Consider the following 248,134-nt stretch of genomic DNA (forward strand, 5'->3'; position numbering starts at 1 on the left):
GCATATGCAGCACTTCATTAAGCTAATTCTCCCCCACGGCAACTTCGAAGTGGTAAACTTTGAAGTGCTGGCTCATGTGTAGCCGTGGCTAACCCACCAGTACTTTGAAGTGCCTGGGCAACTTCAAAGTCCCTTTACTCCTCAAAATTTTCCAAACATCAAGGCTACATCTACACTAGCCAAAAACTTCAAAATTGCCATGCAAATAGCCATTTTGAAGTTTACTAATAAAGCGCTGAAATACATATTCAGCGCCTCATTAGCACGCGGGCTGCTGCGGCACTTCAAAATTGACGCATCTCGCTGCCACATGTCTTGTCCAGACGGGGCTTCTTTTTGAAAGGACCCCGGCTACTTCGAAGTCCCCTTATTCCCATCTGCTCATAGGAAAAAGGGGACTTTGAAGTAGCCGGGGTCCTTTCGAAAAGGAGCCCCGTCTGGACGAGCCATGTGGCGGCGAGCTGCATCAATTTCGAAGTGCCGCGTCCGCTCGCATGCTAATGAGGCACTGAATATGTATTTCAGCGCTTCATTAGTAAACTTCAAAATGGCATTTGCATGGCCACTTCGAAGTTTTTAGCTCGTACAGACACGGCCCAAATGTTTCCACACATCAGTGTTTCCACACATCAAATTTACACTGCTCTAACAGAACACAATGTCGCCCTAAATGTCAAATTTGATCCTCAGGTACGTAGGTCAGATCTCATTGATTTTTACTGGGATTTACACCTTTATTTTATATACTGATGAACTTTACATACCTCACTTAATGAGCTACCCAAAGATGTGCACACACTGAAGTGGTGAAAGCAGTATGAGAACCTTTGTAGAACAGAACAGGTACCGTAATTGTACCAGTACTAGTATTTCATTCCTTGCAAAATGACAACACACTGGGCTTGTCTACACTAGTTCCCTACCTCAAAGGGAGCATGGTAAGTAAGGTGTCAGGAGATTATTAATGAAGTGCTGCTCTGCATATGCAGTACTTCATTAAGCTAATTCTCCCCCGCGGCAACTTCAAAGTGTTAAACTTTTAAGTGCCGGATCACATGTAGCTGTGGCTAACCTGCCAGTACTTCGAAGTGCCTGGGCAACTTCAAAGTCTCTTTTACTACTCAAAGGAGTACAGGGACTTTGAAGTTGCCCAGGCACTTCGAAATACCGGCAGGTTAGCCATGGGTACCCATGAGCTGGCATTTCGCAGTTTAACACTTTGAAGTTGCCGCAGGGGAGAATTAGCTTAATGAAGTGCTGCATATGCAGCGCAGCATTTCATTAATAATCTCCTGACACCTTAGTTACCGTGCTCCCTTTGAAGTAGGGAGCTAGTGTAGAGAAGCCCAATGTGTTGGTATATTGCAAGGAATGAAATAATACTAGTACTGGTACAGTTATGGTACCTTCTCTGTTCTACAAATGTTCTCATATTGCTTTCACCCCGTCAGTGTGTGCATACCTTTTGGTAGCTTATTAAGTGACATAAGTAAAATTCATTCTCTCTCTTTTCTGAAGGGAGAAAACTGAATCTGCAGAGTTTTGCTTTGGGAGGCATTGTTTGGGTTTGTGGTTTTACTTTTTAAAAGTGCATGTTGACATGAGCATATACCAGTGAAGACAGGACAAAGAAGTGCATTATGCTCTTGGAGTGGAAGAGGTTTGTCATGGTCTTGAGTCCCTGTGAGAGTTCATTCCACAATCTGGGACCAAATCCTGAGAAATCACTACCTCCCATATAAATGAGCCTTAGCCTTACAGTAGAAAGTTCCATTGTGCCTGAGGAGTAGAGCTGTTGCCCACATCCTGGAGTTTTAGGAAATCTTATAGACAGCCTTGTACAAAGCCACTGAAAATGTTGCAGATAAGGACCAAGGCCTTCCAAGTGACTCATTAATCTGTGGGAAGCTAATTTAAGGTGCAGAAGACAAGTCTGATGTCTTTACAGTAGTCGATGTGGCTGAGGGTTTGTACTACATCATTCCGTACTGGTTGGATTGTTCAAAGAATCAATTCTTTCATGCCCTGGCATACTGTAGTATAGACAGTGACAGGTTAGCCACTGGACCAATGGGGCCTGCACTGGCCTGTTAGAGGGCTCCTAGAAAAAAGAGCACCACTTAGCCCCAGTTCACTCATCTGGCCTGCCCAAATCTCCAGCCCTGCTCCCTGGCAGAAGCGCTGAGCAGAGCAGGGCAAGCCCCCATATTCTGACCCCATTTCCCAGGCAGTAGTGTGGAGGAGAGGTGAATACAGGTGGATGATGTGGGAGGGGCCCTGACATGTTCTTGGCCAGGGCCCCACAACCCCCTAATCAACCTCTGAGTCTAGCCAGAAGGCGATAAGAGCATGTATAACTGAGGCCAGGTCATTATCTGTACAAATGAGACAGTGTCAACTAGACATAAGTTGCCAGTACTAGATGAGGACCTCGCATCAGCAAAGAATCTGGGATATGCTAAATATGGTAACACTAATTACACCAGAGTGATACCAGATACACATTGTAGCCTGAACTACTGGAAACTGGGACATCTGTGCAGGGAAATGTGAAGTTAGAATTTCTGTTCTAGTGAGTGTCCAAATAGATCCTGTTACCATTAATAGGCAAAAGGAAACTCTACATTCATATTAAGAGGCATTTTCTAGTTAGTCCTATTTAGGGCAGATGGCAATATATTTACATAATGCAGAATATTCACAGAATACATGCTACAGTTGTATTGCTGTCGCTTTCTGGTATGTACAGAAACCACTAAATAGTAATACCATAGTATTAGTCATGAATATTTATTGCCATTCTTAAGCATTTGCTAAAGTTTTGCACTACCTTGTCATTGCCATGCTTTGTCTACCCTTCTGTCGTTCAATCACATTTTTCCTAGTATATGATGTTTTCTGGGCTAGCCATTTCTGAGGTTGCTCATTTTCTTACTGCTCTTCCACTCAGGTGAATCAATAGGCCATTTTTGTCTGTTTATTTGTTGTTTGTTTTTTGCATTTCTATTTGTCTTTCTTGCTTACTGTATATGCTCAGTTCTTACATATGTATAACTGGTTAATATGTGTTAATCTTCACGTCACATCAAGTAACTGCTTTTTCAGATATTATGTTTTTTTATTTTGACCAACTTTCTTAAAGCTGACTACCAACAAGATTAAATAATTCCTGATTATTCTCTTCTAACAAAGATTTCTTTTTTCATGCTGGTGGTTCACTTTGATATTATTTTCATTCTTTGTTTTCAAAATTTGATTTAGACTTGTTTATATGAGCCATAGGTCAAGCATATTTAGATGCGTAAAAAGTAAAGTAAATGGACAGCCAAAAGTTATAACTGTTGCTATAATATTTATATACTACCCACAGAAATAGAGGTGTTTAACATAAAAGTTTATCACACATATGCCACCTTCTTAGTTTTACAGTATGTTGTTATTTCACTCTGATACTATTTCATTATGGCTGCATTACAGTAACTCATTATTTATAGAAAAATTTAGAATTGTGGGAAATCTGGTGCTATATCCAATAACTTGCAGCAATTAAGATCTCTGAGCATGTTATTCTTTTGAGGGTAAACTTCACTTCGTCTTATTTATTAATATCCACATCCATCAAGAAGGCAAAGAGCTCCACAGTGTAAGATGTTAGATAGACAATCAGGGAAAGGGAAATTCTTCCCCAAAGAGTTTACAGTTGAAGGCACCGTATCCAATGTAGCTGCCTGGAATTTATAAGGTTACAGTTACATTGATTGCTGTTAATTGATTATTGGATCTGAGTGAACTACCTCTGTAGTCAAAGCCTGTAAAGATGAACAACACAACTAGTGGAGGAAAGTAAACATAATAACTAGTAGAGGAGACTAAGACAAATATATTCAACATACTTTTTTTTTTTCAGGGAGATTTCTTCAGGTGAAAACAGAGCTGTGGAAGAAGGCACAGATATTTGTGACAGGTTCAGACAAGTGAATGTCCAATCTCTGATGGGGTGGAAGAGCTGTGGCTTGCTAGCATCAGATTTTCAGACCCAATCACACAATCTTTACACAAGCAAATCTCTCCACTAAGCCAGCAAATTCTAAAATACCTTTTGAGTTCACAGTTCTGCAATCACACTTTTCCTTTTGTCTCTGAGGGCTTGTTGTTTGCTTTTTTAAGTCAAATTGTTATTTGGATCTGCTGAATCCATTCTCAACTTCTCTACCATCATTTTATGAAAAAGAAGATTGTATTCTAAGAGTCATAAAAAGATTCATATATTGGAGAAAACCAGGTAAATACATTCCAGATCCAATTCCAACTTGCCCCCACCCTCTCCCAAATTATTTGTGTTTAGTAATAGTCTGCTGGGCTAGTGCCTAAAGCGGTTCCATTTGTCGATACGGATACAGATACGCCCCCTCTTCTCCTTTTTTGAAAGGTCAAATATGGTAACTCTAGATAAGTACACTCAACTCTAAACATACAACTAGTCTCACTGATTTAAATAGGTATAGTTGTGGAGTAAGATATCACACAATTTGAGGAGACTGGTGAAATTCAATGACAAATATAAAAAATGAAATTTTATTTGGTTTAAAACAAAAAAGTTTTCAAGTCTCAATATTTATAAATGAGAATTTCAGACAAGTTGAAAATAATCTTTAAATAGAGATCTTTCAGTAGCAGAAAAATATATTGTTGCTGATATGAACATAAACAGAGCATTATCTCATTATAAGCTTTGCACAGTTGTGATACAAAAGAATAATTGTCTTTCATGAAGAAAGGAGAAAGTGGTGATTCAGAAAGAAAAACACATGCAATAAAGCAATGGAGACAGATATGGACACTGGGTTTCTCATCTAAATTGTGTTCTGTCACAAAGGCTATGTCTACACTAGAGAGTTTTGTTAGCCCAGCAGTCATATCACTTAACCTAGGCATGTTTGGATGTACCTGGGTTCACTTCTCCCCTCTGCCATTGAAGAGCAGGAATTGGAATTTGCAGCCTCCTGTGTGGTAGGCAATGGTCTTCACTACTGCACTATGTTGGTACAGAGTTCTCATGAAGCTGTTGTACGGGAGGAGTTTTCTTCTCTTGTGTCATTTTGTGACTGGCTCTTGGGGAGAAGCACTGAGATCAAAACTATTTGGTGAACATCTGTCAAGTGAGGGCTTGCACTGACAACATCAAGAGCCCATGGTGCAGGTGCACCAGCGTTTTATTAAGAGCTGTGGCCATATGCCCACTTAAGGTAAGTTAGTGTAACCCACACACATGTGCGTGGTTCACTGTCCCATGTAGTGACACCTAGACCACTTCATTGTGAAAAAATGTGTCCTCCACATAGGGTGACTATATCTCTCTGTCCCAAATATGGAACAGGGACATATGGGCAGAGGGGACAGCTCCTCCAGGCTCCACCAAGGCCCACAGAGCCAGGAAGGAGGTGGCAGCTACAAGCACTACCCTGCCCTCAAGCTCAGGGGAAGGGCACAGACATGGCAGTCAAGTGCTCTTTGGCCAGCATCTGCTGGTGGAAATGCTCAGTGGGTGAGGGGGGCCCAAATATGGGCCAATGGGCCCTTTTGAAAGTAAGTAGGGATGCCTTAGTAGCAGTCCAATTCGAGGCTGAGCAGTCACCCTGACTCTACAACGTGAGTTTAGAAGGCTCACGCTTTTAGCTCAAACTATAGGGGAGCCTGCATTAAGCTCTCAAGGCCCCAGGTGTTCGAGTCTGCCTGTGGCCAGTCACATCGGTGTAATTCCGTAGTGTACAGGTGGCTTCGGAGATGTTGGGCAGAAATAAAGGAGACCAGTTTCCCAGCACTTGGTGCCTGCATCCTTTGCTGGGTGTGGATGGTTGAAGTAGGAGCAGGGATGCAGGATTTACAAAGAAGGCATTTTTTCTGGCCCAGGCGGGATGCCGGAGCGAGCCAGGGCTGCTCCTAAGCGGTGCTGCCGCATCTCTGCCTGGCGCGGTCTGAGCAGAGAAGCCCACTTCCCAGCCCGGCTAGGGCGCGCGCCCCCCAGCTACCAGCACCCAGGGCACGCGCCGCGCCCAAGCCCACCAGACGGCCCCCAGCCCCGCCCGCTCCCTGGCGTGTGGGAGGGGGGGGCTGGCTGGAGCAAAGCATTGCGGGGGATGTAGTCCCCCGCGGCTCCCGGACCTACGGCGCTGGAGCCGAGCAGCCTACACTTCCCAGGGCTCCCCCTTCCTGCTGCGCGCTGGCAGCCCCGCTCCCTCAGCGCCAGAGCGCCACGGCTGGTGGTCACCTGTCCAGAGCCGCACGGTGGCGCTGCCCTGCAGGACGGCGGGCGAGAGGCAGGCTGCCACCCGGGGAGCGTGGACGGAGGCTGCGCTGGCGGGGCGGGGGGAGCAGGTGGGGGCACTTTGAGCGTGGGCGGCGGCGGCGGCGGCAGCGGCAGGTGGCTCGGCCCGCCCCTGGCGCTCCGCTGCGCACCAGCCGCCCGGGCTGGAGGGGGCATCTGCGCCAGTGCCTGCGGCTGAGAGCAGCGCACACCGCCGGACCATGAGCACCAGCACAGGTAAGGGGGCGCCGCGAGCGGGCGGCTGCTGCCAGGGCTGGCCCGTTTTATGCGGGCCGGCGCTGGCTCGGGCATCCTGCGGCGCAGTGCCTCGCGCCCCGGCGGGAGGGTTTCATGCCGGGAGGCTGGGTGGGGCCGCGGGGTGCAGGGAATCGCTGCGCTCGCCTCCCATCGGCTCATGAAGCCGCGAAGAAAAGGAGCCCGGCTTATTTCCCAGCGGCTCTCTCCCTCCCTTGGGGCAGGTTCCCCATGCGGCTCGGTCACGTTACAATGCAGCTCTTCCTCGGCGGGGTGTGTGTGCCCGCGCGTACGCGGGGGGCCTGGTGCCATAAAATACCTCTCCAAAAAGGAGGGGGCATCATCCCCTTGCGAGCAGCCGGGTGAGGCTGGGAGGCTCTGCCGGCTCAAGCCCTGGGTGCCAGGGCTGCAGAGTCCAGCTGGCGCTGCGCTTCCTGCCTTGCTAGGGGTGTTGGTTGGCGTTCAGCCTCCCGGGGGCTGGCTAGTGAGGACGGCTTGATTCTTTGGGCTCCCGGGGCGGATGCAACTTTTGCTGGCGTGTGGGCTAGTTCACGGTTAAAGGAAGAGTGCGGAAACTTTGGGTCAGCAGATACCGCAGCGTTGCAGGGAGAGGGGAGCCGCCCAGGCTTCGGGACAGGTGGGCGCTGCGCTGATGGTTCGCGCGCACCCCTTGTCACGGGCTAGTAAGCAGAAGGAGACGGGCAGCGATACGTGTGTAAAGCCTGTTTGTGAAGAAGAAATCATAATCCCTAGCAAAAGCGCGGTGCCGCGCCTCCTACACGCAGCTGCTTTCTGCAGCAGAAATGTGGGTCAGATCTGTGGCTGCAAACTAGCTGCCCGCTACCCCACCCTTCAAGTTGCTACTGGAAAGTACACCTACGGTACTGTGTTTGCAAAGAGAGATGTGGGGGTTTATATTCTCAGCCGTTGCAGATTGCTCCTGGCCATGTGGCAGTGCAGGAGAGGAAAACTGGAATGTCTTCTTGAGATATACAAAACCAGAGAAGCGTGGGTAGCATCCTTGTCATCTGTGCAATGAAGAAGTAAATTGCAACACATGATATCCTGACATGATACTTATCGTATACTTATGTAACTGTGTGGAAGAATTTAATTTGGGAGTCCACTTGAAATTTATTTTTCAAAGATTAAGCATTCATCTGTTCAGCATAGCACTGCAGCATTAGTTAGTTTGAAGCAGAGTTGACTGCAAAATGTGACACAGCTTTACCAGAAAATGTAGGTTTGCAGTGGGAAAAAGACTTTTAAATGGGCTGAGGATAACAATGACTGCTCACAATAGGTCTTTCCTCCAAAAGTAACTGTGTGTTGAATAGTTACAATTAGATAGTGACACTGTATGCCAGCAGCTGTCCAAAGAAAGCTGGCGTGGTGGCTGGAGAAAAAACTAGTTGTTGGGTAACTTGAATTCAAGTACCTATAGGCAAGTCACTTAACTCCATACCTTGTATGTAAATTGGAGATGGTGCTGTCCACTGGTGTACTGTTAAAAGTAAATACGTTAAAGATTGTGAGGCACTATAAGAATGGGGTCAGGTAGATATCTAAGATTCATAGAAAATACCACTGAATTCAGGGGTTGTCTTTTCAGTTATATTTGTTGGTTTTGGATTAAGTGCACAACTTCATCTTTATAATTTTAAATGTAAATTGAATATGATGATAAACTTAAGTGTGTGTATATAGATATACACAGACATCTATATATGTATGGTTATATATACCTTACAGAAATGTCAGCGGACAGCAGCCTAGTGCAGATGCAATCTCAAAAATTTGTTTCCCAATCATTGTATCAAAGATGTTGAAAACAGTAGAGAGCACATTGCTGGAATAAAAATAGTATATATTGAAACAAACAAATTTCCCTAGTTGTATTTAAAAAAAACAAACCCCAAACGAAATTAACCTTCCCAAAACTCAGAACTCTAAAGCACAGTTACCTCTACATTTCTGTGAGCAGATATAAAAATAAACAAGCTAATATTCAGTTTTTACTAATAATTGCATTTCAAGCCCAAACTTAGACTCACTGAAGTCAATAAGAGTTTTCCATTGAGTTCAGTGGGACAAGGATTGTGCAGAGTATTCTCATGCATTACTGTCTATTAGGAAGATACTCCTGAAATATGATCGCTTCTAAAAGATTTTCACTAGAAGAACTGGAAGAAAAAGGAAATATGTCCGTTGTGATCAGTACATAACCTCATGGCAGTGCTGATAGTATGGATAGACTAATGCAGGGGCTTTCAAACTCCATTGCATTGCAGCCCCCTCACAACAACAAGAATTACTTCATGAACTCAGAAGGTGAAACTGAAACCTGAGTCCTCCCAAACCCCATTGCTATGCATGGGGCCAGGGCCAAAGCCCAAGCCTCACTGCTCTGGGTGAAGGGAGGGGACAAAGCTGAAGCCCAAAGGAATTAACCCCTGGGCCAGGTGCCTGCAACCTGAGTCCTGCTAGCCAAGGCTGAAGCCCTCAGGCCCCAGCAAATCTAAGCAATCTCGTCCTCATTCAAAGGGGGTCCCAATGCACAGTTTGAGAACCAGTGGACTAACTACTACATTTTCACAGTCCTTTCCACCGACTGTGAGGGGCAGCAATTGCTATAGTGGCCCTAGAGCAGCTCAGGAGGGAGATCACAATCTATTTACTTGTCTTCCTGTTACTCTGGGGTGGAAATAAACTGCACTGGATCTGTATGGGTGGAAAGGGGTATTTTGTATTCCTGCACCACTATTTTATCCAGGCTAAGTTTGGACTCATTTTTAATTATAACATCCGAAAACGTTAATGTAGTTTCTTTAGAGATAGTTGTTCTGTGCTTATAAAGAAATTGACAGAAGGGTTGAGCAGTCAAGAGTACAGCCTGGAAAAAGTACAGTCAGGTCACACAACTTATCACCAAGGTATGGTATTTTTATATTCTTGTCACAGTTTGTTTTTTTGCACACACACCTTCCCCTGGTTGAAATGGAGTTCTGTGCCCAGATCAATGGCAGGAGGTGACCCTGAAAACTCTGCAAACGATGGATAATGTTCACAAAAAAAACATTATGAAGTCTTCTGTTTTTCAGAAAGGTCTCGTTCCGTTTGGAGACAGACCTGCATTGGATCTGTGGGTGTATCTGCTGAACCATCATCATGTGTTTGGAAATGTAGCATTTCAACTATACTTTTTTTGTAAGAAATTTAATTTTTTTTAGGAATTTTTGATATGGTTGTTAATACAAATCTCAGTCTTAAAAACTCTTTCTTGGTTCTAATATTGACGTTCTTGTCCTTTTGGAGTTCTAGCTTCTTCCAAATTCACCTGCATAAGGAATCATAATGTGTTAATTTTAGTGAAGTGCAAAAAATGAATCACCAAGCTGGTTAGCTAGTGTTTAACAGTGTTTAAATTATGTGGTATTTCACAAATCTACCTAGATATCTAGGGTGAGAACTCTACACTGAACAGGGAAATCAAACGTGTTTGATTGCACAGAGCAGAAAGCAACTAAGCTATCTAATATCACGGAGATCATGTGCTTTGGTATAGGTTATGTGGAAGAAAATGGGACCTAATTGATTTAATAGGAGTTAGAGAATAGTTACATGGTTGGCAGTGCAGAGCCTGAAACCTGCAAGGTGTTGAGTGCTTTCTCTACAATGCTGCCCTGTTGTCAGATGGTGCTGAAATTTGAGGAAGGTTAAGATTTTATTACAGGATTTTTCCATCAAAGTCATGGACAGTTAAAAAAAAAAAAAAATTGTGGACATCTGTGACCTGCCCATTTGTGGGGGAGATTGACAGTTCAAGTCCTGCTTCTGGTGACCTGGATGACTGCTGCTCCTACCCTGCCACTCTGGCTTCAGGGGGCTGAGAGACCTGGGGCTGACCCAAATATGGATAGGGTTGCCAACCCCCCGGGATTGGCCTGGAGTCTCCTGGAAACAGCATCAATCCCTCGGGGACAGTTGAGCTCAATCATGGAGGTTTTAATAAGCTATTTTAAGAAGATGACATGTCATGTTGTGGGGAAAAATCTCCTGGAATAGCTTCAGTTAGAGTTGGCAACACTAGCTGCAGAGAGTAGGGTGGGGCATTGAGAGCCAAGCCAGACCTGCTGTTGCAATGGGGCTGAAGCCAGAGGGCAAGGAGCTCTGTTAAAATCATGGAAGCCATGACATCTGTGGCAGTATCATAACTTTAAAAATGAAATATTTGATCACACTTCTACCAGAGGTGTGGTATAGGGCCTAAATGAATAGAATGTCAATGGGAAATCTCTTTGAAAACAGGGTAGACTGTTAGAATTTCAGTACAAAAGCATAGTTTTACTTATCAGTGTTGCTATATCAATTTATTTTTTCCAGTTTCCCTCATTTTTCATCCCTGTAAAATAGAACATTAAATTGTTTGGTAGAGCTGGAAAGAGGTCATGTAGGCTTGGAAGTCTTACTGGACTAATTAAATATAAATGACCATGAAGATTATTTCAACAAGTTTTGTAATTAAACAGAAATTTAAAATCATTTATTTTGGCTCTATGTATAAGCATGTTAGCACTTCCCTGAGTAATGAAGCTGTAACATATTTTGCATGATGGTAATTATTTCTTTGAAGTTAAATAAGATTACATTTATTTTCTTTTGGTGTTGCTGTTCAAAGTAGTGAGCCACATTCTGTATTCTTTAAGTTTTTTACATTAGGAATGTTTTCTTACCAAGTCATTAGAACAGGAATTTTTTGTAGGACAGTGGAGTGGCAGCGAGGTCTGTTGCAGAGGTCTACAACCAAAACACCAAGATGAGCCATTTTTTCAAAATCAGTTATAAGATCAATACCTCAAGAGCCACAATGGATGTGAATTTGAGACAGTCCTTAATAAATAAAGTCAAACCAGACTTTTTGTAACCGCTGTTTTAAGAACAGCACACACACAAGGATTTGTATCAGTGAGAAAGTTTGAGTTACTTTCATCCCTGGATTGGAGAGCAAAATGAGGACAAGGAAAATGCTGCACCTGGGGACAGACTCTTCAGCAAAAAAGGAGCAATGTTGATATCCACTGTCCATGCTCTCCGCACCCCCCCACCATTCCCAGGCTCTACCCTGCTTTGGCTTCCATCTTGAGGTTTTACCTGCCTCATCTCTGAGCCCCTGAATCCCTCCCCATCCCATCCCCAGGCTTAACCCCTCTCAGTCCCAAACCTGTCCCCCACATCCCCAGGATTAATCAGCCTCAGCCCTAACCTGGCCCCTGAGAGTAACCCATCCATGTGCTCCTGAGGAGCCTACGTTGGGCAGCCACATGCACCCAGCAGAAGGAAAGCTGGCAAGGAGGTGTTCTGCTGGTGGGGGTGAGCCAAGCTATGCCCACCGGAGGGGCATGGCCACTTGTGTAGCAGAGTAAGTGAGGGTTTCTCTGCAGTTCCCTGCCCTGCCGCTGCTGAAGTAGATTCCATTGGTTTAATGGCTGGATCCCTCCCACTGCCCTGCCAGCCATTAAACCTGTTAAATTTAGTTCTACTGTTTCAGCGGTGGCAGGGCAGGGACCCACAGACGAGTCATTGGGGCAGTGTCCAGAGCTGCAAATGACTCCTTAAAGAGCTGCAGTTTGCTGACTCCTGGTCTATGGTATATCTACATTGCCGTTGGGAACCAGCTGACCTATTCAAACAAGGTTTAATCTAGCTCCTCTTGGTCCTGCATGGGTGGCTCATGCTACTATGGCTTCACTACTGTTCTTACTCAAGTTAGACCTGGTATGTTTATGTACACTGACAATCACATCACCTGACTGAAAAGTAGATATGGTCATAGGGCTTCCCTACACTGGAGTAGACATACATGCAGTAGCAAGGGGCAACAGCACAGCTAGCTATTCTCTGAGTATGCTCCTCAGGCTGTCTGACCAGGGATGGCTAGCCTATTCCATTGCTCACCATTGCCTATGCTGCTGCAGCTACACTACTATTTTTAGCACGCTAGCTCTCTTTGGATATGTCTTCTCCAGCTGGGAATCACAATTCCAGCCCCAGCTGCGAGAATAGTCCTAGATTTTAATGCCAGAGGGGCTGTTATGATGTCCAATCTCCTGCATATCATAGTCAATGGAACCTCATAGAGTAATCTCTGTGTCAAGTCCATAACTAGCTCGATAAATATTTGGAGGTTAGGTCCATAGATGGTTGTTAGCAAGGGGTAAGGTATGGCAACTAGCCTTTTGTCGAAGGCGGGAGATGGATGGCAGGAGACAAATCACTTGATCATTGTCTTCGGTTCACCTCCTCTGGGGCACCTGGCATTGGCTACTGTTGGTAGACAGGATACTGGGCTAGATGAACCTTTGGTCTGACCCAGTATGGCAGTTCTTATGTTCTTAACTTCTGTTTTGAGGGATTCATAAGTCACAGTTACACTACAGCACTCTGTGGACAGAAGTCACTGTTGGAAGACCTATCCCAACAAAACTGCTGTTGACAGACGGCAGCCACAGACAAAAGCGAACTGGAAGAATGATCTGCTCTGTCGACAGAGCGCTGAACTGTCCAGAGGCTCCCTTGACAAAACAGGCACCCACAAGCACAGCAGTCAGGGCTGCCCATTGTTCTGGGTGTCCTGTCTGTCAAGAGAAACGCCGCCACCCCCAGAGCATCCACGCAGCTTTTTTGTTGACAGAATCTTTTGACAGCATTATGCCTCATGGCTGAGAGCAGAACACTGCCAGCAAAAGTGTTGTTTTGTCAACAAACTGTCGACAAAACGCATTTTGTGTGTGGCCATTCCACAAAACTGGGGTTTTGTTGGCAAAACTCGCTAGTGTAACCATAGCCATAGAGTTTAAGATCAACAAGGCCATTAGATAATGTAGTCTGACCTTCTATATATCAGAGGCCCTAAATGTCAGCAAACTACCCCTCTGAGTCCAGTAACTATAGAATATCTTAATATATCTGCCCCCTCACCTCTACTTTGCTCCACAGAGTACAATGATGAGAGTGGAAGCAACTTCCTTTACTTGGTTTGTTTCCCTAGCTCATTTCTACAGAATAATTATGCTCAGAAAAGGAGCCTTTATATTGTCAGACAATTTGTTTGCTCACTGTATGTATTCCTAAACACTTCTTTTTTGGTGGATATGTACTGAATTTTGATTGTTCACTTTGTCAAAACATATTAGCATTGTGTCAAGACATTTAACTATTTTTCTTTGAAATGCTGGAATAGTTTTGTCACAATCTATCAATTGATGTTTGTGTGCTGAAATTTAGACAGAATGTTTTGCATAAAGCACATTTATTTCTTGTTTTTAGAAAAGGGCATGAGATGAAAACTTCTGTTGAACAAACAAAGGTATTTCTCAGCAATTATTAGACTCCTTTCCTTTGCTGGGAAGCAAATATTTCTTTCATTGGTATCCAAAACCACATAGGAACCTTCCTTTGTTTCCATGGTTCATATGTGGATTTTATGAGCATAATCATGGCCTCAGCTTGTAGAGAAGGGGCAGAGTTGGTTAGTCACAAAACTGTTTCACAGTGGCCTTTATAACAAGTACCCTTCTCCACTTGGGATACAGGATAAGTCTGTATAGCCACTGAGTCCACTCATAAGGTGTGACTCCCTTTCTCTCTACATGTAGGGTGAGATGAAGATAGCCTAAGCTCAGGATGGTTATGTCTGCATTAGGCTAAGAAAGTTGACTGCAGATATGCAGTTCTAGCTACAGCAGTTGCGTAGTGAAAATCAACATAACGGCTAACTGGGTTGTTTATAGTGAGGGGTCTTATGAGTGTGTCTTGTGAGGGGTACAGGGGTCGACTGCAACCCCTTAGAGATTGATTTCATGTGTCTCTACTGGATGCATAAAAATCAACCCTAGGAGATAGAATCTGAATGGGTCGATCTTCCGGGGTAGTGTGGACCTGCCCTTAGGCATTACTCTCTTGGAGGCTTCCAACTTTGCTGTATCTGTGAATATTTTCTGAATGGGAGATTCACATGTTCCTAGGCCAAGATGGTCAAAAAGTGGTGTCACCACCTCCCACTTAAGTGACTGGAAGCTACTGATTCTGCAGGATCATTGAAAATCTGGCTCATTGTTTAGGGGCCTGTAACGACTTGGCCTGCGGCAGCACCCCTGTCTGGGTAGCACAGGCCAACACAGCTTGCCCCTCTGGGTCTGGCTGGCCTGGGGCTTTGTCCCCTTTAAGGGCCAGCTGGTGGCAGGCGAGCAGCTGGGGAGCCCAGCCCTCAGTTCAGGGTGGGACAGCAGTCAAACAGCGGCTTGGAGGCCCAGGCTTCAGTTTGGAGTGGGGCAGCAGTTCCACAAACAGTTTCGGAAGCTCGGCCCTTGGTTCAGGGCAGAGCTACAGGTAAATGAACAGTTTGGGGAGCCCAGTCCTCAGTTTAGGGTGGGGCAGCAGTCAAACAGCGGCTTTGAGAGGCAAGGGGTGACCCCGCCGGGGAAGAGGGGAGGGGGTCGCAGGCCCTCCCCCTCCCCTGTGACCCAGCCCGGGGCCCCACTGATCACTCACACCTGAGTTTGGTGGCAGGGATCCAGACCAGAACACACGGCCATTGGCTCAGGGGGAGCGTTCCCCGGGCCACTTCCTACCTCTGCCTCCATCGGTGTGGGTTCCCAGTTGGCCTGGTCTGCCGGTCCCGGCTGATACGTCTCGTCCGGGTAGTCTGCCCTCGGTGGCTCTGGCCAGTCAGACATCTCGATGTCGTTGGGATAGTCCACTGGTGGCAGGACTGTGGGCTCCAGACGGTTGGAGGCTTCTGTGCTGCGGGCATCCAGCAGAACTCCGGGGCCTTGTTCTTCTGGGGCCCCTGGGTAACTAGCCCTGTGCAGTCTCTCTGGTTCTAGCAGGGCCTCGAGGGAGAGGCCCTCCACCGGTGCAAGGACTGTGGTAGATCCAAGAAGTCAGGGTAGTAGCCCAATGGCAGCCTTATCTGCGGCTGCCCAGGCTGGTCTGGGCAGCTGGGGGGCAACTCTTGATGGTGGGCTGGCTGGTGGCGGGTCCCCCGGCCCTGGCACCCAGGAGCCTGGTCAGGGCTCCTTCTCCTGCTTGGAGGCCCGGCCTTTAATGGGCCTTAAGCCCCGCCCCTGGTCCTCCAGCTCTAGGCACTGCTCTCTGCGGGGCAGGGGCCCAGATGTTCTGGCTCTGGACCTGCCCACTAGGGTCTCTGAGCAGCCTCCTCCACCTCTGAGACCCGGGGAGGCCACAGCATCTTGCTACAGGGCCTTTATGGATTTGGGTGCCTAACTTTATGCACCTGCTTCCTTATAATCTTGTTCCTAATATCTATTTTTTTGTGGTATAATAAAACAGTAAAATTAATCTCCAAGACCACTGGGATATTTTTAAATGCATCACAAATCTATAATGACCAGCGCCTCTCTTCCAAGTCCTGGTGTTGGGTTTTTGTTGGTAGATGGCATTCAAAATATGCCATGCAATCTTTCCTAAGGTGTGTTGCAGAGGAAAAAAAGTATTATGACTAGTGGCTCTTATTGAAATCAATATGTCTGTGAGAGAAACTTTCAGTATCTTGGAGCCCAGTCCTTGTTTTGAAACCAGTCAAAGTTTGCCATTGACTTCAACAAGAGCAGAATTGGGCCCTTGTTCTCTTGGCAGAAGTTGTGGGTTAAACAGTTTTACTTAAGACAGCTGGTGATTCCTTTTGAAGTAGAATGATTTCCATGTGAGGTTTCCTTCATAAATTAGATTATAATCGACATTCCATACCAAATGTGAGATATTTAGTACAGTCATTATCATTTTAGTTGCAGTTTGTCATGCTTGCTTTCACTCTCCACTACATAATTTTCCTTCTGTTTTATGAGCCAGGTTTCCATGCATAGTCCTGGGGAAATACGCGGGTGAAATGCCATGCATTATACCTGCTAGTATAACTCAGTATGGTATGTTGTGCTTCCCATTAAAAACATACCTACAAAACTATTCTGAAAAGCACCTATTTTGCTATTCATTGCTGCATTTTATTTTCTTACTGATGGTCTTCAGGTTCAGTGACCTGATACATGACACTGAGAAGTCCAGGGCTTTTTCACACCCATGGACTTCAAAGGCAGTAGAATCAGACCATGAATCCTTTTTCTAATGAAATAAGTGTTTATTTCTATGGTTCATGAAGGGGGAAGACAGTAAAAGTGATTTGTTTCAATTTCATATTCATTACCTGAGTGGGAGCAGGCACAAGATCTCAAGTTCATACTGCTAATCCAAAAGTATTTTAGATTACGCAAACTTTTTGCTTGAATATTTTCTTGATCTCAGATTTAACCGACCTCTTTTAAAGTGAAAAATAAATTTTGCCAAGTCTATAAATACATGTGTCACCTACTGGTGAGTGTTACAGTCCCTGTCTGCCAGCCCTCAGAAGACATGGCACAGTCATAGATCTAGGTAGGCATCCTTCAGTCTACGTACACTATGGATCGTGCCCTTCGTAGTTCCATTTGGAATCATCATGTGCAGCATCAACTGTGACTGTGAAGGCCCACACAAGAGTGACAGTCCTTGCTGCATCTGTTGCATGTGTATTGGGTGTCTGGCAGGTCCTTACTGTGCTTTCTGTGGGCTCACTTCTCCTCTGCTAGATGTCTGATCCTCATCTCACCCTTCTGAAGGCCCTTGTGTAGTCCCTGCCTCCATCTGCTGTGATCGTCTGCCAGCTCCTCCCAGATGTCCAGCTTGATGTCTACGTTCCTGAGGTCCCTCTAGCAAACATCTTTGTAGTGCAACTGGGGGCATCCGGGAGGTCTTTTGCCCGAGGCTAGCTCACCATACAGGATGTCTTTTGGGATCCTTCCATCATTCATCCTGTGGATGTGGCCAAACCAGCGGAGCCGCCGCTGCCTGAGGAGGGTGTGCATGGTTGGGATTCCAGCTTGCTCAAGGACGGAGGTGTTGGACACTCTGTCCTTCCACGATATTCCAAGGATGTGCCTGAGGCAGCGCAAGTGGAAGACGTTCAGCCTCTTTTCCTAGCAGGCGTACAGGGTCCAAGACTCACTGCTGTAAAAGAGGGTGCTGAGGATGCAGGCTCTGTAGACTTGCATTTTGGTGTGGGTGTACAACTTGATGTTGTTCCACACTCTCTCGCTGAGTCTGGACAGAGTTGTGGCTGCTTTTCCGATCTTCCTATTTAGCTCAGTCTCCAATGACAGGGTGTCAGTGATGGTGGACCCGAGGTAAACGAACTCGTGGATGACCTCTAACATATAGTTATCAATGCTGATTGATGGAGGTTCATCAACGTCCTGACCAAGCATGTTTGTCGTCTTTAGGCTGATGGAAAGCCCAAAGTCCTTACATGCTTTGGAGAACTGATCCAGCAGTTTCTGAAGCTGGTCTTCTGTGTGTGACACTACAGCAGCATCATCTGCAAACAGCGTATCTCTGATGAGGACTTCCTGCACCTTAGATTTAGCTTTCAGCCTTGCAAGATTAAACAGTTTCCCATCAGACCTTGTATGCAAAAAATGCCCTCTGTTGAAGATCCAAAGGCGTGCTTCAGGAGGAGTGTGAAAAAAGATCCCGAACAATGTCATAGATCTAGATAGAGAACATACCCGTCTCTTATGTGGACAGTCAGGGATATATACCTCTTTCCAATTCCCTAAGAGGCATGCCTAGCAGGCGCTGTAGTAGATCAATGTCTGCTGTGGTTTAGACACCGATAAAGCCTGAACACAAGTGTTAATTTTGAAAACCTAGTGTTGGAATGTTAGACTGCCTCAGGGCCAGTAGTTTTGGCTGATTATATAAAGGCTTTAGTACGTATTGAAGCAAAACATCATAGCACCAAATGTTAAGCACTTTAGACGCTCAGAGTTAATAATACCTTCAGCATTGGAGGTTGTTCATAACTCTGAAATGTTTGTAATGCTGAACCTAAAAAAATGGTTATTCTTTGAAAGTTTAAGCTGAACATTGACAGTATAGCTTTGCAACTTTATTATGTAGAAGGAAAATACAGCTTGTTTCTCGTCTGGTTTCATTTCAATGGGTCACAATTTCCTTACCTTGTCAATTTTTTTAACTTTCCCTTTTATTTTTAATAATCTGTTTCACCCAGTGCTTTATTGTTTATGCTTGTCTCTGCTGCTGCCTGATTGCATACTTCCTGTTGCAAATGAACGGGGAAGCTGACTGTTCAGTTCATAACTATGAATTTCTAACTCAGAAGTTCTCTTGTAAACCACAGAACTGAAGGGTTTCTTTCTTCCGATTCTGTGTTTACAGACAATTTTTGGATGTGTACAGAATACCTGTCACAAATTTCATTTCTAAGACTCAGCCCCACCTTTGTTGTGGAAAACCATTTCCAGTCACTTGGTTAAATAATGTTCCACCACCATCCCCCTTTGCCCTGAGGAATTGGCCAAAGTTGTGGATTGTGCATTGTTGTAGGAGGAGAAATTGATGGTGGCATTAGGCAACTTTGATGCAGCCTTGCTTGTTTACAAAGTCCAGTTTCCCAGTACACAGGAACGATCCAGCAGAAGCAGCTCAGAGCTCCAAGCCTCTTTTAGCCAGCACTTAGCTCAACAGCTCCTTCTCTAAGGATTTATCATCTTGTTTGTTAAGCCTGCATTTGGTTTTCTGTCCTGTCTCTGTCTCTGTACATTTATCTTGCTTCTTTCACTCTTACACAAGTGTAATGTGTGCTAAGAGCAATACCCAGCTAAGTCTCTCTCCCTTGTCATTCAGAGGCGGGGGGGGGGCGGGCTTTTACTGTTACATAAACCACAAGGGGTACTTCTTGATGGTGTTGCAGGTGCTGGTGGATCACAAGGGCCATTTCACCAACATTAGAGTGGGATGTTTGGGAAAGGTGGATGTTTCTTGCACATCTTTGGGAACTCTTTTCTCTGGAGAAAGCTGCAAGATAGGACTTTCTTCCCAGACTAGAAGATTACCATTGAGGATGTGCAGATGTCAGTAGTTATCCTGGGAGACCCAGTCTACTCCTTGTTCTCATAGTTCATGAAGCTGTACAAAGCCGCCTGGACAGCAGTAAGGAGCAGTTCAACTACAGGCTGAATAGGTGCAAAATGGTGACAGAAAGTGCCTTTGGACATTTAAAGGTACTGTTCCGAGTTTGACTAAGTTAGACCTCAGCAAAAGCAAAATTCCTAATGCTTGTTCTGTACTACATAATATCTGTGAAAGTAAGGGCGTTTATCATGGGGTGTGGTGAGAGAGGGTCGAACTTTATTTTTTTCACCTGCTGATTTGCGATAGCTCAAGTGCTGGTGGAACATGGAGAGTGGAGAAAAGATTCACTGTTGTGTATGCTGTAAAGAAAAACAAATATGAAGAACAGACTTTTAGAGAAGATATATTGTAGAATGCAGAAAGTAATCTTTTGCCATGAAAGACTGTCCGTGCTACACAATAGACATGTATTATATACAAAGCCAAAGCTATGATTTTAAGCGCATACTAAGTAGATACAAGACAGATTGACACGGATAGCTGAACTCTGCTGCCAGGCACGGTAAGCAACAGGTGGGGGCTCTCATTCTCATGTACAAGAGTGCTTTCAAAGTGCATCCCTCATGCCTGTCTAGGCTTCTTCATTTGCAAAGGAGGACTGCGGTTGCGAGGGGCTCTGGAAGATGGGATGTGAGAATTGCATGGGCTTGCATGGGTTCACCTGCTCAGCAAACCTGGGATCATGCCTTCCTGGGGATGCGCAAACAATTACAGAGCTTCCCCTGCTTCATCCAGGTTGCCACTCGCAATAGCCATCTTCTCTGAATCACAGAAAATGATAGGGAATAGATGCTGACTGAATGTGGCCAGAAATCGGCACCTTATGCTGCACTGCTTTGTGCTGCGATGATGCCAGATCACTTATTACTGGCTTGGCACGGAAAGGTGTCCTACTGTGGAGGACGGAATAAGGCATGTCTCCCCAAAAACCTTCTGAGAAGGGTGAAAAAAATACCTCCGTGAGAGCTTTGTGGAGATGTGCAGGGAAGATTCCTGCTCCGTCTCCAGCCACGTTAACAAACTGTTCTGGCAAGCCCTTTCTGTATAGGCAGAGTGGCCACTACAGATAAAACCCAATTCACAGAATCGACATGCAGCATGCTTATGTGACCTCACCAGAAGAGCCCTCCCCACTGTCAGGGTCTGGCAGCAACATGTCCTGGGAGGAGAGGATTGTCTCCAAAGTTCTGGTACCCCTCCCTGAGCTCCAAAATCACAAAGGGGATTGGTGGAAGAGAGGATTCACTAGGGATACACAACAGTGCCATGTAAAAATAAAGGAGCTCAGAAAGAGGTACTAGAAGACAGGAAATAAACCATCAGGTTAGGTCAGAACCACAAACATGACATGGGCAGGTGTGCCTGACCAGTGCCCCCAAAAGTATCTGTGGATACCTCCCAAGCAACTCGTCAGGCAGCTTTGAGCAACAATGAGGAGGACATTATTTATGAGGAAAAGATGCTCTGTAAAAATACTGCAAAGGTCTTTAAAACCTAATTATGTCCTCAAGGAACGATCAACAAAATACCTAATAAATGTAAACAACACCCATGCAAATAATAATTGTGCTGTCAATAAGATGACTGATAATATCACCTGTTTGTGGTCCATTTAGCATAAGTTTTAGGGACATTGTCTTTATCTTTGTCTGAGAATCTGGTGCCCTGTAAACAACAATAGAGTTATATTTATGCCCCCAGAACAAACCAACAAAACCCCCTGACTATAAAACTTCCTTCTACTGTATTTTGCAGAAGCCCTCTGCTTTTGTGGCAGCATGCATCCATCTTGTGTAAGCACTTGCTTTCTTATGAAGGAGTTTCTTGCTCATCATCTTCATACATTTAACATTTCTAAGTTATTGAGATGCTGTTGTTTGCAGAGGTAAGCAGGGAAGATGGACTTAAGTATTAATTTGCTACTCTTCTTATATTAAAACTCTAGAAAGTAAAGTCTGCCCATAATGTGACCAAAAAAATAACTGTGCACACAACACAGTTTAAGTAGATGAAAAAAAAAGGTACTGCTGTAAAATCAATGGTGGAATCCTGGCAATCTAGATAGCTTACCGTAGGACTTTAAGGTTTTTTTAATTCTATTTGTGATTTATCACATATAGTAATTTTTTATCCTATCTTTTATGTATATGTTGTTCCAAATAGAGGTCATGATTGTATGTGTTAACAATTAGATAAGAGGGTTACAAATGTAAAATATCAACAGAAGCAGCAGGAAAATTCTTTTATTTTATATGGTATAAAAAGTCACATGTATGCATGCGCTAACTGCAACAATGCAGCCCCACCAAGGAATCTCTGTTCACAAGCTCTCCCCATCAGACCTCAGCCAGCAGCTGTTACTGTCACTTAGGGAGCTGTTTAAAGTGGTGTGTAATGCAATCATCCAAAAAGAGGAGGGACTCTGTCAGCCTAGAAGCATGAATTGGGACATGTTCTCCTAAATCCAAAAAAGCAATATTTACAATATGTAAATAAGAATTTTAGTACTGTATGGAGGTGTCATTAACTCACTTCCTGAGCATCCACCCCCATTCACAACTATTCAGGAAAGTCTGGATCCAGGCCAAGAAGCTGGTTGTGTAGCATTCCTAATTCCCAATATCATAGTAACTAAGGATGAGCAGTGAAAGAAAGGGAAAGTCAGGGATCTGCTGAATGGTGCTGCAAACCTTCAGGAATTTCTTGAGCCAACTGAAATCAATGGCCAGATAACGTGCCGGTTGCTGTGTCTTTTACAACTCTGCTGTCCGTAATATCTAACATGGAAAATATTTATCATAAATTCCAGGCCTGGCTACATACTGCTTCCAATTCTGCAGCCTTCAGTGGGTATCTACACTGTGAAAGCTTGCCAGTACTTTATTGGTGCGAAAATAATCCCAAGCCACAGAGCCTGTGTACAGGTTCCATATGCATAGTCTTTAATTAGTTTTGACTTGTGACACTGTGCCCATTCCAGTGTTCAAGGCACACTGGTCGTCTTTGTTACAAACACATAGAAACAAATTTAATCTCTAAAAGATAAAACTCTTTGGGTGCGTCTACACTAGCCAGCTACTTCGAAGTAGCCAGCACAACGTTGAAATAGCACGCGTCGTGTCTACATGTGCCATGTGCTATTTTGATGTTGAAATCGACTTTAGGTGTTGAGATGTTGAAATCGCTATTCCCATCCGAAGATGGGAATAGCGCCCTACTTCGACGTTCAACGTCGAAGTAGGGCACGTGTAGGTGATCCGCGTCCCGCTACGTTGAAATAGCGGGGTCCTCCATGGCAGCCATCAGCTGAGGGGTTGAGAGATGCTCTGTCCAGCCCCTGTGGGGCTCTATGGTCACCGTATGCAGCAGCGCTTAGCCCAGGGTTTCTGGTGGTGGCTGCTGCTGCTGCAGCTCGGGTCCATGCTGCGTGTACAGGGTCTGCAACTGGTTATCGGCTCTGTGGATCTCGTGCTGTGCAGGGGAGGTGTGTCTGGGTGGGGGCCTGTACGGAAGCGGCTTGGGGCTTTGCTGGCCACTTATTTTGACGGGGAGTGCTTGTGTGTGTGGGTGCTCCACATTTCCTTCCGGGGTGCTCCTTTCGATGTTCCCTGTTGCTACTTCGACATGGACCGTCGACAGCACCAGCCCTGGAGGACGTGTAGACGGTACACGTCGAAGTAGCCTATTTCGATGTCCTTACTTCGAAATAGGCTACTTCGACGTAGTGTGCTAGTGTAGACATAGCCTTTATGTTTTGTCCTTTGCTGCTGTTTCCTTCTTGAGTAACTTGGGGGTGCACAGGTGAGCTTTACAGCTTGATATGAGGGCCACTCCTGATTCACCAATGGAGGATGTTAATATCATGCTCAAGAGCCCCATAGCGTCAGAATAAAATGTGGAGGTAGGCAGAGTACTCCCTAAGTTTTATTGCTGCAGTTTCTCTCACACTAGCTACGTCTACACGTGAATGCTACATCGAAATAGCTTATTTCAATGTAGCGACATCGAAATAAGCTATTTTGAAGAATAACATCTACACGTCCTCCAGGGCTGGTGCCGTCGACGTTCAACGTCGACGTTGGGCAGTACTACATCGAAGTAGGCGCTGCAGGGGAGCGTCTACACACCAAAGCGGCCCACATCGAAATAAGGGTGCCAGGAACAGCTGCAGACAGGGTCACAGGGCGGACTCAACAGCAAGCTGCTCCCTTAAAGGGTCCCTCCCAGACACACTTGCACTAAACAGCACAAGATCCACAGAGCCAACAACTGATTGCAGACCCTGTGCCTGCAGCATGGATCCCCAGCTGCAGCAGCAGCAGCCGCCAGAAGCCCTGGGCTAAGGGCTGCTGCACACGGTGACCATAGAACCCCACAGGGGCTGGAGAGAGCATCTCTCAACCCCTCAGCTGATGGCTGCCATGGTGGACCCTGCTATTTCGATATTGCAAGACGCGGATCGTCTACACGTGCCCTACTTCGACGTTCAACGTCGAAGTAGGGCGCTATTCCCATCTCCTCATGAGGATAGCGACTTCGACGTCTCACCGCCTTATGTCGATTTCAACTTCAAAATAGCGCTCGCCACGTGTAGCCGTGACGGGCGCTATTTCGAAGTTGGCGCGGCTACTTCGAAGTAGCCGGCACGTGTAGACGCGGCTACTGTTGCTCAATCTCAGTTGAAAGCTCCTGTAAAGTTCTAGCTTATGAGCCTCTCCTAATGGCTGACCATTTCATGATTCCAGAGGAGCATAGCTGTGGATAGAGGTTGTGGTTGTGGAGGGAGACCCAGTGAAGAGCATGAAATTTCAGATTTGTACCAGGCTCTGTAGCTATGGGGGAACCAATGCACAAAGCAGAGTACTTAGGGTATTGTTTGTTGAGCAGAGATTCTTCTGTAGTGTGTATCAGTCGGAGATTTTCTGATTATTAGATGATACTCCCTAGTAAGAGTTGTAACAATGGAATGTGGAGGTTACAGGTGTGTGGACTTCCATCCTTGATACAAATAGGGCGCAGTCATTTGCTGGGCCTTTGTAAATGAAGGGGGTGTGTTTTTTTATAATTGGGATGCCAGTGCCTGGAAGAATCCAGGAGTCCTTTTCCCTCTCATTCATTTCTCCCGCTCCCATATTTATTTTTTCAGTCATGGGGGTTCTCAAGCATTTCGTAGTGTGGTATCTCCACCTATTTGCCTTAATTCATATCATTTCCCCTTCCTAGGGTGATGAAACAGCTTTCCACTGCCAAAAATATCAGTTGCTTGCACAGAAATGTCACATTGACAAAGTATTGTATGTACATATAGTTTCTTTTAATTGCAGCTGAAAACAGGGAGGAGCCAGCAGTATAAGAGCAGCCAGATTCTGGACAGTCTGTAATTTGGGAGCTATTATGTAGTGTGTCCATTCTTAGTCCACTTTCTCCCACTCAGTGTCCTTTAGTTTCCTTTCAGCCCCCGTACAGGTGCAGGTGAGCAGAAACAAGGACATCAGCTTCTGATCTGGACCAGGATCCAATTGTGTGCAGCTCCAGCTGAGTTGGCTTTGGTTCTGTGGATTGGGTTGAGGCGAGAGTTCACAGGGACACTTCATGGGAGGAGGGGAAGAGGAGCAACCATATTATATGGCAGGCCTGGGAGCTGTACATGAGCTGATTCAGGCTGCTGTCAATTTCATCAGCTCTGTTCCTTAACAGCACCTTAAAATGTCAGTCTACTGCAGCATGCAAAACCCAGGCAAAACACTGTTTTCTGCTTTCTTTTTTTAAAAGAGGCAGTCCCTGAAAATCGCTTTCAGGGAAACACGGTGACTCTGTTAATTTATTATCATGAAATGTTTGTGTTTGGTCACATTGATTCAGGGTGTATGTGTGCAAGTTGATTAATTTTTTTGTGGGAACAGGCAGTGGAATAGGATAAAAACATTTGTGGCAAAATATTTTACTGACTTGGCAAAAATGCTGTAAGGACGTATTTATAGTTATTTAGGCACTTGATTTATTTCCATCTGTGTTGGTAGCATGATTAGCTGAAGATAGAAGCTCGATCCCAGTCTCTTTTTACATGGGTTAAAATAACTCAGGAATAATTCAGCTGAATTCTTAAATTAGACAGGTACAAAATTACTGTGGTGGACAACGGAATCTCCCAACAGTGAAAGTCAGGGCCATTGTTCCTGTTTTAATGAAGTCCACCTATTTATAATCTTAATTCGGGACTTACTACCCGTCATATGAAATGACAGTGGAATTTCAGTGAGAATATTTGTCATTTTTAACATAGATGTCTTGTAACATTTCTTGTCTCAAAACCAGTTTAAACTCAGTTAATTTTAAGAAAATCTTGAATGTTGTATTTTGAATTGGGGTAGTGAACTGACCCGATGAAGCATTTAGTAGTTTTCAATCTTATGATCCCCATAGGGTATGTCTCTCCTTTGGCGGAGCTTCAGAATTAAGCTTTGACAAGGTAAGTTTATGTTGGACAAGGTCGGAGACCCTTAGGGAAACTCTAGTGTGAATGGTTTGGAGGCAGAATTATCAGAGAAATTCAGCTACATGCAAGAAGATTAATTTGAATAATACATGCTTATAGTCCTTCAACCTAATGGAGCCCCTCAAAAATTGATGCGGAGTGACAGTTGATTTTGCTTTGTTATAATGATATATGTTGGGAAATAAACAGGTCCTACTGAATCACATTGAAGCTATCCATGTTTGCCACTGGGCCTGCCTTGTTCAAATAGGCCCTAAGCATGAAGTAGAGCAACAAGTTCTATGTGGGCAGAGCTCCATAAAAGTCAGTGGGCTCACTATGGGGCCAAAGGACCACCCATACTCAGTGGACTGAAGAACTGAAGCCTAAAGTGATGGAAACTGTTTGCTGGATGAGACCCCCCTCCAACCTCCCCAAACAATTTTATCCCAAAAAAGGAATGAGATTTCAAGCAGCTATTGAATTGTGGATGATTATTTAAAATATAGAGATCTCTTAACTAATTTTTGGCTGATACTATACATAAACAGATAGGGCTTAGTGTAAATCAGTTAGTCAATGCAGATAGACAAATAATGAACAATTTTTGGCAATTTCATTCCACATCATTTTGCCTTCAACACATTTCATATTTTTTCTGTAAACTTTTCACAAAATGATAATTACCAAAAATTATTTTTGTAGTGAAGCATGCCGATATGAAGACATTTCAATGCAAACATTTAGCTGTAGCTAAAATTTCAAAAAGTCATATTTTTTTTTTTTTAAATTGAAAATCAGTGTTTCCAAAAATGAAACAACCCCGCTATCACAGAGAGGTCATGTTGTCAATTTTATAAAATGGATTTTCAAATGTTTTCCACAAACTATGACTAGTTTGGCTAAGCTAAACAGGAATATCTCAACTTCAAACTTCATTGTACTTGCAGTGTTACTCACAAACTTATTTCAGCTATTACTTTGGATGCATTCAGTTGCAGAGGTAGGCAAGTATGACACTATTTTTCCTGTAAATATCACTGACAATAATTCATTATTCCAAGCAGCAAATTATTAAATAGACTTTATTCTGAATATTTGCTGCTCTTTGTGTCATTTAATGTAAACCAAGGTAAACATGCTGGAAAATTAAATATTTTAAGTATTCATTTCAGACAGTGGTTGTGATTACTCAGGATATTGAAGATAAGGATGCGGTATTTAAAATGAATGATATAGGTGAAAAACAGGGAAGCAGAAGGCTACAACTCTCATCTAGAGCAAATTCTGTAAGCTAAATTGGAGCAGGATACAGTAAATCCTTTCCTATCCTGGTAAGTTTTAGTTATGTTTTCCATAAGCACAGTATAATGAAAGTAAATACAAATAAATACATTATAAGTTTACAGTGTACAATACTATTGTTGGTAAATGAAGTACTCTGCATGCATTTTTGTTTATTTCTTAACATCTAATCTTGGTTTGTTTGTTTTGTTTGTTTTTTTTTAGTGTTATGCATTGCTAGGTATACCTCTCTGTTATCGAAAATACACTTGTCCCTTGCTGTATGAACACAATTGGTTCTCAACTTTCTGCTCGTAGGCAAAAGCTCATAAGGGGGACACTAAATTGCCGTTAATATACACATAAAAGTCTCTGATTTGTTGCAAGTGCCCATTTTTCGGCAAAGGAGTGACAGCATGTGGCCAGCTCTTGAAGGGAAAGTGAACTTTGGATTGTGGGGGTTTGGAGAGCGTTAAAGGCTGTGGGCAGTTTGGGGCCATGAGCAGGAGGGAGGGTTAAAACCTGGATGCTGGTTGGGTCCTTGGGGTGGGCGGGGGGTGGGGTTAAGGCTGCGGTGGGTTGGGATTGGGGAGGGTGGGGTGTTAAGGCTGCGGTGGGTTGGGTACACAGGGAGGGCGGGGGGGTTCAGGCTGCTGCAGGTTGGGTCTGTGAGGCCAGCAGGGTTTCAAGCTGCAGTGGATTGGGGCTGTGGGGCAGGCGGGGGCTTCAGGCTGCTGTGGGTTGAGTCTGCAGGGTTAGCAGGGTTTCAGGCTGCGGTGGGTTGGGCCAGCAGGGGGTTCAGGCTGTGGCTGGTTGGGTCTGCGGGGCCAGCGGGGGGTTCAGGCTGCAGTGTGTTGGGTCTGCGGGGCCAGCGGAGGGTTCAGGCTGCAGTGTGTTGGGTCTGCGGGGCCAGCGGGGGTTCAGGCTGCAGTGTGTTGGGTCTGCGGGGCCAGCGGGGGGTTCAGGCTGCAGTGTGTTGGGTCTGTGGGGCTGGCGGGGGGTTCAGGTTGCAGCAGGTGGGGTCTGCGGGGCTGGCGGGGGGTTCAGGCTGCAGCAGGTGGGGTCTGCGGGGCCGGCGGGGGAGGTCAAGCTGTGGCAGGTTGTGTCTGCGTGGCCGGTGGGGGTTTCAGGCTGTGGTTGATTGGGTCTGCGGGGCCGGCGGGGTTTCAGACTGCTATGGGTTGGGTCTGTGGGGTGGGGGGTAAGGCTCCTATTGATGGGGGGAGGAGTTCACTCATCTAGTGAACAAAGGTAGTTATATGTGTCCCTCGTTTTAGCGAATACTCGTAAGTAAAGTACTTGTTTAACGAGGGATGAGTATATTTGAATATCTGGCAACGTCCCAGTCCCAGGGCTATTCGACAAGAAAGAGTTTACGGTATAATTAGTGTTTAGTGTTCTGAAGTAATAAAGTAACATATTAACTATTTTGAACATACCACATTTTCCAGATCAGATTAAAACTGTTTAATGCACTGTTTCAGTAACTAAGTACTGTGACAGTACATTTTATCACTGGGGCAGAGAGATAGCCCTGTTAGTCTGTATTCTATCAAAGCAAAACAGCAGTCATGTAGCAGTTTAAAGACTAACAAAATAATTTATTAGGTGATGAACTTTCGAAGTGGGTCTGTCCCACGAAAGCTTATCACCTAATAAATTATTTTGTTAGTCTTCAAAGTGCTACATGACTGCTTTTTTGTTTTGATTCTATCACTAGGTGAGAGATCCTGTGGCTTAATAATTATTAAATATCCCAGGTTATGGGTCATTAGAGGCTAGATGCATGGAACAGATGACCTAATGTGTAAAGTTTACTCTTCATGTCTTTTTATTTTTTCTGTGTCTAGGTTACCATAGTGACTGGCGCGATAGAAATACCTTAGTTAGATATTGCAGCTTCTCTTTCAGATGTTTCTAAATGGCCATTGTTGTTTGTCATTGATTGTCATTCTCAGCATGGGCACAAGATGCTTGATTAGTATCTATATAGAATTGATAGGAATGTTTAAAATACCTTTGATTTCATTTATTTAGACAGTATAATTTATGTACTAGTTCTACGAACAGGTATGAATGCATGCACCCTGCCCCAGAGAACGGGACAAACAATGTGAAATTGAAGAAGGGGAATGGGAAGCAGTACCAGTGAGTGAGCAAAAAAATAACACAGGTCTTGGTAGTTGCACAGGTATGACTGCGGAAGAACCTCCTGAGAAGCAACAGTTTCAGGTTGTCTAGTATGTTTTATTTATTTTATTTGTAAATTTATTTTGATTTTTTTAATTCCCTCCCACCTATCGAATGTTTTGGGCAAAAGTACAATACACTAAAGATGTTTTTCTAACTTTTACTAAATTATGAGTTCCTTTGTGCATAATCATACTGCTTAACTTCCTGCATGTCTCAGCCACCATTTCATCAAAAGTCTGGGAGAACAGCAGGGCCTTTCCATGTGTCCTGGTCCAGAAGCTTGGAATTGGTCTGACCAAGGGCATGAAAGATTGTTTTAGAGATGAAGGCCCCTGACCGTCCAGCCCACTTAAACATGTTGAAGTGCCTCAACTGAGCTTAGCTGTAAGGAGACTTTCTCAAGACTCAGATCATTTTGTGCCAGTAATGTTGTGGGAGAAGAGGAGAATGACCCCTTCAGTGGCAGTGAGAAAAAGGGGTGAGTATTAAGTCTCCACAGTCAGGGAAGGGCCCGGAAAGGCATCTATATATATGGGAGACATATGGCAAATGACCTGGTGCAAAAAAGACCCTGAGGCTCAGGAGGAACCTTGGAGCAACATGAGCATCTGAGAATCAACATGGGCAGTTGAGAGAGAGAGAGAGCACAAGAAATTACAGGGGGGAATGTTGGAGATGGGTTGAATAAGATCTTGACCAGTTGTAGTTGTCAGCATCTTTATTCCCTTTTATTTAGAGCAGACAATACCGTGGAAATTAGCAGAACTAATTCCAGGACACAGCTCCCCATGATAAATAACCACTTAAAAGTCTGTAAGGTAATCAGTGGGATGTTAGTTAAGCACTGCTTCTGCACTCTAAATACAATAAACATAATAAGCGATCTGAGCTGGACAAAGCCAAAACTATGGGTGCCAGGGGTAAAATCACACCCCTTTTAAAGTCAATGGGAATTTTACCATTTATTTCAAAAGTGCCAGGATCTCACCACCCCAGTTTTTTAGGGTATTGAGAATATGAACATCTGATAAATGTTCCCATTTAACATTAGATACTGGTTATATTGCCCACGACATCATCTTTCCAGCAGTGTGTCACACAGAACATAGTAGGATGATATGATTTATTTAGTAGCTGTAGGAAGACATCAAAACAGTTTACAACAAGAGCTGAAGTACTGTAAAAGCTATACATGACAGACTGTTCTAGCTCAGTGAACTGCAAACAATGTTCTGCACATCATTTGCTCATGATGAGAAGAAACTGAATGTTTTTATCAATATTTGTTACATGTCAAAACCAAGAAATATTCCAAACTAGAAGATTTATCCAGCATTGCTTGGCTCATTGAGGGCAGAGAGCTGGGGGCATAGAGGCTACGTCTACACGTGCACGCTACATCGAAATAGCTTATTTTGATGTAGTGACATAACGTCTACACGTCCTTCAGGGCTGGCAATGTCGACGTTCAGCTTCGAAGTAGGGTGCTATTCCCATCCCCTCGGCTGCGTCTACACGTGCACACTACTTCGAAGTAGCGGTGCCAACTTCGAAATAGCGCCTGTCACAGCTACACATGTTGGGCACTATTTCGAAGTTGAAATCGATGTTAGGCAGTGAGACGTCGAAGTCGCTAACCCCATGAGGGGATGGGAATAGCGCCCTACTTCGAAGTTGAACGTCGAAGTAGGGCATGTGTAGACGATCTGCGTCCCACAACATCGAAATAGTGGGGTCCACTATGGCCATCAGCTGGTCCACTCAGCCATCAGCTGAGGGGTTGAGAGACGCTCTCTCTCCAGCCCCTGCGGGGCTCTATGGTCACCGTGTGCAGCAGCCCTTAGCCCAGGGCTTCTGGCTGCTGCTGCTGCAGCTGGGGATCCATGCTGCATGCACAGGGTCTGCAACCAGTTGTTGGCTCTGTGGATCTTGTGTTGTTTAGTGCAAGTGTGTCTGGGAGGGGCCCTTTAAGGGAGCGGCTTGCTGTTGAGTCCGCCCTGTGACCCTGTCTGCAGCTGTTCCTGGCACCCTTATTTCGATGTGTGCTACTTTGGCATGTAGATGTTCCCTCGCAGCGCCTATTTGCCCAATGTCAAGTTGAATGTCGACGTTGCCATCCCTGGAGGACGTGTAGATGTTATTCATCGAAATAGACTTTCGATGTAGCCTGCACGTGTAGACGTAGCCCTCATGGGGTTAGCAACTTCGACGTCTTGCCGCCTAACGTCGATTTCAACTTCAAAATAGCACCCAATACGTGTAGCCATGACGGGCGCTATTTTGAAGGTGGCGCCGCTACTTTGAAGTAGCGTGCACGTGTAGACGTGGCCAGAGGGTGCAGGAATCCCAATGTGAACACAATTTGTTAACAATGGGGGAAGTGTGAAGATGCATTGACGACTTTGCCATTCTTGATCTATGTATCAATGCATCAGCACTACAGGTTGAATCTCTTTAATCAGGACCTCTTTCATCCAGCAACATCTGTGGTCCAGCATGATTTTAATTAGCCATGAAGTTTATTTACAGCCACCAGGCCTGGATCTCAGTGTTCAGTGCTATTTAGCTGTAATTTACCCCTAAATGTCTTGTAAGAATCCAGTAAGCAGTGGAAGCATTGGTAATGCTACTAGACAATTTTGACCTCCCTTATTTCGGCAAAGTCTATCTTTTGGCACTGGTCCAGTCCTGAGGGTGCTGGACTAGAGAAGTTCAACCAGTAGTTTCCTTGACAAAATTTGGGAGTACAGAGATTCCTCTTAATCTTCTGAGGGTAGTCCTGTTGGTTTTCTACTAAAATAATTAAAATTCAGTCCTTCCTTCATCCATGAAATTGGCTCTGGTTTTTAGTCTGAAGGGTTCACATTGGGATCTCTCCCACTGACAATGGGAGTAATGCACTTTGGGTTTGTTTCCCACAGATCCTGGAGACGCCATCTGCTGCTAGATGTTCTGAGACTATAGAACAGAGCACAGGGCATTTTGAGGCTGCGCAAAATGTCTCATTTGGCACTGTTTTGTTCTGGGGCTTGGGGCATTCTTTTGTGCCTTTTTTCCAGCTGCATTCTTTGCTCTGCGCTCCAGCAGCTGCAGCGAGGAAAAATGGACGGTGCTCCTCTTTTGCATGCTATAACTGTCATAGCAGTAGAGGTTGTCCTGAAATTACTGACAGAGAAAGAAGACTCAGAGGCCCCTGACAGTGTGCATCATGTGGAAAGTGGCAACCTGTCGTTATATTTGGAAGTCACAGAGTAGCAATAGTAGGGTACAGAGATGCTTTTGGGCTAGGGAAACCAGCACTGGGTGGTGGGTTCCCATCGTTATGCAGGTGTGGGATGAAGATTAGTAGTTATAGAACTTTAGGGTGTGTAAAGCAACCTTCTTGGAGCTGAATGTTAAGATGACCTCTGGCCTGTGATGCAAGAACACCAGAATGAGAGCTGCCCTCTCAGTTGAGGAGTGTGTGGCATTTACTGTGTGGAAACCGGTCAGTTGCAAATCGGTTTGGAATGGGGAAGTCTACCAATGGGGCTGTTTTGCTGCAAGGGTGTAGAGGAACAAATAACTTTCTGCTATGGCTGTCCCTGACTGAGAAAGATGCATGATGGCCTGTCAGTAGATAACACACACATTCTGACTTTAGCATCAACCCACCTTGCCACTGAGTATATCAGTGGGAAGAGGTACTTCTCAGTGGTGATGTAGAGGCTTATGGATCACTGAGGGCACTGTACAGACAGTGTGGGATAGTCTGGGAAGGTGCATGATACACACATCTTCGAGAAAACTGGTCTGTACAGAAAGCTGCAGCCAGGGACTTTTTTCCAGACCATAAAATTATAGTGGTGGATGTAGAAATGCCCATTGTGATCCTGGGAAAGTAATCTTATCCCTTGCAACCTTGGCTCATTGAACAGTACATGGGGGAACCTGGACAACAGTAAGAAGTGTTTTACCAATAGGCTTAGCAGGTGCTTGGGTGTCTGTGGAAGGCTAGACCTCACTGAGGACAGTATTCCCATGGTTATTATGCATGCTGCATTTTGCATAATTTGTGTGAATTTAGGAGGGAATTTAAGGGGGAATTACTGGAGTGATCACTCAGACATAGCCCTTGGCTGCAGGGTTTGAGCAGCCAGATATTACAGCTGTCAGAGGACCTCAGAGAGCTTATGTTAACATCCAGGAGGCCTTTGAAAATGAGGGACACTGAAACAAACCCACGTTAGTGTTGCTACCATGCTACACCCTACTCCTTCTCATCCAATGCAATACATAACCAGGAACTTGTCTTTAAAGCCTGTACCTGTGACTGCAGTGATTAGTCTCTGAGGCTGTTGGAACAGTAAAGAGAAGTGTGGTAACATTATGGAAGTGTGCCTGTATTAAACAAAAACAGTGCACTGAAATGTAATAAAGCACTCCAGAGAGTGTTAAGGGAGGTGCTGGCAAAGGGTTACACCTCACAAATGTGCGTAGGCCCAGGAATCATAATCAAAGCTAATGGAGGGAGTGGAAAGCCTGGGACAAGGAGGGCTCCTTGTCCATGTCTGTGCTGGCTCCCCCCTTTAGAAAGGGGCTTATTAATGAGGGAGTTCAGAAGATGCTAATGAAGCACTGCAGTACCTAACTAGCATAATGGCATCCATGCGTGATTCAAAAGTGCTGCTTTTGGAACGCGTGCCACCCATGTAGATGGGGTCCTTTTGGTTTTCAGAAAAAGGAGCTTTTGAAGTCCAGGGGGTTCTTTCAGAAGGCCCCTGTCTACATGGGGAGCATGTGTTCCAAAAGCGGCACTTTCGAATTGCGCGTGGCTGCCATTATGGTAATGAGGCACTGCTTATTCATGGTAGCACCTCATTAGCATCTTCTGAACTCCCTCATTAACATGTCCCTTTTGAAAGGGAGGGGCAGTGGAGATGCGGCCCGGGGGGCGGGGGGGAGAGAGAGAGAGAGAGAGACAGTGAGTGTGTGTGTGGGGGGCGGGGAGAGAGGTTACTGGCCACAGAATTTTAACTGTGTCCTACATTGTGATATTTCACTTACAACCTGCTTTCCAACATTTCTGCTCATTTTCCTGCTGGACCTTGCAAGGAATACATCTTGCCAAACATCAGAATCCTGGTGAGTAAGGGACTGGGGGTTGCTGGCACAGAAGCGTAGAATTCTAGGGCTGAAAGGAACCTCAGGAGGTCATCTAGTCCAGCCCCCTGCCTAAAGCAGGATCAACCACAACTAAATCATCCCAGCCTGGACTATGTCAAGCTGGGACTTAAAACCTCTAGGGACGGAGATTCCACCACCTCTCTCAGTAACGCGTTCCAGTGCTTCACTACTCTCCTGGTGAAAGAGTGTTTCCTAATATCCAGCCTACTCCTCTCCCTCTGTCTAGCAGCTGTGCATACAGACAATAGAAATTACAGCTTGGGCTAGACAATTCCCTTTTCAGGAACAAAGTTCTAATTATGCCATACGTCTCCACAGGCGGGTATCACCATGGCTGACATATCCCTGTTCAGAGTGAGCAAGAAAACCAAGGCACAACTTTTCCACACATTTGGCTTTTACCCTTCTCCATACACAGCCCCACCTATATTCTGCTTTGGTTCCTGCACAAGTGATTGCTGAATGGTATGGGATAGTGTCCCACAATGGGTGAAGGGACAAAGCAGTGCTGCCATGGAACCTGCAGCAGAAAATTCTGTGACCTGTGTCTGCAGAGTTCCATTGAGATTGTGAAAAGCAGCAACATCCTCCTTGGCCGCATCAGCTGCACAGGGCTACATGCAGCTCACAGTAACACAGCTGGCCTCCCACTTTTCCATTCCCTCAGCCCTGCACTCCACAAGCCACAGCCACTTACACTGCATCTCATCCCCTGATTCCTGGTCTCCAGAAAGCAATTGCTCCAACTGGCTATATCTGTTTCTTCCCCACATACCTGAAACAGATCTAACAGCTTTGTGGCAGTCCAAATGGAGGAGGCGTGTTTGGTGCAATGGCCAGGCATGGGCACTTGGCAAGATGCCATGAGACTGCAGCATGCTGAGCCAGCCCGTGGGCCATTGGGCCAGATCCAGGTGCTCAGGCAGCAGAAACAGCAATTTAAATTTTGCATGGCTTGCAAGGGGATGTGGTGGGTAGCTGACCACCTCGCTGTAGGGCAGTGGAGTTCGAACTGCTCACCAGAGTGGCTGACTGGGAATTGTGGGCCACTTACTGGAGGCCAGAATCAGCAACAAAACACCTTGAGATGTCTGCAGTGCTTGTTTGTCAACAGTGAAGGGAGAGGGAAGAAAAAAGATCTTTGTGGCACTGGAAGTTTTTTGTCGATGAAAATGGTAATTTTTTTCTGACAAATGTCACATTGCAGTGTGAATGCTCACATAGTTATGTCACAAAAAGGCACTTCCTTCATAAACCTTCCAGTGTAGACAGATCATATTTGTTGAAGGAGCAAAAAGAGAATAGAAAGCAAATGTAAAAACCATAAGAAAGTCAGGAGAAAAATCAGAACCAGTGGTTGAAAGCCTCATTTTGTGAGAGTGCTAGCTGGAAACAGGCTTGGATTTCTGAATAAGAAAAAGTCTTTTGGTTTCTTCCTATAGTGTTAAAGGAAACAGGACTTTAGGAGGTGTGTTTATTAATCACAGTTAACTTACATGATTAAATGAAAATTTTAACTATGATTTAAACAATCACAATGACAGTTTTAGTAGCACAGTTAATAGAATACAAGTTGCAATTTATTAACATTTTCGTTATTTTTCTACATTTTCAAATATGTTGATTTCAATTACAAGACAATACAAGTGTACAGTGCTCACTTTATATTTTTATTACACATATTTGCATAGTAAAAAGATAAACAAAAACAGTATTATTCAGTTCATTTCAAACAAATACTGTATAAGCAATCTCTTATTCATGAAAGTGCAACTTGAAAATGTAGTATTTTTTTTGTTACATAACTGCAGTAAAAACAAAACAATATAATGCCTACAACACCACTCAGTCCTACCTCTTGGTCAGCCAATCACTAGAAGAAATACATTTATTTATATTTACAGGAGTTAATGCTGCTCACTTCTTAATTACAGAGTCACTTGAGAGTGAGACCAGGCATTTACACGGCACTTTCGTTACTGGCACTGCAACGAATTTACATTCCAGATCTGCTAAACATTCATATGCCTCTTCATGCTTCGGCCACCATTTCAAAAGACCTGCTTTGATTCTTGATAAAAGAATAAAGCATTAATTAAATTTATGACCAAACTTCTTGGGGGGGAGTGGGAGAATTCTATGTTTGTTTTATCCAAATTCTGCCATGCCATGTATTTCATGTTATCAGTCTCGTATGATGATCCAGTACATGTTGTTCCTTTTAAGAACGCTTTCACTGAAGATATGACAAAATGCGAAGAAGGTACCAATGTGAAATTACTAAAGATAGCTACAGCATGCAACCCAAGATTTGAAAATTTGAACTGCCTTCCAAAATCTGAGAGGAACCAAGTGTGCCACATTGTAGCCAGTTTGGGCTCCCAGAAGAGCTCCTCTCCTTCTGGGCCACTGGGCGGCCATCCCACCCCACTGCCACGAGTACCCAACAACCCCCAAGTCAGTCATTTGCGGGTGGGTGAGAGTTAACAGTTCAAAGTCCCCTGCCTTACTCCTGGCAGGTGCTGGGGAAAATTAGCTCTCATCAGGGCCTAGCTGGAGGCCCAGGCAACAGTTGGCCCACAATCTTAGAAAGCCCCAGCCCTAGCTCAAGGCAAGGTAACAAATCCACAGTCAAAGGAGCCCAGGCCCTAATTCAGGGCAGGCCAGCAAACAGCGCAAAAAGGAGCCTAGGCCCTGGTGCAGGGCGGGGCAACAAAACCATAGTCTTATAAGAGAGCGCAGGCCCTAACTGAGGGTGGGGTGGCAAACATCCAAGAGAGCCCAAACCCTGGAGCAAGGCAGGGCAGGCCCTGGTGCAGGGCAGTGCAACAAAAAGGAGTTTTGGAGGCCCAGGCACTAGCTAAAGGTGGGGCAGCACACAACAGACACTCTGTCCATGCTGGCAGAGAGGCGGGAGCCTGCCACCTGGCAAGTGTGTGGTGGGAGGGATGTGGGTCCATCCACTCCACTGCGTACTGGTCCAGGGGCCCTGGTTGCACCAGCAGGCCTGCTGTACGGGTTAGCAAGGAATCCAGACTGCAACACGCCAACCTGAGTTCCTTTAATGGTCTTCTCTGCCCCATGGGCCACTGCCAGTCTCTCTCCCCGGCACATACCCTGTGTCTGGCTGACATCTCAGGCTCACAGGGTTCCAGGTCCAGCTGGGGTCTGGGTGGCCTAGGGGTTCCACGGCCTCTGGCTGGCTTGGGATGCAGGCTGAGGGGGGTACTCATGTCGGTCCTCAGAGTCTGGCTGGTCGTCTCTGTTGGGCAGGTTCTGCTGGGATCTGTAGGGTGTCAGGACCAGCAGAGGCCCAGACGGCCCTATCCAGGCCTTGGCCTTGCTGAGCCAGTCCGCAGCCACCCAGGCAGGGAGACCAGCCTTCCAGGCAGGTAGCCCGGAGCCACCCTCTGGAGGCTCAGCCCAGACTGAGTCGTCAGGCTGGGCTTTTGTAGGCCTAGCCCCACCTCCTGACTTCTGGTGAGGTGACTTGGAGGGGCCAGGCTCCAAACAGAATGGCCGCTGGAAGGGCTCCTCCCCTTCCTGATAGTGGGGTTACCACTCTGCCCCACTACACGCATGTTTTCAAAAGTCTTAAAAGCGCAGTGTTCTAATGTGGGAACTAGAACTCATACTGCCAAAAAGCAAAATAAACTGTTTGCTGATGGCTTCGGACGAAGGTGATAAAAATGAACATGCCTCAGTGCGCACCGCTTTGTATCGTTATCTAGCAGAACCCCTCATCAGCATGGACGCTTCTCCTCTAAAATAGTGTTGAAGCATGAAGGTACAGATAAATGTTTAGCATGCATGTCACGTAAATATCTTGCAATGCTGGCTGCAACAGTACCGGGCAAACACCTGTTCTCACTTTCAAAGGACATTGTAAACAAAAAGCAGACAGGATTATCTCCTGTAGATGAAAACAAATATGCTTGTCTGAGTGATTGCAGTACGTACAAGAAGCAGAACTGAGTGAATATTTTATGTTTTAAAGTATTGTATTGTTTTATTTTGAGTGCAGTTATTGTTAATATAATTCTTCATTTGTAAATGCATCTTTCATGATAGAAATGGCACTAGTGTCCTTGTATGTGGTGTATTTAAAATACTGTTTCTTTTGTTTTTTAAAATGCAAAATTTGTAAATAAAAATAGAGAGCACTGTACGCTTGATATTCTGTGTATTACAATTGAAACAAAAATATTGAAAATATCTAAAATATTTAAATGGTTTTCTATTTTAACAATGTAAATAATCACAATTAATTGTTTTAATCACTTTACACCCCTATTTTTTATAAACTTTTTTTTGTAAATAAACAGGTTGCACCAAAGAAATTTCTTCTTCTGTTATCAATTTCTTCGCCTAATGAGAACAACTCACAAGTCTCTAAATATTGGCTAATCACGTGTGACAAAGGAGGATACAGTATATACTGTTTTGTTGTCAGCCATGTTCTCCTAGGAACATATGTGGTAGTAATACTTATGGCAAAATATCCACTGCAGGGTCTATAAATAAGAGTTAGCTCCTTTCTCACAAGCAGTTCCTTTCCTATAGGTCGTATTAAAGAGGTTTTGCCTGAAGTGTTATATGCATGTTATATATCTATTAGGTCATTAAATGTTATCCCCAAGTCATAAGAATTTCACATTTAAACTTTAAATAAAATAACTACATTAAAAGTGGCTTAGTTGTAATTATGACTTTTTAAACAAAAAACCGTGCAGCTGTGTACTCTGGTTGGCAAGTATTTAAAAGAATCCCTGAAATACACTGGCCTTATTTTCTGCCCAGCTGTACAAGAGATGAGTTTTTTTTTAATTATTTGTTATAAAAAGGCAAGTAAATGTCTTGAATCAATTTGAGTTTTTGACATATGGATTTAAGTTCCTCCATGGTCAAAGTGCACATCTGCTCCTCACATCCAGCAATCTAGCTACGATTTTAAAAGCCATCATGTGGCTCCTTGTCTACACTTGGCACTTGAGGATGTGATCCCAGCTTGACGGGGACATTCCTGTGTTAGGTTTGATCAAGCTAGTGCACTAAAAATATAGTGTGGCCTCAGAAGGATGGGTGGTAGTACATGCCTGGGGTGATGGTACTGACATGATTGAAATTGTGGAAGAGCTATGCTGAAGAGATGGATTCTGCATTTGTCAAGCGTGACCATCCTTTCAGTTGCTGGATAGTTACCATTTCTGAAGAGAGGGACTCTTGTTTTAGACTCCAAGATTCCTCATGTAAGCACCTAATTTGAGTAATACATGTTTGAAAATGTTGACCTGAGTAGATAAAATTAAGTTTTTATTTCTTTGCTGTCTATATCATCAGGAATCAAGAGCTATTTTGTGCCCTTGCTGTGCTGCCAATCATGACAAAATGCCAAATGTGCCTATTTCTGTTTTTCCCTTGAATTTTCAATCTTTTTGTTGCAAGGAGAGTCTCAGGAGCTGAGAATCACAGTTCAGAAATCCTACTTTTGGCTGATTTTACTGTAATTCCGCAAAAATACCAGGAGTAAACGGCAGAAGCATTATATTCTATAACAATTCACAGAAAGAAGGGCTCCTATGTAAATATACATACATATCCTGCATGTACAACATTCAGAGCCTAATCTTAGAAAAGTCGCATGCTGACACTCTGTCATGAGTAAATGCCAATCCGAATCAACCACATGTCTTATGAGTCAGATTCTCAGTTATGTACGTTACTGTCTTGGTATCCAATTTCCAGTCTTGACAGACTGTGTAGATGCCTTATAGTTTTAAACAAAAAATCTCACTAGCACTGTTGGCCTGGGTGAATTCTGAAACTTGTCTGACTATTCCACAAACAGGCGTTTGGGGCTCTTTGACTAAAATACAATAGTGTTATCAGATCTCACAATTATGTGGCAAATCTTGGAATATGTGGTGTTTTATTTAATTTCCACTTGTCTCTCATTAGCTGAATTACAGGAGACGCTTCTTTAAATGCTATGTATGTAGCTCATGATTGCATGGAAAAGCCTGAAAATGTGACCCAACTGCATCTTAGAAGCACAAAAACCAGAGGGTAAATAAAAACACCCAAACCTATTATATCTTTTAAAATCTCATGATTTTTCATGATTTTGGGTAGAGTCTGATATGATTTTTAGACATTTGAACCTGGCAATTTTGACACAGCTCTTATTTCTGTGGCACCATAGCGTCTTTCTTAAGCTGCCCAGTGTGCTGTGCTGCGTTGCCTGTTTCTGTCCCGCACACCCAGACAGTTTTCCTTTCACCATAGGTACTGGTATTCTTCAGGTACATGGACTTCTACCAGCTGAGGATCGAGCTCTTTATTTTTTGACTGCAGTCTCTGTTTATTTTTTCATTCTCTGTTGTTGAGCCACTGTGCATTTCCATAGGTTTACCTCCTCACACAATATATGAGAGTGACACTGCAAATCTGTAAAAGTATGGGTACCAACAATAAGATTATTGGAATATTTTAACTTTTCTGGGCTACGTCTACACTTAGTAAAAACTTTGAAATGGCCATGAGAGTGCCAGGCCTGCCAATAGGATGGAGGGGGAAGGAGGGAGGAGCAACTGCCCTGAGGCCTAGCAATCCAAAAGAGCCCAGAGCTCCCAGCTGCTGTCATCACTACTGCAATAACAGCAGCGACTGGAGTCCTGTACCGTTTAAATCACTGCTGGAGCGCTATGTGGTGTGCTCTGGGCAGCAGTAGGCCTGCCAATGGAAGGCACACCACTCTCTGGGTGGTTCTGAGGGCTACCTAGCCCAAGCCCACCCCTTCCATCTGAGACCTTATCACTTCCAGGGACATGGAACAGGCCTCCCGCCCCCGCTGCCTTGCTTAGGGCCCAGCGGAGCTGTCGGCCTCACATTAGGTAGCCCGTAGACCAAGACATGCCTGCAGCATAGCCGCAGAAAATCTGTGCTGTAACAAATTGGTCCTTTTTTTTAAGTCTGTTTAGATGCTTTGGAGTTTGTTTAATATGACTTTTATAAAGTAATCGGCTGCACCTTGCACCGACTATCGCTAAACAAAGGGGTAGCTTTCCATTTGTTCAGATCAAACACATTCTGCTCTGCTTGACTGTTTATTTTAATAACTAAAGAAGGGTTTGAAATGTAAATGATCTCAAGCTTTCATAAGTGTGTTCTGTAATCTTATTCTCCTCATAAAAAATAAACCTTTTGGCTTCCTAAAAGATTAATGATTTTCTATTCAAATTGCAGGGCTGTCATGGGGTGCAGCTTCTCTGCTGCTTTCATCCCAGCACGGACACCATTGGTTATGCCTTCACCAAACCCTTTTATTGTAAATTCCCTGCAACTTTTCCACAACAGTTCCTTTGTAACAGTATATTTACTGTACCACCATGCTTTTTGGGCTTCTCCCCAGACCTGAGGGGAACCGAGGTCTCCTTCCCCTGAGGTCTCCTTGAAACTAGCTTTGGCTGGCCCTGGTGTCCCCTCTTGGTACTACTTTCCTGCCTCTTTATCAGCCTTGGGCAGATGAGGTAACTGGTTCCTTATTTCACCCAGCCAACTGGCCAGCCTAATTATCTAATTATCCCATCAGCTTACTATCTGAGATATCACAATGCAGGCTCACTGTTCACCCCCTGTGCTGTCACAAGGCCCTAAATGTTATGTGAAATAAATATTGAATACTGTCATGTCCATCTTTTGTAGGTAGTTTCCTGGTCCCCATCGCCATAGTATCTGAGCATTCCACTGTCTTTTAGCATGTTTACTGTATAAGGGGGGGGGGGGCAGTGCTACTGTTTGAGTAGGTAGTATTCACAAGGGGGACATAGGTGCTGCAATCCTGTATTTTTGGACCTTTTGCCACCTTCTGGCATTCACAAGTCTGAGTTAGGGGCCTGGTGTCCCTATATAAGGTATGGGGACAGTTAGCTGCCAGAGAATGGAATTAACAACAGTCATCACACCACGCAGTGAGTTGTCTCTGCTAGCCAGTAAGCAAAGCCTTGGGCAGGAGCGTGCCTAGGCCCCAACCTTCAGTGAGACATAATAACCTAACTCCACACTGAGGCAATACCTACACTACAGATTTATGTCAGCATGTGGTTGCTATGGTTATTACATCATCCTGGGAGAAAGCTTCATTTAGGCGAAGGGATGGCTGGAAAACAGGCTTGGATTTCTGAACAAGGAAACTCCCTCTTGTTTATTCCTACTGTGTTAAAGGAAAAAGGAATTTGTATACATTTTTGTCAATAAACACCTTTGGTTCCTTGTCAGGCCATGTGCCTTCTCACCCCTAGTGCTTGTCCTGATGCAGAGTGTAGTGCACCATAGGTAGCTATCCCACTTTGCAACTTTTCGCTTTCCACAGGAGGGCCTTTTGGAAAGTTTTTGTAATGCTTGATGGGGCTGAAATGAGTTGCACTTCAAGTTGCGTTGTTCTCCATGTCATTGTATTGGTATCCCATAATTTTCACACCTTCTTCTCAAAATTCCACACATTTTTGTGTTCCTCCTTGCTGTTTGCCATCACTGACATAAGCAAGGGGCTTACCCATCTCTGAACTATTGTCATGTGCATTTCAAACACAGAGCTCATGATCCTACAGTATTTGCAGATCAACAAGAAGAGCTGCAGGAAACATGATGATTCTTTGGAGGCTAGATTGCTTTGAGACATGGAAAGAAATAATTCAAGGTTGTTGGCGTTCACAGAGCAGCTGGAGATGGTGGAATGTTAGCTCTGAGTCCAAGAAACTAGCGCTGACCAGTGGGATCACATTCTCATGCAAGTTCTGGATGATGAGCAGAAACTGCAGAACTTTCAGATGAGCAGTGCCACAGTGCTGAATCTGAGGGCTGAACTTGCCCCAGCCATTCAGCAGAGGGACACCAAAATGAGAGTTGCACTGACAGCAAAGCAGCAAGTAGAAACTGCTGTGCGGAAACTGGAAACACTAGCTTGCTACCGGTCTGTTGGGAATCAATTTGGAATCAGGAAGTCCATCACAGGGGTCATTAATCATGTTCTACACAGGAATGTGACTATCATCACTATCAAGAACACAGAGGATGGTTTTGCACCATTGAGTTACTGAGCTGCGGTGGGACACATGTATTTTGGATACATCAGTAGAAAAGGTCACTTTTTGATGGTGGTGCAAGTGCTGAGCGATCACTGGATACTCTTTACTGAAATCGCTATAGGCTGGTCAAGGAAGGTGCATGATGTGTGCATCTTTAAGAATATAGGACTGTCCAGAAAGCTGTAAGTGGGGACTTTCCTGACCTGTAAATTACCATTTGTAATGTTGAAATGCCAATAGGAATCTTAAGCGACCCTGCCTACTCCCTATTCCCAAGGGTCATGAAGTTCTATGTTAGCCAGCTCAACAGCGCCAAGTAGTGCTTCAGCTCCAGATTCAAGAGGTGCAGAATGACAGCTGAATGTGTTGGTGGTTATTTAAAGGGTCACTAGCATTGTTAACTTCCAAGATCGGAACTCTGTGAGAAAAATATATCAAAGTGGTTACAGCTGTCTGCTGTATCCTGCGTAATACTTGTGATTCAAAGGGCAAAAAGCTTCCACTGGGATGGAGGGTGGAGATGGACCAACTTTTTGATTAATTTGAATAGCCTGACATACAGGCTCAAAAGAGCTCAATGTGGCATTATATGGCTGAGGAAGGCCTTGAAAGACCATATTAATAGTGAGCCAGAATAGTGTGTTTGCTGTGGCATGCTCTACCTGTTTTGCTCTTTTGCAGTCCAGGGTGAATCTTGTAGTGGTTGCTGTGTATGTTGGAATATAACATTGTCAATGCACCTATTAATACTGTCTTTTATTGCTTGTGTGACAGAGTGCAGTAACAGGTAATTGATCTTTAAGAGGCCTGCTCATCACCAGGCAAAATACTCTGTGAATTAATAAAGATGAATTTTTGTTCCAAAAATAAAATTTTACTCTATAACATGAAACAATTAAAACATAATATAATATATATGGAGATACATATCTCATAGAACTGGAAGGGACTGTGGAACATCATTGAGTCCAGTCCTCTTGGCAGGGGCCAAGCACCATCCTTTTTTTTTTTTTTTTTTTTTTTTTTTTAAATTATCCTATTTGCTCCAGGTCCCTAAATGGCCCCCTCAGAGACTGAGCTCACAACACTGGGTTTAGCAGGCCAGTGCTCAAACCACTGAGCTATCCCAGGATTATGAGCTCAACCTTTGAGGGGGCCATTTAAGGATCTGGGGCTAATAGATTTAAAAACATGAAAAATGTAATTTATAAAGGGACTAGAATTTATGAAAGTGAAAGAATGGGCATTTCTATTTAAAACATACCTATAACAACTGGAGCTTTTACAGGTCATTGTGTGTGAAGCTGTGATTTTCTTTGGTATCTGCCCAGGGTGGAGTGGTTGAAGTAGCGCAGTGACCTCTGATGCCATATGGAGTGTTGACAGGCTACAGTGAAGTCCCAATATTGAGTTCTTTATGGGCTGTAGAAGGAGGCAAGCACGATTGTTGAACCTGAAGGTCCACCAGTGTTTTCAGAATCCCTCTTGTCTGAGAAGTGCACGCTTGTTCTGCTGCAAGTCCTCTTCCTGTATTTTGATCTTCTCCTCTCTATCTGAAAGTGTGATCCTCCGGGCCCTGTGCTTGTTCTCTGATGCAGCACTGGACTGCATAATTTCCTGGAACATGCCATCCAAAGTTGTCCTCCTTCTCTGGCTCAGGCATTTCTTGGGCATAAAGGATGAGCCCCTGAAGACCACAATAGCAGCAGCTGCAGGTGCAATACACAGCAGTCCCAATGTCAGTGTATTTGTGACTAAAATACAAACATAAGATGCTGAATTCACTCCCTGCCCTCCCCAAAAGTTGTAAGTGCTACATTCACCCTTCTGGATGGAATCAATTGAGAATGTGCCAGTCATGGTGAGTATGGTCCTCCCAAGGATGAAGAAATGACAAGGGAATGGAGGATTCCATAATTCTAGTTTTTGTTTTGTTTTGTAAAGATACAGACTAACACGACTACCTCTCTGTGACTGTACTGTACTTTGAACTGTACTTTGAAACTGTAAAAAACTGTAACAGTGTTAAGAATTATCACCAAGTGAACTCAGGCCTCAGGTGCACAAAGTCAAAACTTACCTGCTTCCAATCAACAGCATGTTTTTTTCACCCTGATGTAATTGTGACAAGATACATTTTACAAAGCCAGCTGCCTTGAGGTATTGCTTACTGTATTCAACTTTGAAACCTGAATTAGTGCCTACCTGCCTATATAAGCCAGTGGAAGCAGACCCATAGTTTCTAGGATCGGCAGTGAAAGAGGTGTTAAAAGTGATGGAATTCATTGGAGCCAGTGACCCACAAAAGGGGTATTGTTCGTTTTCTCTTTCACAAGGAACAGTTTTCTTATAATTGTGGCTGATCAGTCACTTACATGCCACCTTCTTCCACACCCTCAAAGGAAGTTATGTTTTGAATAGGAAATTGAATATTCTCTTCGTACGGTAAGTTAGAGCTGTTGACTAAATGTAGACAATGTGCTTTTCTTAAAGAGCTTTTTCACGATTAGGTCTTTGTCCTTGTTTTAAAAAAGCAAAATGATCTCTTCGAGGTTCAGATCTCCTCCTACAATGAGACTAATGAAGAAAAATCAGGATAGAAGCATTAGGATAGTGCTTATCTTTGCAGAAAAATTCCCTATTCTGGAGTGATTGTTGATTTCATTCATTGCAAAGCAGAACCATTTCAACACTTCTCAATCTGTGAAGGTAACAGTTTCAGTCTAAATAACAGAGAGAAACAGGAAGCCAGAGCATAGAATTTAGCATCTGAGTCATCATGAATTTTGGGATGTGGAGAAGAATTGTCTTTGATTACTTTCTATTTTAGAAATAAATACTGGAACTATGCTGCTGCAGTGTAGATTACTATGCTTTTAGTTTATTGTCTCTCTCAAAAATTATGGCTAATTCTTATTAAAAACAATACCTTTCTGAGGTGTGTTATGGGCAAGACACCTTAGAAATATCTAAAGGCCAGATGCATCTAAAGCATCTGATGAAGTGAGTCTGTGCTCACGAAAGCTCATGCTCAAAATGTTTCTGTTAGTCATAAGGTGCCACAGGGCCCTTCATTGCTGTTAAAGGCCAGATTGTGTCCTTCTGCTCCATGGGTACATAGTCTGCATGGTATCAGGAGTTCCCCTCATTCACTCCTGCAAAGCATTTGGGCACAGTCACATGCCAAACTGGGCAGGAAGGAAGCAGAGCTATGGCTGCTCAGAAGGAGGAGCTCCATCCCTGGAGAGGATTATAGCGCTGATGAATTACCTTTGGAGTCATGTGGGTTCACTCATCTTCAAATGTGGGTATGTTCCTAAAAATCAGATTGAACTACAAAACAGCAAGAAGCATTTTGCCGTATTTTAATTTTGAATTTTATAAGGTGTATATTGTAAGATTGGATTCTTGTGCAGAAGACTGTTAACTCTTGACTGTTCTTAGAATCTTAGGTGGAGAACAAGAACAGTGTGAGTGACTCTAGCAATCTTTATAGGACATAAATCAAGAAATAGTCATGCCAAGCCATAAAGTTATTATGAGCTTAATACACTGTTACCAGAATATTGAATCGGGTCTGTAGGCTTATTGGCAACCAGCACAGATTGAACTTCCCTGCCCTTTGCACAAAAGAGTGCCAGACCTGCATCTGTCTCTATGGTCTATGTATTTCAGACGATCAAAACTCATACAGAAGATAAGAACAATCTACAGTATAAGAAACTCTGACTAGCTGAAACACGTGAGTGCTATTGTAATAAATAAAAAGAAAATCGTCTGTGGTGTTTGAGGAAAAAAACCATTGTTCTCAAAGACAAAGACAAAGCTGTGAAATGGCTGGCATTTAGGTTTGATTACATGTTAGGTTCACCATATTTTCTGTATAGGATGATAGTGCTAAATAGATTCAATCTCAGTGAAAGTAAGTGCCATTTAGATTTTTAAGCAGACTCTTTAAAATAGGATACCATTCCTTGTGTTCCGCCTTTATTTTATGTTAATACTTATTTGGTCATATAAAACTGTCTCAAATACCAGCTCCTCTCTCTACCAACCATATGCTGCAGTGTTTCCTCTGGGTGAACAAAATGCAAAATATATTCTTGCTCAACAGCATTTATCCTCTTCCTGAAATATATATGCACATAAACATTTTTCAGTGAATCACATAAAGAAGATAAAATAATAATTTATTTCTCTTGTAATTGCACTGAAATAAGTAGTTGTGTAATTTCATCTAGGATTTATGTGCATATTGTTTAGAAATCATCCAAATTATTATTAGGCTAAATCTGCTTATTTCTGTTTTTCTCTCCTAACAGTTTATATGAGGTTTCTTTCTTTCTGGAGTTATTCTGGTCTGGCTTGAAATTGATTTAGCTTTGGAAGACGATGTCATCTTGCAAAGGGAACAGAGCAAAATTCTTTCCCATCTGTTTAAAGAATTTGTTGTCTGGGCAGTTTAAAAATTTGTCTTCTGTAGATAAATGGAGATTTTGGTTACAAAGATCTGCAGAAAGAAGCACAGGAATTCCACGTTCAAGACTGATGCTTATGTGAATATTGCACCTTTCTCTGATGAATTACTTTTGAAAGACAGTTGATTACTGAGTATAGTCGGTATGTGAAAACAAGAACTGTGTGCTGATGTGTTCTACAGCGATAAACAAGACCTTTACTTGTACATATATCATAAAAATATGAGTGTATTGCTCACTGGTATATACAGCCACAATTTGATTGAAATCAAGTAATTTGTACTCACTTATAAAAGACCTTAGTTTAGCTCTGACATGGTTGCAAATCTAAGAGAAACAAGCAATTGAAATGAGGTGATTGCAACAAAACGAGGGTTAATCCCTGCATGTAAATCAGAAGTAAACACAGAAATGAAACCCGGGGAAAGATCAGAGCCACATTCTTGATTCTTACCCAGACTTTTTCGCTGCAAACTGTGAAAAAAGGCAAGGGAGTTTGGAAGACAAAATTAATGCTTTTAGTGCCTTCTGGTGCAGAGTAGAAAGATCTGATGTTTTATATTGGTTCAGTGGAAGATTAGAAAATATTTACATAGTGACTGGGGCAGTTCATCATGACTTAGCTAGCAGTATAAAATAACTACTGGTATTGTCTCCTCAATTTTATTTGTCTTTTGGCTTTGGAGTTACTTTAACACGTGGGTATTATTATTGTTTTGTTTCCATCTGGGACAGAATGAATAGGTTAGCCATGGAAATTCTCTCTAAACTGTTTTTATCTCTGGCTCTGTTTGTTCAGTTCCAAGCCAGAGAATGTGTTTTTCCCCCTCTGTTGTTTGATCTCCATTCAGCAACACAGAGGGGAGCAAATATATGTGATTAATATGAAAACAGGACCAGGATGGAACCTCAGAAGAAAGAAGACTGGAATCAGTCCACCCCATGAGCAAAGGGCATTTTCAGGGAGAGGCTGAGGTGAGGTGCAGGCCATCCAGTCACCACATTCCCAACACAATGTAAGGCAGCATTGATTTCTGCTCCATGGCACCTCTTGCTATCTTTGTAAGTACAGTAGAATTCCTTTAATTCGGCCTCTGATGGTCTGGCATCTGGCAAAAATAGTCCCATTTAAAGAGATAATCTGGCAAAATTTGGTGATCTGGCATACATTAATCCCTCGCTTTACGTGGCTTCATGTTGTGCCAAACTCACTTTAATGCAAGTTTCACACAATGTGAGGCTGCTAGGCTCTCAGCCTGCCTGGTTTCCTGCACTGCTCTGGGAAGGTAAGGGGAAGGCTTTTAGCTCGCCTTGCTGCCTGCCCCTGCAGGCCCCCTACCCCTTTTTTCCAGAGTGCTGCCACTTGACAGGCATGCCTGTTCACCCTTGCTAAACCCCCTGCCTGCTCAGCGCCCCCAACTCTCCCACCTCTGTGGCCCTAGCTCACCCCTTTGCATGCCCCGGCTCATCTCCCCCAGTGGGGTCTCCAGACGTATCCTGGGGCTCCCCTCCAAGCCCCACGGACCCAACTCCAACCTCCCCATGCCCCAACCCCCACTGCAAGCCCGGTCCCCAAACCCCATGCGGCCCCAGCTCACACAACCCTGCACAGCTGGCTCAGTGCACGTGAGGCTCCAACCCCCCAGCTCAAGCACCCTGCCCTGGTGCACCCCCGTTCAACCCATCCCCCACTCGGCTCAACCCCCCCATGTATGGGGCTCCAGCTCTCAGCCCCGGTGCACTGCATGGCGCTCCAAATCCGAGTAAGTCGGGGGGAGGGGGGGCTCGGGTGGTGGGTTGGGGCCTTGGTAGGGGGTAAGCCTAGGGTAGCGTAGGTTAGGGCTGCAGAGGGGCTAGGGGTGGTGGACGTAGGCTGTCTGAGTCCTGGGGTAGTGGCAGGTGTGGGTGCTCTGGACCCCAGGGAAGAAGCAGCCGTAGGTGCTCCCACCCCCAGGCCCAGCCCCCCAGGGCCTAAATATGGGACAGTTCATCCCTTTTGAAAAAATAAGTAGAGATGCCCTTTTGGCATCCCAAATACAGGACCGTCTCACCCAATATGGGATAGTTGGTCACCCTCTGAAGCGGGAGGAGCACGGAGGTGAAGAAGCTAGGGACCTGTGGGTTGTGAATCTGCAGGAGTGCGGAGTGGTGACATCCAGTAGTCCGGAAAATTTGGTAATCCAGCATCTGTCTGGTCTCAGATGTGCTGGATTAAAGGAATTTTACTGCACCTCAGTATACTCACTGTAGCGTGCAGCTAAAGAACAGAGAACCAGCAAGAGTGGGATCACCCAGTCAGCTGTGCTGCTAGGGGCTACAGATCCTAGGAGAGAGATGCAGATGACCAGTGAGCTACAAAGTTGTGTCACAGTTCCCAAGTCACTCAAACTTTGCGCAGTTCCATGCCAGGAATAAAATTTGTGTGCACTGAGGCAGATGGGCACCACCAATAGACAGACTTGCTGCCAGCTGTGGGCACTCTGCTAATCCACTAGGTGGCACTTGAATATTTCCCAGATGGCCATCCAAGTGCTCAGCCTATCAGAAACACTGAGTATGACCCGTCTTCATCCATAAGACTGCTAAACTCTTCACTGAGTGGAGAGTGAGTCAGTGCTTCCACACCTTTAGCCCGGCAGCCAGTCTTCCCTCTAACGTTTTCCATCCTTGGGCAGGTTGAATTTTCTTTTGGGCAGGTGAAATTTCTTATGTGGAACATCAGTGCTGAGGTTGTGTGAAAGTGGACTACCAGTACCAAAAAAAAAATCTAGCTATAAATATATATTTTAAACAGTTCACAGGTATGGAAGAATCAAAATGAAATCAGATGGGAGAATCAAAGAATTAAAACAAGGGATTCTTAATGGGGAGCAATGCTTAAGATGTTTATTTAATGTAAAATCAAATAAAACGAAAATTAACACTCCCCTTGGAGCATGTGTAATATCATCCCTTCTCACAACTCAAGCTAGTAAATACACCAAAATGGGGCATAGTGAGAACAGCTATGTAAATAACTCAGACATGGCCATTAAGTAAAAGCATAAAAAAATATGCACCAGAGCCCCAATTTAACAGTCTACTCCCATAGACAGCTAAGGCATCAGAATCTTCACCACTAAAGCTATGTCTACACTACAGCATATAGTCGATTTTAAGGCACTTAGCTTGATCTCACAATGTGACTGTCTTCACTGCAAATACCATTAGGTCAAATTGAATGAGCACTGAGGTCGACATTCTTGCACCAATCATCTGATTCGGTGTAATGCCAAGTTCAAATTTAAAAGGTCAGATTAATGCCAGTGTGGAAACAGTGTTACTTTTAATTCAATTTTATTGGCTTCCAGAGTTGTCCCGCTGGTATCCCACAATGTCCCATAGGTGCACGTTCTGTCTGCTTTCATCTCCCCTGCTCTCTGGGTGTGCAGGAGGTAGGAAACAGGAAGCCCAGCATTTTAAATTCATTTCTGTATGATCAGCATGGCAATTGCATCTACCTGTGAAAGAGAGCCCCGGCATGGATCCGACAGGAGAGCCAGAGTCTCAGTTCGGTTGGTGGGCTAGCCCCCTGCCCCACCACACCATATAGCGGCTTGGCTATTGGGAGCATTAGACAGCAGGGCAATATGTTCAGCCCTGAGTGGGGTGCAGGCTTCTTCCCTGCACAGGATGTAGTAGGAAAGGCCATGAAGCTTCTTTTCTGTGCTTCCAAGGTGCCATGTGGCTGGCAGGTTAGGCCCCATTCCAGCACTCCACGTGGTGTCTGAGCTGTGGGGTTGTGCTTTAGGAGAGGCTGAGAAACTTCTTTCTGTGCTCCCCATTTGTATGGGGCAACACCCCTCCCCCACAGGTGCCATGTAGCTAGCAGGCTAGCCCCTACCCCACCACACCACGTGCCAGTGGTGCAGTGCAGACTATGCTTCCAGACTGCTTCCTGGACTATGTGGGGTGAAGGCTTCTGCGCTTCACATTTTCTGGGGGCTCACCAAACTCTGTGGGGCTGGTTTCCCCATGGCAAAGATTTTCATCCACATCTATTTTCATCCACATCTATTTTCTGGGTTGGCCCCCTCACCTAGTAAGAACCCAGTTGATTGTAGAATCTCAATAGGAGCCTCAGCCAGCCCCTGAGCTCTGTTGAGGGGGTCTAGTCCCAGCTGCAACTATTTTCTGCGCTGGCCCCCTGCCTAGTTTGGCACACCACTATTGTACTCTCCCTTCCCAAAGCGTGTGGCTCACAGGAACCACAGTCTCAGCAGTGGCCTGTTTGCTACAGTTTTAGTAGTGGGGAAAACTGAGGTACCTGTTCACATAGCACAGTCCTCTGGAGCACATGTGCCCTAGTATGTGGGATTGACAGCCTCCTGACGTGCTGCCCTATGAAAGGTGTTCTTTCACCAGGGGGAAAATGTAGTACCTGTTGACATGGCACAGTCATCTGGAGACCTGGTGCCCTTCCCAAATTGTGTGGCTTGGGGAAGGATTTCCTATGATAGAGTGGAGCTTGTGGGCTTGCGCTCTCTCTCTCTCCCTTCCCTCTCTCATGCAGGCAGTTGCTGATAGTAGGGCTTCTTTACTAGAAGATGTAGGGGAGTCCCTTACTTCTTTCTTCAACTTTTCTATCTTCTATTGCTGCTTTAACTTTTCTTTCTATTTAGTCTTGGGCATTCATAATGAATCTGGAGTTAATAGGATCTCTTCTCCTCATGTTGGTGGCATCGGTGCAACGGACTCCCTAAAGCATTTGTCACTTACAGATTTCTTTCTCTCTCTCTCCTTCAAACCTAGCTTCAGACCTCTTTCAGCCAGGTACACGATAACTGTTTCATTGTTTCATGTCTTTCCCTAGTATCATGGATCCTGTCTGGTGTATTTTCACAAGGGGAAGAGACACTAACCACTAGAAACCAATGTACTCCATCTTTCCATCTCTTCTTCTGAGTAATGCTACCCACTAGACACCAATGCCCTCTGAGTTTCTCTACTTTTCCTTCTTTCTTTCTGAAAAATGGCTATTTGTTTTGAAAGGGAGGGGAATGAGGGCAATGCAGTGTGAATAGATGGCATCACACACCCAGAACCACTTGCAAGACACTTTTTTACCATAGAACCCCAGCAAAAAATCCCAGAATACTACAGGGTTGAGAGAACTCTGGGATAGGTTCCCACAATGCACTACTGCCACAGTCTAACTTTGGCGATTTATTGTGGAGGCGATAAGTCAACTTTATGGAGAGGTGCAGGCACTCAACTTTGACTTTCTAAAACCCAGTGTTAAAAAGGATATGTCTGTATTTACAGGGGTGGGGAGTCTGCATGCCACAATAGATCTTCTGGGGATCAATTTTGCTGCATGTGTGAAGAGGCAGCAAAATCGATCTCTCTGTCTCAGTTGTCAACCCTGAAGCATAGTGTAAGGGACAGCAGCACAAGCCCAAAGATCTCTGGTCCATACCAGGGAATAAAGTCAATCGCGATACATCTGTTCTAGCTACACAAATGGAATGGGTGGAATTGCATATCTGGGATCGACTTTGATCCCTGGTGCAGGCCAGGCCAAAGTCAACTTTGATCATTCAACTTTATTTTGACTTTATTTCATAGTGCAGATGTAGCCTAAAGCTGCTCTCAGAAAAATGAAGCATCTGCCAAAACACTAGCATGCCACATGCAATTCACAAAACAATCCCTCTAGGATGCATATTATCTGTGTGATATCTGAAATGAGAACAAAACAGATTAATGCTGCTTTTCCATCTGAGTTCTTACCTTCGTTCGATATGCATTAGAATGTCACCACCCAATTGCCTGAATAGCTTCCACTACCATACCTAGTTCTGCTGCTGCCGCCATTGCCACCCCCTTTATGGGATAAGCAGGAACAACATTCATGGGCTGTCAGCCCTAGCCTCATCAGCACGGAAACAACTGGATGTGCTGTGAGGAGACTCCCTTCCCCGTGTACAAAAAGGGGTGCCCTCCCCCTTCCATTGTATTGCCATTTAAGCATTCAAAGCATAAACAGTGTATATCCTGGGCTCACCACCCTCTCATAGGGTAAGCAATTTACCCTGGCTGATTTGCTCAGTCTTCGATCATCAGAAGAATAACATCAATGCATGCTCATGCCAACATATATCAAGAACTTCCAAGGCCTTCTCATGGAATTTCTGACAGACCCTTGGACTAGCTCACTGATTCTGAAAGCACCTCTTTGAATCAGAAAGGAGGGCCCTGAAACAGGCTGACCCCTTAAAACCCCTCCTGCCTGAGTGATTAGTCATCCACCATGTTAGACTCTTCTCCAGCAGGTTTACATCTTCCCTCCTCCCCTCACAGCATCAAGAAGTACTCTCTTCTTCTTACCAGCCTGAAAAACAGACTCACAGCTTAAGATTCAGGATAGTAACTTTCTGTAGCTTTAATGTTTTCATTATCTCTAGTGCGCCTTGACCTCTGGGGAGACATTTACAGAAATCATACTATTTTGCCTCCATTTCTAATTTGTTTATAAGAAGGGAGGTCAAATGATTCAACAAACTAGTTTGCCTGGAATTCATGATTATGCATCTGGGATATGGTCTTATTTAAAACAAATATTTTAAATATATTTGTATATATATACAATATATGTATTGTGTGTGTGTGTGTGTGTGTATATATACACACACACACACAAATACGTATTTGTTTTAAATAAAACAAAGGACAAATACTTATAGGTTTTCATTCTTGGTACTAACGTGTGCCCATAGGCATTATTTCACTTCAAATGGAGATAAGGGGAAATAGCAGCCTCAGCAAAATCGGGAGCTGTTTAAACTTTGTAGAAAACTAGTAAGAAAATACGATTGAGATAAAAAAATGGGTTACATTTTAAACATTAGGAAGTGGAGTTGCTCCCATTGGATCAATAAGAGTTTTGCTGCCCATTTCAATTGGAACACATTTGAATCTGCTCAGTTATACAAGCCTGGCCATTTCCTCAGCTAGTGTAAATCAGTTTTGATCCAATAATGCAAACTGAGGTTATGGCCTGCTGATTTTCAGCTGTATCCCTTAATGGAGAAGTTTTGCAAAATAAGCAATGTGAGGTATCCTGACTTTGCATTTGTCACCACATCTCTTAATCCTGAATTTTCCTGGTTTATTTGTCATTTGTGTGGTCTCTGACATTAGTTTCAAGAGGAAAAAGGGGCAGACAATGCAATTACATGCTTTTTGTCTGTGTAGAATCTGATACTTACTAGCTTCTGATATTTTTATGGGGACACGAATATCTGAAAATAGCAGAATTACAAGAATGTCTGTGTAACATTCTAGGCAAGAAAAGGGCTGTGAAGCTTAAGTCCATCTGTTTAGCTAGCTAGTACCTTGATTTTTAGTTTCTATTTAAGGCTCATAACCTGCCATTGACTGTTTTTCATAGTCAAAACTTGACTCTGTGTGTGTGTGTGTGTGTGTGTGTGTGTGTGTAAGTTAGCATCTAATTCTTTATATATAATCACATTTGCCTCTTAAACTGTACCTTTTAACAATCTGTTCCTCACATTAATTTCCCTCCAGGTGAAGAAATTTCTCAAAAATGGCCTTACTGTTGTCACAGAGCCTGCCACCCTTGATGATCATAGACATACCAAAACCACATTGGTTTTTTAATGGCTGCTTACATGTTGGTTCCTGTGTAGAACTCAGAACACCTTGGCTGTTTGCTCATAGTTCACTGTAGCTTTTCACTATCCCTCCTATAAGATTGCACCTAAGGCTGTGCTCAGATCTCTAGATGATACTGTACCAGTTCTTTGGACAGTGCCATTACAATCACTTCTGGAATACTCTTCATTGAAACATTCCTTCCCTTTAGCATGTTGGCTTTGCCAATGTACTGTCAGATATTCAGCAGATGGATTTAATTTCTCTCCCAATATTGCTGTCAGATCCCTTCCCTGATTAGAGTCTTGTAGACTCTTGCTTGACCTATTAGGAAATAATCTCTTTTGTTAATTGTTTCTCTTATTCTTATTATTTGGCAGTTTTTCTGCACTAAATCGAGCTTGGCAGCCATAACTCCATTTGACCAGGTCTCCTTTGATCCAGTCTCTTTCCTATTTTGTATTGACTAGCCTTCTTGGTTTCGTGACTTCAGCAAATTTCTCCTTGCAACACATGCATTTATGAGGGTTGTCGATATGCTGTATGTAGCATAATAAGCAAATCCTTTCTAAAGCAGGCCATAATTTCATCCTAACATTTCTTCCTCCAAATCACTGTCCTATTCAGCCTCTCAGTGGAGTAAAGGAGCTTAAGACTCCTCTCCTTCACTTAGCCAAGTGAGTTCACCTTTGATCAACTGGGGAGAACTGCCCATTCTCTGCTTGCTTCTCTCTGCAAGCGTGTGGAAGGGATTTGGGAGTTTGCATAGGCTTGGCTCCATCCACCATTCTTGTCAATAGAGCAGAGCCTATGTGATGAGCAAGGTAAGCTGCAGTAGATTCCTTTTTCCTTGCTGTATATAAGGATCTGGGAAAAAATTGTGACCTGCTGAGTCACAGTTACTTCTGGGGTCCACACAGCCGCTTACTCAGGGCATAGGGTACATGCTCAAGCTAGTCCCAGATTTTAAGCTCTTCTGTTTCATAAAATCATGATGCAAACTGTAGTTCATAGTCTTGTACGTTGGGCCTGCCTATTGCACAAGTCACAGGTGATGTCAGTTTTCTGTAGATGTCTCTGGAATTTAAGTTGTAATTAACACTATTCCCATGTACATTTCATAGGCTACGTCTACACGAGCCCCAAACTTCGAAATGGCCACGCAAATGGCCATTTCTGAGTTTACTAATGAAGCGCTGAAATGCATATTCAGCGCTTCATTAGCATGCGGGCGGCCGCGGCACTTTGAAATTGACGCGGCTCGCTACTGCGCGTCTCGTCCCAACGGGGCTCCTTTTCGAAAGGACCCACCTACTTCGAAGTCCCCTTATTCCCATGAGCTGATGGGAATAAGGGGACTTCGAAGTAGGCAGGGTCCTTTCGAAAAGGAGCCACGTCGGGACGAGCCGCATGGCGGCGAGGCGCGTCAATTTCGAAGTGCCGCGGCCGCCCGCATGCTAATGAAGCGCTGAATATGCATTTCAGCGCTTCATTAGTAAACTCGGAAATGGCCATTTGCGTGGCCATTTCGAAGTTTGGGGCACGTGTAGACACGGCCATAGTAATGTACAAGAACATTTCTTTGAGGAATGTTTCTCTGTAAATCTGTTTTCAGAGCTCATCTGTGTGTATGGTAGCAATCATAGATGGAATAAACTGCAGGAACTCAATCTGTTTAGTTTAACAAAGACCAGGATAAAGGGTGGCTTGATCACAATCCGTAAGTTCCTACGCAGGGAACACCACTTTGATAATACAGGGTGAGTCATTTCAGTAGACAAAGGTGATAAAGATCCAATGACTATTGAAGCTACCCAAATTCAGATTAATGGAGGTAATTCCATCATTGGCAAGTCTTAAATGAAGATTGTTATCAATGATAGGGCATGTTCACATGGGCATTTACAGAGAGAGAGGGCCTATGACACTTTAATTAAGTATCAGACTATCTTTAATTTAAGAGAAGAACAAGGCAGATAAAACTCTAATGATAGTGAATTTGAATCAGTGCAGTGAATGTGAAGGAGAATGACTTAAAGAACATAGTATAGATTGAACCTCTAGTCTGGCACCCTGGGGACCCCACCGGTGCCAAACAAGGGGATTTGCCAAACCACAGGAAGTCAGTATTGTTTAGCAGCATTACCAACACTTCCACTGCTTATTAGGCTTTCAGAAGACATTTAGGGGTAAATTAGAGCTAAATAACAGCTCAGAACATGGTAAGTCTGCACAGCAGCCTTTTTTTAAATGAGATATTTTGGAAGAGCCATTCCAAAATAGCTTGTTTTGAAATTACACAGCTACAGACAAAAATGCATTTCAAAATAGCATTTTGAAGGTTCAAAATACAGCATCTACACACACAGGCTGTGTCTACACTTGCATTCATTCCTTTTTCGAAAAAGGAATGCAAATGAAGGAAATTGAAAATACAAATGAGGCACTGATTTACATATCTCATGCTTCATTTGCATAATCTTTTTTGGATCAGATTCTTTCAAAAGAATAAAAGCAGAGTAAACCCTTCTTCCCATTTTGTTTCAGGAAGAAGTGTTCTTTCAAAGATGGGGTTTATTTTGGAAAGAGCCCAGTCTACACTGCTTTTTTCTTTCAAAAGAATCTCTTTCAAAAAAAGATTATGCAAATGAAGCACAAGATCAGTGCCTCGTTTGTACTTCCAACTTCTCTCATTTGTATTCCTCTTTTGAAAGAGAAATGCAAGTGTAGACAGAGCCATAGAGCCTAATTCGAAATAAAGCCATTGGACTCACAATGGTTTATTTCTAAATGGGCTGTATTTCCTGTCTCGATGGCATGTATTTTGAAATAGGTACTATTTCTCACAGAATGAGGTTTACCAATTTCAAAATAAGACAACCGCTATTTTAAAATTATTCCAAAATAGTGGTTACGTTGTGTAGCTACTGTGATATTTCAAAATAACTAACTTTGCTGCGTAGACCTATCCTGAGAGCCAGGATTGGTGGCTGTAAACAAACTGTATGGGACCATGGTAAAGTTGGCTACGTCCATGGTAAGTGGTCATCCAGCTAACTAAAATTATGCCAGATTACAAATGTTGCTGGATGAGAGAGTTCCAGATTACAGATTTTCAATGTTTAAATGGTAATACCTAATAAATACATCTTAAGTGTGTTCTCCAGCAGATTCAAGGTGAAATTCAGCCCCTTGCTCAGCTCTGTGAAAGGCACCATCAAGATCTGTGGTAGGGCTATGGGAGAAGTAGCTGCATCTGGCAGGAGAGACTGCAACACATGCTGTGAAAGGAGTATACACACCCATTCCGGTAGGCTGGAGATTTAAGGAAGATCATGAAATCCACAGCTACATGGACTCAGCTGATTAAAAACAACCCATAGGCTGTGTATTGCAGAGATACTATTATTTAGCTCTGTTTAAAAAGTCTCCATATATGTTTTTTTCCTTTTACATTGTGGGAAATGAGATGACATGTTTCACTTTCCCCCAGTTTAAGTATTGAAGGAATTTTGCATTAGTTAAAAATTTACTAAACAGGAAAACTTCAATTTGCAAATGGCTATTGCAGAAATCTCTTCAGCATGTGAAAATCAGGTTACATGGTATTTTGAAACCTTGCTTATTACCCATTTTTGTTGAGATGTGGATGTGTGAGTGGTGGGGAAGCTGCTTGTGTAATTTACGTCACTACAGCCTTAAAAGTGTTAAAGGTGTAATTTATGTCACTACAGCCTTAAAAGTCAACACCATCATTTAAAAAGCATGGGAACAGCCTGGGTCAGACCAAAGGTCCACCTAGCTCCCACTATCCTGTCTTTCAACAGTGGCCAATGCCAGATGCCCCAGAGGGAATGAACAGAACCAGTAATCATCAGTTGAATAGAACAGGTAATCTTCATTTAAAACCATTGCTGCCATGGTAAGGAATTCCCATAATTTCAGTGCTCTGTATTAATTGCTAAGCTGTCTACAAATGGCTTTGCAAAATAAGAAAAGAGAACTGAGAAGAGCAACTTGCTTAAGTGAACCCTGCAAGAAAGATGGGTAAGGGATAACCTGAGGCCATTACTGCTGTGCCCATGACTAGACTGCAAATTGGATACTGAACTGAGTTGATCATCCTTTTCTGTAGTGTTGATTATATGGGAGGTGTTTACTAGACCTGTAAATTGCTCTCATTTTTTAATATCAGGATATTTAAAGTATCTGGTTTGGTTAGTTTGAAAGAGTCTTTTTGATGAGTGAAATCAGTCTAAGTCCATAATCCTGCCTGCTTGCTTATATGGTTCATCAACTGCCAGAATGTTGGCACTGTGTTGTTGGCACTGTTCTTTCCTATCATGCTTATTTGAGCCAGTGGGGCACCCTCCACATCTGTGCTCATGAAAAATAATAACTTCTCTGGTGCTGCTTTGCCGAAAAAATAAAGCTTATGAGGTGTGATTTGCCTTTGCAGTAGCCATGTGGTGGGACTGAGGTTCCAAGATTATGTACATTAAATGCTGTTGTAAATAGTTTTGTAAATACAAATTAGCTCATTATAGACTGCACCATAAATGGGTTTTGATGTCTAAATATGGTTATTATTTACAGTTCGGATGGTTGATAGAGAATGACTCTGGCAGCAGAAGGAAGGGCTGTGATTTTTTTTGTTTTTTGTATTTTGTTTTTTTTTAAAGCTTATGCACATTTTCTGCCTATTAATTTCTGGTCCTTATGTTTAATGTTTACATACAGCTTTGTATTATTTACATAGGTCTTTATTGACTGATTTTACAATTATTCTAAAATTGGATCCATGTGGTAAGACATTAACACCTATGCTAAGTCCTCTTTAAGTCAGTAGAGTGGGAGGGGAGGGGGAGAACTAAGTGGCCCATCCATCCACATCTTATTGAAGATTCAGACTGTTAGAAATAAAAAGCGTCAGAGACCTCAAGTCAAGTTTTGAAGAGGCTTTGGCCTAGCTGGACTGGAGTAGCTCCCCATCCACAGACACTCTGCCCAAGGCGCTACCATGGAGGGGCTCCAGCCCAGCCCAGCCCAGCCCAGCCCCTGTCCAAGGCAGGGCTGGAGTGGCCTCCCTAGCTCTTTCTCGCCTCCAGCTGCCCTTCCTCTCATCACAAGCTGCCACAAACCAAGGTTGCTCCAGTGCAGCCAGAGCGTGCCCTGTCTGTGGTGGCCCTGTGGGACTGGAGCAAACCCTTTCCATGGCAGTCAGGAGGCTGATCCACCCCTACCAGTTAACTGTAACTGGTAAGCTTCATCCATTGAGGGTGAGGCTTACTGGTTAAACAGTTAAACCTTAACATCCCTTGGTTGAAGGCTGAAAAATAGGTTTTTGGGTGCTGTGAGGAAGAGAAGTTGCTTCCTGCTCTTTGATTCCTTCTTGTTTTCTAAGACATGAGACTTTGTACGTACTTTGTAAATGAACAAAACTGCATCAGAGAAGTAGACGACTGTCACCAGTTTCTCCACTTAACTGGAACAACCTATTAAATCCTGAATTTTTGTCTCGCTGCTTGGGTCAAAAAAGGGTAACAGCACTAAGGACAATGTATATTTGAGGCTCTGTGAGGTGATGGATGTCCTGTCAATGTGAGAATTTTGAGACCTCTGAAGAGTTCTATTTTTACTAAGCAGTAAGGTCTTGGCTCTAGTCCTGTTTATGTGTGGAAACTGCAGGAGTCATATGACCCTTGCAACATTTCTATCAGGAAGGATAGCCTCGGGCAGAGTGCTGCTGCGGTTTCACTCTTCTGTTGAAGTCCTTTTTAAATTCACTGGTTCAGCAAGGGCTTTACTTAGGTTCCTTGCAAACTGTACTGTGATGTCTGGCAGTGTTTCTTGTATCACTGACTGAATTCATGCTGGGATGCCAGAGAATACAGGTACAGTATGACAATGCCACATTTGGGGGATTTAGACAAGAAATGACTTGCCACACATTTGGAATTTTCTGTGATTCAATTGTTGATAAGTGTATTATCATCGTAATGTATTTTTTGCATGTAAGTGTTGCAGAGCGCAGAAGGACAATTAAATGAGAACTGCTTTATTTTAAGTTGTGCTAAATATTGTTGCTAATTGAAAAAAATACTGAGTTACAAATTAGCCTGACTGCTACTCTATTAACTGCATTTCACGCTGGTAGCTGAATGAGTAATATGCCTTTATTTTACATATTAATTTTCTATAAACTTCATATTAAATCCTGTTGACAAAAAGCACTGTGCTTTATACATCTATATTAGGAGTGCTATTCCGTATCTTTATGCAATACAAACTCTTTAAATATACACATATTCACAATTTATGTGGAAAGCTAACAGAGGGTCATATTAACTAAATTGTTTGTTAAATGCATTTATCTAATCATAAATGTAACAGGGTTGCTTGCACTAGCCCAGTGTTTCTCAACCGGGTACATTTAACCTTGGGTGTACACCGAGGTCTTCCAGGGGGTTCATCAACTCATCTAGATATCTGCATGGTTTTACAACAGGCTAAGTAAAAGCTTCTAATAAAGTCAGTACAGTCTAAAAGTTCATTCAGACAATGACTTGTTTCTACTGCTTCATAGGCCTGAGGTTGAAATACAAATAAATTTCTATTCCAATTAATTTATTTGATAAGAAGATGGTTGAAAGTCAGTAAATTTTCAGTAGTAGTCTTCTGTGATATTTTTGCATATTTTTGATAAGTAAGTAGTTTTTTAAGTGAGATGTCACTTGGTGATATGCAAAACAAATCTGACTCCCAAAAAGAGTACGGTAATCTGGAAAGGTTGAATGACACTTGCTTCAAAACCTCAGATTGCTTTGGGACTATGTTACTCAACCAGTAGTATGTGCACCCGTAAGGGTATGCAAGAGAAGTCTGTGGGTTCTTACAATTTTTTTTTTAAAAAATGCGGTACTTTATTTTAAAAAAAGGTTGAGAAACACTGCACTAGCCTCCTTGTAGTGTATTGTTTATTTTGCATGTAAACATATGGGCATACTTGAAACTGTTTTGTTCTGAGCACTTCATATTGTTCTCTGTATCTTACTGTGTGTTTGCACTAGTCTATACTGCACTGTGCAAGGTAACCTCTCTCCCTTTTTCCCATCATCTGCTGGGCAAGGTACTCGGGAATCAGCAGTAGTGTCGCGTTGTGTTTCAGTCTTACAGTTTTAAGAACCTGTATCAGAGGGGTAACTGTGCTAGTCTGTATTTGCAAAAACAACAAGAAGTCCTGTGGCACCTTATAGATTAACATTTATTGGAGCATAAGGTTTTGTGGGCAAAGACCTACTTCGTCAGATGCATGCACTGTGTTAAGAACCTGGTCTCCTATGTCAGACAACATTGTAAATCTATGACTTGATTTTGGTCCTTAGGCAGTACTGAATGAGACTTCAGAGTCTTTTGATTGTGCCTTGGGAAGAGATACTATAACAATTATTAATAATGAATATTTAAATTTTATAGTGCAAAGATGAAAGGTTGCGGATCTGGATACTTTTGGACTGATACATTCAATTACTAAGATGGCAGAATGTCTCCAAGATTTGGGAACCCATGCATACGTCATCTACAACAGGGGTGCGCAGAGTGGGTAGGGGGGTACCCTTGGGAAGGCATGAAATTTCGTAAGGGGGGTGCACCATGATTATGTGTGTGTATCACTTTTTAAATGACTAATAAAGTTTTTGTATTGTACATACTTTTTTCATACACATGACAAAATATATTTTTTCATATGAATATAAACAAAATTTCTATCGGTTTGGGTTACATTAAACAGTTTTGATGGGGGGGAGTCCTGCTAATTGCAGGGATGAAAAGTGGGGCCTGACAGAAGAAGTTTGATTACCCTGATTTACAACACAAGGAGGACTCCCTCTATACTTCCATGCAGCAGGGGTTATTTTAATTGTAGAGTAAATAAAGGTATTTTTGAAATTTCATTAAATGCAGCAATTTAGGAAAAGCATGTGATCATTCAAACTTTAATATGAATTTTAATCAGAAGGATGCTATACCAAATGTCCTGTTGTACTGTATAATCATTAGACTCCACGTGTGATGACAGACTATTGTTTCCAAAATATGTTGATGTAGCATCCTCATCCACTTTGAAGCTAAACTTTGATACACAAAGCCAAAAGTAAAATTATAATAATTACTATATACAGAGACAGGGTTCAAAACTTTATTGAAATGCATGTAAGTTAAGCATTTATTAGCACTTGAATGAAAGAAGAGTTCCCCAGTCTGAAGGAGTTATTTCTCCTATTCTATCATTATCTTATTCCAGATGGAAGAGACAGTATTTAAACTATATGAAGAAACAGTTTTATAATGACCCTACAGAAGTTATATTTCTACTCTGATCCATAGGAAATGTGTGAGAAGCGTTGATCAGTTTTATTGTATTAAATTAATTCTTTTAAATTGAGAAGAAGATAAAAACACTGTTAGGTATTAGATGTTTTTGTTTTGATTTTGTTTTTCCGTTAACTTATGCTTACTTAAGATGGTTATTTTAAAATGTCAGCTGTATCCTTGTAAGATTTAAAACATGGAATGCTAGCAAAAAAAAGTTACAGTTGTTTCAGAGGTTATTGCTGTAGGCTGCTTTATATAAGCTAAATATAATTCTTCTTTACTTTTTTATTGCCACTCCTGGCTTGGAAACAATTGTTAAACATAGAATGCTAAAGCATCAAAAGAATGACAAGAATATTCCAGAGAGTCACTTTTTTTGTGTGTGCCGCTGTGGCAGAAAAGTCACTGTATTGAATCCCAGACAGTGCAGATTAGGTACAGTAGGGTTTCAACATTTGCAAACTTAGGGTTTGTGAATTTAATTATTCGCGAGTGGCTGCTTCCCCGGGGCTCCGGTGCACAGAGCGCCAGCAGCTTCTGCTTCCCCCAGGGCTCTGGACAGGCGCGCCAGCAGCTGCTGCTTCCCCTGGACCCCAGGCAGGAACCCTGGCAGCTGGGCTCCAGGCGGAGGGGTTGCCATGTTCACAAAATTCACCGTTTGTGAGGGTTCTCAACACTGAACCCTCGCAAATGTTGAGACGCTACTGTATTACAGAGAGCTGTGCAGAGCACTGTGCCCTAATGTACATTTCTGAATCAATGTGAGCTTTCAAGGGAAACAATCTGCAGTAAGTCTTGCTGTGCAAAGGAGGTGGGACTGTAAGTATGGGTGCAGTTGACAACAACCGTTAAAAACAAACACTACACATGAAATTATGGTGTAAGTTTGCAGAGTTCACGCAGCACTTACAGACTATGCCAAATGAGCAGACACTCTAATAAATACCTGTACTTATTTACTAGGAAAGATGTTCATAATTTTCAAGCAAAGGAAACATCTGCATGTTTGACACATTAATGTCTTTCCGCTCTAAAAAACTGCTAAGTACAAAGCTACATGCACAAGTATTTGGAGGGTAATTGATAGCAACATTCACTTTGATTAAATCCTTTAAATGGAAACACACCAAATTCCCTTTCACAGGTAATGTATTGATCAATATGGGTATGTGTACACAGCAGCCTTATTCTGAAATACAGTAAGGTCTCAGAGTGTTCAAACCCGGAGTATGGGACCCTGTTCTTATGCAGCTGACCCCAGTTCCGATAGTAAATCCTGGAAATGCGCAATTTCCAGTTGTGCTTAACTCAGCCCCACCCCCCAGCTCTGCTCATCTCCCGTGCATAGCTCCTGCTGACCCTCCACCCCCACTTATGGCTCTAGCTCACCACTCCTCAGGCTCGACTCTGGCTTAACCTCCCCAGCTCCAGCTCAACCTTTCTGCTGGTTCACCACCTTCATGAAGCTCTGCCTCACACCCCACCCCCACCCCAGGCTCTGGCTCACCGCTCCTCATGCGCGGTGCCAGCTCAACATGCCCCCCCACCCATGCTCCAGTTCAAACCCCTGGCACGTGGTCCCAGTTCAAACCCCACGCAGTGTGGCTCACCACCCCCATGCACAGCTCTGGCTCAACTCCATTCCTCAACCTCGGCAGTCCCAACCCACCCCAGGCTTAGCCCCACCCCCGCCTGCCTCCCAGCACCCCAACCTACCGCCAAGCTTAATCCTCCCAAATTACCGCCCCCTGCCAGGATGTACCTTTCTGCTGCTTCCCTGGCTGCAGAATGTGTGTTCCACCGGGGAAAAAGCCAGAGCCCCACTTATGCGAAATTCTGGTTACGTGAGGGTGCACAGAACGGAATCCTCGCATACTCTGAGACCTTGTTGTAAGCTATTCCAGAAGAGATCTTACCTGAGTGCTGTTTTGAAATAGTGTCTATACCCATGAGAGCCTTTTTTGAAATAGTCATTGGATGCACTATTGCTTATTTCGGAATAGGCTCTATTGCCTGTCTACACAGCCCCTATTTTGAAATATTTTCTTTAAAATTGGTGTTATTCCTTGTGGAATGAGGTTTACCTATTTCAAAATAAACCAACCACTGTTTTGAAACTATTCCAAAATCACAGTTGCGTTGTATATATGCTAGCAAAGTTATTTCCAAAAAACATTTGTTATTTCCAAATAACTTTGCTATGTAGACATACCTTATGCCAGCTTATAACACCAATGATAGGTTTATTTTTAAGTTTCATTTGTTCTTGTGAAGCTATATGAAAACCTTTACAGCTGATCTGGGAATACTGTGGAAAAAACAACTTCAGAATGTTATGCTGGATCCCCCAAGTAAGAAGAGGGACATGTAGTATGTAATTTACTCTCCTTTGTCTCTATGAGCTCTCTGTACCAATCTATTGCCAGGTGGAAAAACTGTTAGTGTGATGAGTCACTTAATTTAGTCCATAGACTGTTACTTAACATACTGAAATTTAAAAATAATATGTGTACTATAGCAAAATATCAAGAGTTAGCACGTGGTCAACATTTTTATGATGATTTGGAATACCAACTTGCATAAACAACCAAAGACCTGAAGTTTCAATTTTAAATCACAAGATGGCAGCAAATTGTAATTAATTCTGTATTTTGCTAGCTTAAATAGACTTGGTTATGCAGTCTTCATATATTCGCATCTTTGTTGAAATCATTGTGCATTTGCTTGCAGGACTGCATGTGGTGCTATGAAACAGGATAAAGAGTCTAAGTTGTAATATAAGTAACAAGGTCAACAAGTATGCACCATAACAGAACACTGTAATAATGTCATAACAATGTCATAGTGGTTAACATTCTTTAAAGTTCCTAAAACTTTCTGGCTACAGCTACACTAGCGCACTATGTCAAAGTAGCCTATTTCGAAGTAAGGACATCGAAATAGGCTACTTCGACGCGTATCATCTACACGTCCTCCAGGGCTGGTGCCATTGACGTTCAACATTGAAGTAGCAACAGGGAACATAGAAAGGAGCTGCCCCGGAAGGGAATGTGGAGCATCCACACACACAAGCACTCCCCGTCGAAATAAGGGGCCAGCAAAGACCCAAGCTGCTTCCTTAAAGGGCCTCTCCCAGACACACTTGCCCTGCACAGCACAAGATCCACAGAGCCGACAACCGGTTGCAGACCCTGTGCATGCAGCATGGACCCCCAGCTGCAACAGCAGCAGCAAGAAGCCCTGGGCTAGGGGCTGCTGCACACGGTGACTATAGAGCCCCACAGGGGCTGGACAGAGTGTCTCTCAACCCCTCTGCTGATGGCTGCCATGGAGGACCCCCCTATTTCGAAGTAGCAGGACACGGATCGTCTACACGTGCCCTACTTCAACGTTGAACGTCGAAGTAGAGTGCTATTCCCATCTTCGGGTGGGAATAGTTATTTCGACATCTCACCGCCTAACGTCGATTTCAATGTCGAAATAGCACACGGCGCGTGTAGATGCGATGCGTGCTATTTCGACATTGTGCCAGCTATTTTGAAGTAGCTGGCTAGTGTAGACACAACCTCTGTGTCTTCTGGCTGGAAGTTTGCTATATATACTACATCAGTGTTTTCTAAGATGGGGGATAACATGGGCAAAGGACTAGCTGGGAGTGCAGACTCCTTAGTGGGTCTTCAGATTCTCAGCCTTAGTTTGAAAAAAAAAAAAAAAAAGGTCTGTCATAGTTACAAAGAAACCTTCAAACATAAAGCAAGTGCAACTGATGTAGACATCTGTCTGAGTTTGCAGAAGGCATGAAAAATAGCCTCTGAGTCTCTTGGTACCAATGGCAGTGGGTGCTAATGTTGATGCTAATGGTGGTGCTTTACATGTGAACATTTTAAGTTATTTCAGTTCTCATCAAAGCATACAACAAAGGGGAGGCAGGATCATCTGCAGATCTGTGCCAGCCATTTCCAAAGAAATGTGATTAGGGAGAAGTGGAAGAAGACAACAAAAAGATTAGCCAAGAGACAGAACTTGTGGCGGATGTACACTTAATATCTGTAGAATTTTAAGTATGCATGGTGAGACTACAGGAGGTTGGTTTTTTTTTGCTGAGCAGAAGCTCAGCATTCAAAAATTAGGGAAACTTTACAGTATCTTTGTAGTGTCTTTCGTTGCATAACAATATTGTAACAAATACGTGAGCGCATAGTAGTCCGTGGTTATGTTTACTGTTGAGCCTGGGTATCTGGAATGTCATGTAATGTGGAAACAACATAGTCGGTGGTTCCTAACGTGGGGTCCGTGGATCCCTGGGAGTGTGTGTGTCTATTTCTGGGGTCTGTGGAAAAAAGGTAAAACAAAAATGATCATAGAAAATAAAAGCTTTAAATAAATTGCAAGGTTACAATCAATTATCTTTAAATTAAATATCTTCCGATAATGTTATTAATTGCTGTCCAAAAATCTATGTTGTTGTTTTCTTTTTCATTTAATGAAGTGTACATAAGGGTTGGAATTGGCTTTAGTGGGGGTCCACAAAGAGTGGAATTGGCTTTAGTGGGGGTCCACAAACAGTTTGAGGTTGTGGGTCTACGCTAGTGAAAAGGTTGGGAACCACTAATTTAGAGCCTCTGGTTTTTAAAGCCTAAGCACTTATCAGTGGAGCTAAAGGAAAGCCTTTAGTAATTACTAAAAGTCTGGGGTAGAATCAGATGCTTGAGATCCCTGTGAGACAATAATTTCAGCAAATAATTTGTAATTAGAGCTGCTTGGTTTGATTTTTTGTTTTTGTTTTTTCAAATTAACAAAATATTTAATTTAAAATTGTAATTAAACTATGTTGTGCAGACCAGAAAAAGGTAGATAAATCTTCCAAAAAATACCATTTTTGTACAATGTTCTTTATATGGCCTTTGATCCAAAAGACTTTCATTTAAGTTGGTTGTGAAAATCATAAGCCATGTAAAATTATTTTGCAGTGTTGCAGTGGTAACCTTTACAGAAGTGAAAATCAGTTGTGATGCTTTACGGAAATGAAAATCAGTTGTGATGCTAAATTTCTGAGCAGACTGTTTACATTGACATATGACTCTAAAGGGAATTCAGTTAAAATTAAATTGAAAAAGACCACATCAGGAGAGCTTGCCAGCCCCAGAAAGTGAGACCATTTGGGCTCATGGCATGTTTTGACTGAAATGTCACTTTGCATTATTTGTTGCTTTAATAAGACTATCATACTGTTGAAAAACTTACGGTGGACAAATTAATCTACTGTATGTTCTCATACAATGTCTTCTTTACAGTGTCTCAACCACAGGCTGTCCATAGCCACCTGGAGAAGCCATCAGGCACAGCAATTCTTTGCAATAATTGTGGAAACCCATGCAAAGGGGAAGTTTTGAGAGTGCAGAACAAATATTTTCATATTAAGTGCTTTGTTTGTAAAGGTAAGTGTTTATTATTTACTACTACTGCTATTGATTATATCTATGTTACAGTAACTTCTTGGAGTCTGTAGCCATTGTTCCATTCCATTGTTTTGGAAATGGCACAGATATATAGTACAAGACAGTCCCTAGATCAGAGAGTTCATGGTCCTAAGACCCTGCCCCTTCAGAGTTCCAAGTGCAAGGATTCAAGCTTTTTGCAAGATTGTGGCTAAAAGAGGGACAAGATGGGAGAGAAACATAGCGTGGGAGAAGGAAGTCAGGGGTAACAACAAGGAGACACAAGAGTCCAAAGATTAGTTCTGTCTAATTTGCAGGATAACTTTGGAGGCTTTAAAGGTCTTTTTGTTTTAAGTACATAAGTGAACAAATTGATAATTAATCTTTAATGGGTTATTTGCCTACCTATTGCCATTCAGCCATTTAATGCAACTGTACTTTCAAATGCCACGTATAAGACAGATGTTCTATTCTGTAAATTATACATGCCCCAACTGAAATCAGAGACCCACTCTACCAGGCAATGTACAAACTCAGTAAAAGACCATGCCCCTGAAGAGCTGAGAAATTTAGGATCAAAGAGGCTGATTAAAGGCAGAACTCAGGTCTGTGAGCTCAGAGACCAATTCTTAAGTCCCGAGGTCATGTTTATAGTTTGATTAATTTTTTTAGTTTGCTCAAAATATAGATGGTTACTTTGAGGATTTTGTAGTGTAGGCAGGAGCCCTTCTGACAATCGGTGAATTTAATCCTAGGTGATTAATCTTATTGCTAGAATATCATGAAATCGGAAGAAAACACATTTTGGTATTTTATGACTGGAGATATTGAGATGTCATGTACAATTCAGAAGATTCTTCTCAATTAACAGACTTTGCTGCTGAATTCTAACTCAGTAAAAGTTGAAATAAACATATTAGAGAACAGAAAGCAAAATTCAAGAATTTTTCTGCAGACAACTTTTAAAATGTAGATTAATACAATGTTAAGCTTGCTAAAGGGGCTGTCTTCCCCAGTCATGGGCCCACCCATGCAGTAAGCAGGAGTGATGCCATTGTTTTCAGTGGCAGTGGTATCAGTCCCATGAGCTCTGCTTTTATCACTTTCAGACTGATTTATAATTGTATGTCTTATCAGGAGTCTTCAATTATGTCTTTATACTTCTTTATCACAAACCTCTATTTTATGGAGTGGATTTTAAATTCATATACACAAGAATCTAAATGATAAAATCATCACGTCAACTCCATAGCATCGTGCAGAAATAACCCTTGTGCTTTGAGGGATGAAATTGATATTTTCTCTTTAGGGTTCTACAAAAGTGTAGGGATGACACAGGGGATACCTGCAAAATTCTAATCAGTAGAAGAAGTTCTGTATTTTGGCTAGATCAGGATTTTTTCCTATTTTGTTTTGTTTTTCCTATTTTAAATGATCCATTAAGTTTTGTTCATTAATAGTAATAAGCCATAGAACATTCTATTGGAAAATGGATAGTTTTGTTCACCTGTGAAATTTTATAAACTAAAATCTCAGGAAGAGAGGAGGTAATGTCTCACATGGGGCAAGATGAAACACCCTTTCTCCATGTTTGATACCACAAGGCAGGGAAAAAAGAAAGTCTGAAAAAGAACATTTTAATATATTATCTCTAATGACCTGGAAAAAAACAAAAAGAGAGAGAGAGAGAGCGAGAGAGAGAGACCCAGGCCTGTACATCATCTGTTCCCTCTACAGAACTTGTCATGAATCCCCTGATTGCTAGCAACTGGGCTAGACCCAAAATGAATAATTGCCAAAACTACCTTGAACTGGTAGTCCACCTTATAGGCAGAAGTTCAGCTGGTTTAAATTATGATAGCACCTGTGAAGTCAGTAAAGCTATGCAAGATGATAATCACTGCACTGGTGTTTAGACCCTTCTAATACATGTAGACACTAATCTCATTCTGCCTTTGTCAGTATTTGATCTTTTAATTTTTGTTCATAAATAAAAGCCAATGATTATTTTGTTGCTTTTTGTGAACTCTTTCCAATTCATTGACATCTTTCTGATGTCTAGTTTGTCAGAACTGTAGGGAGTATTCTAGGACAAACTTACCCCTTCAGTATGGCATAGAAGGTAAGGGAGCCGTTGGCTGTAGATGGCACAGTCTAAGTAAATAAATAAAATGTACACAAGTTGTTATGTAACTTGGATATTCCGTTTTATTCTGATATATCCGGTGCATGAAGTGAACACAATAGATGTGTTAGAATTTATTTAAGCATCTGATAACTTTACTCATACCTGAAAAGCTCATTTACATGGCTTTGGACAGAAACACTGTCAGAAAAACTTCAAACTAGCTAAAAGCCCACAAACAGAGGATATCTGTGCTGAGTTTAGGGGAGATGTGCAATGAGATGTTGCATGGTCTTATCCAGCCACTTTTTTAATGACAGATGATATTACATTGGGAGAAGTCACAATTCCCTGTGAGGACATGAGTGGTATATGGAACCAATTTATTTGACAGGGCATTAGGTATGTGCAGGGGAGAGTATGAGGCTGGAATGGAATGGGGTATATTCTATATTCTGCTGCCTGACATTACCTGTCAGCTTAATTCAATGTGTTATCATATTGCTTTACATCGTTATCCCTAGGTAAACTGCATTTCATGAATTGTCTGGCTACCAACAACTTGCTTATAGACATATTTTGTTTGAAATGACTTATCTAAATAATAAAACTAGCACCGTTCTGTCTCTGTCAAGTTTCCCAGATAGAGCTTCACCATGTCCCAAAGCAGAGATAAATGTCAAAAAGAGAGGGTTGAAAAGCTAATACACAAGTTAATGATTGCTCTGACTTACATGTGTAAAGAAACTGATCCAAGTTAAAGATATTATAATAATAATGCTATGAATGCCAGGAACTTTCAATAAAATCAGTGAGGTCAATAATATGTTCCAGACAGATGTACTAAAGATGCAGATACAAAACTTTGATATAGTAAAAATATGTAATTTCTTCAACTCAGCCTATTAGTCTGCAACTACAGCACATCTTTCTCAGTGTACCTTGCATTGGGCTCAGTTCCTAAATCTTTAGTTTTTCTTTACTCAGAAAGAGCTCCCATTCAAGTCAGTTTTAATAAAAATGTAATCATAAACTTTATGCCATTCAAATACAAGGCAATGCTCTTTTCCTTAGGCTGTAAATCCTTTGGTTGACAGGTATGGGAATGGTAGTTTTTTTTTTTATTAAAGCAGTAGAATAATAGGAAAGAGGAAGACAAAACATGATAAAATATTGAGTATTAAGGCTATAAAATTGAAACTAAATGTGTTCCTGGTTCCCTTCAAGGGCATCTGTCACAAAAACTTTTCATATGGTACGTGATATTAGAGAAAATTTGGTGCTACAGGCCGACTGCAGGACAGACTGTTAAAAATCAAGGCACAAACACCAAATTTGTTGTGAGTTCGAACACTTAGGCTATGTCTAGGATGCAGACTTTTGCTGGGAGCTCAGAGGTCTCCTGACAGAAGTCTGAAACCTCATATGCTGGACTCCCTCAGCTGGTGGTTGCAGGAATGAGTCTTGTGAATTGAGGTGATGTTTACTAAGCCACCGCCCTCCTTGCTGTTGGTCACAGGTGACTCAGCCCTGGGTTAGGATGTCTACCTGGGTCACATCAGGACACAAGCTATGTGATCCCAAGCAGAACTACCACAGCATATCAAGGCCTAGGGATTCAGGGTGGTTCATTTGGTGTGCCCAACATTCCAGGCCGCATGCACAACAAGTATGTCCAGTCCTCACAGAGAACACTACAGCGAGTTTTTTTTTTTTACATATATAAAGAGAAACGGGGGTGCTCGCTCCTCTCCTCTGCGCCAGGAGGTCCTGCTGCTGCAGGACATCGGTGTGACTCATTCTATATACCTGAAGGTCTCTTAGGTCCCAGGAGCCCAGAACAAGTGGGCAGATTGCCTCAGCGGCTCATTCAATGGGCACAAATGGTGCCTCAGAGCAGATGCCAACTTGGATATTGTGTGCAAGTGGGGATTTCCCCACCTGTTCATAATGTGGGGCAATAGGATGTGTCAGCAGTTCTTCTTCCTGAATCACAGCCTGGGCTCCCTAAGGTATGCGTTCCAGGTGTCATGGGAATCCCACCTGCTCTACGCATTCCCACATTTCCCTCTGATATACAAGGTCTTCCTCAAGGTGCACCAGGACAAGGCATCACTAATCCTTATAGCACACGTGTGCCCCTGCCAGCAATGGTTGACTACTTTTCTGGTCCTCTCGATGGACAGGCCCATAGCCGTCTCCCAGTTCCCAGACTTCATCACTCAGGACCATGGTCAGCTACCTCACCCAACCTGGAGTCCCACTCCTCATGGCATGGAAGGCATTTGACTTGTTGTACCCTCAAGTGAGCCAACCCTGGGCCTTCTGGGAGCTCAGCTTGGTTCCACATTTGAAACTTTGGTGATGTTTCTTACTCCACCACTTGTCAAAGGTGACATTTTTAGTGGCTATTGCCTCAACCAGAAGAGTATCAGAATGTAGAGTGCTAACTTCAGAGCTGTCTTACACTGTCTTTTTCAAATACAAGGTTGCAACTATGCCCGTATCCTGTGTTTCTCCCTAAGGTAATGTCCTAGTTTCATATAAAACAGGACATTACATCATAAAGAATACCATAGCATTCTATTTTGAACACACAGTGCCATTTCATACAACCGCACAGCTTTTTGTCTCGATAGCAGAAAAAATAAAGGAGTTTCTGGCCTCATCCAAGCACATCTTGGCATTAGTTGTGTCTTGCATTAGGGCATGCTCTGGCATCACAAATGTTCCATTCGCAGTGTTGATGGCTCATTCCCGTGAGCCTGTGTCATCAGTGCCATTCCTGGTGCAAATGCTCATCTAGGACATGTATAGGGCAGCCACTTGGTCCTTCATTCATACTTTCACCTCTCATTACGTAATCTCCCCTAGACTAGGGATGATACAGCCTTCTGTAGGTCAGTGTTGCATTCCATAACCACATAACGTCTGACTCTCTTCTGGTGACTCAGCTTGGTAACTGCCTACATGGAACAGACATGAGCAATCACTCGAAGAAGAAAAATGGTTACCCACCTCTCATAACTGGTGTTCTTCATGATGTTTTGCTCATGTCCATTCCAAATCCTGCCTGCGCCTCCTTTTCAGAGCATTCCAGCAAGAGTGAACTGAGTGAACAGCAGATCAGCAGGGATCCATATATACTGCCATATAGGTGCCACTCCAGGAGGCTACACAGTTGGCCTGATGGGTATCATTAGGGGGAAAACCTTCCAACAATATCCTTGAAGCCTATGTGCATCTAAATGGAATGGACATGAGCAACACATATCGAAGCACAACAGTTATGAGAGGCAGGTAGCCATTTTATCGTGCTGCATCTCTCAAATAGTCAACAGAATCTAAACTCTAAACTCTTTCGTAGAATTCTGATACCTCTTTTTATCAGTATTAACCTACAAGTGAGCCAGGCAGATTATGGCTATGTGTCCGATAGCGTCCAGTTGAGATAACAGGGACCTTGGCATGAGCTGGCACTTGGCCTGTCAGTGTCATTGTGCTACTCTGGACAAGTAAAATTTGGTCTCATGTAGATAATTAAGATCCTGCTTATTTTGGCCCAAATTATACTTGAGGCTCTCGGTATTTATGGTATGAAGTCTTCCTAATAATTGCAGCCTCACATTGAATTTCATCAAGAATTACTGTTCAAGACATTGCTTGGGAGCGTACGAAAGCCCAGTGTATATGAGTTGAACAGATATTTGTTGGAGACTGACATAAACTTGACTATGAATTAAAAAAACAAAATAAACAGAGTGCATAACTCTTCACACATTAACTAGTTATCTGTAGCATGCTGTGGAAAGAACCAATACACGTAACTTTCACAGACACTGCTCTGCAAACTTACAGTGGTCTTGTGTAAAGTCCTGCAGTTTCCCCAATAAATAGGGTCCAACAAAACCCTACTATAATGTTACACAAATATAAGGGGAATGAACTGTGCATGGTTTCTCTGTCATTAGCCACGTTACAGTCAAACACAGGGTAGTGAGCTTGCAATGTGAACCTCATGTGAAAAACAAGGCCTACTATACAGGATCAGCTTTACCATATCTCCATTTATCTTTTCTTTACATCTTGCAAGTCAATCTTTAATCAAACCCATTGGACCCTGGGCTTGTCTACACTACCACCTTCCTTTGAAGGAAGGATGAGGAGTAAAGGGACTTCAAAGTTGCCCCGGCACTACAAAGTACCAGCGGGTGAGCCACGGTTAGACGCGTGCCAGTACTTCGAAGTTGCTGTGGGGGGAAATTTACTTAATGAAGTGCTGCGTATGCACTGTAGCACTTCATTAGTAAACTCCCAACACCCTAATTACCATCCTTCCTTCAAAGGAAGGTGGTAATGTAGACAAGCAATGTGATGGAGTTGGGGATACCTGTGCGTATCTGAGTGGCTCACAGAGGGTGTGGGTCTCCTGCTGAGGGTAACCTTGACAACCAGGTGACACATTTGTACTGGAGACAAAGGAGGAGGTGGAGCCTGAGGGGTTTGAATTGGAACTGGGAGTTGGAAACAGTTAGTCTTGGCTGAGAGAGAGTGAGGCCAAGGAGGGGGCAAGGCCCCAGCTCTGGGGGCCCCTCGGGGCCTCCTCTCCCCAACATGGATTGGACTGGCTGTCTCTGCCTGCTGTACTGACTCCTCTGTACAATACTGTGTCCTGCCGGCTAATAAACCTGCTGTTCTCCTGCTGAGTGAGAGTCACTCCTGCCTGCAAATGGGGTGCAGAGCTTGGGGGACCCCGAACCCCATCACACAAGCCCCCTGTGTTGTTACAGCTCTGTCTGCCCCTTGGAAACAGTAGCTCTGTTCCTCTGTGGAGAAATAGTCAGTTTTTAATCTATGCATCCTCGTGGGTATTTAACCATGCATGTTGGGTTTAACTGATCCTGGTGGAGTCAGATCTTCAACTTCTGTAATTTGGTGTTGCTCCATGAGCTAAAATGCCTGTTTAACATTTGCATCAATGCCTCCTTTATATGGCTGTGGCCACTAAAAGGGGGTCTTGAATGGTTCTCCCTTTCATTTTGTCCATCCGTGGGCAGAAAAATTTTGCTGTGTGCTTCAAAGCATGTGCAGCTGTGCACCACGAATAGAAACACATGCTAACTACTGTGCGTGGCTGGGGGTGACCAGCAAATCAGCTGGGGCAAAACCTGAATCTCTCCTGGGTGGCTGCCCGAGTGCTCAGCTTGTAGGGAACACTGGTCCTGGGATGGGTGTTCATATTAGCTCCATCTATGTTAAGGCCCCTTGGCTGTGACTGGAGTGGTGGAAAGTGCCCTTAGTTTATATGAACATTGGCATCAATAACTGTAACCACGTTGGATACAGAGGAGACGATAAGCAGAGCTAAGTCAGAGTATTCACTATAGAAGGAAAGAATTAGAAGATATCTGTAGCTTGGTAACAGGGACTGGTTTGTTTATGAGATCAAATGCATCTGCTGGGCTATAAATAAGTATGTTGAAAGCTCCCATGTGCAATCTGAGGGACTTGCATTTGAACGTAGTGTAAAACCAAAGAGTCTCAGGTTTCAGGAGAGGAACCCAAAACAAAGTTAACGCAACAGGTGTGGCTCCTTACTGTGCATTCTCAGTGATTGCCACAGGGGATCTGTAACTGCTGTCCAACAGACAACAGGACTGTGTGCAGAAATTTCAGGGGTGTGTGCGCTTTTTTATAAATATTGGCCATCCTCCTTCACACACAGCAGGTCCTGCCATTTGCCCGCCCCCCTGCCCCACCCTCAGTTCTACAACCGGTTCCGCTTCCTGCCCTCCCTCCAGCCAACCCCCGGTTTGGTCCCCCCACCATCTGAATGGTCCCTCCACCCCACTAGGTCTGAAGAGCCCCTTCTCACTCAGCCCAAATACCCCACCCTCCATGTGGTTCAAGGACTCCCCCCACGTCACCTCTCTCAGACTGCAGTCTTCCAAGGCCCCAGTATCCCCCCCACAGACTGTACACAGCCCTTTCCACCCCAGACATTCCACCCTACCCCTGCTTAGCCTGAACTCCCTCCACCACAAGGTCCCAGTGTCCCCTATGCCCAAACACAGGGGTCCTCAGCCCAAACTCTCCCCCACTCAGCCTGAGCACCTCCCTCAGTGGCCTCCCTTGCCTCTCCCTCCCCAGACCTCACCATGCGGATCTCTACTTTAGCCTCCTGGGTGGCTGAGAGGCCTCTGTCCACCTAGCAGGGAAGAGCGGGCTCGGAGGCAATGGTGGAGCACTTAATGTTGAGTGTGGGTTGGGGGAGTGAGGGAGGCTGCGGGGAGGTGATCTCCTGCAGCTACCACCACTTGTCCACCTCTGCTCCAGTAATCCCCAGCCAGGCTGATTGGGGCAGGGGCAAGGTGGGGATAGAGCAGGAAAAGGGTGGGGTGCCCCATTGTGGGGGGTGCATTCATTCCCCCCCTGCCTGGCATGTATGGGACTGGACAATATCATCAATGGTTCATCACTATCCTCAGTCCTGCAGACCCTAGAGGCTCCCAAACATATAAAAGAAATATATCAGGGAAAAGTGAGCAGTGAGCATAGCACTAACACACTCTGTCTTGAAGAGTGTAGGGTCATTGGGCCTGATTTACCACTCTTGCACCAGATTTACAGGGGTGCAACTGTTAATTGATTTGATTGGCATCTTGCCAGTGCAAAACTGATGTAATGCAGCAGTCATTCAGATCATTTTAGACAATAGCTTTTTTTTTTTTAATTTTGTGATGTGTATCAGGCTGTTTATTCAGCTTGTTTAGTCCTCTGATTTGTCTTGTTTCCTTTCCAGCTCCACTTTCTCTGTCATAGGTTTTCTTTAGTAGTGCACAGACAACTGTTGATGATGACTAGGTACACCAAATTCTAGTTATTACTCAAATAATATCATAAAACTTCTGATCTACAAAGCACTTGAGCATTTGATTAACTTTTAGCCCATAAATTTTCTATTTCAAATCCAATAGAAAGTTAAACCTATGCTTCAGTGGTTTGCTGGATTGGGACAATGGATTATGTGTATAATTTTCATAAGTAAATACGTAAAAATAGCCATACTAGGTCACCAGTGATCCATCAAATCCTATATTTTGTCTTTGGAAACTGAGCAATGCCAGATCTTTGAAGGAAGTAAATAAAACAGCAATTTTTCAAGGAATCTCTTCCCTGTCATCTAGACAACCTTCCAGCAGTCAAATGTTTAGGAATATCCAGAGCAAGGGGTTGTGCCCATGATCATCTTGGCTCATAGTCATTCATAGATCCATCCTCCATGAGTTATTTAATCTTCTTTTGGCCAGTCTTTTTAGTCTGTCCCCCTACAGAAGCTCTTCTATAACACTAATCACTTTGGTGCCCTTCTCTGTACCTTTTCCAGTTCTGATATATCTTTTTGAGATGGGGCGACCAAAATTGCATTGAGAATTCAAGGTGAGAACATACTGTGGAGTTACATACTGGGATTATGATATTTTCTGTCTTATTGTTTACTCTTTAACTAATGCTTCGTAAATAGTCTCCGAGGGGTAGCCATGTTAGTCTGTTGTTTCTGTCTCTCTCTCTCTCTCTCTCTCACACACACACACACACACACACACACACACACACACACACACACACACACACACACCAAAAAACAAGCAGTCCTGTGGCACACTGAAGACTAGCAATTTTATTTATAAGCTTTTTTGGGTAAAACTATCTCAAGTAACTTTAGTAACAAAGAGTAAGCAGTGCTAGTCTATACACAATCAAAACAAAAAGCAGTCAAGTAGCGCTTTAAAGACTAGGAAAATAGTTTATTAGGTGAGCTTTCATGGGACAGACCCACGAAAGAAGTCTGAAGAAGTGGGTCTGTCCCACGAAAGCTCACCTAGTAAACTATTTTGCTAGTCTTTAAAGTGCTACTTGACTGCTTCAAGTAACTATGTATCTAATGCACATTTTGCAACCATGCTGTTTTCTTCTTTTCCCAGATCATTTATGAATTTGTAGAACAGCTCTGATCCCAGTACAGATCCTAGGGGATCTTTCTCCACTTGTGAAAACTGATTGTTTGTTCCTAGCCTTTGTTTTCTGTCTTTTAACAATGTTACTGATCCATAAGACCCTTCCCTCTTATCCGAGGATTCCTTACTTTGCCTAAGAACCTTTCAAGAGGGACCTTGTAAAAAAGCATTCTGAAAATCCAAGCCCTCTATATCCACTGAATGATGTTTGTCCATACGTGTGTTGATCCCCTCAATATTAATAAATTGAAACAAAAAAGCAGCAAAGTAGCACTTTAAATACTAACAAAGTAATTATTTTGTTTGTCTTTAAAGTGCTACTTTACTGCTTTTTTGTTTTGATGGTATGTAGACTAGCACGACTTTCTCTCTGTTATTAATAAATTGGTGAGGCATGAACTCTCTTTTAAAAAAAAAAAAAAAAAAGTTGTGATCACTCTTTCCCAACATACTATGTTCATCCATGTGTCTGATCGTTCTATTCCTTACTATACTTTGAAACAATTTGTTTTATACTAAACTTAGGTTTACCAGCCTGTAATTGCCAGGATCATGTCAGTAGCCTTTTTAGATAATCAGTGTCAGACAAAAAAGTTCCTAACTGTCAGGGTGATCAAACACTTGAACGAATTGCCGAGAGAGGTGGTAGAATCTCCATCACTGGAGCTATTTAAGAAGAGGTTAGATAGATGGCTTTCAGGTATGGTCTAGAAAATGCTTGGTCCTGCTATGAGGGTAGGGGGCTGGACTCGATGGCCTCTCGAGGTCCCTTCTAGTCCTACTCTTCTATGATTCTATGATCTGGAAAAAGGCTGATTTAATGGGTAAATTGCATCCTGCAGTTCTTCAATTTCATATCTGAATGTCTTGAGAACTCTTTGATGAATACAGTCAGGTCCTGTTGGCATATCATTGTTTATTTTATAAGTAAATAGATGAAAAATATTGCTGTGTTTTGATCAGTGTTCCCAATGGTTAACTTCTTAAAAAAATGCATTAAGATTTTGACCAGGTTTCCTTTTTGAGGCATTTTATCTGAACTTAAAACATCCTGAGGTAGTATGGAAGTGTTACTAGATTTGGTGCTAAAGTACTGTGTGTAAGTAGCTCACAAATGACAAAAGACCAGAATTAATGTTTCCATTCATTAGGCAGTAAAGAATCTGCATGTGGCGGATAATATATTCATTAGAGAATCCTCTAGTCATGAAATCATTTTAAATTGTTTTGCTAAGTTTATCATGTTCTCTGATCAATCTCTGCCATTGTTTGGGGCAATAAATACATTCTGAAACTTCTCAGATATCTTGCTCAAATAGCAGTGCTCAAATATCACTTGTTCCAATATCACCATTCTAACTGGTACTTTGTTAAATGGCATACACTTCACCTAGATTCTTCTGGATTGAATTTTAAGAACAATCATGAATTTGTGAGATTAAGAAAATGCAGTGAGGAGGATGTGGCATGCATTATAATTACAGGTGAGAAAAGAATATCTGACTGAAAGCGGAATCCAAGCATTTTGTTCTTTTAAAATCCCAAGTGGATTGGTTTCATCTTAATGGCTAAGGTTACACTAGTGAATTTTGTAGACAAAACTGGGGTTTTGTAGACCAAACTCGTGGACCATGTGCACACAAAATGCATTTTGTCAACAGAAACTGTCGAAAAAAATGGGTAGAGGCTCCGGGGGCCCTTTTGTCAACAGTGTGGGTCAAAAGATCAATCCACTTTTATGTGTAGACATGATCTGTCAAAAAAAAGTTTTGTTGGAACATCTCTTTTGACAGTAACTTCTGTAGACAGATTGCTGTAATGTAACTGTAGCCAAAAGGTAAAGTGCCTTGGTTTGGTAGGGCTTTTTTAATTTATTTATTTATTTTTTAATTTCCTTCATTTTATTGTTTGATGGGCATCAACAAGTGTGTAGTCAAATTACATGTACTTAATGTAATAGTCTAAACTTCTTTCTAAACATTTCATAAAATGAGAAGCGTACACATACAATAATATGACTAAGAGGACCATGAGAGGTTATCAAGTCCAGCCATCTGCATTTATGGCAGGACAAAACCATCTAGATCATCCGTGACAGATGTTTATCTAAACCTGCTCTTAAATATCTCCCAATGATGGAGATTCCATAACCTTTCTAGGCAATTTTATTGCAATGCTTAACCACCCTGAGAGGAAGATTTTCCTAGTGTCCAACCTAAACTTCCCATGCTGCAATTTAAGCCCATTGTTTCTTGTCCTATCCTCAGAAATTTAAGGTCAATATTTTTTCTCCCTCTTCCTTGTACATGATTTTAGGTTCTTGATAGCTGTTATCATTTCCTTCTGTCTTCTCTTTTCCAAATTAAACAGATCCAGTGGCCTTGTGTCACTGGAGTTTTTTTCAGTCTTCCCTCACAGGTCGTGTTTTCTAGACCTTTCATCATTGTGTTGCTCTTCTCAGTTTCTCCACATCTTTCCAGAAATTTGGTGCTCTGAGATTCAGGCCCTCATTTTGGCGCCCCTGTACACAGTGTTCCATAAGGATAAGGTCCAACTCTGCCCTCACCCAGCTTTCTTCATACTGGCCAGGATATTTTACTTCCTATTTTCTATCCTAAACCTCACAGCTCCTTGCGGAGCAGCCAACTGCACTGTTTCAGTGTGAGGTGGGTGCTTGCCTTCTGTATTCAACAGACCAAGTCTTTCTTCAAGACCTTGCAGTTCTTTGTGGCTGTTGCTGATTATATGAAGGGGCTTCCAGTTTTGTCACAGTGCAACTGTTCCTGGACCACATCCTATATATGAATGTTCTGTGACTTTGCCAAGGTTACCCCACCACCTGATAATGGAGCACTCCATGTGAGCTCAAGCCTCTTCAACTGCCTTCCTGGCTCGTGCCTCTCCAGGAAATCTGTCGAGCTGGATATGGACCTCTGTACATACTTCTACATCACACTACATTATTGTGCAGCAGTTTAGATGAGATGCAGCCTTTAGGGCCACTGTCCTTGAGTCAGCCATGCTTTGACTCTAACCCATCTTCCTGCGTTTGACTTGTGAATCACCTAACTAGAATAGAGGAGCAAGTATTCCAAGAAGAAAAATGGTTACTCACCATTGTAACTGCTGGTCTTTGAGGTGTGTTTATCATATCTATTAAAACCCACCCTCATTCCCCACTGTTGGAGAAGCCAGCAAGGAAGAACTGAGGAGCAGTTGCGTTAGCAGGACTATAGATAAATTTAGATAAATGATCTTGTGGACTTTAGTCTAGTCACATAGTGGTAAAGTTAAGTGACCATGGAATAAAGGAATTTTCTACAAGGATGATGAAAAACCTAATTACATGCTTCACCTTCCTTCCACACATGGCTATACTGCCAGTTTAGACACTACTTGATACCTTCAGACAATTTTAAAATGTCCAGAACAGCATTTCCTAATCTCGCCTGTAAATCTGTATTTGATTCATGCTAATATATATGTGCTAACATATTTTTGAACAATAGCTCATTGGTAACTAGTTTTCCTCTTTTTCTCATATATATATGTATGTATGAGAAAAAGAGGAAATCTAGTTACCAGTGAGCTATTACTCAAAAAATATGTTCAGAAGGCATATATAGTTCTGTATAATAAGAAGTTAGAATGAGGTTTTATTCTTAACCTTAAATGAGATAACATGCTTAATGTACACAATCAATATACTGTAAATAATTGACTTAAAAATTAAGTTGCTCTGGATAGCTATCCTGTTTAATATTACATGCACACAACACAGTGAACTTTAAGAGCATCAACACCTATACTTTCGTTCTGTGGGCTGTGGATGACTGGTACATTGCCTGACACATTTACTCTTCCATCCCTGTTATATCTTGAATTTCAGTCTAGTTTGGTCCTGAATGCTGTTTACTATGCACTGCAGGGACTGCTCCCAAATCAGTTCTTCCAGAAGTAGCATCAGAGTACTTGACAACAAAGATCCTGCCATGACTTGGGATAAGTGACTCCATGGCTGTGTCTACACGTGCACGCTACTTCGAAGTAGCGGCACTAACTTCGAAATAGCACCCGTCGCGGCTACACGCGTCGGGCACTATTTCGAAGTTAACTTCGACGTTAGGCAGCGAGACGTCGAAGTCGCTAACCTCATGAGGGGATCGGAATAGCGCCCTACTTCGACGTTCAACGTCGAAGTAGGGACCGTGTAGACGATCCGCGTCCCGCAACGTCGAAATTGTGGGGTCCTCCATGGCAGCCATCAGCTGGGGGGTTGAGAGACGCTGTCTCTCCAGCCCGTGCGGGGCTCTATGGTCACCGTGGGCAGCAGCCTTTAACCCAGGGCTTCTGGCTGCTGCTGCTGCAGTGGGGGATTCATGCTGCATGCACAGGGTCTGCAACTCGTTGTCGGCTCTGTGGATCTTGTGCTGTTTAGTGCAACTGTGTCTGGGAGGGGCCCTTTAAGGGAGTGGCTGGCTGTTGAGTCCGCCCTGTGATCCTGTCTGCAGCTGTGCCTGGCACCCTTATTTCGATGTGTGCTACTGTGGCGTGTAGACGTTCCCTCGCAGCGCCTATTTCGATGTGGTGCTGCGCAACGTCGATGTTGAACATCGACGTTGCCAGCTCTGGAGGACGTGTAGACGTTATTCATCGAAATAGCCTATTTCGATGTCGCCACATCGAAATAGGCTACTTCGATGTAGGCTTCACGTGTAGACGTAGCCCATAGGTGCTAGAACTAGAATAGGAGGAGACTGGCAGCACCCCTCTCTTAAAGTGGTTTCCATTATATACAGGGATTCCATTTTGATTCAACAGCTCTCAGTGCCCCATGGTGACTCCTAGCATAAGCACAAGTTTGAACAGTTACCCTGTCTCTCAGCCAAAGCCACACTCTTTTTAAGGTTCAGAGTAGTTTGGAGGAGAAACCTGTCTCCCTATAATTAGAAATAGAGAGCTCTTGATCTCTCCTTCCTGTCCTCCCTTGTAGTTTAAGAACATAAGAATGGCCATACTGGGTCAGACCAAAGGTCCATCAAGCCCAGCATCCCATCTGCCGACGGTGGCCAATGCCAGGTGCCCCAGAGAAGGAGAACAGAAGACAATGATCAAGTGATTTATCTCCTGCCATCCATCTCCTGCCCTTGTTATGAAGGCTAGGGCACCATACTTTATCCCTGGCTAATAGCCATTTATGGACCTGACCTGCAAAAATTTATCAAGCTCTTTTTTAAACCCTAATAGAGTCCTGGCCTTCACAGCCTCCTCCGGCAAGGAGTTCCACAGGTTGACCGTGCGCTGTGTGAAGAAAAATTTCCTTTTATTAGTTTTGAACCTACTACCCATCAATTTCATTTGGTGTCCCCTAGTTCTTGTATTATGGGAAAAGGTAAATAATTTTTCTATACTCACTTTCTCCACACCATTCATGATTTTATATACCTCTATCATATCGCCCCTCAATCGCCTTTTTTCCAAACTGAAAAGTCCCAGTCTCTCTAGCCTCTCCCCATATGGGACCCTTTCCAAGCCCCTAATCATCTTAGTCGCCCTTTTCTGAACCTTTTCTAATGCCAATATATCTTTTTTGAGGTGAGGAGACCACATCTGCACGCAGTACTCGAGATGTGGGCGTACCATAGTTTTATATAGGGGAAGTATGATATCTTTTGTCTTATTATCGATCCCTTTTTTAATAATTCCTAACATCCTGTTTGCCTTACTAACTGCCGCTGCACACTGCGTGGATGTCTTCAGAGAACTATCCACTATAACTCCAAGATCCCTTTCCTGATCTGTCGTAGCTAAATTTGACCCCATCATGTAGTACGTGTAATTTGGGTTATTTTTTCCAACATGCATTACCTTACACTTACCCACATTAAATTTCATTTGCCATTTTGCTGCCCAATCACTCAGTTTGCTGAGATCTTTTTGTAGTTCTTCACAATCCCTTTTGCTTTTGACTGTCCTGAACAACTTGGTGTCATCTGCAAACTTTGCCACCTCACTGCTTACCTCATTTTCTAGATCATTGATGAACAAGTTGAACAGGATCGGTCCCAGGACTGAGCCCTGGGGAACACCACTAGTTACCCCCCTCCATTGTGAAAATTTACCATTTATTCCAACCCTTTGTTTTCTGTCTTTTAACCAATTCCCGATCCATGAAAGGACCTTTCCTCCTATCCCATGACCACCTAATTTACATAAAAGCCTTTGGTGTGGGACCGTGTCAAAGGCTTTCTGGAAATCCAGGTATATTATGTCCACTGGGTGCCCCTTGTCCGCATGTTTATTAACCCCTTCAAAGAATTCTAATAGATTAGACAGACACGACTTCCCTCTGCAGAAACCATGCTGACTTTTGCCCAACAATTCGTGCTCTTCTATGTGCCTTGCAATTTTACTCTTTACTAGTGTTTCTACTAATTTGCCTGGTACTGATGTTAAACTTATCGGTCTATAATTGCCAGGATCTCCTCTAGAGCCTTTTTTAAATATTGGTGTTATATTGGCCGTCTTCCAGTCATTTGGTACCAAAGTGGATTTAAAGGATAGGTTACAAACCACTGTTAATAACTCCGCAATTTCACATTTGAGTTCTTTCAGAACCCTTGGGTGAATGCCGTCTGGTCCTGGAGACTTGTTACTATTCAGCTTATCAATTAATTCCAAAACCTCCTCTAATGTCACTTCAATCTGAGTGAGTTCCTCAGATTTGTTGCCTAAAAAGGCTGGCTCAGATTTAGGAACCTCTGTAACATCTTCAGCCGTGAAGACTGAAGCAAAGAAATCATTTAATCGCTCCGCAATGGCACTGTCTTCCTTGATCGCTCCTTTTATATCTTTATCATCCAAGGGCCCCACTGCTTTTTTAGCAGGCTTCCTGCTTCTAATGTATTTAAAAAATATTTTACTATTGTTTTTTGAATTTTTGGCTAGCTGTTCCTCAAACTCTTTTTTGGCTTTTCTTACTACATTATGACAGTTAATTTGGGAGTGTTTATGTTCCTTTCTATTTTCCTCACTAGGATTTGACTTCCACTTTTTAAAAGCTGCCCTTTTCTCTCTCACTGCCTTTTTAACATGGCTGTTTAGCCATGGTGGTTCTTTGTTAGGTCTCTTACTGTGTTTTTTTATTTGGGGTATACATTTAAGTTGGGCCTCTAGTATGGTGTCTTTAAACAGTTTCCATGCAGCTTCCAGGGATTTTAGTTTAATTACTCTACCTTTTAGTTTCTGTTTAACTAGCTTCCTCATTTTAGTGTAATTCCCCTTTTTGAAATTAAATGCCAGAGTGTTTGACCGCTGCGGTGTTCTTCCCAACACAGGAATATTAAAAGTTATTATATTGTGGTCACTATTTCCAAGCGGTCCAGTAACAGTTACCTCTTGGACCAGATCCTGCGTTCCAGTCAAGACTAGATCGAGAATCAACTCTCCCCTTGTGGGTTCCTGTACTAGCTGCTCCAAGAAGCAGTCATTTAAGGCATCAAGAAATTTAATCTCTGAATCCCGTCCTGAGGTGACATGCACCCAATCAATATGGGGATAATTGAAATCTCCTCCTATTATTACTGTGTTTTTTATTTTGATAGCCTCTCTAATCTCCCTCATCATTTCAGCATCACTATCACTGTCCTGGTTAGGTGGTCGGTAATATATTCCTAATGCCATATTCATATTAGAGGAATGAATTGTTATCCATAATGATTCTATGGAACATTTTGAGTCCTTTAGGATTTTTACTTCATTTGATTCTATATTATCCTTCACATATAGTACCACTCCGCCACCCGCACGACCTGTTCTGTCTTTCCGATATAATTTATATCCCGGTATGATAGTGTCCCACTGATTTTCCTCATTCCACCATGTTTCTGAGATGCCTATTATGTCCTATTATGTTTCAAAACATAATTCCAGATTCAACATGTTTTATACGAACTGGAGGGAGATCCTGAGGTTTGTATGCTCCCTTTGTTAGCAAGGTCATTCTTTGGGCCTTGCTATGGAGAATCTCAGTTTATTGTGCTTTTCAAATGTCCTCCTTGGCTCCTTTTCCCATGTAGTCAAATCCTAGGAAGTCTAAACTGATTGCTAGAGTTGTAAAGAACCAGTGGTTGAGCTCTGCTTCTGCTGCAGGCAGCTTGGGGAGGGTTGGCCTAAAGATCCGTCCGCCCACATTTTGTGTGGTACACGTGCACATTTTGTATGTCATGTGTCTAGGTTACCTTGAGAATGTTGTCCCAAAAAATCATCTTGCTCACTCTCCACAATGTCTTTACTTCATTCCTGAGCACTGGAACATAGGAATTGCTGTACTACAGCAGGCTGATAACCTGTCAAGGTTGCCCTTCTGTCTCAGTCATTTGCCTCACAGAAGCCCTGTGAATGGGCAGTTATGGAATAAATTTCTGATCCCTGAAAATTACTGACTGGTTTTCATTTTGAAGAATGAGGGTTAAAAATAAACCCCTCTTTTTTTAAAACCTTTTTGAATGTAATGGCAGATGTTGCCTAATGGTGGTTTGGGTGTACCTCCTGCTAACATCCCAAGGTAGCTCCTTGTCTGGGAGTTCGTCTCTCTCTGCACTCAGGCCATGTCTGCACTACGAAATTATATTGACCTAATTTACATCAGCATTCAGCCACTGCAGTCATTAAAGTGTGTGTGCACACTTGTGCTGGAGGTGGGTATGCTCACCAGGAGCACTTAGATCAGGTGTCAGTGGGGGGCACTGAGGGATGCCTCATGAAAGCAACATAAACCACACAGTGATTCAGCGCCGCTTGGGGAGGTGTAGAGGGATGCTTATGTCATCAGGAGTGAAATTTCAGCAAAGATACTTCCACAGATAGATTGACACAAGGCCGTTTATGTTGTTCTAATCCTGCGTTGTAGACCAGACTTCAGGCTCTTTACTGTGATGTTTATTTTTCTGTTTGGAATAAAACAACCTTATTATGTGTATTACAGATGAAGACCATAGGGGTAGCAATCTTCTGACTCATGACTTGTGCAGTGGAGCATCAAATGAATGAATCTTTGTCATTCCCCTAAATCTTTGTCATTTCTCTCTATCTAGCTTGTGGATGTGACCTGGCTCAAGGAGGATTTTTTGTGAGACAGGGAGAGTACATCTGTACTTTGGACTATCAAAGACTCTACGGCACACGGTGCATCAGCTGTGATGAATTCATTGAGGGGGAAGTGGTTTCAGCACTGGGGAAGACCTACCATCCGGCCTGCTTTGTGTGTGCTATTTGCAGGTATGTTTTTCAAATATTTTTTGTCACTTAATATATATTTTAAAAGAAACAAAAGGTAGGAAACCACAGGGAGGCTTAAAAGCAAAGCATCTTTCATAGGCTGTGAAATGCATTTTGTTTCAGTATTCTGCCATCATTTGCATTTATGGGGGTTGAGACTGAACTAGGTCAGCCTTTCAATGCAATCCACTAGTGCTACTTAATAATTACTTAATTCATTATGCCAGCCAAACTTTCAGAAGTGTTCACTAATTTCATGGGCCATAAATGGTGTGTCCAACCCTGGGGTGTGTTATTCCCAGTTTGCTGCGGTGCTGAGGATCTGCAGGTGCTGTGGTAATTGCAGTCAGATCTATTTTCCCCCATATTCCTCTAAGTTAAAAAAGGAAATTAAATATACATAGTGAAGTCCTGATCCTGCACACATTTACACATGTGAGGGACTTTAAAAATGTGGGGTGACATTTACTGGTGCACAGAGGTCTAGCACAGGTCTGTGTACTACTGTAGTCTCCAAAGCAGATGTTCAGCTGAACTGAAGTCCTGAAAGGCCTGGTGCTGACCCTCTTCGCAGGAGTGAGTTTCAGCTGTGAGTTCAATGGGGCTATTCACATGCATGTATTTGCAGGATTGGGACCTAACGCTGCAACTGAAGTTGTTCAGGACTCTGTCTGTGTGCGCGCACTAGAGAAAACTGATACTGAACTATAGCTTGATTCTCTTTTATGCACATAACTAGATGCCTGTGCAGGTTGCACCTCTGAAAACTGGCACTCACTGGTTTGGCAGCATCCAGGGCTCCTGGGCCAGGAGCCTAAGGACAGGAGGGGCAGCAGCGTTGGCTGACCAGCTGGGACAAGACTCCCTTGGCAGCAGGTTGAGGCCAGAGTCCCCTGCCTGCTCTGTGGCAGCATGAGCTGCGGCCACACCAGGGTTCCTGGCTGCCCTGCTGCAAAATGGGGCTGGGGCCAGGATTCCCCAGGGCCGTGGCTGGGGATTTCATGGCTGCCTTGCAGTGATGTGGTGTTGGGGCTCCCTGGCTGCCCCACAGTGGCACAGGGCTGTGGCTGCGATTCCTCGGCAGAACTGGGCTGGGTCAGGTCAGACTGAGTCCAGGATTTTCCAGCTGCCCTGCAGCTGCATGGGGTTGGGCCTGAGCCAGACTAAGCTTGGGATTTCCTAGCTACCCCATGGCTGCAATGGGCAGTGGCCAAGATTCCCCATTGGGGTGGGGCTGGACCTGGACCCTGATTCCCTGGCTGCACCCCCAGCAGTGCGGGGCCTGGGGCCAGAGTCCTGCGACAGCCCCAGAGAGCATGGGGCTACCTAGGTGGCAGAAGCCATTGTCCAGCTGCACCACACAACAGCTGGGCAAGCAGCCTAGCAGGTGGGTCGGGGGTAGAACTAGGCACAATGCCTGCCTATATAGCAGGCAGCAAATTTGGGGGCTTGTGGCTGTGGACCTCCCATGGCCAGGCAAATCCTCTTGTTTGGGACCCTTTAAGTCCCAACTATGCTGAACCAGGAAAGTGCAACCCATATATCAATGGTTTAAGGCCTTAGTGGGAAGTACAATTCAGAGTAAATGGAAATGCAGTATTACTCTTTATGATGAATTACGAATAATTTAAAAACAGACACAGCCTTATATTGAAACCAGAACAAAAACAATCATATAAATCCAGATATAGCTGGAAGGACCAATTATGAGGAAGTCACTTTTAAAACCCTCATTCCCATTCAATCTTATCCGTTATATCTTTTCTTTTTTATCTCTAAGCATGTTCTCTTAGAAGGAAACAATTAGTAAGAACATAAAAATGGCCATACTAGGTCAGACTGAAGGTCCGTGTAACTCAGCATCCCAACTTCCAATAGTGGCCATTGTGAGGTGCCCCAGAGGTTATGAATAGAACAGGAAGTCATCAAATAATCCATTTCCTGTCACTCCTTCACAGCTTCTGGCAAACAGAGGCTATGGACACTATGCATGCACATCCTGGCTAATAGCCATGATGGAGGCATCCTACATGAATTTATTTATTTATTTATTTTTAACCCTGTTATAGTCTTGTCCTTCATAGCATCCTCTGGCAAAGAGTTGCATGGGTTGATTGTATGTTGTGTGTGGAAAAAAATACTTCCCTTTGTTTCTTTTATACCTGCTGCCTGTTAATTTCATTTAGGCTACGTCTACACGTGCAGCCAACATCGAAATAGTCTATTTCGATGAATAACGTCTACACGTCCTCCAGGGCCGGCAACGTCGATGTTCAACTTCGACGTTGCTCAGCCCAACATCGAAATAGGCGCAGCGAGGGAACGTCTACACGTCAAAGTAGCACACATCGAAATAGGGATGCCAGGCACAGCTGCAGACAGGGTCACAGGGTGGACTCAACAGCCAGCCGCTCCCTTAAAGGGCCCCTCCCAGACACAGTTGCACTAAACAACACAAGATACACAGAGCTGACAACTGGTTGCAGACCCTGTGCCTGCAGCATAGATCCCCAGCTGCCGCAGAAGCAGCCAGAAGCCCTGGGCTAAGGGCTGCTGCCCACGGTGACCATAGAGCCCCGCAGGGGCTGGAGAGAGAGCATCTCTCAACCCCCCAGCTGATGGACGCCATGGAGGACCCAGCAATTTCGACGTTGCGGGACGCGGATCGTCTACACGGTCCCTACTTCGACGTTCAACGTCGAAGTAGGGCGCTATTCCTATCTCCTCATGAAGTTAGCGACTTCGACGTCTCGCCGCCTAACGTCGAAGTTAACTTCGAAATAGCACCCGACGCGTGTAGACGCGACGGGCGCTATTTCGAAGTTGGTGCCGCTACTTCGAAGTAGCGTGCATGTGTAGACGCAGCTTTAGTGAACCATAGTTCCTGTGTTATGAGAGACTAGTTTCCTTCCCTATTTACTTTCTCCATAGCAGTCATGATCTCAGTCATATCCCTCCTTAGTCATCTTATTTCCATCTGAAAAGTCCCAGTCTTATTAATCTCTCCTTATTCAAAAACTGTTCTATACACGTAATGGTTGTTGCCCTTTTGGGACCTTTTTCCAATTCCAATATATCTTTTTGAGATGGGAGGACCACATCTGCACACAGTATTCAAGATGTGGGTCTACCATGAATTTATATAAGGTCAATTTGATATTTGCTGTCTCTTTCTCCATCCCTGTCTTTATTCATTTTGTTCACTTTTTGACTGCTGCTGCATAGTGAGTGAATGTTTTCAGAGAATTGTCCACAACAACTCCAAAATATCTTTCTTTAGTGGTAACAGCTCATATAGACCCAGTCATTTTATATCTATAGTTGGGATTGTGTGTCCAATATGCATTACTTTGCATTTATCAATATTATATTTCATTTGCCATTTTATTGCCAGTCATAGGCTACGTCTACACTAGCAAAAAACTTCGAAATGGCCATGAAGTGCTGAAATACATTTCTAAGTTTTTGGCTAGTATAGACACAGCCATACAGTTTTGAGAGATCCTTTTGTAGCTCTTCACAGTCTGCCAGGGACTTAACTATCTTGAGTAGTTGTGTATCATCTACAAATTTTGCCACCTTATCATTTACCCCCTTTTCCAGATCATTTATGAATATGTTGAATAGGACTGATCCCATTACTGACCCTTCTGGGACACCCTTAGATAGTTACCTCTCTCAATTCTGAAAAATGACCATTTATTCCTGTCCTTTGTTCCCTATCTTTTAGCCAGTTACAAATCCATGAGAAGAGCTTCACTCTTACCTCAAGACAGTTCACTTTGCTTCAGAGCTTTTGGTCAGGTGTCTTGTCAAAAGCTTTCTGAAAACTTAAATACTTTGTATCCACTGGATTTCCCTTGTCCACATGCTTGTTGATCCCCTCAGAATTCTAGCTGATTGGTAAGGCATGATTTCCCCTTACAGAAAAACATATTGACTCTTCCCCAAGAAATTATGTTCGTCTATATAGCTTTCAATTATGTTCTTTACTATAGTTTCATCCAGTTTTCCCGGTATTGAAGTTGGCTTTACTGGCCTGTAATCACTGGGCTCACCTTTCGAGCCCTTTTTAAAAATTGACATAACATTGGCTGTATTCCAGTCCTTTGGCGCAGAAGCTGATTTAAATGACAGTGACTAGTTTGCAATTTCACATTTGAGTTCCTTCAGAATTCTTGGGTGAATATGATCTGGTCCTGGTGACATTACATAAGTCCCTCTGTGTGTCCATGCAGCTTTCCCTTAAGTCCTGCACAGGGGCTCAGGGGTCCAATGGTGAGAGATTTCTCCCCAAACCCTGAAGCTGCCAGGGATGACAGAGAAGAGCCCCATCCTGAGGGCCCCAGCACTGAGCTGACATGGTTGGTGGAGAGGAGTCCCTCCCTGCTGGCCCCAGCACCAGCCTGCTGTTGCTGGGGGAATGAGGCCCTTCCTTGCCCACCCAGGTAAGCCCAAGCACCAACTCCCTGTTCCACCTTGAGCCCCTCCCAGCCCAAAACATCTTCTTGCACCCTAAAGCCCTCATCACTCGTTCCACCCCAAAGCCCATATGCCCAGCACTGAGCCTGTACCCCCCCTGTACACCAACCACCAGCCCAGATTCAGCACCCCCTTTTGCACTCCAGTCCACAGCACTAAGCCTCTCCCCAAACTTGGAACCCTCCTCCTGCACCTGAAACCTCTGCGTTCCCAGCCAAGAACCCTTGTATTTCAACCCTCTGTCACAGACCTGAGCCCCTCAGCCCCACCCCCATCCTAGAGCCCTCACACTCCTGCACCTCATCCCTCTGCCAGGCCAGAGCGCCTCCACCTTCTAACACGGAACCTCTTGGCCCCACTCCCGCTATATGAATTCATGTCACACATCATCTCCACATTGGTGCACATAAGAAAATTCATTCTGCTCAGGGGTAAGAAAAATTAGAGGGCACACTGCTTATTTCTTTTCTCAATTTATTCCAAACCCCCCCACTAATAACACTTCAGTCTGGGACAGTTCTTCCAATTTGTCACCTAAAAGGAATGGCTGAGGTTTTGGAATCTCTCTCATATCCTCATCCATGAAGACTAATGCAAAGAATTTATTTAGTTTCACCACAATGGCCTTATCATCCTTGAGTGCTCCTTTAGCTTATCAATCATCTAGTGGCCTGCTGATTGTTGAGCAGGCTTCCTACTTCTGCTGTACTAATTTTTTGCTATTACTTTGTGTCTTTGGCTAGCTGTTCATCTTTTTTTTTTGCCTTCCTAATGATCATTTTACTCTTCATTTGCCTGAGTTTAGGCTTCTTTCTATTTTCCTCACTAGAATTTAACTTCCATTTTTTAAAGGATGTCTTTTTGCCTCTCCTGTATTTCTGTTTAATTGTCCCTGGTCATGTAACTGGAAGCATCTCAGAGAATGCCACCATGGACGTCCTGGACTTCAGTCTTTTGTAGCAGCCTGAATTTGGCCCCCAGGATCTTTCTCCTGTCCTTCCCCATGTGACTGGCACTTCCGTGTACCATGAGCATTGTCTCCTCCCCAGCACAACATGTAAGTATCAGCATTCTATGATATAAATCACAAGTTCAAAGGTGGATGGAGGAGCTCAATACACACACAACTGCCCAGAGCCTGCTCAGTATAGCTTGTACATAGTGGCTCAGTTTAGAAACAGATCTGCTAGGTATCAAATTTCTGGTGCCATTTCTTCTTAACATCAGTGTTATCTAGATCCAGAGTCATTCACTTAAAAAAAGAAAATAATCCTTGATATTTTCTCATTGAGTGTGATTGACTCCTCAGTTCGGATTTCATTAGGTTTTATAATTGAAATCTAAATTATTTACAGACTCCACATAGCCCTTTATTGTGGTCTGCAATGTGGATGTTTATCATTCCAGCTAAAACAATTCAGTGAAAGTTCAGAATAAGCTTCTACAATAGTTGAACTACTTAACTCCTAGCTCCCTAACAAAGCAAGCTCAACCTCAGCCCAGAAAACCATAAATATGATCTGCTACAAAGATTGCTATTAAATGCGGGCACACAAAAGCTGAATTGCTCCTTAAAACTTTAGATCCCAATATGATAGTACTTCACTCAACCTCCCTGTCAGTGTTCCCTCTATTTTTTCCATCCACAGACAGCATAAATTTTATTTGCACCAAGGCATGTCTGGATGTGCACCATCATTAGAAATACATAGTGTGGGCTGGGGGCACTCAGCTGGCTGGCATTTGAATCTCTCCTGCTTGGCTGCCAAGGTGTTCAATTTACAGGGAACACTGCCCTGCTCAGTTTGTTATGGTGAACACCGTATTTCAAGTCCAAAGGAGTCATGGCAAAACATTTATTCTGCTGAGCCTCCCAACTGCAGCTGTCTCAACAACAGTGCCAGCTTGCTACAGCCTCTTTCTCTAGGAAGCCACTTCAACTCATATTGCCTACATCCACCTCAAGAGCCTTCCATTTTGCAAGCAGGAATCAATTAACCTTCCCCACCAGAGTTTGTTCTAACATGTACTTACTGTATGAGTCAACAGAGGAACTCTGTCCTCCTCTTACATTAGAAACACTGGGCCAGCTCCGTAATTGGTTCAGATCAACATAGCTCCACATGGATGAGTCTTTGTAGACCAGGCATATTTTGCACTTGCTGAACGAAAGGGCATTTTTATGCAAACACTATGAGATGTTCTTCATCAATATTTGATTTTGTATTGAGGCCAGTAAAAGTAAGGTGAAGTAGGCAGTACATACAGTATATTCAAGAAAAGATGGAGTTTGGTGTTAAAGAAAACGCTAAAAATAGATCCATTTTTCAGAAGTCAAGCAAGTTGATTCAGGGATAGGATTTAAAAGTCATCTTTTAATAGTGACAATAGTGACACTTGCAACCATGCTTTCTTAGCTTCAGAAAAGATGAGGCTATAATAGCAAAGGGAAGATAGTGAAAATGTGTTTTTTTTCCCCCATGCACTAAAAGTACTGACAAAACCAAAGCATATGCAATAAAATAGAACAAAGAAAACCAAAAAGCAGCAGCCAAAAAATTGATCAGGTACTATTTCTGGCTAAGTTGATAAGGCTGCTATTAGAGTATCTTGGCACTGGATGTCCCAGAGCCGGGGCTGGATTATTTTTTGCTCCCCACTTTTGTGTTGATAGCGCTCAGCTTCTCTATAAAGCAGGCACAGCAACAAGCCACATACTTCATAAAGATCCAGCTGGGATTAGTGTGTAACTACTGGTGCTGGTGCTTCAATAAGTGGAAAAAAAAGAAATAATAAATATATGTGCGAAAATGAACATGAAATCGTGCAGTAGGGACAATTTGCTGGGCCCCTAGGAAAGGTGTGTTTGGGGTGGCTCTGCACTCCCAGAAGGGATGGGTCCTCGGGCAAAAGAGGTAGAGATGGGAGAGCCAGCCCCGAGCACTGCAGTAGCAGTAGTAGGTGGTGCCCTAAGCCCTATGGAACTGCCAGGCCTCCAGGCAATTTTCCCCTTTGCCCCTCCCATCAGTGAGATTGGGTGTGGGCATGCTAGAGCTAAGAGGATAGTAGATTTGCATCCTCCCAGGCCAGGATTTTTTACTTCAGCATCAACATCAATAACCGTGGGCTCAGCGCCCGTTGGTCTTACTTGGTCCTGCTAAAATACAGGAGTCTGATATTGATGACTTCTCAAGGACCCCTACATTTCTTTGATTCTGTGAAATACAGTGTAATGGAATTTGTCTTGCTTCATTGTTCTCTTCTATTGTGCTCTGACCACCTAATTCTTAATTACACAAATGCAAGTTCTAAATTGTGTAGTTGTTATGACTGCAAAAAGTGATGGCTTATGCCATTGCTCTCACAGCACTATCTATAGCCTGGTCCAACTTTTCCCAGATGTTGCCTGCATCTAGGAATGAATGGAAGAGCAACAGAATAAAGTCAAACATTTGCAGAGGAACTGATTCCCAATGCTATCTGAGCAGCTTTATTTTCTATATATCTGCTGTGGTAGATATGTCTGGCTCTTACCACTAGCTCTCAAAGCACTTTACAGTCTTGGAAGGTATTTATCCTCTCAACTGCCCATCCATATGTTAGGAAGTACTGTTATCTCCATTTTGCAGAGGGGGAACTGAGGCTCAAGGAGGCTAAGAGAATTTTTCAAGGTGTCACAGGAGGTCTTGTGTGGGATTAGGAAACTGAACCCAGGCCCCTAAGCGAGTGCCCTAACCACCATCTCTTCCTTCCTCCCACTAGAAGGGGCTATGGCCCATAGAAGCTCTCAGAGATGTCTCCCGTTAGGGGAGTGGGTGGGGTCTCAAGATGGAGTGTGAGACAGAGTGATGAGAGGACCCCAGGAACTTATGTTTGGGGAGGGGACCCCAAAGACATATCTCCACCTCTGCCCTAGAAAAGAAAGACAAAAACACTTCCTGCAATAATCTGTGTTCTTTCTGGAAAGACTGTATGTGTGTAATCGCACTTCCTCCCCACAATATTAATAACTAGAGACCTGTAAGGCAGTTCTTTCTATGAAACATTAACTGCGGAGAGAAAAGAAGCAGCGAATGTGTCCTTACTTGGAGAATAAACCATGGTGGGGAGAGACAGATGGCTCATAGGGCTTTGAATTCTGAGGCTTCTCACCTCATCATAGGATTAGGAAACCTCTCTGTAGATAACAACAGAAATGGAACAAAGCCTCTGTGGAAATGAACAGAATTAATGTTAGGGAGGATCAAATGTGCAGACGCTCCTTAGCCATTGCTTTTAGTGCCATCACAAATGGAAAGAAAAAAAAGAAGTTTCCTTTGCACATTAAGTGTAGAATGCCCTCTCTGAATTAATTTGTTACACCAATGCTACCTTCTCCACCTTCTCATTTCTCCTCAAGACCCACTTCTGCTACCTATATGAAATTAACCAATTCAACATGAGTAGTCAGAGGGGCAGTAGGACGTACAAAATCAGGCAACAGTGCATCCTGTAGAATGGAATCACTTGTGTTTGTTGTTGGAAAATGAGTGAACCAACCTGCAGCAGGGTAGTTGGTATGGGCTTTATTTCTAATCTCCTGTTTCTAGCAGAAGCCAGATTTTTGGTTTTTTGGTTTTGTTTTTTTTTCTGGGACCCAGAACCCATGGAAGTTTTGAGGTTAAAACTGAAGGTATCAGTTTGAACAGTACAGAAACTTCTAGGGCCGGAGCATAAAAAGTTCTCATCATGTCTAAATCGCACTGAATTGTAAAAGTGCTTAGCTCCAGTTTAGGAAACTCCCACTGGCTGAACACTTCTATAACTCTGGCATCTTAATTCAGGGGTCTGCAATGGAAGCTGTTGGATGCTGAACCCTCCTCAAGCATTCAGGCCTTGGTTTTGTATAGTCATTGCCCATATTTCTTAAAAAATAAAGATCTTTCTGGAGTTCATGAAGCAAAGAACTTGTGTATCTGGCATGTGTAGTGAAACACCCACATATTACTAAGCTTCCTTACAAACTACTTACATGGTACAGATTAAGAACAGTGTTTCTGCTAATGTTTTCTATCCATGTGTGGAATAATTCTGGATGATAAGCAGATGTAAAGAAGGGTGATTGGCTGCATTGTTCACATTAATCAAAGAGGGAGAAGAATGAGGGCAGGTTTGGTTTAATTGAATGATGTTGTTATGATGGTATATTTATAATAATAAGTAAGATTTTAAGTCTATTCCCACTAAAATATATATTTATTAAATAAAGTTTACTTGAATATCTCTTCTTTGGGATTAAATTGATTAACACCACCATTGCTTAAATGTGGCTTGCTTTGAAGCTAAAATAGTTTGAATATATTTTGGTTATTGACGTGGTCAAATGGAGCAACACTGATAGTCAACAAGACTATTTAGACCCGTAAAGAAATCTGCAGTTAATGTGAAACCTAACAAATTTTTATGTAGCTCAGAACACTGACAAATGTTAGCTAACATACAACTTATGTTCATACAGAGCAAAATTGTGTGGTAAACTCAACAGACAGCTCCGTAATATAATTTTCTAATAGCTGATTGTTCAACCCAAATATTTTAATAGTGTTGGTTTTAAAAGAAACTTGTGTTGTTCCAGTTTGTAAATGAATTGCAAATTTTGTGAGCATTCATGGCTGCCATACCCAGATGTGCCCTCAGTCCAAAAATGTGCCTACCTGTCCCCCAGCTGTGATGGCTAAATATCCACAGAGGCGTTTAGCAAGCAATCTTTGCCTCATTCATCCCTGGTATTCAATGCCCTGTGCCAAATTCTGTCCTGCCTAGCATCTTATGCAACAGCTTTCTTGTTTGTTTGGTTGTACAAGCTATAAAACAACCCCCTGGATTTGACCTCTGGAGTCTTACTTAGTATATGTCTCCATGAGAAAATCAGTTTGTGTTGAAGGGGACGTAGAATAATCTATTATGGTTGTTTGAAACAAACTCATTAGGAAAATAATAGTGATAATATATACGGTAATAAAATACACTTTTGGTCATCTTGGAGAGTTGTACTGAACAAATCAAGAATCGTTGTCCTTAAAAATACTTCTAACTCCTTGTCCCTCCATGAAATCACACTGAATGCATAAGTGAGGTTAGCTAATTGAATATTGTTGCTAAAGGAATTTTGATAGATAAGAATTTGTGTAGAACTGGTGTATCTGCATATCTGCACTGGTGTATAACTTACAGTCTGTACATATTCTGAACTTTAGGCAAAAGGGCTCAAAACTGAAACCTCGTTAATTGAACTTTACCTCTTGCCCATGACCTATCTTCCTTGCAAGCCTGTAAATCCATTTACCTAGTTGCAAGTGAAAAAGAAAAAATAGTCTGGTATTAGAGGAATACTGTTAGAGGTAGTAAATATTGAATTTGGGTCCCAATTTAGCAAGGTATGTAAGCAAATACCCAAGTATAAGCAAGTGAGTTTAGTCCCTTGTAAGGCAAGATTGTTACTGAATCAGGACCTTGCTGCTTACATTTTACCCTTTATATACATTTAAAAACTCCTTTTTTTTGGTCTTCTTCCTACTTTGAAACAATTTTAAAGTTGTTTTTTTTTTAAATTAATGGAAAGAAAATGTCCTTCCTTATTTTTATCAAAGTCCTGAAGATCTCCATTGTTTCCTGCTTTTCAACACCACCCTTGCAGTCCTGTTGCTTGTCCAGCATCCTTTGTATCTGAAGAAATTAGTGAAACTTCTTTTGGTGATAATCGTCACCCCTCTCTAAAGGAAGACTGCTGTCATTAGTTACTACAATTTAAAAATTTTAGTTACTAAACTAAATATTTACTAAATTAGAATATACATGGAGAGTTGGTGGGAGTTTTTCAAATGAGTTTACTTGTTATAAATGCCTACACTGCCTCCAAGAGAGCAAGTGGTGCTAATGCTGCTCAGAGGGACCTATCATTTTACTGATAGACCCCAGCAGAAAGTTCAGTTGGATGATAAAGCTTTGTGGTGCAAAATCATGATCACTTTGAATCAGTAGCAGAACTCCCAGTGGGGCCATGATTTTGTGCACAAAATGCAGCTGTTCATATGAATGCAAGAATAGGATAGCAGATTTTTAGCATAATAGGGCTATAAATCAAGTTTGGATGCCTTCCTAAACATTATGCATTTTCTCAGCTTGAAGTTAATGATGCAGAAAATGCGGGACGATATTCTTTGGTCTTGATTTTACAGGAAATTTAATCGGATGATCAACATGTGGACTTCTGTCCTTAATATCTATTTTATTAAAATAATCAAGTTATTTATATATTGGATTGTCCATTTACAATGGTAATGCAGCTCAGTGTTTGAACTAAACTAATGTCCATCTTTTACAATTAAGGAAGCTCCTGTTTTGTTCTTAGTCATTCCTTTTGCATTATATGTAAAACATGTGGTTAGTGATTTGTCTTCCTATTAGACACACTGTGTACAATATTTGCTTATTATTTCATATTGTTATTGCAGCAGCTCCTTGGACCCTCAGTTAAGATCTTAGTCCCATTGTGCTATGCATACTACACAGACACAGGAGTCATTCTCTGCTCCCCCTGCTCCTACTCCCACTCCAGGAACATTTTTTGTATTACTCTGGGAGCAAAAGAATCTGTCTTCTGTACTTAGTAGCAGGGAGTTTTTATAAAGCTATTATACAGAAAAAATCTCATATGAGAGCCTTTCGTATTGGGCTTGTCTACACTTGCTCCTGACTGCGAAGGGGGCATGTTAATCAAAGTGATGGAAGATTGAAGTTCTGTGGTGAATATGCAGCACTTCATTAGGCTAATTCTCCCTTGCAGCAACTTCGAAGTGTCAAACTTCCAAAGTGCCTGCGCTACTTCGAAGTGCCTTTACTCCCCAAAATTTGAGGAATAAAGGCACTTTGAAGTAGCGCGGGCACTTCAAAGTGCCCATGGCTACATGCATGCCAGCACTTCAAAGTTTGACACTTCAAAATTGCTTCAGGGGAGAATTATCCCAAGGAAGTGCTGCATATTCAGTGCAGCGCTTCATTAGTAATCTCCCATCACCCTGATTGACATGCCCCCTTTGAAGTTGGGGACATGTGTAGACCCAGCCATTACATTTCATAATTTCTAAAAAAATGGGGTGTTAAATAAAATACAGAATTTTCTTAATATTGGAGTGACTTACACACCTCAGATGGAAAGCACCACTTAACACCCACGTAAGTCATATTCTAATGTTTTATTTGGGATTTAGTGGTACATAGGCATTGTATGAGGTGAATTCACCCTGATAGAAATGTGTTATAAACCCTCTCCTTCCTTCTTTGTGATATAAATTGGTATGCCCAGCTGATCCTTCCCAAATCAACTGCTCTAGTTCCTGTGCACAAGGCGTATTTAACAAGGGTAGCCTTATGGTTGTGAGGATGTTAATAGATGGAAGCATTTAATTAAATGTAAGGAGAGATCTAGTTTAACAGAAAGAAAGAACAACTTTGTGTGGCTGCATCTGGGTCTTAATTGGGGTCTATTTCCTCCCAGGGGTATTTGCAAGCATTTGATTTCTGAATGAATGCACTCTGTGGAGAACTTCAGCATGATCACAGCTGGTCAGGGATTACATTTTTAAAAAAAAAACCAGTAGCTCTCTTGCAACATTTTAATAGCCTGTTACAGTCTCTGTAAAAGCAATTACACTTGTCTATATCCATTAAAAACAAATGTTTCTAGCTCCTCCTCTGTTCCAAGACTGATTGTTATCAGTCATCAGTCACCATTTTTACAGGGAACTATGCCTGGACTTTTGAGTATTTTTGCCTATCTTTTAACAAGTTTTCCATGAGTAGCTTTAACTTACGCGTAATTGAGATTGCCTTTAATATTTTAGCCTCCTGGTGAATGATGATTGGAGGCACAAATCAGAAGTATAGTAACAAAGAGGAAGCTGCGCTAGTCTATACACTATCAAAGCAAAAAGCAGTCAAGTAGCACTTTAAAGACTAGCAAAATGGTTTATTAGGTGAGCTTTTGTGGGACAGACCCAAGAAGTGGGTCTGTCCCACGAAAGCTCACCTAATAAACCATTTTGCTAGTCTTTAAAGTGCTACTTGACTGCTTTTTGTTTAAATCAGAAGTATGTGTGAGAATGAAAAGTATTGGATGTATAAATGAAAAGGCTTAAGTAACAGATAAACAGCTCCCCTTTTCCTCCCCCCATAAAAGTGACCAGTTTCTTTATGGAGTGTAATGTCTGGTTTCAGTAAGGAAAGAAGGATTTTCCGGATTGTCATGGTTTCCTCTCTCCTGCTGCAGGCTGCCTTTTCCTGCTGGGGACCGGGTGACTTTCAATGGGAAAGAGTGTGTCTGTCAGAAGTGTTCACTGTCCCCTGCTGGCAGTAATAGCACTTTCCCCGTCCAGGCCCTGCGAAGTAAGTAGGTCTTTTTTAAAAATTCTGTTTGTGAATGAAGCCTTGTGGCTGTGTGGGATTCCATTAAGGTACAGTCTGTCAGATGTTACAAGTAGGAACCTGCCCTGGAATGCAGCTATAAAAGCAAAGGGGATACCATTGTAGTGGTGGATACCTAGGGGAATCCTTGCATCCTTTCCCAGTTCACTGGAAGGCCTCTTCTGGTTGTTACCGATGTTCTTTATTTGGTCCTCTTTTGGAATCTTTGTTATGTTGCTGAAATTGACTTAGAGGAAAGAGAATTGAACGGAACTGGAGTTCACCGTGATGGGCCCCAACATACACTGGCTGACACCATTGTAAACCTGCAGTGCATCTAGCCCACCATTTCTACATACAGTAAACTCTTTCATATCCAGCAGCCCCGGGACTGGGCGAGTGACGGATATTCAAATATTCTGGATAATAGAGAGCTGTACCTAATAATGCACAACACTAAAGAAAAACAGGATTAGATATTAAGAAACAAAAATGTGTGCAGAGTACTTTATTTACCAACAATAGTAGGATTGTACACTGTAAACTTATAGGCTATATCTACACTAGAAGCATCAGTCTACAGAAGTTACTGTCAGAAGAGATGTTCCTCCAAAACTTATGTCGACAGATCGCGTCTACATGTAAAAGTGGATCGATCTTTTGATCTGCTCTGTCAACAAAAGGCCAGCTTTTTTGTCGACAGTTTCTGTCAACAAAACACATTTTGTGCATAGACACGCCGTGAGTTTTGGCTACAGAACTCTCTAGTATAAGACGTACTTATACTGTATTTGCTGTATTTATTTGTGTATACTTTCACTATACTGTACTTTTGGAAGACATAACTAAAATTTACTTACAGTTAAAATACCGGTTATTTGAGCATTCCAGATGATAGAATGCTGGATATGAAAGAGTTTACTGTACATCCTGATCCAGTTTTTCATTAAAGATAGTTGGAAGACAGACATTGACTTGCGTGGGAGTTGGTTCAGGCCCTCAGTGGCTGGCAGAACCAAGTTTATTTAATTAGCTATAAATAGTTCATAGTGACTGAATCCCCCATTCTGTGCATGTCATTGAGAAAGTGTCTGAGGGCTGACCCTTACACAGTACTGACTGCACTGTCAGGTGGAGGTCAAAACACTCCTTGGCTGTAAGGATTTGCATGAGAAATAATGTCTTTTTGTTGCTGTCTGGATTTACCTTTTTACTTTTCGAACAAACTGGTTAGTAGTTGGCAGCGTGCCTGCCTGCAGAAGGGGGTCCCTATAGCCATTTGTGAGACATCATACAGCTCTCAATGAATTGGATGTCTTAAGTGCAGCAGGTCAGCTAGCAGGCCAGGGTATTCCTAGCTGTTTAATTTTTAACCCTTGCTTATATCACTTGCTTGTGCAATAGTGATTTTTGCCAGTTCCTGCCTCACTGAATGTTTATCTGATTTTGCCCCCAGTCGGTATTTCTGTATTGTTTTAAAAGGCATAGCCCACCAAGGCATATTCTCTTCTAATATTCAAGTCTTTCCAATGGAGTTGCCTTTATATTTTGATTTTTCTCAATGATTTTAACCAGGGCTGACCATCTGGGTACTATGTATGTGACATGCATATGTGATTGCATTAAAATACTCCTGTTTTCACATCTTTTCATTTCCATTTCCTTTATACCATATATTTTTATGCAAAGACTAAGGGAGATAATATCTCCAAAATTTGGTATTTTATATGCCTATTTCAAGTTTGCCTCAAAACCATATTTTAATAGGAAACCTACTGTAGGTACACCAGTGGGTGATGGATGCCATAGTCAATTGGAGAGTGCCAAGTGAGCCACCTTGCTTGCCTTGCTCTAAGGCCAGGCCTGTGCATAGCTTACTATGGTTTTTGTTCTGAGCTCAGTTTCATTTGTCGTAAATACTGCTGAATTTTACTGAGCAGTGGCATCAGCTGATCACAGTGTGTTGGGCAACTCTTACCAAGAATGCTCTGACTCTCAGCAAACCTTCATGGCAATATATTCTTGGCCAGGTTCTCTGCTGGCAGAAATCAGCGCAGCACCATTGATTTCCATAGAGTTTTCTGCTTTTGGAAATACAGTGGGAGGGATGTCCTCCATTATTCTGAGTACTTTCCTAAAACCCTTTGTGAACCATGGTGATTTCTTCCTGATTTAAATAAAATCTACCTAGGCTGTGTAAAGTCAAATTTACTCCTGTTATCCTGTTCAGTTTTTCTGGTAATGTAAATAATAACAGAACATAAACTTCAGCCAAAGCTTACTCCCCTGGTCTGACTCTTCTGAGAGTTTTCTGCAGTGTCTGCCTATTTTTGCTTCTAGTTCTCTCTGACCAGAGAGTAATCTTCCTTTTCCACATCTTGATGCCATATCTTTCTCACTAAGCCACCAGAATTTGCTTAGAACATTTGGTATGTGTCTAACTCTTGCTGAAGGGGTTGATTGACAGAAGAACGCTATGTCTTCTGGGGATCATAAATCCTGCCACTCTTCTCTTTATTAATTCACTTAGAATTCACGTTTTACTTCCTGTTTCATCAAAATAGCATGTCATTTTCCACTGACAAAGCACACCCTCTAAAATGAGTGATCCCATTTCCAGGAAGAAAACTTTGCTTTTAAAAACAAGAGTGTTGTTTCCTTGGCTAAATCATCCAACATGCTAGTATTAAATATCTAAATATAGGTCTGAGCCAGCTCCCATTAAAGTCAGTGGGAGTCTTTTTCCACTGATGTTGGGAGTTGGATCAGCCCCGGTATGTTCAATTTTTCAAATGTTCTCTACCCAGGGATTTAGTCTCAGTCCCCTGTGGATACTGTGAAGCCAGGGATCAGGTGATACATTGAAGATCGAATGGTTTTCATCAAAGCCAATAAGTATATTAATTGTTGGTGTGAGCTTCAGGAAGTAGGAAAGCTCTGCAGGTGTCTCTGGATCAGTTCCTGGATCAGGGAACAGAACCCATTTCCTATATGACTTTCAGGGAGAGGAATTGTGAAGTAAAACCTTCAGGGAGCAGGTGAGGAAGGAGTGTAATAGCTACAGGGAGTAGATAGGCTCCTGCAGAAGACCCTGGTTCAGGGGGATATGAAATGATTAAGATGTTGACAATGTGTTTAACAGTTTTATTTAAAGAAGGGAAAATCACTAAATGGAAGAATGACTTCCCATGTCTTGCTCTCAACACTCCTATTAATGCATCCTAGAATCATGTTTGCTTGCTCTTTTTTTTTTTTTTTTTTTTTTGTGCAGCGGCATTACCCTTTTGACTCGTATTTAGTTTGTGGTCTACCATGACTCCTAAATCTCTTCTCGCAATACTCCGTCCTAGACCGTTGCTTCCCATTTTGTATATATGAATCTGATTGAATCTTCCTAAGTGGAGTACTTTGCATTTGTCCTTTTTAAACTTCATCCTGTTTACTCAGACCACTTCTCCAGGTTGTCCAGATCATTTTGAATTATGACCCTATCCTCCAAACCAGTGAGAACCTCTCCCAGCATGGTATCATCTGCAGACTTAATAAGCGTACTCTGTCTATGTCAATGTCTAAATTGTTGATGAAGATACTGAATAGAACCAGTCTCAAAACAGTCCCCTACAGAACCCCACTTGTTATGCCCTTTCAGCATGACTCCGAACCATTAATAACTACTCTCTGAGAACAGTTATCCAGACAGGTATGCACCCACCTTATAGTAGCCCCATCTAAGCTGTATTTTCCTAGGTTATTGATAAGAAGAGCATGCAAGATCATGTCAAATATCTTACTAAAGTCTAGGTATACCCCATGTACTGCTTCTCCCTTATCCATGAGGCTTGTTATCCTGGCAAAGAAAAGTATCAGATTGGTCTGGCATGATTTGTTCTTCACAAATCCATGCTGGCTGTTACCTTATTTTCTTCTAGATGTTTGCAGATAAATTCCTTAATTACTTGCTCCATTATCTTTCACAGCACAGAGGTTAAACTGACTGGTCTGTAGTTTCCTGGGTTGTTATTTTTTCCCTTTTTATAGATGGGCACTATATTTGCCCTTTTCCAGTCTTCTGGAATCTCTCCCAACTTCTAGGACTTTTCAAAGATGATATCAGCTCCCTGAGTATTCTAGGGTACATTTCAGCATGCCCTAGTGACTTGAAGACATCTAATTTTTCTAAGTAATTTTTAACATGTTCTTTTTTTTTAATTTTATTCTCTATACACCTACCCCCTGTCCACTAGTGTTCGCCATGTTAGGGATTTCTGCATCAGATTTCTTGGTGAAGACTGAAACAAAGAAGACATTAAACACCTCTGCCATCTCCACCTTTTCTGATTTTGTTTCTCCCTCCTCACTGAGTAGTGGACCTACCCTGTCCTTGGTCTCCCTTTTGCTTCTAATATGTTTATAGAATGTTGTCTTGTTACTCTTTGGCCGTGTCTACACTAGCCCCAAACTTCAAAATGACCATGCAAATGGCCATTTCGAAGTTTACTAATGAAGTGCTGAAATACATATTCAGCGCTTCATTAGCATGCGGTCGGCCGCGGCGCTTCGAAATTGACACGGCTCGTCACCACGCGGCTCATCCAGACGGGGCTCCTTTTCGAAAGGACCCTGCCTACTTCAAAGTCCCCTTATTCCCATCTGCTCACAGGAATAAGGGGACTTCAAAGTAGGTGGGGTCCTTTCGAAAAGGAGCCCCATCAGGACGAGCCGTGTCAATTTCAAAGTGCTGTGGCCGCCTGCATGCTAATGAAGCGCTGAATATGTATTTCAGTGCTTCATTAGTAAACTTCGAAATGGCCATTTACATTTACATGGCCATTTTGAAGTTTGGGGCTAGTGTAGACACGGCCTTTATGTCTCCAGCTAGTTTGAGCTCATGCTGTGCCTTTGCCCTAAGTAATCTTGTCCCTGAATATACATACTGTTTGCTTATGTTCAACTTTTGTAATTTATCCTAGTTTCCATTTTTATATGACTCATTTTTGATTTTGAGATCATGCAAGATCTGGCTAATCCAGGGCAGTCTTCTACTGTACTTTCCATCCTTTCTTCTCATCCTCCCTACACAAGTTGAAGGCTGCTCTCAAATTGCCGCTCACTCTTCTCTTCTGCAAACTAATTAAGCCCATATCCCTCAGCCTCTCCTCATAGGCAATGTGCTCCAGCCCCCCTAATCATTTTTGTTGTCCTCCACTGGACCTGCTCCAATACATCCACATCCTTTCTATACTGGGTGGCCCAGAACTGGACACAGTACTCCAGATGTGGCCTCACCTGTGCTGAATAGAGGGAAATAATAACTCATAATAAGTTCTGCACCAGCCTCTCATCCACTTTAATCCCCAGGTCCTTTTCTGATGTACAGTCAGTCCCGAGCCTGTAACGATGCTTGGGATTCTTTCTGTCCCATGTATAGGATTCTGCACTTGTCCTTGTTGAACCTCATCAGATTACTTTTGGCCCCATCCTCCAATTTATCTAGGTCACTCTGTACCCTGTCCTTACCCTCTGATGTATCTACCTGTCCCCCTAACTTAGTGTTATCCGCAAATTAGCTGAGGGTGCAATCCATCCCCTCATCCAGGTCACTAATGAAGATTTTGAACAATACCGGCCCTAGAACTGATCCCTGGGGCACTCCACTTGAAAACGACCACCAACCAGATATTGAGCCATTGATGGCTACCTTTTGGACCCAGCCATCTAGCAGTTTTTTTCCACCTTACAGTCCATTTGTCCAATCCATACTTCCTTAACTTATGGGCAAGAATATTGTGGGAGACTGTATCAAAAGCTTTGCGAAAGTCAAAATGTATCACAGTATCACATCCATTGATTTCCCCATGTCCACAGAGCTACTTACCTCATCATAGACCCTAATCAGATTGGTCAGGCATGACATGCCCTTGGTGAACACGTTGACTACTCTTGATCACTTTCCTCTCTTCTAAGTGCTTCAAAATGAATTCCTTGAGGATCCCCACCCATGAATTTTCCAGGTAGAGAGGTAAGGCTGACTTGTCCATAGTTCCTTGAATAGTCCTTTGTTCCTGTTTTAAAGATGGGCACTATATTTGCCTTTTTCCAGTCATACGGGATCTCTCCTAATCTCCACAAGTTTTCAAAGATCATGGCCAAAGATTCTGCAATGACATTTGCCAATTCCCTCAGTACTGTTGGATGCATTAAATCCAGACCTATGGATCTGTGTATGTCTGTCTCTTCTAAATAGCCCTTTACCTGTTCTTTCCCCACCATGGGCTGCCCAGCTCCTTCCCATACTGCATTGTCTATTGCAGTGTCTAGGAGCTGACCTTGTCCAGGAAGACAAGTCCTGTAGCACCTTAAAGACTAACAAATTTATTAGTCAATGAGGTTTTATGGGTAAGACCCACTTCTTCAGATTTTCAGAAACTGTGTGCTAGCCATCTTTGATGTGGACAAGAGTGCCTTTTGATTGGACGTACTTAAAGGAAAACAGCTCTGAATTTGCTGAAATAAAAATGTGTGTGTGTGTGTGTGTGTGTGTGTGTGTGTGTGTGTGGGAGAGAGAGAGAGAGATTGAGAGAGAGAGGGAGAGAGAGAGAACGAGCAACTTGGAAGCCCAATGACAATAATTATAAAGGCAACCACTAGATTCAAGTAATAATAGAAAAATTGTAAAAATAACTTGCAATATCTGAGCAGGAAAGAAGGTTCCTTTTTCTTTAGTTGTGTCTCCAGCATTTACTAAATATCAGGATAGTGTGGTTTGTTTCTGCAGTGGCAGGAATGGACAAACATATTCAGAAATCTGTTAGCGGAATTTGAAACTGAAAGTCCAAAATGTCAAGTTGCAGTTATGTTACACAAGACAATAGATGACACAGTCTAAAAACAACTGAGAGAGGGGGATATGATCGTAAAAAAGATGTAGACTGTGTCTACACTACCACCTTCCTTCAAAGGAAGGATGGTAGTTAGGATGTTGAGAGTTTACTAATGAAGTGCTGCAGTGCATACGCAGCACTTCGTTAAGCAAACTACCACCCGCGGCAACTTCGAAGTTTAAACTTTGAAGTACTTGCACGTGTCTAGCTGCAGCTCACCCCCCAATATTTCAAAGTGCCAGGGCAACTTCGAAGTCCCTTTACTCCTCTAATTTAAAACTTTGAAGTTGCCACGGGAGGGAATTTACTTAATGAAGTGCTGCGTATGCACTGCAGCACTTCATTAGTAAACTCCCAACACCCTAATTACCATCCTTCCTTCAAAGGAAGGTGGTAGTGTAGACAAGCCCATAGTATTATGGCTGAGCATTTCTCTCTGTAAGTGAAAGTGGTGCATGAAGCATTTGTCTTCAGGCAAGTGAGACAAGGACCAGGGAAAATGTCAGCCAATTTTCATTCCAGGTTACCACATCTAGCATAAGCATGTGAGTTTTGCTTGGCTCTAAGACCAAGATGCAAACTGTGCAGCCTTCTTCCATCAACCTATCCATCTCTGTATCCAGCTTAAGAATGCACTGCTTGCTTTCAGAAAATCTCTGTGGGCTTGCTGAACTCTTAACTATCTGACATTAGATTTGCTGTCATTCCTATCTCTTCATTTCAGTTCTCGTCTGATCTCTTTCTAGTCAGCCCCCACTACTTCTGCATTTAACGATTTGAGGGAAATTGGGGATCTGTCTGCCTCCCTCTCTGCCTCTGGCTCTGTCTCCCTCTTTCTCTCTCGTCTTTCCTGCCACTGCCCCATCACACCTGTCTTGAGATCTGCTCCCATCCTGACCTGCTGCCTCCTTAATTGTTACACAAATAGACACCTTCCTTTTCTCTTTAACCTCTAAAGGACTTTCTCTGTAAAACTTTCTTGACAATGTGTATTAAGGAGAATATATCAAAATATATCAGCAAATTCATTTGTATCATACAGACCTATTGGCTGAAGTGAACTGAATCTCAAAAGATGTTCCCTCAGAGGCAAGCAGACAAGGACTTACAAAAACAGGCATAGTTGGCATAGCAACTGCAGTATTTGGGATTTTTTTAATTATCCAGAATTAATAGGAAAAAAACTGTTGAAGAAAAATATACCAAAAATCTTCTCTGCCAGCTAAAAGCTCGAGTTGGATGCAGAGTAAATGACAACCAAATACACTGCATGTTACTACGTCTGAAAAAATAAAACTTTAGAGACTCTGGAGGATATCAAGTTAGATTACAAAATAGAATCCTTGGCTTATGGCAGTTCCCAAATTGATTATTGCTTCCTATAAGAGAACATATACTGAGGTGTGTAGTGTCTTGCAGGGGTAGATGAGGGCACATACCCAAGTCTGGGGTTAATTGATTAGTAGAGCTCTAGCAATCTGCTCCACACTGTAAAAGCTTTTGCCCTTTGCTCATCTGTAGCTGCATTGAGGTTTGGCATAATGGCCTTAAAGAGACACATTTTAACTTTCCTCATGCTCCACAAATCCACCAAAGGCAAGCAAAGATCACCTGCTGTCATTCTGTGCTCATTAAAATGCTGTGTCATACTTCTTTAGTCAGTCTTGTTTAGAGTGGTGTTAGTATCACATTTAAGCAAGTACGTGCTTAAACACAAATTGCACAAAAAAGTCCAATTTTCAAAGGTTTATAATGCATTTGGAATCACTTTACCTGCAACAGCCTTCCTGGATCTGGAGTTGGCTATGTGCATCTTATTCCCCCCTTAAAGGACTTGCTTGTTTTCCTTTCTGGTGTCTCTAAATGACTCTGGTAACCACTGGGCTCACGCAGAAGAGAAGGAAAATTACTGTAACCCTTGTGCTAGTCTGACTTTGTAAGCAGGTCTTTGCTTTTTCTCACAATCTCTGCTCATTTTAACACTTTTTAAGCTTCTCATTAGAAAAGTGCATCAAGATATTCTTGTCTCTTCTTTATTTTCAAATTCTTTCTTTTTAGGCTACAACTGCTTAACGTCCTGATTCTGTCATCACACCCTCTATTTTACGCCTTCTTCTTTCTCATGAATATATTCCAAATAATACTGCTGGTAAACCTCGAGAATGCCCTTATTTTTTCCATTCCAGTTCTGCTTTCAAGGCACGGCAGATTTAATAGGGTACAGGGCATCATTTTATCACAGAGTCTTGTGTGGTTTCTGAGTCACTCTCTGTTGTCTTCTTTTATAGCTGTTGCTTAACCAAACTGATGTTCTTGCTGCTCAGCTGGGTGTCTCTCTTCTCCTTATTATTGATGTAGCTAATCAAAAAATGAGTGGCGAGAGGATCGGGGGAGAGGGAAATTGTGAGAATGTTTACCACTTTTTCTTCATTGAAATTCAAAATTAGAATTTCAATTTTGAGTATTTGAAATACAAAGACCCCAGTCAGGGTGATTAACTCTCTTGTGCTGAGTACTGTGCATATACAAAGAGACTGTCCCTGCACAGAAGAAACATTGCAAATGGCTTTCTCTTTTATTGTCTTGGATTTGTATTTTGTCATCTGGTATGGATGGTGTTCAGGAATGATTTTACTTACCAACACGTATGTTTTCTCCAGCCCATGTGATTTGACCTTCTCACTGCACAGCAAAGAGCAGAAACTGCTGTGAAATACCTTTAATTGAATTTCCTGTCTTTTTTTTAATTTGGTGAAGTAGGGCTTAAATCCAACAATAGATGAACTGGCACAGTATGAATCTGAGCATCAGCTTCATGGAAATATTACTAAATCCAAGAGAGCTCCTGGAATGGTTAGGACTGGGAGCCATGAACATCCCTTTCTAAGGCTTTGGCAAATATATTTTCACATTTCCCTCAGTTTCTTAGTCATGATTGCCTGTTGCCTATAGCACAAGGATAGCCTTTTGCATTAGCTAATTAATGTTTGTAAAGTGCTGTGCTACAGCCGTCTTGGCTAACATGCTGGGATTTCAACCCCAGGGACCACTAGAGCTAAATGAAGAGGCCGCTGCAGTTTGAACAGAAACTCCATAACTGCACCTGTAATAACTCATATCCTCTGTGGATTGGCCCTGAAAGGAACTTTAAATACATACTTACCAGTGGGTTACACTTTTAGGGTGAAAAGTGCTGTATGAGTTCTGTGTTATAAGTAGACTCAAAAACTAAGCACTAGCATTCTGCTTTGGGGACACTGGAGTCTTGATTCCATACTTCTGACCTTGCAAGTATTGCCTTATGAAAATAAAAACATACCACTAATGTTTCTCCTCTGCATCTTAAAAAATTCCACTCCACTTCCACTTGCTGCTTCAATCCACTTAAATCTGTAGAGACATTGCTGTTTTTATAGTAGTGACCTGGTTACATGATAACGATTCTCTTTTCTTTTATCGCACTTCTCAGCAGTGCAAGCTTTCATTAGTGTTAGACTTTGATGGGACTCTGAACACAGTGAATGAGGAAGAGTACCTTGTATTTTGCATGCTAACTAGAAGTGACTTTGTTTTGGTAGGTTGGTAACATTCTCCTTTTTTTATATCAATACAAAAGAGTCTTCCTGGGGAAGAGCTCCCCAAGGCCACATATTTGCCCACTTCCCTTCCATTGCACATTGTTTTGCTTTTATAATGCTTGTCATAGTGATTATCTACTTACATGTTTGTTGTTGCTTTTGAACTTTTATGGCAAGTTTCATCTGCTCCTAGGGACTTAAAGCCAAGTTTTGCGTTGTTCAATGTTCTAACTGAGCTGGTAATATCAGACAGTGGGCAAATTCCATGTAGAGCTCACTGCTTCCCTTGTTTCCTGCTTGTTTACACATACACTGCTACAATGGTGCAGTTGCACCATTCAGTGATGTCCCTGCTTATGCCATCAGGAGGTCTTGTCCTATTGGCATAGGTCCTCCACCTCCCCGAGAGGCAGTAGCTATGTTAAAAGAGAAGCTCTCCCATTGGCAGAGTGGTCTCTTGACTGGGGGTTAGGTCAGCGTAACTGGACTGCTGTGCATTTCCACACTCACAAGGGACGTAGTTGTATTGACATAAATCTGTAGTGTCGACCAAGCCTCAGACAAACAAAATGCTCCATATTTTTCTTTCACATTTGAGTGATGAATTTGCTTAGTCAGAATCCAGTGGGAGTGGCTGGATACTTCGCATCTAAGTAAATCAGATCACTTATTTAAGTGCCTAAATATGGACTCGGAAGCTTTAAGAACCTGTTTTTTAAATCTCACCCTGGATCTCTGTGCTGGAATGAGTGGATGTAGCTAGGGTATGGTGCTCCTTGGACATAGCCTATTTTGTTAATGTTGGTAAGTTGTGGGGTGTTTGTAATTTCTGTGCATATACTTCAAACTTTGTTAATGATGATATGTTCATTTTATAAATACGTAAAAAATATGTAGCCTCTAACATGCGGTAGTACTTCCTGTGTTAAAAAATCTCGTGATTTGATAGTAAGTCTTATAAAACTTGGTGTTTTTTCTTAAAGCCCCAGGTTCAAGAGTCAATGTATTACAAGAAACTTTCAGTTTTTCTGCTAAGTAAGTAAGTTTCTGGCCCATGTGACTGCAGAGAAAAATCTGAAAACTTAATCTGACTGTAATCTAAGGACTCAAAAAACCCACAAAGAGCCTAGAAATTATTATTTTTAAAAATCTTCCTGTTTTAGGCAAATTTCATTCCTTTTTATGGGGGGAGGGATGTCTGACTCTTGAGTTTTCAAATGCTTAGGTTGGCAATGCTGCAAGTTGTATGCATGCACTGAAAATATATTAAAATACCTGCAAAAATCCTCCTCATTAGAAAGCATAATGTTTCTTTTAAGTAGTCATTGTGTCGGTGATATTATATGTACCCAACTTGACGCCCAAAATGAAACACACATGGGTGGGAAGAATTTAATGAGTTTCAAAATTTAATTGTACAGTTGCTATGATAACACTAATGGATACTTGTCTTGCAGTAACCTGTACTATTACACCCTCACAGTCAGTTATGCATAAAGCATGTGATTAATTTGTAAAGGGCTTTTCTTTTACAGATTGCGGGGGCTGTGGTTCAGAAATAAAAAATGGACAGTCGTTGGTGGCTTTAGACAAACACTGGCATTTGGGCTGTTTTAAATGCAAGACATGTGGCAAACTTCTGAGTGCAGAGTACATCAGCAAGTAAGTTGGAATGAAAGAAGCTGACCAATTTTTATAGTTTCTAATTCATGTTTAGCAGCTATTAGCAAAAAGATATTTGGTTAGCCATTTCTTGCTTATTCATAAGACTGTACTGGTATTCTCTAGTAATTGTAAAACATATATTTTTTTTCTTTCTCAAATGTTCGACTTGTTAGTGAAAGCAAAGACCTGACACTGCAAGCTTGAGGTAGGCATTTTGTAGAAAGGGTAAGTGTAGTTTTCCTCCCTTCTAATCCTGGCCCTCTTCTGAGCAGACATTGTTATCTGTATTTGACAGATTGCAATGGTACTGGGACATGAACAAAAAGATTGTCCCTCCCCAAAATCTTTCTTGCTAGAAAAGAAGATCCTAAAAATGTTCATCAGGGTGTCTCTCTCCAAATCCTTCTGTTCACAGAGAGTTTGACTGCTTATGCTGAATTTAACAGCTCTGCTGCGAGGCAGCTCAAAGCTGATTCTGTTCCACTGGGGCCTTGTTTTGAGGGCTTATGTGGGACACAGTACTTCCACTGGCCTTCAGAACAGGGGTTAATTTCTCCCTTAGAAACTGCCGCACATATTTAAATGGCTCGCACAAGGTTACCTGGGATGTCTGTGGTAGCTTTGGGCAAGTCACTTAAAGATGGGCTTCAATTTCTCCATTTGTTAAAATGGAAGAACATATTTGCTGCCTCGTTTGTTAGGGGAGTAATTTGCTAATGTTTATAAAACATGACTGTCCTTCCCTCACAATATAAGTATTTTATAATGCAGAGGTGAATTAGAGATCTGGAAGATGGTGACACACACACATATATATCAAACTCTGTCTATTTAACTCTTTCTGGTGACACACATATATATGTCACCAGAAAGAGTTAAATACAGTTTTATCTCTCTGTGTGTGTGTGTGTGTGTGTGTGTGTGTGTGTGTGTGTGTGTGTGTGAGAGAGAGAGAGAGAGAGAGAGAGAGAGAGAGCATCTTCCAGACTTCTAATTCACCTCGGCATTTTATATATACATATATATAACTCTGTCTATTTAACTCTTTCTAGTACTTTCTTTTTACAAAATCAAAAGTTGTTTTTTTTTTAAATATGCAAATGATTATTTTGTTAAAAGCCTAGTACAGTGAACTCTTTCATATCTGGTAAATTTTAATTGTATTTTCCATAAGTACAGTATAGTGAAAGTAAATACATTTAAATAGAGGATAATTTTACAGTGTACATTGCTGCAGTTGTTGGTAAATAAAGTACTCGACATATATTTTTGTTTGGTTCTTAATATCTGATCTTGTTTTTCTTTAGTGTTGTACATTGCTAGGTGTACCTCTCTATTATCCAGAATATTTGAATACCTGGCGGCCACACGGTGCCGGAGCTGCTGGATATGAAAGAGTTGTAGTTATATGAAATTACTTTTCTTGCCATATGAACACACAAAAAATGCAGGGGATGGAGGAGAGAAGACTGCATTCTACCTTTTGGTCTACTAAATACAAGACATATCTTCACTAGCAATGTTAGTCTTTATTTAATAAAAGAAAAGTCAAAGCTTTTGAAGGGCCAGACCCAGGTGGACTGGTGAAAAAAAGGATTTATTGTCACCTTTTGTCAGAAGTTCCATGAGAAGAGGTTGAAATATGGAGGGGACACTGTAAAAGTGTATCCTTTTCATATTGAATATGTTAGTTTTGTAATTTTTTAAGCTCTAATTCCAATCTGGATGTAAAAAAACTTTGCAAGTGTCAGAATGCAGCCTGTTGTTAGTTTTAATGTAAAGAATAGGGTGAAAAACAGTTATGGATCAAGCTGAAAAACATTGAAATTGGTAGATGCGAGCGCATAACTGTGAGCAGAAGCCACAACTGAAGCAAAAAAGGAGTGTGTAAACCTACCCTGGAGTTTTTGACAGAGAACTGTTTTGAGTACAGGAGGGCAGAGGGACAAAAAGACTGAAAAAGATAAGACCATAGAGAAAGCAAAACACACACAAATCTACTGTGCTTAGTGTGAACCTAGAAAAGCTAGAGGGCTTTTGAATCTGTTGAAAACTTCTCCTTTTGTTCTTTGTTTTTCCTGCATTTGTAGAAGGAGGATTTTGTATGTTCCTTGTAAACTAATATGTTTGCATCAAATTAGATATCAGACTCCATCCATTTCTGTTTCCAGGGGGAACATCCTCAGGGCCCTGAACTTTGACTAGTCACTTAGGTTAAAAAAGGAAACATTATTGCAGTTTAACTCCATGCATGTCTCCCCTAAGTTAGTTCATTTTTCCTTCCTTTTAGCTACATTGTGAGTGGGTCCACACAGCAAAGTACAACCCATAGGTAGCCTGTGCCAGCCAAGTTGGCTTCATGTGGCTTGGTCTTCATGGCTGTTTCATTTGTTGTATAGACATAACCCTCTGGAACTAAAACTCTTCTCTCCACACATTTTTCATTTGGTATGGATTTCGCCCTATATGCCTGACAAAGAATATCTTAAGCAGTTAGTGTACAGCCTGCTTGCTATGCAGGAACCTGCAGAGATTTGTCTCCAAACTTGATATGGAGTTGAGAGAACAGAAATCATATGAAGTAATAAAATAATGTCTGCGTACTTCACAGGCTTGTGGTGAGATATAAAGTTGTAAAATGCATTGAAAATGAAAGAAGCTGTGTATTATCACATTACATTGTATTGTATAAAATAGCTTCCATGTATTTCATGCCCAAAACCAACCTGAACTGTGAAAATAAGGCAATTTAGTCTTAGTTTAGGTGTAGCACAATGGATGGAAATGATCCTGATATGAGCTGCTTATATGAATTTATTCTAAGTAGTTATAGGAATTCTTTACTGTAGATCAGTTAGGATCCAGGTAGATTTCTATAGAGTCCTTTCTGGTAGGGGGAGGGAATAGCTCAGGGGTTAGAGCACTGGTCTTGTAAACTTCACGTTGTGAGCTCAGCCCTTGTGGGGGCCATTTGAGGCAGGTTAGAGTTAAAGAAACTATATCTGTCAGGGATGGTGATAGGGCCTGCTTTGAGGGCAGGGCAACAGACTCAATGACCTCTTAAGGTCCCTGTTAGTTCTATGATATGAGATAATGAAAGTTAACATGAACAATCTGTTTTTGTTAATGAAACATAAATGGCTAAGATTTATTTAGAGCCAAAAATTTAGCACTCCTGTTGTATGCCTTTGTAAATTTGGATTTTTCATAATTTGAAATCCTGCAAATAAGACTACTCAAAATCTTGCTATTCACAGCCTGTGTGGGCATATATGCAAGATTTTTCTCTCACTCAGGCTATGTCTAGATTGCCGTGATTTGTCGGCAGAAGATATGCAAATAACGCAAAGCATTTGTGTATCTCCTGCTGACAGTTCTGTCAGGAGAGGCTTTCCCAAAATTTGGCCTATCCACACGGGGCCAAACTTTGGGAAGACCCCCTCTGCCAATGCCCTCTTCTTCTTCATGGAATGAGGATTACCAGAATGTCAGCAGAAGTTTCCTGGGGTGGCAAAATTCTATCAGGAGGCATCCAGGCTTCTGGTAGAAGCCTGCGATCTAGACATAACCTTAAAATGAGCGCTGTGTAGTCATCTTCTACAAAGAAGACATTGGAATCTTGATGTCCTTTGAAAGTTCCTAGCTCAAAAGAGGGTCCATAGAATTAAGCATTAGTAAATGAGCAATTATTCCAGTATAGTTCAGGCTCAGAGTGGGTTTACACAACAAATACAAATGGATAGAACGGTAAGTGGAAATAGGGACTGAGTTATTTCTCAGACTTGGAAACACATGGAATAAGTTAATGAATAAGATCATCAAAGCAATTACTATAATGTGTTTGAGCATGAGACATTTGATCTTATTATTGAGAAAGGGGAAACTGCTGAATACAGCGAAAAGAAGTAAAGTGAGATTGAGATCAGTTTGGCAGAGCCAGATTTGGATGAGCCAAGTATAATTTCCTATTTATTAATTATTCAGGTCTTTACCACATTAATAAATGAGATGAAAAAGAGGTTTGTAATAACCCCTTCTGTAATGCCAACAAGGCTTAGCTGTGTGATCTGCTAGGGGAACTTTAAGCAACTTTAAAACTATCCAAGTGTTGTCTATCTTTTCTCTAGGGATGGTGCTCCATACTGTGAAATGGACTACCATGCTAAGTTTGGCATAAGATGTGACAACTGTGAAAAGTACATCACGGGAAGAGTGCTGGAGGTAAGACGATTCTGTCAACTGGTGTCAACCAAACTTGTGTTGGTGAGAGAGAGAAGATTTCAGGGTTACAAAGCATCCTCTCACCAGTAGAATGCAGTCCAATAAAAGATACTGCGTCATCCAACTTGTCTCTTTAATATCACCAGTTAGTTCACCCAGTACTGGAGTCAGGAGGAGTGCTGCACCTCACTTAATAGAGACCCTGTCTGGTAGGTTAAGAACTTGTGATAAAAGATTATGAAGAAAGTCTTATTCTTCTACCGGGGTGCTCATGGGGCAGAGTCACCAGTGTCCATAAACAGAGAGGCTGATGGCTCCAGCAGGAAATACACAGAAGTAGTAGTTAAGCAGTTAGTAGTTAAGATAGCTATCACACTGTGAAGCATTTTATGTTTTTCCTTCCAGCAAATTTTCTTCATCATCCTTCTGAAAAAAGAAACTGGAATTTTCTGCACTTGAGTTAGCAGTACTTCTCCTGCATCATTTTTGCTCTTGCACAGGGGACGACAATCAGAACAGCAAGAAGAGCCATTTTTTCCAATTCAGTAAAAATCTCAATAATTCAAGAGCAACAATGCATGTGAATATGAGATAGTCTGTAAAAATATCAAACCATACTTTTTGTAACCCCTCTTTTAAGAACAGTGAGCACACAATGATTTGTAATGTGATACATATTTACTGCAGGACATTCAAACTTTTTACGTGCAAACTTTTTACATCTTCTATTTCCTCCTACTTTACATGTGTATTTGTACCACTGTCTGCCTGACTTTCACTTCTGAACCTTCTCGCTTTCTCTGGAGGATGTAAGGGAGAGTTATCCGATATTGCAAGATCATATATCATTTGTTATTTAGCTATGAGTTGTTCATTGCTGGACTTTTAGATGTTCACCATTTTTCAAAAATAATCAGGAGTATTTTTTTAATTTGCAATTTTAATTAATTTTTTTTTATTTTTTTTTTTATTTGTCAGGAGCCAAAAAGAAGTCTTTAAAGAGCCACATGTGATTTCAGAGCTGCAGGTTGCAGACCTCTGGTCTAGCATACATGCCTCATTGATTTGCTAGCAAGCAGTGGAGAGTTCCTCATTTTTGTCTGATTTCAGTAGTAATATTTTTTTCCATAGGAGGATCGGTGCTTGAGTCACATCCACTATTGTTACTCCTCTCTGATTTAGTTTGTATCTTCCTCCATAGCAGACTGGGAGCAGGGGTTCCAAATACTGTAATAAAATGCTTTGTAAGCTATCATTTAAAATTTGGAATTGGCTGGTCAATATCATCCTGATCAAATGTGTGGCAACATGGGATGTGAAATTACAAGATTTTCTTGTATGATGTAGTTAACGTGTTCCAAAAGCCACAGTCTTACCCAGGCAGAAGTCAGCAAACGTGTCTGTCATAAACAAAGAAGTGGGTGCTTGCCTTAATTTGCATTTAAGAGGTAAACAGAGTCATCAAGCAGAAAGGGAAAACAAAGAAGGCTCGCATCAGTGAAAAAAGACATGAAGGTTTGACAAGGACTCTCCCTTGGTTCTCAGCTGGCAATGTTTCTCAAGAGTGGAACTGGAACTATTTTAAAAAAAACAAACAAAAAACAAGGACAAACACCCCAAGACACACACACCCCTTCTATCTCTGGTATCAACTCTAGGAAGACATAGAGAAACAGTGGTTGGTATCTGGGTGGGAGGGTAGTCCTGACCTAAAGAGTTTAGTCAGTAGTCTTGCTGGAAGCCCAAATGTTGCTTGACTCTAATGCAGTTAAATTAGGCACTAGTAAGCATTTTATCTTTATTTTTTAACCATTTCTGACTTTTATTGCTCATAATTGGTACTCCGTTAAAATCTCTCTCTTTTGTATTTAATCTCTTTATTTTACTGTTTTATCTGATCTGGGGTGTTTAAATGGAAGTATGTGGTTAACTCTAGGGCTACATTACACGACAGTAATCTGTCGGGAGACGTCACTGTCAGAAAAGCTTTCGCGACAAAACTTCTGTCAACAGAATGTGGCCACACACAAAAGCCAAACAGAAGAGTGCACCACTCTATTGGCAAAGCAGTTGGACTGCTCGGCTGCTCTCTTGACAAACTAGGCACCCAGAAGCATGGCAGACAGGGGTGCCCATTGTTCTGTATGCCTTGTTTGTCTAGAGAAGGCCCCCCCCAGAGCATCCACACAGCTTTTTGTTGACAGAATCTGTCGACAGCAGCCTGATGCCTCATGGCGGAGAGGCAGAATGCTGCCGGCAAAAGTGATGAGTTTTGTTGACAAAACTTTGGGTTTTGTCAGCAAAATTTGCTAGTGTACCCATAGCTTAAGGTAGTAAATTGGCATATTATTCCTTTTAAGGAATTGAGGATTTAATATATTTGTACTGTCCAGGAGAGGACAAAGTAATAGAGGACATACATTTCTGTGGGAACATTGGGAGTTAGAGGTATGTTGGGGTCATCCTGCAATATAGCGCAGGCTGGTGAGTTCCAGGATGTGGTCAACAGGGTGCAGAGACACAGATATATGGAGGATGTGAGTTCCATGTTAGAAGGCTGTGAGCAGCCCAGGTGGGAACTACCCCAATAGGACATTGTAAGGCACCCATGGTTACAGGTAGGATGACCAGATGTCCTGATTTATAGGGACAGTGCTGATAGTCAGGGCGTTATCTTAAATAGGCACCTGTTACCCCCTTCTCATGCATGCAGAGGTCTGTTGGATAAAAGTGGTACAACTGACTTCTTGACTTCCTGTTGGCTCTGCACTACATAAAGATCTTTTTAGGGCCTGATTCTCCTACTGTCTTGCAGCATTGGTGCAGAGTGAGTTTAAATTGCATTGTTTCCCATTTGGTAGCATTTTATGACCAATTTTCTTAGAAATAAATAACACAAGGTTCACAGCAGTTGAGAATCAGGTCCTTAATGTTTTGGTTGATTAGGAGAGGATGAAAAGAGCTTTCAGTATGCAGCAGCAGCACTGGTTTTGTTAGATTCGTATCTTACAGAATGTGGGTGCAGCAGAACAAGGAATTTTGAAATAATGTATGCAATTTGCGTAAATTATTTTGAAACGAACTTGCTGTGTAGACCTAGCCTGATAGACCTACCCTAACAGGTTAGAATAGGACAGATATCTCAATTCCAGTTTACTATCTAACCCCCTACTTGTTTCTTCCCTGCCTTTACAGATGATCTATCAATGTGTAAACACAATTCTAAACTCATACAAAATGAAACAGCCATGGTTGCTTGTAGCATTTATCATCTTTGAAAATCTCAGCAGCACTTTCATTCCCCAACACTTGTTTTCTTCAGTGGGGACAACAGCCACCACAGGCCCTAGAGCAAGGTGGGAGGGGAGCCTAATTCTGCACGCCTGGAAGGGGCAAGTCCAATGGCAGAAGGGGCAAGGTCTAGGGAAGTCAGCTGCTCGGACTGTAGTGCTGCGCCCCCCGCCCCCTCAGAGATATGTGGAGCAGTGGAACAGCTCTGCCGTGCCTCCGGGCCCTTTTGAAACACCAGACCCTGTGGCCATCGTCCCCTTTACCCCGCACCCCGCCCTCGCCGCCACCACATGTGTGACCCTGTTTTTCTTTTTATGATCTTGAATATATTGTGAGGATTCACAAAGTGTGACCAGGGACAATTGTTGCTAAAGAAGGGAAAGGCAGAATAGTTTTCCCAAGAGAAATGCTGGAAGATATAACTTAGGTCATATTGAAACCAGTCTGGACAATGCACTGGAAAATGTGTGTCAGGGATCAGCTGTTCTGCTGATTGTTAGTTATCATAGAAATCAGAGATGGAAAAATCATAATAAGTCATCTCGTCCTTTCCTTTGTCAGCTCAGGATTGTTTCCTTGCCTAATCTCATTTAATAGTTTAGTCTCCCTCTCTTTGCAGGTTTTGGTCCATTTTAAGCATTTATTCAGGAGAAATGGAAGAGAGAGATTAGTGGTACAAACTGCTGACAATTTAGAATAATACAGTTGTTTTCTTATTCTGGCAGCCAAATAGCATGCATGATTTGTTTACTTAAATTCTTCCTGGCATTTATTTTCTGAGGGTAAAATCCTTGTTTTCTTTGTAAAGTCAGAGTAAAATGAACTGAGGATATTTCTATGCAGGTAAGAGGAATAGACTCCAGGGTTTGCAGTATCATTGTGGCCTATCTGTGTGCTGCCTTCTCATTTATGGACCATTGTATTGGTGGTTGTAATTGACTGCAGAGGTTTGGACAACTGAATTTATTTATTTTAATCTCTCCTATCCTGGCTAACCTATACCCCAAAACCTCTCTAGCCTGCCTGATGTCACCCCCAAAAGGTTTCCTTGTGCAAGAATCCACGGTTGAATTATGCATGAAATGTGCATGGAGATGTGTCAAATCCTCTTGTGTGCTCTGCCACCCTCTCCTTCCCCGCCAAGTCCCATGATCACTGCACTGCTACGTTAAAGCCGTTTCTTATCTATGCAGGACTGGATAAAATTCGGCCTTTGCAGTGCATCAGAAAAAAGATCAGTGTCCAAAGCAGTTATTGCTGTCCTTTTGGAAAGTGCTGAGTTTTCTGTATTTATATGTTCTGTGCTGCTATCTTGATGTGGAAGCCCAAGATGGATGGAGGTTACTTTACCATAGCTGAATTTGGTTTAAGCATGGAGTGCTAGAACTGTAAAAATGCTTAGAAAAAAATGGTTTATTTTAGTGTCCGTCTTGCTCCCAATACAGCAGCCAATGGCATCAGGGAAGAGCACAAAAAATAAACAAACATTATAAACCCAAGCTGTTAATTTTTAGAACCAGCCGTTTTGCTTCTGTTGTGGTGCAGGGGTTTTGGCACCCAGTAAACCTTGGTTTCTGTTTTTTGTGTCTCAAGCAACTATGTGTGAATTTGAATTTGTCCTAATAACATATCATAAAAACAGAAATTAAGCACAATTAAACTTTTTGAACAATACACAGTATTCTGTGCTGGTAACTCAGGGTCTAATCCAAACCCTCTGGAAGTCGTTTATGTGGGTGGCTTTCCCTGTCCCTAGCCAAAATGGGCAGATTCTCTTGTCTGCTCAGAGGCTGTGTCTACACGAGCCCCCTCCTTTCAGAAGGGGCATGTTAATGAAGGAGTTGGAAAGATCCTAGTGAGGCGCTACCATGAATATGCAGCTCCTCATTAGCATAATGGTGGTTGTGGCAATTCAAAAGTGCCACTTTCGAATCATGTGCCTCCCATATAGCCAGGGGCCTTTTGAAACAACCCTCCAGTCTTTGAAAGCCCCTTCTTCCCAAAACAAATGGGAAGAAGGAGCTTTCAAAGACTGGGGGATTGTTTCAAAAGGCCCCCGGCTACATGGGTGATGCGCAATTTGAAAGTGGCACTTCTGAATCGCCACAGCCACGATTATGCTAATGAGGTGCTGCATATTCATGGTAGCACCTCATTAGCATATTTCAAACTCAATCATTAACATGCCCCTTCTGAAAGGAGGGGGCTCATGTAGGCACAGCCAGATTGTGCTTGGTATGGGAATAGGAGACTGAGTGTCAGCAGTGGCTTCCGGAAGCTTTAAGATTGCCCCAAAGTGCCATTCTAGCAGCAGCGGTATTTTGGATGCAGTGATGTCCTGCCCTTATCTCTGTTTGCTCTGCCACAGTCCCGGATGAGTGCTGGAAGGAGGTGGCATAGGAGCAGCTGTTTGGGGCTATGCCACTGGGAGAGTCGGTCATACAACGCAAGTCCAGTTTTTTCCCTGGGTTTGCTGAGAACAAGGCTACTGTGAGCTGCAGACCAGATAACTAATATGTACCGTAGCCATGAATTTGGCTCATAATGCTCATATTCAGTTGAGTGATTAGAGTCAAGTAAGGTGGTGTATCAAAAGAAACCGTCCTCCCATCTTTGGGCTATCTCCTCTTTGGGATTGTTGGTGCTTTCAGAAGCAGTTGCAAAATGTTCCATCTCGTTGAGAGGAAAGCAAGTTACTTCTGTGCTCTGTTTAGTGAGATAAATCAAATAGCATTTCACACGAACACAGATACTTTTTTCATTGCTTCATCCAGACAAACTTCTATTGAGTTCAGGATTTGTCCCCCTAATAGAAAGAAAGGGGAGATCCTGCTAGAGGCAAGCTGTGCTGGCTATTTTCATATCTGCCCCAACCCATTGACTGTGGAGTGATTCCTGCTTTCTCTCTGCACTAGTTAACATATAATTATTCAATTGAGGCAGCCCCACATCAAAATTTCTCTTGACCCAAAGCTTAGAGCACTAATAATAGCAAACAGCTGAGAGATAGCAACTCACTGTTCAAACCTGTGCCATATCCAGGAGAGGGGGGACTTGAATAGAAGTGCAATAGATTGTATCCAGTAATCTGTCTTCTGGCAGTGGCCAGTGCCAGATGCTTCAGAGGGAAGGAACAGAATAAGGTAATTCATCCTGTCATCCAGCCTCAGCTTCTTGCAGTCTGAAGTTTATGGATACCCACCGCGTGGAATCACTGTTGATGGACCAACCTGCCATAAAACTATCTAAATCTTTTTCATGTTCATTTATATATTTTGGTCTTCACAACATCTCGTGTCAATGAGTTCCACACATTGGCAGTGCATTATGAAGAAGTAGATCCTTTTGGTTTCTCTAAACCTGCTGCTTGCTTATTTCATGGGGCGTCCCCTGGTTCTTGTGTTATGTGAAAGGGAAAGCTACACATCCTTACTCACTTTTCCTCACCATTCATGATTTTATAGATCTCTGTCAGATCCCTCATTAGTCATATCTAATCTGATCATGTGGAAGTGGTTCCATATCTCTAATCTATCATGGCTAATTCTGGGTCTTAAGCAGGAGCTAAGCATCCAGACACCTGGAGTGGGTTAGCAGCACAGCTATCCGTAAATGCCAAAAAATAGACTCGTAAGGAACTTTTAACCTGAAGACTTAGGCACCTCCAGGGTGAGGTGGCAGCCAAGAGGGGGTTTTATGACTTGCAGTGATGCCTAAATCTGGGGCATAGGCCCCTCATGGACCTGACACTTACTCCTGCTGTGCCTCAGCTCTTTATTTGTATAATGAAGATCACAGTACTTCCTTACCTCTCAAGGATGTTGTGAGAATAAATAAATATATTAAAGATTGTGAGGTGCCCAGATATGGGAGGCCCTATAACTACTTCAGATTGATAGCTAGGGTGCAAAACACAATGACAGGCTGAGTTACGTGGTAAGAGAATTTTCTGTATGTTTCCAGTTATCTAGGAGAAGCAAGTCAGAGCCCTTTTGTGTGGTAAATAGTGCAGGTTGATTTCTTTGCCATTCATCTACATAAAAGCGTACAGGTTTAAGCAGTTTTTCAGGGAAGCATTTCTACAGGTTTATCTGGATCTTTTAGCACTATACCCAAGCCTTTTCTGGTAAGTGTTTCTATTTGTAATGGGTCACTTTTTTCCTACTCTGGATTAGACATCTACAGATTCCACGGTATTCACAGGTAAACACACAGGGCTCAGGTGTGCCTTTCAGAAGGTGGTATACCTTGTCATGTCATTTTCTACTGAGTGTCAGTGTGTGTTCCATGGCTGTAGATGGCTTCCTAAAATATGCTGTACCATGGCAGGCATTATGTATTGTGGCAAAACAAGTTAATATTTGCATAGTGAACCTGTGTTTTAAAAAAGTCAGCGTTTTTGGAAATCCCAGCCATAAACGAGTCGTAAATAAGAGAAGAAATGCATGAGATACCAAAGGACAATGTGACAGGAAATATCTTAAGCTGCAAAAGAGAAGCAAACATTATAAGCAAATGATGTATCTACCAAAGAAAAATGCCCCTTGCTTTGTAGCACAATGTTTTTGCTTTTCTCTGAGTTTGTGTTGTTTCTGTTTGCACAGCCTAGTTTGTAAATCAGATGTATTCTCCCTTTTGGAAATCTTAGTATAGTAACAAGACGAGACTAATTCACTACAGCAGGGTGTACGAATTTCTGCCTGCAGTGTGGAATAATGGTTTGTTCTGAAATGTCTATTATTTTGCTGTTTCACTACCAAAAAAACCTAGTGATGTGTAAACCGTACTAGAGCAGATTATAGTACAGATGTTAACACTGAACAATGAAACCACAATAGCAAAGATTCTATGTGATCAAGGCATTTCCTATAGAGTGGCCAGCCTTTGAAAGGCTGGCAAGAAAGGCAAAAGGACTGAAGTGTCAGAATTAATCATCAGTTCCAAACTGCTGCCAAAGCCAGGTTTCTCTATCACAAGAGAAGGAAGCAAAACCTGTTGGGGAAACGATGTGACTTAATAAATCAGCATTAGGTTTTGCAAGAGGAGACCAGCTAAGGTAGGAAGGATTAAACAGCACTTGCAAAGAGCATGATGTGTGGAGGTTCAGTGTATTTTTCAGTTTGGGAATTATCCTTTTGGTGCCTTTGGGTTTGCTTGGGGCTGCTGGTTTACAAAGCCATGTTAATCTTGAGTGCATGCTGCCTGAATTTTGCTGATAAAGTGTAGATTGGTACTCCGTTGCCTTCATTTTAATATGTGATCACAATTCACAGTGACTTGTTGCTTTAAAACAGGCATCATCCAAACATACATACATAAATAGCTATAAAAATGCCTTTAATCAGGGTTTTAACCTACTTGGTGCTTTAGCTAATTCTGCTGTTTTGGATTTGTTTCCTGTGTTTCTTATTTTTTCATACATGTTTTTGGTAGTGTCATTCTTCAAGGATCCATCACTTTCAATATGCATCTGTTTCTATAATGTGACACAAAAAACCTTGTCAGAAAAACTGCTGAATGTTAGAACGAGCTTTTGCATAACTATTACACCACACATTAATTACATGTTTTGTTTAGTAAGTAGTTTGGCTGATAACATGTACTTATATCTTAATCTTACATTTTTAACTAGCATGCTAGATGCTGAGTATTTTGAATAACAGAAAACTGTACTTGAAGCTTAAGAAAAAGTGGCAGTGTGAGAATGGTCATTGGAATTCTTTACAGTTGCTTGCTTGTCTTCCTCTTAATGTATCCCTTCTAGAGTGGTAGAGGTCACTGGTGAGAGTTCTGTGCAGTGTTTTGTGCACAGTATTGGTACATGGTTAGAACTGAGTTGGAGGGACTAGTGGATGTCATCTACTTCTTATCATGCAAAAGTGGTGTATCATGACAAATTAAATCTGTTTTGCTACAAAATGAATCATTTCTGGTTTCAGCAGCCACTTTGTCGCTTTGAACTTTAAATATAAAGTGCTTACAGTTTACCAGTTAGGCTGGCTTTCTTACCTCTGTGGCGTTGTGGTGATGCATTAATGTTATCAGAGCATTTAGTCCTTCTAATGAATGTCTCAGCTAGATGAAATTATAAATTGGGCACTTTTAAATCTCTCACTTTTTTGCTGTATAAAATTCCTTCATTTCTGTTTGGCATCTTGACTGTCCCTAGAGTCAGCAAGGCTGCTTCACTGCAGTGCCTGGCAACCTAACAGTGGATCCAGCCAACGGTGGAACATCCTTTCTCTTACTCTCTCCAGTAACCATGGTAGTGGTGTAGCAATAAGCTTTGTCTCATATCTTTAACTGCAGTTAGTGGCACTTGATTTTGTTGATAAAATATCTCTGGTATGTTCAGGCCCTCCACATCTGTCTCATGCATCAGCTGCAAGTAGGAAAACAGGCTCAGCAGGGGTAAAATATTGTTTATTTCTTTTTTACATTTCTCCTTCCATCTTTTAGTATACATTTGGGTATTTTAGATTGTTTTTCAGCTAAAATAAGATCTTTGAACTTGTGGTTTGAGCTAACAGTGAATTAATGGAACTGAAACTGGAAACTTAGCACTGATTGGTAATATTATTATAAAGCAGACACAAGTGTTTGTATTGTAATAGTGCCACTGAATTAACACCTGTACAGATGTGTAGTGAGAGAAAATCCCTGCCCTCAAGATCTTACAGTCTAGATTGACAAGGACAGCGGATAAGTGACCGCAGGCATGTCTATTTTGCAAAAACAAAAATCAAAACAAAACCCTCTCCCCCAAACAAGAAGCCCTGCATCAGTAAGTGTCAGAACCTGAGTCACCTGACTTGGGCTCAAACTGTGAAGCCAGGCATAGGGGTGGGAAAGGGGAAGAGGCTAAGATCCAGTTCAGGCAGAAAGGCCTATGTAGCAGTTTTTAGCAATGTATCACAAGCATTACAAGTTGCAGTCGGGTGACCCACATCTGAGGCTGACGGGGTTCTGAGGGAAGGTTTTGGGATTTTTCTTGCTTTTATTTTTTGTTTTATTTTGGTGGTGTGGCATTTTCGTGTTTTGTTTTTTGCAGGAGGTTCTTCGATTGTTGTTTGATAGTATAGACATACCCATATATAGCAGCAGGAAGTAATACCTCAGGCCTGCTGACTTCCATTCTAGCCTTCAACCCAGTGGTTCATACATGCAACTCCAGTACTGTTCAATATTATTTCCTGCTTTATAGTTTCACGATGTCTGTTGAAAATTAATGGGCTAGATCCTTAATTGCCCTGGAGTAAAGCTAGGCCTAGCTGACTGGTAGAGATGGAAAACTGACTCCATGCCATCTTCATGCCTTTTTAAATCCTGGCAGTGGCAAAAGTGGAGAAGCCAGCCACTGTAATTGGCTGCTGCTCATATTGGCCCCCAAAAGGACTCTAAGGAAGCTACACAGCAGCCCTGGGGCCAAAACTTCTGTTTCATTGACTTTGGTGGAGTGGAGGTAGCTTTCACTGGGAGACAATCAGGCTTAAGGAATTTAAGGGTGGATATGGAAGGGATGAGGAAAGTTATTAGCAAATGGGAAGCAGAAGGCTATTCCAGGCATAGTGGATGATGTGTGAAAGGTGCAAAACCAAGAGTGAAAGAAAGAGACAAAAGATGAAGATCATTAATTATGAAGTCTGTGCAAGCAAGCGGCAGAGCCAATAACTGTACCCACAGACTATTTTAATAAATAGGAATATAGGCCAAATCAGCTGTGATACAATCACATAGAGCATGCTTGACTTCATTCAAGTTACACCTGCCTCCACCAAGGCTAAACGTGGCTCTAGAGGTCACAAATGAAGATCTGAGTAATATTTGTATAATTTTCTTTTAAATTATTCCTTTAATCTTAGTTTTCAGTGGCTAGGAATTTCTCCTTGGGAGAAATGGGAACCGAGTGAGCTACTTTCTTTAAAAGATAAATCTCCCTGTTTGTACATCTGGCTCTGCAATCTATACCTGAAAGAATAAACTGTGGGAGGCAGTAAGTGTGATTCAGATGTATCCACCGTGGGTGGGAAAACCAAGGGCTTTGCAAAGCGCGTGGAGGATGAGCCAGAGTTCACACAAAGTGAAATAATTGTACATGTGAGCTCACTGAAGTAGTGCTGCAGGTGCACATGTAGAGCATTTTAAATGACAGATTCTTGGCTTAGTGTGGGTTGATGGATGACTCTGCTGAAGAAATGGAGGGGAAGTGTCAGATTCAGCATTGTGTTCCTCCACTTTGACACTGGTGTAATGCCATTGAAATCAGTTCGGTTGCACTGGCATTGAACTGAAGTGACACAAAGGTGAATCGGGTGATAGAACGGTTAGTAGTGCTTTCTCCCTTACATATTTCTCCTGGCATCTATTCTTTCACTGATTTTTCCTCTTCTGATTTACTGTCTATTGCACATAGTAAAGACTTTGTAGAATATTAGGACTACTGGGCCGGAAGGGGCCATAAGAAGTCCCAGTCCCTTGAATTGAGGCAGGACCAAGTAAAATGTAGACCATCTCTGACAGGTGTTTATCCAAACTGTTCTTAAAACCTCAGTGACTGGGGTTGCACAGCCTCTCTTGGAAGCCTATTCTGCTACCCTTATGGACGAATACTTTTTCTAACCTAAATCTCCCTTGTTGCAGATTAAGGCCATTACTGTGTGTCCTTCCTTCAGTGGACATGGAAAGCAATTAATTACCATCCTTTTTATAACAGCCTTCAACATATTTGAAGACTGCTGAGAAATTCTTTGCCTTCCTCTGGCTACCCTGTCAGTGCTCTTTTGTCAAGACTAAACAACCCCGGTATAATTAACCTTTATTCATAAGTCAGATTTTCTAAACATTTTCTTGCTTTAGTTGATCTCTGGATTCTCTCAGATTTTGTCCACTTCCTTTTGTAAGTGTAGAGCCTAAAACTGTGCATAGCAATCCAGTTGAAGCCAAGAAGATTGGAACTGTTACTTCCTTTTTCTTATATACAACACTCTTGTTAATACAGTCCGGAATGATGTTAGCCATTTTTGTAGCTGTATCACATCGTTGACTCATATTCAATTTGTGCGACATTACAACCCCCCAGATCATCTTCTGCTGTGTGAACATGTAGTTAGACAGTTATTCTCCATTACATAGTTGTGCATCTGATTTTTCACACCTATGTGCTGTACTTTGCATTTGTCTTCATTTAATTTTGTCTTGTTGATTTCACACCAATTCTCCAGTTAGTCAAGGTTGGTTTGAATTTCAGTCCTGTCCTCCAAAGTGATCATGACCATTCCTGTGCACAGATTTTATAAGCATAGTTTTCACTCCATTATTCAAGTTATTAATGCAAATATTGAATGGTAGTGGATTTAAGACTGACACATGTGGTGCTACACTCATATTCTTCTGAGAAATATTGTTATAATATGATCATAGCATAGCTATGGTATAATTTTTGCAAGCTAAATCATGTGAGATACTATTAGAAAGGTCAGGATTTACTGATTATGATTATGCTATTTATATGCATGTGTCATTTTTGTATCTAAAGTTAGGAATGTGATACATATATCTGTACTACAAAAGTATTTGCACCTGGGCAATTCAATCAGTCTGGCTGGTTAGCTGGGACAAGTTCATAAACCATTAGGGAGAATAATAGGTCTTTGAAGAAGCTTATCTCCCACCTTCCTGAGAAGTTTCCTGGGATGTTACAAACCACCTCTGACTTATGGCTCCTTTGACTCTGCAGATACATGTAATTAAGGGCTTGTCTGCACTGAGTTGTTTTTTTTTTCTTCTTCTTCAGAAAAAAAAATTTCAAACCAGGCCCCAAAAGCGTTCACACAGCAAAGCCAAATAATTTGAGAAAAATAGGCTTTTTCCTCAAAATTAATACTTCAGTTCTGCAAACTACTTTTGCTGACACCTCCCTCCAACCCCTTAAGGGTCAAAAAGGAATGTGTGTGAACAAACTCAGCTATTGTTGGCTCACATGAAACTTTTGCCATGCTCTGGCTGGGTGAATGCAATTTTCTAACATTGCTTATTTAGACATTAGAACGTTGAAATAAGTAACCCTGAAGAAATTCTGCTGCGTAGACATAGCTTCAAACTGGTGGACAAGAGTTGGCGTCCATCTCCTCTATATGGACACAGAGATTGAGGCAATCAGCTAAGCTCTTGTTCTTTGATGTCTCACATGGCTCATTTTTTTTCAGTGGACCTTCTAGTGTGCAGGATCATTAATTTACACTGATTAAGGCTTCTTTTCAAAGACACAATAGTAGAGGGCCAGCTTAAACATATATGCCAAATTAAAAAACACAGTAAGAGGCCCAAAAAAGTGTCACCATGGCTTAACAACCATGCAAAAGAAACAGTGTGAGATAAAAATGCATCCTTTAAAAAAGTTAAATCCCAGTGAGGAAAATAGAAAGGAGCATAAACACTGCCAAATTAAGTGTAAAAATTTAATAAGAAAAGCCAAAAAGGAGTTTGAAGAAGAGCTAGCCAAAAATTCAAAAAGCAATAACAAAATATTTCTAAGTATGTCAGAAGCAGGAAGACTGCTAAGCAACCAGTGGGGCCTCTAGATAATCAAGATAAAAAAGGAGCACTTAGAGACAAGAAGGTCATTGAAAAGAAACTAAATGAATTCTTTGCTTCAGCCTTCACGACTGAGGATGTTAGGGAGATTCTCAAACCTGAGCAGTTCTTTGTAGATGACAGATCTGAGGAATTGTCCAAGATTGAGGTGTTACTAGAGGAGGTTTTGTAACTAATTGATAAACTTAACAGTAACAAGTCAATGGGATCAGATGGCATTCACCCAAGAGTTCTGAAAGAGCTCAAATGTGAAATAGTGGCACTATTAAGTGTGGTTTGTAACCTATCCTTTAAATCAACTTCTGTACCCAATGACTGGAAGATAGGTAACATAACACCAATATTTAAAAAGGGCACTAGAGGAGATCCTGACAATTACAGACCAGTAAATCTAACATCAGTACCAGGCAAATTAGTTGAAACCACAGTAAAGAATAAAATTATCAGACACATAGAAGAGCGTAGTTTGTTGGGCAAAAGTGAACATAGTTTCAGTAAGGGGAAATCATATCTTACTAATCTATCAGAGTTCTTTGAAGGGGTCAACAAACATGTGGACGGGGGAATCCATTAGATATAGTATATACTTGGATTTCCAGAAAGCCTTTGACAAGATCCCTCATCAAAGGCTCTTATGTAAATTAAGTTGTCATGGAATAAGGGGGAAGATCCTTTCATGGATTGAGAACTGATTAAGAGACAGGAAACAAAGTGTAGGAATAAATGGTAAATTTTCAAAATTAAGTGAAGTAACTAGTGGCGTTCTCCAAGAGTCACCCATAGGACCAGTCCTGTTCAATTTATTCATAAAAGATCTGGAGAAAGGGGTAAACTGTAGGTGGTAAAGTTTGTAGACAATATCAAATTGCTCAAGATAGTGAAGATCAAAGCAGGCTGTGAAGAACTTCAAAAAGGTCTCACAAATCTGAGTGACTGGGCAACAAAATGGCAAATGAAATTTAAAGTGGATAAATGTAAAGTAATGCACATTGGAAAACATAACCCCAACTATACATACAATATGATGGGGGCTAATTTAGCTATAACTAATCAGGAAAGAGATCTTGGAGTAATCATTGCTAGTTCTCTGAAAACATCTATGCAGTGTGCAGTGACAGTCAAAAAAACAAACAGGGTGTTGGGAACCTTATTGCCCGTATATAAATCCATGGTACGCCCACACCTTGAATGCTTCATATTGATGTGGTCACTTCATCTCAAAAAGGAAAAATTAGCATTAGAAAAGGTTCAAAAAACGGCAACTAAAATGATTAGGGGTTTGGAACAGTTCACTTATGAAGAGAGATTGAAGAAACTAGGACTTTTCAGCTTGGAAAAGAGGAGACTAAGCGAGGATATGATAGAGGTATGTAAAATCATGTGTGGTGTGGAGAAAAATTGTACAAGGACAAATTATTTACTTGTTCCCATAATATAGGAACAGAGATTTACAGTGCAAACCTGAATATAACTTTATGCCATGGTATGTGGACATTTATAATTGAGATCAATGCCTGCAGCATGCTACAAGCATTTAATCATAGCTAAAAACGTTCTTACAACCTTAATATCGGCTGTAAAAATCCTAACACACAGGTGAGCTAGATTTTTTCCAGCTATCTCCTTGTCAGTGTTCAGTGATGTCAGGGGGCCTGTGTGATCTGACACCTGGCCTGCTAGTGTCAGAATATATATGCTTAGCTGTGTGTCTCTATTAAAAGAGCAAGATGAAAGAGTCTTTCTGAATTAGCTCTGCTTGCATGCACTTGGAGTAGAAGGTGATGAGATTTGTGGTAGTTCCCATCATGGTAAATTCCACAGCCTTTCACTAGCTTTGAGGAAGCTCTGCCTATTGCACATCTACATGAGGCCCTTGTCGAAATTTAGCACTTTTGCAAGTATTCTCCAATTTGGACGTTAGCACAGCCCTTTCGAAATTTTGGCCAGGTGTAGATGCAGCCATAGTATCACTTATTCCTGCATGTACGGCTTTCTGGATTAGGGCAATACAGGGGCTCTTTCAGTCAAGATAAAAAACAGTAAGAGATTCATGAGAACAACAAATTGTCAATTAGGCGTTGCATGTGGGTTTGTTGTCACAGTGTTGCCCATTTTATAAAATACAGTCTGACAAACTAAGCTTCCAAACGGCAATGAAGAAACATCCATATGGTTTGGAATTTGTTTGCCACATTAGACTCCCTCACATCAGTGCAACCAAAAAGAAAAAAAATAGCGAGGCCATCTTTTCAAGTCAGGCTGATAATACATATTCCTAATGTCTCAAGATGATAAAATGTCCAAGTTCTGCTGGAAATGGTAGTCCAGCTTTGCTCAGCAGGGAAAAGGGGAAAAAGTTCTTGCCTTTAAATCCCATCTTTAGGTTTTTCTGATTTTATTTGTGTCCATCTGTGCTTATACCTATGGACACAAACAAGCAATATTAGAAGGCTTGATACAAAGTGTTCTGGGTGTCCTCAGGCCCTAGGGCCACAGATATCACTGAGCATTTTTTAAGAAGAAAATGCTAAAAAGGAAGTATAAGGTCTTCTTATTGTAGTTTTAGTGACCTCCGCAGGGTGATTTATTATTATATTTATGGAAATACACATTTCTAAAAGATTTTGTTATAAAAACGTAACATAAAAGAAATAATATCTGAACTGAAAAAGCTAAATATCTATTATCAGACATTGTGGTACCACACAGATTAAATCAAAAGACAAAATTGACATTCATGTCTCTTCGGTAGCTAATTACTCTGCCAAGTTAACTACACTACCAAGGTTTGTCAACAAAACTTATGTCGACACCCAGAAGTCGACAAGACAAAACTCACCAGAGGGTGTTCAGACTTGCTCTCTCTTTTGACAGGTCATATCCATGCAAGGGACAACATCGCTGAGTGTGAGCAATGCATTGTAGGTATTGTGAGGCGGCAGAGCTGATTGTTATGCATTGTTCTCTTTAAGCCATAGAATGGATCAGGTGTAAATTGTCATTTATGTGTCAGGAAACAAATTTGAAGGGTTGTTATTCTACTTCAGAGTTGCAGTAATTCTCTTGCATACACCCAAGTCTCCCAAACATTTCAGGATCATCTTCCTAATCCCTGTTGAAATAATTCTCTTATATTCGCTGACAGATTCCAAAGCATTCAGTTACTGTATTGTTTTCTTTCTTAATTCCGATGTTACACATGTGTATGACAGTAGGTTTTCACGAGTTAAACAAATCCTATATTGATGAAGTAAAAAACAGTCTGTTTAAACTTGAGCCCATCAGATACCAGCACTAAATAATGAGAGAACAGCTAGTAGACCAGGATTACGTTTTGTGGTATATACCATTGATTTTTGCCAGTCATAAGTAATCAGGAAGATTATCCACCTGGTCACAGTTACATTTCTAAAAGCATGACGTTGTACGCATTGATTAATTATTATTGTCTGACTGCTGATGGATCGTTCATTACTGCATAGAACAAAGAGACTTGCAGACCACTTTCCAAGGAGCTTAGAGTTGTAGAAACACTTCAACAGCAGCAATACTAGACACTGAGGCTATGTCTACATTCCAGGGATTTGTTGACAGAAGTCTTTGTCAGAAGATATCTTCCATCAAAACTTCTGTCAACAGATCATGGCCAAATTGCCAAGTGGATCGCAAGTGTGATCTGCTCTATGAGCAGAAAGTGGCTAGACATCCCAGATGCTCTCTCACCAATATGGCTAGCCAGAAGTACAGCAGCCAGGTGTTCCAGAAACCCTGTCTGTTGACAGAGGACCCCCCGGAATGTCCAGACTGGCTTTGTGTTTACAGGTCTCTGTTGACAGAGGCATTGTGCCTTGTGGGGAGTGGGATAAGACTGTCAGCAAAAGTGCTGCATTCTGTCAATTTACTGTCGACAGAACACCTGGGAAATCCAGACACTTCCTGGATTTTGTTGAGAAAACTGGTGTTTTGTCAACAAAACTCTCTAGACATAACCTAATTGTGTTAGTTTCCAACCACAGTTTTTCAAGGAGACAGTATATGAAACACTCCATGTCGAGCCAATTTATGCACTTAGTCTTAATTAAGACAAAACTCCTTCTGAACTCCTATTTCATTTAAGTAGTGTTTCGCCAGAGTCACATCTGCTGTATTTGATTCATAATGTTACATGTGGTCCATGGCAGCACCTTTTTTTATATAGTACAGGTTGAACCTCTCTAGCCTTATGCCCTCAGGATCTGACTGGTGCCAAATGAGAAAATTTGCTGGACCGCAGGATGTCAATATTGTTTATTTAGCACATTACCACCACTTCCACTGCTTACTGGGCTCTTAGAAGACATTGAGGGGTAAACAACAACTAAACAGCAGCACTGAACGCTGAGAGCTAGGACTGGTGGCTGTAAACTAACTTCAGGTGGAGTATGGAAAACTTGCATAAGTGGTTGTCCGGCTCACTAAAATCATGCTGTTTAGAGAGGTTTAACCTGTAGTAGTTTGGTCAACGTGGGTGAAATCTGACCCTGATTAAATCAATGGGATTTTAGCTCTTGATTTAACTGGAGACAAGATTTTATGCAAATAAGACCATAAGAATTGCTTTACTGGGTCAAACCAATGGGATGTCTTCCTTGGCATCCAGTCCTGTGACAGTGGCCAGGAAAAATGTTTCAGAAAGAGTGAAAAGAAAAGGGTAATTACTGAGGCTATGTCTACACTAGCCGGCTACTTCGAAGTAGCCGGCACAACATCGAAATAGCACCCGTCGCGTCTACACGCACCGGGTGCTATTTTGACGTTGAAAGCCACGTTAAGTGGTGAAACGTCAAAATCGCTATTCCCATCGGAAGATGGGAATAGCACCCTACTTCGATGTTGAACGTCGAAGTAGGGTGTGTGTAGGCGATCCGCATCCCGCTACTTTGAAATAGCAGAGTCCTCGATGGCGGCAATCAGCTGAGGGGTTGAGACGCTCTGTCCAGCCCCTGCGGGGCTCTATGGTCTCTGCACTCAATGGCTCTTAAAGCCACAGGGACCCAGAAACCCCATAGCAGGAAGCTGGCAGCGTGCACACAGCAGCCCTGCCACGTGGTGTCCCTGCACTGCCAGAGGGACATCGTGGCAGCCAGCCAACCTCACGAGTGCCCCCAGAGCTCCCCCTCCGGGCCATCCCAGGGCTCCCAGGCCTCCAGCCAGTGGGGTAGGAAGCGGGGACCCTCTTGGACAGACCCTGAGGTCCGAGACCTGCTGGGGCTCTGGGGGGAGGAGGAGGTGCTGCATGTCATGGGGAGCAAGCGGCGGAACGCGGAGGCATTCACCCGGCTGGCCGAGGGCCTGGCTGCCCGGGGTCACCCTGCCCGCACTCCCGACCATGTCAGGAGCAAGGTCAAGGAGTTGCGGCAGGGTTACGCCCGGGCCCGGGACTCGGCCAGCTGGTCTGGGGCTGCCCCCGCCGCTTGCCCCTATTACCGGGAGCTCAGAGCTATCCTGGGCCCCCGGGGCACCTCCTCCCCCCAGCCACCCTTGACACCATGGCCGGTGAGCCCCAGCTGGCCTCAGAGACAGGGTCAGGACCGGAGGCCAGCCCTGCCCCCCACGCCTACAGCCGGGACCCTCCACCCCAGCTACGGAGTGGTCCAGTGAGGAGGGGGAGCTGATGCTGGACGTGCCGTCCTGCAGCTCCAGCCGGGTGTCTGCCTCATGGGCATCTCCAGAGCCTGGCAGTGCACCATCAGGTACGTACCCCACAGGACACAGGACCCCCTGAGCGTGGGGCGGGGGCACCACTCGACCGGGGGCCCCCCACAACACCCCAGCCTGACATGGCCCAGGCAACCCACAGCACAGGGACGGTGCCACAGCCACCAGTGCCCAGCAGCACCTCCACCCATGGACAGTGCTGTGCCCCACCCGCGGTGGGAGGGGAGAGGGGAGGACCACTGGAGGGGGCCACCCACAGGATCACTGTACGCACCAATGGGGGATGGATGGGGTGGGGACACAGGCCCTTAGGGGGGATGGGGAGTGGGCCACATGTCAAGGCTGCATACTCACAGCCTCCCTTTCCCCCTTTTTCTGCAGCTGCACCATCCGTCATCCCCGACAGCCCTCCCAGACCACCGGAGCACCAGCTGTCGGGGACACCACCTGCCCCAGTCCCGGTCCACTCCCGTGGACGACACCGCCGCACCACCACCACCTACGACCCGGAGGTGGCTGCCGCCCTCCGACGCCAGGTGGACCTCATGGAGCGGAGGCTCCAGTTCGAGGAACAGGAGGCCCCCTGGCACCGGGAGGCCTGGCGCGAGTTCATGGCCACCTTTAACTGGGTGGCCGATACCCTTGAGGAGCTGGTGGCCCATCTGCCTCCCCCCGATGTCCTCCATCCTGCCCTCCCCGCTGATGTCCCGCCCGCTGTCATCCCACCTGCTGCCCCACCCACCAGCTCCTCAGAGCAGGAACCACCCGGGGCCATGGACCCACCTCAGCCATAACTCCCCATGCTCCCAGCCCCCAGCCAGCCTCGCCGGGGACCTCTGCTGAGAGGGGGACAGGCCAGCTGGACGCAGCGGGGGTCATGCCCTTCCACCCCTGCCCCAGAATGATGGGCCGATGGGTGGCCTGCCCACATCTCCCCCTGTAAATAGTTGTCCCTACCCTTGTATATAGTTATTTATAGTTGACCCCCCCCTTATAGTTTGTAGAGATGTCCCCACTTGTACATAGTTATTATTTTCATTAATCTGTTCGTTTTGCTAATATTATTATTAATTTGCCAAAAAGAGGTGACGTTTTTGTTTTTCTTGTAAATAATGACAGTTTTATTTTTCCCAAAACCTGTGTCCTGTGTGCTTTTGGTGAGGGTGAGGTGCGGGTGCTGGGGTGGGGTGCAGAGATGGCTGGGGGGGGTCGCTCACTGGGCCCCCTGGTGAAAGTACTCCCTTAGGGCCTCCTGGACCCGGACCCCACCCTGGTGGGCCTGGCAGCTCAGGGCGGTGGCTGGCTGGGGGTAGGCTGTTGTGGCCTCCTATGCCCAGCCCTGCATGAAGGCCTCCCCCTTGCTTTCCACCAGGTTGTGGAGTGTGCAGCAGGCCCCCACAACCTGGGGGATGTTTGGGAGGCCCAGATCTAGGCATGCCAGGAGGCAACACCAGCAGCCTTTCAGGCGCCCAAAGGCTCGCTTGACCACTTGTTGGGCATGGTTGAGGCAGGCGTTGTAGCGCTCCTGGCTGTCAGAGAGGTGGCCTGTATAGGGCCGCATAAGCCAGGGCTGGAGGGGGTATGCCGCATCTGCCACAAGGCAGAGGGGTACGGTGGTGGTATCCCCCAGAGGGATCTCCCTCTGGGGGATGTAGGTCCCCGCTTGCAGTTGGCGGTGTAGTCCCGAATTCTGGAAAACACAGGCGTCGTGGGTAGAGCCGGGCCAGCCCACGTAGATGTCCTAGAAAAGGCCACAGCTGTCGACCATGGCCTGCAGGACCACAGAGTGGTAGCCCTTCCTGTTGACATAGCGGCCGCCACTGTGATCTGGGGCACAGATGGGGATGTGGGTCCCATCAAGGGCTCCGAAGCAGCTGGGGAATCCCATGGTGGCAAATCCCTCGACGGCCATGTCCAGGTGCCCAACTTGGACGACCCTCTTCAGCTGCAGGGCATTGAGTGCACGCACCACCTGTGGGGAGGGAACACGGGTGCCTGTGAGGGTTTGCAGAGTGTGACCCCCTCACCCAGGCCCCCCTCACCCAGGCCCCCCTCCCCAGCAGGGAGTTCAGCCCCAGGCCTCCTTACCTCCATGAGGACAGCCCCGACTGTGGCCTTTCCCACTCCAAACTGCTGTCCAACGGAGCGGTAGCTGTCTGGAGTGGCCAGCTTCCAGACAGCTATTGCGAACCTCTTCTCAACGGGGAGGGCGCGCTGCATGCGGGTGTCCTGGTGCCTGAGTGTGGGGGTGAGCCACTGGCAGAGCTCCATGAGGGTCTGCCAGCTCATGCGGAAGTTCCACAGCCACTGGTCATCATTCCATTCCCCCATAACCAGGTGCTCCCACCACTTGGTGCTGAAGGGCTAGCTCCAGAGTCGGCAGGGCACCCGGCGGGGGAGGGTGAGGAGGACCCGACGGTCGGGGGCGTCTCCTGGTGCTCCTGGGGAGGGCTCCCATTCCAGAAGCTGCTGGGCGGCTGCCCAGGCAGCATCTAGAAGGGCGCCTGCTCCACGGGAGACAGCTTGTAGGGCTTCCAGCTGCTGCTGGAGGTCCATGTGTGCAGGCTCAAGGTCTGCGAGGCTTGTCTCACCAATGCAGGGCTGCTTGTGCAGTGCAGGCTGAGTGCGTCTGGGAAGGGCCCTTTAAGGGAGCAGCTTGCAGCTGCCCGGGAAGGGCTAGTGTGCTCTGTGACCTGGTTCGTGGGCTTTCCTGGCCCCTTATTTCGAAATAGGGGGCTTGTGTGTGTGGACGCTCTGCGTTTCCCTCCGGGGCGGCTCTTTTTGATGTTCCCCGGCGCTGTTTCGATGTTGAACATTGACATTTGCCAGCCCTGGAGGAAGTGTAGACGATAATCGTCAAAGTAGCCTATTTCAAAGTTCTTACTTCGAAATAGGCTACTTTGACGTTGTGTCCTAGTGTAGACATAGCCTGAGTGATCCATCACCCGTTGTTCAGTGCCAGCTTCTGGCAGTCAGAAGTCTAGAGACACTCAGAGCATGAGTTTGCATCCTTGACCATCTTGACTAACAGCCATTGATAGACCTTAAAAACAACAAGAAGTCCTGTGGCACCTTATAGACTAACAGATATTTTGGAGCATAAGCTTTCGTGGGCAAAGACCCACTTTGTGAGATGCATGAGAGGGGGTGTTTCAGAGTAGGGTTTAAAGAGGGAGTCTCAGTCGAGGGGCGGGCCAAAGTTGACAAGTTCTGTTGAGTCACGGAGGATGTGGCCCATTATCAGCAGTTAGTGTGGAGTTGTGAACATTGAGAGGAGGAATCAAGTCAGTTCCGTCAGGGAGGATGTGGCCCATTATCAGTTGCTAATGTGGAGGTGTGAACATCAAGAGTGCAGAAACTGCTTTTGTAATGGACCAACCACTCCCAGTCTCTGTTCAATCCTTGGTTGATGGAGTCAAATTTGCAAATGAATTGCAGGTCTGAAATTTCTCTTTGCATTTAATTTTTGAAATGTTTTTTATTGTAGGACTGCTACTTTTAAATCTGTTATTGAGTGTCCAGGGAGATTGAAGTGTTCTCCAACAGGTTTTTGTATGTTACCATTCCGGATGTCTGATTTATGTCCATTTATTCTTTTACATAGAGACTGTCCGGTTGGCCAATGTAAATTGCAGTGGGGCATTGCTGGCACATGATGGCATATATTTTATTAGTAGACATACAGGCGAAAGAGCCCCTGAGGATGTGGTTGATGTTAGGTCCTGTGACGATATTGCTGGTGTACATATCTGGGCAGAGTTGGCAGTAAGGTTTGTTGCAGGGATTGGTTCCAGGTTTAGAGTTATTGTGTTGTGGTCTATAGTTGCTGATGAGAATTTGTTGAAAGTTGGCAGGCTGTCTGAAGGTGAGGACAGGCCTGCCTCCCAGGGTCTGTAAGAGTGAAGGATCATTGTCCAGGGTGGGTTGTAGATCACTGATGATGCACTGGAGAGGCTTTAGCTGTGGGCTGTAGTGATGGCTAGTGACGTTCTCTTTGTTTTCCTTGATAGGCCTGTCTTGTAGCAGGTGGCTTCTGGGTACACATCTGGCTCCGTCAGTCTGTTTCTTCACTTCCTTAGGTGGGTATTGTAGTTTCAGGAAAGCTTGGTAAAGGTCTTGTAGATGTTTGTGTCTGTCTGAGGGATTGGAGCAACTGCAGTCGTACCTTAGTGCCTGGCTATATACAATGGATTGTGTAGTGGCACTGCTGTGGGCATCCACCTGTCCCCACAATATGCCAACATTTGTATGGCTGACCTGGAACACCGCTTCCTCAGCTCTTGTCCCCTAGCTCCCCTCCTCTACTTGTGCTACATTGATGACATCATCATCATCTGGACCCATGGGAAAGAGGCTCTTGAAAAGTTCCACCGTGATTTCAGCAGTTTCCACCCCACCATCAACCTCAGGCTGGAACAGTCCACACAAGATATCCACTTCCTGGACACTACTGTGCAAGTAAGTGATGGTCACATAAATGCCATCCTGTACCAGAAACCCGCAGACTACTATGCTTACCTACATGCCTCCAGCTTCCATCCAGGGCACATTACACAATCCATTGTATACAGCCACCTCTACTGACATCAAATCTCATAGTGTAGACACAGCCTGGGACAGTTCCTCAGATTTGTCTCCCAAGAAGCCTGGTTCGGATATAGGGATCTCTCCCATATCTTCTTCCATGAAGACAAGTCAGAAGAATTCATTTAGCTTTTTTGCAAAAAGCCTGTCGTCTCTGAGTGCTCCTCAAGCATCTAGTGCTCCCACTGACTGGCAGACTTCCTGCTTCTGATGGACTTTAAAAATTGCTACTAATTTTTGTATCTTCTTGCTAGATTTTCTCCACCTGCTTAGTTATACTTTTACACTTGACTTGCCAGAGTTTATGCTACTTTCTGTTTTCCTTTTCTGTGTTCCTCATATAATTCCACTCCCCTACTAGCATGACCTACTGTGTCAGTCTTGTATATTTTGTCTCATGCTCTGGATTATCACCTTGTTGTGGTGAGTGTGCTTGTGTGTTCCAGTGAACCCGAGAATGATGCCATAGGGAGTCTCGTACACCAGCAGAGTCACTCATGGTGGCAAGGTCAAGGGGGAGGGTCCAGATGAAGAATGAGCCTAAAGGTTCTCAATGGCAGAACAGGTGAAGGATAGCAAGGGTAATGGTACAATGGCTGTGAAGGCAGATGAAGGCTGCAGCAGACAGGAGACTCCCAGCTGTCATGGATCCCATGCCACTGGACCTGAGCCCTCTATCCATCAAGAACTGTGTGGTGGCTGCAATGCAGTAGTCCACCCATGTTAAAAGAAGTCACGCACAGGCATCTTCCTCCACATACTACTTTCCCAAACTTAAATCCTACGGCAACTGGTGAATGGCAACGGGAGCAGGACTGTGAAATCTGGAAGCTTTTAATCATGGACCAGCACATTGGTGGTGGATGTATGTATCAGTCATTCCATTTTGAGGTCTGAGGTGGTAGAACCATCTGGCTGCTGCATCCACAACTGAGGAGACCTATTTAGGATCTGCTTTGCTTACCCACGTGGGGAGGGGGTTACAAAAAGTGCCCTAAACATAGCCCACCTCAACCTCCCTGACTGGATAACCACGTCCAGTGGGTTCACCTCCATGTGGTCGAAATCGAATAGTAAGCTTTGGAACATGGAATATTCGGACTCTAATGGAAAACCCAGACAGTGAGTGACCCAAGCTGTGATGATTCAGCATTGATATAGCTGCCCTGGATGAAATGTGTAGACCAAAAGAATGACAGCTAAGAGAAGAACGTGGAGGGTACACCTTTTTCTGTAAAGGAACCCCAAAGGAAGAAAAACAAATTCATGCACTAAAGCTTGCCATCAAAAATGAACTGACAGAGATCCTATGTGAAGTCCCTGTCAGCATCAATGAGTGTCTCGTGACTCTCTGCTTAAAGCTTGCCGAAAACCAACAGGCAGCTGTCATCAGTGCTTATGCGCTAACTCTAGATGCTAAAAATAACGTGAAGGAGAAGTTCTACACCCGGTTGGACACAGTCCTGAAAAACATCCCCAAAGAAGACAAGATTATTTTCTTGGGGGATTATAATGCCAGGGTCAGAAGAAACACGGACCTCAGGCAGACTACCTTTGGGAAAGAAGGAATTGGCAACAGCAGCTCCAATGGAGTGCTCCTTGTTACAAAATTTTTGGAACATAAGCTCATCATCACAAACACTCTCTTCCACCAGAAAATGAAATTTAAGACATCATGGCAATATCCTCTGTCAAAGCAGTGGCACCTAATAGACTATGTCATCGTCCATGCTCTGGATCGGCATGATGTCCTTCTCACACTTGCAGTGCCTAGCGCTGATGGCTGGTGGACTGCTCACCACCTTATATGATCCACAATGGTGATTAGGATTGTCACCAAATGGAGAAGTCAGAGGAAACAGATTCGATGAAAGGTCAGTGTAGAAGGTTTGAAGGACCCCATCAGATGAAGTGATTTCCAGATGGTGTTCCAAGGAAGCTAATGACCATAATCACTTGAAGATGTGGAAGAACACTGGTGTCAATTGAAAAATGTCACCATTGGAGCTTGTGGAGAAACCATTGGCTACTCACCCAGGAAGCATCAGAACTGGTTTGATTAGATTGATATAGAAATTAAACCTGATTGAGGCAAAAAGGAAAACTTTCAGGGCCTAGCGAAGTGGCATCAACTCCACAACAAAGAGAGAAGCTCATGCCAAGGCAGAAGTCTAACGTAAAGCTGGTGATGGACTGAGAAGGTGTGAGAACTCCGACATCTCACAGACATCAATACAGGATTTTTCTTCAGCACTACCAAAGCTGTTTATGGACTGAGAACCCATGGAATCAGTCCCCTGAGATCAAAGGATGGTACCCAACTCTTGAAAGACAGTGAAGCCATTACTTCTCACTGGAGGGAGAGCTATAATGAGCTCTTGAACTGCCCCTCCACTGCGATCCTCGAATCCCTTGACCAAATCCCTCAGCAACTGCCTAGCGATGATCTTGCAATACTTCCTACGCTGAGTGAGGTCCAAGCTACCATCAAAGCGATGAAGTGCAACAAGGCAACTGAACTAGATGGAATCCCCACCGAAGTCTTCAAAGAAGGCAGGCCAGAGCTCCACAAAAAACTCCACCTTCTGATTCCCAAGATCTGGGATAGGGAGCAGATGTTGCAAGATTTCAGAGGTACACTGATTATCAGTCTCATGAAGGGTGACAAATTGGACTATGGAAACTATCGTGGCATCGCCTTCCTGGCAATGGCAGGGAAAATCTTAGCGCAAATCCTTGCACACCAACTCCGGCCATTCTCCCAGAATCTTAGTGTGGCTTTGGACGATTCTGAGGAACAGTGGACATGGTCTTCAGCACTCAGCAGCTGCAAGAAAAATGCCAAGAACAAAATTAAGCCTTATACGTGAGCTTCATCAACCTAACCAAAGCATTTAACTCAGTCAGTAGTAGTGCCACATGGGCCATCCTCTCAAAGATCAGCTGCCTGCAAAAAATTCATTAGCGTCTTGAAGCTGCTTCGCAACAACATGGCTGACACAATATTGAGCACCAATGGACAACACTAGCAACCTGGAAGAGTCAAACATGACCAGCATTGAAGCCATTATTCATCAGTATTCATCACATGGTTCGGGGGTCTGATCAGCTCCTTCCCAAACTGATTCTGTTTTCTGAGTTGGAGGACGGACAGAGGATTGTTGAGGGTCAGCAGAAGCAATATAAGGAAATGCTGAAGGCACACATGGAAAAAGTGAAGCATCTGTATCGACACTTGGGGGAACCTTGCCCAAGACCCTCCCCTGTGGAGAATGGTAGTCTATGACTGGGTGGCATAATTCAAGAGGTCCTGCTGCAGTGCAGACAAGGAGAGGTGGAGAAGAAGAAAAGGGCATCAAAAACTGCCCCACGCCTCTTCAACAGCTACCAACACCTGCCCTTTCTGTGATAAGATACGTTGCTCCTGAATCAGGCTGATCAGCCATCAGCAGATGCACAAATAGGAGAGTGACATGAAGATGTCCTATTTGTTGTCGAGTGACTGCCAAGAGAGGTTTTCTAGCATGTCTCATTGATTACCACTGGACCACCAACTTTCTTTTATGTCCATATTCTCATTTAATATGAGGCACTCAAGTTCACACATCTTGTATTTGGACTTCTATCATTTGGGTACAAGCATTTACAAAATATTTCAATATTACATTGTCTGCTTTCATATTATGTGTTTCAATCGGACTCTTTGTTTGTTTCTCTGTTTCCTGCCTGTACCTTGCCAACTTCTAGCCTCTGCTCTTTGCTAGGATATAGAGTATCCTCTTTTAAAAAATCATCCCCCAAAGACTATCTCAGTCCAACTCGTGTGCTCCTGTGCTCCTGTTAACTACTTCTGAGTGCTTAGTTTAAAAAGTCGTCTACTATCTTAATAATTTTACATGCCAGCACTCTCGTTCCATTTTGGTTTAAGTGAAGCCTGGCCCTGTCATAAAGGCTCCTCCTTTCTCAAAAGATTCCCTAATTTTTAATGAACCTAAATCCCTCCTCCTTACACTATTGTCTCATTCACACATTGAGACCTTCTTGTTCTGCCTGTCTAATTGGCCCTTTGTGTGGGTGCTCCAACACCCTGCCCTAGCCAGATCCCCTTCCTGCCCTCCAAATCCTTTGATATACTCTTCTGCACCCTAAACCCCTCACTCCAGTCTGCGCTCCCAGCCAGAGCTCTCACAACCCTTTGCATTCTAACCCCTGTCCCCAGACTGGAGCCCCTTCTTGGAACTGAATCTCTCATTTTTGGCCCTATTCTGGAATGTGCATCCCACGCCCAGAGCTTGTACCCCACTCCCACACTTGAACACCCTGCTCCAGCCCAGAGCCCACTCTTGCATCCTAAAACCTTCATCCCTTGCCCTGCCCCAGATCCCACACTCTCAGCCAGAGCTCTCACCCCTTCTCACATCCCAGCCCAGTGCCTCAGCCCAGAGTCCCCCTTTCTGCCCCCACGGCAGAGCCCTCAACCCCTGTGGCACCCCATTCCCCCTGAGCCAGCCCAGTGAAAATGAGTGAGTGAGGGTGGGGTGACCAAGTGACAGAGGAAGGGGGAATGGAGTGAGGGGGGCAGGGCCTTAAAGAAGGGAGAGAGCAGGAATGGGTCCTCAGAGAAGTGTGGCACAGGTGTTTGGTTTAGTATGAGTAGAAAGTCGACAACCTTAAAGACACTATTTTGGAGGACTAGGATTTCAGTTTCTTTCTCAGTAGCCAACATGAAACTGTATCACTTACCTGTATCAGGAATTTAGAGTATGTTAGAGTAAGGTGAGGGCACAAGGTAATGGGAAGCTTGATTAGTTATTAATTTCATGGCGCTGAGTAAATTTTGGGACCAGTCCTGCTCTCATTCCAATCAATGGAAATTTTTGCGTTTGCTTAAATGGGATGAGATCAAACCTACTATCAAAACCGTATTTCATTTTAAAGGTCCATTTTCTGTAACTAAAATCAGCACTGAGATTTGAATAACTTGATTTAACTGATTACTACTAAGTAATTTACCTAATTAAAATTGCACTCAACAGTTTGACAGAAAATAACAAGTAATAAAACCTTTTCCTCAAGAACTTAATATGATAGCCATAGGTGTAATCAATGAATAAGCTGCAGTGCTGTCTAGAATTAGCATTGTCCATAATTACCATTTTTTTTTCCCTAACAGGCCGGGGAAAAACATTATCACCCAGCTTGTGCACGATGTGTCAGATGCAGTCAGATGTTTGCAGAAGGAGAAGAAATGTATCTACAAGGTAAACAAAGAAAAGATATTATTAGTATGCGTCCTTAATGTATTTATTAAAACAATGTCTGCATTTATAAGAGCCTCCAGCATACACATCTGGGCACAGCCTCTCTGATTGTACATTTTCATGGCAAAACAGAAAGAGAAACGAAATGGGATGAGGGAACAAGTTGAGGTACTAACCAAAGAATAGTGATTTTACTTAGCTGTGTACTGTTACCTGCAAGTACCAGTAGGACACTTGATTCATTCTTCGTGTTCATTCTTCAAACAGAAAATTAGACTCTACCAACATAAGATTTGCTGTTACATTATTTAAAATCACAAATGCCATTATTCTAGTGTAACATTAATATAGATAAAAGTACGATACTTCATTAAGTACGATACTTCATTCAATGTGATCCATGGGTTTAGTCACTGCTGGGGTCAGGGAATGTTGTATGTCCTTTGTTAATGGCAACCCAATTTGCTCAGCAGCAGGAGGAATATGTGAAATCCCATAGCAAATCATTGCTAAAACCATTCTGGGAGATGTTCCTAAGCCACAGAATTTGAATTTAGATTTCAAACACTCAGCTGTGTCTGGATCCAAAGTTTCAGTTTCAGCCATTATATTACAAGATGGATGTTTTCTAATTTTTCTTCTGAGTTCAGGTTGAAACACGCCAAATGTTCAAGGATGTTCAGATCCACAGTCTTGTTTTTGCACCCCTTTTGTTTTGTGCAGTTTTTGCTATATTCAGGCTAGTTGTTTGTATACACTTTATCTCTGTATTCTGAACAAACTAACTTAAGTTTTGACTTTTCAGATTTTATTTTGGTTTTGACTCTTAAGTTTCTGGGTTAATTTTCTCTTTGTCTCTCCCTGGCTACGTCTACACGTGAAGTCTACATCGAAATAGGCTATTTCGATGAGTAATGTCTACACGTCCTCCAGGGCTGGCAATGTCGATGTTCAACTTCGACGTTGCGCGGCACCACATCGAAATAGGTGCTGCGAGGGAACGTCTACACGCCAAAGTAGCACACATCGAAATAAGGGTGCCAGGCACAGCTGCAGACAGGGTCACAGGGCAGACTCAACAGCAAGCCGCTCCCTTAAAGGGCCCCTCCCAGACACAGTTGCACTAAACAACACAAAATACACAGAGCTGACAACTGGTTGCAGACCCTGTGCCTGCAGCATGGATCCCCAGCTGCCGCAGCAGCAGCCAGAAGCCCTGGGCTATGGGCTGGTGCACACGGTGACCATAGAGCCCCGCAGGGGCTGGAGAGAGAGCGTCTCTCAACCCCTCAGCTGATGGTCGCCATGGCGGACCCCGCTATTTCGAAGTTGCGGGACGCGCAACGACTACACGGTCCCTACTTCGACGTTGAACGTCGAAGTAGGGCGCTATTCCTATCCCCTCATGAGGTTAGCGACTTCGACGTCTCTCCGCCTAACGTCGAAGTTAACTTCGAAATAGCGCCCGACGCGTGTAGCCGCGACGGGCACTATTTCGAAGTTAGTGCCGCTACTTCGAAGTAGCGTGCACGTGTAGACACGGCTCCTTTCTGTTTGTTGAATGTAAATTTTCTATCTTATTTAATTTTTTTCAGATACAAAACCCTCCCTCTTGAAAACGCTATTTGCAAAGTAACACTGAACACTTTTCCCAGCTCCATTTCCTTAACTTGCAGTACCACAGAAAATACTTTCTCAACAGTGCTTCAGTAGTTGTCCTGCCCAGTTCTGTGAAAGTCACATGGTTGTAAAAGCTTGTTGCCTATTCATATTTGGAATGCCCTCTCTAGAATATCAAATCCTGATGTTCTGTTCCCAAATTATTAATTTAACATAGCCAAATTCAGGTGAAATATTGCAGACCAAATATGGTACATAGGGGCACAGGCTTCTCCTGTCTTTGGAAGCATCATTGACTTGGACTCTATACTTTTTTATTACTATTACTGTGCTAATGTTTCTAAAACATAGGCTTCTTCATAAGTAACTCAGCACCACATCATAATCTTCTTCTTTGACTTACTGAATTTTGCCTGCTGTCTTTTTCCTTAAGGAAGCTGACTCATCTTGACATTTAATTGAAACACTTGCACCTTTTTGCTTATATATAGATGATATATATCTATATATATAGGCAAATTGCACTAGTTCAAATGATCTATTCTCCTTTTCTCTGTAGATCAAACTTTCCCATTTTTCTGTTTTGTAATGTGCTTGCTATAGCAGTTATATCACTAGTTTAGTTATTGCTCAGAGAAACAAATACACACCTCATTAGCCAAAAGAAAAAGACCATGACAATCTAGCATCTTGTGTTAATTACATGAACGTTGTTTTTCAAGTTAAATTCTCAAGAAAGAACTATTCTCTTCATTGAAGATTGTTAACATGTTCCAAAATAAGACAACTTTGTGTTCTTTTTTCTAATGTCTACTGTACAGAAATATTCTGGTTTTAATGTATTTTGTTTCTAGGCTTGGTTTATATTTGTTTCCTGTTCTCTTTGCCTTGTACCAGTTGTACTTAGACTTCATTTTGCAAGCCTCGTGTGGCTTTCTCCTGCAGCAGTTTGCAGCATGTGATATTAAACCACTGCATGATTTTATTATTAACCAATCAGGATATATTACTCTTTTATTAAACAATCTATGTTATCAATTTGTGCTAAATTGTTAACTTATCTGCTGTGAGATTAATATTATTTATGGAAGCTAAATATTTCCCCTTCATAGGATATGTCTACACTAGAGAGTTTTGTCGACAAAACTAGGGTTTTGTTGTCTAAACTTGTGGAGCATCTACACACAAAATGCATTTTGTCAACAGAAACTGTCGACAAAAAACCATGTAAATGCTCCAGGGGACACTTCTGTTGACAGAGGGGATCAAAAGATTGATTGCTTTTATGAGTAGATGTGATCTGTTGGCAAAAGTTTCATCGGAACATCTCTTCTGCAGTAACTGCTGTTGACAGATGCTTCTAGGGAAGAAGTAGCCATACTGTTTAAATATGAGTAGTACTGTGTAAATGAAACTCTTCACATTACTGTGGTTCTTTTGCGTAGTGTTTATTGATAATTTTGCTCCTGAACAACTGAGGTCTGAGTATCAACACCTATATGGGGTGGGCAATAATTTTGTTGGGGGGGGCTTCTCCCAAGATTTTAGTAAGTGATCAAGGTCTGCATTTGTCTATGGAGGGATTGCGGGGTCTGGGATAGAGGTGTTGTATAGAAGAGAGCTCAGGGTGAAGACTGGGATGGAGGAGAGGATGTGGGGTCAGAGAGGGAGTTTGGGTGAAGGAGGGGGTTGTGACCTGGGGCAGGGGATTGGGATGGAGTGTCCAGGAGGGGAGAGGATTCAGACCTGGGGGAAGGGTGCAGAGCGTTTGGCTTTTGACATGGGCTGTAGGATTGGGGTGCAGGTTCAGGGCACGTAGGAGAGGATTCTGGTCTTAAGGAGGGGTGTAGGGTGTGGTGCAGGGTCTGGGAGGGAGTTGTGACAAGGGGAGGGGCAGTGGAGGGGGTGTGGTGACCTGGCGGAGGGAGTTGAGGTGTAGGAGGAGGTGGGGTGCCAGATGCTGGCTCTGGCCAGGAGGCACTAACCTAGGCAGACACCAACCAACAGCCCAGTGGGACCCTTAGGCAGAATCCCTGCCCACTGCAGCCCCAGAATTTCACCCCAGTTTGTATGATTATTGTAGCTCAGTGCTCTGCCCTTCATACTGAAACTGCATTTTGCAGGACAGAATTCACCGGAGTGCTGGCTTTTATTTTCAGGTACTTCCATTTGGCATCCAGCCTGTAGACAGGCAGCCAAGACTGAAGAAAAAGGCAAGGTATTTTAATCCCATTTTAATTTATTATGCTGTCTTACTGTTCTGTTGGCCACTGAGGTTGTTAACCACAGTAACTTTAAGTGACAACACAGATGGTACAGTTAAGAATTTGTAGTCTGTACTTTAGCTAGAAAGCTCTCCTTCAATAAAATTTAGCTGTCCTTCAAGGGAATGTTTAGCCCGTAGTATATGAATAAACTTACTTTCAGTTGATTGGGATGTGACAAAAGATTAGTCCACTGGTGGTTTCCCTTTTTAGATGGATATAAATACAGGATCATTGGAATCATGGTATATTTTCTTTATATAAATATCTCTTTCTAGCACCTTCTGTGCTTTTTTTCCCTCTTTTTAGAGCTGCCACACTGACTCAACCTCATTTAACCTCAGATAGTAAATAAATACTAAATAAGATGGTTCGCATAGTGGAAAGGGGGTGATCTGTCTGTGTGTAGTGGAAAGAAGAAGGAATTCTGTGTATTATCCTAATAATTACAAGGGCAGTTGATGGATGAGGTGACTCCAGGAGATGGAAAATTAGTCAATAATTAGGAACCTGGTCTATCTCAAGAAGTGGGATTGAGACCCCACAGACTTGCTTAAAGTATCATGGCCAAATGTGGGATTCTTTGGACGGTTTGCATCAAGTGGTGGACTTTGAAAGAGCTTTGATTAGGCTTGAGAAGAGTTATACTTCAAATGTGGGGGACAGGACAGGAGAGAATTCAGGGCAGCAACTATGAAAAGAGAAAGCTTACGTATCTGGTGTGTCAGCAATTACATTCTGACTGAAGGAATGCTTTAAAAAATGTTATTTGAGCTTCATTGTGGAAGATCACAGCCACACGTATTATGTCTGTGCATTTAGGAGGGATGAGTGATTGCTCTGTTCCATTACTTTTGGAGGGCTCTGAACTCAAGTGAGGGTTTAAAACATAAATTATCCAATTAACCTTTTGCCTCGTAAATTTCAGTCAACAGCAAATAGTATTGCAGGATACAAAACAAAAGAAAAATATTTCCTAATTACCTTTTTTGACAACTGAGTATTTTTTTTGGTATACGTGCTGTTGATTCAGTTTAACATTATATCTGATGGTGTCAGACTTACATAGCATTTTACTTTCGACTGATAGAAGTTGCGGGACTAAAAACTTGATAAATATAGGAATGGGATTACATTATGGGGTGCCTACGAGTGATAGCTGGAAACTGGACTGGCTTACCCAACATATCTTTCCAGTCATATGTTCCTATATCGTTAACTACTTTTTTGTCTTTGAAAGAAGGTCAGTGGACACTTGTGCTGGCCATGTACTAGCTGAACTTCTCTCTATGGCAAAGAAAACATCCTCATGGGACAGTGTTTAAAGACTGACACATTAGTCACATATTTCTTAATTGCTCATGATTTCTTCCAATCATGAGCAGTGTGAAAAGAGGTCCTTTGTGTGTGAACCTTACAACAATCCATGGGAGTTTTGCCTGAATAAGAAGTATCTTCTTCTTGGACTTAGCCGTCAGCTGACAGATCTCATCTTTTATGGTGCCATTGGTGAGCAACTAAACAAATTTTTGATTGGCAGAGCGGATTACAGATGTCACATAAAAAAAAACGCCAACTGCGGGCATTGTACATTCTTTTTGGATCCTACACTTTTCCTGTAATGCCTGGATACACTGACTCTCAAAGCAATTAAGAGCATGAACAGTGGTTTGACACCAGGACAATCTGTCCTGAACTAGAGTTACCAGATCACTGTGAGATATGCCACATACCTCACATTGGCCTTTAAGATGTCTTTATAGCACTTATAGGCTATGTCTACACTAGCCCCAAACTTCGAAATGGCCATACAAATGGCCATTTCAAAGTTTACTAATGAAGCGCTGAAATACATATTCAGTGCCTCATTAGCGTGCAGGCGGCCACGGCACTTCAAAATTGACGCAGCTCACCACCGCGCAGCTCTTTCAGACAGGGCTCCTTTTCGAAAGGACCCCGCCTACTTCGAAGTCCCCTTATTCCTATCTGCTCATAGGAATCTGCTCACAGGAATAAGGGGACTTCGAAGTAGGCAGGGTCCTTTCGAAAAGAAGCCCCGTCTGAACGAGCTGCGCAGTGGCGAGCCGCGTCAATTTCGAAGTGCCGCGGCCACCTGCATGCTAATGAGGCGCTGAATATGTATTTCAGCGCTTCATTAGTAAACTTCGAAATGGCCATTTTGAAGTTTGGGGCTAGTGTAGACACGGCCATAGAGAGCTCTCCATGAGTAAGCTGCCCATAGATGACCATTTTTAGTGTCCATGTATCGTCCATCCTCATAACATGAATAATCCAATGAAACTGTTTGTTCATAAGCATTGCTTCCATGCCCATGACACCATATAGCTTAGGAATTTTGTCCCACCAATTCACTTGGGCAGTTGTCCTCAAACAGCACATACGGAACTGATCGAGTTTCAAAACATGGCAGCAGTATATTGTCCATGACTGTGAGCCGTACAGCATGATATTCAGGACAGCTGCCAGATAAATGGCTACTTTGGTCTGGTGTTTCTTACCATGGTCATTCCATAGGCATTTGGTCAGTTTTCAAAAGGCAACGCTGACTTTGGCTAATCAAGCAGATATGCCATGATCCATGTTTCTGCTAGAGGACAGTACACTTCCAAGGTAGCAGAACTTATCAACAGCCTTAGGGACTGTACCAGCAGCAGTGATCACTGGAATGCTGAGTTGTTTCCAAACAGCCTGAGGCATAACTTCTTTCTTAACTTCTGTCTTCCTGAGGCTCACTGTGAGTCTAAAATGACGAGCCGAAGTAACAAAGAGCTCAAAAAGCTCCTGTGCGTCCTTCACTGAATGAGCCAACAATGCACAGTCATCATCAAACAGAAGGTTGTGGATCGTCGTCGTAACCAGTTTATTGTGATCCTGAAGACTCCAGAGACTGAAATTACTGTCATCTGTTCAGGACTGAATAGTATGGCAGACCCCTACCTGGAAGCTTCAGGAACCTTCTAGAAGGACGGTATACTGGATGGTGGGCCAATGCTTTTTTGTTCCCTGACTAGGCCCAAGCCCTCATTGGTCATCTGGGCCCTGTGCTCCCTATAAAAGGCTTCCCATTTGGTAGCAGGGGGAAGGTTTTGGAAGGTGCACTGGAGGAGCTGAGTGAGAGCAGAGTGAGAGCAGAACAGAGCAGAGTGAGCGAGTGAGGGAGAAGGTACCATGGAGAAGCGGTGGGTGAAGTGGCTCAGGGTGAGGTTGCTACTTTGGGGCAGGGGTAGAAGCCCTGCCAGTTGCCTCTGGTCCTCGTAGGGACCCTGGGCCGGAGTCCAGGGTAGAGGGTGGGTCTGAACTCCCCCCACCCTTCCCTGGAGGGATTACTCCACTGGAGCAGGCATGGGCCTGCAAGGGGACTGGCTTTATCCTCCCCACTCTGGACTTGCTTGTGATGAGGATGGCTCGCTAAGCGGAGACTCCTGCCTTTGGAAAGGCCTGGGCAGATAAGGGGTCTCCGTGAATCTCTGAGGCACAACAGAGAACTGCCAGGAAGTGCAGTGACCCACAGGGGCTGACAAGGGACTTTGTCTCAATAGGTATGCACAACTAACAGCATCGTTGAAAAGTAGGGCTTTCATCGAAAGGTAAATCTTTAGTATCAAGAGAGAGACCTTCCCATATGAATGGATTTAAGTGAGGCTGGCTTGTGAGTTCCATCCCCACCCTCTCCTCTTACAATAACCATCGTGCACAGGCACAAGAAGTGTGGCATGTACACTGGAGGGAGAGAGTACAGGTTTGAGATCAGAGTTACTTTCTCCTTGACTGATGTGCCTGAAAAGGCTTAGCGAGCTCAGTCTGCCCCAGTTTGGAATCAGAGCTTCCCTTGGTCCAAGGCACCTTATTTCCATATTATTCATTGCAACACCTTGAGATCACTCCATGGAGGGCTTCCTCAATCTGCCACTCGGAGGATGTGCATTGTAATTCTCCTGCATAAGGTGTAAGAAGTACAGAACTGGACCAAAAAGCTGTTTGTCATAATTATCTGTTATTTATTTGATTTTTTTTAAAAAATTTACAAGTGCCTTTTTTATATAAGAGAAACAAAAGAGAAGGATGGAATTTGATAGAGTAGTAGTGGATTGTTAGCACAGCTTGTGAAGGTGACTGTGTGGGATGGAGCAACTGACTGACATTCTAATGAATGAAGGAGAGCATCTGCAGGATGATAGTTTTAAAAGAGTGTTTATTACCTATGTACGGAGCACCATAAATGTATGCGAAGAAGGCAGAATGAGTAGGCGGATACATGCTCCAGGGCTTCAGAGATGAAGGAGTGGAGGGAAAAAGGTTGGTGAGAAGCTAGCAGAGCTGAGGAATATTGTTTTCATCCAAGAGCTATGAGAACAAGCTTGCAAGCAGATGGGAAGGAGACAGAAGAGAGAGAGAAATTGCAAATAATGGAGCGGGAGTACAAGTGGCATCTGAGGAGGTGGTGTTGAAGGCTGATGGGTAGGTGAGTGGGCAGAATTCTGGGAGAAGGAAGCGAAAAGTCAAGTGTAGAGAGGTGCAGAAAGTAAAAGAATATAGAGACAGAGGCTAGAGGCGTGTCTACGTTAGGAACTAACTTTGAAGTTAACTTCGAAGTTAGGCACTACTTCAAAATAGCCAGTAGAGAGTCTACACACATTTTCCCTTTCTTCAAAGTTAACTTTGAAGTAGGGAGCCCAACTTTGAAGTCCTTACTCCATTCCTGGGAATGGAGTAGTGCCCTACTTTTGAAGTTTGTAGACACTCAACTTGGAAGTGCAACTTTGAAGTAAGAAACCTTGAAGTTATTTTTGTAGTGTAGATGCAGCCCAGGTCTACACTAAGAACTAAAATTCATTTTAGGTACGCAAATCTACCCTATGATACCTATGAGAATTTCATTGCTGAAGTGGAATTATCTAAAATCAATTTTTGCCAATCTTGGCAGTCTCTCCCATTGACTTCCCTTACTCCTTGTGACTGCCAGGACAGTTCGATTTAGCATGTCCCCACTAGGCATGATAAATTGAACCCTGGAAGACCAACCACCAGCACGTCGATCTTCCCATAAGTATAGATGTAGCCCCTGAGAGGAGTGAGTTTGGGGAGAAACAGGTGGGGACTAAAAGTGACAGATATCAGAGCTTCGTAGAGAAGAATTTGCAAGAGAATCAATAAGCAATGCAGAGATAAAGGCGATCCTGTGTGAGTAGATATTATCAGACAGAGAGAAAATTGAGATGTGAGACCATAGTATGGAGTAAAAAGCAAGGCACAGGAGTCACTGGATCAGTTGAAAGGAAATCTACTGGGATTGTTCATCAACATGAGTAGAGCCCTGCAAATCCTCAGATATCCACTTTATAGCTGCAGGTATCCACACTCACGGATGTAGATGCAGATACCTGTGGCTCATGTATAGATGCAGCTTCAGATAAAAATTTTGTATCTAGAACCCTGCAAATTTGCAGTATCTTCTTTATATCTGCAGGAATGTGCATCCATGGATGTGGATATATCCATGGATCACTTTTGCAGATTCAGAGACCGATTTTTTTATCTGTGCAAGTCTTTAAACGTGAGGGTCCAGAGCTTGGTTGCCAGCAAAAGTCAGGAGTTTAATAGATCATCTTTTTCTTAGGGAAAATATGGCATCTTTAAAATCAGAAAAGTCACCAAATGAGAGTGCCCAGATGATTTTTATTAAAAATATTGAGCCCAATTTGTTGTATTCTTAATTAGTCACTAAAGCAAGCAGATTTGAATCTGTAGACACAGGCTGGGGCTTCAGTCAAAGCTCACTGAAATCAGTTAGAGTCTTCCAGTTTGACCTCAAAGGAAGAAGGATTGAGCACCAAGCATACTTCACTGCTTTTCAGACTAAAACTGAATTTAATCTCTGCAGTACTAGATTTGAACAAAAGTCAAAGGGCACTTATGGTAAGAAGAGGCATGGAGTATATGAGAGACATGTTGGCCACAACTTTGTGTCCCTCACCCAAGTTTAAGAAATGTATGGCACCACTATTGTGGGGTCTCCTATGCTACCACCATGCTCCAAAAATTATCTACTAATATTCTGCTTAAGTGCCTAGTTTTGGAGTCTTTTTACGTTTGCAATGGAAATACCCAATGATGGACAACCTAGTGCTGATGTCCTGGTGAGACAGGGCTTTCAATGTGCATTTAAAAATACAAAGGGTGATGAAATTCCTCTAAAACACCTCATAGACCAGCCAGACATTCCAAAATAAAGTTTCTTTTTTATAGAACTGTTTAGTGATGCATTACTCACACTGAATAGTGTGTCACTCCTCAAGTCGTCCCTAAGTAATGGACTGCTTTTGGAATGAGGCACTATTTAGGAGGAAGAAAGGATAAGGAAGGATCTCACAGTTTAGCTCTTAAAACTTACTAACGAACCGTACGAGCAACAAAAAATGCAATGTTAATAATGACCAATAGGAACATATTACTATTTTTGCAGAGAAACATTAAAGAGAACCATCAAGTTTTGTTTCTGTTTAGTAAGTTAGTCTCATGGTAAGGTAGTCACATGTTAGGGATCCAAGATTTATTGCAAAATTCTTAATAAAATTTTATGAATTATTTAGTCAGGGCCTTTCTGAAGACAATTATATTGGATGTCCCCAACAGATAACTGTGAAATTAAACCTATTTTTCGGTTGTGCCTAGTAGGTAGCTGTTATCACCAGTAAGTGACAGGGTCAACGGGACAAAACCTAGCTCTGACAGCTTTACTCTATTAACAGTATGTTACCCCAGACAAAAACTTGCCAGCATTAGCAATACTGTGCATGACTATTACTGTGCTCATGGCAAATTTTGCAAACACTTGCAAGCAACTGCAACTTTCTCCGTACAAGCAGAAAATATTTTATGAGCACTAAGGTACATGGTTGAAGGATAATGCAGGGAATAAATGATATTTTCATTAGTATGTAGTTTGAACATGTGGCTCTAACAAGTTGGTTTCAGTTTGAATAACAGCTATCAAGAACATACTTTCATTATTGTTTTTGTATCTCTCTGCCCTTCTTGTGTGCTTATAATTGATGCTCCTTCTCACAATAAAGGAAACTACCAAAACTATTGCAGTGAAGTTCTGTTGTGACATAGATGACATTTTGACTGGCAGTGCTGAGCTTAAATGGAAACTTTTTACACTTTTTCTTTTGTAGAAAAGCATGAAGAAGTTTCCTCTTGCTTTTTTGCTTTCTGTCCTAGGAAACTAGAACTTCCTCCGAGAGTGTTATTTCCATTCCTGCATCAAGTACGTCAGGTTCCCCAAGCCGTGTGATCTACGTAAGTATTTGCTTCTAAAATCCATGCTGAGACAGAAAGAAAGAGTGGCACCTTTTAGTGTTAACTGTCATTTAACATAGCTTCTTATTTCACAGAAAGTTGGTATCTTCAAAATGTCTTTATTTGTTGATTCTTGCAAATTAGAATTGACATTCTGCCATTAAATTGTTTGAATACTGCAGTTAAAAATAACAGGATATTGGCAGTTTTATTCTTTTTCTTCCTGTATCTTTTTAAATCTCAAAGTCTCACTTAAATTTAGATTATACCAAATGTGCAAAGTATCTACAAAGGAAAAACGTTCAAGTAAACAGCATTTTCAAAGCAGATTACAGTTTAGATTTGGAACACTACAGATTTGACAGATTAAGTCTACATCTACACGTGAAGCCTACATCGAAGTAGCCTATTTCGATGTGGCGACATCGAAATAGGCTATTTTGATGAATAACGTCTACACGTCCTCCAGGGCTGGCAACGTCGATGTTCAACATCAACGTTGCACAGCACCACATCGAAATAGGCGCTGCGAGGGAACGTCTACACGCCAAAGTAGCACACATCGAAATAAGGGTGCCAGGCACAGCTGCAGACAGGGTCACAGGGCGGACTCAACAGCAAGCCGCTCCCTTAAAGGGCCCCTCCCAGACACAGTTGCACTAAACAACACAAGATCCACAGAGCCGACAACTGGTTGCAGACCCTGTGCCTGCAGCATGGATCCCCAGCTGCAGCAGCAGCAGCCAGAAGCCCTGGGCCAAGGGCTGCTGCACACAGTGACCATAGAGCCCCGCAGGGGCTGGAGAGAGAGCGTCTCTCAACCCCTCAGCTGATGGCCACCATGGCGGACCCCGCTATATACGAAGTTGCGGGACGCGCAACGACTACACGGTCCCTACTTCAACGTTGAACGTCAAAATAGGGCGCTATTCCCATCCCCTCATGGGGTTAGTGGCTTCGACGTCTCGCCACCTAATGTCGATGTTAACGTCGAAATAGCGCCCAACACGTGTAGCCGTGACGGGCGCTATTTCGAAGTTAGTGCCGCTACTTCGAAGTAGCGTGCACGTGTAGACACAGCTTAAGTTTACCGTGGTGAGATTTTACAAACTTCAGTTCTGTTTCTGCAATTGCTAGCATGCAAGCACACCTCTGCATGTTTCTGCAGAGCGTATGCTTTCTAACCTGAAAGAAATTAGGACCTGCTTCTGCTGTCAGTTAATTCAGTGAGAGATTTGCCTCCAAGATTAATAGGAACAGATTTGTGGCCTTTCAATAATAAGGCAATTGGAAGGGTCTCAGGTGTAAACGAGGCATCCTAAGGTGATAAAGCCACAGCAGATTCCAATTGACAGAGCAGCCACAACAAGTATTTCAGATAATTAAATAACCATTGAAAAAGTTTATATTGCTCCATTTTTCCAGCACCTGATGGGTGTTACGCTCAGTACCTGCTATGATAGCTATCCGGAGATGGTGTTCAGAAGCACATTCTCGTAGTCACAAAATGATCAAAGCAGAAAGTATCAAAGCAACTCGCATTTGCGGTACTCTGCAGGATTCCACCTCCTAACATGTCTGTTCCATGTGGTAACACTGATAACACATACAACAAGAAGTCCTGTGGCACCTTAGAGACTAACACATATTTTGGAGCATAAGCTTTCATGAGCAAAGACCTGCTTTGTCAGATACAAGCTAATGCTCCAGAATATCTGTTAGTCTCTAAGGTGCCACAGGACTTCTTTTTGGTTTTGAAGATGCAGACTAACTCAGCTACCTTTCTGATACTGATACACATGGGTTGTGCTCACTGCACGGTACGAAACCTAGAAAGAGTAGCTGCCAACAGCCGTTTACCTATTTATAACTTGATGTTTATTATGTAGAGGGGAGGTGTCTGTACTTACATACAGAGAGAGATACAGAGAGATGCTGTGGACCCAAAGGCTGCTGTCTTTCCTTATGTAAAATTCCAATGGATGGGAAGTTTGCTTGGCAGAACTGAGTGAGGACAGTAGGATTTGGCTCATAGGAAGGTGCCTGCTTGGCTTTCTGGCAGGAGTGCCATATGGCTGCAGAGTGGCATGTTTTTGAAATGTCCTATAATAATGGCATGGCTGCAAGTGCCATCAGCACAGACATATTCACCCAGAGTGGGGATTGTTCTCTCCTAAGCATATTTTTGTTGACCAGATGGTCACCTGCGTGAGGTATTTCTCTACCCGTATGCCTTTCTATTACTTTTTTGCATTCTTCTATTTTATTTATACATGCAGGGGCAGATATCTATCTGTGGTGCAGTAATTGCTTTGAAGCAATTTTCATTAAGTATATGATTACACAAAGTACATGGGCTGCTAATAGTCAAGGACAAGCCTCCATTTTGGTTCTCTGTCTAAACTGTGTTTTTAAAATTGTCTTGTTAAATCACTATCTGAGGTATACCTGTTTAGGATCAGCTGGTACTGATTGCGCCTCCCTGGTCCAGCATGGTTGGGACATGACAGGTCCTGAGCAAAAGAATTTGCTGGACCAGGAAGGTCCAAAGATTCTGACCCTGGTGGCCCTGCTCCCAAGGCTGCTGTCTGGTCTCTCCATGGCCACGCAGGGCTCCAGACCCTGCGGTGGAGCTGCCAGTGGGCACCTCCTCATGCTGCATCGTCGTAGACAGCAGATTCCAGCTCCATCCCCTGGCCTCAGAGGATAGACACTGAACTCTGCCTCTATCCCCTGGCCCCACAGGGCAGGCGGGGAGCTCTGGCTCCCGGTCACCCCAGGGATACCACAGAGCAGGCAGGTGCTCTGGCTTTAGTCCCCATAGTACCATGGAACAAGCAGAAGCTCTGACTCCGGTTCCCCTGCTGCCTCAGGGCAGATGGGAGCTCTAACTCCAGTCCCCGTGCTGCTGTGGGTCAGGCGGGGGATTCTGGTCCCTTGCTGTTGCAGGACAGGTGGTGGCTCGAGCTCTGGTCCCCACACTGCCAAGTGGGAGGCCGGAGCACTGACTCCAATCCCCACAGCTGGCTAGAGCTCTGGCTCTGGTCCTCGTGCTACCCTGTGGCAGGTTGGGGTTTCTGACTCCAGTCTCCACACTGCTGCAGGGCAGGCAATGGCCTAGACCCAGCTAGACTGATTCGATCTGTTTCTCCACACTGTCTCAAGAACAGAGCTAAAATAGGCTGTTACATGGAGTCGCTTTTATTATTTTACATTTACCCCAGTGGATGCTGAAATTTCTTACGGCTTGGCTGCGCGTTGGGTCCAGAGCTGAAATCACTTGTGCTAGGAGTGGGTTTTTGCACAGATCCAAATACACCATAAGCAGGCAGGCAGCTGGTGGAGAGGTGTGATGAGTGGCCAGCGATGAAGTGACAGAGCAGTGACTAATGGAGTAAATAAGATGCCTCTTTACCTCCCTCCATCCGGGAGGAGACAGGAATTCTGAGGATGCACCTCTGAGCCTTGGGCATGTGAAAGGGACATTTAAGTTTATGGACTTAAGAACCTGAGGAAAAGGACACTGCCCTGCGTACTTGGGGTGGGACTTTTACTCATGGGGCTGAAGGGAGTGCACAGGGCAGACAGGGAACCGCCAGTGGACTGATACTACTAAGGGCTAGATAAGAAGCTCTGGTGGGCCTGATGCGGTTTGCTTGAACCTGCGAAGGGGTCAAGTGTAGCTTTACTCGACTTTCCTAATCAGTGCCTCACCGTCCGCATTTCTGTTTATGTCTGTCCTAGGGAGGAATGCAGTGTGCAGACTCTACAGCCCACTGTCAGACATGTGCAGTGTAGACATGCTCTGAGATAACATGTAACTCAATAACAGCTCGTTTGAATTTCCCTCCATTATTCTTCCCAGATATCTAAATGGGAGCTAAACAGTCCCAGTGCTCACTGACAACTGAAAATCATGAGAATGAGAGATGCAGCAAGAACTGACATTCTCCACAAGAATCTTTTTCTCTGACTGACACAGCAAGCTTGCTCCTGTTGAAGTACAGGGCGCACTTCTCAAATATGGTACTCTCTCATCTGGCAACATCTGTGGCCCAGCAAGACCATGGAGGTTCCAGGATGAGAGAATAACAGATTGGGACTACTGACCTCTGAAGAGCCACAAACCCAGCTATGGCCAGAGCAGTGGCTGGCAGCCTGGCTGGAGCTGGTGCCAGAGCCCCTGCCTGACCCACAGCACCATGGGGACCAGAGCCAGAGACTCTGTCTGCTCTGCAGCATCATGGGGACCAGAGCTGGGGACTGGCATGGGGGCAAGAGCCTCATTAGCATCTTCTGAACTAATCTTCCTCATTAGTATCTTCCTATTTGGTTTTAGGAAGAAGGGGCTTTTGAAATCAGGAGGGTCCTTTTGAAAGGCCCCCGTCTACATGGGCAGCATGCCTTCCAAAAGTGGCACTTTTGAATCGCATGCAGCTGCCATTATGCGCCTCATTAGCATCTTCCAAACTGCCTCATTAACATGCCTCTCTGAAAAGAAGGGGTGGTGTGGCCACAGCCAACGTGGGTAGATGCTGTATTTCACAATAGCTAATGCTAATGTGTGTTGTTTTGAAATAAGCTATTTCGGAATAGCTCTGCCAGGATAGCTTATTTTGAAATAAGGCTGCTGTGTAGACATACCCTAAGGCTCTGGCTACACTATAGTTGCTATTTCAGATACAAATGTACAACTCCTTGGCTAAACACGAGTAGCAGATGCAATAGCAGAAACTTTGGAATAGCTGCTTATTTCGTGCCTTGATGTCGTGTGGACAGCACCAAATTCAAAATAACTGGAAATAAATTACTCAGTTTGCATTATGCAAATTGCGTAGGTTATTTTGAGTTACAGCTACAGTGCAGCAGTAGCCTAAGAGTCCTACCTTCCCCTCTTAACCTCATGCAACCCTGGCAGTGTAGCCCTTGTCCATCTGACTTTCTTTAAACTGACAGTGTCTTCCTCCTTTATAATACATTAACCACAGTCTGTCTTTTCTGTATTCCTACAATAATTACAGGCCTTGGTGACCATATTTTACAGTTCCTGCATTTAATATTAAACACAATTTGTGACTCACAACAGCCAATTTTTTTATAAAAAGCAAAGCACCACTCCATGAGTTGAATATCTAGCACATCTAAGCATACCGGAGCAAATTGGGTTTACATGCACAGGCCCAGAGCTTCATACTTTTAGCTGAGAGCGTCTCCCTCCTTTGAGCGAGGTTAAGCACAGACTTCCTTTTCAGTAGTCCCACAGTAATTACAGGCATTGCGTTCAGTATTAACATGATTTGTGACCAGATTGATTATAATGAGAAAAAACACCCACTCCAGCAGCTGAATATTCAACAAACCTAAGCAAAGTGGGAGCAAACTGTATTCATATAGACACACTCAGGGCTCTCCCCGCCTCCGGGTAGCTGTAAAGGGACACAGTCTTTCAGATCCTGCATATATCAGCTATTTGGGAATATGGGGATTTGTTCTGCCCTTTGAGGTGCAGTCCATTTGGAGGTGGTGCACATACGCCATACAGTGCTGGGAATTCCCAGATATGTTCTGAGACTAAATGCCCCTGGAGTCCCTGAGCTAGCTGTTAAAAGGAGTGCAACGAGCATCATCCCTGTACTTCCCTTTCTCTTTGCTGACACTGAACGAGACTTCCCTGGTTTCTCGCACTCAGAGGGCTCAATCACTACAGTTAATAGGAATCTTTCCATTAACTTCACTAGTGATAGGGTTGCATCCACAGCGAAATGCACTTGAGTGCAGAGGGTCCTACAGAGCATATACAATGTTCTGTATAATTTTTAATTGGTGTGCAGAATAAATTTTGTTGCATGCACAAAGGCATGTGGGGATGCGCACCCCCACCAGAAACACATGCTGCACACTGTGGCTGGGGCCACACTACAGCAATCCTTCAAAAGAAGATCTTTCAGAAGATCTCTTCCAAAATAACTTCTTTTGAAAGGTCGTGGCCACACACCAAAAGCAGATCAAATTGTCTGTAAAAAATTGTATTTTCATCCAAATTTCCTATATTTGGATGTGCCACCAAGCAGGAATGATACGAAAATGTAACTTTTTCCAGGGAGGCTTGATATCTTTTGGTTCATAATCAAGAATGAGGAGCGATTAAAATAGATAACAAAGGAAGTAGAGATGGGACACAGCTCAGACCCTTATGCATGGGAGGGGAAGGTGCAAGGGGTGTGTTCACACACACCCTGAATGAGCCACCCTGCCCCTTCCCCCTTCCTCAGCCCTTCTCCCTAACCAGAATGCTGAGGATTACCTGAGGTGGGGGCCAGTTTGGGAGGTGGGGGGGGTGTCAGACTAGGGGTGTCTGGAGGGGAAAGCTGGCAGGGGGCAGGGGTGGGGCCAGCTGAAGAGCCCAGGCGGTGAAGGGGAGAAGTCTACTGTGGGGGCTGCACATGTACAAAAAAGCACATGGCCCAGACATTCCTGCAATGGGCCTGCAGCAGGAGTAGTGTGTTTAAGATCCAGTTACTTCCTGGGGTAGCTCTATGGCAGGAACAATGGATATTTGTTTGTGCCACACTCTGAAGTATACTCACCAAAGAGAAGACTTGGGAGGAGAGATTAGAGAAGCACATACCAGCTGTCACCCTTGGATTACCTGAGACAAATATACTCTGTGTAAGTGGAAGCAGTGGGAAGAAATGTGTTTTTTCTTGCAAAAGTGATTTTTTAGGAGTATCTGTTTTCTATTTCATCAGCTGTTTCTTCCTTTCTTGGATATGCTTCTGGAATTTTATTTTATACAGTTTGCTGCAATTTTATAAGGTGCTGTTTATGTTTGCTACAGTACAGAAATACATTGACATTCTGCTCTGTCTTTCCCAGGGTAGTGTGCATACAGAAGATATGTTTAAAAAAAATAAGAGAGTGAGAGAGAGAAAATTACTTACATGAGAGGGATCAGGTTAGTCCCCTTTAAGTTAAACAGATAAAGCTAAGGAGTGCTGTGAAATGTGCAGCTTTTTAGTAGATCCTTGGCCCTCATGTAAACTGGCTTGGCTTCATTGAATTCCATTGAGCTACATCTATATTTACAGACCAAGGACCTTAGTTTGTTGCCTTACAAACATAAACATTGAACTTGCAATGAGCTCAATGGAAACAGATCCTAACTTCAGTTTCAGGTGAGGGACCACACGGAATAATGAAATTTAGCTGCAGGTTCATTAGCTAGTAACTGTGGGGTAGAGAGAGCGGATCTTTTGAAAGAGAGAAATTACTGACCGCAGCATTTCAGCATCTGGACAGGGGATAGTGTTAAAATAAGTATTTGAATATTCCTTATTATCTGTAATGGAAAAAGAAAACAAACACTGCAATCCAAAAATCACTGTAGAGGAAATAGGCTTTTGCTTAGCAAATGATTGCAAGATTCGCCCTGCTGTCTCTTCGCGTAGCTAGTAGTCAGCAGGATGTAAATGGAAGAATACTAGAATTATCAACCTAACCACTATACACTACACATAAATGGCAGAGACATGAACATATATAAATAAAACAATTATTCATTTAAGATCTTGTGGCAAGCAATGAAGAGTATGAAAATGTTAATATTTTTGGTGGTTCTAGCTATATAGGTCTGTTCTTTCTTGATTTTATCCTGATCATATTTCTTCTTGTCTTTACTGCTTTCTTTCCTCCTTTTCTTAGGCAAAGCTTGGAGATGAAATTCTTGACTACAGGGATTTGGCTGCTCTTCCTAAAAATAAAGCCATCTATAACATTGACCGCCCAGATATGATCTCCTATTCTCCATATATCAGTTACTCTTCAGATGACAGGCATAGTTATGGGGAGGTACTGAAACAGGCGTGTTTTTTTAAATTTGTTAATCTTCAAATTAATGTGCATCATTAAACACATCATGTCTAAGCTGTTAGACACATTTGCAAATTATGTAATTACTTTGTAAACATGGATTTATGGGAGTTGTTTTATGTGTTTATAGTCACTTGAATAGTCCACAGAACAAGTGGGATTTACATCTCACTCTTTAGTGCATGCGAAATAAAGGATAGCTTTGTCATCAAATATTTTAACAACATATGAGATTAATATAAGTATGTTTTTCTGCCAAAGAAATTATACTTGCATGTGGTAGGAAACGGGAACCATTACTAATTATAAAACAAAGATCAGAAGCCAAACCAAATACTCTTCATGCTTTTGTTATACGCAACATGTTATTTTGGTATCACAACAAAGATATCATTTTTCTGTACGGAAATTCCTTTCAACTGCCCCATAAGAAAGTTCATCTTCATGTCATGCATACATAGTACCTTTTTCCACAAGTGGAGCTAATGTTATAATATTTTTCCTAATGTAATTTACTTCTAACCATGTTATATGTGAAACATATTTCCTGTCATACAAAGTAGTTTTGTTCTCTTATGTCTGCCCTTCATTTCATTTTCTAATTTCTTTGATAGTTTTTAGATTTTTTAAATAAAAATTGCAATGAAACATTAATTGCTGTGAACAGTAGCTCAATTTTTATAATAATTAATACAAAGGGATTCTTAAAATAATAGTAGTTGAATAATAAAGTCCCAAATCCTGCAAAAACTTACCTATGCACTTCATACACAAAAAGGCACAAGTAAACACACTGCAGGTAACAATCCTGCATTCTCAGGGAGCTGTAAAGCCCTTAACTGGCCTTCTCTGCTTTGTTTCTGCATAGGAAGTTTTTTTCAGGATTTACAAAATGTTGATCTCTCCCTGATTTTTAGGCAAGATGATTTAGTTCTTTTCATATCAGTTATGACTTGAAAGATTATTTCTATGCCCCTCCTCAGAATGACCCACCTGAGAGATGGGCTAACAGCTCTGGACTCATTGCTTCACTGTTGGTAATCCCATTGATTCAGGAGTTGAATCACAACACATTCAACCTGAAAGAAATTTGCTCTAATGGGAACCTCTGACTCTTATGTACGCTTGGGACTTAATAAATCCAAATCTCTCCTCAGGATCCAAGCATTTCCAGTGTTGTATGTTCAGGCTCTGCTACCCTGGCTCACAATGAAGAGCACCTTATTCCATGCATTGGCTACCTGTAATCAATTAGGACTGCTTGTGCAGTAAGGTACTTTCTACAGCAACAGAGAGGAAGCCGTGCTAGTCTATACACTGTCAAAACAAAAAGCAGTCAAGTAGCACTTTAAAGACTAGCAAAATAGTTTATTAGGTGAGCTTTCGTGGGGCAGACCCACTTCTTCAGACCGTAGCCAGGGTCTGGCTACGGTCTTAAGAAGTGGGTCTCTCCCACGAAAGCTCATCTAATAAACTATTTTGCTAGTCTTTAAAGTGCTACTTGACTGCTTTTTGTTTTTACTCTACAGCAGTAAGGGTATCAGACCCTCTCCATTAAAGAGGGCGCTGAAAGATGTCATTAGGAATCATGGTATAGTAGTTTGTGTCATTTGGTTACCTTAAACTAAACCAGATATGTGAATGTCAACATAGTTTAGTGCTAGGCTTAACTGTAATGTGTGCTTTATTGCCTATGACTTTACTAAGCTATTATGAAAAATAGGGCCTAACTGTGCTCTGTTATACCAATTTCTGTATTGGCTTCAATAAAAATACTCTGGATTTGCTATGGTATAATTTACAGCATTGTAGCAGAGAGCAGATTTTCTCTCTGAGTTGTGAGAGGAAAAAGAGGGAACAGCAAAAATTAGTTGCCAAGATGCTCTTTAATTAAAGATGGTGCTGAGGGGTAGATGGATATACTGATATCTCAGAATACTTTTAAGGAGATATGAACTGTCCTTCCAAGTTTCAGTACAAATTTCAGTTGTGTTTAGACAGAGGGTTTGCATTGGCCTCTCTCTGTTTAAAAATGGATGCTCTAACTAAGGGGATTTGTTTCTATTAAAGGTGAAGTCCTCAGCCTAGGATTCAGTAGAATACAACCTGCCCACAAAGTTTTCTTTTCAGAGGAAATCATTTTACCGTTATGTAAGGAAGAGGTCTCGTTTTTATTTAAAAAATCTAATTTATACTAATTGGTGGAAGTCCTGTTTTAACTATATTTGTCATATGTGTTGTGCATGGCTGTTGATACTGTTAAAATAGCATTTCTCACAAATAGCATCATGCATGAATTTTGTATGACTAATTTGTTACTTTGTGTGTTGCCGTTTGCAGTCACCTCAGTTGCTCTCTCCAACACCTACTGAGGTAATCCCCAGAGCCTTTGTTCTATTCTGATCTGTTTCATGATTCACTAGACTTGTTTTTAAAGATAATCATCAGACCCTGAAATGTTGGTGGGTTGCCTCCTGCATTTGCAGATCCATGATGTCTCTAAGAGGAGGTTTCTTTAATAAGCTTACTTGTGTCAAACTACTGCTGTGCTTCTATATTGTCACCGGAATGCATCTGTTTTGTTGACTGTCATTTGAATTTCTACTTCAGAAATAGTTAAGTTCATGAAGTAAAGTTTCAATTATCATAACTTTATATGTTACCAAATAAATTACATTCTAAATTGAAATCTCCTGTTACATTTACAATTAACATCTTTCGTTGACCTGGGTTACAGGGCCTTGTTACTGCTCTTGTCTGTTTTTTCCCCCACACAGAGTTAAACTGTCTGCATATTCATGTAGTTAAATTACATTTATGCACGTAAAAACAAGAAGTCCTGTGGCACCTTATAGACTAACATATTTTGGAGCATAAGCTTTCATGGGCAAAGACATGCTTCATCGGCTGTATGCACACATCTGGTCTGGATAGGCCCACTGACTTTAATGGCACTATACCAGTAGCCACAACCATCATTGTTAAAGTTGCCAGTTCAAGAAAATATCACTTTGGAAGCAACACAAGGATATCGCACCCCAACAATACCACTTTTTCAGGAGCAGTAATTACTAGTTTATAAAGAAGGAAAATTTAAAAAAAAATGTTGCATGCCTGAATCATTAGTTCATTACATCAATTTTATATCCTCATAACTTCTCTGAAGTGAGTGGCATTATGCTGCTGTCAAATTTTTGTAGCAGATTGGAGATATGGGCCCAAGAATGAGTTGACGGTTTCCCTTAACTATCAAATTGCAAACTGTTGCTAGCACGTTTGGTTCAGAGAGAAAAGTATAGTTGTCAGGTAGAAATGTAATTTATTAGATATTTTTAAAAGAAAGATATCACTCATTATTGTATTTGATGAAGTTAGCACACTCTTTCCTCAAGAGACCAAAAAGATGCAGAAGGTAAAGCATGAGAGTGTAAAAATAGAAAATACCAGTTTTTCAGAAGTAGAGTAACTTCACCTATTAGCCTTCTGTTGTCCTTCACAATAGTAATCTCCAAATGTTATGTTAGGGCTGATGTGTTTCACAAACCATATGATTCCTCTAAGGATGTTCAGATATACTCACAGTTTGCCCTCACTTGACAGATTGTATTTCCTCTGCTGAGGATGATATTTGTTACTTACAAAGCCATTCAGCCCATTTTGAAATGAGTAGAACTAGAGAACTTTCCTCAAGATTAATAAACTGCACTGTGCAGTCCACTGTTTTATTTAGCTCGATAGTGGCACTGTTATGGTTGGTAAATAACTGTATTTATAAAGGCTCTACTTCCTAAAGAATGCATTCCCAAAACATTATGCTGTTTTGCCTGGGATACATTGTTCAGAAGTAGGAGTATAGATAATGTGCATGTAATTAGCGAGGATAAAACATGTATTTCAACATGAGCATGAGCTTTAATTGAGCATGGGGAACAGTTAGTGACAATCAAAAATGAAAGCTAGAAAATACCTACAATAAGTATGTTACCTATTTTGTCAAGCATAAATTATTCTCCCCTTTGTTCTTAAACAGGCATTTAAAGAAAAAAACGGCAGGCCACTCTTCTCTTAAATGCTTGTTTGTGTCTTCAGATACATGGTCATTTACTGCCTTGTATCTTCATAAAAATCATTTGCGCTGCATGACTATGTTTCAATAGCAGAGTAGCCCCTAAATAAGCATGCCATCCTCTTTTAGAGCCAAATATTTGAATACTTAAGTCAGACACTGATTGTTCTTTACTTTCCCATCTTGTATACATACCAGGAGGGAATCCATTGTGCACAGATCACCTTTCACCCATGTGGAAGGAAGCAAAGTGTCTCTGTGGCACTATGGTCACTTTTTTGAATCCTATAAAGGGTCTCCTGTGAGTCTGGGTTCGGCCCAGGGAAAGAGAACAGGAAAAGCATTACTTAGGGTGAAAGAAAATGATGACTGAGCTGGGGGCTAATAGGCGTGTGGACTAGGGAATAATCCTAGTACTCTGTGCAGGACTATGTAAGACACAGGACAGCTGTACCCCGGAGTCATCTCTGGCTGTATGGATGTGATGGAGCTACACTACCAGAAATTTGTGAGAGGGAGCTAAGGCCCGGTGCAAGCAGGTCTGGAGGCACAAGACCTGGATGAGAATGTGCCTGGCCAGCAACTGGTCCCCTGAAATTCAGACACATCCCTGGGGATCTCCTAGGTTTGTAGGGTGGCTCTGTGACATTCCATAGAAGAACACTCTTTCCACAACAATGTAATTTTGGGGGAAGCATTCTGCCAGGGTGTCTCTCGGGACCCCCTCCTGCAGGTTTTTCTGCAGAAGATACTAATCTGAGACTGTATGTGGTTTTTTAATTCACCTTGAATCAGGTATATGCTGATTTTCCTAAATAAGGACAAAGAAAGTTGAATCCCAACGTGATATTAATTATCCAAAAGTGGTTTCTACAAAAGTGGAGTTTTTGCTTCCTAAGAAAATAATACTTTTTCAACCACCATTTTGTAATTTAGCTACACAGCAAATTATAATCTCTGCACTGTTTGGGGGAGAAGTGGCCTAAGTCTGCATGAGGGAAAAGCCCCAAGAAGTGCATTTTGCAGGAATCAAAGTAACTCAGATATAGGTTTAAATGGAAAGTTGTGGTGCTAGAACATTAAATCTCAGATACACATTGATGCAGAAATTGGTCATCTATTATTAAATGTGTTTGGCTTATAGTACCGAGTGTGTTTTACAAAAGCATAGTGTAATTAAGAGATGAGGCCTGATTCTATACCATCTGGCAACTTGTGTAGTCATTTATACATGTACCAAATGATAGCAAAATGCTGTCAGTCTGATTGGTCCCAACTTACATTCACTTTTCTCAGATGTAAACAACTACATCAGGTACAAAAAGATTGGGAATTTGGCCTATGGTGCTAAAACAGAGCATTGCTGCTGTAGTACATTCTTTTCAGACTGTATCATCATTTTGGACTCATATCTTACATGCTGCCTCCCATGTTTGTATGACCATTCTCCAACATTATGTCTGGCAGTGCTGGAAATACTCTCATCCTAGGAGATGTGAAATGTTTACGGCTGCATTTGGTCCTCATTTCATTGTGGTCGCATGGAGCATGAAGACAAAATTGGACCCTCTGCATATTGGGCAGATAAAACAACAATGGGATTTGAATAATGTGTGAATATCTTATAATTCATTCTCGCTTTCCTATTGACTGACTTTGATTTTCCTCTTTTCTCTAAGGGTGACCAAGATGATAGATCTTTCAAACAGTATAGGACATCAAGTCCTAGTTCTACTGGATCTCTGGGTTATGGTCGCTACACTCCAACATCCCATTCTCCTCAGCATTACAGTAGACCAGGTAACTGACAAGCAGCCTCATTTAATCTCTGCTTTCCCCCATCTATTTAATAAAAGATGCCAACAGAAAAGCAGTCCTGTATCACCTTTAAGACTAACAAATATGTTTATTAGGTAATGTGCTTTCATAGGTAAGACCCACTTCATCAGATGCCAGTAGAAAGGTTTATATTGTGGAGAGCAATTCCAGTCTCCTTTTTCAAGTGTATTACAACATGCTTGTTAATGGGAGCAGAGATCCCAGGGAGACAAACAATGCATGTTCAGTTATGCATATGTGATCATTTTTTTCATAAATTCCTGATGCCTATTAAGTTTTATCTGTTAAATGGGTAGTAGCTGGAAAACAATAATGGACTAAGGTTTGATCCTGCCCCCAGCCTTGCTTCTCATGGGAATCTGAACAGCAAAACACAATTGTTCCACTGTACAGTGCAGGGAGCAAATGTTCAGGCAAGAGTTGCACTTTATACCTTTGCACTGCAGAGTAATGCTTCATGGTGCTCTCTCCACTATTTGGAAGTGGCAAAGGACCAGAATGGAGGAATAGCCAGTTTGTGGGCCAAAATTCTCCTGTAACAGAGGCTGCAGCACCCCCTATTATAGCCCAGAGTCATAGAAGCAGAAGTGCTACACCTTTGGGAGAGGATTCAGTCTCTTCTGATTTTGGCCAGGAGGTGTAATTCACACAGTCTTTGGTGGCATGGAATATGCTAGTAGATTATCAAAGACCTACTGAGGAGAGTGAATTAGTCTCTCCTGAGGCTCCTTCAGGATTATTCTTGGTTGCACATTATGGGAATAGGGTGGGGAGTTGAAGGAAGGCGTAAAAAACTCCCAGTCCCAAGCAGATGCTAAAGCGGTGCAACCTTTGTTAGTGGCTACAAGAGTTTTTAACTGGTAATTGTTGTGACTGTACTCACCTGTGCAGCACTGTGTTACAACCAAAAAGGGCTTTATGAGGACAATTTATAGCCACAGTTCAGCAAAGCATGTAATCCCAACCTAACTTTAAGCATACAATGCCAGTGGGTCACCTTGGATGCTTAAAATTAGATGTGCTTAAGTATTTTTGGATTGTGGGCTTGATCCTGCATCCTTTAAGCTAACAGCAAAATAGCCACTTCAGTGGGAGCTGGACCTTGTCCTAACAAAGTTCCTAGCAAAGAAAGAGCTGTTATCTCCCCATTTCATTCCACTTAGACCCATTAGCAACATGTCATCCCTTTGGCAGCTTTTGAAAACACTTATTTTCCTAAGCATGCTCTTCCTGGGGCCTTTCTTGGAATATTTTCTTGGGGGACACCTATTAAATTCATAGCTCTCAGGGCCAGACAGGATCATTCTGATCATCAGGGCTGGATTTCCAATTAGGCACAGCAAGCACGTGTCCAGTGGTGCAGGCCTTCTGGGAGTTGGTGGGAGGGGAGTCTAGAAGTTAAAGTGGGTTAAAATTAATACAGATCCCCTCCAGGCAACCAGGCTTTCTAGGCTGTGTTGTTAGACACCCAGAGAGTGAGGCTGGCTCAGGGTGAGAGGCTGAGTCATCCAGCCTATGGGTGTTGTGAATTGCTGCCAGGTAGAGCAGTTGCTGAAGATGGTGGGAGCATCCAAGCCCCTTCCCAATCTCATTCAGTCTGTGCCAAGCAGGAGAGGGAGGGCATGGCCAGTGCCACATTCACTTGCAAGGGCAGAGGTGGAGTACAGCTGCTGTGCAGGGCTGTGGAAGGGACGTAAGACCCCCGGGACTATGCACCATGGGGAGAGAGACAGTTTCCCTGTTTGTGCCTTGCCTGAGATAAGTGGGTTGTGCCTTGGAGCAGTCTGGGAGTGGCATGCATGGCAGAGGGTCTGGGAAGGCTGTGCTAATCTTTTTCCATTTTGTATGGAAGACACAAAGGTCAGCTGTGGCCTAAGTGGTAAAGGGGAAGCTGGAGATAATATGTGAAGGAGCATGTAAAGCAGCCCTGCTGATCAAGTAGTCTGACCTCCTGTATAAAAGCAGGAGTATTCTTCAATGTCCTTTCATGGAAAGCCTCCGTCACTAACTGCTCTGCCATATATGACGTGTTGTTTTAGAAGCACAAAAACAGGCTGGAGGTAAACTGTTAAATACATACTGCGCTACTTCCCCAGTTTGTATGTAATGAGGAGAAAAATGTTCCAGTGAGAAGGGCATTGTTGATAGGAATATTTTGTGGCTTTCAGTAAGTGAACTAAATAGTTTATTTTCACTTACTCTTTGTTGCCCCCTAGCTGGTACTCACAGTCTTGGTACCAGTAGCTGCATCTCCCTGCCCCAACACCCAAGCCCTACATCTACATTCAGACATCATTACATCCCTTTCTTCAAAGGTAAGGCCCAGGAATGCCGACTGTGCTGTGATAACTGTAGACTCTCCAAATGTGTTTTGACTTTCTTTGTGCAAGCATGGCTTCCAACTGGACAGTCTGTCTTAACTTTGTGTGAGTGCTTTCCTGAAATACCATGTAAGTCTGGGGGATCTGCTGTGTTCTTTTCGGTGAATGTTCAATGTTTTGTTTTTGGTTTTTTTTTTTCCAAAGGAGGCTGGAAAAATCTGAAGATGGGGGAGGGGGAATATTTATAAATTTTGTTTATTATGGTTTACAGAAATATTTAACCTTGTTTCCATGTTTTAGTGAATCTAACTAGATGTTGGAATAAGTGACATTAACACCCTAGAAGATTAAATATCCATCTATCTTTACAATATGTTTAGAGAGCTTGGCCATTTTAACACTGTTAACATCTCCTGGGCCATATCAGCATAGCTCCATTGATCAGTTGTGGATCTGCCCCATATACTTGAAAGCACAGAAACTTTCTTTAATCCTGTGGTGTTCATTTTGATAAATTGATGTTCATTCCTGTCAAAATGTTTTACAAAGGCACATAAATGGTTAACATTCTGCATGCTGGAGACATTCCGTGATGGGGGGGAATCTCTGGAACCTCTGAGGCACTTTTGCTTAGCATGCTTCTTAAACATGAGAAGGGAAGGTGACATTGAATGATCACAACAATGTCCTTACCCAGGCATTAATGTTAGGAAGAAGGGGAAGCCAACAGCCATGAATCACAAGCATTTTCAGTACCTTTTGCATCCTCTAACTTTGCATCCTATTTGAGTCTATAAAGCTTTGTCATCTGAGCAGTTATAGGAAGGGAAGTGACTCCCTGCAGGGGACGGGGCCAAACATATGAACGGGCCTAATTTTTAAAAGTAGGCCTGAGTTGCGGATGCTCAGTGCCTTTGGAAATACAGCCAATCAGTCAGGGATGGTTTCTTTTTTATATGGGTGTAATTTTATTAAAGTCAGCGAGGTTACACTGGTGTAATTAAGATCGGAACCATATCCGTATTCTGCAAACCCTAACCTGTTCCTCCTCTCCATCTGAGAGTATTTTGGAGATGAAGAATAAGTTTTAACTAAGTGATACTACCGTAACAATCTACCTACAAAGATTCTGTTCCCCCCCATAACACACACTTCTAGAAAGGGTGGAGCATACCCTTATGTCACATGAATCTCTGCTCAGATACAGTTTTAAGTGTACTGTAAAGCTCGACAGTGTTATCACAGTGGATGCATTTAGCTGTAAAACTTGTCTATGTACTGCACTGCATGATTACACAGCATGGAATGCTCTCACTTGAAAATCAATTGGCAGTCGCTTAGCAGCACTTTGATCACATTTAAACCAGTATATGTTCAAGGCTACCTGTAGTTGACATATTCAGTAGCAATTATTTATTGCTATCATTTAGAAAACAATCCATCAAGTGGCAGCCTCTTGTTACAAAATAATAATTAGTAAAACAAGCAAAATCATAATATTTTACATTTCTATAGCACCAGTTATCAAGGTAATTATAGCTTTTTGCAAACATTTATTGAGCTTCACTTCTCTCCTATGAGATAGGTAAGTATTTTTATACAATTTACATATGGGTTAAATAAGAATTGCATAATTTCCCCATTGTTGTACAGTGAATTAGTGTCACAGCAAATAAAAATAAGAAAGGAGATCTGAGATACCCAGGTGCTGTGTTCTGAGTTCTAGGATAAACTCCTCCTTCATGAGAAGAGTTTGATATTATGTAGGAAAAGCCTTGGAGAAACCTTAGTGCAAAGTGCAAATATAAACTATTGTTGAGTGCTATGGGCTCAGAATAAGACTTATTTTTTCCATTTTGGTTCAAAATAATTAGGGCTGTGCTTGGCTCAGAGACTTGAACATGTCTGAATGTGGTACATAAGTATGATACAATACCTGATCTTTGTAAACTCAAAATTAACTCGACACATTTATTTAACAATATTTTTCTTTAAACTTCTGAGCTTGTGAAACCACACCAGCCCAGCAGGCCTGTCTCTTGTCTTCAGTGGGCTTTGACATAGGCCCTCACTGACATTGCACCAGGGTGGCCCTTTTTTTGGGCATAAGAATGTTTTCTACTGAATTTCCACCCTCTCTCTTTGCCACCCACAGTTTAGCTTGGAGAGTGTAGCACATTTGACTCTCCATTCTCTCATTAGTTACACAAATCATCTGGTCATGCTTTCTTAGGTTGGGTGTTTTTTGTCTGTTTTTTTAATCATAAAAGTGAAGGACTCTGGTTTTGGTGGCAGGCTTAGTAAGACTGCATCCTTACTTACCCCACAGTTAGTGCCCATCACAAGTCAGAAACATATGGATTTTCAAAAGCACTCCAGATTGATCTAAGTGTGCCCCGTTGATGAAAAGGAGTCAGAGACCACTGCTGGGAGTTTTTGAAAATCCTGCCTTCAGAATGCAGTGAAGTGTGCCTTGTCATTCTTAATTTAAAAACCATATTTTCCAGCGCATGTCGTTTTCCCCCCCACTTTAGTACACACTGGCTTGGAAAGAATCACTGCGGTTTTCAAAACTTCAGGTTCATGTGTTTAACATAGTAACAGAGAAAAAACGGAAGTCATGTAGCACTTTAAAGACTAACAAAATGATTTATTAGGTGATGAGCTTCCATAGGTCTGTCCCACGAAAGCTCATCACCTAATAAATCATTTTGTTAGTCTTTAAAGTGCTACAGGACTGCTGTTTTGATCTGTTACATGTTTAACATATAAATTGTTATTATATGTTATATGTTTAACATATAAATTGATCCAGTTTAAGGAGTAATTTCTGGAATCTCTGGTTTTGGACCACTGATGACTGTGCATGTTAAAGAGAGCCAGGGCAGGAAAGTTTTTCAGGCATACTGACCTTACAATAGATCTCTATAGCTGCTTCATGAGTCTGCAAAATTCTTGCCAAACCCTCATCCAGTGCAAAAATAAAATTCAGTGGCTAGGAGGGAAATGTAGAAGATAGTCAATAAAGCAGCACACTGCTCAGAATGAAGAGGTACAAAAAGATACTATATTCTTGCTAACTAGCCATGTAATGATATGAGAGGAGATGATGTCCTGAAGTCTGGTCATTATGTTGTAAACATACAAGGTTGAAAGGCTATTCTGTCTTGTTAAGAACCAAGAGACAGGAGTATGTTTCCATGGTTGGTAGTTAAGTTCAAAGTAAACCTTTCAGGATTCTTGCCAAATAAAATAAAATGAAATCCAGGAAAGAGTTCATGATTCTATTTTTTCACCCTGCTAATGGCAGAGACCCAAACCACACTTTATAATTATGCAGCTCTCTCCAGTAGTTGTATGCTCTCTGGGATCAGACATAGAGTCTACTCAGTTTTTTCTCAGGGAAACCTCAGACAAGAGACGACAATGCAGGATGTTTGGGGTAGTTGTAAGCTGGATACTGTGATTGTATAGAGTTTTTACTTGGCCTTCATTTTGATGTATTACTAACTATTTATAATTTGGCATGGAAAATCCCAAATCTAAGTCCACTTTCTCAAAAACAGTGGATAATTTTTGGCATAATTTTAATCATTCAAATAGTGGATCAGCTTGTATGGTGTAATGGGCCCCACAAATGGCTTGCCTCATTCTTTTTTTTAATAGGAATTTAGACCCTGATCTTGCAAACCACTCCACACGGGTGGATCCCACACAGAGCAGGTGGCAGAACTGCAGCGTTCAGTTCCATGTTTTTGTATTCTCTGCCTATCCTGTCTTCCCAAGTACTTTTCTCCTATTCTGTGCTTTCCTGTCATCCTTTGAACATAACAGGGAAGTAATCCCTGCTCTAGAGGATTTCTCTCTGTTTATATGATTCCCAGCACAGGGGGCCCCAGTCCTGTCTGGTGAGGCTTTTATCCACATGGATTATTTTATGTGCCCAACATAGGGCCATGCCTTCCATCTCCCAATATCAATGTTTAGTGAGGCAGGAATTTGGATACACGGACTTTAATCAGGAAGCAGCTATAAGTTGCATCTCCCTTGTCTGGCACCCTTGGGACCTGACTGGTCTTGAACAAGGGAATTTGCTGGAAGAAGGGAGGTCTCCCTGCCCCCACTCCCAGCCTGCTGCCTCTTCCTGCTGGTGGCTCCATGCCCCACTGGCCCCTTTACAAACCGTCCCCCAAACATCAAGCCCCTGCCATCCCCTTACCTACAGCCTGGCCTGTGCTGGCTGCAGCCCCAGCTGCTGGCCCTATGGAGACAAGTTACAGCTCCCCGGCCAGGCTGCTGACATGGCTCCTGCCCCGGGGCACCGGCTTCAGCCCTGGGGCACTGGAGCAGGAGCATCTTCAGGGCCAAGGGCTCTCTGGTCCTGTAACATTCCTGGTCCTGCTGGAGCACAGATGTTGCTGGACAAGGGAATGCTGGTTTTGGGAGGTGAAACCTGTATTTCCCATGTTCTGCTTTCTGTTACTTAGAGTGAGGCTGGGACTTCTCCCCAGCGCCCATTGCCAGGGGGTAAGGTAGCATAAGATACACCCTTGCTACCTGTGTTGTGTAGCACCGTGTAAGGGGAGAGACGTTTGAACAGGACTGCTGTTCCCCATCAACTATGCAGGTGGGTTAGTAGGAGCTGGAAGTGGGTAAAGTGCAACAGCAGATTTGGCACAGAAAGGAAGATAATCTGTGCTTGGTAAATTAGATGAGAGCCATGACTAATAGTTCTGTAGTTTTAATGATCTTCATTTAATTCTGCACCTGTACAGGGAAGTCACAGTCCCACACTATAGTGGATTAATTAGCAGGAATAATCATGAGACATGCGACTCTCTCCTCTGTTCTTATGGGGCTTTGTCTAGTTCCTATCAAGGTCAATAGCAACACTCCCATCAACAGCAAGCTCGCAGTTAAAATGATGGAATACATGACATTCGCTGGGACTGTATTTAATATCTCTCCAGTGCTCCTCAACAGTGGGTTGCTTGGTTTTGTGAATTGTTAGCAAAGACCTGCTCCATTCCCAGATAACTCAATCTTTCACCTTTGCTGTAGGCTTTCTGTGTGCTAACCCAAAGCTATAAATCCCTCTCTCTCACATGGCAATGCTCAATAATACATCTCAAGTCCTATTCTGGGCAGCAGGCCTTTCTTTAGAAGAACTGCTATATCTTTCTCATTAATATCCATTAATTCTGCACTCCATCCACTCTAAAATGGTTACTGCAAATTGTCAGCAGTTCTGTTTTGTAAAAATACCATATTTAGCTTCCAGTTGCTGAACAATGCTACACATAAGCTGAATTTTACAAGTCCGTAAAAAGTAGAGCTTTACATTTTTGTTTGCCAAGCAGTATTATAATGCCATAGAGTGTTCTCTGAGGATTAATTGACAGGAAGTGAATGGGGATTCAAAGAGAACTGACCAAATAAGGGGGTATAAGTGGGTATGGATCTATAGTATTCTCTGTACCTTTAAATTCTGCCAAGTTGGCTATGGCATTATAGATCCATGACTTGATAATCCAACCCTGTCTGCATATACATGAAACACTGTGGAGAGTTACTGAGGGGTAAGGGGAGTTAAAATAAACATAGTACAAGATCTCAACATCAGTCTGTTCTAATTTATATAGCCAATAAGACATGACTGAGTCATAGCCACTGCTTTTTGGTGCAGTTGTGCTTTGAACTAATTTAAACATCACTGAATTATGTCTTGATGATTTTAAGGGCAGGCTATTATTTAATGCCATAACCTTAAACTTTCCTAGGAATTGCCTACTATATTTGCTCAACTAAGGCTATAAAAGAGACATTTGGGAAAAAATAGTCTATAGATTCCTGGAGATTCTATTATTTTATTTTGTTAACAGGATCACATTTCAAGAAGAGAATTTGAGATTTCAAAATAGAGCAGCATGGCTGATACTATACCTGATGTTGTCCATCAGAAATTCATTATTGCTCGAATAGCAAAACTCCGTCGCAGATTCTGGTACCTAGATCCATTTAGCATTTGCACCACTGTATGGTATTGCCTTTGTGAAGAGGGTCACATCAGAACCCAGACATAGTGCCAGTAAGCAACTTGGGGTTTTACACAGAGCCATTTATTTAGAAATGTTGGATTAACAAGTCATTTTGGGAGAGCTTCTTATGCTTGAAATACTCTACTTTGCTTTCCATTTTTTTTTCTTTTATCTGCTTTCTTTGCTCTTCCCCTTGGAGGCAGTGAAAGTGGCCGGAGCACTCCAAGCTTATCCATGTATTCAGACAGCAAATCTTCACCTTCTGCCTATCAGCAGGCTCCTAGACATTTCCATATTCCAGGTAGGCATTCATTGCATAGCTTTAAATCTTCAACTGTGGCATTTTGTCCTAAAGTGTTGACGGATTTTGCCTGGCTTTCTGACCTGCAATACAACAATAACAAAAAACATTATTTCTTCTGAAGAGTGACAATCTGTTAGCTGTGAAACATGATCTCATAAGTGAATGAGTTACCCTCTTAACATTTTTCTGTGTCTAGACATGTTTGCACTAGGAGAAGCCCAAAGAGTCAACTAAACTTCTTAACTGTCAGGGTGGTTACGAACTGTTATAAGTTGCCTAGGGAGGTTGTGGAATCTCCATCACTGGAGATATTTAAGAGCAGGTTAGATAGATGTCTATCAGGGATGGTCCAAATGGTGCTTTTAGTCCTGCTGTAACCGCAGGAGAATGGACTCAATGACGTATTGAGGTCCCTTCCAGTTCTAGTATTTTATGATTCTATTTTATGTTAAGTCTAGAAGATGTACTAGTTTTTAAATGTTACTGCTGGTTGCACAGGCTTGCTCAATTTACAGATATGATGTTAGGCCGAATTTTTTAAATACCCTTTTACTACATGAACTGATGGGTAAGGAGCCATATTAATATATCCCTTTAGGATTGATGGGAAAAAAAATGGGCAGTCATGCAGCCCAGAATGTTTTAAGTGTGTACTAATGATGAGAAATGTTGTGTTGCATTGTAACAGCAGTTACTACCCATTGAAATGAATGAATGGTCTCTGCTCAAGTGTTTTTTTTTTTTTTTGGGATGTGGGGGCGGTAATAAACACAAGAAGCACAGTCTAAACTGCTTGCTTACTCTTTTGTTCTTTCCTTTGTCTTTCCTCTTTCTCAGAGACTGGAGTGAAAGATAACATCTATAGGAAACCCCCTATCTACAGACAGCATGGTACAGTCTGCTTTTCTCTGCTACAGTATTTTCTACACATGCCGTCATTCAGGAAGTGCATATTTACTGATGAACTGGTTGTTCATGTTCTCATTTAATTATACCAAAATCCCTATGATCTGAAAATGAAAACGAAAAAAAGTAACATGAAAAATTGATAAGTCTGCATAGCATGAAATCTGAAGACTCAGTAAGTGGCTGGAATAGGGATGTCTCACTATGCATTATTAATGTAAAGCAAATACTGATTTTAAACCAATTTGCTTATTATCAGAATGACACTGCTATCCTGCTTTCAAATGATCCTGAGCACTATCTAAATTTTAACTTAAATTTTAGTCCTACATTACAGCAAAAAATAAGCTTATAAATTCATTGACATATGGTGCACATTGAATAACCATTTTCAGCAGCAAGATTTTTTTAATTTTATTGCAGTGCTTGTTTTGTGACGGTATGTGCTGGTACAGCACAGGGCTGGGAGCTGGAACCCCTCCTGACCCTGTGGCAGCACAGGGAGCCAGGAGGCTGCCATGGGGTTGGGAGCCAGAGTCCCTGAGCCCTGCAGCAGAGCAATACTGGGAACTGGAGCTCCTGCTGGCTCCACAGCAGCGCAGGGCTGGGAGCTGGAGGCCTCCCCGCCCCCGGCCCTGCAGCAGTCTGGAGGCTGGGAGGCCACCGTGGGCTGGGAGCTGGGGCCCCCCACTGCCCCTCTGGCATCACCAACTGTGGGAACCCAGCTGTGGGGAGGTGTGGGAGGCGAGTACCAGCTGCTTGGTTTATTTTACAAAAAAAAGCACTGCTTTATTGTAATCTCAGAGCAATTCTTTAATGACGTTGTATCTGTTGAGCACACATTCCTTTTTAATGGCTGTGACCTACCCAAAGATAGCTTCTGATCTTCACCACAGAATGTGCAGACCCAATTGCCAGATTGGCACCTAGGTCACTAAACAGAACTACACAGAAAATGTTTTTGTGGCACATAATCTGATACATCACTCTGAAAAAGAACTGTGTAAATCATGCATACTTCAAATGGAGCTGTAAAATAGAAAATTCCATAATGGATCGCTTCAAGAAAAACTGATAAAAATCATAGCTAGAGTTTGCTTCAAAATGTATAGAATTTGTAAACGTGTTGAAGTAAAATCCAGGTATCAGCTTCTGGAAATTCAATACCCAGCTGAAAGTGACAGTATTTTACAGTTTACAAATACTAGCTCTAGTTAAGTACCCCAAAAATGATTTTTTTAGACAGTGTGTAATTCTTTTGCTATTCTTCTGTTTGTCAAGCTATGTGTACAGCTGTGTGTGTTGATAACCAGAGTCAGTGCCTGAAGTGTAGTTACATGAACTCTAATAAGTTTCTCAGTTAAATCCATTATGTAGCATTACAAAATCATATCAGAGAATATTCTTACCTTGCTTCTTGGAATCAATTTGTAGGTGGGATTTTTCTTCCAGAGTTTCCCGATTCCATTCAGAACACACTGTTATTTCATTTACTTGCTCAACTGCCTCAGCAGCTCCTGGGTTCTTTCCCCCTGCCTTGCTGATTAAGTAGCCCCTGAAGAGAGAAATGTTGATATCTGTTTGTAAGTAAGGCATGCCATGTTTCAAGGTTGCGTCACCAAATGGCATTAAGTGGGGCCCTACCAAATTCATGGTCCATTTAGGTCAATTCATGGTCATAAGTTTTTTAAAATTGCAAATGTCATTATTTATGCTTCTGAAATCTGAAGTTTCATGGTGTGGTAATTGTAGGGGTCCTGACCCAAAAGTGAGTTGTGAAGGGAAGGTTGCAAGATTATTGTGGTAGGGAGGTTGTATTACTGCTACCCTTACTTTAGCACTGCTGCTGGCAGCAGTGCTGCCTTCAGATCTGAGCCGCTGGAGTGTGGTGGCAGCTGGCCAGGAGCCCATCGATCAGCGGCACAGAAGGATAGCATGGTATGGCATTGCCACCCTTACTTCTGCACGACTGTTGGTGGGGTGCTGCTTTCAGAGCTGAGTGCCTGGTGAACAGCCACTGCACTCCAGCCACCCAGCTCTCAAGTCTGTGCAAAAGTCAGGGTGGTCCATACCATGCTCCCCTTGAAATAACCTTGTCCTGTCTCTCCCTCCCCCTGGCTCTCCTGCAACTCTCTTTTGCATTAGGCCCCCAATTTGAGAAATGCTGGTTTCCCCCGAAATCTGTCTGGTATAGCGTAAAAGCTCACAAAACACATGATTTCATGGGTGGAGACCAGATTTTACAGCCCTTGATGCATTTTAAATGGTGATGAATTTGGTAGGGCCCTACCGTAAGAGAAGATGTTTATATTTTTATCACCTGTGACAGGCAGGTTAAGGGTTACTTCTGGAATATTTCTATATTCACAAAGGCAAACCTCCCCCTCCCCCCAAAAGCCTCCCCCTCCCGAAACAAAACACTCCTCTACTCCCCTTCAAGAAAGATGCGGTTCACAGATAGGTAGTAATATCACTTAATGCACAAGGTACTTAAATACTACAGCGATGAGAGAGGTCTGGCATTATGCTGGGGAGGACAGGACCATGCCTATTCCTCTTCCTGTCTCCTCTGTTAACTACTAGTGCTGCTGGAAGCAGTAGCTGCCCCCTTGCATTGCCCACAGCCTGCAACCATGTTAGGATTACGCTCTGCCTGACTGCACAAAATGGGGTAGAGGAGGTAGGATGGAAGGATTCATACATTTCTCTTCTCTTGCACTTGCCCTGAAGGACACCTAATTTGGCTTTAAACTGATAAGCAGTAAGAGGAATGAAGGCTTAAATGGAGGTGAAGATTTAGGAAATACAGCAGATACATCAGGGCTCAAATAAGCAGAGAACTCCACATTCAGAAAAGAAGAGAATCAAGGCTTGACTGACTTTCTCTGGTGATTATTTGGGTCCATGGCTTTGTTTAAGATTTTTGGTTAACATATGTTGTCAGAAGTAGGGAGTTCTCTTGTGCCCGTCATTGACTTTTTAAAAAAAGTTCCCATGTTTCTTTTCATGGAGAGCATTGGCTTTTCCAATTTGGATGGTGACTGATTTACAGATGAGGAAAAAGAAAATGAGGAAGGGCTTTAGTCGGGATGCTGTTGATTCATAGATTCCAAGATCAGAATAGCATGACCATCTAGTCTGGCCTTCTGCAGGACACAGACCATACAACTTCCTCAGAATAATTCCTTTTGAACTAGAGTGTGTATTAAAAGTAAATCCAGTCATGACTTAAAAATTGCATAAGATGCATCTACCACTATCTTTGCTCTAAATTGCCACCAATTGTTAATTACTCTCACTTGTAAACATTTATGTCTTAATTCAAGTCTGAATTTGTTTAGCTTCAACTTTCACCTATTGGATCTTGTTATACGTTTCCCTGCTAGACCGACAAGCCTATCATTGCATATCTTACACATGCACACCCCACCATATGGTGGAATATATAGACCTCCTGAGCTGAATAAACTAAGCTTCTTCAGTCTGTCTCTGTCAGGTATATTGCTAACATTTTAATAATTTTCCTGGCTCTTATCTGTACCTTCTTCACACTTTTCAACATACTCTTGACTTGTAGACACCAGAACTTCACAGAGTTGTCCAGCAGCAGGCTTACCCATGCCAACCAGAGAGGCAAAAAAAAAACCCTGCGCTCTTCCTCAGGATTACCTCTTTTGCGCATCAAAGGATTGTGTTAGCCCTTTTGGCCACAGTCTCACATTGGCAATTCATGTTCAGGGGATTATCTGCCAGGATCCCCAAATCTTTTTAAAGAATCACTGCTTCCCAGGAATAAAATTCTCCATCCTGTATGCCTGGCCTTCATTCTTTGTTCTTAGAATTTATCTTTAGCCATATTAAAAGGCATAGTGTTTGCTTGTTCCCATTTTATCAATATATCCAGATCAGTCTGAATATGTGACCTCTTTCTTCATTATTTATTACTCCTTCAGTCTTTGTACTGCCTGCAAACTTCATCAGTGGTGATTTTTGTATGTTTTCTTTTGGGTCATTAATAAAAATGGTATCATGAAATTAATCTGAGGCCCAAGAGGCAACAAACTCACAACTCCTGGTTTTCAAAGCCAGTGCTCTAACCACTGAACTATTCCTCCTCATGTAACTGTCTTGTGGAGCCATCTTGTGGTACCCAGCTAGAAATAAACCCACTGGATTATGATTTCCCCTGTACAGTTACATTTAGATGTGTGCCGTGTTCATTTTTGTGCCATTCTACATTTTTAAGCAGAATGTTGTGTGTCAAAGTCAAATGCCTTACAGAGGACTAAGCATATTTGCATCAGCATTATTACCTTTATCAGTCAAACTGAGATTGAGTACAATGAGTCTTCATGCACACATTCCCCATAACTGAAATGTCCAATGCTAGGAATTGCATAAATAGGTTTAAATCACTGACATTTAAATAACCACTTAGACTCATAGACTGTTCTGGTTAAGCTACAAAACAAAGCAAGCTCCAGTGGTGCTTCAATATGCTTTATTGTTTGGACTTTGATAAATGTTTTCAGGTCATGGTAGTTGCATTGCACATACCAAGGTCACCTCAGAGTCAGTGAGATGGAATCTATTTATTTGAGCACTTGGCTTTAGGATAAATAGCAAACATTAAAGTATATCCAAAGCCTTTGGCTTCTCCTCCTCTGCAGAGCTACAAATCATTCGTAATACATAGACAAACACAGCAAAAAATAATGGACAGGGCAAAAAGGTCTGACTCATTAGAGAAAATCACAAGAAAAATGCAAAGGCAAATGGTTAACTGTTGTAAAATGGCATAGATTCACTAACTTCAGTAGAACATTTATTTACATCAGCTGAGGATTTGGCCCAAACATCCTGGTCCAACAGCACATCATATTTAATTATTTTATAGCTGCTTCTAGTTTGCTAAGGGCATGTCTACACCAGTGGTTCTTAAACTATGTTCTGCGGAATACTGTTATTCTGTTAACAACTGGCAGGTGAGCTGCCAGCATTTGGAAAAATACACTGATTTTCTGTTATTAAAACCAGATACAATGTTACCTCTTCATTGCTATGATACTTGATTAAATAATGATCTCATTTTGGTTTTGCTGCATATGTTGCTGTTTGGGGGTTTGTTGGTCTGTAAACAATTTTTTGAAGAAAATTTTCATAGGTGTTCACATAAAAATATTACTGTTTAGTATTCTGTGGACTCAGAAGGTTTAAGAAATACTGGTCTACACTACCCACCGACTCATCAGTCAGCAGTCGAAACAGCAAGGTTGATTTATCACATATAGTATAGACCTGATAAATTGATGGCAGAGTGCTCTCTTATAGACTCCAGTACTCCGCAAGAATGAGAAATGTAAGCTGAGTTGATGGGTGAGCACCTGCCATTGATTTATCACGGTGAAGATAACACAATAAATAGATATGTAAGTAGATCAAGTTCAGCTAGATTATTCCTGTGGGGGTGGGATAGCTCAGTGGCTTGAGCATTGGTGTGCTAAACCGAGGGTTGTGAGCTCAGTCCTTGAGGTGGCTATTAAAGGATTTGTATTTTCTTACTGCCTGGTAATACAGGGCAGAGGGATAGCTTAGTGCTTTGAGCATTGGCCTGCTAAGTCCAGGGTTGCGAATGCAATCCTTGAGGGGGCTACTTAGGGATCTGGGACAAATAATTTTAAAAATAGAGATAGCTCAGTAGTTTGAGCATTAGCCTACTAAATCCAAGGTTATGAGTTCAGGCCTTAAAAAGGCCATTTAGGGGTGTGGGGCAAATAGATTTAAAAAAGCTCTCAGGCATGGTGCTTGTCCCTGCCTAAGAGGGCAGACAACTGGACTTGATGACCTCCCCAGGTCCCTTCCTGCTCCATGAGAGTTCTGAGGTATAACAAACAGCAGGTGCAACCTACCATGGGACATGGTGGACTCTCCACTGCAGGAAGATTTTTTCTCTAAGATGCTTGTACACAAATGCCAGAAGCCTAGAGAACAAAGAGGAAGAATTAGAGGTCCTGGCACAGTCAAAGAAGTATGAGGTGGTTGGAATAACAGAGACTTGGTGGGACGATTCGCATAACTGGAGCACGGTCATGGAAGGTAATAAACTGTTGAGGAAGGACAGACAGGGGAGAAAAGGAGGAGGAGTTGTGCTCTATGTGAGGGAGCTGTATGATTGCTCAGAGCTCCAGTATAAGGAGGGAGAAAATCCACTTGAGTGTGTCTGGGTTAAGATTAGAGGCATCAGTAACAGAGGTGATGTTGTAGTTGGTGTCTGCTATAGACCACCAGATCAGGGAGATGAGGTAGATGAAGATTTCTTCAGTCAGCTAAGTGAAGCTTCCAAATCACAGGCCCCGGTTCTCATGGGAGACTTTAATCATCCAGACATTTGTTGGGAGACCAATACAGCGACACACAGACAATCCAGGAAGTTTTTGGAGAATGTTGGGGATAACTTCTTGGTACAAGTGCTGATGGAACTGACATGGGGCCATGCGCAACTTGACCTGCTGCTCACAAACAGGGAAGAACTAGTCAGAGAAATAGAAGTGGGAGGAAACCTGGGCTGCAGCAACCATGAGATCGTAGATTTCAGGATCCGGACAAAAGGAAGAAGAGTGAGCAGTAACATATGGACCCTTGATTTCAAAAGAGCAAACTTCAACTCCCTGGGAGAACTGATGAGCAGGATCCCTTGGGAAATGTAGATGAAGGGGAAAAGAGTTGAAGAGAACTGGCAGTATTGTAAAGTCTTACTGAAGGCACAGGAACAGACCATCCCACTGCATAGTAAGAAATACAAACATGGTAGGCAACCACCTTGGCTTAACAGGGAAATCCTTAGCTTAAACTCAAAAAAGGATGGATACAAGAAATGGAAACATGGACAGTTGACTAAGGAGGAATATGAACATATGGCTGGAGAATGCCAGAGAGTGATCAGGAAAGTTGAAAGCACAGTTGGAACTGCAGCTGGAAGGGGATGTGAAGAGTAACAAGAAGGGTTTCTACAGACATGTTAACAATAAATGGGTTATAGAGAAGGTGTGGGGCCGTTACTGGATGAGAGAGGTAACCTGGTGACAGATGATGTAGGAAAAGATGAAGTACTCAATGTTTTTTTTGCCTCAGTCTTCATGGACGAAGTCAACTCCCACATGACAGTCCTAGACAATGCAGTAAGGGAAAGTGGAGGGTAGCCATCTGTGGGGAAGGAACAAGTTCTGAGCTATCTAGAAAAACTAGATGTACACAAATCCATGGGTCTGGATTTCATGCTCCCAAGGGTACTGAGGGAATTGGCAGTTGTCATTGCTGAACCTTTGGCCGTTATCTTTGAAGACTCTTGGAGATCGGAGAAGATCCCGGAAGACTGGAAAAAGACAAACATAGTGCTCTTCTTTAAAAAAGGAAAGGAGGACAATCAACAAAACTATAGACCTGTCAGCCTTACCTGAATCGTTGGGAAAATAATGGAGGGAATCCTCAACGAATCCGTTTTGGAGCACTTGGATCAAAAGTAGCCAACATGGATTCACCAGGAACAAGTTGTGCCTGATCAATCTGATTAGCTTCTATGATGAGGTAACAGGTTCTGTGTACGTAGGGAAAGTAAGTGGATGTCATATACCTTGACTTCAGCAAAGCTTTTGATACAGTCTCCCACAACATTCTTGCCCATAAATTAAGGAAATATGGATTGGATCCTTGGACTATAAGATGGATAGAAAGCTGGCTTGACAGTTGGGCCCAGTGGGTAGTGGTCAATGGCTCAATATCTGGATTACGGTCGTTTCAAGCAGAGTGCTGCAAGGCTCGGTTCTGGGGCCTGTGTTTTTCAACATGTTTATTAATGACCTAGATGAGGGACTGGATTGCACCCTCAGCAAGTTTGCGTATGACACAAAACTAGGAGGAGAGGTAGATACGATGGAGGGTACAGAGAGAATCCAGAGTGACCTGGATAAATTGGAGGAGTGGACTAGAAGAAATCTGATGTGGTTCAACAAGGAGAAGTGTAGAGTCCTGCACCTGGGGTGGAAGAATCCCAAGCATTGTTATAGGCTGGGGACCGACTGGCTCAGAAGCAGTACAGCGGAAACGGACCTGGGGTTAGGGTGTTTGAAAGGCTGGATATGAGTAAACAGTGTGCTCTTGTAGCCAAGAAGGCTAATGGCATACCAGGGTGCATTAGGAGGAGCATTTCAAGCAGATCTAGAGAAGCAGTTTTTCTCCTCTGTTTGGCACTGGTGAAGCCACATCTTGAATATTGTGTCCAGTTTTGGGCCCCCCAGTATAAAAAGGATGTGGATTTGCTGGAGCAGGTTCAGCGGACTGCAAGACCTATGAGGAGAGGCTGAGGGATTTGGGCTTGTTCAGTTTACAGAAGAGAAGACTTAGGGGGTGATTTAATAGGAGCCTTCAACTTCCTGAAGGGGAGTGCTAAAGAGGAGGGTGAGCAACTGTTCTCAGTGGTGTCAGATGGCAGAACAAGGAGTAATGGTCTGAAGTTGAAGAGGGAGAGGTGTAGGTTAGATATCAGGAAAAACTGCTTCACCAGCAGGGTGGTGAAACATTGGAATGCGTTGCCTAGAGGGGTGGTGGATTCTCCGTCCCTTGAGGTTTTTAAGTCCTGGCTTGACAAAGTCCTGGCTGGGATGACCTAGTTGGGGTTGATCCTGCTTGAAGCAGGAGGCTGGACTAGATGACCTCCTGAGGTCCCTTCCAGCCCGATGTTTCTATGGTTCTGTGATTCTATTAACTTAGATTGATAACCCATGGAGATGTAGATCAGGCCTGAAAAAGGGAGTTCTTCATGGCCTGTGTTTTCTGGGTCAGCCTTCCAGCTGACATACACAACTAAGGGCCAGATTCTCCTCTGTCATTTTTATACTTGTGTGACTATGCTGACTTCAGCAAGCTATTCCTGATACACAGTGGTGTGAGAGGTCCTTTGTTGATATGCAGGTCAGTCAGACATGTCTGTGCTACCCTGGGGAGATGAATTTTAATCTTTGTTTTATATATAAACAAGGTTCTGAAAGGGAGTGTAGAAAGTAGAGGCTGAGTGGGTTTCTACAGGAGTGCACCTACCAATTTATTCTTAATGGCCGTGTCTACACTAGCCCCAAACTTCGAAATGGCCATGTAAATGGCCATTTCGAAGTTTACTAATGAAGCCCTGAAATACATATTCAGCGCCTCATTAGCATGCGGGCGGCCACAGCACTTCAAAATTGACGCGGCTCGCCGCCGCGTGGCTCATCCCGACGGGGCTCCTTTTCGAAAGGACCCCGCCTACTTCGAAGTCCCCTTATTCCCATCTGCTCACAGGAGTAAGAGAACTTCGAAGTAGGCGGGGTCCTTTCGAAAAGGAGCCCTGTCGGGACGAGCCATGAGGCGGCAAGCCACGTCAATTTCGAAGTGCTGCGGCCGCCCGCATGCTAATGAGGCGCTGAATGTGTATTTCAGCGCTTCATTAGTAAACTTTGAAATGGCCATTTGCATGGCCATTTTGAAGTTTGGGGCTAGTGTAGACATAGCCAATGAAAACAAAAACTGAGAGCGATGAAGTATCCATTTCTTTGTAGAGACTAATGGAAACAACCTTTGGATCTGGAAGAACTCCCAGCAGAAGTTGTATAAGTCTTTTTTTGCTAAAACCCAAGCACATTAGCAGCTGGTGATTCAGCTTCTTAAGCTTTAAAGGGGTTTTGAACTAGGACATTCAGAAGTTGAAGCCAGAGAACATTCTTTTGTTGAAGAAACCAAGTTGAAACAAACAACCAGAAAAAAATATTCCCTAAAACAAAACTGCAAGAAACTCATCCAAAACATTTGACTTTGGAAGGTCTCAGTTACAGCAGTGCCCAGTTGATATATCTTCTGTGTTTCCATTAGAAACTCCCAGATTCAGAATAAAAATGTGGTGGGGAAAAATGTCACGTGCATAACTTCAGGCTGTGAATTTGGATATGAAAGTGGAAGAGGATGGTATTCCTTTTTGTTTTGTTAGTATCTTCATATTTTCAGACCATTTGATTTAATAGTAAACCTTTTCAAAAGAGTTTGACCTTTCTCAGGTTTAGCACTGATCCAAACAGAGAGCTCAAACGGTTGAACTTGGGCTCCTTGAGTCCACATGTAGATGTCATGTAAAAAGGACCTGATTTTCAGAGGTACTGCGCACCCTAATTTTCACTGGAGTCAATGCTTGGCATTTCTGCAAGCCAGGTGACTTTGATGTAGGTGCCTTAATATAGACTTAGCTGCCTAACCTTCTGAGCATGCTGCATTGACAAACCCTGGCATTCATGCTTACGGCACTGACTTTTATTTGACTCCTGGCAAGTGGTCTGCCCGCTGGAGTTTCAAGCCATATCAGGCTCTATGTTTGAATATTTTAGCCACTGTTTTCAAAGGTTAGGTTGAAATGTGTGGGCCATTTGCTTAAAAATATAATGTAAAATTAAATTCCAACTCTTTTCTGTTAGCATTTCACGCAGCTTTTATCGTGACAAAAAGCTTATGAGCTCACCTCCGGGAAGGGGAAATTGTAATGGCAAACTAAACTGTATTATACTCTTCAGCCACTAGGCAGTGCTCTGAGTAACGTGCCTTATGGATGCAAACCTCAGGGGTACCATGCAGTATATTAAACAATCTTATATTGAAGAGCATCTGGTGTGTATCTCTGAGATGGAAGCTCTGTGGCTTGCCCATACCTGTTACAGAAGCCAGACCAGCTGTCAGCAGCCAGGCCTATGCAAAGTGTCTGTGACAAGAGCTGTCTTTTCAAGATCCTGTTCCACTTGCCCTCTGCTTGCCCTCACCTGTTCCCAACTTTTTGGAGTGGGAATTTTGCTCTGCTACACACAAACACAGTCTAAAATTTGGGTTTGTGTGGAGATTTAGGGAATGCAGAGGTGCAGCATCAGAGTGCTAATGGCAGATGCAGAGTGCCCAGGGCAGAGACAGAAGCCATATGGAAATCTACAGGCCACTAAATGAAGGGCCAGAGGCTAGGGAGGGAAGAGTTGTTGCCACTGGTGCTCCATTATGGTATCTTTAAAAAGCTGCATCGATCAATGTTTTAAAACATTGACTCTCATGGGCCTTAACTTTGGCAAGTTATTATGTGCATTTTGGGGTGTGTAAGTCTGCAAAATCTGCCAGTTGTGAAATTATTTTTAGGGTTCAGATTAGTTTCCTGTACAGTCTCATCTGTACCTGTCAAGGAACAAAGGACACAAAGTGACCAGAAAATCAGGGGAAGAGGAGAACGTGGGAACCTCCTAATGACAAGATATTTTTTTTCCTCAGCAGACCTGGTAGTTCAGTGCAAAGCATTGCAGAGTGGCAAGTTAGTGTCAGCAGAAAATTTTCAGCAATAAATCGATACATTCAGAAAATACACGTTGCACCTGGGTGGTCCTTTTCTCCAGTGGTGTTGATAATTACAACCATTATTGAGACCCTGCTCTTTCTAATACCATGATGCTAATCATGATGGACTGAATTGTGATTTTATTTCTTCCTGGTGTCAGGGTAGCACATTAGCCTAGGAGGAGCCTGGGGAAGGAATTGTGACACAGATGTGCCTCTGCTCCTGGTGGTGAAATGATTTGCTGCAGCTCTTTGTAGGGGAACAGCTTCCCCTTCCTTACCCTTCGCTCTCCTGTAATGGGCGATGCGGGCTGGCATTTTGGGCTGTCAGATCCATTTTCTATACCCTACCTGCGCAAGACTGAGGGCAAGGCATGTAAAACCTGCTATGCCCAAGCTACCAGGCGGAGAGCATTAACATGAGGCAATGCAGGAAAGGAGGGGCTTGATCCCCTGAGCAGCTGTGTTAAGATGAGTCACAATCTGTTTCTTAGGCTATGTCACACAACAGCTTACGCTGGGGTCATTTATGTGGCTCAGGAAGGTGAATAAATCACCCCACCAAGTGACACAAGTTTCACCAGACTACATGCCAGTCGGCATGGGGCTGGACTAGTTGAGCCTATGTGAGAGCTCTCTCCCACCAACTTACAGCAATTACGTTAGAGAGCTTACAGCCGCACTGAGGTAAACTCTCTTGTGTCGCCATGCCTTAAATTGTTTTACTCCCTCCAATCAAGCCTCAGAAGTTAGTATCTTCCCTATAAATTGTACATTAACATATGCCAGAGGAAGAGTAGGTTTTATACAGACACTGTATATACAACATTGTTTCATTTTAATCATTTCACAGTGACTTTAAATGCGTCAATTATGACACCCTATGCTTCCAACTTTTGATATCCCTTTGTATGCATTATTTTATTCTTTTTAGAAACCTGCAATATGATTACAGTCAAAATGAAACAAGAAGCACATGATGCTGTTTTAACACTTACAATGAACTTTATATTCTAACAGTAAGAAGATCAGAGGGGGAGGATGGAAGTTTTGATCAGGACAATAGGAAGGTAATCTCCAGAATGCAGTAGGAGCATGCAGTGTGGTAGTGTTTGTCAAGGGTACCATTTTTAAAATATTTAAAAATTATTTTTTAGATATTTTATTTGTAGAAATCATTATTCTAGCCATTTAAGAGCAGCAAAGTGCTTCCAGTAGAGTTATAACCAGTGATGGAACGATAAGGAAGGTAACAAGTAGGAGGAGTTGAACTAATGCAATGAGTGCATGCTTTTACTCAATGTAGGCATGTTCATGGTGGTTTGGTGGAGGTCATTATTGGGTTTTTATTCAATAAATTTGTTTTAGAAATGAGAAAAAGTGATAAAGTGACATTGATGGGGATTCGTAGTTTAATATTTAAAAATGCACTTGGATTGAAACCAGGACAGATTAACAGCAGGAAGATAATTAACGGGAAACCTGTGCTCGCTCAGCTGGGTGTTAATTCTGTGTTAGTAGAATTTTAACAGCCAATCCAATGAAGCAATGCATGTGATCTGTCTTCCAAATTACCTTTGACTAAAGATTGATCCAAGAGAATCCTCCTGTGGGCAGATTTGCAGGCATAAATCCAAAGGTTGAGGTTTGGTTTTGTTCTGTTCAGCTAAAGAGCAGCTGGCTGGTTCTGAAGGGGGAGATGGACACCAGAACTAATTCTCCAGATTTGGATACTCAGTCACTGTCACACAGTCCTGGAACTGACAGAGAACAGCTCCGGCAAATGCAGGACAATTCAACCACTGTACGCTCAAGTAAGTTTTTACTTTACACAGTTAGCCATGAATGTGGGATTGTGGCTTGGCTGAAAGAGACAGCCATGCCAGGGGCTTCTTTGCACATTTTCATTCTTTGCCTTGGGCCTCCACCCAAATGCTCCATATCTGTGAATTGGAATAGCCAGAGGAACATCGTTGTGAAATACCACTCTCACTAGCTGTCAGTAGGGAAGGTGTTCGCCATATTATCTTCATTTAACTTGACTGGGAATGGGGGAGCAGAGGGAATTTGTCAACAGGAATAAAGGAACCTAAAAGTTGCTTTTAGTACATGAATCACCAAATGATAACTTTAGAGGAAAATACCTTTGAACATCCGCTTGTCCTAAGAGAGGGCCCCTTGCCACACCATGCTGGAGATACTAGTCAACTGGAATAAGCAGTTTGGGGAAGCAGTTTTTAAACAGCCTTCATCTCACTGCAAAGCACATCTGGCAGAAAAGGTAATATGCCAGACATTGGTAATATGATAGCTGGCTCCATCATCTTTATATTAAGGAAACTAGCACGTGCATTCGCCATTGCTCGGCGCTCTGACTGAAGTAATTATTTGAAAATAAATGAAAATGTACATGCTTTTTTCAAGGATTGCATTTTTCAAAAATAAAAAATGATGAAGGCTGGAGGGGTGAGGAGGGGCAGAGGGCTGGTGGGGGTTCAAGGTGGGGGGTTGTCAAAGCAGAAGGTGGGGGTACAGAATTCAAAGCAGGTGTGACATGCGGTAGTACGGCAGCTCCTCCCAGGGGTTCAGGGCAGTGCACCCCAGCCAGTGGCTCCTCCTGAGGGTGCAGGGGCATGACTCCTGGGAACGAGGGATCCGGGGTGGTATGCTTGTTGGGTAGAGGCTGGACTTCTGTGGGCTGGCCCTGGACTCCAGCTACCTCCATGGGCCTGCAGCCTGTGCCGGGGGAAGTGCAGCACTCTGGGGGAAGCCCCCAGCCTACTGCTGCACTTCCAAGCCTGCAGATTCTCCTGAGGATGGTCTTTGCTTGAGGTAGTGGCTGCTCCATCCTGCAGTCTGTTTTGGGTGGGGCAGTGCTCTGTCGGCTGACCCCAGCCTCCAACCACCACCCATCCCCTCCCAGCCCTGCACTGGTCTAGGGATGTACCCCTGCACCAGGGGCTGCACCCCATCTCCTGCTATCCCCCTGCAGGCTGTCTGAGTTGGGTGCGATACTGGGGCCTGCCCCTGACCCTTAAGTCCCCGCTGTAGGCTCTCCTTGGACTGGCAGGCTCTCGATCTGAGGCAGAGAAGTGAGTTACCTTGTCTTTCTGTCAAGCAAGATGGCAGGGCCCCAGCCCTGCTGGCCTCTCTCTTGATGCTGCAGCTGCCCATGGCGGCCACTCTCAGTATCCCATCCTTCCTGTCTGTGCCCCTCCCTTTCACCTCCCTCCTCCTTCTGTCCCCTCCCTTTCCAGGTTCTGGGAAATCCTGGGATTTCAGGCATTTCCCACTTTTCAGGCACAGCCAAACTCTGACCATGGTTTAAGGTAGGGTGAGAGGAAGCTGCATACCAAATTTTATGGTCAGAGCTCTTATAGTTTAAGAGGAGTTCTTGAACAAACATAGCACAGACAGACAGGGACATTCTTAGATAGATTAGATTAGTTTATGGCTCAACTATACAAGAGAGGGTATAAAAAAAAACTGATGCAGCAGAATCTGCCAGTGGGGTGCACCAAATGAGAAAAAACAGTTTTGGATCAGATGATCCCAGTGAACCAGAGCATGGGGATTTCCCTTCTGAAATACCATCCGATATTTTCCACACAGGGAATGTTTCATAAATGCCCTTGTACATGTGAAGCTTTCACTAATTGCTACAAACTTCTCACATCCAAGAGCAACTGGCAGAAATAAACATACATTATGCAGATAAATAATGTAGTCATGTGAGAAGACCAACTGATCATGTTGATATGGTACTTATCTGTACATCTTGTGAGATAACAGGATTTTTCTGAGAACTTTATGAGGTCAAAACCTTTCACATAAAAATGTCTGATGCACAGTACGCTACAAACAGACTGTATCACAGCCTTCTCCATGTGACTACCATTCTGCTTTCACTCACTCATGTCCTTATATTTTCTAATATCTCACACACAATTCAGAAACACAGAAGTCAGGGATAGAAAAGACCCTGTGGGCTACACAGTAACCTCCCTATTCTTGCAAGTTGTTCCTTCAGTTACATTTTTAGATGCTGTGCCCTGTTTGGTTTTCAGAGTGCTCAGTGACAGTTTCCACCATTTATCTAAAAAGACAATTTAATAACTCAATAGTTCTGGCTTTGAAGGCTTCCTGTCCGCCTCCCCCCACCCCCCGGGATATTCAGCCTCTCTTATTCCCTTCCTTAATTTTATCCAGTTACTCCTAGTTCTGTCTCCCATGCTGTCCTTAATACTTCCTTTTTCTTCTTTACTGTTGACATCTCTCAATATTGAGTGCCGCACTGCTCATTGCTGAGCTGTTCTCCCTCCCATATGTGGATGGGGAGTGAAGAGAATGTTAGCAGCAAGCACCAAACCTGAAGAGCTGGTCAGTGCAGTTTATTTGGTGCAAGAAGGAAGGACAGTGATGTGTGTCTGGTTTAGGTCTGGTATCAGAGAGGTAGCCATGTAAGTCTTTATCTTTGAGAACAGCAAGAAGTCCTGTGGCACCTTACAGACTAACAGATATTTTGGACCATAAGCTTTTGTGGGCAAAGACCCACATTGTCAGATGCATGAGTTGCGGGGGGGAGGGTGGTTTTCAGAGGGGTATTTAAAGAGTGGGGTCCCTGTAAAAGGGAGGGCCAGAGCTGACAAGGTCTATTCAGCAAAGTGGAAATGGCCTGTTATCAGTGGTATATATCAAAAGAGGAAAAAACAAGCCAGATCAGACAGGGGGATGTGGCCTATTGTCAGAGTCTAATGGGGAGATATTAACACCCAGGGCAGAGAAGCTGCTTTTGTAAGGGGCCAGCCACTCCCAGTCTCTGTTTAATCCTTGGTTGATGGGGTCAAATTTGCAAATAAATTGCAGCCCAGAGATTTCTCTCCATTTGATTTTTGAAATTTCTTTGCTGTAGGACTGCTACTTTCAAATCTGTTACTGAGTCTCCAGGGAGATTGAAGTGCTATCCCACAGGTTTCTGTACAGTACCATTCCTGATGTCTGATTTATATCCATTTATTTTTTTATGTAGAGACTGTTTAGATCTGGTACAGATTACTTCCTCCACAGAGCAAGAAGGAACTGCAGATGAATCCCTCTTGTTTTCAGTTTCTGAGGCCTTCTCCTCACAGAGGTCTTTTGGCAAAGCCACAATTGAACCCTGTGGTATCAAAACACCATAGTCACAATTGCACCACCCTAGTTCCTAATTTTTTCTGTCTGGTACTAAAATTGTAGGCTAGGTGCCAAAATGCCCTAGCCCTTGTATGCCATCTCAGCTGTCTTATTTAGAGAGAGATTACTCATGGAGACCATTTTATGCCTCACTTTGACGAGGTGAAGAAGAGGCTAGAGCATTAAGAATTTGAACTCATCTTCACTGCCAGTCCTTGCATACAGTTTGGAAAGTGTTGAATATCCAAATATATTGGTACCTTATGAACTCTATTTGGTTGTGTATGTGTGTGTGTACATTTACCTGGAAAGAGGCATGTATTTACTGCCAGTAATAGCTATCTCTGTTCTGTGCAAAACATTTTTCATTCAAACCTCATATGCACTTTGGGCACCAGTGATGTATTAGAACTTTGTGTATGGGTGTAAGCTTTTGTATTCGAGACTATCGTTTCCAAAGTTTTGTTTTTCTTTTCTTGCTTACATACATGTTTGCATAAATATCCTTCTACTATGTAACTGAGGCATACATATGTATATTATGGTAGGTAGTTTAGTACATGGTGTTTATAACATTTCAGTATAATGTACAGTATAACATATTTGTAACTAAATATGATTCACCAGTGCATTTGAAACAAATTTTGTCACGGTGACAGCTACTTATAGCTCTTCTTAAAAAAAAGTGCTGATTTTAAAAAACAGTGTCAATAAATGGTTCAATATATATTTCTGCTGCATTTTACCACCATTCATTTAATGGGAGACATTAAAGGTAATTCAACAGTTGGTATTTCCTGGGTCACAGACATTTGATTTTGGGATCTGTGATAGTGGAAAAGCAGCTCTACAAATGATTGCCATTTCCCAGATGAGCCTTTGTTGCTTAACTTGTTACTACGGTTACATATTCCTTGTAGTGCAGTAGCATTTAGAAGCCTCAAATCAGAATGAGGGCTCTATTGCAAACTGACATAATGAGACAGTCTGTCCAAAAGAGCTTCTACTCTAATCTAAGGACAGGTCTACAGTACAGTAGAAGGTCGAATTAAGGTATGTGGTTCCAGCTATGTTATTATATAGCTCAAGTCAATGTACTTTAATTCAGACTTCTGCACTGTCTCCACTAGGTGCTCCTGTCGACTTCCCTTACTCCTAATGGGGTTCAAAAGTGCCGACGCAGGCACCTTGTAAGTTCAATTTAGCATGTCCCTGCTAGGCAAACTCCAAAAGGTCAACTACAGCAGGACTGATCTTCCTTGTAGTGAAGCTGTACCCTTAGGCAAGATGAAACATACCATTGGAGTTAATAAAAGAAAAATAAAATTAGCAATGGCAAGAACATGTGGTTATATACCCTAGCGTGGCATAGAGTTATCAAAAGACAATTCTATTATCAAGTTTCCATAGTTTACGTTGGCTTAATTGTTGCTTTTCTTCAGTGACATGCTAATTACCATGTAGCAGGAAGCGCAGTTTAGGCCTACATAAGGGTTTTTTTTTTTTGGCTTTATGGCTATATTATTGGACCAGGAGTGAGGATACCTGGGTTTTAATCCTGGCAATGCTTCTGACTTGTTGGATGACCTTGGACAAGTTGCCTCTCTGTGTTTCATTTTCTTTGTCTGTAACGTGGGCCATTATGTAAAGTGCTTTGAGGTCTGTTACTGAAAAATGCTACATAAGAGCTAGACACTAATATTATTTTCTTGTGGTGTAATGTGGTCATGCCCTATGTTTTCTTCTCAAAAAAAAAAGCTGTTTAATATTTTGGCTGTGAAATATAGATTTGCTTTGTAATTTACCATCAATAAGTATAGGTTATTTCAATTATTCTTAATCCTTAATTTTAAAGACCAAAGATCAGATTTACAAAAGTGTTGAACTCCATGAAGATGCATATAGGTACCTCTGAAAATCCCATAAGGTGCATGTTTGCATTTTTAGACACTTATATGCCTCTGTAATGTGGCCTCGATTAGTCTATGCTGAAATCCAACAACATCACATTTTAAATTATCGTGAATGGCATGAAAGGAGCCACATCAATCTGCACTATAACTGGGGTTGGGAGTCAATAGTATCTGCATTGGTAAGGACAGATTTATATGCAAAAGGTATTTGAAAATGCTGCAAGATACCGCAGAAGCATTTAACATCACGTGATGTTTCCAGTTGCTACAAGTACAGTGGCTAATTCAGTCTAGATTGGTTCATTCAAAGAAGAGCAATCAGAAATGCTACAGAGCAGGGATTCTCAAACTTGATTGCACAGCAACGCTCTTCTAACAATGAAAATTACTACATAATTGCAGGTAGGAAAACCAAAGCCTGAGCTCTTCTGATTCCCATGGCCTGAGCCCCACTCCCCTGGATGGAAGTGGGTCAAAGCCAGAGCCCAAAAGCTTCAATCTCATCTTGGGGTTTGTAACATGAACCCTGCTGCCCAGTGCTGAATCCCTTAGGCTTCAGCTTCCCTCCTGGCTGTTGGGCTAGGGTTTTCGCCCTGAGGCCCAGCAAGTCTAAGAAAACCCTGGCAACCCCATTAAAAAGGGGTTGTGACCCACTTTGGGATCCCACGCACAGTTTGAGGACCCCTGAGTATAAAGTATACCTGAGATCTTCCTAGAGAATGAAGACTTAGGTGAAGTGCTGATTTTAATTAGGCCAGAATTTCATCCTGGACGTTTTCCAAATGGCCACAAGATGTCGCTTATACTTCACGTCTCTGATTTTCACACAAAATTAATGTTCATCCTGAAATGAATGTTTGTCCCCATTCAAGTTTGAGATATAAAACTCCCAAGCTATTAGGTGTTAAAAAGGAAGTTTGTAAATTCAAAACTGTGTCCTTTGCCCAAAGCATTTCCCCTTTAGTACTACAATATTCCACCTTTAACCAGGAGTGTGGTGGGAATTTCACAAGCTGGAAGAGGCCACTATTATAAGCAGGAAATCACTTAAGACAAACTTTTGATCCCTTCTGACACTGCAATTTCTGTGTTCCTAAATCATTTAAATATAGGATTTTACATCTTTTCATTACTCCTATTTTAACCTGTCTTTTTGTATATGCAGTAAAGTTGAAATATTTGGGAATAAAACTGAACTGTGTCAGCCCATCTACTCAGTGTTACTGCTCAGCAAGGCAGAGAGGTCAGAATTGATCTCCCCAGGACCGTTCTTCACCAATCTGTTTGATAGGCCACGAGAGGGACTGTAGCTTTATTATTTGTCTATTCAGTGCCTAACAGAGTGTGGTCCTGATTCCTAATCTAGCGATGTCCCCGTCATTTTTTTTTCCATCTATGTGTGTGGATGTGCACCAAAAGTAGAAACACATGATGCCATCTGTGAGCACTCAGCTGATCAGCTGGGTGGCCTTTGACTCTCTCCTGGGTAGCTACCCAAGCACACCACTTACAGGGAGTACTGGTCCTTAGGTGCTACTGCAATACAAAGTGTAAGTAAGGATAAATAATGTGCTTGGTTTTCTAAGGAGGATCATAGCGTTTGCCATGTTGGATCAGATAAGTGATCCACAGAATACAATATCCAGTCACTAACAGTGGCCACTACCACTTTCCTCAGAGGCAGATGCAAGAATCCTCCATAATGGACAATTGTAGAATAATTTCTTCATAGTCCCATGAATCAGAAGCTAGTTTATAGCCTATGTTTAAAATTAACTCTATCTACTGTTCTGTGGATTTTCCCATTACTCATATGCATACCTTTACTTTTCTGGCATCCTGCAAAGCTTCTGGTCACAGTGAGCTTGTGTGGTAGTGAGTTCTAGGGGTGGCACATGCATCAGTTTCCTTTTATCATTTTTAAATAATGGGTTTTTTTTTGTTTCATTGACCATTCCCTCAGTCTGCTGTTATGAGGCAGTGTAAACATAGTGCCTAGCTCACTTTCTCCTGCATCATTCATTGTTTCCTCTACCTGTTCTCTGCCCTCTCTCATTCATCTCCTCTCTAACCCAACAGGACTCAATCCTTTGCTGGTGTAAATGGGCAAAGCTCTAGTGAAGAGAGCTGTGCAGATTTACCCCTTCAAAGAACTAGCCAGTCAGTTAAACTGATTATTTAAGAAAGAAGTTTGAAAGTGGCAGTTTAAAGAGATCAGAGCATTTCTAGTGATGCCAGAGAATCTGGGCAACACCCAAAGATCAGAGAAAAGGTTACCACTTACTGAGTCCTCAGTATTACTTTCTACAACACCAAATTCTTCCTTAGAGATCTTCCTCAGCACATGTGCTCACCATCCCCTACCTGCCAAGCGTGCAGTCTTCTGAGATCTAGAATGACCCGTACCTGATGTGATAGGAATTATCGATATGGATATATTACTCTTTTTGAAAACTTTCTACAAGAATGAGATGAACCATACACGGTTGTACTGTATCTCAGAGACCTGGTGATACCTCTGGCAAATTGTTTTCTTGCCTTGTGTGCCTGCTTTATTAATGTGATTGTAAAGGTTTATGCAAAAATCTTCTGATATATAGTGTGTTTTTACAGGATTCCCTTATGCCAAATCTACTTCACTTCCTGGCTATGGAAAGAATGGATTGCACCAGGTAGGTATTCGTGTAGAATGAGTTAAACCTGTTAACTTTGTACCATAAATGCGCAGCTTAATAATCACCTACGTAATCACAAATAACACAGTGCTCTTCAAAGGGTTTGGCCACCAGCTCTATATAACATATTTCTGTGCCAAAGAGGTTCAGCCATGTCTGTCTCCCATGAGCAATCAGCCATATTGAGACATCTAACTGTGTGTGGCATGAGCATTGTGTGTCTCATTCATCTCCAAAAACAAGCACGGATCCAAAAGTGTATTCTGAACATATTAACAGAAGTTAGTGTTAAATTAATCATAGAGAAAGATGGGCATCTATTTAAAGCAAGCTAATTCTCTTGTGATGGAGCAAAGTGAGAGCAACCCAGAGCTGGGATGCATTTCTTGAACTACTGTTTTTTTTTGTTTTTTTTTTTAATGGTTTCTTGCCCCAGGCCTGCCATGGGAGCAGTGGCCAGAGCCCCAGGATCTTTAAATTGCTGCATGATGCACTTCAGGGGGCTCTGAGGGTGGACTGAGCAGTGTGGGGAGAGGTTGTGGCATGCTCTGGGCAGCACTGAGGCTGCCCCCAGCCCCTCCTGGGACCGTGGAGCTAACCCCACCTTGCCCAGGGGTCCAGCAATTCTGCCCCCACCCCTACTGCCGTGTCTGTGATGGAAATTATTTCTTGTAATCTTCACAAATTAAGTGGCATGTGTGAATATGTTGTAAATGCTAAGGGCTGTTATCCTCATCCCTTTCTTGAGTTCATGGGGAGAGGAAAGAGTGTGGAGCTGCCCAAAGCAAAACTGTAGTCCCGCATGCTGAGTTAATCCCTAAGTGTGCCGGTAGGAATACACACCCACCAGCCTGCTGGGGGGGGACGACGAAGACAGATATATAGCATTGTGCAACAAGCATGTTTGCCGTAGAACCATTTAGTGTTCAGAATCAAACAGTGCAATAGACATTGGGGACCAGCAGGTGGCCGTATTTGTCTCAGCTGTGCAATGCAAAAGTTGAAATGCATATGTAAACTTCATGAGTTGAAAAGGTCGTGCACGGTCAGGTCCTTTAGGCCAAAATTTTGGCATTCTTTTCATCATAGCTGTTGTCTGTTTGGAATGCAGCAACTTTTGTGGTTTGTTATTTTTAATCAATTCTCCCAATGCTGAATAATAAAATTAAAAAATAAAACCTCAGGGCTGTGCATGTGATTCACCCCCTAGCAGACAAGAATGAACCTCAGGACTTAAACAAAAAACACTGTTTTTGCAGGATCCTGTAATGTCAGTCAACTGATCATAGCATTTGTCAATCAGAAGAAAGACAGAGAATGTTTGTATCATGTACACACAACTTCGGTTAGCATTATTGGCAACTGCCGGTGAGGGCAGAATTTGAGATGGGAATTTCCAAAGAGCCTAAAGACTTGACTTTCAGCTTTCACTCAGTTTCAGTGGGGTTTGAGTGCCTAACTCTGTTAGTGTATTGCAAAAACTCTAGCCTTAGCCAATAGTGTCAGGTCTTTAAAAACTTGGTTCAGAAAAGCTGTTGAGAAGGAGAGTATAAGTGACTTTTAGCTACTTTTCTGCCTCTTTGCTTCTGGGGAATGCTGGGAATTGGAGCTCAATTTGCCATGAAGCACAGGGGATAAACAAGGGATTGAGAATCTGGTCTTCAGTCTGTCTAATCATATTTTTTATGTTGCCATGCAACCAGAGCACCTTCAACATAAAATACACAGCAATAGTGAACTCCATCATTCATTTCAAAGATTCTCTAGCAGCATTTCCTAGAAATGCTCAGGCTCTGGACTTGTATCTTCTAGAAGTATGTTGAAAAACATACCTCCATAGTTGAAAATTATTGATTTGATAATGCATATGTTTCTATTGGTACACTGAGCTATTTTGCAGCTACTTCAGTTGTCTGCATGGAAAAGTGAGGCTGTATTATAATGAAACTATATACTTTAAAGGATTTGTATTTTGATTATACAGGTAGGCTTTTTTATTTCCATCTACAGGGCTTTACTGACTGTTTTGTTTTAGTTTGTTGCTGCACTGTTTGTTTCATTTTCTTCCAGACTGCAAGTATGGGCCAATATGAAACAGACCAAGATGCCAGTTGGGGGACGAGAGGTACTTGGAGATATGATTTTCAGTCACTTCTGTCTTTCATTGTTTTTGTTCTTTGGAGGGGTTAGTTAACATGCTGGTACTGTTGTTACCCTGTGAGATCCTCTCATGGCTCTGTTAACAATGGCTGGGTGATAGCACAGCTCTGCAATTGGTCTATCATGGAGAATCAGCTGCCGCTGCTGTTATTTTTTCATCTTACTGAGAACAGCAGGCCCAAATAGAGTACTGTTGTCATAAGTTCAGTCTGACCCAGTATCCCCAGCACCAGGCAATGGCTTCCATTTTCCTCTATTATTAGAGAAAATTCATTCTAGCCAACAGAGTGCATTGTGCTTAATCACTATAATACAGTGGAACCTAAACCTTAGCAGGATCCCAACACAAGGTATCTGTCTACATTAACTGCACTTACAATGAGCAGGATATTCCAAAAAGTTCAAGGAAGAACTCTTAAATCATGCAAGCTCTTTTGAAAATACCCTCCTCCCCTTAGGTTTTGCTGTAGATCAGGGTCTGCAACCTACGGCTCCGGAGCTGCATGCAGCTCTTTAAGGAGTTACTTGCAGCTCTGGGTGCTGCCACTGCTAACTCCTCTTGTGGCTTCCTACACTGTGATCAATTAAATAATTGGACTAAATTTAATTGGTTTAATGGCTGGCAGGACAGCGGGAGGGATATGGCCATTAAACCAATTAAATTGAGTTCCATTATTTCAGCACGGCAGGACAAGGAGACACCCATGCTGCAGGTGGGGGAAGTGAGCAGGAGAGCTGCGGGGACAGGTGGCCTAGTCTGCCCATGCTGAAGCTGTAGAGCCCCACTGAGAAGGAGGTGGTGGGGAGGAGCAGGGCAGTGCGTGCATGTGCATGCAGCCGGAGGAACTCATGGGCTGAGGCAGATTAATCCTGGGTTTGAGGCTGAGAGAGGTTAATTCTGGGGAGGAGGGTGGATTTGGCTAAGAGGGATTAAGCCTGGGGCTGGGAGGTGAAAGTAACTTAAAACTTTCTAACTGATACAAATCATTGTGTGTGTACTGTTCTTAAAACAAGGGTTACAAAAAGTATGGTTTGATGTTATTTATTAAGGACCATATTGTACAGTATTCAGATGCATTGTGGCTCTTGAATTATCGATTTTGTAAATGAATTTGAAAAAATGGCTCTTCTTGGTAGTTTGGTTGCTGGCCCCTGCTCTAGGTCTTTGTGTTGATCCTTAATTTCATCTCAGGAGCTGATTAGATAAGGGACCATAGCCTTAAAGAAAAGTTTCATCTCTGATTTTAGATATTTTAGGTAGCAGTGGTTCCACAACAGACTCTTCACTCTCTTGGTTGCCCTTCCAAGCATCGAAGTACTATGGGGGTTGGTGGAATATCCATCAACACTGACCTAACTAGCAGTCTCATGCTAGCTGAAACCCCCTAGCCCTAGGACAAACAGCAAAAAAAAACCTTTGTTATACTCACTGTAGTCGTTCCTTTCACTTCACTTGGTCCAAATATAGGGTGTTGTCACTTTGGAACATTCTGTTAAGATGATGATTTTGATATGTTCCAAGACTGTAGGCTAGTGATCTGTAAGTTCTAATGATTTTCAGGAAGGAGCAATAAGAGAGGAGCTTTCAGACAAGACGCTGAGTTAACTCACAAACAACCCACTGGAGAAGAAAGATTTCCAACTTCCTCTATAGGTTGTTTTTGTTAAACCCATGGCATGTGCCTCTGTCACAGCTTTTGGTGCATCTTTCCAGCATCATTGTTCAGCAATGGATACTATTAGGTCTCTCCAGGCCACCGGGGTCAGAAGTTACCTTATGTGCAGTTATCTAGAAGCTAGCTGAGGAATCAAGAGAAATGCAGTAATATGCAACATTTTTCTGCCAACTGTTCACAAATGCAATCTTGAAAGAACCCTATGTATTCTAAACAAATCAAACTGTTTTCCATTTCTTACAGAGTACAAGGTAAGAAGTGCCATGCCAACACTGGGAGAATGCTCAGATTCACCTCTTCCTAGCAAGGTTAAATGTGTTCCTTTTTCCTTATTGTGTCCATGTGAAATATTTATGTCAAATATGGATGCAAGTATGTACCTTTTTAATTTGTAAGTTACCTATGTTGCCATGCAGTGGAGCACATTTTGCTGGAGTTCATGCCTTTGTTTCTTTTTATAACAGATCTATCCGTATGAAACACTTATTGTAACAAACCGAATTCGTGTGAAGCTGCCGAAGGATGTGGACAGGACCAGATTGGAGGTAGGGAAACATTGGCTTTTGAAATCCTTGTTTTGTTCATTCATTAAGGCTACCTCTACACTACCCAGAAGATTGACCCACTCAAGGTTGATCTTCTGGGGTTCAATTCAGTACATCTAGTCAGGATGCATGAAATTGACCTTTCAGGGGTTGCAGCTGACCACTATACTCCTTGCAAGATGTGAGTTGTAAGGCAGGTCAAAGGGAGAAACTCCTGTCAACCTTGCTCATAATTGACAGCCAAGTAAGCCGAGTGCAGGCACGCCAATTCTAGCTACACAGTTGCCATAGCTAGAATTGTGTATCTGCAGTCGACTTACTTTGCTTAGTGTAGACATAGCCTAACTGACCTACAATTGGTCATTGGTGTAAATGAACTTAGAAGAAGTCATATTGTCCTCATCTAGTCCAGTCACCAGCACTCATGGCGGGACTATTTTTTATCTTGACTATCCCTGACAAGTGTTTGTCTATCCTGTTCGTAAAAAAAGAATGTCTAGTGATGGGGATTTCAAAATCTCTTTAGGAAGTTTATTCCAGCCGTTATCCACCCTGAGAGAAGTTTTTGCTAATGGCCAACTTAAACCTATCTTGCTGCAATTTAAGCCCATTTCTTCTTTTCCTATCTTCAGAGACTAAGAACAATTTTTCACTCTCCTCCATGTAACAACCTTTTATGTATTTGAAAACTGTTATCTGGGTAAAAGCTGATCTATAAAAGTTTATTAGTTGTTTGTTGGTGTTGTGTACCAATTGTTTATTTGGGCATCGGTGCTTATCAGCATTGTTCACTGAGAGCCCTGTTCTGTAAAGCACTGAGAAAAATACACTGTCCTCTTAACATCCATTGATTTCAATTGGATTTGAAGGAACTCAGCCCCTTGTGGGATTGAAAATTGGGCGATATCATTCATATTCAAATTACCAATCTCTTAACTAAATGAGTTAGTGAATATAACGTTAGTGCCGTGATGTCCAGTACATTTGCCACTCACCACCGGTGGTGAACAGGACATTGCAGTGTGGTGATTCTGACTCTGGAGCCACATGTGGCTCTTGGAGCCTTTAAATGTAGCGCTTCCTGGAGCCACACATGAGTGCTGCCTGCCTGCGCATGTGTCCCATCCCTAGTGGGAGAAGCACATGGTAGCTCCAATGGCTCTGGCCCCAGCAGTGGCCCCAGCATTCCCACCCACTCTGCAGTGGCCTCAGATGCTCCTCTGGCCTTGCGGTCCAGCCCCAGCAGCAGCCCTGGTGTCTTCCCAGCTGCTGTGATGGCAGCCCCTAGTGGCTCCAGCCCTGGTGGCCATGTTGGCTCCCAGCTGCTCCTCCAGTCCTGGCAGACCCAGCTGCTTAAGCGGCACTGGCAGCAGTTCCTCTGGCCCTGGGGGCTCCAGTAGCACCAGCAACAGCTCTGGTGAGTCGCCGTTATTAATTTAGAATGAGGGGCTGGAGGTTCCTGGATCTGGGGAAGGGGGAGGCATTTATTTACAAGGGGGCTGGGGGAGCCTGGCTCTGGGGAAGTGGGGCTGTGGCAAATACAGTAAGATGACAACTAGAAGTGTGACGACCTTTCAATTCTCATCAGACACCGCTGCATTAATGAATATTGTGAGTGCAAGGCTGTATTTTCCAGAGATGCTCTGTGCCTTTGAAGGAAGAGTCAATTATTTAGTACTTTCATGTTTGTACTAAGTACAGGTCCCTTGTATGGCACCCTTGGCACCTTAGAGGTCCAAATGATGGGATTTGCCAGACCAGGGGAGATCAGGCCTCCTGGATGCCCTGGGCAGGGAGCCACCAGTCCTTCTGCTGCCAGCTCTCTCTCCCCAGGCTGCTGCAGGGCTCCACTACTGCCAGGGTTCCCTCCCACCAGGCTTCTGGCCAGGGCTCCATGCAGGACTGCCAGCCAAGTTCTCCACTGCTGCCAGGCTGCAAGTTGGGTCCATTCCCCAGCTGGGCTTCCCAGGCTGGCTCCATACTGCAGGTCTTCTCTGCCCTGGGTGGGCTCTCCACTGCTGCAGGGCTGCCAACAGAGCTCCAGGTGGGCTTCTTGACCCCAGCCAGGCTCCTCTCAGTGGGGCTTCTCGACCCAGACTGGAGTCCCTGCAGTGGGGCTCCCTGACCCCAGCCGGTCTTCCAGTAGTGGAGCTCCCTGATCTGGCTGCTGTCCCAGGGCTGCCCCTGGGGCTTCCCAGAATGAACTGCCAGTGGGGTCCATGCCACCTGCAGTGCTCCCCTGCAGCCACACAGCTGGAGATCTCTCAGTCAAACTGCTCTCTTGTCTAGCAACATCTGTCATGGTGCTGATCCAGGGATGTTGCCGGATGAGTGTGTGCTGGATAAGAGAGTTTCAACCTGTTCAAATAATCTGATAACACTGGGTTATGAATGGAGAAAAAGAAAAGCTTACAGACTTTCAGGGCATTTATACAACATGACAAAACTGAAAATCTTGCAATATCAAACATTTAGAATCCCAGGAGTACGTCTCATAAATAAAAGACCTGATTCTGCAGTTTTTCTATGAACAGAACAATTTCTGAGGCCAGTAAAAGTTCTAAATGTGGAAGCTTTATGGGGAGAATCGAAACTTGATATTTTCAGCCTAATTTGACATGTTAATCAACATGGTGCCTTCATTTCACAGGCTGTAACTGTTACTGGGTTAAGGTGTCTGTTTTATAGAACTGTGTGCATGTGTCTCTCACATGCAAAACAGAAACAAAAAAGAGCTTGAAGATATATGTATAAATGTATACTTTAACTGCATTATATCAGAGGGTAAGGCCAACAGAATTGCTATTCTAGCTGGGAAGTGAAGGTTAGGCTCTGAATCAGCCACTGGGAATAGATTATAAAATCTCATTTTGAAGTATCACATCTAACTTTCATTAAATGTAAGTTGAAACTGCAAATTACCACCAAGGTAAAAATAGAAGTATATTATGTTTGAATCTATGAAATCACTCTGGTGTGGCAGCTTCTCAAGTATGATTGTTTTGTTGTTAAGGACAGTGCTGTACTTCTAACACATGCCAATCAGCACTGGGGATTGAGCTTCTGAACAAAATAATTTTATCTGTACCGATTGCCATCCCCTCATCAGGGAACTATGGTGTATTCTAATTCACCTGATAGACCATATAATCAAAAATAATCCAGTCAGGGCTAGTTGAGTAAAGTTCCTGGAGAGTCATTGGCTACCTGGTGTGAGGAGATTCAAAGTTGTTGGACAATTTCTTGGGTTTTGATGTTATTAGTTCCTAAATCAGCAAGCGTTGAAAGCATTGAAGAGCAGCAATTTGTGTTACTTTCATGTCTTCCCATTCATTTTTCAGAATAATATTGACAGGCTGATAATAGAGTCACATCTAGCCTCCTCTGACTGAAAAGAGATTTTGGTCATGATAGAGGTCAGTAGGTATGAAAGGGGCAGCCAGTAAATGAGCAACAGAGTGATATGGAAGATTGTTTTGTCTTCCTTAAGATAAAGATAGTAGGAATAAGTTCTATGTAAATCTACTCTGTGTAACATATCTATATCCAAAAGTACTGCACCAGCTAAACATATCTACAGATAATATCAGTGAAGTGCAGCCATTCCTGGGTCTTGAGGGTGAAAGCCAACAACAGCCTTTACAAATACATGGAGAGAAGACTTTTTTTTTATATTACTCTTGCAACCCACTACTCACAAGAGGTTCCAGGGGATCTTGAATACCTACATTGAGCAACCAGTACCTTGCTTTTTGAGGTTTTTTATAAAGAACCCCACGGGGAAAATGCATGTTACTATATTAACTACCCCAAACATATCAAAAACGTGAGTTTATCTTGCTAGAATTTGAACCTATGTTTCCAAGGAGTCTAAGGATCCTGTCCTACTGTCACTCACTCTCATGTAAATCAGAAACATCTCCTTCAAAGCTGATTAAGTCACACTGGTGACAGATTCAGTACCTGTGTGAATCCTAAACCGTGAAAGTGATCCGTAATATCAACAAATAAGTCTTACCATAAATACATGTATTGAAGTTAAGTTCTGAGAAGGGCCAGCTATAATTCCACATAAGTGGAAGTTTTGTACGTGTAAGGACTGAATAATGAATCCAAGATTTGACATTAAGGGACTAACTAATTGATGTTGTTTAAGTTTAGGATTAAAAGTTCATTCAGTAATTGAGAAATAAAAATTCAGGGATTGCTGGTCTTGATCCTTGAAAATGGTTTCACATGTAAATGGATTAAGTGCCAGGTCAAAAATTCAATATTTGCCCATAAAATGGGAGAAAAAAACATTAATCTTTGTGCAGAAAAGAAAGGAAAACTGAACTAGTTGCAAGTTCCTGCATGAAGACTAAACTGTGGTAATTTTTTTCAAACATCCATATATATATATATATATATATATATATATATATATATATATATATATATATATATATAGGCCTATGGTATTTCTTTGGTATTTCTTTGCATTGGTATTTGTTCTACAAACACTTCAGTGTTCTTCTTATTTGATTATCCAGCAGGCGATACTGATTTGACTATAAGAAACAAAATGTCTTAGATGTATGCTGTTTTAAGCTTGGAGCACAGCAAAGCACGAGAGTTGTAATAAAAAGCAAGAGTCCAAAAAGGGAAAAACACACATCTGGACACACACTATACATTAAAACATTCTTTTATCTTTTTTTTGTACATTGAAGAATAGAATCTTTGTTTAAACTCATCAGGCTGCTCTGAACTGCACTAAATTTCTTTTTTTTTTTTTTTTAAGACAATGTATAGTTTGCTTTGGATGGGTCGTGAATGTTCTGGCTGCCATTGTCAATAACTCATACATCGTCCTCAGCTGGGGCTGCTGTTTGTTTAACATTAAAGTTGCTCAGCCCGCTTCACACCAGGTGCAGGCCTCTGCCTAAAGTCTTGAGACCCCAACCACTTCAAAGATCTCATAGTGATTTCCAAAAGAACAATAAACAAGATCCGCTTCAAACCTGCAGTAGGAAAGCGATAAGGGAACCAGACAACTGATCCCGGCAGTTGCTGTGCTACATTAAAGCGTGCATCTGAGAAAAGGAGTTCTTTGTGCAACATCTTGGATTCATTAACAGTTGGCAGTTTTTTAACCAATTAAATTAGCAGTATTTTAATAGGATGATAGCGACAGGCAAAACAGAAGGGACAGTTGAATTCTATGCTAAGTGGAGGATTTTTTCTTCTTTTTACATTAGAGAACTGCTTGGATTAAATGGCTTTGTACAGAAAGTCGGTTCATCATTATTTTGTCTCGTAGCAAAGGAGAAAGTCATTAACTCACTTACAAACAAGGCAATGGCAAATGTGGTGGTAAGCTGAAGCAGCCCTGGTATTTGGTGATATATATTACCACAGATAGGTAAGTATCAGAGGGGTAGCCAAGTTAGTCTGCATCTTCAAAAACAACAAGAAGTGCTGTGGCACCTTATAGACTAACAGATACTTTGGAACATGAGCTGTCATGAGCAAAGACCTGAAAACCTTCTTCTTGTCTCTTACTTCTCCTCTCCCTTATTATTAAGCTTTCATCTAAGGACTGGTGCCTGTAATAGCTGTGATAAGGGTACAGATAATCCATCTATTCAGCAGTCTATCTCAGTCTTTATCTTTTAAGACAATCTACGTTTTCTAGCATCCCCCAGCTTTACTGAAGCAAAATCACTGTTCCTGATTTTTATCTCACTTGCCCTGCTGTAAATCAGCAGTAGCTCCCCTGACATCAGTGGGACTTGCATCAGAGCAAACTGCCTGAGGTGAGAGGAGATTCAGGCCCATTGTGGAAGCTTGCAGAGGAAAATGACCTCTCCTTGTCCAATGTGATTAAGGTCTGTAAACACACTACTTCAGATCCCTTTACCAGGCCTCAATGATTGTTGATGCTGGAGATTCTGAACAAGCAGGGTTTGTTGAGCAGTTCTGATTTAAATTGACTTTAATTCTTTTCAGGGAAATGGAATTTACTGTTAGTTTTCAGTTGTCTCTAGTAGATGCTATAGAAATCATGCATTGTTGTTCATCTCTCCGCAGTTGTGAGGGGAAATCTGTAGTACTGGATATTTCCTCAAGAACAAAGGGAGTCACAAGTGACAGAAATTAGATCTTTAGGGTCCAATTAAGAGAAGCTGCAATGAAGGCTGTGTTAAGAAGGATTACTGCCTTGGGGCAGAGTTTTCAGAAGAGTTCAGGGTACCCCTTGTATGCTCCCATTGGGAGTGATTTTGAGAATCCCACCTCAGTTGTTCAGGAAATCTGTTTTAAGATTTAGAATCCTCCCTGTTTAATGTGTGTTTTTTCAACATATGGCTTTAGCCAGAGGTTAGTTGGATGCAATTGGGAATAAATATAAATAAATGCATTAAAATAATATATATTCTTTCTTCTGAGGCACGTACATCTGAGAGACAGAATTAAGACCTTTATTTCTCTTTGTTCTCTACCAGCACTAAGGCTGATGTAACTCAGTCCCTGATGTTTGCAGAGAAAACATGATTAATGCCAACATTAAACGAATACACTGACCTTTTAGAATTGCCTAAAACAAGTGACCTTATGATGCACAGATACATCACAAGTTCTCTGGGTCCTTAAATTCATATGAATGGGCCAGAGACTCGCTGTAAACAGACATCATTGAGTTCTGTGACTTGACAGAAACTGAGGATCTGGCTCAATAATTTTTGAGTTGTTGCTTATCATATGGACTTCTGTGCTAATTTAAGATGAATGAAACAGCATTCTGAAGAGTGATTCTGAAAGGGATAGGAAAGAGCTTAAATAGTACAGAAGACCCTTGAAGTGCGATTTTGATTTGCGCTTAACTTGCATTGACATGAGTTAAGTGCAAACGGAAGCCACCACCCCCGGCCCATGGCTCCCCCAGCTGGGAGAGCCTGTCGGGCACACAGCTGCTTGCAGCATGGTTTGTCCCAGGAGAAACTGCATCGCAAGCAGCTGTGTGCCCCCCAGCTGCAAGAAACTGAGGGCCACGTGGCTGCCACCCACACAGTTCCCCCAGCTGCCCACTCCCCCAGCTATGGGAATTCTAGGGATCTCACCCGCACCCCCAATATGAAATTCAGTTTACACAGAGGTTGCCCAGGACATAAACACCTTATAAATTAAGGAATTATTGTATATCAGTTCAATGAAGAAGACAGACAGAATTAGCTAGTAATGGTATAATTATGTTTGGAGTTAATTTACAGCATGCATAAGACACTAACAGTAATCCAGATCTCTATAGTCTCATCCTTCAGACACCAGTATTTGAAGTTGGTTGTTATTCCTGCTCAATAATGACATATAGGCTACGTCTACACGTGAATGCTACATCGAAATAGCTTATTTTCATGTAGTGACATCGAAATAAGCTATTTTGATGAATAGCGTCTACACGTCCTCCAGGGCTGGTGCCATCGAGTTGGGCAGCACCACATCGAAGTAGGCGCTGCAGGGGAGCGTCTACACGCCAAAGCCGCCCACATCGAAATAAGGGTGCCAGGAACAGCTGCAGACAGGGTCACAGGGCGGACTAGCACTTCTGGGGCAACAGCTAGCCGCTCCCTTAAAGGGCTCCTCCCAGACACACGCGGTCTGCACAGCACGCGGTCTGCAGAGCCATAGGCACGCACACCTCGGTGAAGCAGTTATGGACCCCCAGCAGCAGCAGCAGCAGCAGCCAGAGGTCCACCCAGCTGCCCCTGCAGGAGCAGTGCTCACCCTGCTCGATGCCATGCAGGAGGCAGCTGATCACCTTTTATTCGTGGAAGAGGAGCTGCCCACAGGGGAGGAGGAAGCAACCCCAGACCCTGCTGTCCTCCGCCCCCAGCTCCCCTGCCGCACACGCCGCCGGCTGTGGAGCTACCCCACGAGCACCGACTGGTGGGAGCGGCTGGTGCTCGGCAAGTGGGACGACGACCGCTGGCTCCAGAACTTTCGTATGAGCCAGCAGACATTCCTGGAGCTCTGCTAGTGGCTCACTCCCGCACTGAGGCACCAGGACACCACCATGCGGCGTGCCCTCAGCGTGGAGAAACGGGTCAGCATCGCTGTCTGGAAGCTGGCCACTCCAGACAGCTACCGATCTGTGGGCCAGCAGTTTGGCGTCGGCAAGGCCACCGTCGGGGCTGTCCTCATGGAGGTAAGAGGACCCATGGGGGGGGGGGAGCGGAGCCCTTGGTGGGGGGTGAGAGACACACCCTGCACACCCCTCATTGGTGCTCTCTCATGTCCTTCCCCTGCAGGTCGTCCGCACCATCAACGCCCTGCTCCTTCACAGGCTCGTGCAGCTTAGGGACCCGGATGCCGCCATCGCGGGGTTTGCCACCCTGGGCTTCCCAAATTGCTTCGGGGCTCTGGATGGGACCCATATCCCCATCCGAGCTCCGGAGCACAGTGGAGGACGCTTCCTGAACAGGAAGGGCTACCATTCCGTGGTCCTCCAGGCCTTGGTGGACAGCTGGGGCCACTTCCTGGACATTTATGTCGGCTGGCCTGGCAGCACCCACGACGCCCGGGTTTTCAGGAATCCGGGCCTGTGCCGCCAGCTGGAGGCGGGGACCTACATCCCCCAGCGGGAGATCCCTGTGGGGGACACCACGATGCCCCTCTGCGTCGTCGCAGACGCAGCGTACCCCCTCTGGCCCTGGCTCATGCACCCTTACATGGGCCATCTCACAGCCAGCCAGGAGCACTTCAACACGCGCCTGAACCATGCGCGCCAGGTGGTTGAGCGCACTTTTGGCCACCTCAAAGGGCGCTGGAGGTGTCTCCTCACCCACCTTGATGTGGGCCCTACCAACATCCCCCAGATTGTGGGCACGTGCAGCGCACTCCACAACCTGGTGGAGAGCAAGGGGGAGGCATTCTTTCAGGGCTGGGCTGTGGAGGCTGGCAGGGCTGACGTACAGCCACCCGCTGCCCCCAGTCGCCACGTGGACCCCGAAGGGACCCAGGTCCGGGAGGCCCTGCGGGCCCATTTTGACCAGGCCGCGGGGTGAACGCTGGCAGGCTCCCCACTGCACGCCCCCATCCTCCACAACACTCCCTGCCCCTACGCCCACACCACAGAGCACCCAAGAGCACCCCCCCCCACTTTTCTTGCAAATGAAAATAGACCTGTTGTTCTTGAAACCACAAAACGATGATTTCTCTTATTATTACTACAAATATATATATATAATATGATAAATAGTGGAACACAAGGAAGGGGAGAACTATTTACATGGGGGGCAGGTATCATAAAATAACAGGGGTCTAATACAAACTATATACAAAATAATGGGGATATGTACAAAGGGGCAGGGAGGGCCACGTCCTGGGCCCCGCACCCCCTACTGTCCAGCGCTTGGGGTTGGCGGGCGCAACCCTTGCCTCGGCCTCAGCCCTGGCCGAGGCTGGCTGGGGGCCAGGCGAACCGACAGATAACGGCCAGTGGGTGTCAACAGGCCCCAGGTCCCCCTCAGCGGAAGGCCCCTCGGTGGCAGACGGCGGTGGGACAGCGGGTGGAGCAGGCAGAGCGGCAGGCGGCGTGGCATGGAGGCCAGGTAGTCTGCTATGCGCTCAAAAGTGTGCATAAAGGACCCCCATGCCTCCTGGCGCCAGGCCAGCGCCCGCTCCTGCAGTTGCAGGCGCTGCTCGTCCATCCACAGGCACTGCTCCGATACCTCCAGCTGTCGCCAGAGGGTCACCAGCAGCTAGGGGTCTGTCGCCATCCGGTGGTGGTGCTGGGTCCGCTGTCGGCCCTGCCCTGGGGCTGGTCGGTGCTCCGCCGAGGGGCTGGCCTGCAGCGATGGCCCCAGTGGGCTCTCCGGGACCACTGACACCTTGCCGGCGCTCTCCGGGCCCTCCGATGGTGCAGCTGCGGAACACGGGGGGGAAGAAGAGTGGAGACAGCTGTTAGTGTGGCCCCCGAGCCGTGGCCCTTGTCCCCCCACCCCTCTGCTGCTGGTTCCCCATCCCCATCCCCGGGAGATGCTGCTGCTGCTGCAGCTGGGTGTCCCACCCCCTCCCCCCGGGGGACCCTAGGTTCCGCTCCCCCCATCCCCAGGGATGGGGCATGGCACTGTCGTGCTGGGGGGGCAGAGGCTGTTGCACTCTTCTGAGGGACATGCCACTGCTGTCCTTGGGGCCATGGTCATCTGGGCATGTGGAGGCCCTGGTCATGTCTCTTGTCCCCGCCCCTCAACCCCGGGGGTGTGCACCGGGGGGGTACATACCTAACGGTCTGCTCCCACGGTCAGGGGACACCCTCTGGGCGGACGCCCTGCTGGAGCTCCAGGAAGCCAGGATGATGTGGAGCCCCCCGTCGCTGGAGGAGGATTCCCCCTCCTCCTTCTCCTCCGGCATCCCAGGGGTGGGCTCCTGGGGGGGCCCCTGGGGTGCGGGGCTTGCCTCCAGGGCGGACTCCGCCTCCAGGGCCTGCTGAGGCTTGTTGGCTGAGGTGTCAAGAGTGGCCAGCGGGGAGGATATGTGCTGGGAGCCCAGCATTTCCCTGAGCTCCCTGTAAAAGGGGCAAGTGGCGGGGGCGGCCCCAGATCGGCTGGCCGCATCCCGGGCCCGGGTGTAACCCTGCTGCAGCTCCTTGACCTTACTCCTGACGTGGTCAGGAGTGCAGGCAGGGTGACCCTGGGCGGCCAGGCCCTCGGCCAGCCGAGCGAACGCATCCGCGTTCCGCCTCTTGCTGCCCATTACCTGGAGCTCCTCCTCCTCGCTTCAGAGCCCCAGCAGGTCCCGGATCTCGGCCTCCGTCCAGGAGGGGCCCCACTGCCTCTTCCAGGGCTGGCTGCCAGGCTGGGAGCCCTGGCTCCCCTTGGGGGGGGTGCCCTGGGGGCGCTTGGGGGGCTGGCGGGCGGCCATCGCAGCGGGGGGGAGGGGTGTCTTTGGGCTGCAGGGAGGTGTGCAGGCTGGCCGCGTGTTACTGCTGCCGCCTGCACGCTCTCTCAGCTTCCTGCACAGGAAGGCAGGGGGTGGGGAGCTTTAAGGGGCTGCTGCACGTGGTGACCATAGAGCTCAGGGGCTGGAGAGAGTGTCTCTCAACCCCTCAGCTGATGGCCACCATGGTGGACCCCGCTATTTCGATGTTGCAGGACGCGGATCGGCTACACGTGCCCTACTTCAACATTGAATGTCGAAGTAGGGCGCTATTCCCATCTCCTGATGGGGATAGCGACTTCGACGTCTCGCTGCCTTACGTCGATGTCAACTTCGAAATAGCACTCGCCACGTGTAGACATGGTGGGCGCTATTTCGAAGTTGGCGCAGCTACTTCGAAGTAGCTGGCACGTGTAGACACAGCTATAGGGATTTAAATGATAAAGAAGGCTGACTTCATGGAATAAGTAGCCTCAGAAGGATAACCCACGTTAGTCTGTAGCTTCATGAATAACGAGAACTCCTGTAGCACCGCAAAAACTAACAAATTTGTTAGATGATGAGTTTTTATGGGCAAGCCCACTTCCTCAAGTGGAAAATGGAGAAGAAAAGCTCCTGACCTAATAAATTTGTTAGTCTTTAAGGTGCTACAGGACTGCTTTTTATTCATGGAATAAGCACAGTCAAAGTGAACATATGAAATTCCAGTTCTTAAACAGTTTTTTAGACTTGTCTTCCTAAGTGTAGATCAACATATATTGATTGTCACACATGCATACTCATATAGGGAAAATAATCATACTTCTGAAGCGGCAAACCAGAATGGTGTCCATAGTGCATACTTATGTAATTCTTAAAGATCAGACTCTTGCTTTGAGTGGCACTTACTCTTGTGAGTAGTTTCCAGTACCTTCAGTGGAGATTGCTCATAGGAGAGTTCCAAAAGCTGTATCTAGACCAATGTTTCCCAGTTTTATTTGGCCATGGAATCCTTGTAAACACAAAAGAATTTTGCAGAACCCCTAACTGTCTTATATGTGGAGCTGAAAAAGTAGACCACAAATAAGTAAGGATAATAATAAATGCTAAACAAGGTCATGAGATCAACATTTAGTTCAACTGCACATATTTAAAAACAAAAACCACATTTAATGTGCACAAAAATAAAGCTCAAATACTAATATGTATGATATTAGCGTTTTCGATGCCAAGAGTGTTTTTTTCCATTCACCCAGAGGCCCCCACCCTAACCCCACCTGAACAAGCTCTGCCCCGAGTTAGCTCCTTCCATTAACTCACCCAACGTGAAAGACAGACCTACCTTAGCCACCGCTGCTCCTCCAACTCTAGTCCCAAGGGCCCTATTTCAGTGGCCGCCTCCTGGCAACACGAGAGGCCAGTTGCAGCCAATGAAAGGTGTGGATGACACAGGAACCACAGGACCTGTCTGCCTCCCCTGCTGGATATCCAATGGCTCCCCTTGCCCTGCCCCCATTGCACACATGCCAGCTACTTTGTGAGTGAGGGGCTCTCTGCAGCTCCTTGCCCTGCCACCACTGAAATAGTGGAATTAAATTCAGTTGTTTTAATGGCAGGATCCCTCCCACCACCCTGCAAGCCATTAAACCAATCGAATTTAGTTCTTCTGTTTCAACAGAAGCAGGGCAGGGAGCTGCAGAGAAGTCAGTGACAACTGTGTCCGGAGCTGCACAGGACTCCTTAAAGAGTTGCCTGTGGCTTCAGAGCCACAGGTTGCTGACCCCGATCATATTCAGTTTATCAGTTAAATTGCAAGTTTAAATTTTTAAAGAGAAGAAATCACGCAATACTACTATATTCGTATTCAGTCACTAGATGATCCACACTCCCTGACAGTGCGTACAGAGGTTTATGGTGGTATATAACTGGTGATCACACCCCTGACTATACACAGTGCTGAGTAGTGACATCATTGCCCACCCCCTGGCTATGCCGGCATTACACAGGGAGACTTCTCGTGGCAAACACACATGAAATTTTTAAATAAAATTAATAAATGCCTAAACATTAATTATTTTAAAATAATAAAATATTATTGTGATGGGATTTTTTCATGGAACTCTTATTTTGACTCCACAGAACACCATTTGGGAAACACTGGTCTAAACAAATCTATTACAGCAATTTAGGTAAATTGTTTTGGAAACCTATTTACTGAAGTAGGTGCAACTTCCTTATTTAGAGGCTCATGTTTTTTGCTTTAGTGCCCAATAACAATTTAGTTTAAATTGATTCCTTCCTGATTTAATTCACTGGCTACCATTTTTTGTGTAGAATATAGTCGTAAAATGTTGCCAATGCTGTAGTTTTGTAAGAAAGGTAATTAGTTCTGCAATGTTAATAAGAGTAGTACAAAAAATAAGTTTACTACAGCAAAGCTGTAGACATGCATTTTCCAGAAGAGACTGGCCCATTTTCCGTGATCTTACAAACTTGAGATTCTAAAGAATAAAATATTCTGTATTGACTATATAAAATTGCATATTCATTAACTATTACATTCCCAAAGGTTTTCCTGGTCAGTCTTTTTTAAAGATGGAAGCCATTCTTCATCTTTTGAAAGCTTGTATTACTTAATTAACTTTTTAGCATCTTAAATACTATTGCATTATTTTAAAAAGTCAACATGAACCTTGAGAGTAGGGAATATATTGTCTCGCTCTGTATTTCTCGAGGAAAAAATATTCCAGGTCACCTCTGTGAACTAGGAGTGTAAGTGCTAGATTTTTTAAATTGTTTTTTTGTCACCTGAAGATGCAGATATAACATCCATTGAAATAAATTGGAAATGAGTGTTAGGCATAATCTTGCCTTGGTGCTTTTGGAAATCCGAGTAGTTACCTAGCTGCGTCTTCAGGCTTCTTAAAGTTAAAGTTCCTTTATAAATCTTTCTAGTAGACTCCTAAATCAGTGTGTTGTTGCAAGGGAGAATTTGCCTAATGAAGTGTGGCATATGCATTGCACCACTTCATTTGTAATCTCTCATCACCCTGATTACCATGCCCCCTTCAAAGAAGGGGGCAAGTGTAGACATAGCCTTTGTGTTCCAAATAACAGAAAGCTCCCTCTGCAGTGCATGTGCAGGAGTGGGATTGTCAGGACAGGTTGAACCTCTCTAGTCTGGCACTCTCTTGTCTGGCAGGATCTGTAAACTGGCATGATTTTAGTTAGCTGGACAATCACTTATCCTGGGTGTGGCCAAGTTTCTGTGGTGCTATAAAATTGGTTTACAGCCGCTAGTTCTGGCTCTGTGTTCTGTGCTGTTATTTAGCTGTAATTTACCCCTAAATTTCTTCCAAGAGCCAAGTAAGCAGTGAGATGTTGGTAATGCTGCTGGACAACGTTGACCTCCTGGAGTTTGGCAAATTCTCTTGTTCAGCATCAGTAAGACCGAAGGGTGCCAGACTAGAAAGGTTCAGCCTGTATTCAAATATCTTCACTACCAACTTCCCTGCACCCACCTCTAGGCTGTACACTGCTTGCCAATCACCCAGGTATGGAAGGCAGATAGATACCATTACTCAGAGAAGAAATGGAAAGTATTTTGTGTGATGGGAGGCATTGTGAGACGTGTGGTCACAGTCTGTATTCAACTACCTGCTCTCCATCCCCTCTGCTTCAGACCCTGTAGGACTGGAATAAGAGGAACTGGAGAGGCATCAACCCAAATTGCCTCTTATGTCCTAAATTTGGAGTATGAGGAGACCTACTGCACATGTGGGGGCCAGTGGCCACTACTTTAAAGAACTTCTAGATTCAGGTATATGCATGTGTAGGACAGGTAGGGACCACACACCTTGTGGCGCCTCCACCTACATAATGCCGTGTTTGCCTCTTCCTGGTCTAGTGCAATGAAGGTAAAGGAATGCACTGTACACACTTGTAGAGCAATGGCATGTTCATAGATTTCATTTCTGCGGTTAGTTTTATCACAAATTTCACATGTGGCCATGATTTGTGAGTCTCACAAGAAAACATGTGCTTGGAATATCTCATTTTAAATGTATCTTTTCAGATTTATCCTTTAAATTTATCAGCATGTGTGTATTTCTTTGTTTTTCTTGGGCTTTTCTTTTAAATATCATACAGCATTAATGAAGACACATTATACAGTCATTCCTGTGGAATGCAGATGAAAAGTGTAACTCATTTCACTCATGTCTGTGCCTGTTAATTGTTGGTTTCAGAAGGATATGCTAAAAACAGTTGTTCATTTTAAAAAATAACATGAATGCAACTCTGGCGAACAAAGCAACTGTTTCTATAAGGGTGTGACCTTGTTTGAACAGAATCCACATAGTGATTCAAACAGTCATATTCCTCCTAACTATGCTTACTTGGATCTGTTTTAAGGGTCAAGTTTTCTTCCTTAGCTTTTATTCAATACTCATGCTGGGTTTTAACCCCATTTCAAGAAAATGTTGGAATGCTGCATGTGCTGAGATCAGAGGATGGTTTATCGTTTCAGGCAGGAATTTTCAAAGGAGCCTAAGGAAATTAGGGACCCAACCCATACTGAAATTCACAAGTGGCATGAAAAGAACACAACTCGTTGACTTCAGTGGAATTGTACCCTTTTAAACTTTCAGAAAATGTGTTTAGTGTTTGCTTGTCCTTAGGGTATGCTTAGGCTGCTATTGTTGGTGCATATTTCTCCATATCAGTTTTCAGAATCCTTATGAAGGAAGTCTTAGTTAGATGAAAGTTATTCATTTGGAAGGGTGTAAAGCATTAAAAAGTTAATTTCTACCAGGATGGGAGCAGGGTGAGATATGCACAGCAGGTAGGTAGAAGATGCTCATGTGGACATTATGAAGCCCAGGCCCAGGACAAACTAGAAGACATGTTTTAGGATCAGGATCAAAAACTTAACTAATTAAATGGATCAGGCCTAAAACTTCAGTCCCAGTTTGCAAATATTAAGTCTCTGAGCATCATCTGTCAGTCTGGAGCAATATGTGAATATTGATGTGCAAAGTGACAAAATAATAAGTCTCTTGAGATTCCAAAATTTACATTATCTGATTTCCTAAAGGTAAAATAATAGTTATAAGACCTGAATTGTTAAAAGAATATTTGCATGGACAGTACATGCTTTGCACATTCTCATAATATTTTCAATTACAGATCCCATGCAGGGACCAGTTATGTGATTCCCAATATGAACAAATTCATTTTATTGACAAATAGTGTGGTGACATCTGATCTTCAGAGTTACATTATGCTATATTACTGGATAGGGGAACAGTGCTACTGAGTGAAACAATTCCTGTTTTTAATACTGCATTACCTTCTTGGATAATTGCATAAACAGGGAAACATAGTATAGGCATAGTGGAGCTGCAGATGATTTTCTTATAGCCTTGCAATACATCGCAAGGGCTTATGAGACAGCCCACAATAACATCACTGAGTAAAGTGGAGCTCATCTGTCATCTCATAAGTCTTGACATATAAGGCAAAGTACATCCAAAGGACTAAAGATCTAGTGCAGAGGGCTGGAAGGGCAGGGGAGAGCTCATACAAACCCTCTTCACTTTGCACATCTTGCACCAGGAATTGCTCCCTCTGAACGTTTCATAGAATACAAATTGCCATAGGGAGGTAGGAATTAGGCAAGGCCATAGTTACATCTGCCTTTCCCCATCTGCTACAGCAGCAGTTTGGAGATCTGACCAGGTGTGCTGAAGGATTGATTGTATGAGAGAAATATTCCTTGTGCCCTATGGGGTTGTGGGGTGCTGCCACGCCTGGCCACCTTCCTACTGCTTCAGGCTATGGCTAAATGCCAGCATCTAGCTTCGTAGTAGCTGTGGTCCCCAGTTATAGCTGTAGTCATCAGAATTATTGAATACATCTTGTAATAGCTTTTAACATTCAGTAGAAAGCAGCTACTACCACCACTTACGCATTTTTTCCAATCAGATCATTACTTAATAGACTGAAGTATTTATCAAGCATGCAATCTAATTACCCTATAGATGAGAATAAAGCCAAATGATCCAATGGGAGCATAGCACATGGTGAATTATGGTTTTACAATTAGCCATGTAGTAGGCTTGTAAGAAGCTTCCAAGAAGCCTGCTGAACCACAGGCAGCAATGCAGAGAGGGGAGGAAGATTAGACAAGTCTTGTAGCATCAAGGTAGGTAGTCAATAAGGCAATAGGATGAAGCAGAAAATGGCCAATGCCCAAGTAATGAGGATTGAACATGATAAAGTTAGGTTCAGGTTTAAGTCATGGGGGTGAGGAAATTAATTTTTAACACAAATTTGTTTTATTACTGAGATAGTTAGAATTGTAAATATTTTAGTATCTTTACACTCAAGAAGTGAATGATCACCTAAAAGGACAGAGCAAACTCTTGCTCATGGTACAGAGCTGAAATGAAGTGGACTACTTGTATGAATAGCTGCCATTATCCCAGATTTTTCTGATAGTTTTCCATTTTGGGAGTTGGATACTAGCACAGGGCCAGATTCTACTACTATAAATTCCAGATTATGTTGCTCACACATCTATGAACAACAGTCTGACTCTCTCAACACCCCCACCACCAAAAGAAGAACTCTGTGTGGACTCCCCCGACGGTCGTAGTGAAAGTCTGGATTTCTACATACAATGCTTCCGCAACTGTGCTCAGACTGACATTATATGCAGACAATACCAAATGAGACACAGTCTCAACTATGCTAAATGCTATGCTGTCCAGAGTCTCAAAAATAACCCAGACATTATAATCAAACCAGTTGACAAAGGGGGTGCTGTTGTCATCATGAATAAGTCCGACTATGAACAGGAGGCAGCCAGGCAACTTTCCAACACCAAATTTTATAGACCTCTCTCCACTGATCCCACTTTGGAATGCCAAAAGAAATTAGAACAGCTACTTAAGGAACTCCCTGCTGCTACGTGGGACTTTATTCACTCACACACCCCATCTGTACCCCAACCTGGATTATTCTGTTTATTTCCCAAAATCCACAAACCTGGAAACCCCAGAAGCCCTATTATTTCAGGTACTGGCACCCTTACCACTGGACTATCCAGTTACGTGGACTCCCTCCTCAAACACTATGCCACCAACACTCCCAGCTATCTCTGAGATACCACTGACTTCCTGAGGAAATTACAAAACATTGGAAAAGTTCCTGATAATGCCATCCTTGCCACCATGGGTGTAGAGGCTCTGTACACTAATATTTCACACGAAGACGGATTACAAGATATCAGGAATACCATCCCTGATGTCCCCACAGCCAGTCTGGTGTCTGACCTCTTTAACTTTGTTCTCATCCACAATTATTTCCAATTTGGGGACAACTTATACCTCCAGATTAGTGGAACTGCTGTGGGCACCCACATGACCCCACAATATGCTAATACATTTATGGCTGACCTGGAACAATGATTCCTCAGCTCTCGTCCCCTCTTACTATTCTTCTACTTATGATACATTGATGACATCTTTATGATTTGGACCCATGGTATAGAGACTCTAGAAGAATTCCAGAGAGACTTTAACAATCTGCATGCCACCATCAACTTATGCCTTGACTACTCCATGCGAGATACACATTTTCTGGACACTACAGTACAAACCAAGGATGGCCTCATTGGTACCACATTCTACCGGAAACCCTCTGATTGCTATACTTACCTACACACTTCTAGCTTCCATCCTGCACACATAACTAGATCCGTTATTTACAGTCAAGCCCTCAGGTACAATCGCATTTGCTCTGATCCTACTGACAGAAACCGAAAACTACAAGATCTTTACCAAATATTCATAAACCTGAATCAACCACCAGGAGAAATAAAAAAACAAATTGACAGGGCCAGACAAATACCCAGAGACCAGCAACTCCAAGATAATCCCAAAAAAGCCAAGAACAGAACACCACTGGTCATCACCTACAGCCCCCAACTCAAACAACTGCAATGCATTTTAAAGACCTACAACCTATCCTTAATCAGGATGCCGCACTCCAGAAGGCCCTAGGTGATGGGCCTGTTCTCTCCTACAGACAACCTCCCAACCTTATGAGGATTTTCGCCAACAATCACAGTCTATACTGCAGGAACACCAGTCCTAGAACTTTTCCTTGCCACAAAGCCCATTGCCAGCTTTATCCACATATCTATTCTGGAGACACCATCACTGGACCTAATCAGGTTATTCATAGAATCACAGGCACAGTCTCATGTTCGTCAGTTAACATCATATATGCCATCATGTGCCAACAATGCCCAGATGCTTTGTATATTGGACAGACTTCGAACTCTCTTAGACAAAGAATTAATGGGCACAAAACAGACATAAAAACACTCCTGATCCACAAACTGGTCAGTCAGCATTTTAATGGAGTGGGCCATTTTGTTAATGACCTGAAGGTTTGCATCTTACTGGAGAGGAATTTTCACAACAGATTGGAGAGGCTGTTGAACTCTTTTATATTCAAATTGACACATTTACATGTGGTTTGAACCAGGATGTGAATTTTCTAGGTCATTATAGGGGCTCTTTTGAATACTTGGCTTAATTTAATTCTTGACTTCCCTCCCTGCCCCTCTACTCTCTGATTTGCTCACCTTGATAATATTTTTCTGATTTGTCAACCTTGGTTACTATTTTTGGTTCTCTGTGCCTTAAATATTGAGTCTGTTCTGGTATAGCTATGATCTGAAGAAGTGGGTCTGTCCCACAAAAGCTCATCACCTAATAAATTATTTTGTTAGTCTTTAAAGTGCTACTGGACTGCTTTTTTGTTTTGATAGTGTATAGACTAGCATGGCTTTCTCTCTGTTACTATTCAAAGGCTTGATAATGTCAACAGCTCTCCTGACTGATACCAATTAATGGCCAAGTGCAGGTGATATAATCACTGTGGTCACCACCAAAATGAAACAAAAACTGCAACTATTTAACAGCATACTGTATGAAATAAATAATACTTTAAAACAAATGTGTTCCATTGGAAGCACAGTATGGATTCAGATTGGTGTATTATAAAGCCTACCTGTAATTTGTTCAGGACACAGGAGGTAACAAAAATACATTGATATTCTTGATATAACAAGCGAAAAGGACCTTAACTTTTTCTCTTAAATTCATCCTCTCCAGCTATGCAGTACTCTGCATTACACTGGATCATTAATACATTATTGACTGACAAGTATGTATAATACCTCCTGGATTTTCAGCACCTTTTCCCTGGAGATCTCCCATTTAATAACTAACATGCCGTAAGCCTGCTTAGCTTATGTGACTGTAGCTTGAGGCAGTATAGCTGTAGGTTAATTGCAGTGTTCCCTTACCATAACTTATTTACAATAGTATGATGCTGCTCACTATTAGTTTATAAGATCTCTGGTTTTTATTTCAAACAAATTTTTCCTCAAAGGAAACAAAGTTAACTGAACTGAATAAACATCATAAATATATTGAAACTGTTTTGTGTTTTTCAAACAGGCCACAGAGAAACAGAGACAAGCTTAATTAATCTGCAAAGAAAAGCGTCATTTAGAACATGATGTAGTGACTGTTTGATTGTGCAATTAATTATCTTTCTTCTGGCAGGCACTGTAATGAGCCTGTATCTATAATACTTGCTTTAATGAGCCTGTAGCTTGGAAAATGAGGGTTTCACATTGTAATGTTTGCCTTCCTCTTTGCTGTAAAGAGATTTAACACAACTTTTAATTAATGATACAGTTTCCAAAAGCAGTTGGAATTTAGTGTAATTCTTGATAATATGCTCTTCTGTTCTAGTTCTTCTAGCATCTGTGTTAATGGGGGTTGCTGAATTCTGACAGTGCTATTTTTGGGGCCTCTCTTTTACAGCAGCATCAACTACAATATTCTAGTTTCGAATAGCATTAATAGAGCGACTAAGTAAAGTTAAGAGCAACAGCCGCCCAAAGCAATCAGTTCTGTAATCCCATTGAAGTCTGTAGTTTACAGTGGGAGAATGCCAGTGTGGAGAATCAGAGCCATTGTCTCACAGGCCTGTGCTGTTAGGAAAACATGGACTTTTGTTGTAAGGGTGTATACTCTGACTCAAAAGGTAGGGAAGGGAGATCAGGGAGCAGTGTAGATAGTAGCCACCTCTGCCCTCCATGGATGCCCTGAGCACTGTACAATTTCCCTCCTGATCTTAGGGAATCAGTATATTTTAGTGGGCTTTGCTTCCTTGCTTTTCAAGAGGGAGCAGATATCCCAAGAACAATCTGTTGGAAGCCAAGCTTAATTTTCTGATCCTTGTGCAAGTTTTCTCCATGTTATCCTTACATGACTATCACTTTGGGAAAGGGAACCAGTCTTCCTCACTTTTCACTCCCTGGGCCACGCTGCAGGAGATAGTACCAGTGACATAAGACCTAACATCAGTGATCACACAAGTCTGAGTTTTAGATTAATAAAAGATTGTGAGCATATGTGTGGAATAAAAAGAGCATCAATAAGTAGCATTTTATTATACAATTGAAAATGACTAAAGTACTGCAGTTTTGATCAAGTCAGCCTGCATTTCTTCAGTAGTGGCTGAGTGACAAATTTTTAACTTGTTTTTTCACTGAGCCGTTCCTACAGGCTTCAAAGTCCTATCATAGCCTTATAAAATACACATGTGTGTTTATATTCCTCCCCACCCACTCATGCATAAATTTGCAATTCCCCTTCTTTGGACTGGCTGTTGAGGTCAGAGAATTTCATTTAAGATAATTGATGTTCAAAAAGCTGATTAGAGAGAAAATTCACTCCTAGATTTCTTCGGGATTTGTTCTCCCCAACTTCATTAGTGAAAAGCTATAGGTAAAGTCCAACAAAATTAAAATCAGATGTGCTGAATAAAATATGAATAATTGCCATAACCTCTCTCAGTGGATCTTTTCCTTGGGTATTTAGACCCTTCAAACACGTCTGGACATTTATCATCCTCCTGCTTAGTCATCATTTGGCCAAGCTGATACATTGTTAGGTCTTTTAATCTTTCCTCATAAATCAAATCCCCCCTCACTCTTCTCTTCTGAAGTATCTCCAGTTTCATGACATCCTTTTGGGATCAAGCTTTTCCAGAGCTTCAGACAGTGTTATGATCACTGCTGCTACTATAGGAGAGCCTGGTGTGAGATCTATAGGTACTAGCCTGGCATTACTTTGAAGGGGGGACTTGGTATTCCTGAGCAATAGGGTGCTGTACTCTAGTGGGGAGGGGAGTAATGCTGATAACAGGTATCCAGCTAAGTTAGGCTGTTGATGTGCTGAGATTATCATGCTAACAGGTATTTTCTCATTATTTTCTTGTATTTCCCTGGCTGTATCCTTCTGTTTTCTTGTCTTCTGCTTTGGTCCCTAGCACAACGGGGCAGCAGTGCATGACTGTGGCTGCTAGGAGCTATAGTAGTTACTACTACTACTACTACCAATAACAATGCAGAGTAGCCAGAACTGAGGAGCACAAGTTCACAGGACTGTAAAGTCCATCAGGTCAACACTTCCAAAACACTGCCTTTGATTTTTGGAAACCTTTGTTTTGAAGAGCACGACTTGAGACACTGAGGGGCTGATTTTCAATGTGTTGCACACACTCGGCTTGCAGTAATTTTAGTAGGAGTTGTGGGCACGTGGCTCTAGTGAATGGGATCTCAAATGTGAGCTCAAATTTGCTATTCTTGGTAACTGTTGATCATGTACATTTTAGATGATGCAATTTCTACCTTACAGGTGCAGTGAGACTTAATATTTGTAAAATGCTTTGACAAAATTGAGTCCAAAATAGATAATAGAATCTAAAAATATTTTCCATGTATATTTGAACTGTACAACTTTATTCTTTGCGGGCTTTTCTGCAAAGACTTTACTATTCTGTAAATATAATAATTAGGATCCTAAGCATAACTTTTTCACAGATGTTCCTTATGTTAGCCCTATTGGCATTATTTTTGTAATTCTGTCTTTTTTCATCTTTATCTCAGTTTATACTGAATAAACTGGAAACATCAAATAAAAGCACAGCATCTGTCATTTCAAGTCAGCTGTATGCATTTCATTTTGATGTGATTCTTACCTAGTAGTGTGCAACTTGTGGCCCATGAGACATTTTGTTTACCATTGCAAATGTGTAGCATTTATCAAGCCATGTAGTTTTGGGTTTTTTTCTCCTACTGGTGTTACTAAAGTGACACATACGTAAAACAAGGGCACATGAATGGAGGTGGTGATTGCTCACATCATTGACTGTGAGAGCCATGTGCTTCCTCTGCATCCAAAAGGCTGCTATGTGAATTCTGGTACACAAGCGCAGTTAAAAAAAACTACCCTATCCTAAGAGACCATCTTGGTTACAACAATCTTGCAGCCCATTGAGATGAAGTTAGGCACTCATGTGGCCCATTCACTGGCCAAGGTTGCCTGTGTCTGTTCTAATTCCATATATAAGCACATTTGGCATTGTAAGATTTTAGCCGCATGGTTTCTTTCTTTGTTACAAGGCTGCTATTAGAAAAATAACATGGTGTCCATTGAACTTATTATAGATAAAAGGGAAGAAAATCCAGCTCTGAAATTATATTGATAACTGCCTCTGTGTGTTCTGTTGAGTTACATGTAGAAATAACTGTCTCTCTATCCTAAAGTTTCTACTTAACTGGGAACTTTATTGGATAAGTTTTCTTTTTGTACCATAAGCCATTGCTATCCATTTTATTTCACAACAGAACTTATTTGATTTTGATGCCATCTTTTCCAGAATCAGTTTAAGAATTTACATGAAAATCCCAATGCCTTGTTTCATAGTCATAGAATCATAGGGTTGGAAGAGACTTCAGAAGGTCACCGAGTCTAACCTCGCACTGAAAGCAGGACCAATCCCAACTAAATCTTGATTTTGTCAAGCTGGGATTTAAAGGCCTCTAGGGAAGGAGACCGGAAACCGGCAGAATCTGGCAATGCTGCACATTGGCAATGGTAAACAAAATGTCTACCATCTCCCTAGGTAACCCATTTGAGAGTGCCACCACTCTCCTGGTGAAATAGTTTTTCATAATACCCAGCCTAGGCCACCCTTACTGCAACTTGAGAACATTGCTCTTTGTTCTGTCATCTGTCACCACTGAGAATAACCTCTTTTCATCCTCTTTGGAATCCCCCTTCAGGTAGTTGAAGGCTGCTATCAAATCCCCCCTCTCTCCTATAGAGTAAATAAGCCCAAATCCCTCATCTTTTCCACATAAGTCATGTGCACCAGCCCACTAATCTTTTTTGTCACCTTCCATTGGACTCTCTACAGTTTGTCCACATCCCTTCTGTAATGGGGGACCCCTGAATTAGATGCAGTACTCCAGATGCGGCTTCACCAGTGACAAATGAAGGTGAATTATCACCTCCCTACATCTTTTGGTAGTGCTCCTACTAGTGCACCCCAGTATGCCATTTGTCTCCTTGGCTACAAGAATGCACTGTTGGTTCCTAACCTACTTCTCATCCAATATAATACCCAGGTTCTTTTCTACACAAGTGCTGCTTACCCAGTCGGTTCCCAAGCAGTGCTTGGAATTCCTCCATCCTAAGTGCGGGCCTCTGTACTTGTACTTATTGAACCTTGTTAGATTTCTTTTGGCCCAATCCTCTAATTTGTCTACACCTCTCTGGACTCTATCCCTACCCTCCAGTGTATCAGTCTCTCCCCCTAATTTAGTGTCATCCACAATTTTGTGGAGAGGGCAATCCATCCCCTCATCCAGGTCATTAATAAAGATGTTGAACAAAACCAGCCCAGAACCACCCCTTGGGGCAGTCCACTTGATACTGGCTGCTAACCAGACAAAGGCTGTTGACTACTACCTGTTGAGCCCAACAGTCTAGCCAGCTTTCTATTCACCTAACAGTTCATTTATCGAATCCACACCTATTTATCTTGCTGGCAAGAATACTGTGGGAGACCACCCATAGTATGATTTAAAGTGCAGAAGAGGTAGAAGTACTCTTTATTTCTGAAAGCATTTACCATACCTTTTTATTTTCTTTTTCAAGCGGCACTTGTCTCCTGAAGAGTTCCAGGAAGTCTTCAAAATGAACATCGAAGAATTTGATCGTCTGGCACTTTGGAAGCGGAATGACTTAAAGAAAAAGGCCCTGCTTTTCTAACCTCCCTCAAACTGGAAAAAAAAAAATCACGTGCTTAGTCAAAACAAAAATTGTCTTGCCAGCACTATCACATGTAGTTACTGTCAAACCATTGTCCAGCATAATTGTATTAGTGTATGTGGGAGGGAAACAAAGGAAAGCATTATATGGCAAAGCATTGGTATAGAGGTAATTTGCTGACATTGCATGAATGACTGGTTCTGCCAGTAGCTCCTGGTCCTAGCCAGTTTACAAGATACAAAAATCTAGCTTTAAATTAATTGTTGCTTGTGGTTATTGCTTGATTCAAAAAGGAAGTTTTAAAAGGGAAAAGAAATGTAACTGAAAAAAGAAATCCATATAATGTTTCAAGTTTTACAATAATGATGATACTTTTAGAAATCACATGACTAATGATTCTCCTACAAGGAGAGAATAGGCTGTTTGTTTTTTTTTTGGCTTTTTTTTTTTTAAATGTGGTAAAGGCCAAAGAAAAGCATTTTAGCAAGTACTTACTGCAACTGTTTTTGTGCAGTACTTTTTAGGAATGAAAGCAAAACTATCAATGCACCTTAAATCTAGCTCTTATACTTTTGATGGAAGCTACTCTGTAAAGGATCATGTACATCTAAATGGTAACTAGTTATCTTCAATTACACCAGAGTTTTTATTTTATTACAAAATATAATGTGACAAAGTACAGTTATAAGGACTAAGGCATATAAAGAGACCTACTAAAAAAAAAGTGTATGTCCCATTCATCAGTAAAACTGAAGTCTCATACAAAACTGGGTCAAGTACCAGTTACTTGCATTTTCCTAATCTTTTGGGGATTTTTTACATTTCATGCTGATACAAATACCATGAAATCTTAATTCTCTCTCTGCATATCTCCATATAAAATAATATTGTTTGTAAATACACGTGAAAGCCTAAAGACATACTTATTTCCTCCACTCCTTGGCTTTACTTCTTAAGCCTTGAGAGATGTGGTGGCAATTTGGTAGTTGTGGAGAATAGTAGCGTTCAGCATAAAATGTAACAAAAACTACACACAAAAAAAGCTTGATGTGCTCTATCACTAGTTATCAAATGGTAACCAAATGGTATATCTATTATGAAAACCCTTGTTTATTACTATTTGCATGTTTCTGTACAAATCAAATAAAAAAACTATGTAACATTGGTGCAGCACCTTGAAACTTTATCTTAAATAACAAGTTAACAAAATCTACGTATTTGATATGAGCAGTAGATATTAAGATCAATTCCAGCTGAAAGGCAGTGTTCAATTTAGTTATTTCATATGATCAAAAATACAGTTACTGATGAAGAGTTGCTAGTTTTATGTGATACTAAAAGAGAATTTAAAAAATACATTTTTCAGCCATATGTCAGCGTTCTGCATTTTTACTGTCTTGAATGTTTGTACTCATCTTCTGCATCAATCTGTCTTTTTGCATTTCCTTAAAGTAATTTTAATGTATGCACTGCTTCACACTTGTTCAACTCATCCAGTGATGGAGAAGTTGTAGCATTGAACATGCCTTCTTCCAGTTAACATTCAGAATTCATGCTGTTGGAAATAAATATTTTCTCATGACCTAAATGTTTTGTCTGATAATACGTATATCTAGAAAAATCATTCAAAGCAAGACATAGCTCAATGAATGTGCTAATCGTTTTAATGTATGTAATTTCAAATTATAATGTTGCTACATGTCTGTTCTTCCCTTGATACTCATACAAAATCCTCGTTAAACTTACAGGGAGTTACGTTCACACATTGAGGAGAAAGGTTTCCCCATAATATTTAACACAGAATTGAATTCTTAACCAGTTTTTCTCACTGAAGTCAATTGTGGATGTAGACTTGGATCTACATCCATCAGGTGAAATTCATGCCTGTTCAGAATGCCCACCCAACCTCATAAATCTTCAAAATCAAGATTAAAGGGCACTTACTGGGTGTCTGAGCCCTGCAGGCCTTCTATATGCATGAATTTCACCCACAGCAGTATTGTAAATCTTTAACTCTACTGCTTTAACGGGCATTTTATATATTTTTCATTACAAACCTACCCTGAACGTGTACTGTAGTAAAGATACCTTGTGTACCACATTGATAATCACAGTTTCTAATGAGCCTCTTATTTGTTCACAGTAAGGCCATTTCACCCTGCCAGAACTGTTAAACCAGATTTATTGGGACTGAAGCTATGTCTACACTGCAGTCAGAGGTATAATTTGCAGGTTATGTAAACACACACATGCTTTTTAATATAGTTAGCTCGTGAAAACAGCAGTGAAGATGTGCTGGCACAAGCTGTACAAGCCTATTCATTCCCCCTGGATGTGTACTTACATTCTTAACCTGCATTGCAGTTCATTCCTTTGATGTATCTAGGTCTCAAACCTAGAATCATAGCTCGTGGGTGTGCTTAGACTGCAGCCACCAAGTGCAGCTCAATGATAACATGAGGTAGAATGGGCTGGTGGACTCTTGTTCACCACAGGCATTGCCCACATAACTGCCAGTCGGAGGTGCCTGGCCACTTTGATTGGCTCAGACTTCCTGTTTAGACAGGAGGCACAGGAAAGTTGTCTGAGCAACCTGGCCAGTTTCTGACTGACTAATACATTGGACCCTGCCTTCTCACCTAGCTTTTGAGCACTATTTTATTCCTAGCTCATGCTTTCCTGTCTTGTCATCAGTGCTTGAATTGTGTCACAGCCTGGCTCCTCTTGGTTTAGTAATTCATAATCTGAGCACCTCAGGGGTTTGTGACCTCACTTATGGAAATGAAAAAATTGTTTACACCCCAGCTTTGTTACAAATTAAGAATTACCTGTCAGGTCCTGTTCCTGCCTTGTTCCAGACTCTCTGCTTCTATACACAGGCCTAGCTAATGACTCTGTCTCCAGCTCTGACTTGTAGATACAGACGAGCACAGATCTGACCAGGAGGTCTGAGCAGCTATGGCCTTGTATACAGCAACACTATAGAGTCTTCATTTCTCTTTTTAGCAAAACAGTGAGATTAAAACTAGCCCAGATATGCTTACAAAAGCTGCAAACTACATCTTCCATTGCAGGGTAGATCCAACCTGTAATTTGACCTTTCAGTTTCTGAAATGTACTTTCCTTTATCTTCTAGAGAGAAATTATGGTTTTATTTCTTTATTTTACAGGCAGTAACCTAAGAACAGCTACAAAATGGGAATAGATTTACACAAGGAATAATCAGTATTCTCCTAGGTCTGTAATATTCCAACAGCCAATTCTAAATGGCATTACAGAATGGAGTATGATGATGGGAGAAATCAGCTTAACTCAGCACCAGTGTGTTACAGGATAATTATATACATTTTTCCAGGATTTCCCATCTAGTAATGTAGTTCAGAAATGGTTGTTATAAATCTGGACTTTCAGCAGAACATATGTCATTCTTAAGACAATACTTTTCACAGTTTATAAAATGCTCAATGCTGCTATTGGGTGTGGCCTTAAGGGATATTCTTGGTGTCTGCAGATATCAGTTATGAAGTAAAGATATATGTCTTCACAGCAGCAGTGAATTCTATAGGTTGTTTTACCCCTCAGAGAATCCATGTTTTGTCTTTGGAGCCAATTTGGGTATCTCAGACACTCGGGTCTCCCGTTATGTGATTTAGCCATCATTTTAGGAATTTTAGTTATCCCCCACAGCACTGCTGAAGCCAATTTATTTCATGATCTGGCCTTTGAGACAAATAAATCCTGTAGCAAATGAATACCCACAGACTAGAGGTGGGCAGACCTGTGCTCCTCTTCCATACAGGAAATCAGTCAGTTCCCTAACTGCCATTGTCAGAGGGGATAGAAGTCATTTCCCTGATTCCTGTATGCTAGCCCTTTCTTCCTGCCTAGAGTCCACTGTTATAATATTCCCACAAAGTGAAGCAGCCCAGGTGCAGATTGGGAAGCAGACAGTTGCAGAAAGCAGCATAGAATGCAATAACCTTCTGTACAAAGGTTTCAGGTGAGTGTCCAGAGATGATACAATTTAAGTCAATACATGATTTTTTCTGTCACACAAAATACTGAGGAAGCACTCAGGTAAGCTTTTTCAAGCAGTGAGTGCATAGTCTTATCAAACCAGACTGCTTCATTCTGTTAGTTCTGACAGGTGATCACCAGCAGGATGCAAATTTATAGTATTTACAGATAAAATAGATCAGCTCCAGGGCTCTCTCTCTGGGACTTTTGATTATAAGATCCAGAGCTTTCTAACAGGCACTAGTCTCCCCTTCCTTGGCTTGAATTATTTTCTGGGAAATCTTCCTTGAAACTGGACTGCGGTCTGCAACCCCCGCATTTTTGGAAGGGTGTCTGAAAAGGCACATGCTATTACGTCTGGATGGATTTGATTACTGTGACAATGTATGAGCTAGCCATCTTCTGAGTTGAGGTGGCATTTTTCTGGGATGGTCATAATGTTCTTCAGCAGCTATTAGCACAGCATCCAGTTTTGTTGCAGAGTTGTTTGTTAGGCAACTGAGGGACAGCTGTAATATGTCTAGACATAAAACATGTCTATCAAAGATGATTTGCAACTGTGTGTTCTGACAGCCATACGGAGTTGCTCTCTTTCCCATGTTGTTCACAATGCATATGAAGCCTCTTGGTAAGATCAGTTGTAAGCCCAGGGCCAGGTATTATACATATCATACATATCTCATAGAACTGGAAGGGACTGCAAGAGGTCATTGAGTCCAGTTGATGGCGCACAAGTGTATGTTGTCTTCCCTGGGGCATCACAAGCTCATTTTCTGCTATAGAGAAATAATTGGGATGACAATAGAGGTTGAACCCACATAGTCCAGCACCCTTGGGTTCTAACCAACAGCCATCTCAGTGGTGCCCTTGGACTCCATGGGGCTTCCCGGTGCAGCTGCACGTAACCCATTCAGTCACTGGGGCATCAGAAGCATCCTCAGTGACCCACGAAAGCCACATCCAGGGCTCAGATGTGGCAAAGCCAGTCACCCCACCACTGGAGGAGATGGGTAACTTCACAAGGGTTTGAAGAAGGCCAGGTATCCCAAGACTTTATTTCTCATACCCTGATGAGGCTATCACAGCAGCCCCTCCTAAGGTCCCACAGGATGATGCTAATGCCCACCAAAGTGGCCATGAATCTGGACCTCCCTGCAGAGGAGGTAGAGGAGCCTTCAGACACGTTCTCCAGAGTTTTTGGCCAGGCAACTCCAGCAAGAGTCACTTTGCTGCTGCATGAAGGGGTGACCAATATAACCAAATCCCTCTGACAAATCCTGTCCACTATTCCACCAATTTTGAAGAGGGTAGAAAGAAAATATTTCATGCCTGCAAACCAGGCCCAAAGCCAAATTGGAAGAAGGGGCTTTCGAAGTCTGGGGGTCCTTTCAAAAGGCCCTTGTCTACACAAGCAGCATGAGTTTTGAAAGCAGCAATTTTGAAATGCATGCAGCTGTCATTATTTCCATATTCATGGAAACACCTCATTAGCATCTGCTGAAGTGGCCCATTAGCATACCCCTTTTGAAAGGTGAAGGCTAGTGTAGCCATGGCCCATGGGGCCCAGTTGCCACTGTCAAGGGTTGGGCTTTGGTTCCAAGGCCCAAAGTGCAGCAGCTGGTAAGGGCCTTACCTGAGTCAAACAGGCTCAGTGCCCAGTCTGCTCAGCCTTTGGCTGAACCCTCAGGTTACCCATGGGAGCAACTCCAGCCTCCACTGTCTGTGGGGTGAAAAGCCAACATCTGAACCACTCTCTAACTCCCTCCTTGTTTGTCTAAATGTCCAGCCTCCATGCCAACCTCCTCCTACATTCTCTCCCCAGCCTTATTGGAGGAAGGCCTTGATAAAAGGCAGTCTCAAGTGAGACCAGCTGGCCCTAATTGATTTAGGGCAGCCTCTTCCCCAGCTGCTCCCATTCTCCCTGACTGCCAGGGCTCTTTCAAGCTGCTTTTCCTCTTGGAAGTTGCTCCCCGGCCTCACCCTGTCATGCAGTTTATTGAGTACAGGTCTTCACTGAGTTGTCTACAATAATGCCAAGATTTTTCTGAAGTTAATACAGTTAATTTAGACCACTGTAAGGCTAAAATAATTCAAACATTTCCCACCCATGTCCATTGCATTGCATTTATCAACATTAATTTTTATTTGCTATAGTGTTGTCCATTCAACTAGCTTATTTAGGTCTATGAAATTCCTCACAGTCCTCTCTGAACCTGACTGATCTAAAAAACTGTGTTGTTTGCAAATATTTTTGTCTCGTTGCTCACCAACTATTTTTTCCAGATAACTAATCAATATATTAAACAACATAGAACCTAATAAAGGACTTAGAGGCATCATGCTGTTCACTTTTTGCCATGATGTAAACCCTATTCTTTGCTTTTATGAAATATTTTGCCTAGCACTACATACCTATTTAGCTTCTTTCGTAGCCTTTTGTCCAGGACCTTATCAAAGGCCCTTCATTTTCCAGCTGCAAAAGACTAGCTGTTCCAGTTAATGAAGCCGTCCTGGAGCCAGTTAGAAAGGTCTGGCATATGCCAGCTACCTGCCCTCCTTCCCCTTTGAGGGCAGAGCAATGGTACTAGGTCACTGCAGTCACATTCCAGGCCAAACACTGAAATTCCACTGCATCTTTGGCAACAGATTTGTCACCCTTCCAGACAGCATAGAAAGCAGCTTTCACAGGACATTTTTGATACCCACCATTGCTCATACAAAGCTGTTCCTGTTCTTAAAATATATCCTTTTCACTGTTGGCTATTGCATATGTTAGCTCATATACTTGTCTTATTGCACCCTGGACATAGCTTCATTGTTGCTCTGTCATCTACTGGTTCCAGCACTGGAGGAACTGGACTTCCTGATGTCAGCAACGCAGGAGCTAAGGTGTAAATAAAATGTACTAAATTAATCTTCCACTGACTTTGGTCACTTGATATTTGTGGTACTTCTTTGTGGTGATGCCAGTTCATTCAGTTTTCTTCGTCATGATCATATGCCAGTTCTTCTTTGGCCTTTCTCACTTTCTTCTTTCTTCCTCAGGTACCCATTTCAATACTTTCTTATCATGTCTCCCTTCTTCTATAAGGTGTACATGTCCTAACCCCTTGGGCATTATTTCTTTGATATATTCAAGCATGTCCTGCTCTGGCAGGCCCCTTACTCTCACATTAGTTAACTAGAGTGTGAATATTTGTGATTACCAACCCTTACCATTCAGATGCTTCATGCACTTTTTACTTCTTGTCAATCAGAAGAGGCCTGGCAGCTCCATGTAATACCCCTTTTCAGCATTTTGAACCAGGTTACAGTTACCCCCAAGGATAGGCTCATGATCTTTCCTAAATCTATGAAATCCACCCAGTAACAAAATTCAAATAGTTTTCACCCAAGGGATATGAACAGTTGCAAGGGGGATATCAGCTGGTCCCATGGCATGCCTGTCTTGCTAGGCCAACTCAGATTTGTTTCGTAAGCCTAGCTGTGAACCTCCCAAGGGAACTGGCTGCCCACCTACAGACCTACTGTCCAGATGTCCCAGCTTCTGCCTTAATTTCCCTTCTGGCTCTTCACAGTTCAGTAGAAGCAGGGAGAGCATAGCCAGCCCATTCTCCCCTTGGTGAGGTGATTCTGTATTGTAGCTACCACACTAGACTGATTCCCATTCACAATCACACTAGAAAATGTAAAACTGTGAACTATGACATCAGCACACCCCAGCAATATTTTTTATCATCAACGGCTTATCATAATGGATTGCCTATTCAATTGAAGGAATTGATGCGCCTTGGACTTACATATGTCATGAGATACAGAAGAGAAATGTGAGAGAGCCCTCTTGATGGAGATGTTCCTTATAAAGACATCCAAATGCAATGTTATCAGTTGTTGCAATGGCTGTTTGTACACTGGCACAAAACTTCATGGCCATTCCGAAGATTAAATGAGGCACTGAAATGCATATTCAGCACCTCATTAGCATGCCACCGGCTGCAGCTCTTCAAAATTGCCATATTTCGCTCATGCGTGGCTCATCCAGATGGGGGTCCTTTTTGAAAGGACCCCACCAACATCGAAATCCCCTTATTCCTATGAGTGGATAGCAATTAGGGGATTTTGAAGTTGCTGGGGTTATTTCAAAAAGGATCCCCATCTGGATGAGCCATGTGGGAGCGAAACGCAGCAATTTCAAGGAGCCACGGATGGCAGCATGCTAATGAGGTGCTGAGTATGTATTTCAGTGTCTGATTAGTAATCTTCAAAATGGCCACCAGGATGGCCATTTTTAAGTTTTGTGCCAGTGCAGACATACCCAATATGGGAAAAAAAGAAAATTTACCAAAAGATAAACAAAAAATGCTACAAATATGGATTTAGAAATCAGTGTAACTCGTCTAATAGAGACATGCTCCACTTTTTTAGTAGGCAAATAAAAATTAAAGTTGTGTGAACATCCACAAATATTGACTACAAAAGTGAGCTGCATAAGGTTACATAATGATACTCACCCATGAGAAAGCAATGCTTAGAAGCTTGTAACCAGCAAACTGCTTTTTCTGGAAATATATTTTAAAATCATTTATGCGGAAACCAAAAACTACAACAACAGAACAAAGTCCTTTGGAGTCCACCAGCTTTAAGCAGAGAATGTTCCTAGGAGGAATTTGTAGCTATCTTTGTCTTCACAAAGGATGTCTCCCCCTTCCACAACCACATGCTTATCTCCAGGAAGAGGCTGTTAGGTCCTCATCACTGTTTGTCCCACCAGGACCCTATAGATCTTGTCTTTTCTCCTCCCATCTTGGCATGGGCAAGATAGGGAGAATGAAAAACTCTGCCTGCCTCATCCCACTTACCAATTTGTATTCAGTAGCACAAAGCAGCATGAAATGAACTGGGTCCTTTTTGTGTAAAGTGCTGAACAAACACAAGCCCTTCCTCAGAGAATTTCAAATACAAGCTGTTTATGGGCAAAGGTGTGTAAAGTGTAGGTGTTCGTGCAAATTAATGTTCTTTTTAAAACAACAGGAGCATTTAAATTGAACAAGTAACCAGTGCCTATTTACTGCCTTCTCTATGCTGCAATTTGCACCATTTTAACTTCAAATATATTTTAAAAAACAAAGTAGCTACTTTAGTCCAAATTTCTCAATGGACAGTTTTCATTTTAAACCTGGTTTAAATTATATTGACTCATTGTTACCTGAATCATTACTCCTATTTAAATCTGGTTTGTATTACAGAACTGTAAAGCTGGAAGGGATGCTGAGGCTATGTGGTCCAGCCCCTGCATTGAGGCAGGAGCAAATAGCTCTAGACCATCCATGACAGATATAGGTGCTGTCCCTAAGTGTGTTGCTGCACCCCCTGGCTTGAAGTAGTTTGTATTATATACAGCAGGGGTGGGGAACCCCCAGCTTGGATCCAGACCACAGCTTGCCTGAATTGGGACCCCGAAGCTCGTAGCTCCCCTCCCCAGCATCCAGCCCATGGCAGGGTGGAGTGTGGGTTGTCCCAAACCTTGCAGACCAAATCAGGCAAGCCAGGCCAGATCCAGCCCATGGGCTCAGCTTGGGTGGGAGGGGGTGCAGGAAGTGGCACGACTGCTGCTTGCTGCTGTTCCCCCAGCTGGAGAAGGGGAAGTGGAGTGGCAGCAGCAGCTTCAATGCTTCCTGGAGGCTTTATCCCACCAGTCTGATTGGCCAGAATTCCAACCAATCAAAGCAGCAGAGGGCAGTGCCTAAGAGCAGTGGGGGGAGGGCACAAAGCCCTGTATGTCCAGGGGTTGTACACAGGTCAGCTGAACCCGTCACCCAGATCCCATGCCCCCAGACAGCTCCTTGTGTGCCCTCCCATGTTGACCCCAACCCATCCCATCCTGTCCAATCTCTCCTGCCCAGATCCCCACTCCCATTTCTTCCTGCCCACTCCCACAACTCTCCACCTACACCCTGCTCCTGCCCCCTCCCTCCCAAACCCCTCACCCACACCCTGACCCCCCCTTCCTAATCCTGCACCCTAAACCTTCCTGCACCCTTCCTCCCACCCAGACCCCATGCCCCCATGCCTCTCCTGCACCCCTCCCATCCAGCCCACTCACACCAGCCTGCTTCTGCACCCCACTCTCCCTCCAGAACACCCACCCTGAGACTGCTCCTGCACCCACCCTGCCTCCCAGTCCCCCAATTCTCAGCCTGCTCTTGCACCCTCCCTCCTGCCCTGACCCCATACCCAAAGCCCACTTCCTGCCAGTCCCCTGCCACACCAAACCCCTCATTTTTGACCCCACCCCAGATCCCAGAGGGACCCACAAAATGTACTAGCCCTAGCCTGACTCTGGGGCTGGTGTGAGAGGGGAATGTCTCCTTTTTTGTTCTGAAGTTGGAGACCGCATCAGTGAGGTGTTTTTGCTTCTCGCCTGTGTGACCCCAACTCATTTGTCTTTGGGTCAGTGGCCCCCAACACAAAAAAGATTCCCCACCCTGATATACAGATTTTACAGTTTGATTCAACTCCAGTCTGCACACTGTTCCAGGACCCCTGCTGATAGATGTTTGTCTAACTTGTACTGAACTAAGCTAAATCAATATGGCCGATTTTAATTTAACAAATTTACCCAAACTGGTTTTAAAATAAGTGATTTGGTTAAACAGGTACAGCTTTCAATAATGCCAGACTCAGACTTCTGGATTGTTTTATCTCAGTTGAACACAGCCCACAAGAGGAATAGGGCTAATACTATCATGTTAGAGAAGAAGCTTGGAGAAGGTGGGTTCCAGTTGACTTTAACAGCATGACTTTCCTTTCTGTCTGAGCACATTGGTCTGTGCAGGCTATATGCATGGACAGCTTGTGGCTTAGGGTACGTTTTCACTACAGGGAAGAAAGACTCTGCCATGGTTGATCTTCCAGAGTTCAATTTAGCATGTCTCTATTAGGTGTGCTAGATCTAACTTACAGGCCATCTAACTTACATGGCATTCCCATCAACCACGGCACTCCAACCCCCACCCCCCCACCAACTGAGAATAAGAAAAGTCGACAAGAGTGGACACTCCCATCAACCTCCTTCAGTGGACATGGCACAGAAGCCCAAATTAAGGTACACTGACGGTTGCTACATAATTAACATAGCTGGAATTGTGTACCTTAATTCCACCTTCTGCTGTAGTATAGACCTGCCCTCAGAGATAGACTGTAGGGATTACCCAGGCCCCTAGAATAACTGGTAAAACAGGAGTCAACAGCCTGTGCACTACAATTATCACAGCACAAAATTAATGTGGAAGAGATGCCAGGCACTTGTATTACCTTGGGAAATTAATGCTGAAATACAAGATGAACAGCCTATAATTGATTTGATATAAGACTTAGGACAGGCACAGGGAAGATGCAGCCTGAGTTCAAGTCAAGCCTGCAGCTTGCCTGGATCAGGACCCCTGAGGCTCGGTGCTTCCTCTGCCACAGCATCCGGCCTGCTGTGGGGTGGAGGATGTGAAACTGTGAGCCTCTTGGGACAGAGTTTGGCAAGGTGGGAGTAGATCCAGCCCCTGGGTTCTGCCTGGTTGGGGGAAGAAACCATTCCACATGTTGCCACCACTGCACCCCCAAGAAGCACTGACTGGATGCTCTTCCCCCACCAATAAAACAGCAGGGGGCAGTGCCTGTGAGCAGCATGGGAAACAGAGCCACATGTGCCTTCAGGGAAATACCCCAGGTGTTCTCTCCATTCTCTCCCCATACTCCCAGCCCGCTCCTGCACCCCTCCTTCCCAGACTCTCCATCCCCAACACACTTGTACATCCTCTCTCCAGCCCAGACCTCGCACCTGCTTTCTGGCAACATAAGAACATAAGGTCAGCCATACTGGGTCAAACCATAGGTCCATCAAGCCCAGTATCCTCTCTTCCAACAGTGGCCAATGCCAGGTGTCGCAAAGAGAATGAACAGAACAGGTAATCATCAAGTGATCAATTCCCCGTCACCCATTTCCAGCCTTTGGTAAACAGAGGCTAGGAACACCCTCCATGCCCATCCTGGCTAAAAGCCATAGATGGACCTATCTTCCATGAATGTATCCAGTTCTTTTTAAAACTCTGCTATAGTCTTGGCCTTCACAACATCCTCCAGCAAGGAGTTCCACAGGTTAATTGTGTGTTATGTGAAAAAATATTTCCTGTTGTTTGTTTTAAACCTGCTGTCTATTAATTCATTTGGTGACCCTGTTCTTGTGTTGTGAGAAGGAGTAAATAACATTTCTTTATTTACTCTCTCTACACCATCATTTTATATACTGCTATCGTATCCTCCCTTAACTGCCTTTTTTCCAAGATAACAAGTCCCAGTCTTATCAATCTCTCCTCATATGGCAGACGTTCCATACCCTTAATCATTTTTGTTGCCCTTTTCTGACACTTTTCCAATTCCACTATATATACTTTTGAGATAGGGCGACCACAGTCGCACACTGGTCTGGCTATGGTCTGAAGGAGTGGGTCTGTCCCACAAAAGCTCATCTAATAAACTTTTTTGCTAGTCTTTAAAGTGCTACTTGACTGCTTTTTGTTTTGATAGTATTCTAAATGTGGACATACCATGGATTTATATAGAAGTAATATGACATTTTCTGTCTTATTATCTGTTCCTTTCTTAATGATTCTCAACATTTTGTTAGCTTTTTTTAATGCCACTGCACACTGAGTGGATGTTTTCAGAGAACTATTCACAATAACTCCAAGATCTCTTTCTTGACTGGTAACAGCTAAGTCAGACCCCATCATTTTATATGTGTAGTTGAGATTATATTTTCCAATGTGCATTACTTTGCATTTATCAACATTGAATTTCATCTGCTATTTTATTGCCCAGTCACCCAATTTGTTAAGATCCTTTTGTAGCCCTTCACAGTCTGCCTGGGACTTAACTATTTGAAGTAGTTTTGTGTCATCTGCAAATTTTGCCACCTCACTATTTATAACCTCACTATTTATAACCTTTTCTAGATCACGTATAAATATGTTGAATAGGACTGGCCCCAGTAAGACCTCTGGGGACACCACTATTTACCTCTCTCCATTCTGAAAACTGACTGTTTATTTTTACCTTTGTTTCTGATCTTTTAGCCAATTACCAATTAGTTAGCCAAGAGAGGACCATCCCTCTTATCCCCTCTCCGCCCCAAACTGCCCCCACACCCCCAGGCTTAACCCCTCTCAGCCCTCACCTCATCCTTCCTGGGCACCAAGATCTGCCACCACCTCAGCAAGCCCCTAGTGCCATTGGGGGCACCCACCCTCCCCCCTGTATCGCCCTAGTGCCCTGCCACACCAAACCCCTCATTTTTGGCCCCACCCCGGAGGCTCAGAGCTGAGGATGGTACACAAAATCCACTAGCCCTGTTCCCTCTAGGCTTTGGCGCTGGTGGGTGAGGAGAATGTCTTTTTTTCCTGTTTTTCAGTTGAGTCACTAGCCCCCACCCCCAACAAGCTTCCCCATCCCTGATTTAAGACAAAATTTCGGGGTAGAGGTGACATTTAATTAGGGTTACCATATTTGAGCTTTCAAAAATGAGGACACCCTTGAGAGGCAGTGTATGAGTATCTACAAACTCATGCTGCACTAATGTATTATAGAACATTAATACAACATGAGTTGGTAGCTATTAATACAGATACACTCCTTCTCAGGGGTGTCCTCTTCTTTGAGATTTCAAATATGGTAATCCTAATTTAATAAGCCTCTAGGCCCTGAAGGAAACTGTATCCCTTCATTCCTCTCCCCATCTTTGTCCCCCCCATAGGGCACAGGCTTACAAGTCCCATATCTACCTCTCAGATTTCCTCACCAGGAAGCTACTGCCCCCACCCCCATTCCATACATCCCCCTCAGCACTTGCTTGTCCTTAGACAGATTCCATAGATTATGTTTACACTGCAGCATTATTTCAGAATAAACTATTCCAGAAGAGTATCACAGAGGTAGCCACGTTACTCTGTATCTTCAAGAAGTCCTGTGGCACCTTATCTGTCAGTCTATAAGGTGCCACAGGACTTCTTGTT

General features: G+C 43.0%; 1 protein-coding gene across 8 annotated transcripts; it reads left to right on the forward strand.

Moving 5' to 3' along the window:
* The first annotated feature begins 6,402 nt into the window (after positions 1-6,402).
* ABLIM2 (actin binding LIM protein family member 2) lies at positions 6,403-235,632 on the forward strand. 8 transcript variants are annotated; one of them, XM_074992429.1, is made up of 22 exons: positions 61,705-61,838; positions 63,421-63,534; positions 69,615-69,758; positions 88,997-89,180; positions 102,970-103,085; positions 115,098-115,224; positions 119,355-119,448; positions 148,787-148,874; positions 152,654-152,712; positions 160,004-160,081; positions 167,783-167,929; positions 173,696-173,816; positions 176,072-176,170; positions 182,414-182,515; positions 183,356-183,409; positions 195,830-195,879; positions 196,476-196,623; positions 204,508-204,566; positions 206,640-206,694; positions 208,649-208,713; positions 208,870-208,950; positions 233,943-235,632. In XM_074992429.1, exons 2-22 carry the CDS (start codon positions 63,480-63,482, stop codon positions 234,054-234,056), a joined length of 2,040 nt encoding a protein of 679 aa, XP_074848530.1. In that variant the 5' UTR covers positions 61,705-61,838; positions 63,421-63,479; the 3' UTR covers positions 234,057-235,632. The 8 variants fall into 8 exon arrangements, with proteins under 8 accessions (XP_074848532.1, XP_074848531.1, XP_074848530.1 ...); XM_074992431.1 differs by lacking the exons at positions 61,705-61,838; positions 63,421-63,534 and adding an exon at positions 6,403-6,541; XM_074992430.1 differs by lacking the exon at positions 63,421-63,534 and having other exon boundaries at positions 61,681-61,838.
* Positions 235,633-248,134: the final 12,502 nt, after the last annotated feature.

The sequence above is a fragment of the Carettochelys insculpta genome, chromosome 4 (genome assembly GCF_033958435.1).
Source record: "Carettochelys insculpta isolate YL-2023 chromosome 4, ASM3395843v1, whole genome shotgun sequence".
Classification (NCBI taxonomy): Eukaryota; Metazoa; Chordata; order Testudines; family Carettochelyidae; genus Carettochelys; species Carettochelys insculpta.

Coding starts and splice junctions, on each gene's coding strand:
- ABLIM2 (XM_074992429.1), top strand. CDS start 63,480: ATGGCAGAATGTCTCCAAGATTTGGGAACCCATGCATACGTCATCTAC. Junction 69,759..88,996: donor TAAGTGCTTTGTTTGTAAAG/GTAAGTGTTTAT, acceptor CTCTCTATCTAG/CTTGTGGATGTGACCTGGCT. Junction 176,171..182,413: donor TTACATCCCTTTCTTCAAAG/GTAAGGCCCAGG, acceptor TTCCCCTTGGAG/GCAGTGAAAGTGGCCGGAGC.